General features: G+C 42.7%; 4 protein-coding genes across 5 annotated transcripts; 2 read left to right on the forward strand and 2 right to left on the reverse strand.

The window, feature by feature from the left end:
* Positions 1–17,467: 17,467 nt before the first annotated feature.
* tbcd (tubulin folding cofactor D) lies at positions 17,468–169,992 on the reverse strand. The gene is made up of 39 exons (XM_060942474.1): positions 169,574–169,992; positions 154,933–154,983; positions 153,024–153,121; positions 152,646–152,747; positions 151,055–151,201; positions 147,644–147,699; positions 143,333–143,474; positions 138,418–138,463; positions 138,196–138,328; positions 131,155–131,297; positions 130,973–131,033; positions 128,876–128,950; positions 128,586–128,680; positions 118,862–119,018; positions 86,520–86,577; positions 86,417–86,446; positions 86,103–86,188; positions 72,830–72,910; positions 72,626–72,699; positions 65,311–65,428; positions 55,238–55,298; positions 50,770–50,792; positions 50,594–50,625; positions 50,137–50,199; positions 39,333–39,385; positions 39,112–39,193; positions 35,563–35,681; positions 35,339–35,430; positions 34,765–34,905; positions 33,645–33,728; positions 32,500–32,658; positions 31,706–31,844; positions 25,871–25,992; positions 25,677–25,754; positions 24,339–24,428; positions 24,003–24,090; positions 23,748–23,857; positions 23,578–23,662; positions 17,468–17,545 (listed from the first exon to the last, which is right to left on the reverse strand). The coding sequence occupies exons 1-39, from the start codon at positions 169,758–169,760 to the stop codon at positions 17,534–17,536; spliced, it is 3,573 nt and encodes a 1,190-aa protein (XP_060798457.1). The 5' UTR covers positions 169,761–169,992; the 3' UTR covers positions 17,468–17,533.
* znf750 (zinc finger protein 750) lies at positions 123,971–128,682 on the forward strand. The gene is made up of 3 exons (XM_060942475.1): positions 123,971–124,303; positions 126,154–127,441; positions 127,539–128,682. Exons 2-3 carry the CDS (start codon positions 126,180–126,182, stop codon positions 128,164–128,166), a joined length of 1,890 nt encoding a protein of 629 aa, XP_060798458.1. The 5' UTR covers positions 123,971–124,303; positions 126,154–126,179; the 3' UTR covers positions 128,167–128,682.
* A 33,240-nt stretch (positions 169,993–203,232) lies between the features above and the next one.
* Positions 203,233–228,049, reverse strand: fn3krp (fructosamine 3 kinase related protein). Of its 2 annotated transcripts, none has more exons than XM_060941976.1 (6): positions 227,851–228,049; positions 220,399–220,550; positions 219,869–219,960; positions 219,622–219,704; positions 208,580–208,702; positions 203,233–204,574 (listed from the first exon to the last, which is right to left on the reverse strand). In XM_060941976.1, exons 1-6 carry the CDS (start codon positions 227,989–227,991, stop codon positions 204,236–204,238), a joined length of 930 nt encoding a protein of 309 aa, XP_060797959.1. In that variant the 5' UTR covers positions 227,992–228,049; the 3' UTR covers positions 203,233–204,235. The 2 variants fall into 2 exon arrangements, with proteins under 2 accessions (XP_060797959.1, XP_060797960.1); XM_060941977.1 differs by lacking the exon at positions 227,851–228,049 and adding an exon at positions 227,110–227,191.
* Positions 228,050–241,391: 13,342 nt separating this feature from the next.
* On the forward strand, positions 241,392–242,493 carry LOC132899927 (4-galactosyl-N-acetylglucosaminide 3-alpha-L-fucosyltransferase 9-like). The gene has a single exon (XM_060941978.1). It carries the CDS (start codon positions 241,392–241,394, stop codon positions 242,481–242,483), a length of 1,092 nt encoding a protein of 363 aa, XP_060797961.1. The 3' UTR covers positions 242,484–242,493.
* Positions 242,494–288,358: the final 45,865 nt, after the last annotated feature.

Genomic DNA, 288,358 nt, shown 5'->3' on the forward strand with positions numbered 1-288,358 from the left:
CCGGTTTTGGTTCTCCATGTCCCGGATGGAGCTCGGATGAAAAAGATGAGTGGTGTATTTCACAGTAAAACACTCGTTTCTGTATTATATAAAATGTCAAATTCAGTTTCCAAATTAAACCATCAGATGACGTCGAATGGAGACTCATTATAAAGGTACTTCTCCTGTACACTAAAATAACAGGCATAAAGTTTTTTTTTCCATAATCATCCTTCTAAATTTTTCAAAAGTACAGTACTTTCATAACTTTTTCATTAACACAGCACTGTTAATATCGTGCACTTTATCAAGCACATCATCTCAGAGGAGTTTAATCCCATAACAAACGGCTCCGGCGTTCCCGTAAGAGGAAAGTGGATCTGTTCTAATATCACAGCCGAGCCGAGCGAGTGTATGAACCCCCTCTACAGCCCTGCTCCCGTCCCCATCCTTCTCCTGCGCTCTAAAAGGCCTCCTTTGTCCGAGGGCCATTGCCATGGCAACTGCGGTCCGACTGTAAGGCCTTTAAAATTATTAGCATTCCTGCCGATTACGAGCACTGTAGCAAAGCCCCAGCCACCAGATGAGGATTTAAAAAAAAAAAAACTCACACACCGTGTTCTTAGTAAAACAAGATGTTTTTTCTCTCCTCTCCATCGTTAATTAAAAGAGAATTATAGAACGGAGAGGAACGTGAAATCTCAGACAAACCAAACACAGGAGAAGAGAGAAAGCTTCACTTTCTGACTAATAAAGCTCACATTCAGATGGAGCGCAGCCCTGGGAAAGCCAGATGGAAATGCGTCCCGCATGACGGTGGTTTAAAACCCAGCTCGAGTGAAAAAAAATCTGAATAAAATAAAGTAGGGGTTTTTTTTTAAACAAATGCCTGCGTGCTGGTGCAAATTTACTTTTTTTTTTTACTTTTTTAAAAATTGTTGAGAAACTGCTTCCTGGAAATTAAGCACAAGAAATTAAAAATCAAAAGCAAAGATAAAAAAAAAAAAAGTTAAAAAAAATTTTTTTTTTTTAGTAGTTTAGTAGATCAGATCATCAGAAAAATCTAAAGGCTAATCAGTAAAAAAACAAACAAACCATACAATAAAAATAAGGGACAAAAAACCTTCAGAGAGGTCCAATTAACAAATTATCGTTCAGTTTAAAGCTAGACGTCCTTTCGATTTCATAAAATCAGTGAAATTTAGTTCCGTCTGAAATGTGGTCATTGTGATATCTGTTTATTTCTGTAATATCTCACAAAATATCAGGCCGTTCTGTTCTGTGGCTGGGAAGTTATTTCATTTGAGGGGATTAAAGCAAATAATGTGCATGAAATTGCTCGTGTCGCGCAGTCAAAGGAAGTCCGTGTGTGCGCATGCGCAGGTTTGCCTTTGAGCGTGCACTGACAGTTCCATCATTCTGTCGCTAAACGAACAGCTGATCACACCGAGGTGCTCGCTGAGCGCCGATATTTATTAGTTTGGTCCTGCGTTTCCTTTCCTTCGTATAGAACATAACGTCTTTTCTTCTCACTTTCTTTCCGTTACTGTAGTCGGTCTTTCACGTTTCATTCGCACACTCACATCCTCCATTTTTCTCTCCGGTTTCAAATTTGTATCCCACAATGTCTTACGAGAATGGGGAAAGACCATCACGTGATGTGATGTATGATGTAGTATCTTGTATTGGGTCATGGTGAAGCAGGAAAAAATAGCGGAGAATTTAGGGCCACGTGGAGATAAATTCATTAAATGTTCTGTTTAAAAAATAATAATAAAATTTGGAGCCTGTGATTCGATTTCAGTAGCTTTTGGTCCACTAAAGAAAAATAATTGGGTGTCGGGTAAAATTCTTTCTATGACCTACACTTGAAAAATCTGAAAGGCCGTTGTAAGGTTTTATTCCTTTGTAAGGATAAATAATTGTAAGTATTTATTCTTGACCAAGAAGGCAGTAATTTATTTTGTGACAAAATTGTAAGGATTTATTTTTAATATTGTTCTGTTCTGTTCTATTTTACTATTTCAGCTAGAAGGCATTGAATTCTGTGTAACTTGACCAAGTTACTGTGTGACCTTCTGTCTAAGCTAGACACATTGCTCGAGACGTAATACTGATATCTTTTGGAACATTCTATCTCTGACCTAAGGTTGTGCGTAAATGTTGATATCTGTTAGAACATCTGCTAATATGAAATGTATACAGGATATATTTTCACTCACACACATACATATTGATGGAATTAAGATGTGTTTTGCTCAGTCCAAGGTTTACTGACCTACGTCATCATACCATCACACCATAGTCTGACATCCTACGACCCACACACACCCACAGCTGCATATCCAACGTGTATTTGGGATTAAAAGTTAGATTAAAAGCCATGATTTAAGTTAGTTTTACAGCTACACGTGATTTAGGATTGTTAGATTTAACCAGTCTCTTCAGTGTTGAATTTGAAATTGAAATGATTGAATGTTAGATTTAATGTTAGATTTAAAGCTGCATTAAGTGATTCATGTTAGTTTTATAGATTTATATTAGCCTTATTGCTGCACAAGGTGTTAAGACTTTATGATTTTAATATTTTAGAGCTTTTTAAGATCCTTTATTATTTTAGACTATTACATATACTATAACAGTGATTTTAAACTATTCCTGTGTAACCTGACCTTCGGCCAGTGGAGAAGACACTTCTTTGTTAGACTAAACATAGTCTTTGTTTAAAATTGTCATGATTGATCCAAGGTTTCACTCACATACAGTGGTGCTTGAAAGTTTGTGAACCCTTTAGAATTTTCTATATTTCTGCATAAGTATGACCTAAAACATCATCGGATTTTCACACAAGTCCTAAAAGTAGATAAAAGAGAACCCAGTTAAACAAATGAGACAAAAATATTATACTTGGTCATTTATTTATTGAGGAGAATGATCCAATATTACATATCTGTGAGTGGCAAAAGTATGTGAACCTCTCGGATTAGCAGTTAATTTGAAGGTGAAATTAGAGTCAGGTGTTTTCAATCAATGGGATGACAATCAGGTGTGAGTGGGCACCCTGTTTTATTTAAAGAACAGGGATCTATCAAAGTCTGATCTTCACAACACACGTTTATGGAAATGTATCATGGCACGAAAAAAGGAGATTTCTGAGGACCTCAGAAAAAGCGTTGTTGATGCTCATCAGGCTGGAAAAGGTTACAAAACCATCTCTAAAGAATTTGGACTCCACCAATCCACAGTCAGACAAATTGTGTACAAATGGAGGAAATTCAAGATCACTGTTACCCTCCCCAGGAGTGGTCGACCAACAAAGATCACTCCAAGAGCAAGGCATGTAATAGTCGGCAAGGTCACAAAGGACCCCAGGGTAACTTCTAAGCAACTGAAGGCCTCTCTCACATTGGCTAATGTTAATGTTCATGAGTCCACCATGAGGAGAACACTGAACAACAATGGTGTGCATGGAAAGGTTGCAAGGAGAAAGCCACTGCTCTCCAAAAAGAACATTGCTGCTCATCTGCAGTTTGCTAAAGATCACGTGGACAAGCCAGAAGGCTATTGGAAAAATGTTTTGTGGACGGATGAAACCAAAATAGAATTTTTGGTTTAAATGAGAAGCGTTATGTTTGGAGAAAGGAAAACACTGCATTCCAGCATAAGAACCTTATCCCATCTGTGAAACATGATGGTGGTAGTATCATGGTTTGGGCCTGTTTTGCTGCATCTGGGCCAGGACGGCTTGCCATCATTGATGGAACAATGAATTCTGAATTATACCAGCAAATTCTAAAGGAAAATGTCAGAACATCTGTCCATGAACTGAATCTCAAGAGAAGGTGGGTCATGCAGCAAGACAACAACCCTAAGCACTCAAGTTGTTCTACCAAAGAATGGTTAAAGAAGAATAAAGTTAATGTTTTGGAATGGCCAAGTCAAAGTCCTGACCTTAATCCAATCGAAATGTTGTGGAAGGACCTGAAGCGAGCAGTTCATGTGAGGAAACCCACCAACATCCCAGAGTTGAAGCTGTTCTGTACGGAGGAACGGGCTAAAATTCCTCCAAGCCGGTGTGCAGGACTGATCAACAGTTACCGCAAACGTTTAGTTGCAGTTATTGCTGCACAAGGGGGTCACACCAGATACTGAAAGCAAAGGTTCACATACTTTTGCCACTTACAGATATGTAATATTGGATCATTTTCCTCAATAAATACATAACCAAGTATAATATTTTGTCTCATTTGTTCAACTGGGTTCTCTTTATCTACTTTTAGGACTTGTGTGAAAACCTGATGATGTTTTAGGTCATATTTATGCAGAAATGTAGAAAATTCTAAAGGGTTCACAAACTTTCAAGCACCACTGTACACACGTATAAAACCCCTGTATACTCTCGTCTCAGGGGGAACTTGCGAATAAAGATTGCGAACTGGGGATTGTGGGGTTCCTTTCTTTTTTCTGCGACTCACCCCCAGACGTCTGGGTGACACGAGGGGACTGATCTCGAGATGGTGAGGGCCAGAGGTGAAAAAAACCCTAACAGCTGTCTACCCTTAAGAGACTTTTCCATTTCTAAAACAATTAAAACTAAAACAAATACAGAATGAAAAATGGTTAAACACGTCACTGGTGTAAGTAAAGTATTTTGTGCAGTAAAACGGTCCTGTCGATGACAGCGAACATACTAAAGCATTAAAAACTAAAGAAAAAATATAAATATTAAAAAAAAAGTCTAAATCAGATTTAAAAAGTGAAACAAATACAAAACGACAGAAGTTTAAACTTCTTCAGCATCACTTCAGCTGCCGTGTCGTTCTGTATTATTCAGGCTGACTGAATGTTCTGTGCATTAAAATCTTTCACACAGTGGACGCACTAAAACAAGAAAAATAAACAAAATTGTGAGTTTTTAAAATACAATACTTGATTCTCAGGACGATGTACTCACGTAAGACGCTTTTCTATCCAAAGTCAACATACACTTGAGGTCCCCCCCCCGAGAACCCGGACATAATTCTGTGGGATTTGAACGCACAACAACCTTCTGGTTCACGGTGTAGAACCTTTAGACCGAAGGTAGCACGGTGCTCATCTTTCCATTTTGTTTCAGTCTTCTTGTAAAACACACACTTTTTGGTTTGTCACTCACGAATCTACAGCTTCACAGCCTGCGACTGCATTCTGCCTCCATCAGCGTGATCCCAAATACCAATTTAATTGCGGTAAACGTCACAGATATGGAAATATCAGAAAACGATGCTTTAAAAGGAGATGAGTTTGTAGCAGTTTGTAGCTCAATAAACGAGAACAGACACAAAAGCCTGTTCTTCAAAGTATACTTTATTCAACAAGGACACATGGAGCTAGAACTCATCCACTAATTCAGATTTTTGATAAAAGAGTTCAGTCTTATTTTAAATCCGGCGTTTCTTTTAGTTTTTCTTGTTGTTGCAGCCACTACTGTATTCGTAGCTGTCCTTTGGGTTTGCTCTCCTGCTCCTGGTGGCTTTCAGACAAACAGCATAGCAAAGTTCAAATCCCGACAGTGCCACAGGTCTCCATGGCCAGGAGTCTAAGGAAGCAAAATACAGTGTGTTGTCTGGGTGAGAGGGGCATACTCCCTCTCCAAAGTCAAATCATAGTGAGACTAGACAATCGTGGGTACAGTGGCCTTGCAAAAGTATTCATCCCCCTTGGTGTTTGTCCTGTTTTGTCACATTACAAGCTGGAATTAAAATGTATAAAGTATACTTTGAAGAATTTTGAAGCCTATTTGAAGAATAGGCTTTTGTGTCTGTTCTCGTTTATTGAGCTACAAACTCATCTCCTTTTAAAGCATCGTTTTCTGATATTTCCATATCTGTGACGTTTACCGCAATTAAATTGGTATTTGGGATCACGCTGATGGAGGCAGAATGCAGTCGCAGGCTGTGAAGTTGTAGATTCGTGAGTGACAAACCAAAAAGTGTGTGTTTTACAAGAAGACTGAAACAAAATGGAAAGATTAGCACCGTGCTACCTTCGGTCTAAAGGTTCTACACCGTGAACCAGAAGGTTGTTGTGCGTTCAAATCCCACAGAATTATGTCCGGGTTCTCGGGGGGGACCTCAAGTGTATGTTGACTTTGGATAGAAAAGCGTCTTACGTGAGTACATCGTCCTGAGAATCAAGTATTGTATTTTAAAAACTGACAATTTTGTTTATTTTTCTTGTTTTAGTGCGTCCACTGTGTGAAAGATTTTAATGCACAGAACATTCAGTCAGCCTGAATAATACAGAACGACACGGCAGCTGAAGTGATGCTGAAGAAGCTTAAACTTCTGTCGTTTTGTATTTGTTTCACTTTTTAAATCTGATTTAGACTTTTTTTTTAAATATTTATATTTTTTCTTTAGTTTTTAATGCTTTAGTATGTTCGCTGTCATCGACAGGACCGTTTTACTGCACAAAATACTTTACTTACACCAGTGACGTGTTTAACCATTTTTCATTCTGTATTTGTTTTAGTTTTAATTGTTTTAGAAATGGAAACGTCTCTTAAGGGTAGACGGCTGTTAGGGTTTTTTTCACCTCTGGCCCTCACCATCTCGAGATCAGTCCCCTCGTGTCACCCAGACGTCTGGGGGTGAGTCGCAGAAAAAAGAAAGGAACCCCACAATCCCCAGTTTGCAATCTTTATTCGCAAGTCCCCCCGAGACGAGAGTATACAGGGGTTTTATACGTGTGTATGTGAGTGAAACCTTGGATCAATCATGACAATTTTAAACAAAGACTATGTTTAGTCTAACAAAGAAGTGTCTTCTCCACTGGACGAAGGTCAGGTTACACAGGAATAGTTTAAAATCACTGTTATAGTATATGTAATAGTCTAAAATAATAAAGGATCTTAAAAAGCTCTAAAATATTAAAATCATAAAGTCTTAACACCTTGTGCAGCAATAAGGCTAATATAAATCTATAAAACTAACATGAATCACTTAATGCAGCTTTAAATCTAACATTAAATCTAACATTCAATCATTTCAATATCAAATTCAACACTGGATTTTTGGAGGTTAGCAGTATTTGATTTACACAACATGCCGACCACTTTAAAGGTGCACATTGGTTTTTTTTTATTGTGACACAAACAATAATTAAGATGAAAAAACAGGAATCTGGAGTGTGCATAGGTATTCACCCCCTTTCGTGCGAAACCCCTAAATAAGAGCTGGTCCAACCAATTCACTTCATAAGTCACATAATTAGTTGATTAAGATCCACCTGTGTGCAATCAAAGTGTCACATGATCTGTCACATGATGTCTGTATAAATCAATCTGTTCTGGAAGGACCCTGACTCTGCAACACTACTAAGCAAGCAACATGAAAACCAAGGAGCCTCCAAACAGGTCAGAGACAAAGTTGTGGAGAAGTATAGATCAGGGTTGGGTTATAAAATATATCCCAAACTTTGAATATTCCATGGAGATCCATTAAATCCATTATAGCAAAATGGAAAGAATATGGCACCACGACAAACCTGACAAGAGAAGGCCGCCCACCAAAACTCACAGACCGGGCAAGGAGGGCATTAATCAGAGATGCAACAAAAACACAAAAGAGAACACTGAAGGAGCTGCAAAGATCCACAGCGGAGATGGGAGTATCTGTCCATAGGACCTCTTTAAGCCGTACACTCCACAGAGTGGGCGGGGCTTTATGGAAGAGTGGCCAGAAGAAAAAAAAGTCATTGATTAAAAATATCACCTTTGGAGTTTGTCCGACAGCATGTGGCAGACTCCCCAAACTCATGGAAGAAGGTTCTCTGGTCAAATGAGACAAAAACTGAACTTTTTGGCCATCATGGGAAAGACCATGTGTGATGCAAACCCGACACTCTGAGAACACCATCCCTACAGTGAAGCATGGTGGTGGCAGCATCATGCTGTGGGGATGTTTTTCATCTGCAGGGACAGGAAAGCTGGTCAGGACTGAAGGAAAGATGGATGGCACTAAATACAGGGCCATTCTGGAGGAAAACCTGTTTGAGCCGGCCAGAGGTTTGAGACTGGGACGAAGGTTCACGTTCCAGCAGGACAATGACCCTAAACACACTGCTAAAGCTACACTGGAGTGGTTTAAAGGGAAATGTTTAAACGTCTTGGAATGGCCTAATCAAAGCCCAGACCGCAATCCAATTGAGAATCTGTGGCATAACTTGAAGATTGCTGTACACCAACGCAAACCATGTAACTTGAAGGAGTTGGAGCAGTTTTGCCTTGAGGAATGGGCAAAAATCCCAGTGGCTAGATGTGCTAAGCTAATAGGGACATACCCCAAGAGACTTGCAACTGTAATTGTTGCAAAAGGTGGCTCTACAAAGTATTGACTTTGGGGGGGGGGGATACTTATGCACACTCCAGATTTCTGTTTTTTTCATCTTAATTATTGTTTGTCACAATTAAAAAAAAAAAGTGCACCTTTAAAGTTGTAGGCATGTTGTGTAAATCAAATGGTGCTAACCCAGGGGTTCCCAAACTTTTCCATGCCAAGGCCCCCCAAACAGCATTAGCTTCTGGCCGGGGACCCCCTTTGCAAACCCACAGACAATGCTACAAAATATGTAAAGAAACATCAACTTTTAGAATGTTTTCTCTTACTTTTATTCAATATTGAATAATTGTTACATTTGTTTAGCATAAGAATATTATTAACTAACATGTTTTCAACACAAATATTTTCGCACTGAACAATAAACTGTATAACCTCCTGTAGTACCTGGTTCAACTCGTTATCCATCCTTTTTGCAACCAGTGCCTCGCGATGGAGCGTGCAGTGTGTGGCCACTACATGCGGGGCCTTCTGCTTAATGAGAGCGGTCACTCCACTGATCTTCCCGGTCATTGCCGTGGCTCCGTCCGAACACACCCCCACACAACAGGTCCAGTCCAATCCGTTAGACTCGATGTAATCGTCCAAAACTTGAAAAATGTCTTTCCCAGTAGTTCTTCTTTCAAGTGCTTTACAAAACAGTATTTCCTCCACAAATCTTTCCTGGGAAATAAATCTGATGTACACAAGCAGTTGGGCCTCATTGGATAAATCTGTGCTCTCATCTAGCTGAAGTGCGAAGTATTCGCTGGCTCTCACCTGCTCCAACAGCTGAGCAGATACGTCTTGAGCCATGTCACCAATCCGTCGGCTCACGGTGTTATCAGAGAGTGGGACAGCATCGATTTTTTTGGCAGCTTCCTCACCAAGCAATTCTCGGACAATGTCTTTGGTGGCTGGTAAAATCAAATCTTCTCCAATTGAGTGAGGTTTTTTAGCACGAGCAATGTGGTACGAGGCTAAAAATGATGCCTTCAGGGCCCGCTCGGGGACAGTAGCTTGCTGTGTGAATGCAGCAGATTGCCTGACCAAATGCTCTTCTTTGCGTCTGAAGAAATCTACTGTTTTTTCGGCATCTGTCGGATGTTTTTGTACCAAGTGACTCTGAAGTTTCGAAGGTTTTAAGCACTCGTTTGACAGGGTCTCCAGACAGAGGACACATTTCGGGCAATCATGGCCATTTTTCTGTAAGGCTGTAAAGCCATACTTAATGTACAGTGGTGCTTGAAAGTTTGTGAACCCTTTAGAATTTTCTATATTTCTGCATAAATATGACCTAAAACATCATCAGATTTTCACACAAGTCCTAAAGGTAGATAAAGAGAACCCAGTTAAACAAATGAGACAAAAATATTATACTTGGTCATTTATTTATTGAGGAAAATGAGCCAATATTACATATCTGTGAGTGGCAAAAGTATGTGAACCTCTAGGATTAGCAGTTAATTTGAAGGTGAAATTAGAGTCAGGTGTTTTCAATCAATGGGATGACAATCAGGTGTGACTGAGCACCCTGTTTTATTTAAAGAACAGGGATCTATCAAAGTCTGATCTTCACAACACATGTTTGTGGAAGTGTATCATGGCATGAACAAAGGAGATTTCTGAGGACCTCAGAAAAAGTGTTGCTGATGCTCATCAGGCTGGAAAACATTACAAAACCATCTCTAAAGAGTTTGGACTCCACCCATCCACAGTCAGACAGATTGTGTACAAATGGAGGAAACTCAAGACCATTGTTACCCTCCCCAGGAGTGGTCGACCAACAAAGATCACTCCAAGAGCAAGGCGTGTAATAGTCGGCGAGGTCACAAAGGACCCCAGGGTAACTTCTAAGCAACTGAAGGCCTCTCTCACATTGGCTAATGTTAATGTTCATGAGTCCACCATCAGGAAAACAAACACTGAACAACAATGGTGTGCATGGCAGGGCTGCAAGGAGAAAGCCACTGCTCTCCAAAAAGAACATTGCTGCTTGTCTACAGTCTGCTAAAGATCATGTGGACAAGCCAGAAGGCTATTGGACAAATGTTTTGTGGACGGATGAGACCAAAATAGAACTTTTTGGTTTAAGTGAGAAGTGTTATGTTTGGAGAAAGGAAAACACTGCATTCCAGCATAAGAACCTTATCCCATCTGTGACACATGGTGGTGGTAGTATCATGGTTTGGGCCTGTTTTGCTGCATCTGGGCCAGGATGGCTTGCCATCATTGATGGAACAATGAATTCTGAATTATACCAGCGAATTCTAAAGGAAAATGTCAGGACATCTGTCCATGAACTGAATCTCAAGAGAAGGTGGGTCATGCAGCAAGACAACGGCCCTAAGCACACAAGTCGTTCTACCAAAGAATGGTTAAAGAAGAATAAAGTTAATGTTTTGGAATGGCCAAGTCAAAGTCCTGACTTTAATCCAATCAAAATGTTGTGGAAGGACCTGAAGTGAGTAGTTCATGTGAGGAAACCCACCAACATCCCAGAGTTGAAGCTGTTCTGTACGGGGGAACGGGCTAAAATTCCTCCAAGCCGGTGTGCAGGACTGATCAACAGTTACCGCAAACATTTAGTTGCAGTTATTGCTGCACAAGGGGGTCACACCAGATACTGAAAGCAAAGGTTCACATACTTTTACCACTCACAGGCATGTAATATTAGATCATTTTCTTCAATAAGTAAATGACCAAGTATAATATTTTTGTCTCATTTGTTTAACTGGGTTCTCTTTCTCTACTTTTAGGACTTGTGTGAAAATCCGATGATGTTTTCGGTCATATTTATGCAGAAATATAGAAAATTCTAAAGGGTTCACAAACTTTCAAGCACCACTGTATGCTGCCTCATATTTTCGGATTTTAGTTGGCCAGGACTTCTTAGTTTTTTTCGCAGCAGTGTCCTCCACAGCAGGGCTGTTGGTTTGTTCCTTCGGTCTCTTCTTCAAAAACCTGTCCATTTTGCGCTAGCAATACGCTAGGTTGAGGAACAAAGCAGCTTGATAAATGGCGCAAACCGCAACGTCACAGGCAATCAGAGAGATGAGCATGGCAAACAACGTTTCGATATGATGTATTATTAATAATTATATTTTATAATAATGATTAAAAAAACTTACAATATATTTAATAATAATTATTTTAAAAAAGTATATATTTTTTTCGCAATTTTTTTTGTTATCGTCCCTCCAACTTTCTGAGGCCCCCCTAGCGACCCCCAGGGGGCTGCGACCCCCACTTTGAAAACCACTGTGCTAACCCTCCAAAAATCCATTTTAATTCCAGCTTGTAATGCAACAAAACAGGACAAACAACAAGGGGGATGAATACTTTTACAAGGCACTGTATCTGTGAGCTCATGTATGTGGAAGAGGGTAGATAGCACTTTCCTCTAAGTGTCTTATGTAGCTGTTGTATGATAGCTGGAACTATCAGGTGATCACATTGTGTATTCTTACGCTGACAGAAATTTATCAGCTACATTTGGTTATAAAGAGCGCATCATGTTATGCGTCTCAACTCATGACAAAGAATTCTTTTACGATTCTTTGGCAGCTGAATCGGGCTGAACATCATACAGCATAAAGACGACTTCTTTACGCAAGCGAAACATTCATAATTGAAGAAGCATCCAGTGTAGGAGAAAGCAGGGCCCTGAAACACGACCAAAGTCAATGTAATGTGATGAAGTGAAGGCGTGTTGGAGAAGCAGTGGGTAGAGATGTCCCACATTAGCAGAAAGCCTGCGGGGGGGGGGGGGGGGGGACACGAGGACTGAATGAGACCAAACCTGAGGCAGAGACGGTGGTCGAGTCGAGTCAACCATGTGATGGAAGGGAACATCACGCTGTTCCATCAAGGCCGATACGCTGCACTCTGCTCTCAGCTCAACAACCAGCCTTTTGTTTTCTGTGCGAGTGTTTTTTTTTCTTTCTTTCTGAGCTCTAGTTCAGCCTGAGCGGGTGCTGAGAGCGCAAGGCACGCTATTCTGATTATAGCCAGGCCTCTTGGATAAACGGCTTAAAGAGGTGGAGTGTGATTCTGCACACAGAGCTCTTCCTCTCAGGCTACCACGTTAACACGTTCCCTGGAGCAGAACGCAGAGGAACAGTGTGAAAAAAATCGTTTTCAGGAGGCTACATTGAGGAGAAAATATTAAATATGCTTAAGACTACAACTTGGGTGAGCAAAAGTAAAGGAACAGATCGTCTTATAGTAAATGAAACTGTAGCCTTCTTCTTTTGTGATGCTTTTCCAGGTTTGTCGCGCAGCTTCTTTCAGTTGTTGTTTGTTTTGTTTTTCCCCTTCAGTCTTGTCTTCAGGAGCTGAAATGCTGCTCAGTTGGGTGAAGGTCTGCTGATTGACTTGTCCAGTCGAAAACCTTCCACTTTCCCCCTGATGAAGTCCTGTGTTGTGTTGCAGTGTGTTTGGGTCGTTGCCTTGCTGCATGATGAAGCTCCTCCCAATTAGATTGGATGCATTTCTTCAATCATGAGCTCCATCATCAATACATTTTAGTGAGTCCATTCCAGAAGCAGCCATGCAAGCCCAAGCCATGACACTACCACCACCGTGCTTCACCCATGAGCTCACATGTTTTGGATCATGAGCAGATCCTTTCTTTATCCATACCTTGGCATTTCCATCACCTTGTTAGAGGTTTGTACAGCATCTTGTAATAAAGCCTCTATATTTCTGCTCTTGAAGTCTTCTTCAAAGGGTGGATTGTGAGACCTTCACCCCTGCCCTGTGGAAGTTGTTGATGTCACTGACTGTTGTTCTGTGTTTTTTCTTCACAGCTCCCACAATGTTTCTCCTGTTTCTGTTTCATGTCTGGTTGTTCGTACACCAGTGGTTTCTTTCTTTTTCAGGATGTTCCAAATTAGAGCCCTGCACTCCCGCGGGAGTCCCGCGGGACTCGTGGGACCCGCCGCAAAGCAGTGCGGTGCTGGACAAATTTTGAAAGCTCATTGCGGGCGCGGCCGGGACCGGAAGTGCACATATTTGCGCGCGGGCAGGAGCGGGAATGCACATATGCGGCGCGGGCGGGAGCGGTGATAAGCTGCAGTCCCGCTAACTAAAAATGTATTTGAAATCAAATGTATAAATTATTAATTTATGTATATCATATATAATTTGTGCCGGATATTTTATTTGGCATTAATAAAAACATTTTAAGATGCCTAAATTTGCTGAGAGAGTCAGATTGCCAGATAAACGGCATCATAAATTTGACATTGATCACTCTAACGGGAAATCCTTTCATCACTCTAATGACTCACAGTTCACACCCAGCTAGCAAGAGAACCATGAACGAAGTGATTTAATGCTTGCGTTAGTCTACAACTTTAGTCAGAGAGACAGGTTTCACAGTGACGGTAGGCTTTTTGGCGGCCAAATTTGCATATTACAGGAAGGATTTCTGGGATAGCATTGAGTCAAGCCTACCGTCACTGTGTAAACTGTCTCTCTGAATAAAGTTGTAGACTAACGCAAGCAGGAAATCAATTCACTTCTCTTACTAGCTGTGCTTTGCAATAAAAAAAAAAAAAAACACTCATAACACACCGTTGATACAAAGCAAGCCCATTCACTTTTTTATGCTGATCAGAGAATTACAATGGTTTCTTATATGATAAAAATGTGTGATTTGCGATTAAATATTTTAATCTCTTGATAGCACATATTATTATTATTAGACAGTACATGCTGAATTCCGAAACAGGGTAAATAATAACAACGTGAGCTGTAGATATTTACGCTGAAATCCACTCAAAGTAGGGGGCGGGGCACCATCACGCTGTGTCAAGACAAGAACTTTCCTGAGAAATAACGCGAACGTCTGCATCATGCGGGATTTGCGGGCGGGAGCGGGACTGAAAATCATAATTTTTTTGTGGGCGGGAGCGGGACTGAAAATCATAATTCTTTGCGGGCGCGGGCGGGAGTGGGACTGCACAATGCAGGCGCGGGCGGGAGCGGGACTGAAAAATCTGACCCGCGCAGACCTCTATTCCAAATTGTTGTATTGGCTATGCCCAGTACATTATCGGCTATGACAACCTTGGTTCCAAGGTTGTCATAGCCGAGGGGTGGCAGTGGGGATAAGCTCCTACTGCCTGTAAAAAAGTTCCTCATGGCGTGCGTCTCAAATAGCCTCTGACAACCAAGTCCAGCTCTTAGCCTGCACGTGTGGCTTAGATATAAGCCCGGCAGAACTGCTACTACCGATAGGAGAAGGGGTGGAGGTGGATAACTGGTGCCTTAAACCGGTGCTTTGGGCAGATGGGGTTGATCAACCTGGGAAGGTGGCCCATTTAGGAGAAGGAAAACTCTGATTTTAAACCTCCGCTGCCTTGCGCAACCATACCCATTTATGGGAAAGGCTTCGGGAGTAAACTCCGAGGTTAAATCTGGAGTCCCTAAGGTGGTCTGATGCTGAACTGCAGCGCTTCCAGCAACTCCTGTGGTGCTGCCATTGCCAAACTGCATTGGCTTCTGCCTTTCCTTTGGACCACAGTGGAGAGGGGGGATTTGCTGCATGGGCAACAGCTGAGCCTCCATATTACCCTGCCCAGGCCTTGTAGCCTCACTGGAGAGGACACTCCAGTGTCATTGCAAGATGTCGACACAACATGGGAAGTGGCAGATACCGGTTCTAAGCTTATCCGATTGGCAAAGGAAATGAGCATCAGGGTTCACTTCTGATGGTGGGAGGGATCATCGCATCCCACTGGACAGCTACCGCCCGCCTCAAGCTGGGCAGCCTCCAGCCAGTAATGTGCTGTCCTGCCATGGCCTGTTTACTCCACTGGGTGCGTGGAACTCAGACAGCCATCTCAAAAGGTAGGCTACAAATTCTGCACCAGGCAACTCACAGAGATGCAGATAAAAACATATCTGGACACTACACTATCGTCTCTTGTAGACGGAAGGATGCCGATGATGACGGCTATGCCCAATGCTTCTCCAATGGCTCTGGTTGATTAATTCTCTTTTCTCAGAGTTAAAATAGCTTGCTTTTCTCCCACAGACAGCTCTCTGGTCTTTATATTGGTTTATCCTTTTTAACAACAAATGCAATCTTGACAGGGAAAACCAAGGCCTCAAAAACCAAAGAGGAGACATTCAAAGCTATTAACTGTTTCAAACGATGAGTTGGGCAACAAGAAACACCTGTCTGCTACATGTTCCAATATTTTTGTTCACTTGAATTAGATAGAACTTGACACCAACGGCGTCGATGGGGATGCCTCCGCCTGGTAGACTACACGCCTTGTTAAGTTGTGATTTGGGGATGGATATTTGACCTCACAGTAATCTTGACCTGTGACCTTTTAACCTCAAAATCTAATCAGTTAATGTGTGTCCCCAAATGCACAAATGGTGAAAGTTTGGTGAAATTCCTTTCATTTGCCTTGGAGATATTGTGTTCACAAGGTTTTCGGACGGACATTTGACCTCACAGTGACCTTGAACTTAGAGCTTTTGATCTCAAAATCTAATCATTTCATCTTTGTCCCAAAGTGCACAAATGGTGAAAGTTTGGTGAAATTCCTTTCAGTAGTCTTTGAGATATAGCATTCACAAGGTTTGGGGATGGACCTTTGACCTCACAGTAATCTTGACCTGTGACCTTTTAACCTCAAAATCTAATCAGTTCATGTTTGTCCCAAAGCGCACAAATGGTGAAAGTTTGGTGAAATTCCTTTTATTAGCCTTTGAGATATCGTGTTCACAAGGTTTCGGGACGGACGCACGGACGGACAACCCGAAAACACAATGCCTCCTGCACCTTAAGGTGGCGGAGGCATAAAAATGGGTAGGTTCAAGCAAAAGGTGGTATGTTCTAACTTGTTTAACACATCTAGCTGTAAATATCAGGAAATGAAAGCTCAATAGTCTCATTAATCTTTTGCTCTCAAACCAAAATGTCTTCAGTAAATAAATAAATAAGATAGGCCTTGCTGTTCCAATACTTTCAGAGGGGACTAATTGAGACCTAATATCTCATTATCTGTAGCCGCTTTATCCTGTTCTACAGGGTCGCAGGCGAGCTGGAGCCTATCCCAGCTGACTACGGGCGAAAGGCGGGGTACACCCTGGACAAGTCGCCAGGTCATCACAGTGCTGACACATAGACACAGACAACCATTCACACTCACATCTACGGTCAATTTAGAGTCACCAGTTAACCTAACCTGCATGTCTTTGGACTGTGGGGGAAACCGGAGCACCCGGAGGAAACCCACGCGGACACGGGGAGAACATGCAAACTCCGCACAGAAAGGCCCTCGCCGGCCACGGGGCTCGAACCCAGGACCTTCTTGCTGTGAGGTGACAGCACTACACCACCGTGCCGCCCCGAGACCTAATATACATATTGCAAAAACTTTTCTTGCAGAAACTTGCAAAGTAACCCGAGTTACTTTTTAATATATGATTTTTTTAAATAATTTGAATGTGTGTGTCATTTCTGATTAATAAAACCATCTCAGAATCTGGATTTCTTTTATAATCATTTATACATGAAAGTTTCATGACAGTTCCATATAATTATAATAAAGAAAAAAAGAAGAAAGCTACATTTTAAAATTTCACTAACGTGAAATTAATATTTCACTGTATTTAACTTCTCTGGTTGGAGTATAGAGAAAATTGCATCAATAATACATCAAATATACAGACTCCTGGTTCAGACACGTCACATTAATTCATGCAAGTTATTTATTTCATGTTAAACACATGATGCTTTCTGTGAGGGATTTTCAGCGTCACAGAGTGCGCAGTTTGTACTTCTGTATGATAAACCGCTTTGTCTTTGAAAGACGTAAATCAGTACAAGATTTTTAAAGATTTGTTCGAATCCTCAGGATGGTAAATGACAACATATGCAAACTGACTGACTGATCGTAAGCTTGTGCCCTGTGAGACAATTTGTAAAAAAACAAACACTACCATAAAAAAAAATCCAAGATTATTATGTGAGGAGAATCCCGTGAAATTCCATTATATCCGAAAAATCAGATAAAACGTAAGAATCATGATACGGCCACGATAAACAGCGTGTTTAAATGTTAATTAATATATTAAACATAAACAGGTGAGAAGATTCTTGGTTGAGCCGAAGAGACGGTAAACAGGAAGTTCACCTGCACACACCTTCACACACTCCGGCTTGATGGTTACGCAGGACTCTGAGACAAAGAGAAAGAAATATGAAATAAAATCATTTCAGAAAAGGACTGATGGACATTTATAAGCAGAGGTGTCAAGTAACGAAGTACAAATACTTCGTTACTTTACTTAAGTAGAAATTTTGGTACTTTCTACTTTACTGGAGTAATAATTTTTCAACCTACTTTTTATCTCTACTCGTTACATTTTCAAGCATTTACTTTTACTTCGTTACGTTTATAATAGTCTCGTTACTTGCATTTCATTGCGCCAATCTTTATATTACTTTGTCCACCTAATAAACTGCCACTCAGGGCCAGTGTTGCCAGATTGGGCGGTTTCCCGCCCAGTTGTGGGGTTTAAAGTGCATTTTGGTGGGTTTTGAACATATTTTGGGCTGGAAAACGTCAGCAGTATCTGGCAACACTGCTCAGGGCGCTCCAAGCACACAGCAATCAGAGCTCTGACTTCGACACCGTTAGTAAATTGCGGGCTCTCGTTCGTTTGTCAGGAGTGGAATCCCCCCCCCCGGAACCATATGCGGCATTCTCTTTTCTGAGTCAGGTTAAGTTTACAAACACAGTTATGGTATCTTGGTGGGTGTTAGTGAGTAAAGTGACAGGTCTTAGCTTAGTAAACGTTATATTAGCTTGTAGTGTGTCGGCATTCCAGCGGCCGCCCTTTCTCTCCTCGCCCGTGTTCAGCCTCGCATTGCTGGAACACAAACATTCTGTTGACTTCTCTCGGTGAGCCAGTAACTAGTAGGGATGAGAAAGTGTTTTTCTTGCATTTTAACTGGAACTGCTGCCTCTACTGCACGTCCCATATGAAAAAGAAAAAAAACCTGCAATTTTACAGTAGTGTTAGTGTAGTATTCATTCATTCATAGCATTCAAATACTGTATTATTACTGCCGTTTAGACAGTGAATGCAATGCAACTTTGGACACAAAATGATTGCCAGCATACTGCAAAATTATTGCGTTATACAATATTTTGGACATTACAATGTTTTTTTTTTTAATATATACATTTTCAATAAAAATTTATTGATAACTTACTTCTGAGGTATGAAGTTTTACTCCATTACAACACTTACAGACAACAAGTCATTATTACTTGTGCTCCATGAAACACATTTGAATGGGTCAGGACAGGAGAATGGACTGTATGTGGACTTCTAGGCTGCGCCTTTGTCCTTAATAGCATTTTTTCCTCTTTCATCACTTTTACTTTTGTACTTTAAAGTAGTTTAGAAATCAGTATACTTTTTACTTTTACTTGAGTAAAAAGCTTCAGTTGATACTTTTACTTCATGAAAAGTATTTCTAAACCATAGTATCTATACTTCTACTTGAGTAATAAATGGTAATACTTTTGACACCTCTGTTTATAAGTAACAAGAGCGCTCTGAGAGCACAATATACCCCGCTGGTGACTTTCCATAACTCTGGTAAAATGTGACTGAATTGAAGGAAATTGCAGTCTGCGTATTACCGACATATAACAAAGAATTCTGCCAACTTTCATGAAATTCCTCCAAAAATTGTGAAAGCAGTTGATTTCAGAAGGTGAGTACCCTTCCTGGGGCAGACGGACATCGCCACGACATAATTCCCCTTCGGGCCTTTCGGCCAGCGGGGGATAAAAATTGTGAGGGAAGTTGATTTCAGAAAGCAAGCACACCTTGATGAAATTGCCAAAGTACAAGTTTGTTAACAATCAAGGGCATAACTCTGGGAAAATTTACCCAAATTAAATGAAATTTCAATACGAGAATAACTGTCATATAACAAAGCCTTTTACCAAGCTTCGAGAAATTCGTCCAAAAATTGTGAGAGGAGTTGATTTCAGAAGAACATGTCTGGGACGAATCTCAGTCATCCGGGTACATAGTAATCTGTGGTTGGTTGAAGAGAGCAACTGGACTTGCTTGAAGATTCTTGAAAACGTTTCACCTCTCATCCTAAAAGCTTCCTTTAGGATGTCTGCCAGTTTTCTGGAAGTCCTCTCATAGGATGAGAGGCGAAACGTTTTCAAGAATCTTCAAGCAAGTCCAGTTGCTCTCTTCAACCAACCACAGATTACTATGTACCTGGATGACTGAGATTCGTCACAGATATGTTTCTACGCACTTTGGGATGAGATCCCTATGAGAGGACTTCCAGAAAACTGGCAGACATCTTAGCCAGAGAGGATCGTTCATTTTTGTCAACCTGGAACGACCATCATTGAACAGAGGTGGGTGTCTATGACATCTTTTATCAGCCACCTACAATGCAGCCATCAGCATTCTGATTCGGATTCTATGATGATCCATGAGAGGATAAATACTGGATACTCCCTATTAGTCAGACAGAACTGAGGATGCCTTTAGGATGAGAGGTGAAACGTCTTCAAGAATCTTCAAGCAAGTCCAGTTGCTCTCTTCAACCAACCACAGATTTCAGAAGAACGTACACCCTCATGAAATTGTCAAAGTACAAGTTATTTAATCAAGGGTCAAAACTCTGGGAAAACTTCCACAAATGAAATTAAATCACAATCTGCGTATTACCGTCATATAACAAAACCTTTTGCCAAGCTGTGAGAAATTCATTCAAAAATTGTGAGAGGAGTTGATGTCAGAAGGAAAATAAATACACACTCATGAAATTCTCAAAGTATAATTGTGTTAATCAAAGGCTGTAACTCTGGTAAAATGTACGGAAGCCGAGAGAGGCCCTTCATATAATCCTTTCTTTTATTCACCTTGTTATCCCGAGATAACGACATAATTAATTCAGGATCTTGAGAAAACAACACAACTAATTCGAGATCTCGAGAAAACGAAACAATTATTCCGTGATCTCGAGTAAACAGCTGAGAAATGGTTCATTCAGGTGCGCCAAGAGACTTGTGATATGCTGACTTTGGGGCTATTTCTCATTCTGTATAGACCCTTTTCAGTCACGTGACCTTCGTAAACGCGACCGCCATTTTGGACATGTAGTGGACTTCGTCTCGAATCGGTTTGAATGCGAGGAAGGCGACAAACATAAAAGAAAAAGGAGCGAGACGCAGAAAACTGTATTTACTAGTTTACTGTAATTATGATCTGGCAGCTATTTACACCGGATCCAGTGTAAATAGCTGCCGGAGCCAACGTCCGAGCTTGCCGGAGCGATAGCAGATCATAATTACAGTAAACTAGAATGGAATGTTAACAGCAATGTAATGCCTTTTCTGGCTAATTTTATTCGTCTTACCTCCAACAAAGTGGTCACTACACAAGCGTTGGTATGCCGCTATCCATCTTCTCCGTCGGTCAGCATCTACCGGGATCCGATAAAATGATAACCCTTGCCTTGTTTGTTGATGGTTACTACATCCAGGTGCACAACAATATAGTGGCATGATGGAAGTCTTGCTGAAAATAAACACTTTCTTTGCTGCCGTTCCTCAGTGTTGGCTGTGGTAAACTACTGGTAGTACATGTCCAAAATGGCGGCCGCGTTTGTCGTGACGTCACGTGAAAAGGGTCCATAGACGCAACTTTGGTCATTAGAATGTCTGGAATAATCGATCACCTAATAAGGCGATATTTTGATCAGGGGTTGACACAGGGAGAGATTGCATTAAGTCTTTTAATAAGGGATCATTTCAAAATTAGTCCGCGGCACCTCCGCAGAAGACAGGCCCGCCTCTCTCTCAAGGCATCGTAAAAAGCCATTTCTGCTCTGTTACATGTCTGACAATTTCTAAGTCTTCGTTGTCTGACCCACAGGGGGGCGCAGCTCTGCTAGAAACCTCAGCTGTTTTTTCGAGATCATGGAATAATTGTTTTGTTTTCTCGAGATCTCGAATTAGTTGTGTTGTTTTCTCGAGATCCTGAATAATTATGTCGTTATCTCGGGATAACAAGGTGAATAAAAAAAGATTATATGAAGGGCCTCTCGCGGCTTCTGTAAAAATGCAACTGAATTGAATGATATTAAAGGAACAGTCCACCGTACTTCCATAATGAAATATGCTCTTATCTGAATTGAGACGAGCTGCTCCGTACCTCTCCGAGCTTTGCGCGACCTCCCAGTCAGTCAGACGCACTGTCACTCCTGTTAGCAATGTAGCTAGGCTCAGCATGGCCAACGGTATTTTTTGGGGCTGTAGTTAGATGCGACCAAACTCTTCCGCGTTTTTCCTGTTTACATAGGTTTATATGACCAGTGATATGAAACAAATTCAGTTACACAAATTGAAACGTAGCGATTTTCTATGCTATGGAAAGTCCGCACTATAATGACAGGCGTACTAACACCTTCTGCGCGCTTCGACAGCGCATTGATACGGAGCTCAGATATCAATGCGCTGCCAAAGCGCGCAGAAGGTGTTAGTACGCCTGTCATTATAGTGCGCACTTTCCATAGCATAGAAAATCGCTACGTTTCAATTTGTGTAACTGAATTTGTTTCATATCACTGGTCATATAAACCTATGTAAACAGGAAAAACGCGGAAGAGTTTGGTCGCATCTAACTACAGCCCCAAAAAATACCGTTGGCCATGCTGAGCCTAGCTACATTGCTAACAGGAGTGACAGCGCGTCTGACTGACTGGGAGGTCGCGCAAAGCTCGGAGAGGTACGGAGCAGCTCGTCTCAATTCAGATAAGAGCATATTTCATTATGGAAGTATGGTGGACTGTTCCTTTAATCTGCGTATTACCGACATATAACAAAGAATCCTGCCAAGTTTTGTGAAATTCCTCCAAAAATTGTGAGAGGAGTTGATGTCAGAAGGTGAGCACCCTTCCCGGGACAGACAGCGCCACGACATAATCCCCCTTCGGGCCTTTCAGCCAGCGTGGGATAACCAACAACGATTACTGACAGTTCATTACTCATAAAATGTAGTACAATATTCATTCAAGTGACATTTTTAAACACATTCTGTCGAATTTTCTTATTCTCACTCCATTTTGACGTTTGCAGGACTCGACGTTAACTCTTTAATCCATTCGTCCAGTCGGACGACAAGCAGCACGATTTTTCACTCGTCCTGACTGTAACCTGTTTATTCCTATACGTTTACGAGCTCAGTGACAGGAAAGTGATTAACACTTTAAGTTAATCATAAAGCAGGCAGAGTTATGATCATCAGTACACTTTAATGATTTATACATTTTCAATAAAGCTCAAACTTTAACTGTAACAATAAACAGAAATTATCCATAAGCCCCATTACGGTGTGTGCTGCTCTAACCCATTACCTGATCTGCAGTTTTAAGAGATGGGATTGTTGATCGTGGCAGCGGGGGCGTGGCCAAGTGTCAGTTTGTGAATGGAGGGCGGGGCCAGGGAAGGTGAGTGGCAAAGTCAGTACACCTGCTATCAATTAATGTTGTGTTTGTTTTGTAGATGTGGGTTTTTTTTCTTTTGTGCTGAATGTTTACGCGAACGCTGCCACTCAGTGGGTGTAACCGCAGTGGCTTCTGCATACGGTGATGTCATGTGCATACTCTCTAGCAAGAGATAAATGTGAATCTATCTTGCACTGATTTTAAAAAAAAAAGTTTCGAAAATGGGGAAGCCATGGGACCAAAAGGTTGCCAGTTTGATTCCCTGGACCAGCAAGAATGGCTGAAGTGCCCTTGAGCAAGGCACCTAACCCCCTACTGCTCCCCAGGCAGCTCTGGGTGTGTTGTACGTCGCTCTGGATAAGAGCGTCTGCTAAATGCCTGGAATGTAATGTAATGAAAATATTCGTAAGCGTGTGGGCGGGGCCTGAGTAGTTTCGGATCTAAATCTCGACGAGTAACCAAACGATTAAAATCCCACTGAAACTCTGAGGTACTTCAGAATCTCCCCGCAGCCAAACCAGAGGTGAAAGAAAGAAGGAAGCAGAAGAAGGAAAGAAAGCCGACGGCCGAAACTGAGAAAAGAGAAAATGGAAGTGGTCTTGTGCTGACCCAGAGTGATCCGAACTTCTGCTCTGATTGTTCTGTTAATGAAAGAACCTCTGAACTGAAGCCCATGTGAAGCTTGGTAAAGTGTGTGTTGGGCATGAGTGTCGTTACCTTGGTAATCAGGGTGGGCCGTGGCACTCCTAACCAATCACACAGCTGGTTCCTGTAAGTCCGCACCACGCTCAGCTCGCTCTCCCTGAGACACGCAGGACAGGAGGACAATGAAGTGGGTGTGGGGAGGAGACAGACTCGGACTCGGATTCGGGTCCATCAACACTCACCAGTTACTGTCACTCAGCACCGTCATAACATCATCAAGCACCGCCGCATCAACCACGTCATCATACGTCAGCAGCATCTCGTACATCTGAGCGGCCGTGGACTTCCTGATCTAATCACAGAGAGGGGGAGGGGGAGGAACGCTCATAGCTTGCATCAGGGCCATATCCAAATCTGCATTATGCAAGAGATGCAACACACACACACACACACACACACACACACACACACACACACACACACACTCTCTCTCTCACCACAGGGAAAGGGTGACACAGCAGTAACATGAGCTGCACCAGAACCTTCTTCCTCATGTCTCCCTGAAACTGGATCAGGCCACAGTACCTGAAAGAGGAACAGCATTCACACACACACACCAATCAGCACAAAGGGCTTTACATGTGTGGGCAGAGCTTCAGTCACTTCGAACCACAATAAACACACCTGCAGCCCGAAGGACTCAATCTACGACTGTATGAGTTTCAAATCCAATTTAAATCTGATTACACGAATCTGATCTCAGGGGTTTATTGATTCATATGTCAGAATAAAGCTGTGTGTGTGTGTGTGTGTGTGTGTGTGTAGAAACTTACACTGAGACGCAGGAGTGTAATTTCTTAGTGTCCTTTGACTTCTTAATCTCCTCCTTACAGAGAGACAACAGCTCCACACAGAACGGGTGACTGAGAGAGAGAGAGAGAGAGAGAGAGAGAGAGAGAGAGAGAGAAGGAGAGAGAGAGAAGGATGAAAGAGAGAGGGAGCGATAGAGAGATGGAGAGAGGGAATGAGAGATGGAGCAATAGAGAGAGATGGAGTGATAGAGAGAGGGAGAGAGAGAAAGAGTGATAGAGAAAGGGATAGAGGGAATGAGAGATGGAGCAATAGAGAGAGAGATATGGAGCGATAGAGAGAGATGAGAGAATGAGAAATGGAGCGCGAGAGAGAGAGGGAGTGATAGAGAAAGGGAATGAGAGATGGAGCAATAGAGAGATGAGAGAGATGGAGCAATAGAGAGAGCGAGAGAGATGGAGCGATAGAGAGAGATAGAGATGAGAGAGATGGAGCAATAGAGAGATAGAGCAATAGTGAGAGACAGATGAGAGAGAGAATGAGAAATGGAGCAATAGAGAGAGAGATGAGAGAGATGGAGCGATAGAGAGATAGAGATTGAGCGATAGAGAGAGATAGAGATGAGAGAGATGGAGCGATAGAGAGAGCAAGAGAGATGCAGCGATAGAGAGAGATAGAGATGAGAGAGATGGAGCAATAGAGAGAGGTGGAGTGATAGAGATAGAGCAATAGTGAGAGACAGATGAGAGAATGAGAAATGGAGCAATAGAGAGAGAGATGAGAGAGAGGGTGATAGAGAGAGAGATAGAGATGAGAGAGATTGAGCAATAGAGAGAGATAGAGAGAGAGGGAGAAATAGAGAGAGAGATGAGAGAGGGAATGAGAGATGGAGCGATAGAGAGAGATGAGAGAGATGGAGCGATAGAGATAGAGCAATAGTGAGAGACATGAGAGAGAGAATGAGAAATGGAGCAATAGAGAGATGAGAGAGGGTGATAGAGAGAGAGATAGAGATGAGAGAGATTGAGCAATAGAGAGAGAGATGAGAGAGGGAATGAGAGATGGAGCGATAGAGAGAGATGAGAGAGATGGAGCGATAGAGAGAGATGAGAGAGAGATATGGAGCGATAGAGGGAGAGAGATGGAGCGATAGAGAGTGAGATGAGAGAGAGAGAAGGAATGACAAATGGAGTGATAGCAAGAGAGAGAGATGGATTGATAGGGAGAGATGACAGAGAGATGGAGCGATAGAGAGAGATGAGAGAGATAGAGAGAGAGATAGAATGAGTATCGAGTCTGTAAATAAAACGGCGCCCTTGCTGTCTGTGCTCCTGGCTGTGTGAGAGACTGGAACTCATCACCTGTCCTGATGGATGAAGATCTCAAAGCAGCCGCTGGATAACATCTGGTCCAACATCTTCAGCACAGGAACTGACACTCTGATGTGGAGAACAGGACAGAGGTGGAAACGTCACACACTGCCGTGCCAAACACACACACACACACCATTTCGTGTCTGAAGTGTGTGTGTGTGTGTGTGTGTGTGTGTGTGTACCTGTCATTGTGCAGATTATCTCTGAAGATGAGCAGGAGTGTGTCTCCAAAGTGCTGCATCTCTGCCTCGTCCTGCTGGATGCTCTTCAGGTGCTCGAACAGAGAGTGTGAGGAGTATCGCACCTGCATGCATGCGCGCACACACACACACACACACACACACACACACACACACACACACACACACACAAAACAGTGTAAATGACTCCGCATACTTAACATACAGATGTTTATGATGGTTTAGTTATATAATCTTCATTAAGCAAAGAAAGACAAGATAGATAGATAGATAGATAGATAGATAGATAGATAGATAGATAGATAGATAGATAGATAGATAGATAAACAAAGAGAGAAAACCCAGGCGCAGAAAAGAAAGAAAGAAAGAAAGAAAGAAAGAAAGACCTGAGCAATATAAAGAAAAAGAGTGAAATAAAGAAAGTTACAGAATGAAAGACAGAAATCAGATCACTAGATAACTAATGGGAAAGGAGAGGCGACGCAGTCACAGTGAAAACAGGAGAAATAAAGTGTGCAAGAAAGACAGATACGGGACAGACGGAGAACAAAACTAAGAAGGAAGGAAAGAAAGAAAGAAAGAAAGAAAGAAAGAAAGAAAGAAAGAAAGAAAGAAAGAAAGAAAGAGAAAACTTAGCCAAAAGAATGTGACAAAGGAAAACCAGAAAAAGAGAGAGAGAGATGGGGGAAGAATGAAAAACGCACACACACACACACACAGCTCCCTCTACTGGCGGCTGTGGGCACTTCTCTCATTTTTGATCTCTTCTGTATGAATTTGTTTGCAGGCCGTTTGCTCCACGTCACAAAAAAAAAAGAAGAAAAATCCTCAGTCCCTCGTTTTACAGGCCTTACATTACATTAAACTAAATGTAACTATAAACGGATAAAAAGGTCATTTCTATCTTTGTGTCATTCCTTACGAAATGAACATGGAACGTGTATAAGAGGAATAAAACACTTCAGTCAGGGATTATTGGATTATTGGATTTAGCAGCACGGCATGGAATGGTTTATTCACAGGATCTGTCTGAAACTTTCAGTACGTTTACCAGGGACGCAGGAACTCATCTGAAGTGCAGGGTGCTGTAGGCTATGTCATCGGATGATGCACCAAATATAGCCCAAAGGCTATATTCTCAGTATTATTTCTTACAGTAGGCTACTAAAAGCCAGGCCAGAGCTATAATCTTACATTTACTGAGACACTCACATGTATTCAATAATAAGTGCATTTATTTTTTTAGACAAAAGATGAAAAATACAAAGTGCGTTCTCAGCCAGAGCGCGCCGCGTAGCTGTCCATGGTATCAAACATCCAAACTATGATAGGTTGTACTCGTAGGCGTACATTTTTAGGTGACAAAAACAAGATAACCATAACCTTAATAAGATTAACCATACTAAAAGAAGAGAGGGCCTATTAAATTATTTACGGCCGCATTTTGACATCGTTCATAGTCCACACTCGTGTTCGTGTTCTCCCGCTCTCACACACGCAGCGGAGGCAGCCCCCTCCATCTTTAAAGAAATCAGAAATCCTTTTCTGGCTCATTGCTGCTACATTGACACACACCACTAGCTAAACGAACTCTCCCGCCACCAGTGCACTGTTCTACGCCACTGTTCTTTCCGGTCTGGTTGAGGTCTAAACGTTTATCACTCACCTCAAACCAAATTTTTAAATTACATTTAAAACTACTTATAAGCATGTAAAAATTAGAAAAAAAAATGTTTTTTCATTTTGTTTTTATTTTAGAATAAAAGAAAAACGTATGCCTGAATTTACAACGCCAATGTTGTAGTTGCGTCTGTTGTCCAGGAGGGGGGTGCTGCAGCACCCTCAGCACCCCTAGTTCCTGCGTCCCTGACGTTTACATTCACATTAACATTCCAAGATTATTCCGAATATGACAAGATTTGGAATTTGATCCTGGTCATGTAAACAGGATATTCTGTTCGGATTTTCCAAATTGAGCATTTTCCGATTAAGACCTGTAAGATATGCGGGAGTTTTTATGGCAGTTTGTGACACACGACCTGTTTCCTGTTTATGATCAGCTCTGTGTGTTGGACACAAATCGACTAAACACTCAATCAGAATTCACACAGCTGCACATGAACGGGAATATCAGTGGAATATCTATTTTCATTAGCCGTGTAAACAGCTTAGTAGGAATATTGGCCCCCCCCCCAGAATAAGGGTAAAAAAACAGGAATATTTTGTGCATGTAAACGTAGTGAATGATTCATTCATTTTCAGTGTGAGCTTTATCTGGGATATCCTCTATTCTGGGAACGCTACATGCATGGCAGGAATATGGCTTGGAAATGCATAAAAAAGAGGAAAATTTATACACACATTTATATATCGTTGAATATTTACATTAAAACTATTTGCAAATGAAACAAATGTGTAGAATTGATCCTTTCAGAAACAGGGTGACTTTTTCAGAGGGAGGAACGTGTAGTCATGTGACCCTGATGGCGTACAGTAGAGCCCTGCACTCCCGCGGGAGTCCCGCGGGACCCGCCGCAAAGCAGTGCGGCGCGGGACAAATTTTGAAAGCTCATTGCGGGCGCGGGCGGGACCGGAAGTGCACATATGCGCGCACGGGCGGGAGCGGGAATGCACATATGCGGCGCGGGCGGGAGCGGTGATAAGCTGCAGTCCCGCTAACTAAAAATGTATTTGAAATCAAATGTATAAATTATTAATTTATGTCTATCATATATAATTTGTGCCGGATATTTTATTTGGCATTAATAAAAACATTTTAAGATGCTTAAATTTGCTGACAGAGTCAGATTGCCAGATAAACGGCATCATAAACTTCACATTGATCACTCTAACGGGAAATCCTTTGATCACTCTAATGACTCACAGTTCACACCCAGCTAGCAAGAGAACCATAAACGAAGTGATTTAATGTTTGCGTTAGTCTACAACTTTAATCAGAGAGACAGGTTACACAGTGACGGTAGGCTTGACTCAATGCTATCCCAGAAATCCTTCCTGTAATATGCAAATTTGGCCACCTCTGATTGGACAGACAAATTTGCATATTACAGGAAGGATTTCTGGGATAGCATTGAGTCAAGCCTACCGTCACTGTGTAACCTGTCTCTCTGATTAAAGTTGTAGACTAACGCAAGCAGGAAATCAATTCACTTCTCTTACTAGCTCTGCTTTGCAATTAAAAAAAAAAAAAAAACACTCACAACACACCGTTGGTACAAAGCAAGCCCGTTCACTTTTTTATGCTGATCAGAGAATTACAATGGTTTCTTATATGATAAGAATGTGTGATTTGTTAAATATTTTAATCTCTTGATAGCACTTATTATTATTATTAGAGACAGTACATGCTGAATTCCGAAACAGGGTTAATAATAACAACGTGAGCTGTAGATATCTCATCTCATCTCATTATCTCTAGCCGCTTTATCCTTCTACAGGGTCGCAGGCAAGCTGGAGCCTATCCCAGCTGACTACGGGCGAAAGGCGGGGTACACCCTGGACAAGTCGCCAGGTCATCACAGGGCTGGAGCTGTAGATATTTACGCTGAAATCCACTCAAAGTAGGGGGCGGGGCACCATCACGCTGTGTCAAGACAAGAACTTTCCTGAGAAATAACGCGAACGTCTGCATCATGCGGGATTTGCGGGCGGGGGCGGGACGAAATATGGCAGGCGGGAGCGGGACTGAAAAATCCGACCCGCGCAGACCTCTAGCGTACAGACGTCACAAATCCTGCAGAAAAGCTGAAAAGTTGGATAAAACTCCATAAAACAGATGTGATAAGACTTTCTCTCACATTAGTTTCATTTCTTGCGGTTTATGAATTTTAGTGATACATTTTAAACCTTTAACGATTCAATCAGTCACAGGAACTTCGACTTTCGATCAGAACCGAATGTGGAGTTTTCTGGAAATTCCCATCAGTGATAATCTCTCTTTCTCTCTCTCTCTCTCTCACACACACACACACACACACACACACACACACACACACACACACACAGAGTACTGATCTCTATCCACAGTATCTCATCTCATCATCTGTAGCCGCTTTATACTGTTCTACAGGGTCGCAGGCAAGCTGGAGCCTATCCCAGCTGACTATGGGCGAAAGGCGGGGTACACCCTGGACAAGTCGCCGGGTCATCACAGGGCTGACACATAGACACAGACAACCATTCACACTCACATTCACACCTACGCTCAATTTAGGCCGAATCCCATTTCACCCCTTGGACCAACCCCTTGGCCCTTCCCCTCCCTCCATTTTGCGCGTTCACGTGAAGGGGTAGGGGTATCCCAATCCCAGTTAACGCGGAGGGGTAGGGGAAGGGGTAGGGCTTCTGTACCCCTCCAAACGGAGATTTTCCTGGAGCTGACTCCGAACGAAGGGGTTTGAGTGATTTCCCACAATGCCATGCGGATTTCAGCGAGATTTCATGCGGATTTCAGAAAGATGGCGGTTCCCGCGGTGAAAGATTGTCATAAATGTATTTTCTCCATTATTTACGTGTTTTAAGTTGTTATCCAGAGGAAACATGCCGCTTGATTCGCTTTCGAGCTGAGAATGAGCAGCGATTTCTGAAATCCAAGCTGCTGCTAAAAAGCTTTGGGAGTGAGTATTGTTTTCGGTTGCTTGACTGCGTATGTTTTGTTCTGTTATTCTCGCTTTTATTGTTTACATGAGTGTTCTGACACCTCATTCTGTCGGATGTGGTGCACGAAGCGCCAAAGAGATCCCATTCAGTGGTGTTAGTTAACAAATCACACCCTGCCAGCAGAGATTTCTGGTTCTGGCTCTGACTGTAGCGGCTGGTCGCAGCCAATGACGCATTGGTCGCGTTTTGCTAACGTAAACGCTGACGGAGGTACGCGATGACGTATGAGATCGTTGAAGGGCTATCCCAATACGTAAGGGTTGAATTTCAAGCCCTATCCCTTGTAGCTCAGTTTCAAGGGGAAGGCCCAAGGGGAAGGGGGAGGGGAAGGGGGAGGGGTAGGGGTAGAAATTAGAATTGGGATTGGGCCTTAGAGTCACCAGTTAACCTAACCTGCATGTCTTTGGACTGTGGGGGAAACCGGAGCACCCGGAGGAAACCCACGCGGACACGGGGAGAACATGCAAACTCCGCACAGAAAGGCCCTCGCCGGCCACGGGGCTCGAACCCGGACCTTCTTGCTGTGAGGCGACAGCGCTAACCACTACACCACCGTGCTGCCCACCCACAGTATCTGAGGTTCGTATATTCTGGATTATTTCTTTAATTGTAGCATATTAACGTGGGTTTGTTTGGGGGGTTGTGGTGGAGGTGGGAGGGGCTTATACTGTAAATGCAAATTTATTCTGACATGGAAGAATTTTTCCTTTTTGCACAGTTCTGTACGTCACTTTTGTATGTGCAGGTTTGTAAAACGGTAGCCATCCTTGAAACCCCTGAACCAGGTTCATCCGTTTACCGTTTTATTATTTTCATCACTCAAGCGGTGAAGAACTGCGCAGTTTGTGATTCGTGGCACGTAACATCGCTGTGAACGAGGAGTCGAACCTATACAAGGTGAGCTGAGTACAGAGCTCCAGTCTGGTTTTATATATCAGTAAAACGTCTCCGGTTCCTCTGGTGGCCATGACAACTGTTTCCCATCCGTCACCAAAACCGAAACAGGAAGTAACCTGGGAAGAGGATCTGAATTTGTTACTCAGAAGATCAGGGATCGTTTATCTGGAAAGCTCCCAGGCTTTTGTGTTTTAAACCGGACACAAGTGTGAGAAGGAGGAGTGGAGCATGAGGACGTACCGTGGACTCGGTGAGGCCGCCCACAGACACGGCCAGGCCTAGGAGGGTGTGGTAGCGGTAGATCGGCAGCCTCAGGAGCTGCGTGATGTGAGGAAAGGCCTGAGACGGCGCGCTCCAGTTCAGAGACTCGGCACCACCTCTGTAAAACACACACACACACGTCCAGATGAGCCAGATAAGAAGGGGTCCAGATAAGAACATGCCCATACACACACTTTCCACACAACCCTACAGATGGGGGGTTTAAAAAAACCCACAACACAGCTAATCTCCAGAGCGATCTGCTCGTAATGAGACTCGTGTTGAAAGCCGGCTCTTTATTCTCCTGACCTGATGCAATCCGTAGAATTAATAAAGGAGGAAAAATCTCAGGAGAGAAATAATTACGAGAAGAAATAACCACGGGAACGACGGCGACGACAACAATGACAACGCTGTGGAAACTGCAGCCAAGTTCAGCTCAGCGTTTCAACACGACACACTTCAGTAGATTTATAATTAACGTCATTACAAAGATTTAAGATTATTTCTTTAACCCACTTAGCATTAATCCTTACTTTGGAATTTAAATCACTTCATTTGTTTGTCTTAGTGCCACAACAAGCACACGAAAACATTAGCTTATATAATTATGGAACAGGGAAAGTGAATTTGTTTACTGTCTGATTTTTGTGTGTTTTTTTCCCCTCCTAAAGTGTAGGTTTTAGCTTCTGGCTGAAATCAGTGCGTACCTTAGAATTAGCTTCGACATCACTCACACACGCGCACACACACACACCCCTTGAGGCACTCACAGAGGGAAGATGTTGAGCAGCTCTTCCTGGTGGGGGATATGAGGTACTGCGGGCTCGGTGCTGTGGAGCAGGCGGAGGAACACGGCTCCAGCGTGCGCTCTGTAACGGTCGATCTTCTCTGCGGCCTGCTGGGCCAGACAGCACATCATCCGCTGGCAACTACACGCCCACGCAAATGTAGACAGAATCACATCAGACTAAAAAGGTATCATCTACCCAGACTCACACATGATTATTTGCATGTAATGGAACTGAATCTTGCTGACTCAACTTCAGTGAGCCAACTTTATTGTGACAAACGAATCGGCTCCTCGGAGTCGATTTTACCGAGTCGAATTCGCCATGACGAACAAATCAGCTTTATCACATCCAGTGAATCATTTTTACTGAGTCAACTTCACGTGAATCAACTCCACTGAGTCGATTTTATGGAGTTAACTTCGGAAGGACAAACAAATCAGGTTTATTCACTCAAAGTCATAACCTGTACTGAGTCAAGTTTAAGTGAATCAGCTCCACTGAGTCCATTTTACTGAGTCAGTGTCAATGAGAAAAACAAATCAGCTTTAGCAAGCCAAGTGAATCAATTTTTATGGAGTCAACTTCAAGGTGAAAAGAATAAATCAGTTTCTGGATTCAGCTCCACTGAGTCAACTTCAAGTGAATCAGCTCCACTGAGTTAACTTCAGAAGAGCAAACGAATGAGGTTTATTAACTCAAATTAATACACTGTATTGAATCAAGTTTAAGTGAATCAGCTCCACTGAGTCAGTGTCAATGGGGAAAAACAAATCAGTTTTAGCAAGTCAAGTGAATCAATTTTACTGAGTCAACTGCAGTGTGATAAGTGAATCAGCTCAACTGAATCAATTTTATTGAGTCAAATTCAGCGAAAAAAACAAATCCGTTTTATTAATGCTCACACGCACGCACACACAGTTTGTCCGATTATGAATATGCATGTTCTCCTGTTATACTGTACATCAATAGTTTAAATTTCCAATTATTTTTGACTTAAATTAACTCCACCCTCTTCCATCAGGAACAAACTCCACACTGTCGCCCCATGGAGCGTTATAACACAATATCAAAATGCTTATCAATAAAAAAAAAAAGAAGAGACAGAGAGCAAGAGAGAGACTCACATGACAGGAGACAGCAGGTCAGGGGCGGAGCCTGCAACCTGTAGCGTCACGTCCTGTAAACCAGTCATGGCCGCCGCACGCACCCTAAAAGGCGTTGGGCGAATGAGTCAAAAGGTCAAGTCTAATTACACCTGCTTCACTCCTGAAACTGTTCAAAACTAATACACCGGCCACTTTATTAGAAACACGTGCACTCATGCATGAAAACATTCATGAAGTTATCGAAATCAATCAAAAGCCAATCATGAGGCAGCAGCGCGTTATGTAAAGTCATGCAGATACGGTACAAGAGCTTCAGTTAAAGTTCACATCAAAATTAGAATGTGTCAGAGGAGAATGATCAGACTGGTTTAAACTGATAGGAAATCCACACCAACTCAAAAAACCACTCTTTACAACCGAGTTGAGCAGAAAAGCATCTCGGACATGTTAAAACTCGAGGTGGAGGGGCTACAAGAGCAGGCGATCACATCGGGTTCAGAAAGCCAAGAAAAGGAACCTGATGAACAAATTGGATGGGTGAAGATTGGAAAAATGTTGCTTGGTCCGATGAATTTTTAGGTAAAAATCTGGCACTAACAGTACAACAGAACAACTATGGACGCAACCTGCGGTGTAGGCTGGTGGGGGTTGTATGATGGTGTGGGGAATGCTTTTTTGAGACCGCTTGAAAGCCACAGACTATCCGAGTATCATCACTGATGGCGTGCTTTCCCTTTATGCCCATATAGTTCATCTCCAAGCATGATGGACACAATGTGCCATGTTACGAGGCACGAGGAGTCTCGAACATACAGCGAGGTCCTTCAGTGACCAGTGCTAGTGTGCAGCATGTTGCTCCTAATAAAGTGGCCAGCGAGAGTATATCGTCAATAACTTCCAAAAGATTACGTTAATACAACTAGAACACGTATTTGGAGCAGCTGACTTCTAGGTGCTCATCAAAATCCTGCTCATGAGAGAAGAAAGCAGGAAAGAATTAAAAAATGAACAGGAAATAAACAGAAAAAGGGATTGGATAGGATTACAGTAAGACTGTGATATGTTGTCAAATGGTGTGTGTGTGTGTACTAAGGTGTATGTGTGTTTTCTCGACATGTGCATGAGCTCCAGCCCTCACCAGGACCCCACGTCTCCTCGGCTGTCTGTGGTGTAATTATTCATGCACTCCAGCAGGGCTTCATACACACCGCTCACGTTTCCCTCACACACCGCGCTGTCCGGACTGGCCTGGGCACACACTCCTACAGTTACACACACCCTGAGAAACAGAAAAAGACACACATATGGGTTTAGACAAAGCAGACAGATCATGATGCATCACGCAGAGAAATCGTGAATTTCAGGTCGGGCAGGTATGAGCTGCAGACGTTAATCTGTGTTTGCTCTTCCCAAGCTCTCGGGCGAACAGGACCACACAGGAGGAGAGGAAAAATGAAGGAGAAAAGAGGGAGGAGTCAGGAAAATAAGAGAGGAAAAGATCAAGAGACAGAGGAATGACAGAGGAGAGAGGGAGCAGAGGAGGATGGAGGAGAAGAGGAATGTGTGGGAAGATGGAAATGGAGGGAGGAGAAAGGAGAGTTAGGGCTAGTGTAGGAGGAGAGGCAGAAAATGAGAGAAAGGAAGAGTGAAGGATGATGATGGAAGAGAAAAGGAGAGAACGAACGAACGAACAAACGAACGGGGAGACTCACTGAGCCAGCGCTGAGGCTGCGTCTCTCCTGGCCTCTGTAAAACTGTCTTCCTTCTGTGCAACTCTGCAGGCTTCCTGAAGGCCATCTAACACCTGAACACACACACACACACACACACACACACCATCCAGACATTACCTGTTGTCTATAAAGGTGATGAAAAACAAACTAGGACCCTAAGTACCATTGGTTCCTGTTTGTGACGGTCCTTTCGAGGTTCTTACCTGCTGCAGTTTGTTGCGGATCATGAAGTCCGGAAGAGAACCCAAAGCTAAAGCGCAGCCACAGCGCATCTGAACCTCTGCACTCTTCAGACCGGAGAGATACTGACCGAGCAGCTGTTCTGTGTACACACACACACACACACGCACACAGTGTAGACAAAATCACATCAGACTAAAAGGTATCGTCTACCCGAACTCTCACATGATTATTTGCATGTAACGGAACTGAATCTTACTGAATCAACTTCAGTGAGTCAGCTTTATTGTGACAAATGAATTGGCTCCTCTGAGTCGATTTTACCGAGTCAAATTCACTATGACAAACAGATCAGCTTTATCACATCCAGTGAATCATTTTTACTGAGTCAACTTCACGTGAATCAACTCCACTGAGTCGACATCACCGAGTAAAATTCAGAACAGCAAACAAATTAGGCTTATGAACTCTGATTAATAAATTGTACTGAATCAGGTTTAAGTGAATCAGCTCCACTGAGTCGACTTTACCGAGCCAAATTCAGTGTGTGAAAAAAAAAAAAAAGAATAAATCAGTTTTTTGACTCAGCTGCAATGATTCAACTTCACGTGAATCAGCTCCACTGAGTCGACGTTACCGAGTCAAATTCAGAACAGCAAACAAATCAGGTTTATTAACTTAAATTAATAAATTGTATTGAATCAGGTTTAAGTGAATCAGCGCCACTGAGTCAATTTTAGTGAGAAATCAGCGAGAGAAATAAATCAGCTTTAGCAAGTCAACTCGGACATTTGGGACTCAACACCTCTCTTTGTAACTGGGTGCTGGACTTTCTTACAGGGAGGCGACAGAACGTGCGGGTTGGCAGTAACACCTCCAGGACCATCATGCTGAGCACAGGGGCCCCACAAGGGTGTGTGCTCAGCCCGCTGCTCTTCACCCTGCTGACCCGTGACTGTGTACCAAACTACAGCACCAACCACATCATCAGGTTTGCGGATGACACGACTGTGGTGGGCCTCATCACTAACAACGATGAAGCCAACTACAGGAATGAGGTGAGCCAACTGGTCGAGTGGAGTAAAGACAACCACGCCCGGATCACCGCACAGGCTTCATATGGCTTCAGCCTAGGGGCCCCCACGCCCCCCGCCTCGCAGGGGGCCCCCAATTGGTCAAAAGAAAAAAAAACCCTTCATATTCATTGGCTCAAAATGAATATTTAAATAAACGGACGCTGATTGGGTGAGGCAAATCCGCCTTCCATATATAAACGTTAGACGTCACGCACGACGTCACTCCACAGTTGAACATGTGTGACAGAAAATACAAGAGCGGTGCTCAAAAGCGCAAGGCGCAACGGCAAAAAGCCCAACGTGACAAAGCTCTATTGAGCAATATACCAAAACTAACAGGGTTTTTTAAACCTAATGAAACCCAACTGGCAAGTGCAAGTCATCATGACACTAGCGTAGCAAACGTTATGTTAGCCGCAGCCAGTAGTACTACTAGCTCTGGTGAAGGACCATCCGTTTCAGACCCCGTCCCATTTGTGGATGAATGTGCCACTGCCACTAGTTTCACAAACAAACGCACGCACGCACGCACTCACTCGACATTGACATGCATGATAGTTTCCTTCAAGCATCAACACCAAACATTTCACATCTAGATCCCCCCTCTGTTTCTGGGACCGCAAGCTCATGCAATGTTAGCTTCTCTGACCAGGCGGCTGCCTGTGACGTGTCTCTAGGATATTCCAGCCATATCGATGCTAACTTAAATTCGGATCCAGGGTTCTGGGGCGAAACAGATGAACCTACTAGGAAATACTGGATAAAAATGGGACCTGATAAGTGCCGTAACAAAGACGCTGATAATGCAGCATCCGAAAGGATCCACAAGCAGCAGAAGAGGTATTTTTCGAAGTCTTTATTTATGAGGAAACTTGGCAATGGCGAACTTGTGCAGAGAGAGTGGCTCCTCTACTCTCCTTCAAAGCGTACAATCTTCTGTTCTGCATGCAAATTATTCGGTACAAACTGTCCGTTGACGTGTGGGTACAGTGATTGGAAAAATGCATACTTGCGCTTGTCTGAGCGCAAGTATGCATTCTGGTGATGTGGAAGCAGATTTTGTGGAAGAGCTTGTGCAGTTTAGATAGTTTTTGTTAGTGAAATGCAGAACCAGGGCACCTCTGCTAGATCTCTTCTGCAAGTTTTGAGAACGAGGAACTTGCTGCCGGTGTTCCCAAATGTTGACATTGCCCTACGACTCTTTCTGACTTTGCCTGTGACTAATGCCAGTGGAGAGCGGTCTTTTTCTAAACTGGGATTGGTTAAAAGTAGACTGAGATCCACCATGGGCCAATGCAGATTGAATCACCTGTCTCTAATGTCTCTTGAAAGTGACATTCTGCGTTCATTGGATTTTTCAAGTCTAATTGATGACTCTTCTACAAGAAAAGCTAGGAGGACAAACTTTTAAGAATGATACTGGTTGTTGATCATTAGTTTGTTTACTTTGTCTTTATTGCCTTTCATTATAGCCTCTTCATCGTGTACTTGAGAGGTTCAGTTGCCTAAAAGGCCTACAGGTACATTCAATTGACAGTTGCATAAGTTGTGATAAGTTGTTGTCAATCTAAACCTTATAGTTTTTGGTGTTCTGTTTTTGCTGGCCCAGCTGTACAAAGTTTAATAATGAACCCCCCCCAAAAAAAAAAAACTTTAAAATGTAGAAAATAGACAGTTCTTTACAGGTAGCTGGGATAAGATGGTGGTGGCCGGGGGGGGGCCTACAGCAACTTGTAGCCTAGGGGCCCCTGGCCATGTTAATCCGGCCCTGAAGACAACAATCTCTTCCTGAACGTGGAGAAGACCAAAGAGATTGTAGTCGACTTCAGGAGAGGTCACTCACAGCATCCCCCTCTGACCATCGATGGTGCTGCAGTGGAGAGGGTGAGCAGCACCAAATTCCTAGGGGTGCACATCGCTGAGGACCTCTCCTGGTCCAACATCACCGCATCGCAATCCAAGAAGGCTCAAACTCGCCTCTACTTCCTCCGCAAACTGAGGAGTGCACGAGTCCCACCCCCCATCATGCGCTCTTTCTATTAATAAATTGTATTGAATCAAGTTTAATTGAATCAGCTCCACTGAGTCAGTTAATAGCAAATCAAGTGAATCAGTTTTACTGAGTCAACTGCAGTGTGACAAGTGAATTGGTTCAATTGAATCAATTTTATTGAATCAAATTCGGCTAAAAAAAAAAAATCCGTTTTATCAATGCTCACACACACACACAATATCTTGGTTGAGTTTTATGGTTTTAATGAAGCTGAATATGCAGCGATATGGTGTGATTCTCATACATATTCATCTTTAAATATAAAACATTTATAATTTTAGATACAAAAGTGTAAAAAGCGCATGTGTGTCCCTGTTATTAATAAATACATGTAAGTATGACAGTGTTACATGTCTGACTCGAATCATCATTGTAAGAATTTGTTTATGGGCTGCGAATTTAAACGAAGTGCCGCAGTGAAGTGTGTCCAAGGGATTATGTACCTTGCATGTGTGTGTCTGCCACCCCGGGCTGGACCTGATAATACTGCTGACACAGAGCCGCAAGAGCCGAGACCGCTGCCTCCTACACAGAGAGCGCACACACATTTAAAAGAACACCACTACTAACAGCAGGACAAATCAGACTGATCGAGAGAGAGAGAGAGAGAGAGAGAGAGAGAGAAAGAGAGAGTGTGTGTGTGTGTGAGATGATGTCACTCTACCTGGATGCTCTGCTTGGCGTTCAGACTGGTGTCTATGAGTGACTGCCAGCTGTCTGTAACACAGTAACTCATGTTAGCGCACATCATCATCTGCGTGACATTCAATGACAGTCACGATCTTATTCACTGTTCCTGAGGCAAGAACACCAACGTGACCCCAGCACTGGTGGCCGTCACACACAAGCTGAAGTGTGTGTCTGATGTACACTACCGTTCAAAAGTTTGGGGTCACCCAGACAATTTTGTGTTTTCCATGAAAAGTCACACTTTTATTTCCCACCATAAGTTGTAAAATGAATCAAAAATACAGTCAAGACATTTTTCTGGCCATTTTGAGCATTTAATCGACCCCACAAATGTGATGCTCCAGAAACTCAATCTGCTCAAAGGAAGGTCAGTTTTATAGCTTCTCTAAAAAGCTCAACTGTTTTCAGCTGTGCTAACATGATTGTACAAGGGTTTTCTAATCATCCATTAGCCTTCTGAGGCAATGAGCAAACACATTGTACCATTAGAACACTGGAGTGAGAGTTGCTGGAAATGGGCCTCTATACACCTACAGCGGTGCTTGAAAGTTTGTGAACCCTTTAGAATTTTCTATATTTCTGCATAAATATGACCTAAAACATCATCAGATTTTCACACAAGTCCTAAAAGTAGATAAAGAGAACCCAGTTAAACAAATGAGACAAAAATATTATACTTGGTCATTTATTTATTGAGGAAAATGATCTAATATTACACATCTGTGAGCGGCAAAAATATGTGAACCTCTAGGATTAGCAGTTAATTTGAAGGTGAAATTAGAGTCAGGTGTTTTCAATCAATGGGATGGCAATCAGGTGTGAGTGGGCACCCTGTTTTATTTAAAGAACAGGGATCTATCAAAGTCTGATCTTCACAACACATGTCTGTGGAAGTGTATCATGGCACGAACAAAGGAGGTTTCTGAGGACCTCAAAAAAAGCGTTGTTGATGCTCATCAGGCTGGAAAAGGTTACACAACCATCTCTAAAGAGTTTGGACTCCACCAATCCACAGTCAGACAGACTGTGTACAAATGGAGGAAATTCAAGATCACTGTTACCCTCCCCAGGAGTGGTCGACCAACAAAGATCACTCCAAGAGCAAGGTGCATAATAGTTGGCAAGGTCACAAAGGACCCCAGGGTAACTTCTAAGCAACTGAAGGCCTCTCTCACATTGGCTAATGTTAATGTTCATGAGTCCACCATCAGAAGAACACTGAACAATAATGGTCTGCATGGCAGGGTTGCAAGGAGAAAGCCACTGCTCTCCAAAAAGAACGTTACTGCTCGTCTGCAGTTTGCTAAAGATCATGTGGACAAGCCAGAAGGCTACTGGAAAAAATATTTTGTGGACAGATGAGACCAAAATAGGATTTTTTGGTTTAAATGTGAAGCGTTACATTTGGAGAAAGGAAAACACTGCATTCCAGCATAAGAACCTTATCCCATCTGTGACACATGGTGGTGGTAGTATCATGGTTTGGGCCTGTTTTGCTGCATCTGGGCCAGGACGGCTTGCCATCATTGATGGAACAATGAATTCTGAATTATAGCAGCGAATTCTAAAGGAAAATGTCAGGACATCTGTCCATGAACTGAATCTCAAGAGAAGGTGGGTCATGCAGCAAGACAACGACCCTAAGCACACAAGTCGTTCTACCAAAGAATGGTTAAAGAAGAATAAAGTTAATGTTTTGGAATGGCCAAGTCAAAGTCCTGACCTTAATCCAATCAAAATGTTGTGGAAGGACCTGAAGCGAGCAGTTCATGTGAGGAAACCCACCAGCATCCCAGAGTTGAAGCTGTTCTGTACGGAGGAACGGGCTAAAATTCCTCCAAGCCGGTGTGCAGGACTGATCAACAGTTACCGCAAACGTTTAGTTGCAGTTATTGCTGCACAAGGGGGTCACACCAGATACTGAAAGCAAAGGTTCACATACTTTTGCCGCTCACAGATATGCAATATTGGATCATTTTCCTCAATAAATAAATGACCAAGTATAATATTTTTTGTCTCATTTGTTTAACTGGGTTCTCTTTATCTACTTTTAGGACTTGTGTGAAAATCTGGCGGTGTTTTAGGTCATATTTACGCAGAAGTATAGAAAATTCTAAAGGGTTCACAAACTTTCAAGCATCACTGTATGTAGATATTGCACCAAAAACCAGACATTTGCAGCTAGAATAGTCATTTACCACATTGGCAATGTATAGAGTGTATTTCTGATTAGTTTAAAGTGATCTTCATTGAAAAGAACAGTGCTTTTCTTTCAAAAATAAGGACATTTCAAAGTGACCCCAAACTTTTGAACGGTAGTGTACGACTCAGTTTCAACAAATCACACAGAATAGACAAATTCAAACGTATACAGTACCTGCTAAATGTTCGACCACATCTGATGTGGTATAAATAATCATACCTGCAAACTCAGAAGGTCTGAAAAAGGTGACAAACTTTTTTACCCCCCCGACGTAAACCAAAACCCGAGCCCGCCCCCTCTCCGAGAAAAGGTGCAACATAGCTACAGGTAAACAAAAAACCTGTTTATTAACATAACCTTGTTTTTTGTTCAATCAGTGCAAAATGGCTGATGGTCAATCAACAAAATCAACCACAATCAAGTAACAACAATGTCAAGCTGAGTAATTTACAAATAGTAAATCTCATTTCTTCATTTTTTTGGCCTGGACAAGCCGCTCCGTGGCCAGTTTCCTCTGCTTTGCCAGGTGTCTCTTTCAGGCAACATAGCTTCAGCCCACTAAGGGCTACTTTGTCTTCAGCCAGCACTTGGGCCAGGTTCACCATCACTGGTGCAAAGGTGAAAGGAAGTGAATATTCAGCAAGAGTAGCCAGAACCATTGCCTAAACAAGAAAATATTATTAGATTTACATTATTAAAGCTTTTTAAAGTTTAATACTCACAAACTTCCTGCTATTACAAAGTTGTTAAGACTGGATCCTCATTCCAATAGACATGATCTAGGCTACGGTAGTTAATCTCTAAATTAAGGGTTGTTTTACAATCAGGGTACGCAAGCTAAAAATCACATTTAACACTTATTATCTTCAATATCAAAAGGCTTGACGAAATAAACTTGGTTGTTTGTTGTAGCCCTCTGATAGCTCTATTTACCATGCAAAAAAAAATTTGGTGATAACGTTATTTTTGGTGAATGTATGGCAATATATGTCATATTTAGCAAAATCACTCGTGTCATTTAGAAAAAGTGCTTTTTTGACCACAGGTAGCTCCAAAAGGGATGCACTTACATCATTCTTTATACCATAAAACAAATATTTGGTTCCATATCATTGGAAACATAGTTAAGTTTTAATGTTGAACGCCAGTAAGTTTTCAGACTATTTTGATCAAATTAGTATGGAATTGTGTCAAAAAATTGTCCTCTCCGAGACAGCTCATTTTTCAATATAAAATAACATATCTAAAATGATTATTTTCATCCTAAAATGTGGTCAAGATATTCGGACATACAACCCCGATTCCAAAAAAGTTGGGACAAAGTACAAATTGTAAATAAAAACGGAATGCAATGATGTGGAAGTTTCAAAATTCCATATTTTATTCAGAATGGAACATAGATGACATATCAAATGTTTAAACTGAGAAAATGTATCATTTAAAGAGAAAAATTAGGTGATTTTAAATTTCATGACAACAACACATCTCAAAAAAGTTGGGACAAGGCCATGTTTACCACTGTGAGACATCCCCTTTTCTCTTTACAACAGTCTGTAAACGTCTGGGGACTGAGGAGACAAGTTGCTCAAGTTTAGGGATAGGAATGTTAACCCATTCTTGTCTAATGTAGGATTCTAGTTGCTCAACTGTCTTAGGTCTTTTTTGTCATATCTTCCGTTTTATGATGCGCCAAATGTTTTCTATGGGTGAAAGATCTGGACTGCAGGCTGGCCAGTTCAGTACCCGGACCCTTCTTCTACGCAGCCATGATGCTGTAATTGATGCAGTATGTGGTTTGGCATTGTCATGTTGGAAAATGCAAGGTCTTCCCTGAAAGAGACGTCGTCTGGATGGGAGCATATGTTGCTCTAGAACTTGGATATACTTTTCAGCATTGATGGTGTCTTTCCAGATGTGTAAGCTGCCCATGCCACACGCACTAATGCAACCCCATACCATCAGAGATGCAGGCTTCTGAACTGAGCGCCGATAACAACTTGGGTCGTCCTTCTCCTCTTTAGTCCGAATGACACGGCGTCCCTGATTTCCATAAAGAACTTCAAATTTTGATTCATCTGACCACAGAACAGTTTTCCACTTTGCCACAGTCCATTTTAAATGAGCCTTGGCCCAGAGAAGACGTCTGCGCTTCTGGATCGTGTTTAGATACGGCTTCTTCTTTGAACTATAGAGTTTTAGCTGGCAACGACGGATGGCACGGTGAATTGTGTTCACAGATAATGTTCTCTGGAAATATTCCTGAGCCCATTTTGTGATTTCCAATACAGAAGCATGCCTGTATGTGATGCAGTGCCGTCTAAGGGCCTGAAGATCACGGGCACCCAGTATGGTTTTCCGGCCTTGACCCTTACGCACAGAGATTCTTCCAGATTCTCTGAATCTTTTGGTGATATTATGCACTGTAGATGATGATATGTTCAAACTCTTTGCAATTTTACACTGTCGAACTCCTTTCTGATATTGCTCCACTATTTGTCGGCGCAGAATTAGGGGGATTGGTGATCCTCTTCCCATCTTTACTTCTGAGAGCCGCTGCCACTCCAAGATGCTCTTTTTATACCCAGTCATGTTAATGACCTATTGCCAATTGACCTAATGAGTTGCAATTTGGTCCTCCAGCTGTTCCTTTTTTGTACCTTTAACTTTTCCAGCCTCTTATTGCCCCTGTCCCAACTTTTTTGAGATGTGTTGCTGTCATGAAATTTCAAATGAGCCAATATTTGGCATGAAATTTCAAAATGTCTCACTTTCGACATTTGATATGTTGTCTATGTTCTATTGTGAATACAATATCAGTTTTTGAGATTTGTAAATTATTGCATTCCATTTTTATTTACAATTTGTACTTTGTCCCAACTTTTTTGGAATCGGGGTTGTAAATATTAGAGACAACTAACACAAAGCTTACAGCCTTGTATTTAAAAGCACTATGGAAGTAGTGGATTCTGAACTGTCAAAAAAAATCTCCGAGAATCACTTCATTTGTTTCTCCCAGCCCTGCTTAAAGCTACACTTAATCTTTATCTTATAGCAGATTACACAAAACTACCATACACGCATGTCAAAAAATTACCTGAAATCTGTTCTTTAACTCGTCCTTCACTTAAAAACTGGTACAAGAACCAGTTTGAATCAATTTGAATTTTGGACCCCTGTGACACAAACTTTGTACCCTGATTGTAAAACAACCCTTAAAGGATATGGGACATGGATTTTTTTCTGGGTATAATTGTGTATAAAGGACATAAGAAATGCCATCTAAATCACTGCAGGGCGTCAAAAATGTGAAAATCATCACATTATTCAAGTTTTTCTATACATCAGCGTAAAACAAGGATTCGTTAATGAGCTAGGTGGTCACGTGACCCGTGACGTCACAAAAACTTTCCAAGGAGCCAGCGCTTGGGAATCTAATGTAAACAGGTTACCGAAATGGACACCATCGACAGTGATATTCCTGATGTTTCACAGAGATGTGAAGTTAGACCCTATCAATTCGAACCGATAACTGGAAATTCACATGAACATGGATCTTGTCTTTACTCTGACGGGTCAGATGATTCTGAGAGTGAGAGTTCATTCAATCCCCATGAAACTGAAAGCGGTCGGCTCGATAACACTTCCTGGTAAGTTAAAAACAATTCTGCTCAAAGGCTAATGATCTGTTGAAAGAAGTATTATTTTTGTATCATACATTGAAAGTTCATCATAGATCTAGCTAAAGTCCATTGCAAGCTAGTTTTTTTTTTTGCTGATATTTTTCGAGATTGATTGAGATACAATGCTTCCAGAGTCCGAGATGAAAACATTCAAAATGGCGAAACGAGTCAGAATTATGATAATCAATAATTGATACACCCAAAATTATAATACTAATCCTTACCTCGGCTTTCAGACGCTTAGCGCAGAGGTCTTCAACAGGGGGGTCGCGAAATCGCACCGGATCACTCATATCAACAAAAATATTCCTGCCCTGTCCCCTGGCCTCCGTGCAGGGATGCAAACAGCGCGCCTTTCGGCGGATGCCGCCTTTTTCACGGCTGAATCGCGCAGATCCGATTTAAAAAATAAAAATAAAAAATAGCGATGTTGGTTCATGGAGCATGAGGCATGAAGTGTAAGGATGAGAGGGAGGCGGTTTGGGTCGGGAAGCTGCGTGCATTTGTGCAGCCTGGCGCAGGTGTGTGTGGCTTCCCGATTTGAACTGTTTTTTTTTCTCATCCTTATGCTTCCTGTTTCATGTATTAATATCGCTCAGTACCTGAGTATTAATGTTGAAAGAATCCTCAGTGAAATGGTCCGAATACAGTTTGTGGGAAACAGTAGGTGCAAAGTTTTTTTCAACAGGTGTTCTGTAAAGTTGTCCTACCAAGCCTACTGCGCATGCGCGAAGCCTACTGTGCATGCGCAGGTGAGCCCACACTTTCCTCAGCTTCGGGTCCTTGGGGAATGCAAAAAAACCTTACTCCAGGGCATTTCCCATTGGAATTATTGCAACCATAAGCAGCACAATACACCATGATGTCCAATGTATGATGTCCAATGTACGTTAAAGACTATAAAAACAATTTTCTTGTCATCCACTTCTCCATTCATCTACCCGCTTGTGCTGTGCCCGAAAGTTTTTGTGACGTATAATCACGTGACAGCGGCTCTTCCGGTTGCAAAAAATGCATATCGGAAGTCGAGCAGAAATGCCATATAATCATCACGAATATAACGATTTTGCTGAATTTAACAGATGATTTTGTATTTGTTGATGCAATTAATTAATATTTTTAATGGAAAGAAACTGATATAGCGTGCTTTTATGTTTCATGTCCCATATCCTTTAACTAAACATGCAATGTACAATATTTTTTGGTAATGTAGGCTAGTCTACTCCTATTTTGTAGCCTGGCAAGCCAGACTAAATGTGAATATTTAGTCTGGCCTCGATCCGCAGACATTTCCGACGGGTGTGGGAGGAACAACCCGCTGTCTTTCAAACTGTCTCTGTGCGTATAGGCCAACGCTCTGACCAATCAGCGCAACAGTGACTGTGACGTAGTCAGAGCGACAGAAAGCAGTGGGGGAGACCTTGAAATAAATAATTTTTCAAAATGCGTATTAATTAATAAACAGGTTCTAGATATTAAGAAGTTTGGAGATAAGGAGTCTGTACCACATACTTAACATACACTCTTATTTTTTTCCAAGTGTTTTTCAAGGGTTTGCTTAAACTGTTTTTGAGAGTTTTTATTTAGTGGTGTTTGGTGAAATAATTTCCCTTAAATTTAAAATAACGGGAAAATAAGAAACAATCAAAAAGTAATGTTTCAAAGCTGTTTATTAATTCTTCGTACTGCACAAACTAGCCCCATCCTTTTGGCTACGAGCGGAGCCAGCTGGTAGATCAGACTTTTGCCGTAGCCGGTCGGCAAAACAGCGAAAACGTCCTTCTTGAAAAGGAATGAGCGGAGAGCCTCTTCCTGCTCATGTTTCAACCAAAACTCCAAGTCTAATTCTTCTAAAACTGATTCCAAAGCAGAGTCAAACGAGCGCTGTTCACTAGCCGTAGCCATCTTTCCTGCTGCGCTTTCTCCAGCGTCGCGCAGCTTTGTCGTCACTCCTGCAAAAGCCTGCCCAAAGAATCCAAACAAAAACCTTGCGTTGTGATTGGCGGGCACGATTTGATGCCCGGGGTGTTTTTGTTTATATGGTGCGAGGCTAGACCCACTCGCTAGGCAAAAATATTTTTGGCCGCTAGGTGGGTGGGTCTAGTTTACTAGGCTACCTATTTTGCCTAACATTAGCCTACTGGCAAATATCAAGTAACCTATTAAACAGTGAAATGGTAGAATTACAGAAAAACTACAAGCCTCGCCTATTTAGCCTAAAGCCTAGGTCACAACCGGACGTACGATTTTTTGGCCGTGCGATTTTTGGCGTTTCCTAAATCGCTGCGTTTTTTTTTTGTTCGTGGAGAAAGACGCACGTTGGCCGTAAGTTTGTCTTGCAACCTGAAAAAAAAAAAAACGTAAACGCCTGTAGAGTTTGTTTGACATGACAAAGAACCTCTGCGTCCGGTCTGCGGCCAGTCTATGGCTCGAAAATCAGCACGTCACACGCGCGCCCTCCGTGCATTTCACGCGCACCCTCCATGCGTTTCTTGCGTTTTTTGCATGTAGACCGGCCGTAGGAGCACGTATGGCCGGTTGTGACCGAGGCTTAATCTATACACACCTCTGCATTGGCAACTCGCTGAACTGTAGGTACAGGCACCCTAACTCGCTCCCTCATAACATCAGGCCCCTTGGAAGCACATATTATCAGCTGGGTCAGGGCTCCTTTTTGTTCCCATAAACGTTTGTAAAGGCTAACTCTAACTACATCCAGCCATGTTGAATGAAACACCTTCTCCGGCGGATCAATCACTTAAAAACCGCCGGTGTACTAACGTTAATGTTACGTGTTCGTTTTCGTTCCTCATCTTGTGACAATGTCGCATTATCATCAGATAACAGTCCAGATGCAGTAGAGATAGCCTTCACAAAAATTATTCCAACTGAACCGACTGGTATGAAAGGTTAACGTTAACACACAATTCACTGATGTTAGCTGACATCCTGGCTAACGTTAGCATACAAGCTGAAAAACTTTACATTCTGTATAACGTTAAACATGTTGGAAAAGGTTTCATGTCACGACACACGTAACGTTGCTAAAGTAGGATTGTCTTTGACAAACCAAGTTTAATTTACACAGCATATTACACTGTTGGCAGCTAACGAGACTTACCTTGAGTCTGTCGCTAGTGTCCATCGATCTCTGAAGTCTCTGATGCAGGTCGGATGTTTACTGTCTGTGGTTTATGGTTTAGTCAGGCAAAGGTTTAGTTCGCCGTGGGAAAGATGGATTGACTTGGACGTTTGTGATTGGCCAAATGAGTAGCGTGTGATTGGCCAAATGACTCTTGTGAAGATGGCAATCCCATTTTACTGAAAGTTCCATCCACCGCTGACCCCCCCCCCCCCAAAAAAAACCCTCTTCGGATCTAGATGAATCACGAGAATGACATATTTTGTTTGCAAAATGGCGAATTTCGCCGAAAAGCGACTAGTTTGCAGGTATGAATAATGAAATTTATAGCCTCATCTCTGACAGACACACAGATCGACAGACAGATAAACCAAGCCAAAAAAAAAAAAAACACACTGACAGACACACTGACAAGACTCAATACAGACTGATACACAGACAGGTTGAAAGGCAGACCTATCCACAGATATAGACAGATCGATGGATAAGTGAGCTGAGGTGGAGAGGTGGATAAAGGGGGAGAAAGACAGACAGGTTGATCAACAGAAAAAACATCTCAACGGACACAGATGAATGGATGAAAAACAGAGAGAATAGTAGAAGGACGGACAGATAGAGGTAGATCGACAAACATACAGCCAAACAAACAAACAAACAAACAAACAAACAAACAAACAAAACTACAGATGACAGACTGACCAACTCACTGACAGACAGACAGATCAACAGAGACACAGACTCTGTTCTGTGTCTCTGAAGACAAGACAGACTGACAGATAAACAGACCATGAGACAAACAGATCGCCAGAGAGGCAGACAGACATATAAGCCAACAGATGGACAGAAGGCCCTACAGACTGACAGATGGACCTGTAGACAGACAGATGGACATATTGAAAGACTGGACAGACAGACAGACAGACAGACAGACAGACAGACAGACAGAAGGGCCTACAGACAGACAGACTGATTGAAAAGAAGAACCTAGACAGACGGAACTACAGGCAGATTGACAAACAGATGGATAAACAGATGGACGTACAGATAAGACAGACAGACGGATTGACAGATGGACCTACAGACAGACAGACGTACGTACATATCGAAAGACTGGACCTAGAGACAGACAGATGGAACTACAGACAGACAGATTGACAGACAGACAGATGGAACTAGACAGACAGACAGATGGATGTATTGAAAGATTGGACCCACAGACAGACAGATGAACAGATGGAACTACAGACAGACCGACAGACAGACAGATCGACAAAAGGAACTACAGACAGAGATTGACAGACAGACAGATTGACAGATGGAACTAGACAGACAGACAGATAGACAGATCAAACTACAGACAGACAGACGGCCCTACAGATAGATCAAAAGTTGGACATACAGACAGACAGGAAGGTCGACAGATGGATCTACAGACGGACAGATTGAAGGAAAGACAGCTTGAAAGATGGACAGACAGACAGATGGACCTACAGACAGATTGACAGACAGACCCACTGACAAAAAGAAGCAAAGGACTAACAGATGGATGGATGAATGGACAGACAGTTAGGTGAACAGATGTAGAGATCAAAGGACGGACAGCTCGACAGACAGACTGACAGCTGAAAAGATTGACAATCAGACCTACAGACAGATCGACAGACCTACGGACAGAAAAAAGCAAGGCACTAATGGATGGATAGATACTGGATGGACAGACAGACGGACTGATAAACACAGACAGTGAACTTACTGATGACTGGATCGTCTTTAAAAGGCATTTTGGAGCGTGATAATTTCTCGATGAGGAGACACACTGCACATGGAACAGAGAAAGAGGAGGAGGATGAAAAAGAAGAAGAGGAAGAGGAAGAAGAAGACGATGAAGAGAGCGTCTCAGTGTAATCACAACCCAAATCTTCCCCATATCTCAAACACTACACTTTATTAATCACCAAACATTACATGAAGTTATAAAAGTGACACTTCACACACATTTCATTGTGTTAAACCTGTCCTTTAGTCCTAAAGCTGTGACACTTCGACACAAACACTCGGCTCCACCCTTCATTAATATGACTGCCACGGGTCAGAACACAGTACATTTGTATGTCGTTAGTGTTGACGGCAGCTTTTCGTTAGTTTCTGAGAGATTTTCCACAGACTTTTAACACGAAGTTGAAGGAGTAAAGGATGATTTATAATTTTACCTGCTGGCCTCATCAGCTCTCCACCAAACCCCCTGCGGAGAAACACAGACAGAATAACAATAATAATAAAAATGAGGATGATAATAATAATAATAATAATAATAGCGAAGTCCTGTGTTTACTTTCGGTTAAATGTAGGCTTGTGCGTCTGTGTGTCAGTCTGCAGAGATGCTCACCTGTACTGCTTCCTGTCCAAGAGCTGTGAGGAGGAAACAGAGAGAATATCGAGTTCAGATTAAAGACACATAAAGGAAAACTATAAAGGAGGAAAAAGTCCAAACTGTAATAAATGATACAAAACTGAAAACAGACTGTTGAGGAGTTCAGGAGTGTCCGAGGGCGAGCCAAACAAAACCCTTACAAGTGTGACATAAATGAGAGACACGGACTCGCGGGGAACCTGGAGACTCGTTACGCTGGAGTTTAGGCATTAAAGGAAACGCAGATTAAACAGAAACAGGGTTTATGATAATACACAGACATTTACCAGAACTTTAACTTCTATTCATTTCATTTACGTGTGGAGGCAAATAATTAATGAGGCACTGAAATTAAAATGTTTGACCAAAACCGAAACAAGGAAGGAAGTAGGTAAATGAGGAAGGAAAGAAGTGAGTAAGGAATGAAGGAAATGAAGATGGAAGGAAGCAGGTAAGTGAGGAAGGAAGTGAGACAGAAAGGAAAGAACAAAGGAAGTGAGTAAGTAAGGAAGCAAGGAAGTGAGGAAGAAGTAAATAAGGAAGGAAAGAATGAAAGAAGTGAGGAAGGAAGTAGGTAAGGGAGGAAGTAAGGAAGTAAGGAAGGAACGAAGGAAGTGAGGAAGGAAGAAAGGAAGTGAGACAGAAAGGAAGGAACGAATGAAGTGAGTAAGTAAGCAAGGAAGGAAAGAAGGAAGGAAGTGAGGAAGGAAGTAAATAAGGAAGGAAGGAAGTGAGGAAGGAAGGAAGGGAGACAGAAAAGAAGGAACAAAGGAAGTGAGTAAGTAAGTAAGGAAGTGAGGATGGAAGGAAAGAAGACAAAGGAAGGAACGAAGGAAGTGAGTAAGTAAGGAAGGAAGGAAGGAAGTGAGGATGGAAGAAAAGAAGTGGGTAAGGAAGGAACAAAGGAAGACAAAGGAAGGAATGAAGGAAGTGAGTAAGTAAGTGAGGAAGGAAGTAAGGAAGAAGTAAATAAGGAAGGAAGGAATGAAAGAAGTGAGGAAGGAAGTAGGTAAGTGAGGAAGGAAGGAAGTGAGACAGAAAGGAAGGAACAAAGGAAATGAGTAAGGAAGGAAGGAAGGAAGCGAGGAAGGAAGTAAGGAAGGAAGGAAGGAAGTGGGTAAGGAAGGGATGAAGGAAGTGAGACAGAAAGGAAGGAACAAATGAAGTGAGTAAGTAAGCAAGGAAGGAAAGAAGGAAGGAAGGAAGTGAGACAAAAGAAGGAATGAAGTAAGTAAGTAAGGAAGTGAGGATGGAAGGAAAGAAGACAAAGGAAGGAATGAAGGAAGTGAGTAAGGAAGTAAGGAAGTGAGGAAGGAAAGAAGGAAGGAATGAAGTGAGGAAGGAGGGCAGGACGTAAGGAAGGAAGTGAGGAAGGAAAACCAACCGCGGGATTTTAGAATGATTATTAATGAGCTTTCTGTCCTGTTACATAAATAATATTTTTAGACTTTTGAAACTTGTAAAAGCACGAATGAAAACCAGGACTAAACCTGGAAACTATAAACTACTGAATAAACCCTATAATTATTAACATCAGACCATTTAATAAGACGCCACCTCACAAAACCACACTGACACTAAATAAACAAATAACATAAAAATACTACGACTAATAACAACAACAACTTTTATGTGATTTGTTTTATGCAGTGTGACGACACAGAGACTGTTTTTTTCTTCCTAATATGAAAAAGATGATCACAGAACCTTCATAAAGCTTTAAGACGTCTCTGATGGTGTTAATCACATCCCGAATTATTCAGAGATATAAACTCCTTAAATGAGTGTAATCGGTGTTAACTGCGCTTCCGAACTGTTATAAACACAAAGACTGTGACCGCATTCCTTTAAGGATTTGTAAAGTGAAGTGTTACACAATGCCACTCTCTCCGTCATGTGCCTGTTTTTGTTTATCCGACTAATACTCCTACCTGTGTTTGGATTTGAACGGAAAGTGGGCGTGGTTTATTATTAAACGCTCGACACTTGGTGCTGCTGAGAGCCAAAATGGGGTCATTTAAATACCGTCTCATTATAATTAAACCATATAAAATACAATATAATTATAATTACAATGCCCTAAAAGTTTTTTTTCCATTTAATAGCATCGCAGAATGATGGAAAACCTCTGCAATAAATGTAGAAGTTAATATTTTATCCTCAGTAGGAACATGCTTGATGTTCACAGTCAGCGCGTTTACATGCACATAGAGAGAATCGAATTTCTGCCGTTGCTCGACTGAAATCGAAGTTCAAAATGCCACGTATACACCTTAATTCGGCTGAAATTGAACCGAACTTGATTTCTCGGAATCGAGCTACACGACCTAGATTATGCGATTTCTGCCGAGCTACTTAGTGCATGTAAACCCTATTGAGCTACGTAGTCGAGCTACTTACTTCAGCACTGCCCCTTCCGGAAGTGACGAGTGACGAGACCACAAGGGAAACACAACAGCCTCGGTCGGCATGACAACGAATCATGACAACGGCATGAATCTTTTCTTTTTGTGGCATTGTTTGCACTGTTAAAATTTAGCTCACTTACTGTATCACCAAATACATCTGTACAGCTGTTGCATAGCTGTGAATTGTGTACATAAACAAGTCATTGTATATTTGTGTGTGTGTGTATATATATATGTCCAATATCTGAAGAATGTCAATAAAAGCAAAACAATTGAACTTTTTGTGTGTTTATTAAGACATAAGTTAAATTGTAAGCAAAAAAAAATATTTGTCAGCAAAAAATGGACTTTAGAAAAATATTATTGTGCAAAATAAGTTGTCTTACAAAACAGTGGTCTGTGCCGGACAGTTTGTAGCCATACAGTCTGTTAGAGCAAGCCTAACAGCTTGAACACAGAACTGCCAGTGTTGCCAGATTGGGGGTTTTAAGTGCATTTTAGCGGATTTGAACATGTTTTGGGCTGGAAAACGTCAGCAGTATCTGGCAACACTATAGCTCTTCTTCATGACGACAACCGGAAGTGTACCAACACGATGGGGCGTGTAGCGCCACGTGTGGCTCGGGTGCACAATGCACCTTGCACAATAGCCCGATTTCACGTGTGCATGTAGGATTGGATTTCTCTGGCACCCCTGCTGGGACCCTTTGCTCGATTACCGACAGCAGCTCGATTTGGACGTGCATGTAAACGTACTGAGTGTGTGTAGTGACACTGACAACAGACCAGAAAAAAAAAAAAGAAAAAAGTGAGGCCTCTTTACTTACTTTCACTGATAGATTAAAGGGGCCGGGTCACCTTTCCCAGAATCCTCTGCGCCAAGTCACGAGTCGCCATTTTCTATGCGAGCGATATTCCAAAAACAATCCGGTGACATCCAAGGCCATAAATGTTAAATTGTCATGTGATAATTGAAGATATTTTGCTAAAGTAGTTATATTTTAAATTCTTTCGACTGATCTGTTCTGGTTTGGTTCGGTTATTTCGTTTTAATGCAGAACTGAAGGCAAACTTTTTTATCATCAAAATTCTATCCATCTCATTTTATTAAATATCGGAACGCATTTTTGATCGCTATTTTGTCGCTGCTATAGCAAGTTATGAGTGTTTGAAATATGCTCTGTAATATATCAGTCCATATGTCAAAGCAATGGCCGTAAACGAGATGCGTTGAGACCTGTGCGAGACATCGTAGGACGGAAGTAAAACGTACAGCGGAAATCAAAGTGACCGATATCTGCCAACGTTGCCAAAAGACGCGCACGCCCTCTTTCGAACGCTGACGTAATCAAGCCGGAAGTTTTGTTTGTTTTGATAGCAATCAGGAAAGTTTGAAAAAAGTAGGCAGTAATCGTCATTTAAACTCGTTTTTGTGCAATACTTCGTTTGGAAAACAGTTTTCAAAATGGCGGCACTGACACCTGGCTGACACTTCACGCTTTGAAGTCTCGCACAAGTCTCGTGAAGATCGCGCAGATAAGCGACGCCTACCGTGGACCAAACAAACTAAATTCAACACGGCTAAAAACCGAACAGGCCGATAAGTATAATATTTAATTGCAGTTAGTTGCCAATACGAGTCACGATATAAGGTTACTAAAACCCAAAACGTCATTGAATAAGACGTTAATTAAGAAATAAAGCAAGTTTAAAAATGACTTCAGTTCTCCTTTAATGGATCAGAACCATTACACTGTGTTTAAAACCTCCACGAATGACATGCCGATGAAGAAAAAGTCCGAGATGAGTTTAGAACGGGATTCGACAGTGAATTTGTGGAGGTTTTGTGACACAGAGCTTTCAAAGTAGCAGTTGGTCATGAGATTTCAAAACAAAACGAAAACACCGAAGTGGATTCTGGCAAGAGTGAACCGCCCATTTCAATCACATTACAACATGAAAATGTTCATGCAACACTCCTTCCAAACATCAAAAGTGCGTTCATTTATACATATAAAAGAGTAAATTTTGCTGACCGTTTGGTAAATGGCTTTCAGACCCTCGATGGATTCTGAAGAGAGGACGTCAGTAACTGGTCTGAGAAGAAAAACAGATGATTAAGTGGATGTAGAAAACTGTAGGGCATTTTATAGCACAGCATTGCTGAATTCTGGAGATACATCATGCAGATCACGCAGATACAAAACCAAGAGCTTCAGTTAATGTTCGCAATGTTCAAACATCAGAACGGGAAAACCTGTGATCTCAATTTTGGCGGGACTTTCTTTCACTGTGAATGAATGAACCCTTTATTGTCACTGTTACCAGTGAAATTGACCATCAACCTGTCCTTACAGAGAGGGAACAGGACAGGAAGACAGGGATAAAAGAAAAAGAAACAGTAGTAACATGAGGAAAGATGAGGAAAAAAAGAACACCCCCGCACTATGCTCCTATCAGGAGTACAGTGTGGGAGCATTTAAAAACCTCCGCACAAGCACACAATAACACAAGGACACTTTAAAACATGGGACTTGAGAGGGGGAAGGGGGGGGCAATCAGGGGTGGGGGGGGGGGAAGGGGTAAGCGGGTAGGAGGGGAGGGGGTAGAGGTAACCCAGTGCAAGCAAGCAGCCGTCCGCTCCTGCAGCCATGAGGGCGCTGGTCACGCACCTGCTTGTCACACTGGGGGTGAAAAACAGCGACCGCAGAAAATTGGGGAAGGAATGCGAAAAATTCGAGAGCGTCTCCCAGCAGTGACCTTCTGGGGGAAATGTTGCCCCAGCAACGGCCTTGATCGAGGCCGGTGCTGTTCAGGGAGCTGAATGTCGATAAGATAGAGATTGTTTGGTCTTTCGAACAGACGCAGTCTTTACACGTCCACACCACTCGTCCATATCTGTCCATTTCGTCCATTCTGTTCAATTCAATTCCATTTGGTCTCCAAAATACTGATTCCTTGCAAAGCCGAAAGCGTCTCCAAGATGACAACCATGTTGTGGTTCAAGTTCTATAGCCACAGTCTGAGTGCCGTCAGCTTTGCCCACCACTTCAATCATATCGGGCAGCTTTGTGGGGCTTTGTCTTGTCTGATTTCCTCGATATACCAGGGCAATGCCTAATCCAATCAGCAAAAGTCCGGTAATCATGGTTCCGAATAGGTAGATATCTTCAATGTCCTCCACAGACGTTCTGGCAGGACAGGTGGGTTCCCCCGAACCCAGGCTTCTCGTCGAGAAAACTGTGTCAATTTTGTTAGGAGACCAGTTTATCAAATCCATGCTTTTTTAGTTTAGAAATTCAATGCGGAGAGAGTCTCTCAAAAAAAAAAAGTATAGGCAGACGAGACGAAACAAAGAGCACAAGCAGGAAAAAAAAAGGAGAGGAGAGGACAGCAGAGAAATGCGACAGCCTTCCGTGAGAGCACGGAGAAAAAAAAAAAAACACTGTGGCATGGGTGTTGGTTTGAGATGGACCAGATGGACTGCTGGTTTGAGTATTTCAGAAACTGCTGATCTCCTGGGGTTTTCTCACACACACACACACACACACACACACACACACACACACACACACACACACACACACACCCTCCATACACAGAATGGTGCGAAAAACAAACAAACATTCATCGAGTGAGAGAGAGAGAGAGAGAGACAGTTCTGTGGGTGGAAAAAACAAACACCTTGTTGATAAGAGAGCTCAGAGATCAGAAAATGGACAGACTGGTTCCAGCTTTTTTGCCAGGAAGGATATAGTAACTCGTATAATCACGCTTTACAACCGTGGTGAGCAGAAAAGCATCTCAGCATGCAACAGCAGACAGAAGAACACATTGGGTTCCACTCCTGCAGCCAAGAACAGGAACCTTAGAATCAACAACAAGCTTCTATTAAAGCGGCCGGAGAGTGTAATAATTCAAGAAAAAAAAAAAAAACCCACTGCGAGTTCCCGGAGATGAAGCGTTTATAGGCAGCGAAATCACCGACCGCCTTCAGTCACCGGTGAACGTGCTGGTTTTTTTTTTAAAAACAAGTCAGAAGTGCAGCTGTCAATCCCGGGTTTATATTAATTACATTATCGTTCTTACAGTAAACCCACAGGGACTCGTACAGCGGACGAAATCCAGCAAAAGCAAAGTGAAATGTCCTAAATGTTTGTGCACCGCTTTCACACACATGATCTGCATGGAAGAGTCATCAGAAGGAATCCTTTCAACAAAAGTTGTAAATGAATTCCACAATATTAAAACAACGTAACTATAAACGCATAAAGTAGACACGTGACGTCTCGTTCTTGAATAAATATCTAACTGTGACGCAAGAGGAATAAAACACTACGGCATGTCGTGTTATTGGAAAATAATTAACTTTGATGTAGAAACTGTAACTGTAACAACATATCATTTAGTGTTTTATTCCTTACATACAGTGGCATGCAAAAGTTTGGGCACCCTTGCTGAAAATGTCTGTTACTGTGAATAGTTAAGTGAGCAGAAGATGAACTGATCACCAAAAGGCATAAAGGTAAAGACGAGACATTTCTTTTCAGCGTTTTCTGCAGGATGTGTGTATTATTTTTGTTTTGTACAATTGGAGAGTGAAAAAAGAAAAGGAACACCATGCAAGAGTTTGGGCACCCTAATACATTTGAGTTCTCGGGTAACTTTTCCCAAGGTTCCAGACCTTAATTAGCTTACTGAGCTGTGGCTTGTTCAAATTCTTCGTTAGGAAAGGTCAGATGATGCAGATGTCAAAGCTGTATAAATTCTCTGACTCCTCAGACTTGTCCCTAAAATCAACAGCCATGGGCTCCTCTAAGCAACTCTGTCGCATTCTGAATAATAAAATAATTGATGCTCACAAAGCAGGAGAAGGCTACAAGAACGTAGCAAAGTGTTTTCAGGTAGCTGTTTCCTCAGATTGTAATGTTATTAAGAAATGGCAGTTAACAGAAACAGTGGAGATCAAGGTGAGGTCTGGAAGATGAAGAAAACTTTCTGAAAGAACTGCTCGTTGGATTGCTAGAAAGGCAAATAAAAACCCCTGTTTGACTGCAAAAGACCTTCAGAAAGATTTAGCAGACCCTGGAGTGGTGGTGCACTGTTCTACTATGCAGCGACACCTGAACAAATATGACCTTCATGGAAGAGTCATCAGAAGAAAACCTTTCCTGTGTCCGAGCCACAAAATTCAGCGTCTGAAGTTTGCAAATGAACATCGAAATAAGCCTGATGCATTTTGGAAACAAGTCCTGTGGACTGATGAAATCAAAATAGAACTTTTTGGCCACAATGTGCAAAGGTATGTTTGGAGAAAAAAGGGTGCCAAATTCCAGGAAAAGAACACCTCTCCGACTCTGAAGCATGGGTGTGGATCGATCATGCTTTGGGGTTGTGTTGCAGCCAGTGGCACAGGGCACATTTCATTGGTCGAGGGAAGCATGGATTCAAATAAATACCAGCAAATTCTGGAAGCAAACATCACACCATCTGTAAAAAAGTTGAAGTTAAAAAGAGGATGAGTCCTAGAATAAGACGATGATCCAAAACACACCTCAAAATTTACAATGGAATCCCTCAAGAGGCCCAAGCTGAAGGTTTTGCCCGGGCCCTCACAGTCCCCTGACCTAAACATCACTGAAGATCTGTGGATAGATCTCAAAAGAGCAGCGCATGCGAGACAGCCCAAGAAACTTGTAGAACTGGAAGCCTTTTGCAAGGACGAATGTGTGAAAATCCCCCAGGTAAGAACTGAAAGATTATTAGCTGGCTACAAAAAGTGTTTACGAGCTGTGATACTTGCCAAAGTGGGTGTTACTAGGTACTGATCATGTCAGGTGCCCAAACTTTTGCTTCGGGTTCTTTTCATTTTTTGGTATTTTATGCCTGTAAATGATGGAAATAAAAATGTAATCTTGTGGAAAATATTAAAGAAATGTCTCGTCTTTACCTTTATGCCTTTTGGTGATCAGTTCATCTTCTGCTCACTTAACTATTCACAGTAGCAGACATTTTCAGCAAGGGTGCCCAAACTTTTGCATGCCACTGTAGTATATAGACACGAGTGTTTTACTGGGAAATACACCACTGGTATTTTTCATCCGGGACATGGAGAACCAAAACCGGGACATAAATCTCTATCTGTCACTCGTGAGGAAATCGATAAGTGAGTTGTTTTGATAAATTTGGAGACTTTTTGTTTGTCAATGTGTTGATATAATAAAAAGAAAATCACATGTTGGCTTGAAGATATGAAGATTATCTTCTCGTGTTGAAAAAGTCGGATTCTTCATTTTTGAAAACCCATTGCGGATCCGAGTGACATATTTAAATAATATCGTCTGGCTTTTTGCGTGGTCTATCAGATATATTCCATTCAGCTAGCATGATACTGAACGAGTCGAAGGCGAGAAGCTGAATGGAATATATCTGATAGACCACGCAAAAAGCCAGACGATATTATTATTATTATTATTATTATTATACATACACATTCCTTTCAGGTGTTCAACGCGTCTTTCTCTTTCAAAATTCTCTCAAAATCGTCTGTATTTTGTAACGAAGCAAACCTGGCAGCCATGTTTGTTTACAAATTGTCACAGTTGCTCACTCGCTAGCACAGAAGTTTTATGTCTCTGACGTGTAACATCGTCATGTTGTCTTGACAACCATGCAATATTGTAAACCATTTTCAACGCTCATTCTCCATTGGGTAGAGTGACGTAAGATAAGCGATATGCTAACAATATTGCATGCTATCAAACCAAACGAATGAAACCCGCTAGAAGGGAATAGAACACGTGTTTTTATTCCATGGAAAAAGTGTCCTGTATGGATAATAATTCCTGATATTTGACTCTGATGATGTCCCTCCCGCTGCGTTGTCAAAATAGCGAACCGGGTCAAAATTAAAATTCTTTTCGTTAACTCGTGTATTTTTTTTCCTGGATGTGTCCATATAATATAAAGAACATTACACAGTGGCATGAAGATATGAAGTTTATCTTCTTGCGTTGAAAATATTTCACTTGTTTTCTTCGCTCACTCATGATATATACACTCACCACTCAAAGATAAACTTCATATCTTCACACAACCGTGTAATATTCTCTCTATATATAACTTGTACAACCCCGATTCCAAAAAAGTTGGGACAAAGTACAAATTGTAAATAAAAACGGAATGCAATAATTTACAAATCTCAAAAACTGATATCGTATTCACAATAGAACATAGACAACACATCAAATGTCGAAAGTGAGACATTTTGAAATTTCATGCCAAATATTGGCTCATTTGAAATTTCATGACAGCAACACATCTCAAAAAAGTTGGGACAGGGGCAATAAGAGGCTGGAAAAGTTAAAGGTACAAAAAAGGAACAGCTGGAGGACCAAATTGCAACTCATTAGGTCAATTGGCAATAGGTCATTAACATGACTGGGTATAAAAAGAGCATCTTGGAGTGGCAGCGGCTCTCAGAAGTAAAGATGGGAAGAGGATCACCAATCCCCCTAATTCTGCGCCAACAAATAGTGGAGCAATATCAGAAAGGAGTTCGACAGTGTAAAATTGCAAAGAGTTTGAACATATCATCATCTACAGTGCATAATATCATCAAAAGATTCAGAGAATCTGGAAGAATCTCTGTGCGTAAGGGTCAAGGCCAGAAAACCATACTGGGTGCCCGTGATCTTCGGGCCCTTAGACGGCACTGCATCACATACAGGCATGCTTCTGTATTGGAAATCACAAAATGGGCTCAGGAATATTTCCAGAGAACATTATCTGCGAACACAATTCACCGTGCCATCCGCCGTTGCCAGCTAAAACTCTATAGTTCAAAGAAGAAGCCATATCTAAACACGATCCAGAAGCGCAGATGTCTTCTCTGGGCCAAGGCTCATTTAAAATGGACTGTGGCAAAGTGGAAAACTGTTCTGTGGTCAGATGAATCAAAATTTGAAGTTCTTTATGGAAATCAGGGACGCCGTGTCATTCGGACTAAAGAGGAGAAGGACGACCCAAGTTGTTATCAGCGCTCAGTTCAGAAGCCTGCATCTCTGATGGTATGGGGTTGCATTAGTGCGTGTGGCATGGGCAGCTTACACATCTGGAAAGACACCATCAATGCTAAAAGGTATACCCAGGTTCTAGAGCAACATATGCTCCCATCCAGACGACGTCTCTTTCAGGGAAGACCTTGCGTTTTCCAACATGACAATGCCAAACCACATACTGCATCAATTACAGCATCATGGCTGCGTAGAAGAAGGGTCCGGGTACTGAACTGGCCAGCCTGCAGTCCAGATCTTTCACCCATAGAAAACATTTGGCGCATCATAAAACGGAAGATACGACAAAAAAGACCTAAGACAGTTGAGCAACTAGAATCCTACGTTAGACAAGAATGGGTTAACATTCCTATCCCTAAACTTGAGCAACTTGTCTCCTCAGTCCCCAGACGTTTACAGACTGTTGTAAAGAGAAAAGGGGATGTCTCACAGTGGGAAACATGGCCTTGTCCCAACTTTTTTGAGATGTGTTGTTGTCATGAAATTTAAAATCACCTAATTTTTCTCTTTAACCCTTTGGTGACTGACCCCTTGAAAATGGTTCCTCCAGGAACGATGACGTTTCAGTTGTCAAGACAACGGAAAAACTAAAATACAAAAACAGAAAGATACGTCACAATGCTCTTGTGCACAAAACAAAATGCTCTTGTATTTTAGTTTTTCCGTTGTCTTGACAACTGAAATGTTTAAAAACGTTTAATGGTTCCTGGAGGAACCATTTTCAAGGGGTCAGTCACCAAAGGGTTAAATGATACATTTTCTCAGTTTAAACATTTGATATGTCATCTATGTTCTATTCTGAATAAAATATGGAATTTTGAAACTTCCACATCATTGCATTCCGTTTTTATTTACATGAAGATTCTTGAAGACATTTCACCTCTCATCCGAAAGGCTTCTTCAGTTCTGTCTGACTAGTAGGGAGTATCAGGTATTTATCCACTCATGGATGAAAAGCTCATCTAAGGTGTCGTTGAGTCATGCTGTTGGTGTGGGTCACTGGGGGCTGAATGTGAATGGCCTCGAGAGTCGTTAGGGTGATCAATGGATTGCCCGTTAAGGTGATCAATGGAATGCTGATTCTCTCTGTCCTCCTGTGAGCCACTGAAAACAGCTGGGTTTTGGTGTGCATTCAGTTGTCTGGGAAGTGTGCCAAGGACTGCATTGTAGGTGGCTGATAAATGATGTCTTAGACCCCCACCTCTGTTCAGTGATGGCCGTTCCAGGTTGACAAAAATGGCTTCTTTAACTCCTCGCTCATACCAACGATCCTCTCTGGCTAAAATGCGTACGTTGGAATCCTGAAATGAGTGTCCTTTGTTGTTAAGATGAAGGTAGACAGCAGAGTCCTGGCCTGAGGAACTGGCTCTCCTGTGTTGAGCCATACGCCTGTGAAGCGGTTGCTTGGTTTCACCAATATACGAGTCCGTGCATTGCTCACTGCACTGAATTGCATACACTACGTTGTCCTGTTTGTGTCTGGTTATTCTGTCCTTAGGGTGGACCAGTTTCTGCTTCAGGGTGTTACTGGGTCTGAAACGTACCGGAATGTTGTGTTTGTAGAAGATCCTCCTGAGTTTCTCAGATAGACCAGAAATGTAGGGAATAACAATGTTCTTGCGTTTGTTCCTGTTATCCTCCTTGTCCGTTATGTTCCTTAACACAGCCACCTACAATGCAGTCCTTGGCACACTTCCCAGACAACTGAATGCACACCAAAACCCAGCTGTTTTCAGTGGCTCACAGGAGGACAGAGAGAATCAGCATTCCATTGATCACCTTAACGGGCAATCCATTGATCACCCTAATGACTCTCGAGGCCATTCACATTCAGCCCCCAGTGACCCACACCAACAGGATGACTCAACGACACCTTAGGCTACGTTTACATTAGACCGTATCTGTCTCGTTTTCTTCGCGGATGCACTGTCCGTTTACATTAAACCACCTGGAAAAGCCGGGAAACGGGAATCCGCCAGCGTCTACGTATTCAATCCAGATCGTATCTGGTCCGGTGCTGTGTAAACATTCGGAATACGCGGATACGCTGTGCTGAGCTCTAGCTGGCGTCCTCATTGGACAACGTCACTGTGACATCCACCTTCCTGATTCGCTGGCGTTGGTCATGTGACACGACTGCTGAAAAACGGCGCGGACTTCCGCCTTGTATCACCTTTCATTAAAGAGTATAAAAGTATGAAAATACTGCAAATACTGATGCAAATACTGCCCATTGTGTAGTTATGATTGTCTTTAGGCTTGCCATCCTTCCACTTGCAAGTGGTAAGTGATACGCGCTGGGATCACACACACAGCGGCTCAGTCCCGAATCATTGCTTGTGCACTTCACTCGCGCGCTCTGTGAGCTGTGCAGGGCCGGAGTGCGCACCCTCCAGAGGGCACTCGCTGTTCAGGGCGGAGTGATTTGGAGCGCAGGATGCCTGCGGAGCCGAGCGTATCCGTGTATTGGTGTTGCTGTGTGCACGGCTAACGGTTTTAGTGTAAACGCGAATCGTTTTAAGAACGTTAATCTGATGATCCGCTGATTCGACGTAATGTAAACGTAGCCTTAGATGAGCTTTTCATCCATGAGAGGATAAATACCTGATACTCCCTACTAGTCAGACAGAACTGAAGAAGCCTTTCGGATGAGAGGTGAAACGTCTTCAAGAATCTTCAAGCAAGTCCAGTTGCTCTCTTTTACCACCCACAGTTACTATGACCTGGATGGCTGAGAATATTCACAGACATGTTTTTATTTACAATTTGCACTTTGTCCCAACTTTTTTGGAATCGGGGTTGTATACAAATTAAAAAAAAAAAAAAAAAAAAAAAACACTGAAAAGGTGAATATGTGACTTATAAAGGCTGCTGATTTTTAATCTACAATAATTTCGTGTCTGATCTGTTTCATCATTTGTCTCCAACACACCTGGTAATGAGGCACGGATGCTCCTGTGTCTCCAGAAACCTAACACACCTTAAAATTACCTCGAGCTTTATTCCTGCATCATCCCTTCTGAATCGAGTTCAAATGAACCCATTATTGCGTAATCATTGTTAGATTTCCACCTACTTCCTCGTTCAAAGAGCAGAACAAAAAGATATCACAAGTGAACGCCTCCCTTTTCAGCTCGGAGTCAGGCGTGACACATAGGTGTAAACGCTAAATATCTCTTCGCTGGGGAAAAAACAAGCGTTAGGATTTAAAAGGGCTGATCTGAGTATCTATACTCCATCAGATGTTAATTCAAAGTGATTTTCTTTGTTTAATTATGATTGCCGAGTTGCTCAAAACCACCCAAATTTGACCACAAATCAGATGTGTTCAGGCTTGAAAGTTCAACGTCTTGCCCATTTTGAAATCCAATCAACGTGTTGGGGGGGAAAGAAAAGGAATATGAATCAAGAGTACTCCTGCTAAAATCAAAATAATTTGAGGGATTATGTGTATAAGCGTGATATTAGAACTCTTTCCTTGTCATTTGCATATAGTTACACCCTATTATTTAGCCACGCCCATTTCACATTGCTAACAGCTGCCCAATTTTTACTCATGTCCTGATGAACATAAAATTCATACAGGTGGCAAAAACAAGCAAAAAAAAAAAAACCCAGGTGTGTCTGTTCGGCTGTTATACTGTAGGGGGGTATTTATTTTTGCTCGCATGGCTTGAGTCCACGTGTAGCTCCATGTATAGTCTCATTGCACATGCAGCTCTTCTGACAGATCGCCTTTATCTTTTACAAAACTTTTCTATGCTGATGGGCGTGGCCTATTCCAGGATGACCCCGCCCAACCTTTCCACGGTAGAGTTACACACTAAAGGCACGTTAAATTTGTTCTGGCAGCTTGTGATCACCAACACCTCACTAACACCCTTTATGTATTGTGTTTTTCCTTCAGCTCGTCACCCGTCTGTATGAGATCCAAATCCACGCCTAAGCTCAATCTCATCATCCTTAACTTGTTGTGTCATGTTGTTATTAAACTATTCATCATGATTAGTAAGAAAAAATGGGTGGGGCCTCACCTGTCACTCTGAGAGGTGATCTTATAGAGGGCATGTGTGATCTCAGCACAGGCCAGGATCGCACCATGGCGACCATGCATGTCCATCCCCGTCGCCATCGGCAACAGCTGCGGAAGAACTGAAAGAGAAGAAAGTGATGAACATCATCATCACTGTCATCACCCTCATCAGTATATTCATCATTATCATCATCACCGTTGTCTTGATCATCGTCGTCATCACCATTATCATCATCCTCATCAGTAATGTCACCATTATCATCATCACCATGATCATCGCCATCACCATCATCATTAGTACCATCACCATTATCGTCATCATTAGTACCATCATCACCATTATCGTCATTATCATTATAGTCGTTATTATCATCATAATCAGTACTGTCATCATTGTCATCACCACGATTGTCATCATCATCACCATTATCATCATCATCAGTATCATCACCACCATTATCGCTATTACCATTTTTGTTATCATCATCATCAGCAAGGGTGGGTGGTGCATAAGGGTGATTGGGCGACGCACTGCCAAAACGAAAAAAAAAAAAAAAGTTTTTTTTCTTTTTTTAAAACAAACTTTCACCAGCGCTGCTCGAGGCCATTTTAATCTGTCTCTGGGTATCATTGTCCAATCAGGGTGGTCTTGCTTCTAGAGTACCGCCCCTTTTGGGGCGATTTCAGTCACGCTGAAAATCGCCCAAGAGTTCACTGATAGAGCCCCATGTTAATTTACACTAAGTAACTTTAAAAACGCACATTGATAAAACTTGCTGAATTCGTGCTGAGTTTATCTCAAGAAGAAAAGAAATATATCACAATGGAAAAATAACTTCGTTCCGCCCGAATAAGTTCCAAATCTGTGCTCAAATCAGAATTTAAGGGAGTTGTACTCAATAACGTACAATATGACTCGGGTAGTCAATGACATGGACAGGCTTTAATTTTCAAACAAATTTTGCATACACTGTACACACACAATCTTGCCTATAAATACCCGGGGGAAATGATGGGAAAATTGTCATTATTGAAGATGCCACGCCTAAGCCAAAATCAACGTGAACAGGCCATCGGGATGTTGCGTGCCGGAAGTACACAGACAGAGGTCGCCCGGCACTTCGGTGTTCATCATTCGACCATTTCCCGTTTGAGTCAGCGTTACAGACAGACAGGGAGCACCAGGGATCGTCCACGCCCTGGTCAGCCTCGAGTCACGACGCCAGTTCAGGATCAGCACATCAGGCTAGCTCACCTCCGTGACAGATTCCTGACACCCTCAGTCACTGCTGCTGAGACCCCTGGACGACACAGACCCAGAATCTCCAGCATGACGGTCCGAACATGGACCAACTGTCACTTTGAATTTTTTTATTGTGAATTAATTCTTGAGTTTGACAATAAATGTCCGTTATCGATGTTTCAAGATGTGTGTGCATTACATACAATATCATACATTTCAAATATATGCATGGATCTAAAGTGATATCGTGTTGAATTCCATTGTGCATTTTTAAAGTTACTTAGTATATTTTTTTTCTCCTGACTGACAATTCAATGCAATCTCTATGGGTTCCGGGGGGCGTGCCCTAACGTGCTTACATCACTGCGCAGCGCGGCAAAGTTGCGTTCGATCCGCTCAGTTTCTGAGGTGAGATGGATGCGGAAAGCAATTCAGTGCGGTCCTTAAAAGAAGTTCCATTTAGTCAGCGATCAAATCGAGCTAAATTGGCAACAAAACAAGCTGGACCCCCCTCGACCAAATCTAAACATAAAACAAATTTCGACAAGGGGGGGAAATCATATACTCGAGGTTTTACTTCAACATGGTCCCAGCGCAAATCCTGGCGAGCTGGCTGCGAGGACGCCTCAGCGGTTTTCTGCTCCCCCTGCTTACTTTCCCACCCTGGAGGGGCTCCACGGACAACACTGCTTGGACGGTCACTGGAGTTTCGGACATGCATCATTTGTCGGAGAAAATAAAAAAACACGAGTCATCAAAGATTCACATGGGCAGCTGCCTGAAATTTTCGGCTTTTGGGAGTAGTGCAGCGGCCAACCCTTGAAAAGCCCTCTAAAAAGAGGTGGTACCCCTCCAGGCGGTAGAACAAAGCGGGACCTGTTTTATTTGAAGGGTATGGGTGTCTACTTCATGAAGAACATGGTTGTACAAAATTAATACTGTAACAACATATGGATTAACCCCTTATTTGCCGGACCATCTGCAAGATTCTGTATGGCCAAAGTTTTCTGTAATTTGAACCTAATTCTCATTCCAACTAAGGTAAGAGTTGTGGGAGGAAGGCCTACGGCCATCTTCATTACTGCATGCTGAACAGTCCTAAGCAGCACATGGCTTCATGTACAATGAATGGAACTCTGTGTTTCTATGGGCAGCCAACGCTGGATTATGTAATTGCTGTGGCCACCAAACCTCAGTCTGGCCACTATCCCAGGATTGCATCAGGTTCTGTACACGAAAGAATCAGCACCAGCCGAAGTCCGTGATATCACTCACCTCGACTGTACGGACGGTAACTGCTCAGAAGGTACCAAGTGTGTTTGTGTGTCGGCAGGGCTCTTCTGCATTGACATTCGTGTGTTTCCTGTCCGAATGTCCCCCATGATCAGGAGACACTGGTAGAGATGTGAATGACATACAGCATGGCATTTTCTACAAGAATCTCTACTTGACCACCCCTTGGCATAATGAGTGAACTAGATTTCAACCTGAGAACAAAAAGGGTTACAGTGAACCCTCGCTATAACGCGGTTCATCTTTCGCGGCTTCGCGGATTTTTTTTTTTTTTTTACAGTGCATTGTGTTCAGAATCCTGATTGGCTAAGGGACTGTAGTCTAGAAGTGAAAAAAGTTGATATTGGTCTTTCACTTACACCAGTGTCAACCGTTTCCGTGCCTCGTCTCTGTACAGCCTGCCAAATTTACGTTTGCAATTTTTTTCCACGCCAAAACCCACAATGTCGACGAAACGTCCTGCACCGACAAAGGCACCTCCAGACGCGCCCAAAAGGCAGAGGAGGATGCTAACTATCGCAGAAAAAGTTAAACTTTTGGACATGCTGTAGGAAGGTAGAAGCTATGCTGCTGTGGGGCGCCATTACGGAATAAATGAATCTTCGGTTCGTTCCATAAAGAAGGAGGAAAATAAAATAAGGACGACAGCAGCAATAAGTTTTAACAAGGATGCAAAAAGGGTTGTGACTGTCCGCAACAAGACCAACAACTACCCATAACTATGTTCTTCTCTCGGAAAAAGACACCTGCACCACAGCCTTCAGCAGAAAATGACGCTACAGCGGAGCGGAGTCAGGACGAAGAGGCACAGTCAGAGGGACTGTGAAATACGCGTGAGTCGCAATGTGTCTAACCTCGTATTCATTATTAAAAATATTATTTTACAGTATTATTACAGTATTATTATTTTAAAAGTATTAAAAACTGTCATAGTTATTTGCAAGAATGTTTTTTTTTTAATTTCTTAAACAAATGCTTTACATTTGAATTGTATAATAGTTGTAAAAAAATAAAGTTGACCATTTCACGGATTTCGCCTATCGCGGGTCCTTTTTGGAACGTAACCCCCGCGATAAACGAGGGTTCACTGTATAATTATTGAAAGTCATGTTTGATCGAAATGAAGGCCTATTATTTACTAGTAACTGTTCAGGGTTAACAGCACAAAAAAATCCCCAGATCTGCACAAAATGAACAAAATATATTCTATTCGTTTTCGTGTTGTTGTACACACCATCCAAATAATATGTGTGTATTGTTTCAATACAAAAACATCAACAGGTTTTTATAGAAGAGGAAGCAGATGTTTAATAAGATAGTGCTTTTCAAAAATATCTTATGCTAGCAAACCTAATTTCACGATCAAAGATGTCGGCAATGTTTTGTATGACCAATGACCCGATCAACCTGTATTAGCTAGGAAGGGGTTAAATTGCTTGAAAACATGTCTCCGACTACATTTGCATCTTTGAAATAATGATTTCTCTCCTTAGTAATGTACAACTCATCTCATCTCATCATCTCTAGCCGCTTTATCCTTCTACAGGGTCGCAGGCAAGCTGGAGCCTATCCCAGCTGACTACGGGCGAAAGGCGGGGTACACCCTGGACAAGTCACCAGGTCATCACAGGGCTGACACATAGACACAGACAACCATTCACACTCACATTCACACCTACGGTCAATTTAGAGTCACCAGTTAACCTAACCTGCATGTCTTTGGACTGTGGGGGAAACCGGAGCACCCGGAGGAAACCCACGCGGACACGGGGAGAACATGCAAACTCCGCACAGAAAGGCCCTCGCCGGCCCCGGGGCTCGAACCCAGGACCTTCTTGCTGTGAGGCGGCAGCGCTAACCACTACACCACCGTGCCGCCCCGTACAACTCATCCATAGAGAAAATATCGACTTCATTTTCTCAAATTGTGATTTCAACGTTAAATCCGGGTTTATGCGCAGTTGCAAACAAAGGGTTAATTGGCAGTGTTGTACCCATTCTGAACAATTCAAACTGGTATTTTTGAATAAAAGACATCTAAAACTATAGAATGATACAAGTTTTCCCTTATTTTCCTGACAATTAATCATTTATAATTGAAATATTCAACGAACAACCTGAAAAAAAAAAAAAAACCTCAAAAATATTTGGATTCTCAGGGGTTAATACACCCATAAATTGATGAAAATCAAATTAAACGCCCAGAAAGGTTGCATTAGCATATCATGGACCTAAATGATGCAGTATATTGATGCCCACACATCAATATGTGCATTCATTGCAGAGGAAATGCCTCTGGTATAGCGATACAGAATTTTGCAGATGGTCCGGCAAATAAGGACCATATGTTGTTACAATATTAATTTTGTACAACCATGTTTTTTATGAAGCAGACACCCATACCCTTCAAATAAAACAGGTCCCGCTTTGTTCTTCCGCCTGGAGGGGTATGCCCTTTATTTTCAGCTCCTCGCCACTGGTCTAGAGAGTGAACATCGCTACACAGCCGGATGAGGGCTACAGGCTAGCAGTTCGCCGCCACAACGATGAGGTGAGCAAGAACAGGCACATATTAAACCGGCTCATCCAATGCGTGAAATTTTGTGGAGTGTTCGATTTAGCTCTACGAGGCAAAGACGAAACTGAGGGCTCCAGTCACCGTGGTGTTTTTCTGGGTTTGGTTGACTTCGTGACTCTCTCACTCACTCACACACAGTCACAGAATCCGTTCACTTTTGATGTTTTCAATGTGCATTTTTATATTTGCCACACTTTGCTCTGAGAGTTAGCACTTTGGTAATATCCTTGGTAAATACCAGTAATTGCAAGATCTAAAGATCCGCTCATCTATTTATTCAACTGCTATTGTTACGTTAGCCAACTATTTACAATGTTTTGTTACAGTAAGTGCACTTTCCTGTTTGTCCTTAAGTTGCACAGTCTGTAAAATTCTTGCTGGTCATGGAGTTTGAAGTACAAAATCCATTTACAGAACATTCTGTAGAACAGTTGACTTGCTACCTAGGTCAATTTACTTCAGTCCTGTGGACATTTATAGTCCATGTAGACATAACGGTGGAAAATTGCCCCCCCCCCCCCGAAAAAAAAAAAATTCAGGAGCCGCCACTGATCATCAGTAGTCATCATTATCTTCATCATCGTCATCACCATGATCATTATTATCATCAGTACCGTCATCATCCCCATTGTCATAATCACCGTTATTGTCGTTATCATCCTCCTCGTTAGTGCTGTCATCATTATCGTCATAACTGTCATCACCATGATCGTCATCATCAACACCGCCATCATCACAGTCATCACCATTAACGTCACCATTTTTGTTGTTATCATCCTCATCGGTAGTCATCATCTTCATCACCATTATCATCGTCATCACCACCATCATCATCATCCTCATTATTGTCATCATTGTCATTATCGACCTCATCACCGTTCTCATTACCTTCATTATCGTTTTTACCATCCTCCTCCTCCTCAAGACTGTCATTATTATCACCATCATCATCATTTTTGTCATCATTATACTCATTAACCTCATCAGTACTGTCATCATTATCATTATAACCGTCATCACCATGATCGTCATCACCAACACCGTCATCATCATCATCAGTATCGTCATCACCATTAAACGTCATCACCATTTTTGCTGTTATCATCCTCATCAGTATTCATCATTATCTTCATCACCATTATCATCGTCATCACCATGATCGTCATCATCAGCACCGTCATCATAATCGTCGTCATCATCGTCATTATTGACCTCATCATCACCGTTCTCATAATTATCTTCATTATTGTCGTTACCATCCTCCTCCTCCTCCTCATCAAGACTGTCATTATTATCTTCATCACCATCATTATACTCTATCATCGTCACCGTCATCATCATCACTATCGCCGTCACTGTTGTCGTCATCTTCATCATCATCGACCTCGTCATCATCCTCATCACTGTCATCATCCTTGTTGTCACCATCACCGTCACTGTCATCATCATTAATGAACTTGACATTGACGGGCATTACATTACACTCGGAAAGTTGAATCACGTTCAACCTGAACCAGCCTGAACCAGCGCTCTGCTCCTACGTCAGTCGCGCAACTCTAACGGTGTTCGCGGTTCCCACTGCTGAACCACAGCAGAAAAGTGTGTCAGTGCGATCCTCGCCATACACTCACTCAGAAACACGAGGAGATTACACGGTTTTCCAAATTTATGGGTTTTGTCATGACCAAACACTAAATCTCGTTTAAACACGCGTATGAAAGTTTCACACATCATTCTGTTCGTATCCAGCATGATAAATGAGGCCCAAAAACACGAGCTAACGTTAGCTAATTCTAAAGTACACAGATAGAGTTAATTTCATATTAATGAACAAAAAAAAAAAAAAGACAGAGTTTACTGTGACAGGAAGTGAAACGAGGACAAAGACAAAAACTTTACTCATGTAAAATGGAGGGAAGTAGGCAGGGCTTATAGTTAATATCAGCAAGTTCAAATCATCTATGCAACTGTCGACTGTTCCAGACTCAGATATCATCCGGCTGCTGAGTTTTACTGTGGAGAAGAAACTCGAAGCTCTTTGGCGTACGGTTGAGTGGCATCTCGTTAAAATGCGCGCTCGTGTTAAATAAGATAATAAAGATGAAGTGAAGATGAACAATGCTGGATACAGACGAGCACAGAGACGCAAATCTCACTCCCAAATCCACAAATAAACCTGTAAGACTGCTTCGAGATCATCACCTGTGTTGGCCATGTACTCTGGAGCCTGGGGCGTGAGGTTGTGCAGCGCTTTGGTGGCCAGCTCTCGGATCGCCCTGAACACACACACACACACACACACACACACACACACACACACACACACAGCTAGTTTAACTCCACGCCTTAGTGACATTTCCATGAAAACCACGTCTGGACCTGTGGAGGTGTGGTGCTCCTGCTCACCCATCCCAGTGGTTGATCTTCCTCTCCAGCAGGTGGTTGATCATGGGCGTGGTGTACTCCTCGAAACCTGCTATATAAACACTGGGAGAAGAGACACAACACCAGCAGTGGTACTGACATTACTTACAGAAACATTACTTACACATGGTTTCAATGCAGGCTTGAAATTTTCAACAAACTCTCAGTCTTTACTAATTTGCATGTTCTCCCCGTTTCTGTGGGTTTCCTCCGGGTGCTCCGGTTTCCCCCACAGTCCAAAGACATGCAGGTTAACATGAAGCAGCCACAGCCTGAGATTGGGCTGAAGGGCCCTTGAGCGAGGCCCCTCACCCCCAACTGCTCCCCAGGTGCTGTAGCATAGCTGCCCACTGCTCTGTGTGTGTGTGTGTGTGTGTGTGTGTGTGTGTTTACTGCTTCAGATGGGTGAAATGCAGAGAGGAATTTCACCGTGTGCTGAAGTCTGTGTTTGAGTGTACGGGTGACAAATAAAAGCTTTTTGGCTTCTCTTCTAATTCCTTAATTAGTGTCAGTGCTCATTAATTACTGATCAGGATTCAGTGTTACACACAACCGAACAGCGTGAACTACAGGAGCACACGGCACGCCGAGACGGCCACGGTGTTCATCAAATACATTATAAACACAAACAGATAAATAGACAAATAAATATGCAGACAAACAAACAAACAAATAAATACACAGACAGACAGACAGGCAAACAAAAACACACAGACAAACAGACAAATGAATAAATATATGGTCAGATAGGCAAAGAGATAAACAAACAGCAGGTAGACAGACAGGCAAATAAACAAACAGGCAGATAGACTGGTAAATAAATAAATAAATAAATAAAAATAGACAGACAGACAGACAGACAGACAAATAAATAAATATACATACATACAAACAAACAAATAAATACAGGCAAAGAGACAGACAGACAGATAGACAAATAAATAAATAAAGACAGGCAAAGAGATAAACAAACAAAAAGACAGATAGATAAATAGATTAAAAAGAGATAGACAGACAAATAAATAAATAGAGACATAGATAAATAGATAGAAAGAGACAGACAGACAGAAAGACAAATATGTAGACAGACAGACAAAGACAGAGACAGGCAAAGAGACAGACAGACAGGCAGGTAAACAAAAAGACAGACAGACAAATAAATGGACAGATAGGCAGAGAGATAAACAAACAAACAGCAGATAGATAGGCAAATAAATAAACAGACAGACAGGTAAATAAATAAAAATAAATACATAAGACAGACAGACAAAGAGACAGACAAATGAATACATAAATAAAGACAGATCGGCAAAGAGATAAACAAACAAACAGCAGACAGACAGACAAATAAATAAATAAATGAGACTGACCGATAGATTAAAAAGGGACAGACAGACACAAATAAATCCCAATAAGGTTAATCTAAATTGGGTTTTTATTCATGATTATACTGTATTTATGATTAAATATTAATCTCAGCAAACACACTCTGTCTGAGCGCGCCGACACGACACTGTACTGCACTGTGAAACGACGAGTGCCATTCTGTTTCTTCCCCCACGAGGTCACGGCGCTCTGCAACAAGACTCGATTTAAAGTTATTATTATTATTACGATTAGTAGTAGTATTATCAAAGTCAAGGCCAAATAACTCCCCAATCATTCATTTGTAAATTATTAATCAGCATTTAATTTGTGAATTATTAAATCAGCAAGACACCATTATTCATGTCGCAGGCTAAATGTGCTCAACACGTTTCATTAAATAAACCTATAAATCATTTATTTATGTAATAATAATTGAAAATACATTATTGCAATTTGCAGATCTCTCGAACACAGGCATGTCAGTATAAATAAAATAAAATAAATAAAATTAGATCATATACGACAGAATAAAAAAGAAATAAAATAAAAAATAAGAATTTTGCAGACAGATTTCAGTGAGACAGAAGGGGAGACGACGTTATACCGCGCAATAAAGAAGTGTAACGTCAACTAATTGTCCACGTCGTCGTTTATCTTCACTGGCTTTTTATTATTATTATTATTTTTTTTAATTCCACGCCAGGTTTTGGTGTTCACCAACACAAACATCTCATCTCATTATCTGTAGCCGCTTTATCCTGTTCTACAGGGTCGCAGGCGAGCTGGATCCTATCCCAGCTGACTACGGGCGAAAGGCGGGGTACACCCTGGACAAGTCGCCAGGTCATCACAGGGCTGACACATAGACACAGACAACCATTCACACTCACATTCACACCTACGGTCAATTTAGAGTCACCAGTTAACCTAACCTGCATGTCTTTGGACTGTGGGGGAAACCGGAGCACCCGGAGGAAACCCACGCGGACACGGGGAGAACATGCAAACTCCGCACAGAAAGGCCCTCGCCGGCCACGGGGCTCGAACCCGGACCTTCTTGCTCTGAGGCGACAGCGCTAACCACTACACCACCGCGCCGCCCCCAACACAAACATGCTTCATGTAAATGTTATATCCAGATCCGAACAGCCTACACACAGTGTGTACATCGATCACTAAACAAGCATTTATGGTGCTGCTCTGAATATGAGATTTTATCAAATAACAAAAAGAATAAAAATAAAAAAAACAATGATCTCACTGTTATAAACATTGGTACAACGTCTACTTCACTCCCTGAGGCTAGAATTTTCCACATTGTTGCTCTTGTGAGCTGAAGGCGGCGGCTCGACGCCTCGCCCAGTGGCATTTTACCCCGAGGCTGGACAGACCTGCCTTTCAACCTCCAGCTCCTATAGGTAACTCGGCTCAAAGCTCTTTCTTTTCTGCCCCTCTTCCTGAGGCAACGAGCACGTCTCAGTAACACACCGCACGCTCGGCTCACAGGAACGCGGCTCAGCTCTAATCTGATTGATGCTATGAGCAATGTTTTAGGATCACATATGACGACAATAAAAGTCTCATCTCATTATCTCTAGCCGCTTTATCCTGTTCTACAGGGTCGCAGGCAAGCTGGAGCCTATCCCAGCTGACTACGGGCGAAAGGCGGGGTACACCCTGGACAAGTCGCCAGGTCATCACAGGGCTGACAATAAAAGTTTAAAAAAAAAAAAAAAAAAAGATAAATGATGAAAAGATAATGCAAGAAAGAATACAAAAAAATGTGGACGTGACATCAATTAAATTGATTGTGGTTAAACTGTAAAATAAATAAATAAATAAATAAATAAATAAAAAAGTTAATAAAATAAAACAATCAACAATAAAAAATACTGGGGGGGGGGAAAAACCACCTTAAACTAAATAATAAACTAAATGAGACCATCAGTGACGGCGTAGCTTGCTCCGGCCCCGTGAGAAATCAAATCTGGGTAGACAGAGGCGATTCTAGAGTCTGTTGTGGCCCCAAACAAAAATTTCCAGGGGGCCCTTCTGACCAGTGTTCATCACCAATATGTTATAAATAATCTGACACCAACGAAAAATGTATGAAACCAAAGTTTTTTAAATTCCAAATGTGAAAATACAACGGTAAAGAACAATAAAAACAATAAAAAACAAAATAAATAAGCCCTCAGGCCCCGACTCTCAGGGGGCCCCTGGGCCAGGGGGCTCCAAGCAGTTGCCTGCCTTGTCTGTTCACAAGCTGCGCATCTGTGGGTAGAAGCTATATGCACCTCAGGTACCCCTACCTTCATTCCAAAAAGAATCAAAATCAGTGAAGAATTGAGGCAGAAGTAGTGATTTTCGTGAAACGTGGACGCCGCCGGATGGACGACAGACAACACGAGGGCATAAACTCATCACCTGTCGGCCGGATGAGCTCAGAAGTGTAAATCATAAGCCCATAAAATGATAAAGCACACAACATAAACCTGAGTGAACAGATGGGTTTTTAATTTATATTTAAAAACATCGATAAAATAATTTGTAACTGCTTGATTGCATCCATGTCCGATGTTCAAAATATCCAGTCGACTGTAGATGGGATTCGCCTGACTAAACTTCACGTTAACGAGCAGACAAACAAACAAGAACACACAAGAAGCACCGGACCGGAGAGCGAAGAGCCGCTGCGTCTGTGCGCGCCGCCATCTTGCCATCAGGACTGTTGAGGTAAATGCCGCATTAGCAGAAGAGCTTAACTGCTTCTTCGCCCGCTTTGAAGTAAGAACGGCAGAAGCAGCAGACATTACAACCACTCCCACCTACAACAGCCACAGGCTCAGTAATCTGTGGCTGGTTGAAGAGAGCAACTGGACTTGCTTGAAGATTCTTGAAAACTGAGATTCTTCAGAGATATGTTTCTACGCACTTTGGGATGAGATCCCTTCGACTGGTGCGGGAGTATGAGAGGACTTCCAGAAAACTGGCAGACATCTTAGCCAGAGAGGATCGTTCATTTTTGTCAACCTGGAACGACCATCACTGAACAGAGGTGGGGGTCTATGACATCTTTGATCAGCCACCTACAATGCAACCATCAGCATTCTGATTCTATGATGATCCATGAGAGGATAAATACTGGATGCTCCCTATTAGACAGACAGAACTGAGGAAGCCTTTAGGATGAGAGGCGAAATGTTTTCAAGAATCTTCAAGCAAGTCCAGTTGCTCTCTTCAACCAACCACAGATTACTATGTAACTGGATGACTGAGATTCTTCACAGATATGTTTCCACAGGCTCAGTGTACAGGAGCACAAAGTGAGGCGTGTCCTCAAGGCTGTCAACCCCAGGAAGGCTTCTGGACCAGAAGGACTGACAGGAAGAGTACTGAGAGAATGCACAGACTAGCTCTCAGCAGTCTTCACAAACATCTTCAACCTGTCCCTGTCCATGGCCACCATCCCGACCTGCCGAAAATCAGCAACGATTATCCCAGTAACAAAGAAACCAGTCATCAGTGGCCTCAATGACTACCATCCAGTGGCACTCACTCCAATCATCATGAAGTGCTTTGAGAAGCTGGTCCAGCAGCAGATCAAAACCAACCTCCCAGCCTACCAGTTCGCCTACAGATCAAACAGGTCTACTGAGGACGCGATAACCACTGCCCTACACACTGCACTTTGCCACCTCGAACAGCAGGGCAGCTACGTGAGGATGCTCTTCGTAGACTACAGCTCTGCATTCAATACAGTCATCCCAGACATAGTGATTCCCAAACTGCCTGACTTAGGACTCTCTCAAACCATCTGCCACTGGATCAAGGACTTCTTCACCAGCTGCTCCCAGATGGTAAGACTAGGCCCCTACACCTCATCCACCCTCATACTCAGCACTGGAGCCCCACAGGGCTGTGTGCTGAGCCCCCTCCTCTATGCCCTTTACACCCATCTCAAGACATGATGAGAGAGCCTACAGGGATGACGTCCAGAAACTGACAAAGTGGTGTGAAGAAAATAACCTAGCCCTGAACCCATCAAAAACAAAAGAACTCAGAACAGACTTCCGAAAACACAACAAGCACTCCATTGGTAATCAGCGGGGTCAGGATGGAAAGAGTGCCCACTTTCAAGTTCCTGGGCACGCACATTGCAGAGGACTTCACCTGGACCACAAACTCCACAGCAGCAGTAAAAAAGGCACAGCAGCGACTGTACTTCCTGAGGATCCTCAAGAAGAACAACCTCCACGAGTAGCTGCTAGTGACCTTCTACCGTTGCTCGATCAAGAGCATACTGACATACTGTGTCGCTACGGTGTACACCAGCAGCTTTGTAGCAGACAAGAAAGCTCTTCAAAGAGTCATCAACTCTGCACAGATGATCATTGGCTGCCCTCTTTAGCGTAACTCTACACCACCCGTTGCCTCAGCAGAGCCACCAACATCCTAAAGGACCCTTCTCACCCTGGACACCAACTTCTTGAACCACTGCCCTCTGGTAGACGGTTCAGGTCCATTGCATCACGGACAAATAGACAAAAGAACAGCTTTTACCCCAGGGCCATACGTGAACTAAACAAAGCCAGTCACCTACAGTGGTGCTTGAAAGTTTGTGAACCCTTTAGAATTTTCCATATTTCTGCATAAATATGACCTAAAACATCATCAGATTTTCACACAAGTCCTAAAAGTAGATAAAGAGAACCCAGTTAAACAAACGAGACAAAAATATTATACTTGGTCATTTATTTATTGAGGAAAATGATCCAATATTACATATCTGTGAGTAGCAAAAGTATGTGAACCTCTAGGATTAGCAGTTAATTTGAAGGTGAAATTAAAGTCAGGTGTTTTCAGTCAATGGGATGACAATCAGGTGTGAGTGGGCACCCTGTTTTATTTAAAGAACAGGGATCTATCAAAGTCTGATCTTCACAACACATGTTTGTGTATCATGGCACGAACAAAGGAGATTTCTGAGGACCTCAGAAAAAGCGTTGTTGATGCTCATCAGGCTGGAAAAGGTTACAAAACCATCTCTAAAGAGTTTGGACTCCACCAATCCACAGTCAGACAGATTGTGTACAAATGGAGGAAATTCAAGACCATTGTTACCCTCCCCAGGAGTGGTCGACCAACAAAGATCACTCCAAGAGCAAGGCGTGGAATAGGCGAGGTCACAAAGGACCCCAGGGTAACTTCTAAGCAAATGAAGGCCTCTCTCACATTGGCTAATGTTAATGTTCATGAGTCCACCATCAGGAGAACACTGAACAACAATGGTGTGCATGGCAGGGTTGCAAGGAGAAAGCCACTGCTCTCCAAAAAGAACATTGCTGCTCATCTGCAGTTTGCTAAAGATCACGTGGACAAGCCAGAAGGCTACTGGAAAAATGTTTTGTGGACGGATGAGACCAAAATAGAACTTTTTGGTTTAAATGAGAAGCGTTATGTTTGGAGAATGGAAAACACTGTATTCCAGCATAAGAACCTGATCCCATCTGTGAAACATGGTGGTAGTATCATGGTTTGGGCCTGTTTTGCTGCATCTGGGGCAGGACGGCTTGCCATCATTGATGGAACAATGAATTATACTGTACCTAACAACCTGTGTTCCCCCCCCCCCCCAAATCTGTCCCTCTGAGTTACATGTTGGTCCTGGGATCGAGATGCTGACCTCTTCTGCTCCTCGGACCTGCTTGATCCATCCTGGTGCCCTGTGTCTGGTTGGAGTCTCATCACATCGCTCCTGTGGAGGACGGCCCCATGTGGACAGTTGAAAGTCACACCTGGAGGACGCTCTGGACGCTTACAGTAATGCTTTTATGGCTGAGGACTACAGCTGACTTGCTAACTTTAGGACTGCAGTTGTCATGAACAGTTTTGCACTCAAGTTTCCATCAATGAAGAGCTATAACATCAACGAAACTGACTTCATGTTAAAACTGTTAATGTTATAGTCATGCTGTCTGTTGTTGCCTAAATGAGGATGGGTTCCCTTTTGAGTCTGGTTCCTCTCGAGGTTTCTTCCTCATGTCGTCTGAGGGAGTTTTTCCTTGCCACCGTCGCTGCAGGCTTGCTCATTGGGGATAGATTAGGGATAAAATTAGCTCATGTTTTAAGTCATTCAAATTCTGTAAAGCTGCTTTGCGACAATGTTTATTGTTAAAAGCGCTATACAAATAAACATGACTTGACTTGAATTGTGAATTATACCAGCGAATTCCAAAGGAAAATGTCAGGACATCTGTCCATGAACTGAATCTCAAGAGAAGGTGGGTCATGCAGCAAGACAACGACCCTAAGCACACAAGTCGTTCTACCAAAGAATGGTTAAAGAAGAATAAAGTTAATGTTTTGGAATGGCCAAGTCAAAGTCCTGACCTTAATCCAATCGAAATGTTGTGGAAGGACCTGAAGCGAGCAGTTCATGTGAGGAAACCCACCAACATCCCAGAGTTGAAGCTGTTCTGTACGGAGGAACGGGCTAAAATTCCTCCAAGCCGGTGTGCAGGACTGATCAACAGTTACCGCAAATGTTTAGTTGCAGTTATTGCTGCACAAGGGGGTCACACCAGATACTGAAAGCAAAGGTTCACATACTTTTGCCACTCACAGATATGTAATATTGGATCATTTTCCTCAATAAATAAATGACCAAGTATAATATTTTTGTCTCATTTGTTTAACTGGGTTCTCTTTATCTACTTTTAGGACTTGTGTGAAAATCTGATGATGTTTTAGGTCATATTTATGCAGAAATATAGAAAATTCTAAAGAGTTCCCAAAGCACCACTGTAACTTCTACCCAGATTTGCTTAAATTACAATTATTAATGAAATTATGAACTAATTCAGCCTTAATTCAACAGCAGTTCAACAAAAATCGCTTCTTCTCCGCCAATTCCTCGCCGTTTTGGATTCTTTCTGGCAAATAGGTTGATATTCCTAGGGTGGATATCGCTTCTATATATAGCTTGTATATAATGTATATAGCTTAGAATATTTATTGCGCAACTTTAGATCGTTCCTTTTGGACTAGACGGGGCCGGAGTTACCATCAACGCCCTGTGAACATTAGTGAGTTATCCAGCTTCAAATATGAATCTTTTAACATTTCCTGTAAAAAGTGACAATGCCAGCAGTCTGAGCTCCTCCACAGACAGGAGTACGAACATTTGACGTATTTTGCGCAGAAGTTAAACGTTTAACAATAGAACACACACACACACACAAAAAAAAAAAAACCTACGCCGAAAGATCACTCATTTCTTCCCTTAATAATAATAATAATATACATGGCAGGTGACCTCACGGATATGAATTCAGAATGATTGAGAATTGTGCAAAAGTATTTGCACCCCAACCATCACATTCGCACCCATATGTCCGTTTCTTCCCCGATTTATGCCCTCTTTGCTCTCATAATCATCTCTGCTCTTCTAGAAGGCATTCCATTAGATCACTGTGATCATCCAGTTCAGCTATAAGAGCGTTACTGAGATCAGGTGCTCAGGTCGGGATGCTGAGGTTGAGGAGGCTCCAGCTCCAGCTCATCCCGAAGGTGTTCAGTGGGGTCGAGTCGAGCCGAGCCGAGTTTGATCAGCGCTCTGTTCAGGACGCTCGAGTTCTTCCACTCCAACCTGAACACACCGTGTCTTCATGGAGCTGCTTTGTGCACAGGAGCATCGCCATGCTGGAGCAGGTTTGGACCTGTTAGTTCCGCTGAAGGGAATTGTAAAGCTACAGCGTACAGAGACATTCGATACAGCTGTGAGCTTCAAACTTTGTGGCAACAGTTTGGAAAAGAACCTCACATGGATGTGACGGTCAGGTGTCCACATACTTTTGGTTATACAGTATAATATATATGTAAAACCATCAGATGTCTCCGTGAACTGAATCCTTGCCAGAATGATGAGAAAATTTTGGCTTAAATTAGGTTCTTCTGCCTAGAACACGCTTTAGCATATGAAGAAATCATCAGTATATTTGTGAAAAACATGGAACCAGGCAGGACGTACAGGATCCACTCGGCGGCCACGAGAGTGATGTCATCGTAATGATGATGCGAACGCTAATCTTTGCTAGTTGATAAATTTCATAGGCCACCGTAGATCCTGGGGGTGGAGCTTTGTGAACATGGGTGGGAATGGAGAAGGACTCAAGGACTAAAAAAATATAAATATTGACCCCCACCTCCTTAAAGGAACAGTCCACCGTACTTCCATAATGAAATGTGCTCTTATCTGAATTGAGACGAGCTGCTCCGTACCTCTCCGAGCTTTGCGCGACCTCCCAGTCAGTCAGACGCAGTCAGACGCGCTGTCACTCCTGTTAGCAATGTAGCTAGGCTCAGCATGGCCAACGGTATTTTTTGGGGCTGTAGTTAGATGCGACCAAACTCTTCCGCGTTTTTCCTGTTTACATAGGTTTATATGACCAGTGATATGAAACAAGTTCAGTTACACAAATTGAAACGTAGCGATTTTCTATGCTATGGAAAGTCCGCACTATAATGACAGGCGTACTAACACCTTCTGCGCGCTTCGGCAGCGCATTGATACGGAGCTCAGATATCAATGCGCTGTCGAAGCGCGCAGAAGGTGTTAGTACGCCTGTCATTATAGTGCGGACTTTCCATAGCATAGAAAATCGCTACGTTTTAATTTGTGTAACTGAACTTCATATCACTGGTCATATAAACCTATGTAAACAGGAAAAACGCGGAAGAGTTTGGTCGCATCTAACTACAGCCCCAAAAAATACCATTGGCCATACTGAGCCTAGCTATATTGCTAACAGGAGTGACAGCGCGTCTGACTGACTGGGAGGTCGCGCAAAGCTCGGAGAGGTACGGAGCAGCTCGTCTCAATTCAGATAAGAGCATATTTCATTATGGAAGTACGGTGGACTGTTCCTTTAAACATTCTTGACAAATTTTGACTAATCTTAACTAACTGACCTTTGAGAATATTTTTAAAAATCACAACAAATTTTATTTCTAGCTACAATCATGACATTTCTATCATATCTACACTCACTGGCCACTTTAATAGGAACTTGCTGTTGATTCTAAGGTTCCTGTTCTTGGCTGCAGTAGTGGAACCCAATGTGTTCTTCTTTCTGCTGTTGTATGCTGAGATGCTTTTCTGCTCACCACGGTTGTAAAGACTGATTATATGAGTTACTATACCCTTCCTGGCACAAAAAAAAAGCTCGAACTGTTCAATCTTTCCATTTTCTGATCTGTGAGCTCTCTTATCAACAAGGAGTTTGTTTTTTCCACCCAAAGAACTGTCGCTCTCTCTCTCACGAGTGAATGTTTTTTGTTTTTCGCACCATTCTGTGTATGGAGACTGTGTGTGTGTGTGTGTGTGTGTGAAAACCCCAGGAGATCAGCAGTTTCTGAAATACTCAAAGCAGCAGTCCATCTGGTCCATCTCAAACCAACACCCACGCCACAGTGAAAGAAAGTCACACCAAAATTTAGATCATAATTTTTCCCGTTCCGATGTTTGAACATTGTGAACATTAACTGAAGCTCTGGATTTGTATCTGCGTGATTTGATGCATCGTGCTGCTGTCGAGGGATCGGCTGATTACAGAACTGCATCAAACAGAACAGCGGGTGGATGGGTGGGGGTTCCTAATGAAGTGGCCAGCGAGTGCATATTACAGCACATCTCATCCAGGATTATTGAAATTTTTTCTAGATATTTTGACGCATGTCATGTCAAGCTTGAAATGGTTTTGTTCGACTGAATTACCCAGTAAAATTATACAGAAAAAAAGTTGAGAAATAAAGTTTAATCGTTTTTTATACGTGTGGGTTTTTTTGGTTTATTGTAATATATTTAAGATAATTTCACTTGCTAAGTGGCCATTTTTGAGCTTGAAGTGCTTGAAATAAGCAAAATCATTTTCCAATAGAACAAGAAAACGTCCAGATTGAAAACTCTAGAATTTCAGGAGAACTGAAGTCATTTTTAAACTTGCTTTATTTCTTAATTAACGTGTTATTCAATGACGTTTTCGGTTTTAGTAACCTTATATCGTGACTCATATTGGCAACTAATTGCAATTAAATATTATACTTATCGGCCTGTTCGGTTTTTATCCGTGTTGAATTTAGTTCATTTGGTCCACGGCAGGCGTCGCTTATCCGCGTGATCTTCACGAGACTTGTGCGAGACTTCGAAACGTGAAGTGTCAGCCAGGTGTCAGTACCGCCATTTTGAAAACTGTTTTCCAAACGAAGTATTGCACAAAAATGAGTTTAAATGACGATTACTGCCTACTTTTTTCAAACTTTCCTGATTGCTATCAAAACAAACAAAACTTCCGGCTTGATTACATCAGCATTTGAAAGAGGGCGCGCGCGTCTTTTGACAACGTTGGCAGATGTCGGTCACTTTGATTTCTGCTGTACGTTTTACTTCCGTCCTATGATGTCTCGCACAGGTCTCAATGAACCTCGTTTACGGCCATCGCTTTGACATATGGACTGATATGGGTCCGTCTCAGAAACCGGTCTCTCATTTCGGACATTGAGCGGGGCAAAATGACTGGCCGTAGATTCTATCAAAAGTTCGATCTAAATTGACCATGGTTGCAAAATATTGGCCAAAAATACGCAAACACTACGAAATATGAACGCAAGATGAAAAAGAAACATTCTATTGCCTTATCCTGCAAGACTAAAACAAAATAAAACCGTCAAAACTCACCTTTTCAGTGATAACGTCCGAACAGATCACCCGCGTAACAGAGAGACCGCAAATGGAAGCACGATCAACTTCTAACTGTTGGAGTGGAAAATTCCATTCTACACATGCAAATTGTTAATGTGTGTCCTTCCCCGCACACAAATAACACGCTACGGTAAAAAATAGACCACAACTCATTTTATAGCTCAGAAATTCATACAAGACCAGCTACCATCGTAACATATTCTGTAAGAAACATATTCTATACCTAACTTTCAGCTTTCGTTTTAAAAAACAAAAAAACGCAGATTTATAACTAAATGTTTATACGGCGTAGTGATTTTAAGTTCCTACTTTTGGCGAGGTCGTGACCTCGACCCTGAGGCTTTCCGTTTAGATCAAAACACACGATCGGATTGGTTTGCGGAAAACAGAGTTACAACGGTGATGAAATATTTTGCGTGATGTTTATTATGGTTATGATTATTCTGTGAGCGCACCAATCCTTAGGTGGATAAAGTTACAACTTAAAATACAATCAGTGATAACTGTAGACTTTTCAGTGGACTACAACCTTTTTAAGGGAATGCGATGTAGTCGACCGTTTATCATGTCCCAGATCAAGCCGCCATTTTTCCACAAATTTGCAGAATTTTTGAAAAATTCTGAATAGAGTATTTACATCAAAGATTTAGTTTTATCTGTATTATTTCTTTCATCATTTTATTTCAAATTAAAACCAACATCACCATTCAAAACCGTATAGTTTATTGACTGAGTATATTTAGTTGGGGACCCCACAGTACCCAGTCTCTGAGACAGACCCATATATTACATAGCATATTGCAAACACTCAGAACTTGCTATAGCAGCGGCAAAATAGCGATCAAAAATGCATTCCTATATTTAATAAAATGAGAAATAGAATTTTGATAATAAAAAAATTAGCCTTCAATTCTCCTTAAACTAATTAATTAATTATCATACATTTGTTTAAAATGAACTTTTGTTAAATTTGCCGATATTTCAGGGCTTTTTTTCTTTAAATTTTATTCCAGTCAAGAATTCTTTATTCCAAACCCATTTTTGTGGGCTGCATTTCCATTCTTTGGATATATTTTTATCGCTAACTGTTGACACTTTCCCCACATCTCACCCTCCGTTTCTTACCTGATGTTCAGGTAGCAGTTGTTGAGGTTCCCGACAGAGAAGTAATCTGCGGCTGTTAGGATATCAATTCCGTGTGGGAACGTGCCCTGAGGAGAGAAATTCAGAGTTCATTATGGCCGCTAATCTACTCACTCGACACGGAGCAGAGCTGAAAGGAAGAATATCTTGAGAATGGGATGTGGCTTTAACAGTGAATATGTGTGAACTCTTCGGATTACAGCGATGCTGTTTGGTCCAAACATAAAAAAAACATGATTGGATGCAACTGAATCTAACATGAGGACTGATGCTAGTGCGTGTGCGTGCGCTCCTACCTGCCTGCCGACGTTTTCTTGGAAAGCAGCCTGCAAAAGAGAAAAGATCGGTTTATTGATTTATTTTAGGACACAAATAAAAAATAATAAAAAAACATCTCACCGAGGCGGCTTTCCTGCAGCTGACGTTCCGGTCGAAGAGGGCGACGATGACCAGAGCGCTGAATGGAAAAAAAAAAAAGGAAAGAGGACAAGATGAACTTTAAGGATGTTCCAGATGTATAACAGCTGTATACTCGTGTACATACACAAATGACTCAAGAGTCGTTTCTGTCCCTCCTCACTCCTCCTGTATTACACCACAGCGCTGCTGAATTCTGGACTCTGATTGGTCAGGAGGTGTTAGTTAATTCTCTATAACACCAGACGCTTAGCATCAGCTCGTTTCAATACGTGTTTTGATATGTACTGATGTGATGTTTAACACTTATGGAAAGAGTCTCCAGTGCCGGGGTCAAGCTGTAACTTCTGGATGTTGATACTTTTGTTTAAATGATAAAAAAAAAAAAACCTACTATAACATGAGCGACAACACGAACTGACTTGGTTTGTGGATGAATATTAAACAAATGGATAAATTTACAGTACTTGCCATTTTTTAATAAATAAAAACGGTCAGGACTGAGGCTCCTGTGTAGCGTGGAATGTTATAGCTGTGATCTGAATGAATATTTAAACATGATAAAATAGCGGAAGCACAATATCCCCTGTTGGCAACTATTCCATAACTCTGGTAAAATGTGACTGAATTGAAGGAAATTGCAGTCTGCGTATTACCGACATATAACAAAGAATCCTGCCAAGTTTGGTGAAATTCCTCCAAAACTTGTGAGAGGAGTTGATTTCAGAAGGTGAGTACCCTTCCCAGGACGGACGGACGGACATCACCACAACATAATCCTCCTTCGGGCCTTTCAGCCAGCGGGGGATAAAAATTGTGAGGGAAGTTGATTTCAGAAAGCAAGCACACCTTGATGAAATTGCCAAAGTACAAGTTTGTTAATAATCAAGGGCATAACTCTGGGAAAATTTGCCCAAATTAAACGAAATTTAAATATGAGTATAACTGTCATATAACAAAGCCTTTCGCAAAGTTTGGTGAAATTCCTCCATAAATTGTGAGAGGAGTTGATTTCAGAAGAACCTCATGAAATTGCCCAAGTTATTTAATTAAGGGTCAAAACTCTGGGAAAGTTTTCACAAATTAAATTAAATCGCAATATGAGTATTACCGTCATATAACAAGGCGTTTTACCAAGCTTCGAGAAATTCATCCAAAAATTATGAGAGGAGTTGATGTCAGAAGGTGAGCACACCTTCATGAAATTGTCAAAGCACAAGGTTGTTAATCAAGGGTTTGGTCCTGTGTTTCTTTTCCTTCGTATATAACATAACGTCTTTTCTTCATGCTTTCCGTTACTGTAGTCGGTCTTTCACATTTGACTTGCACACTCACGTCCTCCATTTTTCTCTCCTGTTTCAAATTTGTATCCCACAATGCCTTGCACGAATGGGGAAAGCCCACCACGTGATGCATGAGGTAGTATCTTGAATTGGGTCATGGTGAAGCAGGAAATAATAGCAGAGAATTTAGGGCCACGTGGAGATAAATTAATTAATTGCTCTATTTTTAAAAAACAAATCAAATTGGAAGTCTGTGATTCGAATTCAGTCCACTTTCAGTCCACTAAACAAAAATAATTGGGCGTTGGGGAAAATTCTTTTTATGACCTACACTTGAAAAATCTGAAAGGCCGTCTAGTGTTAAATGAAGAACAGTACTTCATCTGAAGTAGAAATATTGCACTAATAAACATATTGGCAGCTGATATAGAATATTGTGCCGGGTAGAGAACTTTTATATTTATGTTTTCTTTGAATATTTTCTTAGATTGTGATGTATCTGGGCCCAAGGACTCTGAAGTGAAAGCAAATACATGGAGCAACTTCTGTAAGTAAGCCAGTCAGTCAATCAGTAAGCCAGTAAGTATGTCAGTCAGTCAGTAAGAAAGCCAGGAAGCAAGTCAGTAAGTATGCCAATAAGTAAGCCAGTAAGTCAGTCAGCCAGTAAGTAAGTAAGCCAGTAAGTCAGTCAGTAAGCCAGCAAGCCAGTCAGTAAGCCAGTCAGTAAGTAAGCCAGTAAGTAAGTCAGTAAGTAAGTGTGGCAGCGGGGGCGTGGTCAAGCGCCGGTCTGTGACAGGAGGGCGGAGTCAGGGAAGGTAAGTGGCAGAATCACTACACCTGACGTCAATTAACCTGTGTTTGTGTGTGTCTTCCCAGTGACCGCACCCTATTTAAAGAGGGAGAGCAGAGAGCAGAGGAGCTCATCCCCGAACAAGACGCCAGTCGTGTGTGTCTATTTGAGTAAAGATTGTTAAACTGAAAAGTGTAGCAATAAACGCTATTTTTGAACCTGATCTCTGTCCTGCCGTCCTCTGTGCTCCACCCACCAACACTGAACCGCTACAGTAAGTAAGCCAGTAAGACAGTCAGTAAGTCAGTCAGTCAGTAAGTAAGCCAGTAAGACAGTCAGTAAGTCAGTCAGTCAGTCAGTCAGTCAGTCAGTCACCAAGTAAGTAAGTCAGTAAGACAGTCAGTCAGTAAGTAAGCCAGTAAGACAGTAAGTAAGTAAGTCAGTCAGTCAGTAAGTAAGTCAGTCAGTCACCAAGTAAGTAAGCCAGTCAGTAAGTAAGCCAGTCAGTAAGTAAGCCAGTCAGTCAGTAAGCCAGTCAGTCAGTAAGTAAGTCAGTCAGTTACCAAGTAAATAAGCCAGTAAGTCAGTCAGCCAGTCAGTCAGTAAGTCAGTCAGTCAGTAAGTAAGTCAGTCAGTAAGTAAGCCAGTCAGGAAGCAAGCCAGTCAGTAAGTAAGTCAGTCAGCCAGTCAGTCAGTAAGTCACCAAGTAAGTAAGTAAGCCAGTAAGACAGTCAGTAAGTAAGCCAGTAAGACAGTCAGGAAGCAAGTAAGCCAGTCAGTCAGTAAATAAATATTTCCATTTTGCTATTTTTTCAAATGATAATTTTTTTAATTATTGCTCTTGTAAATCGACTCCAATTAAAGGTTCGATTTCTCACGCGTTTCTCTGTAATGTTAATCCGATTTACGACATTCCTTTCCCTTGAACACGGGTGCCAATAAATCTGGAGCTGCTCAGTTTAAGTAAACAGAAATAAAGATTAGTTCTGAGCTGCAGATAAAGATCTAACTCCTCGTGCTTAGTTATTATACATCCAGCACGCTTATGAGACTGTATTAAACACCGGCGCTCGGAACGAGACTCGATCAAACCCTTTCTCTTCATTCCTTAATTCCCTTTAAAATTGGCAAATCTGTGATTTGTCTGTGATTAGTCACTCAGAGAGCTGCCACTGAAACTGTGACATCATTCCAGGATTTGCCTAATGAGTTTCGGCACCTGGAATGACGGCGTTGTGCAATGACGGGTGACAGCAGGTCGTCCCCCATCAGCACACTCCGCTCCGACGGTGATCAAATCCCTCTTTTGTTTGTTTAGTTTAGGGTTTTTTTTTCTTTTTCTCCTCTCCTGTAGCGCCCCTATCACCCTGTCCTGGCTCTCTTTCTAGCCTCCACGCTGACATGCAATGTGAATGTGCCCGCGAGGGATTCACACACACACACACACACACACACACACACACACACACACACACACACACACACACACACACACACACCCTTGAGGAAGATGAGCTGCTGCTGGATCTGTTACACATGGAAACACATACAGGGGGGAAGAAGAGAAAAAAAAACAATGCAAACTGACTTATAGATGGCCCGGAGCAACACAAAACAAATGGAGATTTTATTAAAATAAAAAAAGCTTACACTCCTTCCGCATGTTGTGGTGGTTGTTGTTGTTGTTGTTGTTTCTGGGTTTAAAATGTAACGCTTTCCTCCATTTCATTCAAATCAGTCTGAGATCAGTGTATAGGCGTGTCTGATACAATTTGTTGACAAATGTGTTGCTTTTGTAATGCAATTTAAAAAAAAAAAAAAAGGGCATGACCATGGATCACCTGAAAAAGTGTGCAATCTGAAAACGTGCGAGGATCCAGCCAGAGCTGGAGCATGTGCAGAGCGAGCGAGAGCACGAGACTGCCGAGAAGCAGCGACAGGACGCAACAAGCTCGAGAGAAAAGGCGACCGAAACCACAGCGACCGAGTCGAAACCTGGCAGCGCGTGAAGAAACGGATCGCTGGGAGGGGGGGAGAGAGAGTGACAAACTGGAATAGAGTTGGTTGTGGATGCGTCTGCACTTGCCTGTGGAGCGAGGAGGGAAGGGGAGGAGGGAAAGTGCGATGACGAGTCACACATCACGGACCACACGGCTCTCTTCTTAACATTTCATCATCATCGTTGACAAATAAAGGCCGGGTTTTAGTTTTACTGCCCTGAATATCTTTTCCCTTTTCATTTCTCATTTAGCGCCTGGACTCACTCAAAGACATCGCAAGGAGTGCAAAAGGGATTTCTTTTTTAAATCACAATTCAAGGCACGAAGATAAAATTTCATGACTAGTCAGAGCTTTTATTTTATTTGTCAAGGTGGAGAAAGATCCCAGGAATACTGGGATACACCCTGGACATGACATCAGTCCGTTACGCACACGATTATACGCTGCCTGAACACCCGCTAGCATGTTTTCAGACTTTAGGAAGAAACCGGAAAACCTGCGAAACCAATACGGGCAGTAAGCCGAGGTCAGGATCGAACCTGGAGCTGTGAGGTGACATGGCGCTACGGTGATACGACAGAATGACGAGGAAAGATCAGTATCAAAAGAGTTCAAGACGAACCAAAAGGGTCCCGAGGTCAAATTCTGTTCCTGTGTCAGGAACAGGAAAAAAAAAAAAGTCAAGATTTTAACCAAAGTTTGTTCACAATACCGTCATCAAACTCAAAGAGCTACAGAGACGGAGCATTTATGGTTTGCGCCCCAAGACTTTGGAATTCAATTCCAATTAACATCTGCACTGCGGAGACTTTAAACAGCTTCTCTTCACAAAACATTCCTGGTTGTAAAATACTGTTCATTTGAGTTTCTTTTATTCTCCAAGTTTGCCAGAGCGCAGAGACTCAGGGCGTATTCACATCTACGTTGTTTGGTCCGGACCAAACGAACCAAATTTCCCTTGGTCTGGACCTTTTGGGTTGGTCTGAATACAAACCACCGAACTCTGGTCCGGACCAAACAAGCGGACCGAGACCGAGCTGCAAGGTTGGACTCGGTCCGGACCAAAGGAACCCTGGTGCGGATCTTTTGGAGGTGTGAAAGCAGACCGGACCTAATCTGACAGTTTTGCTTTTTTGTACCTCGGGAGCTTCCGTCGTTTGTCGAGCATTATGGGAAACAGAGTTTTGACACTCCACCGCAAAGTGCAAACACTGTTTCGGTTGTCAAGGGTCGTTCAGTCACCAGTGGTAGGCGAGTACAAAAAATGAGTAGGGGCAAACGTGGGCCGAGGAAGAAACGCGCACCCTTGTGGATATATGGGCAGATGTCCACATATCTGAGCTTTTGGAGAGAACACACAAAAATGCCGACGTGTTTGCTGTATTCAGTGAGAAAATGAAGGAGAAGTGGTTCACGCGCTCCCCAGAACAATGTCGGCTAAAAGCAAGGCTTTGAACCGGTTCAAGGAACGAAAACGAAAACCGGGAACTTTTTCTATTTCACATGGAACAGAAACGAAACCAGAAACTTTATTATTTTTTATGTTCCGGAACAGAAACGCTTATTAAAAATAATGGTAACTGGTTAATACCGGTTTTTATTTCGTTCCTCAAAGTTTCCGTAGCCTACAAATAAAAGTCATTCTTCTCCTGCGCAAGTTTCTATGACCCGCTGGGGTTCACTTCCTGTGTGATGTTCGCTGACTGAATGTAGAGAGCGGGAGGGTGGACTACTATCACGTCTCCACATCTTAAATAAGAAGTAAATATTGCAGTCTATCGTTATTCAAAAACGTCAATTTCAAACACGATATCAATATATTTGTCCACGTTAATGAGAGGCTCACGAACATTAAATGACGTTAACCTCTGTTAGCCTATCAATGCATGACTAGCCTTTGGTAACACACTAAACGAATTCTCTTTCATTTTTGGCACTTTTTCTGTTTGTGTAGATGGGAAGACATACTGAGAATCCAAATCGCCAACATTTGAAATAATAATTGTTTTGAATTATTTCTTGTCTTATTTAATGAAGGTTGTAATAGAATTAGCCTACATTTGGCTTAAGCTGGATGAGACAGAGACATAATTTTATAGCCATTTGTTAAACAGCTGACAGGGAACGTAATTAACCGTTCCGGGAACGAAATTTTTTTGTTCTAACCGGTTTAGGAACGTCTATTTAATGGTGGAACCCAAAACCGGAAACGTTAAAATTCCGTTTCTGTTCGGAACGAACCAATAGGAAAAAAATTCTGGTTCAAAGCCCTGGCTAAAAGTGAAGAAACTCCGTCAGACCTACATTAAAATCAGGGACATTCTTTCAAAAAGTGGCGGTACTAGCGACGCAAAAAAGAAATTCATCTATTACGATGACCTGGATACTATTCTGGGGTCAAAATATAATTGAGGCGTGGCTTTGTTGACAGATTTTGGTCCGCTTACTAAAATGTACAGTGTGAAAGCGAACCGCACCAAAATGAAAAAATAAAAAAAACATTTGGTTCGGACCAAAGCAAGTGAACTATCGAACTATCCTGGTCTGAATACACCCTCAGTGTGGCGATCCTAAAGCCGTTTTATTAAAGCTAGACGGCCTTTCAGAGTTTTCAAGTGTAGATCATAAAAAGAATTTCCCCTGACACCCGATTACTTTTGTTTAGTGGATTGAAAGCTACTGAATTAAAATCACAGACTTCCAATTTTATTAGTTTTTTTTTTTTTTAACTAGAACAACATGAAGACAGTCTCATCTACAGGGTGTCCCAAAAAAATCCATCCATCCATTACACTGGGGAACACAACTTTTGTTGAGTTCGGTCTGACAGCTGTTTTTAACTAATTTTTGGGTGCGGAATCCAAAACTGATCTCAGTTTTTCTCTATCACGTCAAGGTTTTGAACTATAGGATCCCCGTTTTCTTAAAAAATATGAAAAATACTGTACTTAACAGATATGTGCTTGTTTTATAAAAATTTACAAATATTGACATACAAGGAAATATGAAAGAAACAGGCATGACTGCAATGTTTATTTAACACATGTTTTTACAAAGGATATGGCTACTGTAATTATAATTGTGTGCAAGAAGAAGAAACCTTTATTTGTCACATGCACACTTCAAGCACAGTGAAATTCATCCTCTGGATTTAACCCATCTGAAGCAGTGAACACACGCACACACACCCAGAGCAGTGGGCAGCCACACCAGAGCGCCCGGGGAGCAGTCAGGGGTTCGGTACCTCGCTCAAGGGCACTTCAGCCCAAGGCCGCCCCACGTCAACCTAACTGCATGTCTTTGGACTGTGGGGGAAACCGGAGCACCCGGAGGAAACCCACGCAGACACGGGGAGAACATGCAAGCCCCACACAGAAAGGCCCTCACCGGCCGCTGGGTTCGAACCTGGAACCTTCTTGCTGTGAGGCGACCGTGCTAACCACTACACCACCGTGCCTCCTGTGCAAGTTGTTAAGGTAAAAATTTATGTTTATAGCTCTTTCTGGAGTGTTCAACTTGAGGACTATCGCGTTTGATGCTCCAACAATAGTCAGCCATCATATGTACATCCCATCTACCCTGATAACGTTCTTCCATAACCTTCAAATAGTCTTACTACAGCCTATCTGGAGGGTAAGCTGTGGAGAAAAAACTTGACGTGCTAGAAAAAAAAAAAAAAAAAAAAAACTGACTGCAATTTTGGAATCAGCATGCCAATTTTAGTTTTAATCAGCATAAAAATCTAACTCAACAGAAAATTTTTTTCAAATTGTTCCCCAGTGTTACCTGTAGCTGCTTTATCCTGTTCTACAGGGTCGCAGGCAAGCTGGAGCCTATCCCAGCTGACTACGGGCGAAAGGCGGGGTACACCCTGGACAAGTCGCCAGGTCATCACAGGGCTGACACATAGACACAGACAACCATTCACACTCACATTCACACCTACGCTCAATTTAGAGTCACCAGTTAACCTAACCTGCATGTCTTTGGACTGTGGGGGAAACCGGAGCACCCGGAGGAAACCCACGCGGACACGGGGAGAACATGCAAACTCCACACAGAAAGACCCTCGCCGGCCGCTGGGCTCGAACCCGGACCTTCTTGCTGTGAGGCGACAGCGCTAACCACTACACCACCGTGCCGCCCCAACATGAAAAAATTAATTTCTCAAAAAAATTTCTTGTATGAAAAGGCACATCTACATCACCTTGTGAACATGTACACCAAGTTTCAAATCCGGAGCATGAATAATTTTGAATATATGCTCTGGAAACAAACATTGCTCTTAGAAACGAATTCAAAACGTATTTTTTGATGTAAAAATTTGAAATACTTTTTTTTTTTTTCAAAAATCCAAAATAGCAAAAGGAACCAGTTCACATGCTGCTTGATATGTATACACAGTTTCATGAAGATATCTTCAGTAGTTTTAAAGATATGGCCCGGAAACAAAAACATGATTGGATGGATGGACCAAGTGGCCCTAAATTCTCCACTATTTTTTCCTGCTTCACCATGACCCAGTTCAAGATACTACGTCATGCATCGCATCACGTGGTGGGCTTTACCCGTTCGCACAAGGCATTGTGGGATACAAATTTGAAACAGGAGAGAAAAATGGAGGACGTGAGTGTGCGAATGAAACGTGAAAGACCGACTACAGTAACGGAAAGAAAGCGAGAAGAAAAGACGTTATGTTATATACGAAGGACAGGAAATGCAGGACCAAATTAATAAATATGGGCGTTCAGCGAGCACCTCGGTGTGATCAGCTGTTCGTTTAGCGACAGAATGATGGAACTGTCAGTGCACGCTCAAAGGTAAACCTGTAGATGGCAGTAATGCAACACTGTGGTTGCCAGCTGCCGTAAAACCCAAAAGAAGAAGGTAAACCTGCGCATGCGCACACGGACTTCCTCTGTCTGCTTGACTGAGCGATTTCATGCACGTTATTTGCTTAAATCCCCTCAAATTAAATCACTTCCCAGCCACAGAACAGAACGGCCTGATATTCTGTGAGATATTACAGAAATAAACAGATATCACAATGACCACATTTCAGACAGAACTAAATTTCACCGATTTTATGAAATCGAAAGGCCGTCTTGCTTTAATTTGTGCTCGCAGCGCTGATGTAAACTGTTACTCTCACTCAGGATCTTTCTACTTTATTTTTCTTCTTCTCCGAATGTTTTTAAGATGCTACTCCTCCCTCAGTTTTCAATCAATCACCACCAAATTTCACATGAAGAATACCTCGGGGCTGAATTACGTTGCTATGACTTTTGGTGCTGATCTGGATCACTGATCTGGAATGATCCATGAAAAATGGGATTTTTTCAATCACTTATGTCAATTTTCATAATTTTTTTCAATCTTTTTTTTTGTTGTTGTTCAGGGCGGCAGGCAGGGCACAACTTTTCCTCACCAAGTGTCATTCTCTCTCTATCGCTTACCATTCTGACGTCCCGGTTTGTAAGAGCTATTGCAAATCAGTGTGACTTTAGGTCACAGTCTCGATCTTTATTCTTCTTCTTATTATTATCATCATCACTAATTGCAGACACAAAATGTTGTTTCTTTTTAAACGAAAGAAAAAATACTGTTTGTGCGTTATTTTTAATTCATAATAATAAAAAAGAATGAATAAAAAGTACAAGAACAAGGAGCAAAGTGCACTCTGAGAAAACAAAGTACATTGTCGTACCTTAAAAGGGTACAACGACTTGTCAATGGATCAGTACCCTCTAAGGCAGGGGTTCTCAACCTTTTCTAGTTTAAGTCCCACTTGTAACGAGTCGGGGCCCATTAAAAAAGATCCCCAATTATTTTGACTCAGCTATTCTATTAGAATCTAATAATCTATTGTAAAGTGTATTAATGGGATGCGACATCACTCCCTGTTACAGATGGGAGCCCAGGAATTAAATAAATACAATAAGATTTTTTTTTTAAATTGTAGGTATTATATTTAAAACTGTATGGATGTACCAGAAGCAAAACCATGTACGCAGGGCATTCTCAGTCAAAAGGGGTTAATGATCCAAAAGTGGAGTCTGGTCCATTAACACAAGAACTTATTGCCATGTTTGTGTTCAGCAAACAAGCAAGATATTAAAACCAAGAAGTACACGCAAAAGAAGTGGATACAGAAACCACTCAATGGGATAGATCCTTACACGCTAACAAAGAAGGATTTTTCCTACGAGTTGGAAAATTATCCATCCGTTGAGTTCCCTGACATCTCAAACTACCTGGCGCTGCAGACATCATTCTACACGGACACACAGATGAAAACCTGGAAGAGCACGGAGGAGAACAACTTATTATTTTATATGTGGCTGGGTTAAAGATCTGCGGATCAGGACACTACAAGATACCGTAGATGGCGTTACACGGATCTAAGTGCAGGAAGTGTGTTTATTAGCAGGCGTGATATTTATAAACACAAAACAGAAAGCAGACTCATAAAGCAGAGGATTAAAACAGCGTTGTGGCTAGAAACAAACATAGTGATCATGATAATACTTTGCAAGGTCTCTGTGAAAACAGCATCCATATCTGCGCGTGCTGATTGCACTCAAATCAGTATCAGGTGTTTCCCATAATGACTGGGTCCCAAGCATGTGCACAACAAACTGCACCAGACTCAAGCGTGCAAAGACGTGACAGTCAAGTGTTCACCTGCTGTGTGACCACAACTTTTAGCTCACTTGTACATGGCCATGCATCGCCGCCAAAATGCCTATTTTCATCGATAACCCATCATAAAGCATCGCGAACTGGAGTGTGACCAGTGACTTACTGAGGCGGATGTGACGTCAGAGGCAACTTAGCAATTTTACCCGACTACGAGCAAAAATTAGCTTCAACTTGGAGGAAAAAAAAAATCGTGGCCCACTAGATGGCGCTTCACGGCCCGGTGGTTGAGGAAACACTGCTTTAAGGTACTTATTCGTATCATTTATAGACTGCTTGGGATCATATCTTTGACTTGCAAGTGACGTCAAAGCAAAATAGAAACCCGGATGTCGGCCATGTTGGTGGATAAACAGTACAAATGCGGGGTCAAGCGACATTCCATACAAAACATAGTCACGCGTGCTCAACTCTCTTTGTTTTTCTACTGCTTTAAGTGTTCTTTTAGCTCTGCCGTATCTTTGTGCTGTATATGGTTGTGGCCACAACAGTACTCGTGACCGTGGCACGTTCCGATTTTTGAAAATGGGCTGTTTCGTCCAAGGTCGGACTTGATTCTTCAGCAGTCAAACCAGATACAACGTGATATCTGGCTACTCGATGGTCGGTAGAAGCATCTTATCTTCAGACAAGTCTGACTTTTTTAAATAATGCAGGTCAAAACCCACACATATCCATCATCTCTTTGTATCGAATCTTCACTCAAGCGTTCAAATCGTGGTAATAATGAGAAAATTCAGCATTGTTTACAGACACGCTTTCAGCGGCTGCCGTCCTACAGTGGTGCTTGAAAGTTTGTGAACCCTTTAGAATGTTCTATATTTCTGCATAAATATGACCTAAAACATCATCAAATTTTCACACAAGTCCTAAAAGTAGATAAAGAGAACCCAGTTAAACAAATGAGACAAAAAATATTATACCTGGTCATTTATTTATTGAGGAAAATGATCCAATATTACATATCTGTGAGTGGCAAAAGTATGTGAACCTCTAGGATTAGCAGTTAATTTGAAGGTGAAATTAGAGTCAGGTGTTTTCAATCAATGGGATGACAATCAGGTGTGAGTGGGCACCCTGTTTTATTTAAAGAACAGGGATCTATCAAAGTCTGATCTTCACAACACATGTTTGTGGAAGTGTATCATGGCACCAACAAAGGAGATTTCTGAGGACCTCAGAAAAAGCGTTGTTGATGCTCAACAGGCTGGAAAAGGTTACAAAACCATCTCTAAAGAGTTTGGACTCCACCAATCCACAGTCAGACAGATTGTGTACAAATGGAGGAAATTCAAGACCATTGTTACCCTCCCCAGGAGTGGTCGACCAACAAAGATCACTCCAAGAGCAAGGCATGTAATATTCGGCGAGGTCACAAAGGACCCCAGGGTAACTTCTAAGCAAATGAAGGCCTCTCTCACATTGGCTAATGTTAATGTTCATGAGTCCACCATCAGGAGAACACTGAACAACAATGGTGTGCATGGCAGGGTTGCAAGGAGAAAGCCACTGCTCTCCAAAAAGTACATTGCTGCTCATCTGCAGTTTGCTAAAGATCACGTGGACAAGCCAGAAGGCTATTGGAAAAATGTTTTGTGAATGGATGAGACCAAAATAGAACTTTTTGGTTTAAATGAGAAGCGTTATGTTTGGAGAAAGGAAAACACTGCATTCCAGCATAAGAACCTTATCCCATCTGTGAAACATGGTGGTGGTAGTATCATGGTTTGGGCCTGTTTTGCTGCATCTGGGCCAGGACAACTTGCCATCATTGATGGAACAATGAATTCTGAATTATACCAGCAAATTCTAAAGGAAAATGTCAGGACATCTGTCCATGAATTGAATCTCAAGAGAAGGTGGGTCATGCAGCAAGACAATGACCCTAAGCACACAAGTCGTTCTACCAAAGAATGGTTAAAGAAGAATAAAGTGAATGTTTTGGAATGGCCAAGTCAAAGTCCTGACCTTAATCCAATCGAAATGCTGTGGAAGGACCTGAAGCGAGCAGTTCATGTGAGGAAACCCACCAACATCCCAGAGTTGAAGCTGTTCTGTACGGAGGAATGGGCTAAAATTCCTCCAAGCCGGTGTGCAGGACTGATCAACAGTTATCGGAAACGTTTAGTTGCAGTTATTGCTGCACAAGGGGGTCACACCAGATACTGACAGCAAAGGTTCACATACTTTTGCCACTCACAGATATGTAATATTGGATCATTTTCCTCAATAAATAAATGACCAAGTATAATATTTCTGTCTCATTTGTTTAACTGGGTTCTCTTTATCTACTTTTAGGACTTGTGTGAAAATCTGATGATGTTTTAGGTCATATTTATGCAGAAATATAGAACATTCTAAAGGGTTCACAAACTTTCAAGCACCACTGTAGTTGCTTTGTACAACCCCAATTCCAAAAAGTTGGGATGCTGTGTAAAACATAAATACAAACAGAATGCGATAATTTGCAAATCTTGAAAACCCTATATTTCATTGACAGTAGTACAAAGACAACATATCAAATGTTGAAAATGATAAATTTTACTGTTTTTTGAAAAATATACGCTCATTTTGAATTTGATGTCAGCAACGCATTTCAAAAAAGTTGGGACAGGGGCGTGTTTACCACTGTGTTGCATCACCTCTACTTTTAACAACACACTGTAAATGTTTGGGAACTGAGGAGACCAACTGCTGTAGTTTTGAAAGAGAAATGTTCTCTCATTCTTGCCTGATATACAATTTCAGTTGCTCAACAGTTCGGGGTCTCCTTTGTCATATTTTGCGCTTCATAATGCACCAAATGTTTTAAATGGGAGACAGGTCTGGACTGCAGGCAGGCCAGTTTAGCACCCAGACTCTTTTACTGTGGAGCCATGCAGTTTTAATATGTGCAGAAAGCGATTTGGCATTGTCTTGCTGAAAGAAGGAAGGTCTTCCCTGAAAAAGATTTTGTCTGGATGGCAGCATATTGCTCTGAAGCGTGTAGATATCATTCAGCATTAATGAGGCCTTCCCAGATGTACAAGCTACCCATGTCATGTGCACTAATGCCCCCTCATACCATCACAGATTCTGCTTTTGAACTGTGCACTGATAACAAGCTGGATGGTCCCTCTCCTCTTTAGCCTGGAGGACGTGGTGTCCATGATTTCTAAAAAGAATTTCTACTTTTGATTTGTCAGACCTCGGGACAATTTTTCACTTTCGCCTCAGTCCATCGTAAAAGAGCTCGGGCCCAGAGAAGGTGGCGGTGTTTCTGTATATTATTTATATCTGGTTTTAACTTGCATCTCTGGATGCAGTAATGAACTGTTTTTCCAGACGATGGTTTTCTGAAATGTTCCTGAGCCCATACAGCGATTTCCACTACAGACACGTGTCTGCTTTTAATGCAGTGTCTCCTGAGGGCCTGAAGATCACAGGCATCCAGTGTCAGTTTTCAGCCTTGTCTCTTGCATACAGAGATTTCTCCAGATTCTCTGAATCTTTTAATGATATTATGGACCATAGATAATGTGATCCCAGAATTCTTTGCAGTTTTATATTGAGGAATGTTATTCTTAAATTGTTGCACTGTTTGCCCACGCAGTCTTTCACAGAGCGGTGAACCCCTCCCCATCTTTACTTCTGAGAGACTCCGCCTCTCTGGGATGCTCTTTTCATACCCAATCAGGTTACTGACCTGTTGCCAATTAACCAAATTATTATTTTTAGCATTACACAACTTTTACAGTCTTTTGTTGCCCCTGTCCCAACTTTTCTGAAACGTGTTGCTGGCACCAAATTCAAAATGAGCATATATTTTTCAAAAAACAATAACATTTCTTAGTTTCAACATTTGATATGTTGTTTTTGTACTATTTTCAATGAAATATAGGGTTTCCATGATTTGCAAATCTTCACATTCTGTTTTTCTTTATGTTTTCCACAGTGTCCCAACATTTTTGGAATTTGGGTTGTATATCCACCATCATGGCGGACGCTCAAGACGTAGCACATTTTGATCATGTGGTTGCAAGTCATCTATAAATAGTTAACTTGAAGTCCAAAAATGAGCCTGAGGGGGAACATTAGTGTAGATTGTACCTTAGGGGACAGAAATGGACTCCTACTGTACCCGTTTCCGACAGTGTTTTTACAGCGTGCAATAAAAAAGCCGAGAACGTGTTTCTGTGATCATCTCTATCATCGATGATGAGACGGAAACGTAGCACACAATTGTGGAGGAGAAACGAGCTGGAAAGTGTTTCAATTTTCACTCGTGTTCTAATAAACAGTGACGTACACTTCGAGCTTGGGAATATCGAGTTATAACGTCAATATCATGATGAATTACAGCATGGAAGACTTTTCTGAGGTATCGTTAGACGGTCATGTCCAATTCAAGAATTTTTTGTGATAAATGAATCTTTAAAATAAAATCTACTTTTCAATGTTTAGAATTTATTATACGGAGGAGTCCACTTTTTTTTTTTTTTAAAGGCAGCACAGTTTTGCTGGCAGCTTGTTATGTGGTGGTAGGCAGTGAAAACGTTTAAACCAAATCTCATCTTAATTTTTAAGATTCGATCGTCTAAAATCACTGCATTGCTTCACCTCCGCTGTCTGACCTCGAACTCTAATAAACTAAAAACGTTCTTGCTACAAGATAATTCTTTGATTTCTGACAGAGGATGCAAACTTTTGCACTTAACAGTACATACATGTAGTACGCTCATAATATATAAAAATTATATATATATATATATATATATATATATATATATATATATAAACTAAAAGTCGAGGTAAAAAAAATTCCTTCAAGGAAAAAAAAAATTAACATCATTTATTAAATATTTAAAATCATATCCATGTTTTTTTTCTCCCATTATGTAAAACGGCACGTCGTACAACTTTAACTTTCTGATTAATAATCACATTGTAAAAAGGTTGTCAGCATGTGTAAAAGAAACATAGAAAGAATTATACCGGGTGAAAAAATAAAATAAATCCTCTGTGTTTAAAATGGAAAAAAAAATTTTTAAATCTTCACGCTGATGTGTGAGGAAAAAAAAAAAAAACACCACCACCCACACACAGCAGCGTTCTTTAACACGTGTAAAAGTTAGATGCTTTTGGAGTGCTGCAGTATGATGTAGAGGATTTCAGAGGTTTAAAAAAAATAAATCAGGTAAGAAAAGCCTTATTAAAAAAGAAGATTAAAAAAAATAATTAAATAAATAAATAAACCAGGCTTTAATGAACTGTGTAAGTGGACACTGGGCATGAAAGGGTTAATTTATTCAAATACAAACACGTTTATGAAAGAGATCACTGGACGATGGACATGTCGGTGTTTCTCCTTCATACAAGATGCAGGATTTTATTATTTTAGTGTGCGTTAACCATGTTTCTCACACACACACACACACACACACACACACACACACACACACACACACACACAGAGAGAGAGAGAAACCAGTCGGAGAATAAATTAAACTCAAGGGTGTGATTAAGAGACTAAGAACTGGGAGAGACATTAAAAACTGGTTTTAGGCAACAATCAGACCTGCCTGAGACAAACTCGGAGCATGACTCCAGGACAAAACCTCAGTCTGTGAAAGATATTTATGCACTTACAGGCCTGGAAATCAGCCTGGCCTGCAGGAGCTGCGAGGCAGGGATTTATCTCAGCTCTGTGTGTTGTTCGGCGAGTCGGAGATGTGCAGCCTGGAGATCAGAACCGTGAGAGTCAGAGCTCTGCGTTATTCGGTGAATGAAATGAGCTCTGACACGGGCTGGGATTCGGCTCGAATAAACAGGTTCTCCACTCCAGACTGTGCTGACTAACCAACGCAAACCCACAACGTCTGGGTCAGGCTTTACGCATCGCATTCCAGCCGTCGCTCTGAAGTCTGTTTTCAGCCACGTTCGTATTTCGTTAGCAACCGTGATATGGCCGGCCACTTTATTAGGAACACCCACCCATCCGCCTGCAGTTCTCTAACCAGCCAATCTCTCGACAGCAGCACGACGCATCAAATCATGCAGTGTTTACACACAACAGTCTCGAGTTTACACAGAATGGTGCGAAAAACTAAAAACATTCATCGAGTGAGTGACAGTGCTGTGGGTGGAAAAAACAAACGCCTTGTTGATAAGAGAGCTCAGAGGAAAATGGACAGATTGGTGGACAGGATATCAGCTCATGTACCATGAGTAGAGAAAAACAAAATGGTTGAGCATGTTACTGAACCAACTGAGGAAATGCAAAACTCTACTCGAGAACAAAACCACAAAAAAAAAAAAATATGGAATGAAAGTATTTGATGGTAAGAACTTTTTTTTCAAGAATTATTATCATTATTATTATCGCATTTTTCACAAATTGCTCCTGTCATTTCGCCAGTTTGTTTACCTTCTAAGTAGAAATGATTTTGTCGGATGTTTTGTATAAAGTTTTTATTTATCGAATTCGCAAAAAATAAAAATGCTCCGTTTCTCAAAATCCAGTGAATGTGGATCTCATCGTACACGGATTATAGACAACTCGGTGCTACGCACCCCGTCGGCTATCAGCTCATGTACGACTCGATTTCGTGGAATAACTATTAAATATGCAACGTAACTCCTTTAAAAGGTAAGAAGTGCTGTTCTGAAGGGCGGCCATGCTGATTTGATGTGACACGGGGTTGAAGAATCCGCTTCAAATTCCCAACTAAGAATTTGTCTATTATTTCCTAGTTGGAGGTTGAAAATTACAAGAAATTATGAGTTATGACGACATTATTATTATTATTACCACCACCTCGCCGGGGACAGAGACCACCAGGGGGCGCAGTATTGTTTTCAGTCAGGTTTGTTTGTTGGTTAATGATATTACAGGAAAACGGCTGGACCAATCTTCATGAAACTTTCAGGATAGATAGACATTGGTCTCAGATAGAACCTCCAATATTTTGGGAGTCATCCGGTCAAGGTCAATGTTTTTGTGGCTACTGCTTCATATAGAGGCGATAGCCAGTACGTCATCGTGTTGTAAGAATGTAAGAGTGCAACAATTGCGCAGTACGGTGTGTTCTGATTGGCTGAGAGCAGTAAGCAGTACGGTGTGTTCTGATTGGCTGAGAGCAGTACGGTGTGTTCTGATTGGCTGAGAGCAGTACCAGGGCTCGAAATTGATATATTTTTCACCAGCCAGCCGGACTAGTTCCCTTCCAAAGTAACTCGCCAAACAGAAAATCAACTCGCCAAAATTTGTTCATGTATGAATTTTACTTCTGTCAAAAATAAACGCAAAAGAGAGTCGTTACCATTGTTCACGACTAACGTGCATTTATTTCAAGACCCGAGTATTTTGATACTGTTTTTTTTGCACACTTTACAAACTGGCATTTGCTGTTCCACGTCCTCCTCGCGATATCCAAAAAAATGCCAGATGACTGACCCCTTACTCGTTCTTTTAGGAACCAATTCGTCCGCTTCCATTTTTAATTTGTCGCTGAAATTGACAGAGCTTACACGGTAGCCTATGCAGCACCAGCGATTGCACGAACTGAGTCAGCGCTGTAAACCGGAACTAGAAAATCTTCCTGTAAGTTCCTTTCAGCACCGAGATGTCGCCCGGGATTGGTTGGCGAGTGCGTGACGTTATTGTTTTTTTTACCCTTAGGCAGCCTCTCACGTTACTGCCTGAGGGACAGGGAGAAAACCACCGGAAAAGGTTTTAAACAAACGCAACAAACACAAGTTGCAGGGATGTGATTGGCCAAGGACAAAAAAGCAGGAAAATGTATAGACCCATAATGCGACACGGCAGCAGTGTGGTGTGGTATGGCGCGGCAACGACGCGGTGCGGCAACAGTGCAGCCACTACACACAGTAACCTCACTGACACTTTTAATGAAAAGTGCAATACGCAAACATTTAGTGCCAATTTTCATCATTGGAAAACAATTATTTTGAGGGCAAACAACCTCAAACATCAAACAATAGGTGCAGATATTAGAACAGGTGATGAGCACACACTATGTTATTTTTTTCAAAATATGCACAATAACAATGTCAGTAAGTGCAGTATAAAGTCAAGAAGTGTAACAAAGTACAAAGTCAGGAAGTGTAACATGGACATACAAGTGAAAAAACACTAAACTCCCTCATCAACAGCTTTAATGTCAGGGCTGTTCACTGCAAGTCTGGCCGTAAGTCCAAAGTACGCTGGAAAAGATTCAATAATGACACAATCCCTGCATACTTCAGCCAATAGACACAAACTGCAGTACACATGAACTTGGTCTATCACCAGTATACTGACATTGTTATTATGCAGCATGTATGATAATGTGCTATGCAGCCAAGATGGACTATAACAGGGGTGGGCAATTATTTTTTCCATGGGGCCACATGAGAAACAGAAAATTTAGTGGAGGGCCGGACCAAAAGGCTGAACCTAAATTCTGCATAATATTAATTGTATTTCTTTATATAAAGCAATAAATAACATTGTTCTTACAAACTGCTAAGACTGGTAAGAGTGTGGGGAAAAAACGAGGTTGCCTTACAAAAAAATGTCATTTATTCAATCAAATTTCCCAAAACAATGGTTAACAAAATGTGAACGTTTGTACCACTTTTTTTCAGGTCACATTCACCCCAAAACACAATAAAGACATCACAATATTGTCTTTCTACTCCGAATATCAAGCAAGATACATCATATTATAATAATGATGTCCACATTTGTAGTCTAATCAAATGTGGTCTAATTCAGCTTTTCCGCGCACTTGCTCGCGAGAGAGAACTGGCTTTTACTCAGCTTTTCCGCGCGCTCGCTCGCGAGAGAGAACTGGCTTTTACTCAGCTTTTCCGTGCGCTCGCTCGCGAGAGAGAACTGGCTTTTATTCAGCTTTTCCGCGCGCTCACTCGCGAGAGAGAACTGGCTTTTACTCAGCTTTTCCGCGCGCTCGCTCGCGAGAGAGAACTGGCTTTTATTCAGCTTTTCCGCGCGCTCGCTAGTGAAGAGAGAACTGGCTTTTACTCAGCTTTTCCGCGCGCTCGCTCGCGAGACAGAACTGGCTTTTACTCAGCTTTTCCGCGCGCTCGCTCGCGAGAGAGAACTGGCTTTTATTCAGCTTTTCCGCGAGCAAGAGAGAACTGGCTTTTACTCAGCTTTTCCGCGCGCTCGCTCGCGAGAGAGAACTGGCTTTTATTCAGCTTTTCCGCGCGCTCGCTCGCGAGAGAGAACTGGCTTTTACTCAGCTTTTCCGCGCGCTCGCTCGCGAGAGAGAACTGGCTTTTATTCAGCTTTTCCGCGCGCTCGCTAGTGAAGAGAGAACTGGCTTTTACTCAGCTTTTCCACGAGCGAGAGAGAACTGGCTTTTACTCAGCTTTTCCACGCGCTCGCTCGCGAGAGAGAACTGGCTTTTATTCAGCTTTTCCGCGCGCTCGCTAGCGAAGAGAGAACTGGCTTTTATTCAGCTTTTCCACGAGCGAGAGAGAAGTGGCTTTTATTCAGCTTTTCCGCACGCTCGCTCGCGAGAGAGAACTGGCTTTTATTCAGCTTTTCCGCGAGCGAGAGAGAACTGGCTTTTATTCAGCTTTTCCGCGCGCTCGCTAGCGAAGAGAGAACTGGCTTTTCCGTGAGCTCGCTCGCGCGAGAGAACTGGCTTTTATTCAGCTTTTCCACGCGCTCGCTCGTGAAAGAGAACTGGCTTTTATTCAGCTTTTCCGCGCGCTCGCTAGCGAAGAGAGAACTGGCTTTTATTCAGCTTTTCCGCGCGCTCGCTCGCGAGAGAGAACTGGCTTTTATTCAGCTTTTCCGTGCGCTCGCTCGCGAGAGAGAACTGGCTTTTATTCAGCTTTTCCGCGCGCGCGCTCGCGAGAGAGAACTGGCTTTTATTCAGCTTTTCCGCGCGCTCGCTCGCGAGAACTGGTTTTTATTGAGCTTTTCCACGCGCTCGCTCGCGAGAGAGACCTGGCTTTTATTCAGCTTTTCCGCGCGCTCGCTAACGAAGAGAGAACTGGCTTTTATTCAGCTTTTCCGCGCGCTCGCTAACGAGAGAGAACTGGCTTTTATTCAGCTTTTCCGCGAGCGAGAGAGAACTGGCTTTTACTCAGCTTTTCCGCACGCTCGCTAGCGAAGAGAGAACTGGCTTTTATTCAGCTTTTCCGCGCGCTCGCTAGCGAAGAGAGAACTGGATTTTATTCAGCTTTTCCGCGAGCGAGAGAGAACTGGCTTTTACTCAGCTTTTCCGCGAGCTCGCTCACGAAGAGAGAACTGGCTTTTATTCAGCTTTTCTGCGCGCTCGCTCGCTCGAGAGAACTGGCTTTTATTCAGCTTTTCCGCGCGCTCGCTAGCGAAGAGAGAACTGGATTTTATTCAGCTTTTCCGCGAGCGAGAGAGAACTGGCTTTTACTCATCTTTTCCGCGCGCTCGCTAGCGAAGAGAGAACTGGCTTTTATTCAGCTTTTCCGCGCGCTCGCTCGCGAGAGAGAACTGGCTTTTATTCAGCTTTTCCGCGCGCTCGCTCGCGAGAGAGAACTGGCTTTTATTCAGCTTTTCTGCGCGCTCGCTCGCGAGAGAGAACTGGCTTTTATTGAGCTTTTCCACGCGCTCGCTCGCGAGAGAGAACTGGCTTTTATTCAGCTTTTCCACGCGCTCGCTCGCGAGAGAGAACTGGCTTTTATTCAGCTTTTCCGCGCGCTCGCTAACGAAGAGAGAACTGGCTTTTACTCAGCTTTTCCGCACGCTCGCTAGCGAAGAGAGAACTGGCTTTTATTCAGCTTTTCCGCGCGCGCGCTCGCGAGAGAGAACTGGCTTTTATTCAGCTTTTCCGCGCGCTCGCTAGCGAAGAGAGAACTGGATTTTATTCAGCTTTTCCGCGAGCGAGAGAGAACTGGCTTTTATTCAGCTTTTCCACGCGCTCGCTCGTGAGAGAGAACTGGCTTTTATTCAGCTTTTCCGCGCGCTCGCTAGCGAAGAGAGAACTGGCTTTTATTCAGCTTTTCCGCGCGCTCGCTCGCGAGAGAGAACTGGCTTTTATTCAGCTTTTCCGTGCGCTCGCTCGCGAGAGAGAACTGGCTTTTATTCAGCTTTTCCGCGCGCGCGCTCGCGAGAGAGAACTGGCTTTTATTCAGCTTTTCCGCGCGCTCGCTCGCGAGAACTGGTTTTTATTGAGCTTTTCCACGCGCTCGCTCGCGAGAGAGACCTGGCTTTTATTCAGCTTTTCCGCGCGCTCGCTAACGAAGAGAGAACTGGCTTTTATTCAGCTTTTCCGCGCGCTCGCTAACGAGAGAGAACTGGCTTTTATTCAGCTTTTCCGCGAGCGAGAGAGAACTGGCTTTTACTCAGCTTTTCCGCACGCTCGCTAGCGAAGAGAGAACTGGCTTTTATTCAGCTTTTCCGCGCGCTCGCTAGCGAAGAGAGAACTGGATTTTATTCAGCTTTTCCGCGAGCGAGAGAGAACTGGCTTTTACTCAGCTTTTCCGCGAGCTCGCTCACGAAGAGAGAACTGGCTTTTATTCAGCTTTTCTGCGCGCTCGCTCGCTCGAGAGAACTGGCTTTTATTCAGCTTTTCCGCGCGCTCGCTAGCGAAGAGAGAACTGGATTTTATTCAGCTTTTCCGCGAGCGAGAGAGAACTGGCTTTTACTCATCTTTTCCGCGCGCTCGCTAGCGAAGAGAGAACTGGCTTTTATTCAGCTTTTCCGCGCGCTCGCTCGCGAGAGAGAACTGGCTTTTATTCAGCTTTTCCGCGCGCTCGCTCGCGAGAGAGAACTGGCTTTTATTCAGCTTTTCTGCGCGCTCGCTCGCGAGAGAGAACTGGCTTTTATTGAGCTTTTCCACGCGCTCGCTCGCGAGAGAGAACTGGCTTTTATTCAGCTTTTCCACGCGCTCGCTCGCGAGAGAGAACTGGCTTTTATTCAGCTTTTCCGCGCGCTCGCTAACGAAGAGAGAACTGGCTTTTACTCAGCTTTTCCGCACGCTCGCTAGCGAAGAGAGAACTGGCTTTTATTCAGCTTTTCCGCGCGCGCGCTCGCGAGAGAGAACTGGCTTTTATTCAGCTTTTCCGCGCGCTCGCTAGCGAAGAGAGAACTGGATTTTATTCAGCTTTTCCGCGAGCGAGAGAGAACTGGCTTTTACTCAGCTTTTCCGCGAGCTCGCTCACGAAGAGAGAACTGGCTTTTATTCAGCTTTTCCGCGCACTCGCTCGCGAGAGAGAACTGGCTTTTATTCAGCTTTTCCGCGCGCTCGCTAGCGAAGAGAGAACTGGATTTTATTCAGCTTTTCCGCGAGCGAGAGAGAACTGGCTTTTACTCAGCTTTTCCGCGAGCTCGCTCACGAAGAGAGAACTGGCTTTTATTCAGCTTTTCCGCGCGCTCGCTCGAGAGAGAGAACTGGCTTTTACTCAGCTTTTCCGCGCGCTCGCTCGAGAGAGAGAACTGGCTTTTACTCAGCTTTTCTGCGCGCTCACTTGCGAAGAGAGAACTGGCTTTTATTCAGCTTTTCCGCGCGCTCGCTAGCGAAGAGAGAACTGGCTTTTATTCAGCTTTTCCGCGAGCGAGAGAGAACTGGCTTTTACTCAGCTTTTCCGCGAGCTCGCTCACGGAGAGAGAACTGGCTTTTATTCAGCTTTTCCGCGCTCGCTCGCGAGAGAGAACTGGCTTTTACTCAGCTTTTCCGTGAGCGAGAGAGAACTGGCTTTTATTCAGCTTTTCCGCACGCTCGCTCGCGAAGAGAGAACTGGCTTTTATTCAGCTTTTCTGCGCGCTCGCTCGCGAAGAGAGAACTGGCTTTTATTCAGCTTTTCCGCGAGCTCACTCGTGAGAGAGAACTGGCTTTTACTCAGCTTTTCCACGAGCGAGAGAGAACTGGCTTTTACTCAGCTTTTCCGTGCGCTCGCTCGCGAAGAGAGAACTGGCTTTTACTCAGCTTTTCCGCGCGCTCGCGAGAGAGAACTGGCTTTTATTCAGCTTTTCCGCTCACAACAGTCATCTGTTTGGGAAGACACACAAACACATTAATTGACGACAGGTGTAGTGATTCTGCCACTTACCTTCCCTGACTCCGCCCTCCTGTCCAGGCGCGTAACTATAGCAGGTTCAGCCGGTTCAGCCGCACCTGGGCCCGTGACCGTCAGGGGGCCCGTTGCGGATTTTTTTTTTTTTACAAATCCATCAAATAAACGCTACATAAAATGATAATAGGTCTTTGTTGTCATTCTATTTCGCAGAAGTAACTTTGTTTCTATTGAGATTACAAGGAATTCTGGGTAGGCTGATCTGGGTAGACTGATCTCAGTATCTTTGATGTCTGCATATTTCCATTATCGTTGCGAGCGAAACAATGCCCTTCAAACACAAAAGCGGCTCCAAGAAGCGGCAGGAGCGTAGGGAAGAACAGGAAAGGGTGGCAAACTAACATCTACTCCTTCCCTGTATGGAAAAAGACCAGATATAATTTTCATCACACTGACACAGTAATAGTTGTTCTGTGTATAGTTTTTTTTTTTTTAATCGCTGTATATTCTGGCGAGACATTTTTAGACACTCCATGGTGTCTAACTGGAGGTGGAGCTTTCATAGGCTGTGTCTGAAATCACTCACTCATTCACTACTCCCTATCTAGGGAACTTTCGGACACTACTCGGCCGCGCTGTTATTTACGTCATTACTGTCGCACAATTAAAACGTCCCAGATCAGTCGGCTGGTGGGTTTTCAAAATAATAAATACACGCGTGTATTTTTGTGATAAATCCATATTACACTGAGCGTATTTCCTCATCTCATCTCATCTCATCATCTCTAGCCGCTTTATCCTGTTCTACAGGGTCGCAGGCGAGCTGGAGCCTATCCCAGCTGACTACGGGCGAAAGGCGGGGTACACCCTGGACAAGTCGCCAGGTCATCACAGGGCTGACACATAGACACAGACAACCATTCACACTCACATTCACACCTACGCTCAATTTAGAGCCACCAGTTAACCTAACCTGCATGTCTTAAATCCTCCCTTAAGTGTCACTATGCTCACTAGGGGGCCCGCATTCCACACGTCGCACCGGGGCCCGCGGCGAGCTTCTTACACCACTGCTCCTGTCCCAGACCGATGCTTGACCACGCCCCCGCTGCCACAGTAGGTTATTATGCGCACATGTGGCTCATTGGAGTTGCCTATGGATAATGTGGTCCTACCCCCCCCCCCAAAAAAAAAAACGAATTTGCATGATTCACGAGGGTCGCATTTTTATGCCTGAAAATCCGGAATTCCGGAAAAATCACATCCTCGAAGTTGGCAGATGACCATAAAATACTTGATAGTTACGATATAATAATTTTATGTATCTCACACAGAATTTTCAGAGATATATCGAATATATTCGATATATCGCACAGCCCTAGTCTGAATCTTCGCTTCATATATATTTTTTACTTTCAACTAGCCAGCCGGGCTGCCTAGTGACAGGAATTACCTGCCAAATGACAAATTAAGTCGCCTCGGGAGACCGGACCACCGCGAATTTCGAGCCCTGAGTACGGTGTGTTCTGACTGGCTGAGAGCAGCACGGTGTACTCTGATTGGCTGAAAGCAGTACGGTGTACTCTGATTGGCTGAAAGCAGTACGGTGTGCTCCGACCGGCTGAAAGCAGTACGGTGTGCTCTGACTGGCTGAGAACAGCAGAGAATCAGAACCATGTTTATTGGCCAAGTATGGTCACACACAAGGTCAAAATCAAGGTCAAGTTGACCATAAAGGCCAAAATTGTTTTTTCACAATATCTTCCTTCATACAGTGGCATGCAAAAGTTTGGGCACCCTTGCTGAAAATGTCTGCTACTGTGAATAGTTAAGTGAGCAGAAGATGAACTGATCACCAAAAGGCATAAAGGTAAAGACGAGACATTTCTTTAATATTTTTCGCAAGATTACATTTTTATTTCCATCATTTACAGGCATAAAATACCAAAAAAATGAAAAGAACCCGAAGCAAACGTTTGGGCACCTGACATGATCAGTACCTAGTAACACCCCCTTTGGCAAGTATCACAGCTTGTAAACACTTTTTGTAGCCAGCTAATAATCTTTCAGTTCTTACCTGGGGGATTTTCACACATTCGTCCTTGCAAAAGGCTTCCAGTTCTACAAGTTTCTTGGGCTGTCTTGCATGCACTGCTCTTTTGAGATCGATCCACAGATTTTCAGTGATGTTTAGGTCAGGGGACTGTGAGGGCCCGGGCAAAACCTTCAGCTTGGGCCTCTTGAGGGATTCCATTGTAGATTTTGAGGTGTGTTTTGGATCATCGTCTTATTGTAGGACCCGTCCTCTTTTTAACTCCAACTTTTTTACAGATGGTGTGAAGTTTGCTGGTGTTTATTTGAATCCATGCTTCCCTCGACCAATGAAATGTGTCCTGTGTCACTGGCTGCAACACAACCCCAAAGCATGATCGATCCACACCCATGCTTCAGAGTTGGAGAGGTGTTCTTTTCCTGGAATTTGGCACCCTTTTTTCTCCAAACATACCTTTGCACATTGTGGCCAAAAAGTTCTATTTTGATTTCATCAGTCCACAGGACTTGTTTCCAAAATGCATCAGGCTTATTTAGATGTTCATTTGCAAACTTCAGACGCTGAATTTTGTGGCTCGGACGCAGGAAAGGTTTTCTTCTGATGACTCTTCCATGAAGGTCATATTTGTTCAGGTGTCGCTGCATAGTAGAACAGTGCACCACCACTCCAGGGTCTGCTCAATCTTTCTGAAGGTCTTTTGCAGTCAAACAGGGTTTTTTATTTGCCTTTCTAGCAATCCAACGAGCAGTTCTTTCAGAAAGTTTTCTTCATCTTCCAGACCTCACCTTGATCTCCACTGTTTCTGTTAACTGCCATTTCTTAATAACATTACGATCTGAGGAAACGGCTACCTGAAAACACTTTGCTACGTTCTTGTAGCCTTCTCCTGCTTTGTGAGCATCAATTATTTTATTATTCAGAATGCGACAGAGTTGCTTAGAGGCGCCCATGGCTGTTGATTTTAGAGACAAGTTTGAGGAGTCAGAGAATTTATACAGCTTTGAAATCTGCATCGTCTGACCTTTCCTAACGAAGAATTTGAACAAGCCGCAGCTCAGTAAGCTAATTAAGGTCTGGAACCTTGGGAAAAGTTACCCGAGAACTCAAATGTATTAGGGTGGCCAAACTTTTGCATGAAGTTCCTTTTCTTTTTTCACTCTCCAATTGTACAAAACAAAAATAATACACACATCCTGCAGAAAACGCTGAAAAGAAATGTCTCGTCTTTACCTTTATGCCTTTTGGTGATCAGTTCATCTTCTGCTCGCTTAACTATTCACAGTAACAGACATTTTCAGCAAGGGTGCCCAAACTTTTGCATGCCACTGTATTCATCATAAGTGCTACTAGGTGAGGTTTGTTTTGCCTGGCAACACTCATTATTATTATTATTATTATTATTATTATTATTACTACTACACTGTTTTCTTATTACAGCACGTTTTATTCCTCTTATTCCACATCTCCATGATTACAAACTTTTATTCACGTTGTTGAACATTGTCACTTATTCTATAGCAGATGTAAACAGCTGTCCTCTCACCAGCCTGTCTTTTTTTTTTTAAATAAATAACTAAAAATAAATAAAATAATATCAACATAGCTTGTTTATGTCACCGAGAAACCACAAAGCGTAAACTTTGCCGTGTTGGAAAACTGTAGCCTCTTTCCATAAACATTAACTCAACATCTCCGTATGGAAAACTTCACCACGTCAACAGTGTTTATTTCTACACTTTTTTAAAAATCCGTTTGCTATTAGGTATATAGTTTATATGGAGCGTCAGATTTGCCAGTTGCTATAGAAACGATAACGCATTCGAACAAGCGCGCTAACGTGTACCTGTGATTTGCAGCTGCACTACTGTCAGAGCTGCTGTTCTGGAAAATTAATCAGCACCTCAGAGTCCAGAATTCAACATAGCTGTGGCTTCGATTATTTAAAAAACCCGTCTTGCGCTGCATTGCGTCGTTTATAAAAACAAGCTGCAGTATTTTATTGTTAGGATAAGAAGCTTGTTTTCAACCAATCAGCGAGTACAGAAAGCTCCGCCCAACAGCTCTGATTCCATAAGAAGGCAAGGCAAGGCAAGTTTATTTATATAGCACATTTCATACACAACGGCAGTTCAATGTGCTTTACAGAAGTAAAAACAAAAACAGTAAACAATAGAGAAATAAAATTACATAAAATAATTTTATCTTTATTCTAAAATAATTAATGAAAAGAATTAAAAGAATTAAAAGAAAATAATAAGAATTAAACAATAGTAGAAATAAAATATTAAAATGCCAAAAAGAAAAAGGAGAAAAAGAAAGAGAAAGGGGGAAAAAAACTAGCAGAATAAAATAGAATAAAGTTAAAGTAAATTTAAAACATGCAGAGAAAGTAAAGATTATAAAAAATGTAAAAATATTAATTATTTAACAGAAAGCATCTGAAAGAAGAATCTACCCTGGAGCATGGGGTACATATAAAAACATTTGAAAAATTACCAGCACGATACCACAGGAATTAAAATAGGTCCTGCTTCTTCAGGTGCAAAACACACCTAAAATTCCAGAGCACACTCATCTGTGAATTGTTTTAGAAATGCGAACACGTAATGAACTTTCTAGCTCTTGAACAGCCTCTCTGGACTAAACTTTAATTTTCGTTTTTTTTTTTTTAAGTGTATAAAGTGAGTATGCATCTCACAGAGGAGTGCATGACTGAGGCAGGTTCATCGGTGATTAATCTACAAATATAAATACGCTTGTTTTTCATCCTTTCAGTGTCATTTTGGGGCTAAAATGATGGAACCTGGATGTGTAAATCAGCGATAACTGGGTGAAGAGCAGAGATTAAACAAACATCGCTGTGAATCCGTGATGCACTGCTGACGCATATCACTGTGTTAAAATAATCAGCAGGATTTCCCAAATGCTTCAGTATAAAAGGTTTGATATTCAATTTTTTTTTTATTTTGTACTTGTATAAATAACCTGAAGAAATATCTCATCTCATCTCATTATCTCTAGCCGCTTTATCCTTCTACAGGGTCGCAGGCAAGCTGGAGCCTATCCCAGCTGACTATGGGCGAGAGGCGGGGTACACCCTGGACAAGTCGCCAGGTCATCACAGGGCTGACACATAGACACAGACAACCATTCACACTCACATTCACACCTACGCTCAATTTAGAGTCACCAGTTAACCTAACCTGCATGTCTTTGGACTGTGGGGGAAACCGGAGCACCCGGAGGAAACCCACGCGGACACGGGGAGAACATGCAAACTCCACACAGAAAGGCCCTCGCCGGGCACAGGGCTCGAACCCAGGACCTTCTTGCTGTGAGGCGACAGCGCTAACCACTACGCCACCGTGCCGCCCCTGAAGAAATATGATTAAAAATAATAAACGTCTAATCCTTGACCTCAGCACAAGTGGCTAAAAACAAAAAAACACGTTTTGGAAAACTGCGTTCCAATCCAGGAAGACCGGTTGTTGTTGGTGGACGAAACTCTTGTCAATCAATTTTTTTCCTGACACACCCCTTCACTCCACCTCCATCTCAGTCTGTTCCAGAGATTGAAAAAAAAAGGCTCCCAGCACAGCCAGATAATTTACAACCGCGATTCCAAAAAGCGCTGGGGACTGAGGAGACAAGTTGCTCAAGTTTAGGGATATGAATGTTAACCCATTCTTGTCTAATGTAGGCTTCTAGTTGCTCAACTGTCTTAGGTCTTTTTTGTCGTATCTTCCGTTTTATGATGCGCCAAATGTTTTCTATGGGCGAAAGATCTGGACTGCAGGCTGGCCAGTTCAGTACCCGGACCCTTCTTCTACGCAGCCATGATGCTGTAATTGATGCAGTATGTGGTTTGGCATTGTCATGTTGGAAAATGCAAGGTCTTCCCTAAAAGAGACGTCGTCTGGATGGGAGCATATGTTGCTCTAGAACCTGGATATACCTTTCAGCATTGATGGTGTCTTTCCAGATGTGTAAGCTGCCCATGCCACACGCACTAATGCAACCCCATACCATCAGAGATGCAGGCTTCTGAACTGAGCGCTGATAACAACTTGGGTCGTCCTTCTCCTCTTTAGTCCGAATGACACGGCGTCCCTGATTTCCATAAAGAACTTCAAATTTTGATTCGTCTGACCACAGAACAGTTTTCCACTTTGCCACAGTCCATTTTAAATGAGCCTTGGCCCAGAGAAGACGTCTGCGCTTCTGGATCATGTTTAGATACGGCTTCTTCTTTGAACTATAGAGTTTTAGCTGGCAACGGCGGATGGCCCGGTGAATTGTGTTCACAGATAATGTTCTCTGGAAATATTCCTGAGCCCATTTTGTGATTTCCAATACAGAAGCATGCCTGTATGTGATGCAGTGCCGTCTAAGGGCCCGAAGATCACGGGCACCCAGTATGGTTTTCCGGCCTTGACCCTTACGCACAGAGATTCTTCCAGATTCTCTGAATCTTTTGATGATATTATGCACTGTAGATGATGATATGTTCAAACTCTTTGCAATTTTACACTGTCGAACTCCTTTCTGATATTGCTCCACTATTTGTCGGCGCAGAATTAGGGGGATTGGTGATCCTCTTCCCATCTTTACTTCTGAGAGCCGCTGCCACTCCAAGATGCTCTTTTTATACCCAGTCATGTTAATGACCTATTGCCAATTGACCTAATGAGTTGCAATTTGGTCCTCCAGCTGTTCCTTTTTTGTACCTTTAACTTTTCCAGCCTCTTATTGCCCCTGTCCCAACTTTTTTGAGATGTGTTGCTGTCATGAAATTTCAAATGAGCCAATATTTGGCATGAAATTTCAAAATGTCTCACTTTCGACATTTGATATGTTGTCTATGTTCTATTGTGAATACAATATCAGTTTTTGAGATTTGTAAATTATTGCATTCTGTTTTTATTTACAATTTGTACCTTGTCCCAACTTTTTTGGAATCGGGGTTGTACATGGGAGCAAAAAAAAAAACAACCCTCAATTATTGCTTCAAAAGTGATGTCATAGTAATGATAATGCGAACGCTAATCTTTGTTTGGTGATATCAATTCCATGAGCCACCGCAGATCCTGGGGGTGGAGCTTTGTGAACATGGGTGGGAATGGAGAAGGCGGACTCAAGGACTAAATATTGACCCCACCTACTTAAACGTTCTTGACAAATTTTGACTAATCTTAACTAACTGACCTTTAAGAATATTTTAAAATCACAACAAATTTTATTTCTACCTACAGTGATTGCATTTCTATCATATCTACACTCACTGGCCACTTTAATAGGAACTTCTTGTTGATTCTAAGCTTCCTGTTCTTGGCTGCAGGACTGGAACCCAATGTGTTCTTCTTTCTACTGTTGCATGCTGAGATGCTTTTCTGCTCACCACGGTTGTAAAGACTGATTATATGAGTTACTATATCCTTCTTGACACATTAAAAAAAAAAAAGCTTAAACTGCTCAATCTGGCCAATTTTCCTCTGACCGCTCTGATCAACAAGGCATTTGTTTTTTCCACCCACACAACTGTCGCTCTCAATGTTTTTTGCACCATTCTGTTGATACTGTTGTGTGTGAAAACTCCAGGAGATCAGCAGTTTCTGAAATACTCAAACCAACACCCACGCCACAGTGAAAGAAAGGTCACACAAAAACTGAGATCACAATTTTTCCCGTTCGGATGTTTGTACATCGTGAACGTTAACTCAAGCTCGTGATCTGTATCTGCGTGATTTGATTCGTCGTGCTGCTGCCGAGGGATCGGCTGATTACAGAACTGCATCAAACCGCTGCAGGTGGATGCGTGGGTGTTCCTAATAAAGTGGCCATGAGTGTATATGTTGAAACAATTAAAACGACTCGATATTATTAGATAAATTTTAGACATTTTACATCCTTATGAGCCAAGTAGCTCCAACGTTAAACACTCACGCCTCCTCCAAAAGCACAGCTCACCGTGTGCAGACGAGAACATCAAGTAAACTAATGCTCGTTAGTCATTAGGGGTTTTTTTCCCATTTTATATTGTGTAGTTTCTCTGTTGTTTATTTTATCTGTTTTATTCTTGTAAAGTGTCCTTGAGTGTCATGAAAGGCGCTTATAAACAAAACGTTTTATGATTATCATAAATTTTTCCCCCGCGGCGCCGTTTGTGAAACCACTGCAGCTGAATACCAAGCTTCAAGAACATCAGCGTGAATGTATCGAGGTGGGAGGTGGTGCTCAAGGCCAATCTTATAAACAGACTTACCTGGCTGTTAGCCCAGGACCTCGGGCAAAACAAAGCCCTTAAATATTTCAGTTCTCAGTCCAGCGATTTGGAATATTATCCAAAAAAAAAAAACAACTTCTGGTCCATTCAGATTCAATACGTCTTTGAAATTTGTTCAAGGATTTGATTTGTTCAACTGTATTTACCTTGTCTTTATTGCTTTTGATAAATGGAGGGGTGGAGTTGTGACATGTCTCATTGTGTCATTACCTGGCGATCTGATTGACATAAGGCTGCAGCTCTTTGGGGTCGTAAGCACGGGTGAATGCCCAGCACACGTAGCACGCCGCGTCTCGGACGTTCCAGCCGAGACTGCAGGCTCCTCTTCTCTCATCGTACACCAGGGCCTTCAGGATCAGTGGGACCACTACACACACACACACACACACATACACACACGAGATGAGTCAAGTAGAAAAACAGTGTGTGCTAGCTTGAAGACTTTTGCAATACTTTTGCACTGTAGCGCAAAATGCTGAAAAAAAGTTAACGCTGGCTAAAACAGAAAGGTCTCTGCGTCAACTTTTTCAGCAGTTTGTGCGACGGTAGCGCTTCTGTGCGATGGGCTAGCCTTCGTGCGCCATGTGAAATCAATGAGCCTTGGACACCCATGACCCTGTCGCCGGTTCACCGGTTGTCCTTTGGATCCTTGGACATGTTTTGGTAGGTACTAACCACTGCACCCCGCAAGATGTGCCATTTTGGAGTCAAAATCCCAGAATGCAAAATGGTACAGACTCGGCTTGGCTAGTTAGCGAGCTACGAGATGATCGATCAGCGTGATGGTGTTGACGGCAGTTTTAGCGTTGAAGTTTTGGAAGCTGATCTGTTCAGGCTGTTCTGAGAGAGCTGGGCAGATTCTGGGTAATGTCGGTAAATGGTTGACAAAAGGCAAAAACGCATGACTAACGTCCATGAAAGCCATTTAAAAGTACAAGAAAAAGTGTCCTCAGAGCGTAGCTACAGTGGCATGCAAAAGTTTGGGCACCCTTGCTGAAAATGTCTGTTACTGTGAATAGTTAAGCGAGCAGAAGATGAACTGATCACCAAAAGGCATAAAGGTAAAGACGAGACATTTCTTTTCAGCGTTTTCTGCAGGATGTGTGTATTATTTTTGTTTTGTACAATTGGAGAGTGAAAAAAGAAAAGGAACTCCATGCAAAAGTTTGGGCACCCTAATACATTTGAGTTCTCGGGTAACTTTTCCCAAGGTTCCAGACCTTAATTAGCTTACTGAGCTGTGGCTTGTTCAAATTCTTCGTTAGGAAAGGTCAGACGATGCAGATTTCAAAGCTGTATAAATTCTCTGACTCCTCAAATTTGTCCCTAAAATCAACAGCCATGGGCGCCTCTAAGCAACTCCGTCGCATTCTGAATAATAAAATAATTGATGCTCACGAAGCAGGAGAAGGCTACAAGAACGTAGCAAAGTGTTTTCAGGTCGCTGTTTCCTCAGATCGTAATGTTATTAAGAAATGGCAGTTAACAGAAACAGTGGAGATCAAGGTGAGGTCTGGAAGATGAAGAAAACTTTCTGAAAGAACTGCTCGTTGGATTGCTAGAAAGGCAAATAAAAAACCCTGTTTGACTGCAAAAGACCTTCAGAAAGGTTTAGCAGACCCTGGAGTGGTGGTGCACTGTTCTACTATGCAGCGACACCTGAACAAATATGACCTTCATGAGAGAGTCATCAGAAGAAAACCTTTCCTGCGTCCGAGCCACAAAATTCAACGTCTGAAGTTTGCAAATGAACATCTAAATAAGCCTGATGCATTTTGGAAACAAGTCCTGTGGACTGATGAAATCAAAATAGAACTTTTTGGCCACAATGTGCAAAGGTATGTTTGGAGAAAAAAGGGTGCCAAATTCCAGGAAAAGAACACCTCTCCGACTCTGAAGCATGGGTGTGGATCGATCACGCTTTGGGGTTGTGTTGCAGCCAGTGGCACAGGGCACATTTCATTGGTCGAGGGAAGCATGGATTCAAATAAATACCAGCAAATTCTGGAAGCAAACATCACACCATCTGTAAAAAAGTTGGAGTTAAAAAGAGGACGGGTCCTACAATAAGACGATGATCCAAAACACACCTCAAAATCTACAATGGAATCCCTCAAGAGGCCCAAGCTGAAGGTTTTGCCCGGGCCCTCACAGTCCCCTGACCTAAACATCACTGAAGATCTGTGGATCGTTCTCAAAAGAGCAGCGCATGCAAGACAGCCCAAGAAACTTGTAGAACTGGAAGCCTTTTGCAAGGATGAATGTGTGAAAATCCCCCAGGTAAGAACTGAAAGATTATTAGCTGGCTATAAAAAGTGTTTACGAGCTGTGATACTTGCCAAAGTGGGTGTTACTAGGTACTAACCATGAAGGGTGCCCAAACTTTTGCTTTGGGCCCTTTTCCTTTTTTGTCATTTTGAAAATGTAAAAGATGAAAATAGAAAAATAGTTTTTACTTTAAATATAAAGGGAATGAGTCGTCTTTAACTTTATGCCTTTTGGAGATCATTTCATCTTCAACTTGCTTAACTGTTCACAGTAACAGCAATTTTGACCAGAGATGCACAAACTTTTGCATACAACTGTACAGCTAAAAAAAAAGTCACTGTGTGCAACTTATTTATATTCTAAAGCACACACTAAATGCATTCTCTATGTTTTTAACCAAAAATAGGAAAATGTTATGCTTCTGGTATTTTATTCTATGCACATATTTGATGTAAAATCAGCTCTAGAACTCGTTGGGAAAAACAGTAGCTCGTAGGTTCTCAAAATTTTGGTAGTTACAGACCTCCCCCCATCCCTTAGGACATAATCAAACTCTATTCAAATATTAGGCTAAATTATTTAAACGCGTACAATAATCCATCCGTTATCTGTAGCCGCTTATCCTGTGTATAGGCTCCAGCTTGCCTGCGATCCAACAACCATTCACACTCACACCTACGGTCAATTTAGAGTCACCAGTTAACCTAACCTGCATGTCTTTGGACTGTGGGGGAAACCGGAGCACCCGGAGGAAACCCACGCGGACACGGGGAGAACATGCAAACTCCACACAGAAAGGCCCTCGCCGGCCACGGGGCTCGAACCCGGACCTTCTTGCTTTGAGGCGACAGCGCTAACCACTACACCACTAACCACTACACCACCGTGCCGCCAACATACAACCCCGATTCCAAAAAAGTTGGGACAAAGTACAAATTGTAAATAAAAATGGAATGCAATAATTTACAAATCTCAAAAACTGATATTGTATTTACAATAGAACATAGACAACATATCAAATGTCGAAAGTGAGACATTTTGAAATTTCATGACAAATATTGGCTCATTTGAAATTTCATGACAGGAACACATCTCAAAAAAGTTGGGACAGGGGCAATAAGAGGCTGGAAAAGTTAAAGGTACAAAAAAGGAACAGCTGGAGGACCAAATTGCAACTCATTAGGTCAATTGGCAATAGGTCATTAACATGACTGGGTATAAAAAGAGCATCTTGGAGTGGCAGCGGCTCTCAGAAGTAAAGATGGGAAGAGGATCACCAATCCCCCTAATTCTGCGCCGACAAATAGTGGAGCAATATCAGAAAGGAGTTCGACAGTGTAAAATTGCAGAGAGTTTGAACATATCATCATCTACAGTGCATAATATCATCAAAAGATTCAGAGAACCTGGAAGAATCTCTGTGCGTAAGGGTCAAGGCCGGAAAACCATACTGGGTGCCCGTGATCTTCGGGCCCTTAGACGGCACTGCGTCACATACAGGCATGCTTCTGTATTGGAAATCACAAAATGGGCTCAGGAATATTTCCAGAGAACATTATCTGTGAACACAATTCACCGTGCCATCCGCCGTTGCCAGCTAAAACTCTATAGTTCAAAGAAGAAGCCGTATCTAAACATGATCCAGAAGCGCAGACGTCTTCTCTGGGCCAAGGCTCATTTAAAATGGACTGTGGCAAAGTGGAAAACTGTTCTGTGGTCAGACGAATCAAAATTTGAAGTTCTTTATGGAAATCAGGGACGCCGTGTCATTCGGACTAAAGAGGAGAAGGATGGCCCAAGTTGTTATCAGCGCTCAGTTCAGAAGCCTGCATCTCTGATGGTATGGGGTTGCATTAGTGCGTGTGGCATGGGCAGCTTACACATCTGGAAAGACACCATCAATGCTGAAAGGTATATCCAGGTTCTAGAGCAACATATGCTCCCATCCAGACGACGTCTCTTTCAGGGAAGACCTTGCATTTTCCAACATGACAATGCCAAACCACATACTGCATCAATTACAGCATCATGGCTGTGTAGAAGAAGGGTCCGGGTACTGAACTGGCCAGCCTGCAGTCCAGATCTTTCACCCATAGAAAACATTTGGCGCATCATAATATGGAAGATCCGACAAAAAAGACCCAAGACAGCTGAGCAACTAGAATCCTACATTAGACAAGAATGGGTTAACATTCCTATCCCTAAACTTGAGCAACTTGTCTCCTCAGTCCCCAGACGTTTACAGACTGTTGTAAAGAGAAAAGGGGATGTCTCACAGTGGGAAACATGGCCTTGTCCCAACTTTGAGATGTGTTGTTGTCATGAAATTTAAAATCACCTAATTTTCCTCTTTAAATGATACATTTTCTCAGTTTAAACATTTGATACGTCATCTATGTTCTATTCTGAATAAAATATGGAATTTTGAAACTTCCACATCATTGCATTCTGTTTTTATTTACAATTTGAACTTTGTCCCAACTGTTTTGGAATCGGGGTTGTACAATAATATTTTGGTTAATTATTGACACCATGGAGCTTCTTACCCCTGAAGTTTCCACCAACAGAATCAAACGCATTTAGTTCAAGATATTATCTAAAAGACCAGATTCGTTTTATTGAGGTTTGGTTTCAACTGATTCAATTGAAATGACCAGTTAAACCAGCTAATAACTTTGATAGCCGCTGCTTTAGCAGGCCGTGCAGTAATGACGGGAGGAAATCCACCTTTCAAAAGCCCAAACCGGTTTTTATTAATTGTCCTCACAGTATGAGATTGCAAAGAGAGTAAAAACAAGTCAGAGTATTCTAAATAATCTCTTTGGAACAAGAGAGATCGGAATGTGTGATCATGACCTATAGAATATTACGTGCAGGACTTATCCATTTTGGAATCTTGCATCCATAGGAAACAAAACAAAAGACTAATTTTATCTTGAGTGATGAGTAACTGTGAATCTGTAAATAATCTCCCTTCCAGACATTCCCACCTTGTTGAACAAGTCAGGCAAAACAGAAATTCAGCTACATGCAAATCTCGCCGGTGCATCTTCACACCATCCACACCCTCTTCCCCCAGTACAAACAGCAGCAACATGCCAAGGAGCCATGGCAATGATCTCAGGCTTGTGCAAGCCATGCTGGTGAATCGTGGCTCGGGGCTTGACTAATATTAGCTAGAGAGGTGTTGCCTGAGGGCTCTACCTGAGCATAGACTCCACCCCACTGACAGCTACACAGAGAGAGAGACAGACATACAGGACTGATCAGGTACAACGCCTGTAGTCCTCAGACACGCTGACACCATTCACGCCATCATCTGAGGCCGAGGACGGCTTCACGCAGTCAGGAAACTTCACTCTGTGACCACCGACAGACAGACAGGTAAGTGTCGTCTGCATATTGAGGTTAAATTGATATCCAGGTGGTCGATGTGATTGAAACAAGTCTATTGTTTTGTCTCCGCCAGTCGCTTGTCAGAAATAGACAGTAGAATCTGTTCAAATGTTTTAAAGGAATATTTTCAGGTGCAGCAGGTGATTTTGATGAAGTAAATCCACCTGTTACCCGTGGGTTGTACCACACACCATGCGTTACAGATCACAGATTACAGATTGTCAAAACAGCTAAGAGAAATATCTAACACCTTGTTGTTTCAATATTTGAACTTGATATATTAAAAACACTTCAAGAGTGTTTAGAAAAGTTTAAATTGCTGTCATTCCCCAACCTTTACCATCACCTTAGGGCATAAAGTGACACTCGGGTTTAAACGAACAAGTCACAGATTAACACTGAAGGATGTTACCGACGATCAGTTTGATTGAATTCGCTATAAAACCCTTTCACGACAGTATACTTTTACAAGCTTTATGTTATTTGACTAAAACAGATTTTAATATATTGTTTTGTTGGTGCGTTTCATATAATACTAACATCACAAGATATTCAGATTGTTAAAAAAAAAAAAAGTTCCAGACTAGGTGAAAAAAAAAATAATAGTAGTAATCACAAGAAACCAAAAATGAGGTATTTCACAACAGAAACTTCTTGAAGCAATTTTATTCCTCGGGAGGGAGGGAGAGCACTTGCAAAAGCTAATCCAAAACTGGATTGACAACCTGTTGTGTGACAATGCATGACAAGCAGGTTCCTTAGGGCAGTGTCTTACACAACCGAGAATTTGCATGCAATACTCCTCAAGGAAAAAAAAAAAAAAAGATCCTCACCCTTCCAATACCAACCCTGGGGCTTCTAAATCTTTGGTCTTCTTGGGGCCTTAATGAAGCATTCGGGTGCTGTGCAGCTAATAAAGTTTTCCTGCTTTTGCACAAATGACTGAACTTATGAAGATCTCTGTAAATCTGGATCCGTTGCAAAAGTCTGACGTTATCAAGAACTGCATCATGAGAAGCATTGCATATCCTCGCATTTAACTGAGCAGTTCTTAAATGCTAAGAGAGAAAAAAAAAACAGCAATTCATCAGTATGGGTTAAAAAGGAAAGCTCTCGAACCCCATGAAGTACCGTTATGATCATTAATCAGCAGCAGGCAGCCTCCTGTAGTCCTGAGTGCAGATGAGATCATTGTGTGTGTGTGTAAGAGCAAGTGGCTTACAGGTGGGGTTACGGGAAGCAGGTGCCTGCCGTTTCCCACGCCGTCATAAGATTCGAAAAAGAGAAGCAAGTTTCCACAGGCCTGCGATTTCTTTGTCAGAACCGTTCATACCTGTCGTTGCGTCTTGGGCCAGGAGTGTGCGGCAAATCAAACAAAAAGCAAAGCACAATAATAATAAGTTCAATTTATATAGCGCCTTTCACGAACCCAAGAAGGCTTTACACAGGAGTTACCCCCCAAAAAAAACAAGCCACACTAGGAAGAGTAGTGTGAGGTAAAGAGAAAAGTTTTCAAGTTAGCTTTGAAGGAAGAGCGAGCAGAACAGTCACGAAGCGATTGTGGTAACGAGTTCCAAAGTTTAGGAGCAGCAACACTGAATGATCTGCCACCCATAGATGCCAGTTTAAAACAAGCCAAAAAGCCCTGGAAAAAAAACCAAACAAACTGCCCCAGTGTATGCAAAACAGGCTCCTGAGTTTGAATGTGTACTGTCTCACTTCCAAATAGTACCCCAGGCGACAGACCCCAGAGAACAGTTCACACAAGGTCAAGTTAAAAAGAAGTTATTTATCAAAATAACATGTTTTTCATCTTTTCATATATCCATATCTTCCAGGACTGATAAACCTCAGCAGAGTCAACATGGAAACCCGGCAAGAGAGAAAACCGAAGAAGCCACATTACATTCCCCGTCCTCCTGGCAAGCCCTTCAAATACCAGTGCTTCCAATGTCCCTTCACCTGCAATATCAAGTCCCATCTCTTTAACCACATGAAGTACAACCTGTGCAAGAACTCCATCTCTCTGGTGTCTCAGCGTGGGGAACAGACAGGGAGAGCACCCAGAGCGTCACAGCACAGCATCTCCTCCAGACAAGTACACACAGAACCCTCAATGCCTGCAAAACCCAGTCCGATCCGACCAGACCATGCCAACAGCAAAATCCTAGTTGCGGAAAAGCTGGATGTGTTACCCGTCCAAGATGTGGCAGGGGAAGACAACAGAGAAGGAAATGGGAGTCCTGTAAAGAAAATTACAGAAATTTCTTCTGAGCTGATCAGCAGTAAAAGCGGGGATCTTGGTACTGTTGAGACTACGATAAAGAGCACTTCATCGTCTGCCTTTTCTCCTGTTCAACGAAAATGTGAAAACGAGACCCAGCCTCCACCTAAAGCAGATCAAGCTTCTTCACACATGCCCATTCACCCTTCTTTCCAACCTGGGCCCACCTGGGGGCCACGAGCCACTTCTGTGCCCCTCAAACCCCCTGGAGATTACCCACCATACATGCTCCCTGAAAAAACCACACATGCCTTTTACCAAACCTACTTGCAGAATCAAAGCATCCCACCAGCCTACTGTCTGAGCCTTCAAGAGCACAACAGACCCCTTGTACCAGCACCTCTAATTCCACCCAATCACCCTGCTCTCCTTCAACCATACCCATACAGATACAGCCACTCCTTTCTCCAAGTTCCACCCTTACCTTACGGTGTTTATCCTCCTGAACACATGCCATCTTTACAGGGTCCGAGGTACATCCCCATGGAGATGTTCTCTCACGGCTTTGAGTCCAGGGACTATGGAAGGTACACCTATATCCAGACAGGTTCCTATAGCAGGCCGTCAGAAGCCAAAGGGAACCAACAGCATGGAGGAGAGAGGGCTACCCGCCAGAGCCCGATGGCTGGCTGCGCTGCATCAGGGTCTCCAGACAGGCCGTGCATTGCGGATATGACTCAGCACCATTCCATCAACCCACAGCACTCTGCTCATAGTGAACCACAGCCTACCTGCCAATCAGACTGCACCACTTCAGGAAGGGGGCCAATGACAGAACCAGAGAGATTATTGAGGAATCTGTATACCAAACAGCAAGAGAGCAGTACACAAACGCAAAGAAGGTAGGTATAATTTTCAATCAGGACATAATCTTCTATATTGCACTGAAGCAAAGTAAAGCCAATAAACAAAAGCATGTTGTTTCTTTTCTCTTTTCAGAGATATTGTGGAAAGTACTACTCTCAGATCTGTGCAATGCTCTGGCTCTTTATCAGAGGAAGCTGAGGATGAAGACAGTGATGATGATGCAGCAGCTCCTCTAAACCTGTCAAACAGGGATCGGAACAGATCCATCCACACGGTTAACCACGTATCTGATGAAGAGATCAACTCAGAGTCAGAAAGCAATGATGAATACGCCCCTCTGGACCTCTGTCTCCGTGTCCAATCCAATAACCAGATCCAGACAGGTTCTACCATGAGCTCGGAGGAGGTACCTGAACAAGTCAGTGTCGGACAAGTTCAGACAACTCCATCTGAGCAAGAGCAGTGTGACCGCAGACACTCTGCAGCGTTTGCCCTCTGCCAGCTGGCAAGTTTCAGCAACATCAGTACCACTGAGCTTCCTTCAGAAAAACACACAGACACTCAAAGCCCAGGCTCCCAACAACATCCTGCCCCAGACCAGGCTCCTAATGGGGACACTCCTGGCACAGGCAAGTTTGAGCAGGACACTGCAACCCAGGGGCAAGAACAAGCAAGCAACGAGGCCAAAAAAACAACCAATAAGAGAGTGAGGGTGAATAAGCTGGTCCGGGACAAGAGGCGGAGAACCCAGAACTGCTGACTGGCGTTTGGGGGGGGAGGGATCTTTTGCAAATCCTTATGCAAGCCTTTGAGCTGGTGAATGTTGCCGCGCAATCACAGACTTACCTTTGATATGTATGTTTTGTATATATCATCATGTCTTACGTACAGCATCCTCCGATAAGTCAGACTTCAGAGTGCATGTTTAAACTGGCATTATACTATCATGACATATGTTCAAACATTTAATTTTTGTGCAGTAAATAAAGTATTTGTAAACTGTAGACTGTGTTTGTACTTGTTGACAAAAATTGTAAGATCTTGTTTTGCCCAGCTTATCATTCTATTCCATCAACTGTCACTGTGATTCAAGGAAGGGAATGATACCAGGTAAAGCGTCCCCATTTCTGATAAAGAAATATGATAATATCCTCACAGTAAGACATTAAATGGACCCACCATCTGAAAGACGTGAAGGAAGCAGCAATCCTCTGCGACCGAGTTCTGCTAGGGCAAGGCAACCCCCATGCCATGCATTCTCCGTCTCCTGGAAGCTGGAATACCCAGAAAAGAAGGAACCTTCAGAACCAGCACTCATCTTGAGAAATATTATACATTCAAACCGGCAGCTTTATTCCCTGATAACAGTTAACATCAAATTGGAGTCATCCTTGACAAATACTAACATATTTGATAAATCAGGTTATGAATCCTTATGCCAGGTACAAGAACTAGTAGCAACTCCATACCTAAAACAGTCCAGGACTGAACCAACCACATCGTCTGCCAGTTCTTTGGGCAGCCTACCAGTCACCCTCCCAATACTGCAAGTCAAGAAAAAACACAACAATCACAATCTTTGTACCCTGAAATATTCAACTTCAGTTTTTTGTGCTATAGTTATCTCCTGGAGAACCGAACTCTAACAGAAATAAAGGAATGCTTCAGGGAAATGATTTTTCACTCATCAAATTGTACCTGATTAGCCAAGACACTCTCCGTGTCCAAATATTGCTTCTTCATTCAGTTTTGAACTAGCGCTACAAGACTAAAGTAGCAAACATGTACAGTGGTGCTTGAAAGTTTGTGAACCCTTTAGAATTTTCTATATTTCTGCATAAATATGACCCAAAACACCATCAGATTTTCACACAAGTCCTAAAAGTAGATAAAGAGAACCCAGTTAAACAAATGAGGCAAAAATATTATACTTGTTCATTTATTTATTGAGGAAAACGATCCAATATTACATATCTGTGAGTGGCAAAAGTATGTGAACCTCTAGGATTAGCAGTTAATTTGAAGCTGAAATTAGAGTCAGGTGTTTTCAATCAATGGGATGACAATCAGGTGTGAGTGGGCACCCTGTTTTATTTAAAGAACAGGGATCTATCAAAGTCTGATCTTCACAACACATGTTTGTGGAAGTGTATCATGGCACGAACAAAGGAGATTTCTGAGGACCTCAGAAAAAGCATTGTTGATGCTCATCAGGCTGGAAAAGGTTACAAAACCATCTCTAAAGAGTTTGGACTCCACCAATCCACAGTCAGACAGATTGTGTACAAATAGAGGAAATTCAAGACCACTGTTACCCTCCCCAGGAGTGGTCGACCAACAAAGATCACTCCAAGAGCAAGGCGTGTAATAGTCGGCAAGGTCACAAAGGACCCCAGGGTAACTTCTAAGCAACTGAAGGCCTCTCTCACATTGGCTAATGTTAATGTTCATGAGTCCACCATCAGGAGAACACTGAGCAACAATGGTGTGCATGGCAGGGTTGCAAGGAGAAAGCCACTGCTCTCCAAAAAGAACATTGCTGCTTGTCTGCAGTTTGCTAAAGATCATGTGGACGAGCCAGAAGGCTACTGGAAAAATGTTTTGTGGACAAATGAGACCAAAATAGAACTTTTTGGTTTAAATGAGAAGCGTTATGTTTGGAGAAAGGAAAACACTGCATTCCAGCATAAGAACCTTATCCCATCTGTGAAACATGGTGGTGGTAGTATCATGGTTTGGACCTGTTTTGCTGCATCTGGGCCAGGACGGCTTGCCATCATTGATGGATCAATAAATTCTGAATTATACCAGCGAATTCTAAAGGAAAATGTCAGGACATCTGTCCATAAACTGAATCTCAAGAGAAGGTGGGTCATGCAGCAAGACAACGACCCTAAGCACACATGCTGTTCTACCAAAGAATGGTTAAAGAAGAATAAAGTGAATGTTTTGGAATGGCAAAGTCAAAGTCCTGACCTTAATCCAATGGAAATGTTGTGGAAGGACCTGAAGCGAGCAGTTCATGTGAGGAAACCCACCAACATCCCAGAGTTGAAGCTGTTCTGTATGGAGGAACGGGCTAAAATTCCTCCAAGCCGGTGTGCAGGACTGATCAACAGTTACCAGAAACATTTAGTTGCAGTTATTGCTGCACAAGGGGGTCACACCAGATACTGAAAGCAAAGGTTCACATACTTTTGCCACTCACAGATATGTAATGGATTATTTTCCTTAATAAATAAATGACCAAGTATAATATTTTTATCTCATTTGTTTAACTGGGTTCTCTTTATCTACTTTTAGGACTTGTGTGAAAATCTGCTCATGTTTTAGGTCATATTTATGCAGAAATATCGAAAATTTTAAAGGGTTCACAAACTTTTAAGCACCACTGTATTGGAAGCTCATGAGCACCAATTTGCATCATGCAAACTGCATACAGAAGTTAGTGCACAAATCAAGTTCTGCCTCATCACCGACATTTTAGGTTAGTGGGAAATTTGTGTAAATTTGTTTAATAAAAAACATTGACTTTAAATGGTGAGGGAAGGTTGAAATGTTCTCACCCTTTAGCAGCAGACCAGCGCACTATCGTCTCCTTGTCTTTTAGACCCACCAGGAGCTGCTCTGTAAAAATAAATTGAAGAAAAAAAAAAGAATCTAAGTTAAGTAGCGGACATCTGCTGTCTGACATATATGTTTATTAACTGTTAGCTTTTTGGTAGGAGTTGGTAGAAGCAGAACACACCAATGACGTTCTCAACCTCCTCTGGGATGTCATAGTCCTCGTCCGGGCTGATGGACTCCATGTCGGGTTTTGCATCCAGCACTTTTCCAGCAGCCGCTGACTGGCTGAGGTTTACTGCCAGAGACCGGCTTCCTCTCTGGTATCTGGATGACAAGTATAGTCTGTATGGTCACTTATACCCCAGTGCTGTTGAACTCTCAAAAACCTGATTGGTCAGAAGGTGTTCATTCATTTCCTATAACTCATCAATCCATCCATCCATCCATCCATCCATCCATTATCTGTAGCCGCTTATCCCGTGCAGGGTCATGGGCGAGCTGGAGCCTATCCCAGCTGACTATGGGCGAGAGGCGGGGTACACCCTGGACAAGTCGCCAGGTCATCACAGGGCTGACACACCTACGGTCAATTTAGAGTCACCAATTAGCCTAACCTGCATGTCTTTGGACTGTGGGGGAAACCGGAGCACCCGGAGGAAACCCACACAGACACGGGGAGAACATGCAAACTCCGCACAGAAAGGCACCTGGGCTCGAACCCAGAGCCTTCTTGCTGTGAGGTGACAGTGCTAACCACTACACCACTATGCCGCCTCCTATAAGCCACGTCCTAATGGTTAGAGAAGCAGCTTTGGGACCAAAAGGTCACCAGTTCGATTCCCTGGACCAGCAGGAATGGCTGAAGTGTCCTTGAGCAAGGCACCTAACCCCCAACTGCTCCCCAGGTAACTCTGGGTATGTTGTATGTTGCTCTGGATAAGAGCATCTGCTCAATGCCTGTAATGTAATAGGGACTTGCACAGCAGACACATCACAAAAACAGATCAAGCCAATATGGTGATATGGTTTTCTGTAAGGAGATGTTTATTTAACATTGATGGAAGGAGTCTCCAGTGTCAGCCCTTTGTTACAGTCAGAGGTAAAGATGTAATGAAGCTTTCTGGCAACATGATGAGATGCATTCTTCAAGACAGAGGAAAAAAAAAAAAAGTGAGGCTGGCCAGAGAAAGACTGCTTTCACGTAGTCGCTCCAACAAAGCCTAAGTGACAACAGGTCCTAACTTGTTTTGTGGATGTTCCACAACATAACGTTTAATCTTTAATGATTATAATATGTGCAACCGTTGGCAGAAGAGCACTGTTCTGTTTGCAAAAGATAAAATCTTTGTTTGCTTGTTCATCAGTAAGGTTTCAGAGTCCAGGTTCATCCAGGATACAGCACAGTTGGAGCAGCTGAGCGTTAAGGTCATGCCAAGGCTTGAAATGACAACCTTCTGTCTGGTGGCCCTGAACCACTAAGTCACCACTGCACCGTCATCTACACTCCCCGGCCACTTTAATAGGAGCTTCTTGTTGATTCTACCGTAAGATCCCTGTTCTTGGCTGCAGGAGTGGAACCCAATGTGTTCTTCTGCTGCATGCCGAGATGCTTTTCTGCTCACCATGGTTGTAAAGAGTGATAGGAGTTACTAGATCCTTCCTGGAAAAAATCTCGAACCAATCTGTCCATTTTCTTCTGAGCTCTCTTATCAAGGCGGCGCTTGTTTTTTCCACCCACAGAACGGTCATTGCTCGCTCACTCGAAATTTTTTTTTTGCACCATTCCTGTGTATGGAGACTGTTGTTTCCAGGAGAAAACGCCACGAGATCAGCAGCTTGTGAAAGACTCAAACCAGTCAATCTGGCTCAAACCAACACCCATGCTACAGTGAAAGAAAGTCGTATAAAAACTGAGATCACAATTTTTTCCCATTCTGATGTTTGAACATTAAAGGGCTGATGACACGAACATGACTCTATGCAATTTCTTAAATAAACTATACAACATGGCAAACATGTTAGATTTCTGTTATAATTACGTGAAAAGAAGCTGTTGTTACGCAAATATCCAACTTTTAATTGCACAGCGCAAGAAAACTGGGTCCGTGGCTCGCGGCCATGTTGTGACGTCAGCGGGAGAACACGCTGCGGTTCACTGGCTGTTCTACTCTGGTTCTACTCAATGGAAATGGCGCATGAAAACACCGGTGAACTCTCTAGTGCTAGCTCTTCCTCTTCTGGGAGTCTAGAATTGTGTTGATCTCTTCCGAATAGAATCTGTGATAGCCTACCCTCTTTACCCTTTGCCTCTCGTTGCTAGGCGGCAGTTACATGAAAGCCGCAAGCTTTCACAAGCAAATACATGACTGATATCACGCCGACTTTATGATTACATTTATGATTATCATGTAGAATCTATAGCTCTACGTACCTTTATCTTATGTTGTTTCACAACACATGTTCTGACAGGAGGACTGTCTTTGGATCCGGCATAGCTACTAGTAGACCTCCTCCAGAATACTGGCAGTGTTGCCAGATTGGGAGGTTTCCCGCCCAGTTGGGCGGTTTCAAGTGCATTTTGGTGGGTTTTGAACATATTTTGGGCTGGAAAACTGTTGCCAGATACTGCTGAAGTTTTCCAGCCCAAAATATGTTCAAAACCCACCAAAATGCACTTGAAACCACCCAACTGGGCGGGAAACCTCCCAATCTGGCAACACTGTGTAGGCACTGCTGATGGTAGTAACACACGTTTGTGCTGAACTGAACACCCAAGAGATTCTTTTAAGCTGGGAAGGGTGTCAAAACAATCCAAATCGAAGTGTTCAGAGCACAGGACGGATGTTGGTGAGGGCTCCCACTTGTCACGAGTGCGCCTGACTTGCTTCACCCACTTCGCATGCAGCTCGGGATCTCTGGGAAACTTGAATAAACTTACCCCATCCTTGTAGGTTTTGGAGCAAAAGCCGGCAACACAACGCGAAGGCATAATAACTAATAAATATATATGTATAATAATAATACTAATAAATGATAAACTGAACACCTGTCGTATCAACAACAAACTGGTAAGTTAGGAGGAAGGTTCTTTCGCTGACGTCATATAGCCCCTCCTCTTCTTTCGTCTCCTGGGTGCTGCAGCCCCGTCAAATTTGCCCAAATAGCCGCGTTTTTTATCATAACTTGTAAAATAGGCGCCTTCGTGAATTAATATATGGATCATCGGGAATTACTTTTTGTTATAAAACATCGCCAAAGATGTCAAAAACGTGTCATCAGCACTTTAACTGAAGCTCTTGATTTGGATCTGCGTGATTTGCTGCTGTCGAGGGATCGGCTGTTTAGAGAACTGCAGAAAACAGCTGCAGGTGGATGGATGGATGGATGGATGGATGGATGGATGGATGGATGGATGGATGGATGGGTGCTCCTAATAAAGTGACAGGTGAGTGTATATCTACTGCACGTTCACACCTCTAAATTCTTCCCCATAAACGACTGCCACTGCACGAGTCCAACGGTAAACTGCGTGATCCTGCAGCCTGGCAGAGCTTTTTCTTTTCTCTCAAATTGTCCCGTGTTCATGACTTGTTCAGAACGCACTCTTGCCACATACGTTCCTTTCGTAACTCAGGAGGTGTGATTCATGTTTTCCTTGAAATTTCATCCGTGATTAGTACGATCCAGGGTTGAGGTTTCTCAACAACGTGATCAATAAATGGTAGAGTGAGCATCACTATGAACTCTTTCTCTCTCTCTTTGATAAAATAATGTAGACTTTTCAATGCTGATGATAAACTGGGCCTAGAAGGCTTGCGAGTTAAATATCTACTCTGCCAGCTAGCTAGCACTCCCTCATAACTAGTTAACAAGGTGTAATAATAAAATACATCACTCTCATTGTCATGTGTAGGTCGAATAACTGCTCATTTAAATGCTAAACGTGACCTAGCGATTAAAGTTAATTCTTAAAAATACATGACACAGCTTGCCCGTAGGTGTGAATGTGAGCACGGCTGTTTATCTCTGTGCAGCCGTGTGATAGATTGGTGACCTGCCCAGGGTGTAGCCCCGCCTCTCGCCTGAAGTCTGCTGGGATAGGCTCCAGCTTCCCACTCAAACCGGACGGATAAGAGGTGCAGATAATGGATGGATGGACAGACAATTGATTGTAGAATTCTTATTGTCAGTTGCCTATTTGCATTTATTTGGTTCTTCAATTATTTGTTTCACTTTGTAAATTCTCAAAAATAAATAAATAAAGCATTTCGCACCACGTAGCCAAAAAGTCTCTATACAAACTGTTGTATCTTGCACTGGCCACATATTGTATGCAAATCAGCAAAAGCAAATCTCCCACACACACACACACACACACACAAAATACATTATTATTATTATTATTATTATTATTATTATTATTATACAACCCCAATCCAAAAACGTTGGGACGCTGCGTAAACTGTAAATAAAAACAGAATGTGATGATTTGCAGGATCCTATATTTCACTGAAAATAGTACAAAGACAACATATCAAATGTTAAAACTGAGAAATTTTATTGTTTTTAGAAAAATATCTACTCATTTTGAATTTGTTTGATATTAGCAACACATTTCAAAAAAAGTTGGGACAGGGGCGTGTTTACCACGGTGTTGCATCACGTCTCCTTTTAACACCACTCTGTAAACGTTTGGGAACTGAGAAGACCAGTTGCTTTTGTAGTTTTGAAAGAGAAATGTTCTCCCGTTCTTGCCTGATATACAATTTCAGTTGCTCAACAGTTCGGGGTCTCCTTTATCGCATTTTGTGCTTCATAATGCAGCAAATATTTTCAATGGGAGACAGGTCTGGACTGCAGGCAGGCCAGTTTAGCACCCCGACTCTTTTACTACAGAGCCATGCTGTAATGTAATATGTGCAGAAATCGGTTTGGCATTGTCTTGCCGAAAGAAGGAAGGTCTTCTATGAAAAAGATTTTGTCTGGATGGCAGCATATTGCTCTGAAGCGTGTAGATTAGACCCCGAAGCCGCCGCCAGGCGCCGCTAAAACCGCCATTTAGAATTTGAGCCGCCGCCAGCCAATAATTTTGTAAGCCAATTTGAGCCGCTATCTAATAAAATTTGGCTGAGCCACTAAGAATTGTGTACATCAAATAATGGGTTTATCCACATCATGAGCTACAAGAAAAGTGACACAAACATGATCAACTGTACACACTAGTAGTAACACAATAGAGATGTATAGGCATACACTGTAGAGATTTAGAACTGATATCACAGCACAGGGCGGCACGGTGGTGTAGTGGTTAGCGCTGTCGCCTCACAGCAAGAAGGTCCTGGGTTCGAGCCCCATGGCCGGCGAGGGCCTTTCTGTGCGGAGTTTGCATGTTCTCCCCGTGTCCGCGTGGGTTTCCTCCGGGTGCTCCGGTTTCCCCCACAGTCCAAAGACATGCAGGTTAGGTTAACTGGTGACTCTAAATTGAGCGTAGGTGTGAATGTGAGTGTGAATGGTTGTCTGTGTCTATGTGTCAGCCCTGTGATGACCTGGCGACTTGTCCAGGGTGTACCCCGCCTTTCGCCCGTAGTCAGCTGGGATAGGCTCCAGCTTGCCTGCGACCCTGTAGAAGGATAAAGCGGCTACAGATAATGAGATGAGATGAGATGAGATCACAGCACAGAGAGCCACTGCTTGCCACAAGCTTGCCGTTGTGACTACCTGTCTGGCTTCCCGTCCCTCACACCGTTACCACGATACACTGGGGAACCCGGGAACCCACCCAGAGCATCAATCGACTCCGATATTGACGAGATGGCTGCATTCTTTGCCGCTGCTGAGGGAAAGTGTAAAGGTATTTTTGTTTGTTTGTTTCACATACTTCGAGATTGATAAAAAAAAAAGTACTCCACCACTCTACTTTCATCATAGTAAGATAGCTGCCAGTCCTTCACTGGTCATTGCTAGTGAGAGTAGATAGCTAGATGCCTTCCTCGAACAATCCAGATTAGCTTATTATTAGCATTGAACTACAATCTTGCTAGATTTATATTTACAATGAAGTAAGAGACCAGGGGACCTGTGGTAAATATGATTTCACGTTAAATGACCCGTGTGTGTGTGTGTGTGTGTGTGTGTGTGTGTGTGTGTGTGTGTGTGTGAGAGAGAGAGAGAGAGAGAGAGAGAGAGAGAGAGAGAGAGAGAGATAATAATAATACATCTAAGTACTTATAATAAATAAATGTAATAAATAAATAACTTATAATCAATAAATGCGATCATAAATACACCATTTGTTGTAGTACAATCAGTTTTTTTAACCAAACTGTGTTGTGGAAATAGCCTATGTATCTGTGTAACCAGTACACTGCATCTTATAATCAACTGAACGTAGACCATAGGCGTGAAGAAACAGTATCAGCCATTTGTAGCCATAAACATTTTGGTGGCTGCAGCAGCCATTAAGGTTTTGGCTGAGTCAGCTAGCCAGCCAGTAATTTCATCAGCCAGCCATTATCCTGAAAACAAACGGCTTCGGGGTCTAGTGTAGATATCATTCAGCATTAATGAGGCCTTCCCAGATGTACAAGCTACCCATGTCATGTGCACTAATGCCCCCTCATACCATCACAGATGCTGCTTTTGAACTGTGCACTGATAAGCCGGATGGTCCCTCTCCTCTTTAGCCTGGAGGACGTGGTGTCCTTGATTTCGAAAAAGAATTTCTACTTTTGATTCGTCAGACCTCGGGACAGTTTTCCACTTCGCCTCAGTCCATCGTAAAAGAGCTTGGGCCCAGAGAAGGTGGCGGTGTTTCTGGATATTGTTTATATCTGGTTTTAACTTGCATTTGTGGATGCAGTAATGAACGGTTTTCACAGACGGTGGTTTTCTGAAGTGTTCCTGAGCCCATACGGTGATTTCCACTACAGTCTTTGTACTATCTTAAATGAAATATAGTGTTTCCATGATTTGCAAATCTTTCTATTTTTATTTATATGTTTTACACAGCATCCCAACTTTTTTGGAATTGAGGTTGTACGTTGCAAACATTGATTACACTTTCATCTTGACTCTGACCTTTAAGACTTCATCTAACACACGTCATTCAAGAGAACAGCAAAACATACAGACATCAGAGCGACACAGATTCCCCTGAGAAGCAAACAGCAAATCTGAAACCTACACCTCAATTCAAATGTCAGTTGGTATGGATGGCTCTTACCTCCAGCTGGCCAGGCGCGGCTTCAGGAAGGTGAGCCCCAGTCTCTGCACTACCTTCACGGCCAGCTTCCTCAGCATGGTCTGCGTGCTCTCTGCGATCCTCATCTGGTCCAGGCACTGAAGCACTGTCGGGGCTGAGGAACATCACGTTAACGTCGCTGCTCTTGCATTACACCAAAATGATACCAGAACCATGGAAGGTTCACATGCATGCGATACACACCATACTGTAGGAAGTCCTCTCTCTTGCCGTGCTTGAAAAGCTGAGCCTGGAGAACAAGGAGAGGTTTCTTAGCGCACTTCTGTGGCCTCAAAATATCCTTCATAGCCACTGTGATCAGACTCTACCTCTCTGATATATCCACGCTGTATTAATTGTGCTGCATGATAATAGTTTAAAGGGGACATACAGTATGATCCCCATTTTCCACAAGTTGACCCAGTTCCTTGAGGTCTAAATGAAATAGCACAAGGATAAAACCAGGGCTTGACATTAATGCTTGTCCGACTGGACGGGACAAGTCATTGTTTGGTCTGGAGAAGTCAAATCCACATCTGCCTGTCTGACGGGACAAACTGAATTATTCCCAACATCCCGGAAATCTGGGAGTCTCTCGCCTAGTGGCTTTGGATAGCTTCTGTTTATTGTTCCAGTTAGAGTTTTATTGAAAAATTATAAATCATTAAACCATAACAACGAATCATAACTCTACCTGCTTTTTGATAAACTTAAAGTGTTAATCACTTCCCTTTCACTGAACTCAAAAACATACAGGAATATAGGAAATGATAACGAGCCCCTGCTCACCCCACCCCCTCTTCCTCCAGCCAATCAATTCACTTTTTCCTTAGAAATGTTCATTTTTATGAAAAGCAGTTCTCAAGCTGTAAATTGAGACGCCTATGATGGGAACGGTCTCCGCTTGTGACGTAGAAAGAGGAGATGAATCCGACCAGCTTGTGAATGACATGTTTTTTTCTGAACCAGGAAGAACAAAAGAACCCGACTGGGTCGTCTCTCGTCTCGTTTTGTCTCGTCTGTGCACCAGCGCTGAAAAAGTTTCCCGAAATGAAATCCCTTTTAAAAACTAAATCTGAGAATCTCCAAATCTCAGCTGTGAAGCAGATGTTCTTTGTGAAGTTGTTCATTTAATTTGGACTGAATTTCTGACAGGAAATGAAGGAAACGAAAAAAAAAAAAAAAAACAGAAATTCGGTTGTTCCCGAGTCTGAGACAGGGCTGATTAAGCGCTCCTTTACAGTAGATGTCGCTGATAAACACGCAGCTCGATCGATATCTGGATATGAGCACAGTGTAAACAGAAACCTTGAAGGAATGCAGGTCGAGTCGTTGCTTGCCAAAGCCATAGCCTGGTGACATTTAATGTGATGCAAAACTCTGATGGTGCTTTTGTTTCCCCTGGCATTCCGATCACACGGAGCCAGTTTTGAAAGCCTCGGGCGTGAAAAGAAACGCACCGCGGCAAACAAGAGCAGCAACTGGCACTACTTCTCTCTCCCTCTCTTGTTCTTTTTTAAGCACACAGTGCTGTTTACCATAACAGGAACCCAAACCATCTGATGAAAGCTGATCAAAATTTGTATACGCTGCAGAGCGGCTAATTCTCCGTGTGTGTGTGTGTATGCATGTTTTGTCTGCTTGCACAACAGGTGGAGAATAAAATACCTGCCCAGTAATTATTTCTCACAGGTATGTACCGCAATTGACTCCTGACAAGCACCTGGACTGCACCTCTACACACACACATACACTTCAGCTTTCACTCTCTCACCCTCCGTCATTTTTCCTTCGTCAGAGCTTTTCAACCAGACAAGAGGATTTCAGACTCCGAGTTACATTTATATAAATTTTCTCATTCATCTCATCTCATTATCTGTAGCCGCTTTATCCTGTTCTACAGGGTCGCAGGCGAGCTGGAGCCTATCCCAGCTGACTACGGGCGAAAGGCGGGGTACACCCTGGACAAGTCGCCAGGTCATCACAGGGCTGACACATAGACACAGACAACCATTCACACTCACATTCACACCTACGCTCAATTTAGAGTCACCAGTTAACCTAACCTGCATGTCTTTGGACTGTGGGGGAAACCGGAGCACCCGGAGGAAACCCACGCGGACACGGGGAGAACATGCAAACTCCGCACAGAAAGGCCCTCGCCGGCCACGGGGCTCGAACCCGGACCTTCTTGCTGTGAGGCGACAGCGCTAACCACTACACCACCGTGCCGCCCTATATAAATTCTAGAAACAAAAAAAACAAAACAAGAGTGCTCTGAGAGCACAATATCCCCCGCTGGCAACTCGGCCACAACTCCGGTAAATTGTGACCGAATTGAACGAAATTGCGATACGTACACTACCGTTCAAAAGTTTGGGGTCACCCAGACAATTTTGTGTTTTCCATGAAAAGTCACACTTTTATTTCCCACCATAAGTTGTAAAATGAATAGAAAATATAGTCAAGACATTTTTCTGGCCATTTTGAGCATTTAATCGACCCCACAAATGTGACGCTCCAGAAACTCAATCTGCTCAAAGGAAGGTCAGTTTTATAGCTTCTCTAAAGAGCTCAGCTGTTTTCAGCTGTGCTAACATGATTGTACAAGGGTTTTCTAATCCTCCATTAGCCTTCTGAGGCAATGAGCAAACACATTGTACCATTAGAACACTGGAGTGAGAGTTGCTGGAAATGGGCCTCTATACACCTATGGAGATATTGCACCAAAAACCAGACATTTGCAGCTAGAATAGTCATTTACCACATTAGCAATGTATAGAGTGGATTTCTGATTAGTTTAAAGTGATCTTCATTGAAAAGAACAGTGCTTTTCTTTCAAAAATAAGGACATTTCAAAGTGACCCCAAACTTTTGAACGGTAGTGTATATTAATAGCATATAACAAAGAATCCTGTCAAGTTTCGTGAAATTCCTCCAAAAATTGTGAGAGGAGTTGATTTCAGAAGGTGAGTACCCTTCCCGGGACGGACATCACCACGACATAATCCTCCTTCGGGCTTTTCAGCCAGCGGGGGATAAAAATTGTGAGGGAAGGTGATTTCAGAAAGCAAACACACCTTGATGAAACCGCCAAAGTACAAGTTTGTTAATAATCAAGGGCATAACTCTGGGAAAATTTGCCCAAATTAAACGAAATTTCGATACGTGTTAAACACACCCCACGATGGCCGTGTCATCGGCGAACTTCTGAATGTGACTTCTGCTACAACTCGGAGCTGTGTCACATTCAGAAGTCCGCCAATGACGCAGCCATCGTTGGGTGTATCAGTGACGACAGAGAGGAGGAGTATAGGAGCCTGGTGAGGGACTTTGCTGTGTGGTGCAACAGGAACCATCTGCAGCTCAACACCTCGAGGACCAAGGAGCCACTTTGGGAGGTCCAGACCAAGGTCAAGACCAGTTCTGATCAAGGGAGTCGAGGTGGAGGCCGTGGATTCCTACAAGTACCTCGGGCTGTGGCTGGACAGCAAGCTGGACTGGACTTGCAACACCAAACACTTATACAGGAAGGGACAGAGCAGGCTGTACTTCCTGAGGAGGCTGTGGTCCTTTAACATTTGCAGGAAACTCCTGTGGATGTTCTGTCAGTCTGTGGTCTCCAGTGTCCTGTTTTACACCGCGGTGTGCTGGGGGGGCAGCACATCCAAGAAGGACACATCCAGGCTGGACAAACTGATCAGGCGGGCCGGCACTGTGGTCGGCATGAAGCTGGACTCTCTGGTGACGGTGGCAGAGAAGAGGTCTATGGACAAACTACTGAACATCATGGACGATGCCAGTCACCCTCTGCACACCGTCATCAGCAACCAGAGGAGCCTGTTCAGTGACAGAATGCTCCTTCCCAAGTGCAAGACGAACAGACTCAAAAACTCCTTTATCCCTCACGCCATCAGACTGTACAACTCCTCTCTGGGGGGGGTAACAGGAGGACAGAGGACGGGACGGGAAGGAGCAGTAGCCTAGCCTGACAAAAAGCAATATCGGACAATGTGCAGTACCTCTTCCGTTGGCCCTTTTCCCCCCTCTTCCCCATATCTTATTCTTTTTTTTATATTTGTATATGCAAATACCGAATTTAAGTTAATTTACCTAGAAGTTTTTCCTCTATTTCTATTCTCTGTTTATCCTGTAATGATGCTACTGGAATTTTAATTTTCCTGAGGGAACCCTCCCAAAGGGATCAATAAAGTTCTATCTAATCTAATCTAATAACAAAGCCTTTTGCCAAGTTTGGTGAAATTCCTCCACAAATTGTGAGAGGAGTTGATTTCAGAAGAACGTACACCCTCATGAAATTGTCAAAGTACAAGTTATTTAATCAAGGGTCAAAACTCTGGGAAAATTTTCAGAAATGAAATTAAATCGCAATCTGCGTATTACCGTCATATAACAAGGCCTTTTGCCAAGCTTCAAGAAATTCATCCAAAAATTGTGAGAGTGGGGAGGCACGGTGGTGTAGTGGTTAGCGCTGTCGCCTCACAGCAAGAAGGTCCGGGTTCGAGCCCCAGGGCCGGTGAGGGCCTTTCTGTGCGGAGTTTGCATGTTCTCCCCATGGGTTTCCTCCGGGTGCTCCGGTTTCCCCCACAGTCCAAAGACATGCAGGTTAGGTTAACTGGTGACTCTAAATGGACCGTAGGTGTGAATGTGAGTGTGAATGGTTGTCTGTGTCTATGTGTCAGCCCTGTGATGACCTGGCGACTTGTCCAGGGTGAACCCCGCCTTTCACCCGTAATCAGCTGGGACAGGCTCCAGCTCGCCTCACATTCACACCTACGGTCAAATTAGAGTCACCAGTTAACCTAACCTGCATGTCTTTGGACTGTGGGGGAAACCGGAGCACCCGGAGGAAACCCACACGGACACGGGGAGAACATGCAAACTCCGCACAGAAAGGCCCTCGCCGGCCACGGGGCTCGAACCCAGGACCTTCTTGCTGTGAGGCGACAGTGCTAACCACTACACCACCGTGCCGCCCCCAATATAGAAGTCATAAAATAGAAATCTATAACAAAGTTTGTATAAAAATAATAAGGGGGGTGGCTAAGACTTTTGCACAGTACTGTATACAGAAAGAAATAAAAGTGCAGATGTTTACCAGAGACTGCAGAGCTCCATCCAGCACCACCGTGTCCTGGAAACCCAAAACGCTCAGATCGCTGGACTTGGAAATGGTGCTGAGGGTCCAGTCGAGGAACTCGCCGAGCCGCTTCTGCTTCACGTCCGGCCGCGTCACAAACCTGGATACAGATCCAGTTTCGTTAAAATCTTCCCTTATAGCAGGACTGAACGTTACTGTTTAACACTTAACCACGAATAACGGCTATCAATAAAATAAAACAATTTGGACTGACGATGGTTTGTTTCGTCCAAGCGCTTCACGTTACCACGTTTATTTAGAGCTACGCTTATTCTGATTTGATTTAGATACACTACCGTTCAAAAGTTTGGGGTCACTTTGAAATGTCCTTATTTTTGAAAGAAAAGCACTGTTCTTTTCAACGAAGATCACTTTAAACTAATCAGAAATCCACTCTATACATTGCTAATGTGGTAAATGACTATTCTAGCTGCAAATGTCTGGTTTTTGGTGCAATATCTCCATAGGTGTATAGAGGCCCTGGGTGCGATTTGCTGGGGGGGGGGATCATCCCCCCCCTCTGGTTTTTATCTCTGCTGAAAAAAAATCCTCGGGGACAACCCCGTCAATAAAACAAACAAACAAACCAAAAAAAAAGTTGGCATGACAGGCATGTTGTGACACAGTTTTCTATGGTCTACATTGCACTCACTTTCAAAATGACCCGAAGTGGCAGCTTTGATGTTCACGAACGTCCCCAGCAAATAGATACATTGTAGATAATAACAATATCTTTGCGTTCTATCGCAGGGATGCAAACAGCGCGCTTTTTGGCGGATGCCGCCTTTTTCACGGCCGATTTTTTTTTTTTGGGGGGGGGGGGGGGGGGGGCGTTGGAGTGCCTGATTATAATTTCAAAGTAAATTCTGTATTAAAATTACTAAATAAGCAAATCCGTTACAGTCCATGAAACAGGAAGTATAAGGATGAGAAAAAAAAACAGTTTAAATCGGAAAGCTGCGCACAATGTGAACTGCGCCATCAGAGCAAACTGTTCATTTAGTATTCATGTATTTCAGTGATTTTCGAGTCACTGTCCATTTAACCCGGAGGGAGAGAAACATTACAGCAACGCGACAAGCAATGCGAACTTTGTTGTGTTAGTGTTCGTGTATTTAGTCAGAGAGATAGGAAGATGAATTTACTATCTCTGGTTTAGTGTTCGTTTTCATTTAGTGTTATTCATTTGATATCATCGGATGTTATTGAGCCGTTAGCCTATTGTTACCTTAATTTTGTGACGTTTCATGATTAAAAAAAAAAAAAAATCCCCCCTTCTGGTTTTTTGACAAATCGCACCCTGTAGAGGTCCATTTCCAGCAACTCTCACTCCAGTGTTCTAATGGTACAATGTGTTTGCTCATTGCCTCAGAAGGCTAATGGATGATTAGAAAACCCTTGTACAATCATGTTAGCACAGCTGAAAACAGTTGAGCTCTTTAGAGAAGCTATAAAACTGACCTTCCTTTGAGCAGATTGAGTTTCTGGAGCATCACATTTGTGGGGTCGATTAAATGCTCAAAATGGCCAGAAAAATGTCTTGACTATATTTTCGATTAATTTTACAACTTATGGTGGGAAATAAAAGTGTGACTTTTCATGGAAAACACAAAATTGTCTGGGCGACCCCAAACTTTTGAACGGTAGTGTATGAAGAGAATGAACACGTTCTTCAGTCAGTTCTTCACGATTATAGTTTTCACACAAATCATTTTCATGCTATTTCCCTAATTTGGATCTGAGAGAATAAATGAAATGAAATAAAAAAAAGATTATCAATGTGTTTCTATAAGCTAATGGATAAAACACATAAATTACACATTAACAGATTTTTCCCCCCCATTTCTGTTTTATAGCCCTAAAAGAACACTTATACTTTATCATAATAAAAAACTTACATCTCATCTCATTATCTGTAGCCGCTTTATCCTTCTACAGGGTCGCAGGCGAGCTGGAGCCTATCCCAGCTGACTACGGGCGAAAGGCGGGGTACACCCTGGACAAGTCGCCAGGTCATCACAGGGCTGACACATAGACACAGACAACCATTCACACTCACATTCACACCTACGCTCAATTTAGAGTCACCAGTTAACCTAACCTGCATGTCTTTGGACTGTGGGGGAAACCGGAGCACCCGGAGGAAACCCACGCGGACACGGGGAGAACATGCAAACTCCGCACAGAAAGGCCCTCGCCGGCCACGGGGCTCGAACCCAGGACCTTCTTGCTGTGAGGCGACAGCGCTAACCACTACACCACCGTGCCGCCCAACTTACATCTTATAAATGTAATAAAACTGATCAACCTCCTAGGGCTTAGCGGTCACATGCGTGGACAGCACTTTATGGAAATTCGGAACAAGAATCCACATATGTGGACATACTTTTTCTCTAAAAGTACATCTTATCAAAAGATGATGCTTAGTTTTTATTCTAATCAGGTTCTAATAAGCCCAAATAGCAAAGAGAAATAAAAAATGCATGTAAAAAAACAGCTTGGGCCTTAGGAGGTTAAACTGCTCTTTAACAGCAGAATGTGAAAACCAAACCTGTAATTTCACATAATCAGAACTCAGGGGCAGTCTGCCCCCTAGTGGCCCACAGCACAAACTGCAACATGCACTCAGTCTAAATTCAGAGTTAGTTCAGTTTACAGTGAGAATTTGATCGCTGTTCATGTTGAACGATTCCTGATTGGTTGATTAATTCTCTAGAACGGCAGCTCTGTATTAATGCGTACTTACTGCCATGAAGGTTAGAGAAACAGCCTTGGGCCCAAAGGATCGCTGGTTCGATTCCCGTGACTGGCAGGAATAATATGAGAGGAGTTGAGTGAATGCCCGGCGCTTTCCCGTCCCTCTGTATCATGGCTGAAACCTAAAACGGCTCCCCGGGTGCTGGAGCACAGCTGCCCACTGCTCTGGGTATGGGTGTGTGCTCATTGCTCACTAGTGTGTGTTCACTGCTTCAGACGGGTGAAATGCAGACGAGTGCTTGAGTATAAACGTGACAAAAATAAAGGCTGATCTTCTAATCCAATACCGAATGACACCGTTGCTATCGCAACAGCTCGTTCAGGGGGACTTGTACAGGAAGGTGTTTATGGAGCGCTTATGGAAGGAGTCTCAAACAGTCAGAATGTAGAAAGACTTGCGAAAAGGACAGACGACGTGACTCTTGTACGGTTTCTTGGCAGCATGACGAGTTGCGGGGTTTTTTTTTTGTTGTTTGTTTTGCATTACATTACGTGACAAGGCATTGAGCAGACGCTCTTATCCACAGCGATGTACAACATACCCAGAGCAGCCTGGGGAGCAGGTAGGGGTTAGGTTCCTTGCTCAAAGGCACTTCAGGCATTCCTGCTAGTCCAGGGAATCAAACTGGCAACCTTTTCGTTCCAAAGCTGCCTCTCTAACTATGACGCCACGGCTTCCCACACGGCTTTTGCCTTATTAACGTGAAGTGAGAGGAATAAAAAGAGAGAGTCTGGTGAAGGAACGACTGTTTACAGCTGCTATAACAGGAGTGAGAACAGGAAGTAACTTGCTTCGTGGATTGTTAATATATTGTACACACTGTATATTATACCCTGCGTCTGAAACCACTCAGTCGTTCACTACACCCTACTCACTATCTAGGGAATTCTATACACTGCCTTGCAAAAGTATTCATCCCTCTGGGCGTTTGTCCCGGTTTGTCACGTTACGAGCTGGAATTAAAATGGATTTTTGGAGGGTTAGCACCATTTGATTTACACAACATGCCTCCGGAATCGTAGAATACGGGACGCTTTTTATCTCGGTAAAACATTTACACACAGGATACACAGCGTCGCGCAACATCTCGAAACTCCAACAGAACATTTTACCCAGAATTCAACTTTGCACTCAGGACCTGTGACTGTAACATAAAACGTACACCATGTCGTTCCTCGATATCTAATTGCTGTGGGATTAGAAGAATAACACGCTTTGGGAGTTTATTATTGGAAAATAAATCAGCGTCAAGCGCTGCTGCTGCATCGCACCACCGCATCGCTGATTATTTTCAGTCCGTACTTAATGTGACAGGAGGCGTTTCGACAGCTTACACAGCCTGCTTCCGATAGCAAAGTGTGATAATAGAATTTTATCCCTAAAAAAAGAATTATGATCGATAACTGCGATGTGAAAATGGAACAGGAATAAATATGAATGTCATTTTAATCAGCGTCATGTGACCAGTGATTAAAAACCTCACAGTGATGAAGAGAGAACGAGTCACTTACTTTGATACGAGGACCGATGCGGCGTCTCTGGATTTATCACTGACCTGAAGGTAGGACTGAAAACACACACTGTTAGGTTTCTTCACCTCTTGCCCTCAGCCGGGGCGATTACACCATCTTGAGATCAGTCCCCCCATGTCACCCAGAGCTCTGGGGGTGAGTCGCGAAAAAAGACAGGAACCCCATAAAGTTCGCAATCTTTATTCGCAAGTCCCCCAAGATGAAAGGGTACAGAGATCTTTTATAGTCTGTGTGTGTATATATGGGGGGGGGGGGGGGGGGGGGAGTGAGTGACATCATTTTGATATCTGTGTCTATGTGTGTGTGTGTGTGTGTGAGTGAGTGAGTGAGTGAGTGTGACATCATTACATGCTTCAGAGACTGTAGTGAAACCTTGGTCTGAGCAGGTCACATCTTAATTACATCACTGTTCTGATGGAATGTTCAGATGTAGTGAAACCTTGGTGATGGTATGCAATAATAAGATGTACAGCCTGTTCTTATGATATGATATATGATATGATAGCAATGTTCAGACAGATATCAAAGGCCATTTCTTACGCACAGCTTTGGGTCAGAGATAGCACAGGGCAATATGTTCTGATAGAATGTTCAAAAAGATATCAAACAATACGTTCAGACTGCAACCTGAAACAACTCATATCCGATTTGTTGTGAAATCCGATTTTTTTGTTAGGCCGTTCACTAGCCTGGCTAACGCGACTTCAAAGCTCTCCGAGCTATTGGTCTGGCCAAGATATTAAGCCCAACCGTTTCCCAGAGCCCGTGGTTGACCCGCCTCCCTGAAATGCCTGTTTGCTACTGGTCGAAGCCAGAAAAGGCTGTGACGAAGCTTAAACCAATCACATCACTCTTTCCTCTGACGTATGTGACGCGACGGGGCTAACTGGTAGATTAAACTCTTACCGAAGCCGGTCAGGAGCAAGGCGAAAACGTCCTTCCTTTCAATAAATACCCCCAGGGCTGCTCTTTGCTCCGTTTTCAATGAGAACTTGCTCCATGTTCGTAATGTTTCTAGTGAATGAAGCGCTTCCGGCATAGATTCTGTAAACAATCTATGGCTTCCGGTCGCAGTTCTACTACGTCAGTGCCTTGAACACGCCTCTACCCAGGGCCGTTGGAGATGCTCAAAGTTGATTGGCTCCCGATTTTTCGGGAGCTTGGAAGAGCTGTAGATAGCTTGCCTGGCCAGACTAAGCTCGCAACAGGCCCTCGTGTTGCGTCACGCTTAGGATGGGCGGGCCCAGGCTAGCCGTTCACATTCCCAATTATATGAGACTTGTATGCGATCTCCAATATGAACGGAAAACGACCCAAAAGTGTCCCGCATGCGCAAATTGACACGTAATAAACACATCTACGTAATACGTAAACAAAAAAAAAAGCGCACTCTTCAAGTTTAATGATTTTTTTGTTTGTTTGTTTGTTTAATTATCTGGTTAGTGTTAAAGTGTGAGGTCTCGTGTGTGTTTTTGTTTCTGAACTGAAATGAAAACGTGTAGCCTGGTAACGAGGGTTGACTCCTAAATGTCTCTCTAATTTCTATATCAGTGCACTACATGTTACTAGGAAGTAATGGATTTTTAAACTCTATATAGTGCACTCGAGCTTCAGTAGGCAGTCATTTGGGATACGGCCGCTGTATTACCAAACTCTTAATTCAGGCTTAATAATTTGCACATATTTATTTCGTCATATTAATAAGCTTTTTCTACATTTTTATAAATATTTATTTAGATTGTTTATAGCCATGGTTCTCGACCGGAAAAGGGTGGCTTGCCCTCTCCAGGTTGGTGGAGAAGTCCTGCCTCAAGTGGAGGAGTTTAAGTATCTCGGGATCTTGTTCACGAGTGAGGGAAGGATGGAGCGTGAGATCGACAGGCGGATCGGTGCAGCCTCCGCAGTGATGCGGTCGCTTTACCGGTCCGTCGTGGTGAAGAACGAGCTGAGCCAAAAGGCGAAGCTCTCAATTTACCGGTCGATCTACGTTCCGACTCTCACCTATGATCATGAGCTTTGGGTAATGACTGAAAGAACAAGATCGCGGATACAAGTGGCCGAAATGAGTTTCCTTCGCAGGGTGGCTGGGCGCTCCCTTAGAGATAGGGTGAGAAGCACAGTCACTCGGGAGGAGCTCGGAGTAGAGCCGCTGCTCCTCCACATCGAGAGGAACCAGCTGAGGTGGCTCGGGCATCTTTTTCGGATGCCTCCTGGACGCCTCCCTGGGGAGGTGTTCCAGGCATGTCCCCCCGGGAGGAGGCCCCGGGGAAGACCCAGGACACGCTGGAGGGACTATGTCTCTCGGCTGGCCTGGGAACGCCTCGGTGTTCTTCCCGAGGAGCTGGCCGAGGTGTCTGGGGAAAGGGAAGTTTGGGCTTCCATGCTTAGACTGCTGCCTCCGCGACCCGGTCCCGGATAAGCGGAAGAAGACGAGACGAGATTGTTTATAGCCAGCTGAATTCTGCAACTTCTCTCAGCGCTGGCTCAAGGTGCAGAAACACCAGTGCAGTTTGCGATGGAGACGAGGCGAGACCTGGCGATGTGGTTTTTGTGGCGGCGGCAGAACTCACACAATAATCTGATTAATGTGGGCAGCAGACTAATGAGACCGAAGGTGTCAAATTACTGGAACTTTCCAGAAAAATCTTATAATCTTGTAATACAGGATGGTTTAAGTTATAAATCAGTTATAGAAACTGTTTTATTTAATCAGGCTAACAGATCAACATCCAGGTCCCTACCACATCCACCATTAGCTTGATCAATTCTATAAAAGTCTATTTAAATTCTGAAAACTGTACAAATGTTGTTGTTTTCCACCAAAGAGGCGGGATTAGCCAACGCAGAATAGTGACGTTTGTCTCTTGTTGATGACGTGTAGGTCGCATGAATGCGACCTGTCCGGTCAGACTGCAGTCGCATGTGAAAATAACGGATATGCATCGGAATTAGGACCACATATCCAAGCGGCCTGGGTCGCATGTGCAAAAATCGGATCTGTGTCGTTCAGATTGTCAATAACAAATCGGATACAGGTCGCATATGGGCAAAAAAATCGGATATGGGTCGTTTCAGGGTGCAGTCTGAACGGAGTCTAATATTACGTCTCGAGCAATATGTCATTACGACAGTACTGTGTCTAGCTGAGACAGAAGGTCACAGAAGAAATTAATGCCTTCTTGGTCATTTTTAAACAAAAATACTATTTCTCGCTAAAATAGTAATAAATCCTGTCAATTATTTATCCTTACAAAGGAATAAATCCTTACACACACACACACACACACACACACACACACACACCCCATCGGTCAGAGACGTGACTGAGGCACATTTGATCATCGTTAACAGGATTACAGGCTGCGTACAGATGAAAGTGTGGGACGTTACCTTGGCCACAGACAGGATGCGGTCCATGATGGACTCCCTGTTCGGCTCAGGGTCGGAGGTCACATGGCCGTCCAGGCGCGAGAGGTCAAATGGGATGAGGCACGTCATGGAGAGCCACAGCAGGAGCATGTAGCGGGTTTCCCACGTCTGTGCTCACAGAAAGGGTGGGGGAGAGAGAGAGGATGAGAGCAAGCGTGAGAGAGAGAGAGGATGAGAGCAAGCGTGAGAGAGAGAGAGCATGAGAGCAAGCGTGAGAGAGAGAGGATGAGAGCGAGAGAGAAAGAGGATGAGACAGCGAGCGAGAGTGAGAGAGAGTGAGCGAGTGAGAGAGAGAGGAAGAGAGAGCATGAGAGTAAGTGCGAGAAAGAGAGCGAGAGAGAAAGAGGATGAGAGACAGCGAGTGAGAGTGAGAGCGAGCAAGAGAGAGAGTGAGAGAGAGATAATGAGAGAGAGAGAGAGAGAGATCTAACGCTGTGATCTATCCATGATGGTCCTGAAGATGTCTGAAAATTTAAAGTTTAGCTGCTCCCAGCTCTGACACTGGAGACTCCTTCCATAAACGTCTCTTCAAATAAATTTTCATCACATCAACAAAGACACGTGATTTTATTACATGATAATGTGAATATGAACGAGCTGTTGCTATAGAAACGATACGGTGTCAGAGCGATCGCAGTAATATAAAACTGTGATGTTCTCAACTGACTGGTTGAGAAATTTGATCATTAACTACTTATTAATCGAGCACGAGGTCTTTACAGGAAAATACAAGACCGAGGTTTTGAGAGTACGGACCGAGCCATAGGGGACGTTATTTTCCCGTAAAGACTGAAGGCCAATTTATGCTGACAACGCAGTCCTCGCAGATGGTGTCGTAGATGGCATCTGCGTAGCCCCCCCCCCTCGCAGACGCTCTGCGCGCACCTCCCAAAAATTGTGACCACCGCAGAAGCCTCGCAGACAGCGTCGCAGACAAGAGGGCTCTGATTGGTCCACTCTACATCCGCTGTACATGCACTTCCGCTTCCCTACTTTCCCGGTTTGGTTTGTTTTCACGACCGCCATTTTTAAAAACACGAGCGAAGATGGAGCAGCACGAAGAGCGGTTGATCGAGGAAGTGAGGAAGTACGTACATCTATACGACTCCAGTTCTAGTCATTATAAGTAACCGGAGGATAAACACTCCACTACCACACCCACCAACTACTCCTAGCGATTTCACGCCCCCTTGTGTTGTGGCGGTGAATAACATCGCGCACGCCTATTACTCCCCGCTCAACGATAAATTACAACTGTCTGCGAAAAGCTATCTGCGAAAGCCTTGTCGCAAGAGCATGCAGAGGCCCTGAGTAAGCGAGGTTCATCAGGAGCTTATTATCTGGCTTTTTTATTTCAAAGATTAAAATAGACGTTCACTGTGACGAGGCGTGACGATGCTTTCAGTCACGTCATATCTGTAACATAGTCGAGTCACACGTGCAGAATAAACGGTGAGATCAGTGCAGCAGAAGGACTGAACCGAATCATTATTATTTTTATTGTTAATGGTGAAGGGAATCGTTTACGTCTCCGGTTATAAAGGATTCTCACCTCCGTGTCCTTCGGGTCCTGCCTGCACAGGAGATCGAGCACCGGCTGCAGGTCCGACACCTCGTGGGGGAAAAGCTGCATGAAGACCTTGTAGCCTCGGACCTGATGGAGGACCAGAGCGTTAGAGACGCACCCCGTGAACGGCTGATTAACCCTTTCATGCACAGTCTTTGAAACAGTTCTAAAGTGTGTGAAATCTATAAAATAATATTCAGAATATTTTCTTAAAAATTCATCATTAAATATTTTCATGAATTTTTGTTTCCAAACACAATTTTTTTTTTATTTCAGTGACAAAAAAAAGTCAAAATGTATATGATAAAAATGTAAGGAGTCTGGATCTATTTAAAATAAGTATAAAAGCGTTAGAAGCCTTGCCTTTGAGATGATGTAGAGGAATTTAAAGCTGAGGTGGACAAGCAGAAGAGGAGACGTCTCGCTCCGGATGAGTTCCAGCAGCATGTTCAACATCCACTCTGATAATCAGGACAGGAAGCAGTCCCAGTTATCGGGATGGGGGGGGGGGGGGGGGGACAGGGAGAGAGAGAGAGAGAGAGAGAGGGAGAGGAATATGAGAGAGAGAGAGAGAGAGAGAGAGAGAGAGAGGGGGGGAGGAGTGAGAGAGAGAGAGGAATGAGAGGAATGAGAGGAGAGAGGTGTGAGAGGAGAGAAAGGGAGAGAGGTGTGAGAGGAGAGAAAGAGAGGTGTGAGGAGAGAAAGGGGGAGAGGAATGAGAGGAGAGAGAGAGGGAGGAGTGAGAGGAGAGAGAGAGAGGGAGGAGTGAGAGAGGAATGAGAGGAGAGAGGTGTGGGGGAGAGAGGAATGAGAGGAGAGACAGAGGAATGAGAGAAGAGAGAGAGAGAGAGAGGAAGGTGTGAGAGGAGAGAGAGAGGGGGGAGCGGAATGAGAGGAGAGAGAGACAGAGGAATGAGAGGAGGAGGGGGGAGAGGGGAGGAATGAGAGGAGAGGTGTGAGAGAGAGAGAGACAGAGGAATGAGAGGAGAGAGAGGGGGAGGAATGAGAGGAGAGGTGTGAGAGAGAGACAGAGGGGAGAGGAATGAGAGGAGAGAGAGGGGAGAGGAATGAGAGGAGAGGTGTGAGAGAGAGGGGAGAGGAATGAGAGAGAGAGGGGGAGGAATGAGAGAGAGGGGGGAGGAATGAGAGAGAGGGGGAGGAATGAGAGAGAGGGGGAGGAATGAGAGGAGAGGGGGAGGAATGAGAGAGAGGGGGGAGGAATGAGAGAGAGGGGGAGGAATGAGAGGAGAGGTGTGTGAGAGAGAGAGGAGAGAGGAATGAGAGGAGAGGTGAGAGAGAGAGAGGGGGAGGAATGAGAGAGAGGGGGAGGAATGAGAGGAGAGGTGTGTGAGAGAGAGAGGGGAGAGGAATGAGAGGAGAGGTGTGAGAGAGAGAGAGAGAGAGAGAGAGAGGGGGGAGAGGTGTGTGTGAGAGAGAGAGAGAGAGAGAGGGGAGAGGTGAGAGAGAGAGAGGGGAGAGGAATGAGAGGAGAGGTGTGAGAGAGGAGAGAGAGGGGAGAGGAATGAGAGGAGAGAGGAGTGAGGAGAGAGACAGAGGAATGAGAGAGAGAGAGAGAGAGAGAGACAGAGGAATGAGAGAGAGAGAGAGAGACAGAGGAATGAGAGAGAGAGAGACAGAGGAATGAGAGGAGAGAGAGAGGGGAGGAGGAGAGAGGAGTGAGGAGAGAGACAGAGGAATGAGAGAGAGACAGAGGAATGAGAGGAGAGAGAGAGAGGAGGAGGAGAGAGGAATGAGAGAGAGACAGAGGAATGAGAGGAGAGAGAGGGGAGGAGGAGAGAGGAGTGAGGAGAGAGACAGAGGAATGAGAGAGAGACAGAGGAATGAGAGGAGAGAGAGAGAGGGGAGGAGGAGAGAGGAGTGAGGAGAGAGACAGAGGAATGAGAGAGAGACAGAGGAATGAGAGGAGAGGTGTGAGAGAGGAGAGAGAGGGGAGAGGAATGAGAGGAGAGAGGAGTGAGGAGACAGAGGAATGAGAGAGAGAGAGAGAGAGAGAGAGAGAGAGAGAGACAGAGGAATGAGAGGAGAGAGGAGTGAGGAGAGAGACAGAGGAATGAGAGAGAGAGAGAAAGAGAGAGAGACAGAGGAATGAGAGGAGAGAGAGAGGGGAGGAGGAGAGAGGAGTGAGGAGAGAGACAGAGGAATGAGAGAGAGACAGAGGAATGAGAGGAGAGAGAGAGAGGGGAGGAGGAGAGAGGAGTGAGGAGAGAGACAGAGGAATGAGAGGAGAGAGGGATGAGTTTGAGGTCCTTACCCAGGTGAGGGTCCAGCAGATGCGGCTGTTCCTGATAGCGGTCCATTATAACTGCAACGGGACACAAAATCCTCATCAGTGAGGAAATCCCTCTCTCTCCCACCGCACAGCACACTGATTAACGAGAGGGGGAGAGAATCGCAGCCCTGAGCTCCACACCCTCCACCCTTTTCTCACTGCCAATTAAACACCAACACCAGCGGAGCGCCCTAATCTCATTCCCGCTTCCCTCTGATGTTATAATAAAGCCCTCGAAGTCGTAATAAACCACGGCATCAAACGCTACAAGAAAAATCCCGCTGCATATTAATCTTATAATTAATATTAACGCCATCCGTCCGAGGATGATACTGTAAATAAACTTGTATTGGTTTAAACCTCTTCGGTCTGTTTAACAGTTTCCTACGTTACCCACAATGCCGTGTGACTACGTGCTGACAGTGGTGCAGTGATGCAGCAGCACTTTAATCTGTCCAGCTGCTCATCTGCACGCTCTGCTCGAACAGAGTTAAAGTAAAACCTTTAAAGCGACACAGAACAGTAATGACAACACTGAACAACAAATTCACGCTAAACAAATCACCAGGAGAGGAGTTTTCCTTTCACTACATGACTAACTGGATGACAGGAGGAGGAGGAGGAGGAGTGTTTCTAATTTGCATATATACTAGTGCATCTCAAAGAATTAGAATATTGTGAAAAAGTTCAATATTTTCCATCAGTTATTTAAGAAAATGAAAATGTTATATATTATAGACTCATTACACAAACTAAATGTTTCAAGCATTTTTCCATTTTAATTTTAATCAGTATGGCATACAGTACAAAAACATCTCAAAATATTAGAATATTTCATTTCGAGTTTGAGTAAAACAGTATGAACACAGTGTATCTCTCGGTCTAGTTCAGTACACACAACCACAATCATGGGGAAGACTGCTGACTTGACTGTTGTCCAGAAGATGATCACTGATGCCCTCCACAAGGAGGGTAAGCCACAAAAGGTCATTGCTGAAAAGGGTGGCTGGAAAAGGTGCACAAGCGACAGGGATGGCCGCAGTCTCGAGAGGATTGTCAAGAAAAGTTGATTCAAGAACTTGGGAGAGTTTCACAAGGAGTGGACTGAGGCTGGTGTCAGTGTATCAAGACCCATCACGAACAGACATCTTCAACTTTCGCATTCCTAATATCAAGCTACTCCTGAGCCAGAGACAATGTCAGAAGTGTCTTATCTGGGCTAAGGAGAGAAAGAAATGGACTGTTGCTCAGTGGTCCAAAGTCCTCTTTTCAGATGAAAGTACATTTTGCATTTAATTTGGAAATCACGGTTCTAGAGTCTGGAGGAAGAGTGGAGAGGCACAGAATCCAAGGTGTTTGAAGCCCAGTGTGAAGTTTCCACAGTCTGTGATGATTTGGGGTGCCATGTCATCTGCTGGTGTTGGTCCACTGTATTTTATCAAGTCCAAAGTCAACACAGCCATCTACCAGGAGATTTTAGAGCACTTCATGCTTCCATTTGCTGACGAGCTTTTTGGAGATGCTGATTTCCTTTTCCAGCAGGACTTAGCACCTACCCACAGTGCCAAAACTACTACCAAATGGTTTGCTGACCATGATATTACTGTGTTTGATTGGCCAGCCAACTTGCCTGACCTGAACCCCATAGAGAATCTATGGGGTATTGTCAAGAGGAAGATGAGGAACACCCGACCCAAAAATACAGATATGCTGAAGGCCACTATCAAAGCAACCTGGGCTTCAATAACACCTCAGCAGTGCCACAGACTGATCACCTCCATGCCACACCGCATTGATACAGTAATTCATGGTAAAGGAGCCCCAACCAAGTATTGAGTGTATAAATGAATATATTTTTCAGAAGTTGGACATTTCTGTATTTTAAATCCTTTTTTTTATTGATCTTAGGGAATATTCTAATAATTTGAGATACTGGATTTCTGATTTTCATGAGCTATAAGCCATAATCAAAATAAAACAAAAAAAGGCTTTAAATATTTTACTTTACATGTAATGAATATAAAAAAGTTTACCTTTTTGAATTAAATTATGAAAAAAAGGAACTTTTTCATGGTATTCTAATTTTTTGAGATGCACTAGTATATATGCATATTCATACAAGTCTTTGTATTTTTAATGAGCTTAAAGGTTCTTTAGGGCAGCACGGTGGTGTAGTGGTTAGCGCTGTCGCCTCACAGCAAGAAGGTCCGGGTTCGAGCCCCGGGGCCGGCGAGGGCCTTTCTGTGTGGAGTTTGCATGTTCTCCCCGTGTCCGCGTGGGTTTCCTCCGGGTGCTCCGGTTTCCCCCACAGTCCAAAGACATGCAGGTTAGGTTATGTAAGGTTTTATTCCTTTGTAAGGATAAATAATTGTAAGTATTTATTCTTGACCAAGAAGGCAGTAATTTATTTTGTGACAGGGTTGTAGGGATTTATTCTGTTCAGTTGGGATGACCTTCTGTCTCAGCTAGACATTGTTTGAAGGTTTCATTCTGTCTGGACATTGCTGTCGTGTCATCAGAACATTCTGATTATTTTGATATGAAATGTGTATTATTGATCAGAAATGTGCCAAGTTTTATAGATTTATATTAGCCTTATTGCTGCACAAAGTGTTAAGACTTTATGATTTTAATATTTTAGAGCTTTTTAAGATCCTTTATTATTTTAATAATACTATAACAGTGATTTTAAACTATTCCTGTGTAACCTGACCTTCCTCCAGTGGAGAAGAGACACACTTCTTTGCTAGACTAGACATAAACATGTCTTTGTTTAAAATTGTCGTAAAAACATCTCGCGTGCTTTGACGTGCGTAAATGCTGAATTGCTGCAACATCCGTTGATAAGAAATATTATTTTGCTTATGATTGAAGGTTTCATTTACACACACACACATTAATGGAATTAAGGAACTCCATTAGCCTGGCAAGCCAGACTAAATGTGAATATTTAGTCTGGCCTCGATCCGTAGACATTTCCGAAGGGGTGTGGGTGGAACAACCCGCTGTCTTTCAAACTGTCTCTGTGCGTATAGGCCAACGCTCTGACCAATCAGCGCAACAGTGACTGTGACGTAGTCAGAGCGACAGAAAGCAGTGGGGGAGGCCTTGAAATAAATAATTTTTCAAAATGCGTATTAATTAATAAACAGCTTCTAGATATTAAGAAGTTTGGAGATAATGACCACAAGTTTGGAGTCTGTACCACATACACTCATTTTTTTCCAAGTGTTTTTCAAGGGTTTGCTTAAACTGTTTTTGAGAGTTTTTATTTAGTGGTGTTTGGTGAAATAATTTCCCTTAAATTTAAAATAACGGGAAAATAAGAAACAAAAAGTAATGTTTCAAAGCTGTTTATTAATTCTTCGTACTGCACAAACTAGCCCCATCCTTTTGGCTACGAGCGGAGCCAGCTGGTAGATCAGACTTTTGCCATAGCCGGTCGGCAAAACAGCGAAAACGTCCTTCTTGAAAAGGAATGAGCGGAGAGCCTCTTCCTGCTCATGTTTCAACCAAAACTCCAAGTCTAACTCTTCTAAAACTGATTCCAAAGCGGAGTCAAACGCGCGCTGTTCACTAGCCGTAGCCATCTTTCCTGTTGCGCTTTCTCCAGCGTCGCGCAGCTTTGTCGTCACTCCTGCAAAAGCCCGCCCAAAGAATCCAAACAAAAACCTTGCGTTGTGATTGGCGGGCACGATTTGATGCCCGGGGTGTTTTTGTTTATATGGTGCGAGGCTAGACCCACTCGCTATGCAAAAATATTTTGGCCGCTAGGCGGGTGGGTCTAGTTTACTAGGCTAGAACTCCATTGGAATTAAGATGTGATTTGCTGACTTAGCACAAGATATCCACACATTCACATACGCACACACACATCCTACACCCACCCCTCTACACGCACGTACATAGCCAAGGCCACACACATCACACACACATCTGTGCACACACACATATTCGACAGACACAACACACAAAAACAGCTTTTTGGGATGTTATAAAAGCAGGGGCGCAGATACGTTTTTTGAACTGGGGGGGACAAAGCTGCCAGCAAACCAACCCCAACATGTGGCTGGGCTACGTGTGTGTGTGTAAAGTGTAAACCAGTGCATCCTGACTTTCTAACTATGCCTGTGTGTTGCGTGAGCGGCAGTCAGTCAACAACTCTTCGCAAAGTTTCCTTCTGAAACAATATGCTCGCTGAAATTATGGCAGGGAACGCCAGATTAAACATTAAAACTGCCTTCTGAGCACTGTATCTACAGGCTGCCACCGAAAGAAGGAGGCTACCAGAAAGGCTTCTCTACTCCGTACGATTTTACTTTCACTACGACATTACTTTGAACAGACTATCAAAAAATTGCAAGGTGATATGATAAAGTAAGGCACAGTTTACTTACAGTCGTTTTTTTTTTTAAAAAAACAATGCAATCGTTTTCTGCCTTTTCGGTTTGGCACCCTTCATCATGCCGTGTTGGGGTCCTGAACTAACTAGGAGCTGTCCCCGATATGCCTGTCAAACTTGTTGTGGGTAACCATAGCAACCAAGCTCGAGCTCGCAACCCGTGCAGTCTGCGCAGCTCAACCAACCGAATATCAGTCTTTGCTTTGTTTTATGTGAGTTGTTGCAACTATGCATGTACTGCTGTGCACCTCAATAAACCGAATGGTAATTAGTCTTTTGATTTTTCCGTGAGGTTTGCCTTATGCAAAGAAAGACAGCATAGACGTTTTTTCCTCCCTATAAGTGGGGGGGACCGAACAAGGTGAATTTAAATCTGGGTGGGACGAATCCCACCCATCCCCCCCTCTATCTGCGCCCGTGTATAAAAGGATGTTTGGAATATTTTAACTTTGGCGAGAAAACTGTGAATAAACAGCAGTGAAACCGATCTCTGGTTCTCCGTTTTTCGTCCGCAGTGTTTTCGCTCCAGAATTCTGTAGGTGGCACGAGGGCATTTGTCTCGAGAAGAAGCCGTTCCAGCTGGGGGAACCTTTACAGGTTAACTGGTGACTCTAAATTGACCGTAGGTGTGAATGTGAACGGTTGTCTGTGTCTATGTGTCAGCTAGGGCTGTGCGATGTCCCCTTAATTGGCATCGACGATGTTTACAGTGCAAACATCGTGATGGACGATCATATCGTGGGGGGGGGATTTTAATACCACATTATAAAATATATTATTATTATTATGATCCTAGGAGCTATGTTGTCGGGGGCATTATGCCCCTGTCAGGGTATTATTATAAGTATTAGATACTCATCCGAGGCTTTGGCACGTAAAGAAAAAAAAAATTCCATTGCGCTGAGAATTGTGATACTATATCCCATAGCCTACTATCTCTTTAAATTTAGGCTATCTAATTTTCTATGTTTGATCTTCACGCCACAAAATCTGAGTTGATGGAAGAGATGGTGACAGAGATCGTTCCGTCGCTGTCAGGTGCTACAACACCCGGTCCGTCACATGATGAAGGGGAGGAACCAGGTGACTGCGCCGCGGCAGTGCCTAAGAAAAAGAGAGGGTCTTTGGGCAGCCTTCTTGGGAAGAGAGCAGCAGCCAGAGCATCCACGCTTACTAGGGCTGTAACGATATGCATATCGAAATCGAAATCGCGATACGCAGAGCCACGATCCGTATCGCGATACAAGAAGGCAGAATCGCGGTACACCCTTTCAAACTTCTCCTCAGCCCAAAAACAGAGGCGCTTCCAAACTTCAATTTATGAATACTTTACTTTTTATTTAAATTACATTTTAAACTTACTTAAATTACTTTTATTTTTTTATATCTATTAGTAAGTCATTTTTTCGCCGACCTGCGACAATCTTCTGCGAGTCACGCAACGTCCACACTCGCCACTGGCAGAGCATTCATTTCTTTTAAGCGGTCGCCATTCTGGTTGCGACGCGGGGAGCGAATCTGTAAACAAGCAAGCTCATTGGCTGGCTAGGTGTGCCACAAGCCAATCACAATCACCTGACCGGAAAGGCATGCAGTGTTGCCAGATTGGGCGGGTTTAGGTGCTTTTTGGCTGGTTTTGAACATATTTTGGGGTGGAAAACGTTAGCAATATCTGGCAACACTGAAGGCATGTCTGCTTGGGCGGAAGCCTTCTGCGGCAGTTACATTTTGACACGCGAGCAACGTTTCACCATAAAAATTCCGTAATTTCCATCTGTTTTCCGCGATCACAGAAAATCATTGGCCCTATGAGAGTGAGACAGTGAGAGAGCCACCCCCCCAAAAAAAAATCTTAATGGATTTACACGATTTGGAAAAATGACTTTTTCAGAACCGAAAAAACCAGAGCTTCCGGCTCAACAGTATTATTTTGAGAAATAAAACAGTCTTTGGATATACATTTGTTCATTTTTGCATACATATTACTCATTCTCTGCAGTGGTCTGAATTATTTGTTATTAAATAGTTAATGTAAGTAAGTAAATGTTAATAAGTCAAATTTACTACTTTAAAAAAACATTTTAAAAAAAATCGTTGGCGTATCGAATCGTGGGTCAAAAATCGCGATACGAATCGAATCGTGAGTTGGGTGTATCGTTACAGCCCTAACGCTTACTGATGAAGAAAAGCCTGAGGCAGAAATGACCATGTACCTGCAGGAAATTGTCATTGATGGGGGGAGGACCCACTGATGTGGTGGAAAAGGAACGAGAAAAGACTTCCATTAATGGCAAGATTAGCACGTAAATATTTGTGCATATGCGCCACCAGTACTCCATCAGAACGAGTGTTCAGCACCGCGGGTAGTACAGTTACCCCAATCCGCAGCTCATTAAAACCAGACAAATGCCGCTTTTCCACTACAAACGAGGCTGAGTTGGGCTGAGCCGTGCCGTGCTGAGTCAGGCTGAGCCGTGCCGTGCTGACTTGGGCTGAGTCGAGCTGAGCGGGGCTGTTGGAGTTGCATTTCGACTACAACCGCGCTGAACCGTGCTGGCTGGAAGTGGGTGGACACATTGGGTGGAGTTAGCGAAAGTGGGTGGATGTCACGTGATATCGTTAGGCAGCGCAAACAGTGACATCAGTGATCCTTTAAGCGGTAGTCTCACAACCCGGATAGTAAACAATAAACATGGAGGACATGGAGTCGTTAGTGTTGCTGGTCTTGGTGCTGTGGCTTGTTGTCACCGACAACGCCAACAGATACTGGCAAGAGCGTATAGATGAGGCGAGGCGCATAAGGCTTCAGAAATTCTCGTAATTCGTAATTCTTCTTCTTCCGGGTTTGCGGTGTTTACAGATCCCAGCGTGCTCGCGGGGCGTGTGTGGGCATGTGAGGACACTCCTCCTCACCAATCAGTGCACAGGGGAGTGTCTGCTCACGCCCCCAGCCTCACTCGGCTCGCTTTGGCTCGCTTCAGCCCCACTCCAAAACCGTGCGAGTTTTAGGGGCTAAGCAGGGCTGAAGCGAGCTGAGTCGTGCTGTTCTTTGGTAGTCGAAACGCGAGCCGTGTCGGGCTGAAGCGAGCTGAAGCGAGCTGAAAAAGGGTCGTGGAAAAGGGCCAAAAGTAAACATGCTAGTATTTTTGGCCAGAAACCTTGACATTTAAACATGGTGACCATCGCCTGCACTGTTAACCCATTAGGTTAAATTGCTTCGGACTGCCTGCGTTTTCTTGATTTTGATTTTTATTATTACTATTATTGTTATTTATTTACTTGTTCTTGTATTAACGCAGGCTCTCTCGTTTTTTTATCGATGTTCTTTGCTAACTGAGTCGACTTCATGAATATTTGGTAGCTTTAATTTCACTGTAAAAAGTTAATGCCCGGCTACGTTAAACTTTGTGAGCGCATTTCGTGCTGCGCACGTTCCGGTTCTCTTCGTCTTGATCGTTCATCTTTAAATAAATATACGTTTACAAAATCATGTTCATGACTATTTATTTTGTAGCATTTTTACAATAAAAAGTTACTGCCTAAGCCTGGTTAATGCCTAATGCCTAAATTAAATTGTGTAGGCTACCGTTAAGCGCATGCTTGTGCGTTCCTGTTAGACTTGATTTGTTGTTCAGCCTACTGTATCTTTTCACGAATACCGGTTCACAGAATCACTTTCATTCTTCCATTTGGTTTGACATTATGGCTTAGAGTGGACCATTTTGAGTCTGAAAGTAGGCCTATTTACCAGATTAAAGTTATTTGACTTCTGCCGAAGTCTGCGCTTCACTGCCGTTTGATAAGGTGAAATATTTCCCGACTGTTAATAGTGGCTATTTGTTTGAACAACATGACAAATTTTACATTAAAAGTATAGTGTAGGCTCAAAAATGAAGTCAAAATGTATTATTAGTAGCATACTGTATTTGTGTAACCACACGTTATGTTCACTAGCACGTCCCTGCACCATAGCCTACGTGAACAAGCGGTAATAGGATATTACTTTATAATGATTTATATAATTATGTATTTATATATAATTATGTTATATAAAATATTTATATATTAAACAAAACTAACTAACTAAACTAACAAAAAACTAACTTTTTAGGTTAAATAGGCCCAGATGATACCGTATGCATGTTTATTAAGAATAACTCAATAAACTTCCATAGCTATGCAGATGACACTCAGCTTTAGTTAGCTATGTCACCTAATGACTACGCCCCTCTTGAGTCTCTTCATAGACGCATTGACCAAATTAACAAATGGATGTCTCACAATTTTCTTCAGCTGAACGCAGATAAAACTGAAGCAATTATATTTGGCAAAAAGGAGGAAAGGCTTAGGATTGCCACTGTTCTTGAAACTAAGGGGCTTAAAGCAAAGGATACTGTCAAAAACCTTGGTGTCCTTATTGACAGCGAACTTAACTTCAACAGTCATATGAAAGTGGTAAAAAAGCCTGCATTCTATCACCTAAAAAACATTTCTAAACTCAGGGGTCTCATGTCAAAACATGATCTAGAAAAACTTATTCATGCTTTCATCTCCAGTAGGGTTGATTACTGCAATAGCCTTTTCGCAGGTCTTCCAAAAAAGACCATCAAAGAGCTTCAACTAATCCAAAATACAGCAGCAAGGGTTCTTACAAGAACAAAAAGGGTCGTCCATATCACTCCAATCCTAAGGTCTCTGCACTGGCTCCCAGTGAGCTATTGAGGTATTTCACCTGACGTCACAGGGTCACGTGATGCCCCGGTGTCCACCATTTTGGACGGCAAGCTAGCTAATGTCAACAACAGTAGCTAGTATGTTACTGTAGCAATGTTTACATTCAGTCATTTGGATGACTGTTAAAACCTTTCAGTCTCAAGTTTTTCCTTTACTGGATTTACTAGTTTACTGAGCTAGCGCGCGCTGGCTCCCGGCTTGGCCGGCGAGCGCGCGCTGGCTCCCGGCTTGGCCGGCGAGCGCGCGCTGGCTCCCGGCTTGGCCGGCGAGCGCGCGCTGGCTCCCGGCTTGGCCGGCGAGCGCGCGCTGGCTCCCGGCTTGGCCGGCGAGCGCGCGATGGCTCCCGGCTTGGCCGAGCGCGCTAGCTCAGTAAACTAGTAAATCCAGTAAAGGAAAAACTTGAGACTGAAAGGTTTTAACAGTCATCCAAATGACTGAACGTAAACATTGCTACAGTAACATACCAGCTACGATGTTGTTGACATTAGCTAGTGCTAACAGCTAGTTGCTAATACACTGCTACAACTACACCGACCCTAATAATACAGTTCTTAGTCATTGCCTGGTAACAGCAAATTTATAACGGGCCATGTCTCAACAGACTAAGAAGTTATTTCAATGACATTTAATAACATTTTGTTTATCCTGAGGACCGAAAGTAAATGAAAATGTGAACAAACCTTAGCTGTAATAAGATGGCGACCACCGGCTCCAGGGACGACCCGCTGATGTAGGCATGTTACCCAGCCTGACACAAAACATTTGTAGGCATCCAAACTCTTATACGCTTTCAGATCAATACCTGTGTATGGCGATGGGTTTTTAACGACATAGGTATACAGATCATGTGGGCCGAAGTCAGGTAAAGACGAGGGCTTCGTGTACTTCCGTACGTCAGTGAACAATCCTGGTGGAAGCAGGTAAACGTCGTTCTCTAAGCCTGCTAACCTCAATTTTTGCAAATACCTCTCCCTCTGCTCGCCCTGTAAATGCCCTACGTCGCTGGATAGTGAAGGTGCTTTCTGCATCTCGCTCCTTTTTCTTTTATGTTTTTCGTTTGTCGCCTTCCTCGCATTCAAACTGATTCGAGCCGTGACGTCCAAAATGGCAGCATCACATGACTTGGTCACGTGAGTGAAATACCTCAATAGAATTGACTTTAAAGCACTACTTCTTCTATTTAAAACATTAAATGGGATGGGACCCAGCTACCTACTGGATATGTTTCAATTATATGCACCAACTAGGCAAGGCAAGGCAAGTCTATTTATATAGCACATTTCATACACAATGGCAGTTCAATGTGCTTTACAGAAGTAAAAACAAAAACAGTAAACAATAGAGAAATAAAATTACATAAAATAATTTTATTTTTATTCTAAAACAATTAATTCAAAGAATTAAAAGAATTAAAAGAAAATAATAAGAATTAAACAATAGTAGAAATAAAATAATAAAATGCCAAAAAGAAAAAGGAGAAAAAGAAAAAGAAACCAGCAGAATAAAATAGAATAAAGTTAAAGTAAATTTAAAACATGCAGAGAAAGTAAAGATTATAAAAAATGTAAAAAATATTAATTATTTAACAGAAAGCATCTGAAAACAGCTTGGTCTTTAACCTAGATTTGAAGCTGCCAACAGCAGGAGCATTTTTAATGTCCTCTGGCAGTTGGTTCCATAGCTGCACTGCATAGTAGCTAAAAGCTGCTTCACCACACTTTGTTTTAACAACTGGTTTTAATAGTAAATTTTTCTGTTGCGATCTGGTAGATCTGATTGGGTTAGGCCGCTGCAACATATCAGAGAGGTAATTGGGCCCTGGACCATTTAGAGATTTGTACACCAGCAGCAATGCTTTAAAGTCAATTCTGTAGCTTACTGGAAGCCAGTGAAGGGACCTTAGAATTGGAGTAATGTGCTCTGTTCTTTTTGTTCGTGTGAGAACCCTCGCCGCTGCATTTTGAACCAGCTGAAGTCGTTTGATGGTCTTTTTTGGCAGGCCTGTGAAAAGGCCATTGCAGTAATCAACCCTACTAGAGATGAAGGCATGTATCAGTTTTTCCAGATCATTTTTTGACATAAGTCCTCTTAGTTTGGAAATGTTTTTTAGGTGATAAAATGCCGTTTTAGTGATTGCTTTCATGTGACTGTCAAAGTTTAGCTCGCTGTCAATGAAAACACCAAGATTTTTAACCATATCTTTAGTTTTAATCCCTTTTGTGTCAAGAATAGTGGTAATCCTGAGTCTTTCATCTTTTTCATCATCAACTAGGTCTCTAACGCTACGTTCACACTGCAAGGCTTAATGCTTAATTCCGATTTTTTTGTGAAATCCGATTTTTTTGTGAGGTCGTTCACATTAACAAATATATGCGACTTGTATGTGATCCTCAGTATGAACGAAAAGCGACCTAAAAGTGTTCCACATGCGCATTGCAGGATACGACGACGTCACATGCAGTGAGCATGGCCAGTGTTTAAGGAAGTAAAACCGCCCGGTTGCGGTATGACTCATCCAATCTAGCTTGAATAGCTGTATCCCCCCAAATGGAAATCAGCTCCCTAACCTCTGCGTCCTTCCATTGAGAAGATTCAGAACCTTCACAGCCCGAAGCGTCCCTCGCATTGATGTCATGCGCAGGGGCGCAGATACGTTTTTTGAACTGGGGGGGACAAAAAACTGGGGGGGACAAAGCTGCCAGCAAACCAACCCCAACCCCGATATGCCTGTCAAACTTGTTGTTAGTAACCATAGCAACCAAGCTCGAGCTCGCAACCTGTGCAGTCTGCGCAGCTCAACCAACCGAATATCAGTCTTTGTTTTATGTGAGTTGTTGCAACTATATGTATACACTGCTGTGCACCTCAATAAACCGAATGGTAATTAGTCTTTTGATTTTTCCGTGAGGTTTGCCTTATGCAAAGAAAGACAGCATAGACGTTTTTTCCTCCCTATAAGTAGGGGGGACCGAACGAGGTGAATTTAAATATGACTCGTCCCACCCTCTATCTGCGCCCGTGATTATGCGCCATGTTGTTGTAACTTTTTTTGAGAGACCTGCCGCCTACTTCAGCGCAGAATAGTGACGTTTGTGGCTTGTTGATGACGTGTAAGTCGGATGAATGCGACCTGGCGGTTCAGACTGAAGTCGCATATGAAAAGAGCGGATAGGAATCGGAATTAGGACCACATATCCAAACGGCCTGGGTCGGATTTGAAAAAATCGGATCTGTGTCGTTCATATTGTCAATAAAAGATCGGATACAGGTCACATATGGGCGAAAAGATCGGATTTGAGTCACTTCAGCCTGCAGTGTGAACGTAGCCTAAGATCACAGGAGAAAAACTTGCTAGTAATACCAGCTGTCAAAACGAAGTGTGGTTGGTGAAGCAGCCTTTAGTTGCTATGCTGCTAAGCTTTGGAACCAACTTCCAGATGAGATCAAAAATGCTCCGAGTGTTGTTAGTTTTAAATCCAGGCTCAAGACAAAGCTGTTTTCAGATGCTTTCACTTGATTAATTTTTACCTAAGTAATTAATTTCCTTTAACATAATTTATTTTAATTTTTATTTTAATGATTTTACTTTCTTTATTTTAATTTCTTTTTAATCTTGGATTTTAGTGATTTTACTTTTACTTTAATTCTTTGTTACTGTGATCCTCGTAGATTTTGTCTGCGGGATGATTTTTGGTGATCCTCGTAGATTTTGTCTGCGGGACGATTTTATTTGGTGATCCTCGTGGAAGAGCCACAGGAAGAGCGCGCTTTATGAGTTAAACCCATAATAATAATTAATCTCGAGGCTGATTAACTTTATTTCAGTTTATTAATTTAATTTCTACTATTGTTTAATTCTTATTATTTTTCTTCCCCAATTACTTGATGTAATTTTATTTTCTATTGTTTACTGTTCTGCTTTTACTTCTGTAAAGCACATTGAACTGCCACTGTGTATGAAATGTGCTATATAAATAAACTTGCCTTGCCTATGACAGGAGGGGGCGTGGTATCACGATGGTGGCTCTCCATCGTGATGGATGACCACCATCGTCGATGGACGATGGCATCGTCTATCGGCACAGCCCTAGTGTCAGCCCTGTGAGGGACTCCCTAAAGTGAATGACGCATGAAATGGAATGACAGCTAGTGATTTGAACAATAAATGGTCCCTTGTCATTCAGATTCTTATAAATGGAATAACGATTGAAATGTAGGTGGAATGACATGCTTTCAGCTCATGAAATGGAATGACATTGTTTCTAAGTGGAATGACATACTTTTAGGTTATGTCATCAGTGATATCACCTTTTACAAATGGAATGACAGTGTTTTTAGGTGGAATGACATACTCTGAGGCAATGTTATCAGTGATATCACCTATAACCTAACCCTAAAAACAATGTCATTCCATTTGTTAATTTGATATCACTGATAACATTGCCTCAAAGTATGTCATTCCACCTAGAAACCTTATCATTCCATTTGTAAAAGGTGATATCACTGACAACATTAGCTCAAAGTAAGTCAATACATATAGAAACCCTGTCATTCCATTTGTAAAAGCTGATATCCCACCAAGCACCCACTTATCTTATCCTAGGGAGGTCGAAAACTAAAGATCTCATCTCATTCTCATCTCATTATCTCTAGCCGCTTTATCCTTCTACAGGGTCGCAGGCAAGCTGGAGCCTATCCCAGCTGACTACGGGCGAAAGGCGGGGTACACCCTGGACAAGTCGCCAGGTCATCACAGGGCTGACACATAGACACAGACAACCATTCACACTCACATTCACACCTACGCTCAATTTAGAGTCACCAGTTAACCTAACCTGCATGTCTTTGGACTGTGGGGGAAACCGGAGCACCCGGAGGAAACCCACGCGGACATGGGGAGAACATGCAAACTCCGCACAGAAAGGCCCTCGCCGGCCCCGGGGCTCGAACCCAGGACCTTCTTGCTGTGAGGCAACAGTGCTAACCACTACACCACCGTGCCGCCAGAAAACTAAAGATTTCAATCGTTATTCCATTTGTAAGAATCTGAATGACAAGGGACCATTTATTGTTCAAATTTACTACCTGTCATTCCATTTCATGCGTCATTCACTTTAGGGAGTCCTCCCTGTGATGACCTGGCAACTTGTCCAGGGTGTACCCCGCCTTTCGCCCGTAGTCAGCTGGGATAGGCTCCAGCTCGCCTGCGACCCTGTAGAAGGATAAAGCGGCTACAGATAATGAGATGAGATGTTCTTTAGAACATCTAAGCATATAAAGTCATTTGTTGTTGTTGTGTTGAGTGTGCATGGGGGGGTGGGGTGGAGAAAGGGAAAGGGGCGTGGTCAGGTACACCTGAACACCTGGCTCCATCCCAAATCCTCCTGCTGGTTCCGCAGCCTGTAATGGTCACTACACCCGAGTCAGTGCGCACTAATCAACCACAGCAGGCATTTATGATGAGGACATGGAGGAGGAAGTTCTCACCCACGAATCTCTGGATGGTGGACTCCTGGGCCGCGGAGTCCTCCTGCAGCTCCACCAGGCTGGAGATCAGGGTCCGGACCTCAGCGCTCTCTGTGAACGCAGCCAGCAGGCTGGCGCTGGATATGACGCCGGATTCTCCTGCTCCATCGTCTCCGTTCACGCCGCTTTCCACATCTGCCAGCGTCATGGTGTCTCCACACTGTCGCACAACCTCTCCGTGTCCAGGTCAGGCGCGAGGCTGTTTGTTTTTAATCCTCCTCTAAGCTTCCTGTCAGCACTTTAAACTTGTATTTTCAGTTTTCTTTAAATGTCCAGGCTTTGAAAATGATCCCCAGTGCGCTTCCGGTCTCTGAAACCAAATCACGATTTAACAGAAGCCGAACATTTCTTATCTTCGCATCCTCTCTGCACTCTGTTTTGGCGCAGCTTAGTGACGTCACGCCGGCGTACGGAAGCCTAGAGTGTTCTTCTCGTCCTTACAAAAACGCGTTTTTTAGTTTAGTTTATTTGGCCATAAACGTATAATAAAAACGGTACAGGTGTGGCAGGGGTGACACAAAAAAGCATAAATACTTGTTTCCATCGTGGTCCCTTATCACAGACAAAAAATAGCTACACATAATTAAAAAATAACACAAAAAAATTTGACAATACTGTATAACTATATATGGGGAAGCATAGCAAAAATATGAAAACTAATACCATAACAAATAATACTGAACAATATTGATAATGTTAATAATAATAATAATAATAGAAAAAACATAATAATAAAATAATAAATAAAGAATAAAATTAAAGAATATAGAAACTAAAAATACAGAATCTGCTGCTTCCTCATCAAATCAAGTTTATTTGTATAGCGCTTTTAACAATAAACATTGTCGCAAAGCAGCTTTACAGAATTTGAACGACTTAAAACATGAGCTAATTTTATCCCTAATCTATCCCCAATGAGCAAGCCTGTGGCGACGGTGGCAAGGAAAAACTCCCTCAGACGACATGAGGAAGAAACCTCGAGAGGAACCAGACTCAAAAGGGAACCCATCCTCATTTGGGCAACAACAGACAGCCTGACTATAATATTAACAGTTTTAACAGGTATAACCCTCAACTGTCCTCATGGGGCCGTCCTTCACAGGAGCGGTGCGATAAAACTCCGACCAGACACAGGGCACCAGGATGGATCAAGCAGGTCCGAGGGGCAGAAGAGGCCAGCATCTCATCCTCATCAAATAGAATATTAAAAAAGTGCTGTTTTACCTTCTTCTGGAACAGGGGAAAATTTTCTACTGATTCCCCCCCCCCCATTATAATTTATGCATTTTCTTCAGCTCAGGTCTTTACCATAACTTTCCTCTCCACAACATGTAAACTAGTCAACAACTTAACAGACTTTTAGAATTATAGGAGGAAAAACTTTTATTTATTTATTTTTTAAATCATACCAACAGGGGCGGCACGGTGGTGTAGTGGTTAGCGCTGTTGCCTCACAGCAAGAAGGTCCTGGGTTCGAGCCCCGTGGCCGGCGAGGGCCTTTCTGTGTGGAGTTTGCATGTTCTCCCCGTGTCCGCGTGGGTTTCCTCCGGGTGCTCCGGTTTCCCCCACAGTCCAAAGACATGCAGGTTAGGTTAACTGGTGACTCTAAATTGACCGTAGGTGTGAATGTGAGTGTGAATGGTTGTCTGTGTCTATGTGTCGGCCCTGTGATGACCTGGTGACTTGTCCAGGGTGTACCCCGCCTTTCACCCGTAGTCAGCTGGGATAGGCTCCAGCTTGCCTGCGACCCTGTAGAAGGATAAAGCGGCTACAGATGATGAGATCATACCAACAAAAAAGGCTGTACAAAATAACAGTAGTGCACAGAAAGTGAATAAGATTTGTGTAATGAACAAAGGGAAGAGGGGGATTTTTTTTTTCATTTTTTTAAACTGCAAAATAAATCTTTTTTTTTTTTTTTTTTAAAATACAGCATCCGTGATTTGTAGTGTCTCTACTATACCAGTCAAAAGTTTGTGCACCCCTACTCCTCATTCGTGGTAAATATATGCATTTTATATAATAGTTATATTTCTACACTCTCATTAGTATTATTGTTAAATTTATACATTCTTATTATTGCCTGCTATCATCAAGAGGACCATGTTGGAAATAAGTGTATTTATACTTGTGCTATTTTTATACTTTTGTATGAATGAATTTTACCAAATCATTCCATTCAGTTCCATTCCAAATGGATATTTTGACCATTTTCAACACTGCAGGACAACACTGAAGACATCAGAATGATGAAACAACATCTGGCACACATATGACGAACAAAAAGTTTCATATTTTAGATTCTTCAAAGTAGCCTCTGTTTAGCCCCTTTTTTTCCCTTCTTCTTTTCCACTCTTAATTTCCTCTCCGGGCGGCACGGTGGTGTAGTGGTTAGCGCTATCGCCTCACAGCAAGAAGGTCCTGGGTTCGAGCCCCGGGGCCGGCGAGGGCCTTTCTGTGTGGAGTTTGCATGTTCTCCCCGTGTCCGCGTGGGTTTCCTCCGGGTGCTCCGGTTTCCCCCACAGTCCAAAGACATGCAGGTTAGGTTAACTGGTGACTCTAAATTGAGCGTAGGTGTGAATGTGAGTGTGAATGGTTGTCTGTGTCTATGTGTCAGCCCTGTGATGACCTGACGACTTGTCCAGGGTGTACCCCGCCTTTTGCCCGTAGTCAGCTGGGATAGGCTCCAGCTTGCCTGCGACCCTGTAGAACAGGATAAAGCGGCTACAGATAATGAGACGAGATGAGAAGTACAAAACCAAATTTGGCAACATCATCCTGTTATCGTCCTATTAAACACAGGGAAGAACTGAGAAATTAGCAAAGTGAACAAGCTAGTAAAGATCGAGTATAAACAGCTTGTTATACAAAACTGAAAATAAATTATGGAGGAAATGCTGTAGCTAAAGATGCCCATGCTTTCTCAGTTATCTAATTCAGCAGGAAAATGTTTAAAAAAAAAAAAAAATCATACAATCCTTCTGCTTTTGCTCCTTTTACAAATTAAGGTTCTTAAGTACAATTTAAATTCATTCAAGAAATAAACAAATTTGGGGGCTGATTTTAGGATTCTATTCTTGTGTATAAAACAACTTGGACAGATGTAGAATTACATTAAAGCCGCAAGCGGCCTCGACGGGCCCTCGCGCCAGCGGCCAAGGGGGGCGGGGGCATGCGTTCCTGCGAAAAACCTTCCACAGCTTCTTTGGCAAGAGACATTACTCCCACAATGGCGACAAAGCACAGAATTGGACACGGAGTACACGGTGCGCTGAGATGTTGTCATGGACAGAACATTTTATGCCATGGCTTCCCAACCAAATTAATGTATTTACCTCATCAGTCACCAAGCTATAGCTACATAGGATTGTCTTCTGTTAGACATCTATTAGTCTGTATGTAACGCTACAACACTTGCTCCCGACTGCCTACCCATTCCCCACAAGTCATGTGTGTTTAAGGCAACCAAAACAACATACTCCTGGTGCCTCATGATTGTAAACACCTCTCCTGCAACTGCTACAGCGCAATGAGCGCCCCCAGTGGTGAAAGTTCACCAAATTTGGTATACATGTCAAGGGACCTATGAAGAGTTGTTTTGTCAAGTTTGATCAAGTTTGACCAATCAGAAGCCGAGATATAAATTTTTGCCTTAAAACAGCGCCCCCAGTGGCAAAAGGTCACAAAATTTGGGAGATATGTCAGGTGACCTGTTAAGAGTGTGCGTATCAAGTTTGATCAAGATTCAGTAAATAGAAGATGAGATATAGATTTTTGAAGAATAAATGTTTTGGTTTTTCCCATGTCAGTAGGTGGTGCTATGCTGTACATGAGCGATTATGAGTTGGAAAAATAAGTGTCTACAACAGCAACGTACTATCACAAGGTAGTGGTGTGAAGGAAAAGCATTATGGAATTATTTACCAAAAACCCGTTTTGGAGCAATTGCGTCGGCCAAAAACAGCGCCCCCCATGGACGAAAATTTCCAAAACGTGGTATACATGACGTGGGAGGAAGTATGAGGGTGGCCGTGAAGTTTGACCAAATTTGAGGAAAGATTGGAATTTTTGCCCAAAAATAGCGCCCCCAGTGGCGAAATATCACAGAAATTGGGTAACATGTCAGAAACCCAATGAGTGATCTGCGTGTGAAGTATGAGCAGTTTTGAGCAATCAGAAGATTTGTTATGAATTTTTAAGCATGTAAAATTTTGCATCGAAAATTGATTGACGTATAACTTCTGAACGGTTTATCCTACGTGAAACGTATTTATTAACTTTTGTCAGCCATGTCTGTAGATGGTGTATCAATTTTGGTGACACTCCTATGAACGGTCTAGGAGGAGTTGCGCCGTCTTCGTGGCCATGCATTTCGCACAAAAGTGAAATTACCTCACTTCCTGTTGGGCGTGGCTAATGCATTGGCATGACATTTTTGTCCGGCTTAGTGAGATACATATGCGTACCAAATGGCATGCCACTACTACAAACTACAAGGCACCCAGGCACCGTAAAGCGGGAGGCCAAAATCACAACGACTTAGGGGGCGCTATAGAGGCCCTGAGGCCCAGCCAAGTTTGGGCTTCTGGTTCTGAGTAGCGGTGGCAATTCTCGGAACTGGTGCCAAATTTCGTGCGTTTTCGCCCATGGCAAGCGCCCCGAAAATGGCCCAACAGCGGAGAAAAATAAAGAAGAAGAAGAAGACGGAAGAAGAAGAAGAAGACGGAAGAATAATAATAGTGAACTCTTACAAGAACAATAGGGCCTTCGCCCATAGGGCTCGGGCCCTAATTAAAGCCGCAAGCGGCCTCGACGGGCCCTCGCGCCAGCGGCCAAGGGGGGCGTGGGCATGCGTCCCCGCGAAATACCTTCCACAGCGTCCTCGGCAAGAGACATTACTCCCACAATGGCGACAAAGCACAGAATTGGACACATGGCAACAATAGGGTCTCGCACTGTACGGTGCTCGGGGCCTAATAATAATAGCGAAAGTGCACAAAATTTGGCGTAAATGTCAGGTGAGCTATGAAGAGTTTGCGTATGAAGTTTGATGACAATTGAGTAAATAGAAGATGAGATATAGATTTTTGAAGAATAAATTTTTTGGTTTTTCCCATGTCAGTAGGTGGCGCTATGCTGTACATGAGCGATTATGAGTTGGAGAAATAAGTGTCTACAACAGCAACGTACTATCACAAGGTAGTGGCGTGAAGGAAAAGCATTATGGAATTATTTACCAAAAACCCGTTTTGGAGCAATTGCGTCGGCCAAAAACAGCGCCCCCCATGGACGAAAATTCCCAAAATGTGGTATACATGACATGGGAGGTAGTAAGAGGGTGGCCGTGAAGTTTGACCAAATTTGAGGAAAGATTGGAATTTTTGCCCAAAAATAGCGCCCCCAGTGGCGAAAGTGCACAAAATTTGGCGTACATGTCAGGTGAGCTATGAAGAGTTTGCGTATGAAGTTTGATGACAATTGAGTAAATAGAAGATGAGATATAGATTTTTGAAGAATAAATGTTTTGGTTTTTCCCATGTCAGTAGGTGGCGCTATGCTGTACATGAGCGATTATGAGTTGGAAAAGTAAGTGTCTACAACAGCAACGTACTATCACAAGGTAGTGGTGTGAAGGAAAAGCATCATGCAATTATTAACCAAAAACCCGTTTTGGAGCAATTGCGTCGGCCAAAAACAGCGCCCCCCATGGACAAAAATTTCCAAAATGTGGTATACATGACATGGGAGGTAGAAAGAGGGTGGCCATGAAGTTTGACCAAATTTGAGCAAAAATTTGAATTTTTGCCCAAAAATAGCGCCCCCAGTGGCGAAATATCACAGAAATTGGGTAACATGTCAGAAGCCCAATGAGTGATTTGCGTGTGAAGTATGAGCAGTTCTGAGTAATCAGAAGATTTGTTATGAATTTTTAAGCATGTAAAATTTTGCATCGAAAATTGATTGACGTATAACTTCTGAACGGTTTATCCTACGTGAAACGTATTTAGTAACTTTTGTCAGCCATGTCTGTAGACGATGTGTATCAATTTTGGTGACATTCCTATGAACGGTCTAGGAGGAGTTGCGCCGTCTTCGTGGCCATGCATTTCGCACAAAAGTGAAATTACCTCACTTCCTGTTGGGCGTGGCTAATGCATTGGCATTACATTTTTGTCCGGCTTAGTGAGACACATATGCGTACCAAATGGCATGCCACTACTACAAACTACATGGCACCCAGGCACCTGAAAGCGGGAGGCCAAAATCACAACGACTTAGGGGGCGCTATAGAGGCCCTGAGCCCCGGCCAAGTTTGGGCTTCTGGTTCTGAGTAGCGGTGGCCATTCTCGGAAGTGGCGCCAAATTTCGTGCGTTTTCGCCCATGGCAAGTGCCCCGAAAATGGCCCAACAGCGGAGAAAAATAAAGAAGAAGAAGACGGAAGAAGAAGAAGACGGAAGAATAATAATAGTGAACTCTTACAAGAACAATAGGGCCTTCGCCCATAGGGCTCGGGCCCTAATTAAAGCCGCAAGCGGCCTCGACGGGCCCTCGCGCCAGCGGCCAAGGGGGGCGGGGGCATGCGTCCCCGCGAAATACCTTCCACAGCTTCTGCGGCAAGAGACATTACTCCCACAATGGCGACAAAGCACAGAATTGGACACATGGCAACAATAGGGTCTTGTACTTCGTGCGTTGTCGACCATGGCAAGCGCCTCAAAAAGGGTCTTGAGAAGAGTTTGCTTGCCAAGTTTGACAAATCAGAAGCTGCAATATCATTTTTGCCATAATCAGCACCCCCAGGGGCGAAAGTGCACAAAATTTGGCGTATATGTCAGGTGAGCTATGAAGAGTTTGCGTATGAAGTTTGATGACAATTGAGTAAATAGAAGATGAGATATAGATTTCTGAAGAATAAATTTTTTGGTTTTTCCCACGTCAGGAGGTGGCGCTATGCTGTACATGAGCGATTATGAGTTGGAAAAATAAGTGTCTACAACAGCAACGTACTATCACAAGGTAGTGGTGTGAAGGGAAAGCATTATGGAATTATTTACCAAAAACCCGTATTGGAGCAATTGCGTGGGCCAAAAACAGCGCCCCCCATGGACGAAAATTCCCAAAATGTGGTACACATGACATGGGAGGTAGTAAGAGGGTGGCCGTGAAGTTTGACCAAATTTGAGGAAAGATTGGATTTTTTGCCCAAAAATAGCGCCCCCAGTGGCGAAACATAACAGAAATTGGGTAACATGTCAGAAGCCCAATGAGTGATTTGCATGTGAAGTATGAGCAGTGTTGAGCAATTAGAAGATTTGTTATGAATTTTTAAGCATGTAAAATTCTGCATTGAAAAATGATTGACGTATAACTTCTGAACGGTTTATCCTACGTGAAACGTATTTAGCAACTTTTGTCAGCCATGCCTGTAGATGATGTGTATCAATTTTGGTGACGTTCCTATGAACGGTCTAGGAGGAGTTGCGCCGTCTTCGTGGACATGCATTTCGCACAAAAGTGAAATTACCTCACTTCCTGTAGGGCATGGCTAATGCATTGGCATTACATTTTTGTCCGGCTTGGTGAGATACATATGCGTACCAAAGGGCATGCCACAATTACAAACTACATGGCAACCAGGCACCTTAATGCGAGAGGCAAAAATCACAACACGTTAGGGGGCGCTATAGAGGCCCTGAGGGCCGCCTGGATCTGGGCTTCTGGTTCTCAGTAGCGGTGGCAGTCTAAGAAAAAGGAGCCAAATTTCGAGCGTTGTCGACCATGGCAAGCGCCCCAATAAGGGTCTTGTAAAGATTTTGCTTGCCAAGGTTGACAAATCAGAAGCTGCAATATCATTTCTGCCATAACCAGCACCCCCAGGGGCGAAAGTGCACAAAATTTGGCGTATATGTCAGGTGAGCTATGAAGAGTTTGCGTATGAAGTGTGATGAAAATTGAGTGAATAGAAGATGAGATATAGATTTTTGAAGAATAAATTTTTTGGTTTTTCCCATGTCAGTAGGTGGCGCTATGCTGTACATGAGCGATTATGAGTTGGAAAAATAAGTGTCTACAACAGCTACGTACTATCACAAGGTAGTGGTGTGAAGGAAAAGCATTATGGAATTATTAACCAAAAACCCGTTTTGGAGCAATTGCGTCGGCCAAAAACAGCGCCCCCCATGGACGAAAATTTCCAAAATGTGGTATACATGACATGGGAGGTAGTAAGAGGGTGGCCGTGAAGTTTGACCAAATTTGAGGAAAGATTGGATTTTTTGCCCAAAAATAGCGCCCCCAGTGGCGAAATATCACAGAAATTGGGTAACATGTCAGATGCCCAATGAGTGATTTGCGTGTGAAGTATGAGCAGTTTTGAGCAATTTGAAGATATGTTATGAATTTTTAAGCATGTAAAATTTTGCATTGAAAATTGATTGACGTATAACTTCTGAACGGTTTATTCTACGTGAAACGTATTTAGTAACTTTTGTCAGCCATGTCTGTAGATGATGTCTATCAATTTTGGTGACATTCCTATGAACGGTCTAGGAGGAGTTGCGCCGTTTTCGTGGCCATGCATTTCGCACAAAAGTGAAATTACCGCACTTCCTGTTGGGCGTGGCTAATGCATTGGCATTACATTTTTGTCCGGCTTAGTGAGATACATATGCGTACCAAATGGCATGCCACTACTACAAACTACATGGCAACCAGGCACCTTAATGCGGGAGGCCAAAATCACAATGAGTTAGGGGGCGCTATAGAGGCCCTGAGGCCCGCCTGGATCTGGGCTTCTGGTTCTCAGTAGCGGTGGGAGTCTAAGAAAAAGGAGCCAAATTTCGTGCGATGTCGACCATGGCAAGCGCCCCAAAAAGGGTCTTGTAAAGAGTTTGCTTGCCAAGTTTGACAAATCAGAAGCTGCAATATCATTTCTGCCATAACCCGCACCCCCAGGGGTGAAAGTGCACAAAATTTGGCGTACATGTCAGGTGAGCTATGAAGAGTTTGGTTATGAAGTTTGATGACAATTGAGTAAACAGAAGATGAGATATAGATTTTTGAAGAATAAATTTTTTGGTTTTTCCCATGTCAGTAGGTGGCGCTATGCTGTACATGAGTGATTATGAAATGGAAAAATAAGTGTCCACAACAGCAACGCACTATCACAAGGTAGTGGTGTAAAGGAAAAGCATTATGGAATAATTTACCAAAAACCCATTTTGGAGAAATTGCGTCGGCCAAAAACAGCGCCCCCCATGGACGAAAATTCCCAAAATGTGGTATACATGACATGGGAGGGAGGAAGAGGGTGGCCGTGAAGTTTGACCAAATTTGAGGAAAGATTGGATTTTTTGCCCAAAAATAGCGCCCCCAGTGGCGAAATATCACAGAAATTGGGTAACATGTCAGAAGCCCAATGAGTGATTAGGGTGTGAAGTACGAGCAGTGTTGAGCAATTAGAAGATTTGTTATGAATTTTTTAGCATGTAAAATTTTGAAGTGAAAATTGATTGACGTATAACTTCTGAACGGTTGATCCTACGTGAAACGTATTTAGTAACTTTTGTCAGCCATGTCTGTAGATGATGTGTATAAATTTTGGTGACATTCCTATGAACGGTCTAGGAGGAGTTGCGCCGTCTTCGTGGCCATGCATTTCACACAAAAGTGAAATTACCTCACTTCCTGTTGGGCGTGGCTAATGCATTGGCATTACATTTTTGTCCGGCTTAGTGAGATACATATGCATACCAAATGGCATGCCACTACTACAAACTATATGGCAACCAGGCACCTTAATGCGGGAGGCCAAAATCACAACGACTTAGGGGGCGCTATAGAGGCCCTGAGCCCCGGCCAAGTGTGGGCTTTTGGGTCTGAGTAGCGGTGGCAATTCTCGGAAGTGGCGCCAAATTTCGCGCGTTTTTGCCCATGGCAAGCGCCCCGAAAATGGCCCAACAGCGGAGAAAAATAAAGAAGAATAATAATAGTGAACTCTTACAAGAACAATAGGGCCTTCGCCCTATAGGGCTCGGGCCCTAATAATAGTGAACTCTTACAAGAACAATAGGGCCTTCGCCCTATAGGGCTCGGGCCCTAATAATAGTGAACTCTTACAAGAACAATAGGGCCTTCGCCCTATAGGGCTCGGGCCCTAATAATAGTGAACTCTTAAAAGAACAATAGGGCCTTCGCCCATAGGGCTCGGGCCCTAATAATAGTGAACTCTTACAAGAACAATAGGGCCTTCGCCCATAGGGCTCGGGCCCTAATTAAAGCCGCAAGCAGACTCGACGGGCCCTCGCGCCAGCGGCCAAGGGGGGCGGGGGCATGCGTCCCCGCGAAATACCTTCCACAGCTTCTTTGGCAAGAGACATTACTCCCACAATGGCGACAAAGCACAGAATTGGACACATGGCAACAATAGGGTCTCGCACTGTACGGTGCTCGGGGGGCGCTATAGAGGCCCTGAGGCCCGCCTGGATCTGGGCTTCTGGTTCTCAGTAGCGGTGGCAGTCTAAGAAAAAGGAGCCAAATTTCGTGCGTTGTCGACCATGGCAAGCGCCCCAATAAGGGTCTTGTAAAGAGTTTGCTTGCCAAGTTTGACAAATCAGAAGCTGCAATATCATTTTTGCCATAACCAGCACCCCCAGGGGCGAAAGTGCACAAAATTTGGCGTAATTGTCAGGTGAGCAATGAAGAGTCTGCGTATGAAGTTTGATGACAATTGAGTAAATAGAAGATGAGATATAGACTTTTGAAGAATAAATTTTTTGGTTTTTCCCATGTCAGTAGGTGGCGCTATGCTGTACATGAGCGATTATGAGTTGGAAAAATAAGTGTCTACAACAGCAACGTACTATCACAAGGTAGTGGTGTGAAGGAAAAGCATTATGGAATTATTTACCAAAAACCCGTTTTGGAGCAATTGCGTCGGCCAAAAACAGCGCCCCCCCATGGACAAAAATTCCCAAAATGTGGTAAACATGACAGGGGAGGTAGTAAGAGGGTGGCCGTGGAGTTTGACCAAATTTGAGGAAAGATTGGATTTTTTGCCCAAAAATAGCGCCCCCAGTGGCAAAAGTGCACAAAATTTGGCATATATGTCAGGTGAGCTATGAAGAGTTTGCGTATGAAGTTTGATGACAATTGAGTAAATAGAAGATGAGATATAGACTTTTGAAGAATAAATTTTTTGGTTTTTCCCATGTCAGTAGGTGGCGCTATGCTGTACATGAGCGATTATGAGTTGGAAAAATAAGTGTCTACAACAGCAACGCACTATCACAAGGTAGGGGTGTGAAGGAAAAGCATTATGGAATTATTTACCAAAAACCCGTTTTGGAGCAATTGCGTCGGCCAAAAACAGCACCCCCCATGGACGAAAATTCCCAAAATGTGGTATACATGACATGGGAGGTAGTAAGAGGGTGGCCGTGAAGTTTGACCAAATTTGAGGAAAGACTGGAATTTTCGCCCAAAAATTGCGCCCCCAGTGGCGAAATATCACAGAAAGTGGGTAACATGTCAGAAACCCAATGAGTGATCTGCGTGTGAAGTATGAGCAGTTTTGAGCAAATAGAAGATTTGTTATGAATTTTTAAGCATGTAAAATGTTGCATTGAAAATTGATTGACGTACAACTTCTGAACGGTTTATGCTACGTGAAACCTATTTAGTAACTTTTGTCAGCCATGTCTGTAGATGATGTGTATCAATTTTGGTGACATTCCTATGAACGGTCTAGGAGGAGTTGCGCCGTCTTCGTGGCCACGCATTTCGCACAAAAGTGAAATTACCTCACTTCCTGTTGGGCGTGGCTAATGCATTGGCATTACATTTTTGTCCGGCTTAGTGAGATACATATGCATACCAAATGGCATGCCACTACTACAAACTACATGGCAACCAGGCACCTTAATGCGGGAGGCCAAAATCACAACGAGTTAGGGGGCGCTATAGAGGCCCTGAGGCCCGCCTGGATCTGGGCTTCTGGTTCTCAGTAGCGGTGGCAGTCTAAGAAAAAGGAGCCAAATTTCGTGCGTTGTCGACCATGGCAAGCGCCCCAATAAGGGTCTTGTAAAGAGTTTGCTTGGCAAGTTTGACAAATCAGAAGCTGCAATATCATTTTTGCCATAACCAGCATCCCCAGGGGCGAAAGTGCACAAAATTTGGCGTAGACGTCAGGTGAGCTATGAAGAGTTTGCGTATGAAGTTTGATGACAATTGAGTAAATAGAAGATGAGATATAGATTTTTGAAGAATACATTTTTTGGTTTTTCCCATGTCAGTAGGTGGCGCTATGCTGTACATGAGCGATTATGAGTTGGAAAAATAAGTGTCTACAACAGCAACGTACTATCACAAGGTAGTGGTGTGAAGGAAAAGCATTATGGAATTATTTACCAAAAACCCGTTTTGGAGCAATTGCGTCGGCCAAAAACAGCGCCCCCCATGGACGAAAATTTCCAAAACGTGGTATACATGACATGGGAGGTAGTAAGAGGGTGGCCGTGAAGTTTGACCAAAATTGAGGAAAGATTGGAATTTTTGCCCAAAAACAGCGCCCCCAGTGGCGAAATATAACAGAAAGTGGGTAACATGTCAGAAGCCCAATGAGTGATCTGCGTGTGAAGTATGAGCAGTTTTGAGCAATCAGAAGATTTGTTATGAATTTTTAAGCATGTAAAATTTTGCATCGAAAATTGATTGACGTATAACTTCTGAACGGTTAATCTTATGTGAAACGTATTTAGTAACTTTTGTCAGCCATGTCTGTAGACGATGTGTAGCAATTTTGGTGACATTCCTATGAACGGTCTAGGAGGAGTTGCGCCGTCCTCGTGGCCATGCATTTCGCACAAAAGTGAAATTACCTCACTTCCTGTTGGGCGTGGCTAATGCATTGGCATTACATTTTTGTCCGGCTTAGTGAGATACATAGGCGTACCAAATTGCATGCCACTACTACAAACTATATGGCAACCAGGCACCTTAATGCGGGAGGCCAAAATCACAACGACTTAGGGGGCGCTATGGAGGCCCTGAGCCCCGGCCAAGTTTGGGCTTCTGGTTCTGAGTAGCGGTGGCAATTCTCGGAACTGGTGCCAAATTTCGTGCGTTTTCGCCCATGGCAAGCGCCCCGAAAATGGCCCAACAGCGGAGAAAAATAAAGAAGAAGAAGAAGACGGAAGAAGAAGAAGAAGAAGGAAGAATAATAATAGTGAACTCTTACAAGAACAATAGGGCCTTCGCCCATAGGGCTCGGGCCCTAATTAAAGCCGCAAGCGGCCTCGACGGGCCCTCGCGCCAGCGGCCAAGGGGGGCGGGGGCATGCGTCCCCGCGAAAAACCTTCCACAGCTTCTTCGGCAAGAGACATTACTCCCGCATAGGCGACAAAGAACAGAATTGGACACATGGCAACGATAGGGTCTCGCACTGTACGGTGCTCGGGCCCTAATAATAATAGCGCCCTAATAAGGGTCTTGTAAAGAGTTTGCTTGCCAAGTTTGACAAATCAGAAGCTGCAATATCATTTTTGCCATAACCAGCACCCCCAGGGGCGAAAGTGCGCAAAATTAGGCGAACATGTCAGGTGAGCTATGAAGAGTTTGCGTATGAAGTTTGATGACAATTGAGTAAATAGAAGATGAGATATAGATTTTTGAAGAATAAAATTTTTGGTTTTTCCCATGTCAGTAGGTGGCGCTATGCTGTACATGAGCGATTATGAGTTGGAAAAATAAGTGTCTACAACAGCAACGTACAATCACAAGGTAGTGGTGTGAAGGAAAAGCATTATGGAATTATTTACCAAAAACCCGTTTTGGAGCAATTGCGTCGGCCAGAAACAGCACCCCCCATGGACGAAAATTCCCAAAATGTGGTATACATGACATGGGAGGGAGGAAGAGGGTGGCCGTGAAGTTTGACCAAATTTGAGGAAAGACTGGAATTTTTGCCCAAAAATAGCGCCCCCAGTGGCGAAATATCACAGAAAGTGGGTAACATGTCAGAAGCCCAATGAGTGATCTGCGTGTGAAGTATGAGCAGTTTTGAGCAAGTAGAAGATTTGTTATGGATTTTTAAGCATGTAAAATGTTGCATTGAAAATTGATTGGCGTATAACTTCTGAACGGTTTATGCTACGTGAAACCTATTTAGTAACTTGTGTCAGCCATGTCTGTAGATGATGTGTATCAATTTTGGTGACATTCCTATGAACGGTCTAGGAGGAGTTGCGCCGTCTTCGTGGCCATGCATTTCGCACAAAAGTGAAATTACCTCACTTCCTGTTGGGCGTGGCTAATGCATTGGCATTAGATTTTTGTCCGGCTTAGTGAGATACATATGCGTACCAAAGGGCATGCCACTACTACAAACTACATGGCAACCAGGCACCTTAATGCGGGAGGCCAAAATCACAACGAGTTAGGGGGCGCTATAGAGGCCCTGAGGCCCGCTTGGATCTGGGCTTCTGGTTGTCAGTAGCGGTGGCAGTCTAAGAAAAAGGAGCCAAATTTCGTGCGTTGTCGACCATGGCAAGCGCCGCAATAAGGGTCTTGTAAAGAGTTTGCTTGGCAAGTTTGACAAATCAGAAGCTGCAATATCATTTTTGCCATAACCAGCACCCCCAGGGGCGAAAGTGCACAAAATATGGCGTAGACGTCAGGTGAGCTATGAAGAGTTTGCGTATGAAGTTTGATGACAATTGAGTAAATAGAAGATGAGATATAGATTTTTGAAGAATAAATTTTTTGGTTTTTCCCATGTCAGTAGGTGGCGCTATGCTGTACATGAGCGATTATGAGTTGGAAAAATAAGTGTCTACAACAGCAACGTACTATCACAAGGTAGTGGCGTGAAGGAAAAGCATTATGGAATTATTTACCAAAAACCCGTTTTGGAGCAATTGCGTCGGCCAAAAACAGCGCCCCCCATGGACGAAAATTTCCAAAACGTGGTATACATGACATGGGAGGTAGTAAGAGGGTGGCCGGGAAGTTTGACCAAAATTGAGGAAAGATTGGAATTTTTGCCCAAAAATAGCGCCCCCAGTGGCGAAATATCACAGAAAGTGGGTAACATGTCAGAAGCCCAATGAGTGATTTGCGTGTGAAGTATGAGCAGTTTTGAGCAATCAGAAGATTTGTTATGAATTTTTAAGCATGTAAAATTTTGCATCGAAAATTGATTGACGTATAACTTCTGAACGGTTAATCCTACGTGAAACCTATTTAGTAACTTTTGTCAGCCATGTCTGTAGACGATGTGTATCAATTTTGGTGACATTCCTATGAACGGTCTAGGAGGAGTTGCGCCGTCTTCGTGGCCATGCATTTCGCACAAAAGTGAAAATACCTCACTTCCTGTTGGGCGTGGCTAATGCATTGGCATTACATTTTTGTCCGGCTTAGTGAGATACATATGCGTACCAAATTGCATGCCACTACTACAAACTATATGGCAGCCAGGCACCTTAATGCGGGAGGCCAAAATCACAACGACTTAGGGGGCGCTATGGAGGCCCTGAGCCCCGGCCAAGTTTGGGCTTCTGGTTCTGAGTAGCGGTGGCAATTCTCGGAACTGGTGCCAAATTTCGTGCGTTTTCGCCCATGGCAAGCGCCCCGAAAATGGCCCAACAGCGGAGAAAAATAAAGAAGAAGAAGAAGACGGAAGAAGAAGAAGAAGAAGACGGAAGAATAATAATAGTGAACTCTTACAAGAACAATAGGGCCTTCGCCCATAGGGCTCGGGCCCTAATTAAAGCCGCAAGCGGCCTCGACGGGCCCTCGCGCCAGCGGCCAAGGGGGGCGTGGGCATGCGTCCCCGCGAAATACCTTCCACAGCTTCTTCGGCAAGAGACATTACTCCCACAATGGCGACAAAGCACAGAAATGGACACATGGCAACAACAGGGTCTCGCACTGTACGGTGCTCGGGGGGCGCTATAGAGGCCCTGAGGCCCGCCTGGATCTGGGCTTCTGGTTCTCAGTAGCGGTGGCAGTCTAAGAAAAAGGAGCCAAATTTCGTGTGTTGTCGACCATGGCAAGCGCCCCAATAAGGGTCTTGTAAAGAGTTTGCTTGCCAAGTTTGACAAATCAGAAGCTGCAATATCATTTCTGCCATAACCAGCACCCCCAGGGGCGAAAGTGCACAAAATTTGGCGTACATGTCAGGTGAGGTATGAAGAGTTTGCGTATGAAGTTTGATGACAATTGAGTAAATAGAAGATGAGATATAGATTTTTGAAGAATAAATTTTTTGGTTTTTCCCAAGTCAGTAGGTGGCGCTATGCTGTACATGAGCGATTATGAGTTGGAAAAATAAGTGTCTACAACAGCTACGTACTATCACAAGGTAGTGGTGTGAAGGAAAAGCATTATGGAATTATTTACCAAAAACCCGTTTTGGAGCACTTGCGTCGGCCAAAAACAGCGCCCCCCATGGACGAAAATTCCCAAAATGTGGTATACATGACATGGGAGGTAGTAAGAGGGTGGCCGTGAAGTTTGACCAAATTTGAGGAAAGATTGGATTTTTTGCCCAAAAATAGCGCCCCCAGTGGCGAAATATCACAGAAATTGGGTAACATGTCAGAAGCCCAATGAGGGATTTGCGTGTGAAGTATGAGCAGTTTAGAGCAATTAGAAGATTTGTTATGAATTTTTAAGGATGTAAAATTTTGCATTGAAAATTGATTGACGTATAACTTCTGAACGGTTTATGCTACGTGAAACGTATTTAGTAACTTTTGTCAGCCATGTCTGTAGATGATGTGTATCAATTTTGGTGACATTCCTATGAACGGTCTAGGAGGAGTTGCGCCGTCTTCGTGGCCATGCATTTCGCACAAAAGTGAAATTACCTCACTTCCTGTTGGGCGTGGCTAATGCATTGGCATTACATTTTTGTCCGGCTTAGTGAGATACATATGCGTACCAAATTGCATGCCACTACTACAAACTATATGGCAACCAGGCACCTTAATGCGGGAGGCCAAAATCACAACGACTTAGGGGGCGCTATAGAGGCCCTGAGCCCCGGCCAAGTTTGGGCTTCTGGTTCTGAGTAGCGGTGGCAATTCTCGGAACTGGCGCCAAATTTCGTGCGTTTTCGCCCATGGCAAGCGCCCCGAAAATGGCCCAACAGCGGAGAAAAATAAAGAAGAAGAAGAAGACGGAAGAAGAAGAAGAAGACGGAAGAATAATAATAGTGAACTCTTACAAGAACAATAGGGCCTTCGCCCATAGGGCTCGGGCCCTAATAATAGTGAACTCTTACAAGAACAATAGGGCCTTCGCCCATAGGGCTCGGGCCCTAATAATAGTGAACTCTTACAAGAACAATAGGGCCTTCGCCCTATAGGGCTCGGGCCCTAATAATAGTGAACTCTTACAAGAACAATAGGGCCTTCGCCCATAGGGCTCGGGCCCTAATTAGTAGAGAATTCATTATTTTTGTAACCCTCAAACAAAAGGTTATATTGTCTCTCAAAACTGAATCTGGAAATAAGACCGTTTTATCCATTTGTGAACGTCAAGCCAAAACGTATGTATTACACCACATGAGAAATATATATTGTCTGTATAGAGACTATTGCCTTTACTTTGTATTACTTCTTCTGCCTATTTATTTATAATTGGCATTCATGGTGGACAGCAAACTAAGAATTTCATTGTGCAAGAGGACACGTCCTTACTGTCCATATGACAAACACTTGGAACTTGAAATGAATCATCGGTCCAATTGAACAGAAAATCTAAGTTTGCCTCAAGTCTCTACAACCCTTACCATGTCTAATTCTTTTTCTTTTTAAAGAAAAGCTCATTATATGAGAAACTATTATAATTAACAATTATTCGCTGTAGATGAAGTGAATATCGGTGACTTATTATATATACAGGCCACTCTTTCCACAGAATAAAAACATGTTCTATTCCCTTCTAGTGGGTTTACTGATGGCATGCAATATTGTCATGTCGCTTATCCTCTATGTATTCGGCCACGCTCCACAACGGAGAATGAGCGTGCGATAGTGTCTTATTGCACGCTGTCAAGACAGGACATTGTAGCCATTGGTGCAAAACAGGGCTTTGAACCGGTTCAAGGAACGAAAACCGGGAACTTTTTCTATTTCACATGGAACAGAAACGAAACCAGAAACTTTATTATTTTTTATGTTCCGGAACAGAAACGCTTATTAAAAATAATGGTAACCGGTTAATACCGGTTTTTATTTCGTTCCTCAAAGTTTCTGTAGCCTACAAATAAAGTCATTCTTCTCCTGCGCAAGTTTCTATGACCCGCTGGGGTTCACTTCCTGTGTGACGTTCGCTGACTGAATGGAGAGAGCGGGAAGGTGGACTACTATCACGCCTCCACGTGATAATAAGTGAGTAAGTGCATTACTGAGTGTCTGAGCAAAGAAGAGCCTGAACGTTGCAACCTCCCTATTGGCTGTTTGTAAAAATGTATCAGTTGTTGCCCTTCCCACGGGAATCATCGCGGGCTCGAGAGACGAGACCTGACGAGTTAGTTCGTTGGTAGCAGAACAAAATGTCTGGACACAAATCGGGTTTTCAGAAAAGGAAAGAAAATAAACGGAGGGTCGAAAATACAAAAAAGGAGGCAGAAAATGCAAAACGAGTTTTAAGGTAGGACAAATGGTTACTTTTCTGAGGCGGCCCGCCGTGGCTGCCTGCAGGCTTATTTATTATAGCCCATTTAGTTAAAATAGTTGATATAAAATGTTTATAGTTATAGTTATGTGATGGTTGTCCTGATTTAGACTGGTGTTTTTTTTTTGGGGGGGGTGTTGCGCGATGTTGCACCTGGGTCCAGATTAGGGCAGAACCGGCCCTGGCTACATTTCAGGTGTAGTTTGTTTTATGTATGTATGTACTTGCATAGATGTGTACTTGGTCTTCCAATATGGCGCCTAACAAAATCTCGCGGCGCGGTGACGTCATGCGGTAGCCCTCTATAGGGCCTGACTAGCCTTTGGTAACACACTAAACGAATTCTCTTTCATTTTTGGCACTTTTTCTGTTTGTGTAGATGGGAAGACATACTGAGAATCCAAATCGCCAACATTTGAAATAATAATTGTTTTGAATTATTTCTTGTCTTAATTAATGAAGGTTGTAATAGAATTAGCCTACATTTGGCTTAAGCTGGATGAGACAGAGACATAATTTTATAGCCATTTGTTAAACAGCTGACACAGGCCCGGCGCCAGGAACAGTTTACTAAGGGGGCAATTAGAAATCGCAAGGGGGCAAATATTTTTCATATAGCGTGTAGTAGTGATGGCGGTCTGACAACGTGTTTCAAACAATTAACTGCGCCAACCACAAAACCACGGCCCCGAAGGTTGCTTTAGTCCGGGAAAATCATGTGGCATATTACCAGGCCAGTTGCGCTTTATCAACCCCCGTGCCCACCTGTTACCCCTCCCCTCCGATTTTCTCACAGACACGCGTTACAACCGGAAAGGTGCCAAACATAAAACAACACACAAACCTACAGGCAAGTCCTTTACATTTAAAATACATACAAATAGCTCCGCGGCATGAAAACAAAACGTCAGTGCAAGTCTAAGGTACTTGGCTCGGCGGCCAAAATCATAATTAAAAAAAAAACAGACCCCGCGGCTGCACCAGTAATAGCCTTCCTGACTCGCACCGAGTCAACGCTAACCACTTAATCCGCGATCCCAGTTTAGGCGTGTAGGGGACTAAACACTCTGAAGTGATGAATTTTCACCCCCGCTGCATGGGGGGTGACGTCAACGACACACATTCTTGCGCTATTTGTGCACAAAGCGGACCATATATGAACACATACACCAACATAAACGGAGATAAACTTAGCCTACAAAGAAAGAAAATGGATTCACAATATTGTGATTGAATTGGTTTAATTCGGTGGGGGAAAGACTACTCCCGTAAACTGACTGCATATTGCAGAGACAGTGCACTTGTAAGTGTAGACTACATGTAAAACGCCCGCCCGCACGACCCCTCCCCTTGTCCTCATCACAGGTCTGCGTGTGCACGGCTGTGTCAGCATTTCACACACACACCCACAATAACAATTAAGTGATCTGAGTCTTCGTTGAGGGGGCGGGGCTGTAGCCACGAGGGGGCGACGCCCCCTTTCGCCCCCCCCCCGGCGCCGGGCCTGAGCTGACAGGGAACGTAATTAACCGTTCCAGGAACAAAATTTTTTTGTTCTAACCGGTTCGGGAACGTCTATTTAATGGTGGAACCCAAAACCGGAAACGTTAAAATTCCGTTTCTGTTCGGAACGAACCAATAGGAAAAAAAATTCTGGTTCAAAGCCCTGGTGCAAAACTGTCAGCTTGCTTCATCTCATTCATTATCTGTAGCCGCTTTATCCTGTTCTACAGGGTCGCAGGCAAGCTGGAGCCTATCCCAGCTGACTACGGGCGAAAGGCGGGGTACACCCTGGACAAGTCGCCAGGTCATCACAGGGCTGACACATAGACACAGACAACCATTCACACTCACATTCACACCTACGCTCAATTTAGAGCAGGGGTCACCAAACTACGGCCCGCGGGCCAGATCCGGCCCGCCACCCCCCTTTGACCGGCCCCCCAGCCCCTCTGCCCCCCATCACTTGAACCAGCCCTATGAGGCAATCCCCAAAAGTGGTCATGGCCTATTTTTTTAAATTGCTTTTTGGCAAATAATAACATGTCTGCATCTTGTATTTTGTTGATTTTATCAATTAAAATTGATATTTAGTTATAAAATGAACTATTCATATTTTCCGAATTTTCGTCATATGCTCGCGATCAAGCAGTGACAGGCAGCGCATGCGCAAAGAACTGTCAGTGTTCAGGACAGCAAAATGGCTAGCGGTAAGCGAAAAGCTGACAGAGAGTGCAGAGTTTTTAAAGAACAGTGGACCACCGATTATTTTTTCGTTCAGTGTAAGGACCGTGCAGTTTGTCTTGTATGTAAAGAAAGTGTGCCGGTTTTCAAAGAATATAATCTGCGTCGTCACTATGAAACCCGCCACAAAGCAGGGTTCGAATTATAAATTTGACCCTATGGGGGTCTCTATTTAAAAAAAAAAAAAAGCAATGCATACTCGCTCTCCTGGACCAGCGCACTTTTGCGCACTGCAGTGCACAGCTTTCACACACAGGCGCGCGCATGCACGCACGCACACACACACGGTGTTGCGCATATATATATATATATTGTTAAACAAATTATATATATATATATATATATATATATATATATATATATATATATATATTGTGTGTGTATATATATATTGTTAAACAAAGGAAGATCGTTGTGAGATAGAGGACAAGTCTTCTTCGGACTTAACTTCACATTCGATTTCGCAGGCTGCAAATTTCAGTTTGCGCGCATAGTGGTGTGGTGGTGAAGTACAGCCGTACATGTTGCGGTTTAATAACACGTTCAATACAAAGTTATGGCTGCATGGTGATCGGAAATGAAATGAGTTTTATTTATATTTATATGGTGATATAGGCTATTCAAGCTTATTATGGTGATATATGACGTATTTGAGAGAGTTGCACAGAAAATTAAGTTTGCTTCTTTCATGGGAGCCTGAGGGAATGGGAGCTCAGCTCCCATTGGCTCCCACGTAATTCGAACTATGCCACAAAGAGTATGCTAGTTTGCGAGGGCAAACAAGAGAAGACAGGATTCGGAGGATGAAATGCGGACTGGCTGCACAACAGAATGGATTCCTTCGCCAAACCCAGATCAACCAGGCTGCTGTCCGAGCTAGCTGTAAGGTAGCTCACCTACTAGCTACCCATGGAAAGCCGTTTACTGATGGGGACTTTGTTAAAGTATGCATGCTTGCTGTGGCCGAGGAGGTGTGTGTCCCGACAAGAAGGATGCGCTCAACGCGGTGAGTCTCTCCGCACCTACTATGACCAGGCGAACCGAAGATTTGGGGGACAGCGTGTATGACCAGCTGAATGAGAGCGTCAGAATTCAAGTTTTTTGCTTTGGCCATGGATGAGAGCAATGACGTGCAGGACACAGCACAACTGCTGTGATCTATTGCTCATATTATTATAATTTCACTGTTTTTTAAAATGTATTTATTTTATAGGCCTATTTATTTGACCTTTATTAAGTGCTGCATACAATTATTATTAATAATATCAACAGGCTTACCTACAATTTATAATTTTCCACTCACCTTTGCCAGTGTCAATCACCTCAACTAGGCAGATGTTTCTTACCTTGACAGCTTTGATATTATTTTTATTAGAAAATAAATAAATGGAATATCTGTGGTATTTCAAATTAAAACAAAGTGTGAAGACTTGATTACTACTTTTGCAAACCACTAGTAAAGATAAACAAATATGTGCCAGGAATCAAGTGTTGATATAGTAGCGGGGGTATAGTAGCGTGGATATAGTAGCGTGGATATAGTAGCGTGGATATAGTAGCGGGGATATAGTAGTGGGGATGGCCGTGCCAGGCTAGTAATCTCTACTACACAATGAGGCCTGCTGGTGGTCATATTTGTCTGGGTTATACAATTCTATGTGATATAGCTGACCCAACCCCGGCCCCCATCACAGTCAGGAACGACAATGTGGCCCCCAGAGAAAAAAGTTTGGTGACCCCTGATTTAGAGTCACCGGTTAACCTAACCTGCATGTCTTTGGACTGTGGGGGAAACCGGAGCACCCGGAGGAAACCCACGCGGACACGGGGAGAACATGCAAACTCCGCACAGAAAGGCCCTCGACGGCCACGGGGCTCGAACCCGGACCTTCTTGCTGTGAGGCGACAGCGCTAAATAATCTGCTCCTATTTAAATTTACATAAGACTTTATTCAATATAGAAAAACTCATCTGGGCTACTCAGAACTTTTTGCTTTTGGAGTCACATAGACGATTTGAGAAAATGATTTTTACATCAGCTCACGGACCACGCTTTGAGAAACCGTGATGTATCGTATCTACGATCGGAGATGAAGTTTTCTGTAAGGACAGGTTTGTTTAGCAGTTATGGAAAGAGTCTCCCAGTGTCCATCGCTCCTGAGTTTACTGGTTTGTGTGTGCTGATGAGGACCCCCCCCACCACCACCACCCCCACCTCCTATTACAGAGCATTTAAACCTGAACAAGCAATTAAAGGAGTCATATTTACATGTTTATTTTAGAACCATAATTGGAACAATAGAACTTAATTACTTTACAACAATGCTTGACAATAGAACATTTTTTTTTTAAACCAAGTAATAAGCAATTAAAATAGAATATGAACCATTTCATTCTAATTGATAATTCTAATTAGAAAGTCAGAGAACTTTATTTCTCGTGTGTGTGTGTTCACTCCCCTCTCCACTGCCTGTCATTACTCTGTTTTGCGTGAAGTAGTACACTGACTGCTTGTTTGAACTAACGTGTAAAGTCGTTTTCTATGGCGAGCAAACTTGGATGTTTACAAAGTGATATCAGGTTGGAATCTGAGCTCACTATGAACATCAGTCACATAACGTTAGCTAACTTTATTATAGAGTGTGTCTGAAGACCTCACTTTTTATACAAGTCGTACATCTTTTGCTGATCAGGGGTTCCGACGTGACTGACTATAGACAGTTTTCACATGACGTCACAGAGTCGGGGATTCCCTGGTGGCGGCCATCTTGGAGGGCAAGCTTACCGTACAGGTCACTGAGCACACATTGTAGCACGCAAGTTACATTCATTTATATATTATTTACAGTTACATTACTATTTAAAGCTAGCAATGGTGCACACCTGTTGTATTCACGGCTGTCGTAATAGGTCAGATGATGACGTCAAGCGGAGCTTTTATGGAATTCCCACTGTACGGGAGCACGAAGGCGAGCAAACAAACTCGGCATACAAAGGAGAAATCTATGGCTTGCGAGAATCAACGGCAAGGATTATCAGCCTTCCAAACACAGCAAAGTCTGCTCCGATCATTTTATAAGTGGTAAGTTGTTTAAATAAACAATCAATTGTGTTTAAGTTTGTTTTTGGAAACCAAAACATCATGTAAACAATCTCTGGAGAATGCCTAACTGGAACCGCTGAGTGTACGTTTACATTGTAATGGACACTTAATATCGCTCGTTTGTCACGTTTCTATTTGAAACTTGTCACTTCACTCACGCAAGGGTCATTTTTGAAAAATGTAACAGCAAATTTATAACGGGCCATGTCTCAACAGACTAAGAAGTTATTTCAATGACATTTAATAACATTTTGTTTATCCTGAGGACCGAAAGTAAATGAAAATGTGAACAAACCTTAGCTGTAATAAGATGGCGACCAACGGCTCCAGGGACGACCCACTGATGTAGGCATGTTACCCAGCCTGACACAAAATATTTGTAGGCATCCAAACTCTTATACGCTTTCAGATCAATACCTGTGTATGGCGATGGGTTTTTAACGACATAGGTATACAGATCATGTGGGCCGAAGTCAGGTAAAGACGAGGGCTTCGTGTACTTCCGTACGTCACTGAACAATCCTGGTGGAAGCAGGTAAACGTCGTTCTCTAAGCCTGCTAACCTCAATTTTTGCAAATACCTCTCCCTCCGCTCGCCCTGTAAATGCCCTGCGTCGCTGGATAGTGAAGGTGTTTTCTGCATCTCGCTCCTTTTTCTTTTATGTTTTTCGTTTGTCGCCTTCCTCGCATTCAAACTGATTCGAGCCGTGACGTCCAAAATGGCAGCATCACATGACTTGGTCACGTGAGTGAAATACCTCAATAGAATTGACTTTAAAGCACTACTTCTTCTATTTAAAACATTAAATGGGATGGGACCCAGCTACCTACTGGATATGTTTCAATTATATGCACCAACTAGGCAAGGCAAGGCAAGTCTATTTATATAGCACATTTCATACACAATGGCAGTTCAATGTGCTTTACAGAAGTAAAAACAAAAACAGTAAACAATAGAGAAATAAAATTACATAAAATAATTTTATTTTTATTCTAAAACAATTAATTCAAAGAATTAAAAGAAAATAATAAGAATTAAACAATAGTAGAAATAAAATAATAAAATGCCAAAAAGAAAAAGGAGAAAAAGAAAAAGAAACCAGCAGAATAAAATAGAATAAAGTTAAAGTAAATTTAAAACATGCAGAGAAAGTAAAGATTATAAAAAATGTAAAAAAAAATATTAATTATTTAACAGAAAGCATCTGAAAACAGCTTGGTCTTTAACCTAGATTTGAAGCTGCCAACAGCAGGAGCATTTTTAATGTCCTCTGGCAGTTGGTTCCATAGCTGCACTGCATAGTAGCTAAAAGCTGCTTCACCACACTTTGTTTTAACAACTGGTTTTAATAGTAAATTTTTCTGTTACGATCTGGTAGATCTGATTGGGTTAGGCCGCTGCAACATATCAGAGAGGTAATTGGGCGCTGTACCATTTAGAGATTTGTACACCAGCAGCAATGCTTTAAAGTCAATTCTGTAGCTTACTGGAAGCCAGTGAAGGGACCTTAGAATTGGAGTAATGTGCTCTGTTCTTTTTGTTCGTGTGAGAACCCTCGCCGCTGCATTTTGAACCAGCTGAAGTCGTTTGATGGTCTTTTTTGGCAGGCCTGTGAAAAGGCCATTGCAGTAATCAACCCTACTAGAGATGAAGGCATGTATTAGTTTTTCCAGATCATTTTTTGACATAAGTCCTCTTAGTTTGGAAATGTTTTTTAGGTGATAAAATGCCGTTTTAGTGATTGCTTTCATGTGACTGTCAAAGTTTAGCTCGCTGTCAATGAAAACACCAAGATTTTTAACCATTTCTTTAGTTTTAATCCCTTTTGTGTCAAGAATAGTGGTAATCCTGAGTCTTTCATCTTTTTCATCATCAACTAGGTCTCTAAGATCACAAGAGAAAAACTTGCTAGTAATACCAGCTGTCAAAACGAAGTGTGGTTGGTGAAGCAGCCTTTAGTTGCTATGCTGCTAAGCTTTGGAACCAACTTCCAGATGAGATCAAAAATGCTCCGAGTGTTGTTAGTTTTAAATCCAGGCTCAAGACAAAGCTGTTTTCAGATGCTTTCACTTGATTAATTTTTACCTAAGTAATTAATTTCCTTTAACATAATTTCTTTTAATTTTTATTTTAATGATTTTACTTTCTTTATTTTAATTTCTTTTTAATCTTGGATTTTAATGATTTTACTTTTACTTTAATTCTTTGTTACTGTGATCCTCGTAGATTTTGTCTGCGGGACGATTTTATTTGGTGATCCTCGTAGATTTTGTCTGCGGGACGATTTTATTTGGTGATCCTCGTAGATTGTGTCTGCGGGACGATTTTTGGTGATCCTCGTGGAAGAGCCACGGGAAGAGCACGCTTTATGAGTTAAACCCATAATAATAATTAATCTCGAGGCTGATTAACTTTATTTCAGTTTATTAATTTAATTTCTACTATTGTTGAATTCTTATTATTTTTCTTCCCCAATTATTTTATGTAATTTTATTTTCTATTGTTTACTGTTCTGCTTTTACTTCTGTAAAGCACATTGAACTGCCACTGTGTATGAAATGTGCTATATAAATAAACTTGCCTTGCCTATGACAGGAGGGGGCGTGGTATCACGAAGGTGGCTCTCCATTGTGATGGATGACCACCATCGTCGATGGACGATGGCATCGTCTATCGGCACAGCCCTAGTGTCAGCCCTGTGAGGGACTCCCTAAAGTGAATGACGCATGAAATGGAATGACGAATGACAGCGAGTGATTTGAACAATAAATGGTCCCTTGTCATTCAGATTCTTATAAATGGAATAACGACTGAAATGTAGGTGGAATGACATGCTTTCAGCTCATGAAATGGAATGACATACTTTTAGGTTATGTCATCAGTGATATCACCTTTTACAAATGGAATGACAGTGTTTCCAGGTGGAATGATATACTTTAAGCTAATGTTATCAGTGATATCCCCTTTTACAAATGGAATGACAGTGTTTTTAGGTGGAATGACATACTTTGAGGCAATGTTATCAGTGATATCACCTATAACCTAACCCTAAAAACAATGTCATTCCATTTGTTAATTTGATATCACTGATAACATTGCCTCAAAGTATTTCATTCCACCTAGAAACCTTATCATTCCATTTGTAAAAGGTGATATCACTGACAACATTAGCTCAAAGTAAGTCAATACATATAGAAACCCTGTCATTCCATTTGTAAAAGCTGATATCCCACCAAGCACCCACTTATCTTATCCTAGGGAGGTCGAAAACTAAAGATTTCAATCGTTATTCCATTTGTAAGAATCTGAATGACAAGGGACCATTTATTGTTCAAATTTACTACCTGTCATTCCATTTCATGCGTCATTCACTTTAGGGAGTCCTCCCTGTGATGACCTGGCGACTTGTCCAGGGTGTACCCCGCCTTTCGCCCGTAGTCAGCTGGGATAGGCTCCAGCTCGCCTGCGACCCTGTAGAAGGATAAAGCGGCTACAGATAATGAGATGAGATGTTCTTTAGAACATCAAAGCATATAAAGTCATTTGTTGTTGTTGTGTTGAGTGTGCATGGGGGGGTGGGGTGGAGAAAGGGAAAGGGGCGTGGTCAGGTACACCTGAACACCTGGCTCCATCCCAAATCCTCCTGCTGGTTCCGCAGCCTGTAATGGTCACTACACCCGAGTCAGTGCGCACTAATCAACCACAGCAGGCATTTATGATGAGGACATGGAGGAGGAAGTTCTCACCCACGAATCTCTGGATGGTGGACTCCTGGGCCGCGGAGTCCTCCTGCAGCTCCAGCAGGCTGGAGATCAGGGTCCGGACCTCAGCGCTCTCTGTGAACGCAGCCAGCAGGCTGGCGCTGGATATGACGCCGGATTCTCCTGCTCCATCGTCTCCGTTCACGCCGCTTTCCACATCTGCCAGCGTCATTGTGTCTCCACACTGTCGCACAACCTCTCCGTGTCCAGGTCAGGCGCGAGGCTGTTTGTTTTTAATCCTCCTCTAAGCTTCCTGTCAGCACTTTAAACTTGTATTTTCAGTTTTCTTTAAATGTCCAGGCTTGGAAAATGATCCCCAGTGCGCTTCCGGTCCCTGAAACCAAATCACGATTTAACAGAAGCCGAACATTTCTTATCTTCGCATCCTCTCTGCACTCTGTTTTGGCGCAGCTTAGTGACGTCACGCCGGCGTACGGAAGCCTAGAGTGTTCATCTCGTCCTTATAAAAACGCGTTTTTTAGTTTAGTTTATTTGGCCATAAACGTATAATAAAAACGGTACAGGTGTGGCAGGGGTGACACAAAAAAAGCATAAATGCTTGTTTCCATTGTGGTCCCTTATCACAGACAAAAAATAGCTACACACAATTTAAAAAAAATAAAAAAATTTGACAATACTGTATAACTATATATGGGGAAGCATAGCAAAAATATGAAAACTAATACCATAACAAATAATACTGAACAATATTGATAATGTTAATAATAATAGAAAAAAACATAATAAAGAATAAAATTAAAGAATATAGAAACTAAAAATACACAATCTGCTGCTTCCTCATCAAATAGAATATTAAAAAAGTGCTATTTTACCTTCTTCTTGAACAGGGGAAAATTTTCTACTGATTCCCCCCCCCCCCCCCCAATTATAATTTATGCATTTTCTTCAGCTCAGGTCTTTACCATAACTTTCCTCTCCACAACATGTAAACTAGTCAACAACTTAACAGACTTTTAGAATTATAGGAGGAAAGACTTTTTTGTATTTATTTTTTAAATCATACCAACAAAAAAGGCTGTACAAAATAACAGTAGTGCACAGAAAGTGAATATCTGTGTAATGAACAAAGGGAAGAGGGGGATTTTTTTAAAAAAATTTTTAAACTGCAAAATAAATCTTAGTTTTTTTTTTTTTAATACAGCATCCGTGATTTGTAGCGTCTCGACTATACCAGTCAAAAGTTTGTGCACCCCTACTCCTCATTCGTGGTTAATCTATGCATTTTATATAATAGTTATATTTCTGGGTGGCACGGTGGGGTGGTGGTTAGCGCTGTCGCCTCACAGCAAGAAGGTCCTGGGTTCGAGCCCCGGGGCCAGCGAGGGCCTTTCTGTGCGGAGTTTGCATGTTCTCCCCGTGTCCGCGTGGGTTTCCTCCGGGTGCTCCGGTTTCCCCCACAGTCCAAAGACATGCAGGTTAGGTTAACTGGTGACTCTAAATTGAGCGTAGGTGTGAATGTGAGTGTGAATGGTTGTCTGTGTCTATGTGTCAGCCCTGTGATGACCTGGCGACTTGTCCAGGGTGAACCCCGCCTTTCGCCCGTAGTCAGCTGGGATAGGCTCCAGCTTGCCTGCGACCCTGTAGAACAGGATAAAGCGGCTAGAGATAATGAATGGGATGAAGCAAGCTGACAGTTTTGTGCCGATGGCTACAATGTCCTGTCTTGACAGCATGCAATAAGACACTATTGCATGCTTCTTCTCCATTGTGGAGCGTGGCCGAATACAGAGGATAAGTGACATGACAATATTGCATGCCATCAGTAAACCCACTAGAAGGGAATAGAACATGTTTTTATTCTGTGGAAAGAGTGGCCTGTATATATAATAAGTCACCGATATTCACTTCACCTACAGCGAATAATTGTTAATTAGAATAGTTTCTCATATAATGAGCTTTTCTTTAAAAAGAAAAAGAATTAGACATGGTAAGGGTTGTAGAGACTTGAGGCAAACTTTAGATTTTATGTTCAATTGGACCAATGATTCATTTCAAGTTCAAAATGTTTGTCATATGGACAGTAAGGACGTGTCCTCTTGCACAATGAAATTCTTAGTTTGCTGTCCACCATGAATGCCAATTATAAATAAATAGGCAGAAGAAGTAATACAAAGTAAAGGCAATATGGGGGGGGGGGATGATAGTCTCTATACAGACAATATATATTTCTCATGTGGTGTAATGCATACGTTTTGGCTTGATGTTCACAAATGGATAAAACGGTCTTATTTCCAGATTCAGTTTTGAGAGACAATATAACCTTTTGTTTGAGGGTTACAAAAATAATGAATTCTCTACATCTGTCCAAGTTGTTTTATACACAAGAATAGAATCCTAAAATCAGCCCCTAAATGTTTATTTCTTGAATGAATTTAAATTGTACTTAAGAACCTTAATTTGTAAAAGGAGCAAAAGCAGAAGGATTCTATGATTTTTTTTTTTTTAAACATTTTCCCGCTGAATTAGATAACTGAGAAAGCATGGGCATCTTTAGCTACAGCATTTCCTCCATAATTTATTTTCAGTTTTGTATAACAAGCTGTTTATACTCGATCTTTACTAGCTTGTTCACTTTGCTAATTTCTCAGTTCTTCCCTGTGTTTAATAGGACGATAACAGGATGATGTTGCCAAATTTGGTTTTGTACTTTATTGAAAAAGTGTTATTTGAAGAAAAAGGGAGAGGAAATTCATCTCATCTCATTATCTCTAGCCGCTTTATCCTGTTCTACAGGGTCGCAGGCAAGCTGGAGCCTATCCCAGCTGACTACGGGCGAAAGGCGGGGTACACCCTGGACAAGTCGCCAGGTCATCACAGGGCTGACACATAGACACAGACAACCATTCACACTCACATTCACACCTACGCTCAATTTAGAGTCACCAGTTAACCTAACCTGCATGTCTTTGGACTGTGGGGGAAACCGGAGCACCCGGAGGAAACCCACGCGGACACGGGGAGAACATGCAAACTCCGCACAGAAAGGCCCTCGCCGGCCACGGGGCTCGAACCCGGACCTTCTTGCTGTGAGGCGACAGCGCTAACCACTACACCACCGTGCCGCCCGGAGAGGAAATGAAGAGTGGAAAAGAAGAAGGGAAAAAAGGGGCTAAACAGAGGCTACTTTGAAGAATCTAAAATATGAAACTTTTTGTTCGTCATGTGTGTGCCAGATGTTGTTTCATCATTCTGATGTCTTCAGTGTTGTCCTGCAGTGTAGAAAATGGTCAAAATATCCATTTGGAATGGAACGATTTGGTAAAATTCATTCATACCTATGGTCATGAGCTTTGGGTAATGACAGAAAGAACAAGATCGCGGATACAAGCGGCCGAAATGAGTTTCCTTCGCAGGGTGGCTGGGCGCTCCCTTAGAGATAGCGTGGGAAGCACAGTCACTCGGGAGGAGCTCGGAGTAGAGCCGCTGCTCCTCCATATCGAGAGGAATCAGCTGAGGTGGCTCGGGCATCTCTTTCGGATGCCTCCTGGACGCCTCCCTGGGGAGGTGTTCCAGGCATGTCCCCCCGGGAGGAGGCCCCGGGGAAGACCCAGGACACGCTGGAGGGACTATGTCTCTCGGCTGGCCTGGGAACGCCTCGGTGTTCTTCCCGAGGAGCTGGCCGAGGTGTCTGGGGAAAGGGAAGTTTGGGCTTCCATGCTTAGACTGCTGCCTCTGCGACCCGGTCCTGGATAAGCGGAAGAAGACGAGACGAGACGAGATTCATACAAAAGTATAAAAATAGCACAAGTATAAATACACTTATTTCCAACATGGTCCTCTTGATGACAGCAGGCAATAATAAGAGAATGTATAAATTTAACAATAATACTAATGAGAGTGTAGAAATATAACTCATCTCATCTCATTATCTCTAGCCACTTTATCCTTCTACAGGGTCGCAGGCAAGCTGGAGCCTATCCACACGGACACGGGGAGAACATGCAAACTCCGCACAGAAAGGCCCTCACCGGCCACGGGGCTCGAACCCAGGACCTTCTTGCTGTGAGGTGACAGGGCTAAATAATCTGCTCCTATTTAAATTTACATAAGACTTTATTCAATATCGAAAAACTAATCTGGGCTACTCAGAACTTTTTGCTTTTGGAGTCACATAGGCGATTTGAGAAAATGATTTTTACATCAGCTCACGGACCACGCTTTGAGAAACCGTGACGTATCGTATGTACGATCGGAGATGAAGTTTTCTGTAAGGACAGGTTTGTTTAGCAGTTATGGAAAGAGTCTCCCAGTGTCCATCGCTCCTGAGTTTACTGGTTTGTGTGTGCTGATGAGGACCCCCCCACCACCACCACCTCCTATTACAGAGCATTTAAACCTGAACAAGCAATTAAAGGAGTCATATTTACATCATGTTTATTTTAGAACCATAATTGGAACAATAGAACTTAATTACTTTACAACAATGCTTGACAATAGAACATTTTTTTTAAACCAAGTAATAAGCAATTAAAATAGAATATGAACCATTTCATTCTAATTGATAATTCTAATTAGAAAGTCAGAGAACTTATTTCTCGTGTGTGTGTGTGTGTGTGTGTTCACTCCCCTCTCCACTGCCTGTCATTACTCTGTGTTTTGCGTGAAGTAGTACACTGACTGCTTGTTTGAACTAACGTGTAAAGTCGTTTTCTATGGCGAGCAAACTTGGACGTTTACAAAGTGATATCAGGTTGGAATCTGAGCTCACTATGAACATCAGTCACATAACGTTAGCTAACTTATTATAGAGCGTGTCTGAAGACCTCACTTTTTATACAAGTCGTACATCTTTTGCTGATCGGGGGTTCCGACGTGACTGACTATAGATAGTTTTCACATGACGTCACAGAGTCGGGGATTCCCTGGTGGCGGCCATCTTGGAGGGCAAGCTTACCGTACGGGTCACTGAGCACACATTGTAGCACGCAAGTTACATTCATTTATATATTATTTACAGTTACATTACTATTTAAAGCTAGCAATGGTGCACACCTGTTGTATTCACGGCTGTCGTAATAGGTCAGATGATGACGTCAAGCGGAGCTTTTATGGAATTCCCACTGTACGGGAGCACGAAGGCGAGCAAACAAACTCAGCATACAAAGGAGAAATCTATGGCTTGCGAGAATCAACCGCAAGGATTATCAGCCTTCCAAACACAGCAAAGTCTGCTCCGATCATTTTATAAGTGGTAAGTTGTTTAAATAAACAATCAATTGTGTTTAAGTTTGTTTTTGGAAACCAAAACATCGTGTAAACAATCTCTGGAGAATGCCTAACTGGAACCGCTGAGTGTACGTTTACATTGTAATGGACACTTAATATCGCTCGTTTGTCACGTTTCTATTTGAAACTTGTCACTTCACTCACACAAGGCCAAGGGTCATTTTTGAAAAACATTTTAGGTCTATTCTGTATGATTTAATTTGTGTTTGGGATGCAAACAGCGCGCCTTTTGGTGGATGCCGCCTGAATCGCACAGATCCGGGTTTTTATTTTTTTTTTTAGGGGGGCGTTGGGAGTGTCTGATTATAATTTCAAAGTAAATTCTGTATTAAAATTACTAAATAAGCAAATCCGTTACAGTCCATGAAACAGGAAGTATAAGGATGAGAAAAAAAAACAGTTTAAATCGGGAAGCTGCGCACACTTGCGCAGTCCTGCGGGCTGCACAAATGTGCACAGCTTCCCGATTTAAACTGTTTTTTTTTCTCATCCTTATACTTCCTGTTTCATGGACTGTAACAGATTTGCTTATTTAGTAATTTTAATACAGAATTTATTTTGAAATTATAATCAGACACTCCAACGCCCCCCCTAAAAAAAACCCCCCGGATCTGCGCGATTCAGGCGGCATCCGCCAAAAGGCGCGCTGTGAATATATAAAGTTGTATATATCAGACAGCCTTTAAAGTTTGATGAAGTCAGTTTCAGGCTTCGGAGCAGGCTTTGGCAGTTTCAGGCTTTGGCAGCCCTGCATAGTCACTTGAAAATGCATCTTTGTCCACTTCGTAGGGGTCAATTCCCCCAATCAAGGCCAGTTTGGCTGCATACCGTTGTCGTGAGATGTCGTCTAATGTATCTATATACTTCTGTTTGCTTGATTTTGCTGACATTGATCTTTATTTTAGAAAACTGACTATATAACTTCATAAATTCGTCTGAGATAACGTAGCCGGTAGTGGCGATGGTCCGTTTTGTTTGCCCTCCAAGATGGCAGCTGGGGGGCGTTCCCCGGAATGCCATGACGTCAGTGAAAACTATCTATTGTTTGAATCGTTTGTAAGCACACGAGAGGAGAGTGAAGCTTGAGCAGGGAATGTTTCTGCATGGTCCTAGTGCCTGCACCATCTCCTGTTTTTGAGCAGGCACTCTTTTTCTTTGTGTGGTCCTAGTGCCTGCACTTTTTTTTGTGTGTGTCTGTCCGTCCCCAAATATAATGGCTGGAGAAATACTGAATATCCAGTGTCAGTGTTTTGTAACAGGGTAACACTATTTGCGGTTTTTCTGTAACTTTTTTTTTTTGGGGGGGTCTTATTAACCTCAAGAGAAGAAGCAAAGCTGGTGAGGCTCATTCGTTAATAAATTAGTGTAGTCGCTGCTAAACTGCTGTGATAATTAAACACTTGGAGAAAATGAATCGACTCCGTTTCATCACACTACGTCGCTGTTGATTTTCTCGTAACCGCATGACACAATGGTTTATTCGTCACTTAATGACCTTTCGGTCAGAACAAATCGATCACCTAGCATCCGCTAGATATTTATCCAACCTGTTATGAGACATTCTCAACCCTTGAAATGGATTTTACTTCGAAAGCTCCTTCATGATGCGCAGGGCCGAGCCCCTGTACCCGGTACCAAAGTGGTTCCAGTGGTTCAGGTAGTGGAACAGCTGGTACAGCTGGTGTCTCTTCTCGAACCCCGGAGCCTTGGGGATCTTCTCGTGGTAGGCGCTGTAGAAGTGTTTCCCGAAGCCACCGAACATCCCTGCGATCCCCAGCTCGAACTCGGCGTGGCCGTAAAACGAGGCCGGGTCGAAGATGACTGGGCCGGTGGAGTATTCTGCGACGTTGCCGCTCCAGAGGTCACCGTGAAGCAGCGCCGGGACGACGTCCACGCCAGCGAACAGCTGAGAGATCTTCAGCTGAAAGGGAGCACAGGAACATGGTGTTCACCGGCACGGGTTTCAGACTGCAGTGTTTAACACCAATCACGCTAGAGTTGCGTTTCTCTTTTAATAGGTGTCCAAGTATTGTTTGAGATCTAATGAACTTTTACTGAAACCGTTACCATTCATAACTAAAGACATTAGGTGATGCGAACGTCCCTCCAAAGCTTTGGAACACGCTGCCAAAGTTTAGAGACGCTAGTAATTTATCTAGTTTTAAATCTTTACTTACACATTTTAATTTTTCATAATTGAGGTTTCAGAATTATGTATATTCTATCCACATTCAGTGGATGAGCAATCGCACACTCTGATTGGCTACTACTACTGTATGAGGATATCAGCTCATATACCATGAGTAGAGAAAAACAAAATGGCGGAGTGTGTTGCTGAACCAACCGAGGATGAAATTAAAAACTACTGAAACAACCCCCCCCCGAAGAAAAAGTATTTGATGGCAAGAACGTCTTTTTTTCAAGAATTGACGCCTTTTTCACAAATTGCTACGGTCATTTTGCCGGTTTTACATTCTAAGCGGAAATTATTTTGTTGGACATTTTGTATGAAGCTTTTGTCAAATTTTGCAAAAAATAACAAATGCTCTCTCAAAATCCAGTGAATGTGGATAAAATGTTATTTCCACTCACTCGTTGTACAAGACTTTGATAACTCAATGCTACGTGCATCATCGGCTGTCCACTCATATACAGTCCGACTCGATTTCATGGAATAACTGATTCTCCAGCTTAGCAACATTAGTTTTTATATTATCTTTAGGATATTTTCACTTATTTGTATGGTTAAGTGCATTTGATCATATACAAATGTAAAATGCACTATATAATAAGTTATTTACTATTCTGCTTTAACCAGCAAATCTTTCATTAAAAAAAAAAAATTTATTAGGACCTGCCTTAGATAATTTAAGGGAGGATAACTCAACTGTTGTAGGCTAATTTGACCCCAAGGAATAACTTGGGACGTGTGCCAAAATCGCTATCCGGGGCGAACAGCCTGAAAATTACCAATCCAAGATGGCCGCCGGTATTACAGTATTCTTGTGTTACTCATGTTCCTGACCCTGGTTTATGAGACAGACAGTCATAATGTCATGTTTAAAGTCGTACTGTTGGCTGTTAAACGTTTAGGCTCTCGAGATATCGCTGCCTACTAAAGTAAAGTTTTGTATTTTTCACTTTAAGTTTACATTCCATTGATCATAATAGTATGATTTAATATAAAGAAATTGTATTTTCAATCAAATGCTTGCTTTCTTATACTCTCCGAAATTATGTGCAGTTGGTCTCCCAAGTCCATGATTTCATGTTTGAGCTCGGGTTATTCTGGTTTTCTCATGTTTTCTGTGAAACTGCGATTTTTGGCCTTTTAAAAAAAATAAATAAATAAATAAATAAATAAAACCCCTCGACCATAGCTTGTTTCCTTCAGTCATGAAAATGTCGCTAACGGATTCCCCAACCCCAAAAAAAACCATAAAATGAGAGACTGCACAATTCTGTGGCGAGTGGTTCAAAAATTGATATTTTCAATATAGCTACCGGCAGCCATCTTGGATTGGTAATTTTCAGCCTGTTCGCCCCGGATAGCGATTTTGGCACGCGTCCAAAGTTATTCCTTGGGTTCAAATTAGCCTAGAACAGTTGAGTTATCCTCTCCTAAACTATGTGCACACATCTCTAACTCGGGTCCTCTACGCACCCACGTGCAATGAACCGGTGCTACAGGTGCTCTAGCCCCTGCCCCTTTTCTGTTTGCTGTCCAAAGTGCCCTTTTCATAGGGACTCCTTTTTTTTTTAATATTTGTAAAAGATAAGTTAGCTCCAACATCAATATTCTCTACAATTTGACAATATATGAAATTATAGATTTATAAAATAACGTTTTTCTATGTAAATGCGGGCATCAATCCGTGACGTCATGCATTCAGTGAGCCTCCGTGCAGAAAGCGCATGCAGGCGGTTGACAGTGGGAGACAGTGCGAGGAACGGCATGGTGAGGTCACACTGAAAGTCTCCTTTCATTTCTATCTGAACATGCAATATTGTGCAGCTTAGAACACAACAGTAAATGCGTAGGGTTATCATTTAATGAAGCCGCCTAGGCTATATTTAAACCGTTTGCTCCATCCATTTCATTAACGTGGCAGATTCGGAAACTTTAGTTTGAACGACGGCGTTAATAACATATTCTAGCAGCTTCGAAAACTTAAGGCTGAATGACGACGTCCACAACATATTCTAGGCTGTCAGACCACCTTCTGCTGGCAACTGAGAAAGATATCCATATTGAATACAGTGTTGTCATAGACATTTTCAAGAACATGGCAAACCGAAGACTGCTGCTTTGAAGAATACTGCAGCATTTAGATGGATCTCACTCACACACACAATGTTCAGTTGCAATTGAAATTTAGTTTTGAACAAAGTTAACTTGTGTGGAAAATTTGTTCCAAGTGCCCTTTTTTGAATGTTGAGCCCCTGCCCCTCCAAAGGTCTTTGCACGGCCCTGCCTCTACGAACAAGCAGTACTTGATATTTTTATGATAAGATTGTTTTAGCTGGTAGTTTTGTTACTAAACTATTGTATCGTAAAAATAATCAAGTACTGCTTGTTCGTAGAGGACCCGAGTTAGAGATGTGTGCATAGTTTAGGAGAGGATAACTCAACCGTTCTAGGCTAATTTGAACCCAAGGAACAACTTTGGACGCGTGCCACAATCGCTATCCGGGGCGAACAGGCCGAAAATTACCAATCCAAGATGGCTGCCGGTAGCCATATTGAAAATATCAATTTTTGAACCACTCGCCACAGAATTGTGCAGTATCTCATTTTATTTATTTTTTTTTTTTTGGGGGTTTGGGGAATCCGTTAGCGACATTTTCATGACTGAAGGAAACGAGCTATGGTCGGGGTTTTATTTTATTTATTTTTTTAAAAAGGCCAAAATCGCAGTTTCACAGAAAACCAGAATAACCCGAGCTCAAACATGAAATCATGGACTTGGGAGACCGACTGCACATAATTTCGGAGAGTGTAAGAAAGCAAGCATTTGATTGAAAATACAATTTCTTTATATTAAATCGTACTATTATGATCAATGGAATGTAAACTTAAAGTGAAAAATACAAAACATTACTTTAGTAGGCAGCGATATCTCGAGAGCCTAAATGTTTAACAGCCAACAGTACGACTTTAAACATGACATTATGACTGTCTGTCTCATAAACCAGGGTCAGGAACATGAGTAACACAAGAATACTGTAATACCGGCGGCCATCTTGGATTGGTAATTTTCAGGCTGTTCGCCCCGGATAGCGATTTTGGCACACGTCCCAAGTTATTCCTTGGGGTCAAATTAGCCTACAACAGTTGAGTTATCCTCTTAAATTATCTAAGGCAGGTTGTAGACCATGTGATACTTTTCTGATTGTTGTCAGATCGGCCACAGTGAATGGTGTAATGGGGCAAAGCGCAAAAAAAAAAAACCTCTAAATCCGTCAGAGCTGGTTACCATCTTTGATGCGTTTTCCTGGTCAAGGGTTCTCTGGATTAACATGAGTTAGTCAGCCAACACCAGCTCCAGGAGGAAACCCCTGATGTGATCTCAGATTGTGTTCTGTTGGTTCAACAAGTCTTGTTGAGCGGGTTTTTTTTTTTTGGGGGGGGGGGGGGTCTCAAAACCCAAAGTGTTCCCCAAATATCCATTTGGATTAAACCAGTACTACTTTGTTTTTTTTTTGGACTTCTTGTATCAGTCCTCCTCAATACATGACAACTTTTCCACATTCTGGACACGAACATCACTTCCAGAAGCCGTGTAGCTCAATGTCTATGTTGCCACGCAGCTCCTGGGATCAGCCAAATTCCCCCCTTCAAATTTTATTTATTTAAAAAAAAAAATCTAAAATCAATCCTTATTACTGTTTAAATATCATACACACTTTTCCCCTTTCTTCTCACCTGGAGGCTGGCCCATAATTCCTTGGCCTCTCGGTCTCCGTACGTCTGCTCCACTAACCCCAGCTGGTGCTGAAGTCTTTGCTGGGTGTAAAATGACACCCAGTCGTCCTGCCAGTCGTTCACCTGCAGAGACGGAGACGAGAGATGCTGATTTTTCTCACATGCCGAATATTGTTTATGAGAAAGCGAACTAATCAGTTACTGGAGTACAGAAGCTGACTTCTGCAACTTAAAGATCCTGTGCATCGTCTCGTAGGAGTCGTCATAATTACAATACACCAGGTCATAACTGAGTCGTAGTTTTATGATTACAAGTCAGTTTCAGTGTACGGTCTTGGGTTAGAACCACAGGTTATAAGTGACTGTCATAATTAAGGTATTCTCATAACTGAGATGCCACATTATAATTGAGATACTCGGCCATAATTCCGATATACTAGTGCATCTCAAAAAATTAGAATATTGTGAAAGTTCAATATTTTCCATCAGTTATTTAAGAAAGTGAAAGTTATATATTATAGACTCATTACACAAACTAAATGTTTCAAGCATTTTTCTATTTTAAATTTTAATCAGTATGGCATACAGTACAAAAACCATCTCAAAATATTAGAATATTTCATTTCGAGTTTGAGTAAAACAGTATGAACACAGTGTATCTCTCGGTCTAGTTCAGTACACACAACCACAATCATGGGGAAGACTGCTGACTTGACTGTTGTCCAGAAGATGATCACTGATGCCCTCCACAAGGAGGGTAAGCCACAAAAGGTCATTGCTGAAAAGGGTGGCTGGAAAAGGTGCACAAGCGACAGGGATGGCCGCAGTCTCGAGAGGATTGTCAAGAAAAGTTGATTTCAAGAACTTGGGAGAGCTTCACAAGGAGTGGACTGAGGCTGGTGTCAGTGTATCAAGACCCATCACGAACAGACATCTTCAACTTTCGCATTCCTAATATCAAGCTACTCCTGAGCCAGAGACAATGTCAGAAGTGTCTTATCTGGGCTAAGGAGAGAAAGAAATGGACTGTTGCTCAGTGGTCCAAAGTCCTCTTTTCAGATGAAAGTACATTCTGCATTTAATTTGGAAATCACGGTTCTAGAGTCTGGAGGAAGAGTGGAGAGGCACAGAATCCAAGGTGTTTGAAGCCCAGTGTGAAGTTTCCACAGTCTGTGATGATTTGGGGTGCCATGTCATCTGCTGGTGTTGGTCCACTGTATTTTATCAAGTCCAAAGTCAACACAGCCATCTACCAGGAGATTTTAGAGCACTTCATGCTTCCGTCTGCTGACGAGCTTTTTGGAGATGCTGATTTCCTTTTCCAGCAGGACTTAGCACCTACCCACAGTGCCAAAACTACTACCAAATGGTTTGCTGACCATGATATTACTGTGTTTGATTGGCCAGCCAACTTGCCTGACCTGAACCCCATACAGAATCTATGGGGTATTGTCAAGAGGAAGATGAGAAACACCCGACCCAAAAATACAGATAGTGGCCTTCAGCGTATCAAAGCAACCTGGGCTTCAATAACACCTCAGCAGTGCCACAGACTGATCACCCCCATGCCACACCGCATTGATACAGTAATTCATGGTAAAGGAGCCCCAACCATGGTGTATAAATGAACATACTTTTCAGAAGCTGGACATTTCTGTATTGTAAATCCTTTTTTTGATTGATCTTGGAGAATATTCTAATAATTTGAGATACTGGATTTCTGATTTTCATGAGCTATAAGCCATAATCATCAAAATAAAACAAAAAAGGCTTTAAATATTTCACTTTACATGTAATGAATATAGAATATATGAAAGCTTACCTTTTTGAATTAAATTATGAAAAAAAAAAGGAACTTTCATGGTATTCTAATTTTTTGAGATGCACTAGTACACTCAATTTTGAGATGGTACCCTGGAATTACGATTCATGACTTAAATACGAAGCCGTAATCGAGATCCCAAACCATAACTCTGAAGTACCATCTCGTAATTTTGAGAATTCCAAGTTACTATAACTTGGTAAGTAATAAGTGAGAGACACTCAAATTTGAGAGATAAACTTGGAATTATGACTTGGTAAGTAATAGAGAGACTCTCAATTATGACTTACCAAATCATAATTCCAAACTACTCTCTCAAAGTTTGAGATAGTAAGTCATAATTATGAGATCAAGTAATTCCGGAACGCCTAATCATAATTTCGAGATCTCATTTTTAGACTCCGTCAATTGAGAAGTTGTCGTCATTACATCATAGATACAAATTCAGAAGTATGAGAAGCCATAATTACAAGATACCAAGTCATAATTTTGAGATACTGTTGGAGATTAGAACCATGCATTAGGAGATACCGAGCCATAAATCAAATTCAATTTCAAAATTTATTTGTCCCAGACCCAATCTACTACATGCAGTGGAAGGTTATTAATGCTCCGTAGGATGTGAGGATTGTTTGGGGGTGGGGTGGGGAGGAAAAGGAGTATAAAAGAAAGGAGCGTAATAAATAGAATAAAAAAAGGGGTGGAGTGCTCTGCAGAATATACGCCAGCGTTGTAGTCGAGTCGCTAAACCTTGAGTCCGAGTCCAGTCTCGAGTCCCCAGCGTTCAAGTCCCAGTCGTTAAAGAAAAGTTCAAGTCGAGTCCAACACAAATGACACAACCGTCACGCACACACGCACGGCTTTGAGTTGGTGTGAAGCTGCATGTCCCATACCATCACCTACAATAAACTCACACACACACACACAGTCTTCCATCAGCAACATTTAGGAAAAGGCTGTTGGCACTAATTTTAAGCATCCGTGTCAAGAACATAAATGCACTTGTGTGCATTTCAAAAACATAACTGTGTTACACAAACACTATGCGTCTCAAAAACTAAAGCTTTGATTCGGACACCATGGAGCTACATGGCTTTGGTTTTTGGGTTCGGTTTGTTGTGCTGTTGGCACTTGTGTGCAAATTAGTGGAAATGTTAATCTTGCCATCAAATTGGTATAAAATTTAATGTAGATATAAATATCTTCTGGCATGTCAGAAAAAAAGTCCCCAATTTGAGTCCGAATGCAGTTAAAGCACGAGTCCGAGTCAAGTCACGAGTTCTTAAAGTTAGGGCATGAGTCAGACTTTAGTGCTCCAAGCCTGGTATACAGAATATGTATAAATTAATGCTGTCAAAAATGTCGCGTTATTAACGCGTTAACTTGACTCAATTTTAACAGCGATAATTTTTTTTTATCGCGAGATTAACACTCTGACATGATGTAGGTTTTTCATAAGCTTTTGAAACTGCCAGGAACTTGGAACAGAGACTTTGCTTAGAAAAATGATAGCAGCTAGCCACGCCCCGCACAGCCAGAGTCCTCTGCCCTCCTCCCTCAAAGAACCAGCGCGGGCAGGGCGCGCTAGTAGAGATGGGATTTATGGCTCTTTGATGGGATCCGCATCTTTGTGATCCGTTCTTTGAAAAGAGCCGTTCAAAAGACTGGCTCATTTGGCTCTTTTTAAATATTTATTCAGTTTTAAGAAGACAGCGTCTAAAGAAGCCAGATCCCTCTGAACTGTAAACTCAATGCTATCCCAGAAATCCTTCCTGTAATATGCAAATTTGGCCGCCTCTGATTGGACAGCGCGACGCATCAACAGGCAGAAAGTGTAAAAGTACAAAATGTGTTAAGTGAGCTGAAACAGTAAAGATCAGATTCAATGCAATATTTATCAACGAACAACTTAAAGTTAATATAATAGTGTACTTTATATTATAATCAAGCATGTCAAGCCTACCGTCACTGTGTAACCTGTCTCTCTGAGTTGTAGACTATCTCAAACAGTAGATCACTTCACTCATGGTTCTTTTGCCAGCCCCGGTGTTCGGCTTAGGTTTCACTTTGCAGTGGCTGTATCAAGACGTGTTATGCTTTGCAATACAAAGCAAGCCCATTCACGTTTTTATGCTGATAAGAGAATTACAATGGTTTTTCATGTGACAAAAGTGTGCGATTAAATTGCGAGTTAACTATGACAGTCGCGACATTAATCGCGATTAAATATTTTAATCGCTTGACAGCACTAGTATAATTATATTGCACTAAAAGAAAAATGTATTGCACTGTAACACAGACTTTGTTTGCGGTCCGGTTTCCATCAAATCCTGCGCTCTGAGTGGCTCGCGAGCGGGTCCGTATCCTACGATATGGACCTCCTGGCGATTCACTCGTTCACAACAAACATAGCATTTTTTTTTGTCAAGATTTATTTATAAGATTATCAAAAGTCTTAATTTTTGCCAGCATTTCTCAGGAGAATAGCATTAATTTTACAGCATGGATAGCAATAACGACAGTGTTCGCAGCGAAAGCGAGTTTTACTACCCTGAGGAAGAAATAATAAAAGAAAACATTTCAGGAGAAAGCTAAAAACCTCTAACTGTAGCTAACACCGAGCAAAAACATGGCTGAATCCTGAATGACTCAATTTTGTATAAATAGGGGACTACATAGGTGGCAAAACGTAGTTTTTTTTTCCTGCCATGGAAGTGCACTTGTATACCGAGGAGGAAGCCATTTGCATTACAGCCGTGTATGAGGATTCAAAATGGCAGCTCGGCTCGGTTTTCCCTTTCGGGCGCTCTCGTTTTCTGTTAGAATTTGGTAAAGAAAAAAAATATATTATTTGCCAGCTTAAGGTCGGTCCGTATGGTGAAATACCGTCACCTCGGCCTTGAATACTGACCTCGGCCCAGAGGCCTCACTCAGTACTTTCAACACCTCGGTCACGGTATTATGATACGGACCTCCCAGCTGGTAAATAACATGTATTGTTCTTTAAGTTGAATTAAGAGGTATAATTACAATAGAAGTGTGTGTGTATATATATATATATATATATATATATATATATATATATATAAAAAAAAATTGGGGATTTCCCCGGGGAGGAGGAAAAAAAAGTGGTGCTACTGATGCAGGTCGGCCCTGAAGGCTGCTAGGGGGGTTCGGGGTCATGCTCTCCTGGAAATTTTTGAAATTACAGACTTCAAATGGTGCGTTCTGGTGGCATCTCGGGCTGATTTTTAGGCACAACTCGACACAATTAAATCTGCTGTATTTTTACCTTGTCAAGTATGGGGGGGTAATTTTTAAAAGGCAAAATTAGATTTGAAATAAAGACATGTCACAGCACGCCTCTTCATTTTCCAATTCCAGGATACCAGGAACAGAATCGAGGTCAAATTACAAAACAGCGCCATCTAGTGACCAGCGCCAAGAACATGGTCATGTACAGTTGCGAATGACGGTCAGTGCATGCAGCGAAAACCCCTTATTTTCACTTCTGGGTTGAACACCAGGATAGTCTAGACCTACAGTATATTACAATATCTTCCCATTTCTAAAGTTATTACCCATTTTCAGAGAGGAATAGGAGACCTTTAGATGCGGAAAGGACGTCTCCCCCCGGTGTGCAAGTGACGGCGCGGCACTGACGCCGCACAGCACTGCGCATCCGCACTTCGGGGAAAGCCCTTTATATTGCTCTTTAGTTCGATGAAATTACATGAGGATGTAAGAGATGAGGGGGGGGAGGAATGAGGGTAAAGTGGTGACGATACCTAGTTGTCCTTTTATTGTTCGTTATTTGCATAATTATGACATCCTAGTTATAAAAGTTACTGCAATTCTTAATTGTGTCTGAGGTTAGAGCCATGATGTCTTAAGGCAGTGTTTCTCAACCACTGGGCCAAAGCGCCATCTAATGGGCAGCAAATTTTTCAAGTTTGAAGCCAAATAAAAAGCTCAGGATGTCAGTGTCCCAAATCTGGTAGCTGGTTTGCCCAAGACATTTCACATGGAATTTCACATTCATGGGTAAATTTCACATTTCACATTCATGGGTAAATTAAGAAGAACAAGTCTTTCTTCTTGTCACGTTCCTCCTTTTGCATTTAACCCGCATGCACAGTGGGCTGAATAAATAAATACATTTGTGAGTAAATGATATGGATCTGTGATGCCTGCTGGAAGAGAAGAACAGGGACGATTGAGAATCGAGCTGCTATTTGTTTACACATGATACTAAAACTTATAGCAACCATCGCAAAGACTCATAAAAAGCCCAGAAGCTCCTCTGTACCCGGGCAAAAACGATCCAGGATTTATCTTGTAGTGTCCTGATCCCCAGATCTTTAACCCAGCCACATACAAGTTGTGCTCTTCCAGGTTTTCACCTGTGTAGAAGGATATCTGCGGCACCAGGTCGTTTGAGATGTTGGGGAACTCAACGGGTGGATAATTCTCCAACTCACTGAATGAATAACTTTTATTTAAAGACAATAAGTTGATCAGCAGAGCTGGTGGGGTTGTACATGTACAGATGCAAAAGACTAAAATGTGCATAATCTTTAAAATAACCTTAAAATCTGATTCTATTAATTATCTTCATTAAGTTAATAGCATGCATAACTATTGTCTTTGTATTTAGTTCTGGTTACAGTAGGATCAATTTATTCTACTTGTGTCTTAAATTTTTCTTTCATATGAAAAATCCTCCTTTGTTAGCATGTAAGGATCTAATCCCATCTAGTGGTTTCTATATCCACTTCTTTTGAGTGGACTTCTTGGTTTTAATAACTTGTTTGTTGGCTGAACACAAACATGGTGGTAAATTCTTGTGTTAACGGACCAGACTCCACTTTTGGATCATTAATCCCTTTTGACTGAGTGACTTGCATGTATGGGTTTGGCTTCTGGTACATCCATACAGTTTTAAATACAATACCTACAATTAAAGACAGTTTTTGTTAGTGTGCTTGCTCTCAAATGTCCGTCCTGAAGCGGTGTAGTGTGCTTGTATACAGCTTTTGGATTGATGCACCCAGTTCTTGGTTCCTTCCCCCCCTCAATAGAGAATGAATAGGGCTTACAAATTGAATCATTCCGCTTGGTTACGCTTTATCGGAGACACAAACTTCATGTGATGCTTCAGGCCAACTCCCCCGACACATACATGCAATTAGTTCTGACCTGTACTCATCTTTCAGGGCTGTGAAATAGAAATGACAAAATCCGAGGAAACAATTTTAGCAGGGGGTCCGGGGCCTGCAGGGCCCCAGAAGCTGAACAGATTGTGTGTATTCATGGATTTGAAGCACACTGCAAAAAAATGTCCTTTCAAAAATAAGAAAAAGATTAAAACAAAGCATATTTGCTTAAATCAGGTGAAAAAAATCTGCCAATGGAACTAGTCAAATTTGACTTGGTAAGATTTCTTAAAGTAAGATGAAAAATCTAACCTGTTTTTAGATGAAATAATTCCAAAATAAGATTGGGGAACTTATTATGCGAGATCTGATTAACTCAAAATAATCAAAATAGTTCTTATAACAAGATCGTACTTCTTACGTTTAGCCATTCAAGTCATTTTTATTTATTTCATTTTAAGGGTATTTCACTTAAATTCATGACAAAGTCTTAGCAGTAAAAACTGAATTTAAGATAAATATACTAATATTAGGATTGTTAAATTCTACAACTAAGCATTGCTAGCTTAAAAGATTCTCCTTTTGTGACCTGTAATTAGTAAAATACTCTAGATATGAGACCAGAGACTATCTTGAATCAAGTTGACGACACGTGTAGCATTGCAACAAGTTTATTTTTTTTCCCCATTTCAACATTCAAACATCTCTAAGGCTACGTTCACACTGCAGGCTGAAGTGACTCAAATCCGATCTTTTCGCCCATATGTGACCTGTATCCGATCTTTTATTGACAATATGAACGACAGATCCGATTTTTTCAAATCCGATCCAGGCCGTTTGGATATGTGGTCCTAATTCCGATTCCTATCCGCTCTTTTCATATGCGACTTCAGTCTGAACCGCCAGGTCGCATTCATCCGACTTACACGTCATCAACAAGCCACAAACGTCACTATTCTGCGCTGAAGTAGGCGGCGGGTCTCTCAAAAAAAGTTACAACAACATGGCGCATAATCACGGGCGCAGATAGAGGGTGGGACTCGTCCCACCCAGATTTAAATTCACCTTGTTCGGTCCCCCCCCACTTATAGGGAGGAAAAAACGTCTATGCTGTCTTTCTATGCATAAGGCAAACCTCACGGAAAAATCAAAAGACTAATTACCATTCGGTTTATTGAGGTGCACGGCAGTGTATACATAGTTGCAACAACTCACATAAAACAAAACAAAGACTGATATTCGGTTGGTTGAGCTGCGCAGACTGCACAGGTTGTGAGCTCGAGCTTGGTTGCTATGGTAACCCACAACAAGTTTGACAGGCATATTGGGGTTGGTTTGCTGGCAGCTTTGTCCCCCCCCAGTTTTTTGTCCCCCCCCCAGTTCAAAAAACGTATCTACGCCCCTGCGCATGACATCAATGCGAGGGACGCTTCGGGCTGTGAAGGTTCTGAATCTTCTCAATGGAAGGACGCAGAGGTTAGGGAGCTGATTTCCATTTGGGGGGATGCAGCTATTCAAGCTAGATTGGATGGGTCATACCGCAACCGGGCGGTTTTACTTCCGTAAACACTGGCCATGCTCACTGCGTGTGACGTCGTCGTATCCTGCAATGCGCATGCGGAACACTTTTAGGTCGCTTTTCGTTCATACTGAGGATCACATACAAGTCGCATATGTTTGTTAATGTGAACGACCTCACAAAAAAATCAGATTGCACAAAAAAAATCGGAATTGAGCATTAAGCCTTGCAGTGTGAACGTAGCGTAAGATTCCACTTCCTCAGGACCTCAGGCACAAAAAAAAAAAGTCTACGCATTTTGACTTAGTGCTTACACAACGCCAAAGCAACAGTGCATTTTGGGGGCACTAGATTCAAAGATTTCAGTAAAGTTCATTTATTCCCAAAACAAGCATACTTTTTTGAAACAAGATGAACTGCATTTGACAAATGTCCAAAATGTACTTGCTTGTTTTAAAAAAAACTTGTTTTATTTTCAAAGGTGCTCCAAATAAGACTTTAAGACATTTTGTCTATACAAGATTTTCAAGCTGAATTGTCTAAAAACTAGCCTTTCTAGCTAAATGAGGTTTTGCTTGTTGGGCAGTTATGTCTTATAATAAGGGTGGCTAGATGTTTTGACTTAAATAGACAAACTTCCTAAGATTTTTATTTTTTGCAGTGCATCTCCTGAAAGCAAATATTTTCTCAACCATGCCATTTAATTTGAACTGCTATTATTATGTTGAAATAATACAATATGAACTGATTTACCTTTTAACTGATAAGGGTTCATTTGAAGAATGAAAATATCAATAACGGACCTCATATCGTAAATTCACTTATATTCTTGTGTCGATTCATATCAATTCGTTGGGTACCATAATGTCTTTTCCGGGGGGAAATTCTAGACTGACTTATTTAAGCCACTAATGTTCTTGTTTTTGAACTGATTCAATACCAAAATGTCTTTCTTGTTCATGTTAGACAGATTCTAGTCAAAAACTATATACAACTATTTACAAGTCCATATTTATTTCCTTTTCTTTGTTAGCAGTTTCTTCAGCTTAGAAAGCCTACTCTTTTCTTTCTGACTTCCTATATGGCTTTTCCTTGCTCTTTTGGTCTCTCTTTCAAGCACCTCTTTAGCTTTCCTTTTGGATGGTAGCTTTGCTGCACTTAGGATAACTCCTTGTTCTTTTTGTGTTTCTTCTTTGCTTTTTCTGAATATCTGATGTTCGCTACCGACTTTAAACTCCAGCCATCGCCAATTCCATGGACTTTTGATGCCGTTTTCCTTGTCAATGTTTTTGACATCGTCGGTCTCACTGTCCTCCCTCTGAACTATGTCCCTCCGTGACACGGACATACCGCGAAATTCTCCTTTTCAAAACCGTTGATATCGAAAGCGTGTTTAAAGAGCGCAATGGTAAACCGAAAAGAACGCAAGATTCGTGCCGTGGTTTGTAAGCATGGCGCAAATGCCGTGAACTGGTCTGTCATTGTCGCAAAAGAAACCCCCCCCCCCCCCCCCCCCCATTTTTATTGCAAAATTAGATGACTTACTAATGATATTTTTGGTGGCCAAATTCACGGAATTCCGCGGATTTTTCACAGCCCTGATCTTTTCATTTCTTTTCACACATCCGTTTTTCCTCCATTCACTTCCATTCATTTTGGCCCCATTGAAAATGAATGGAGTTTCAGGAGGAAAAACTTTCACTCTGTCAAGTTTTTTTTAAACCAAGTGACCAAACCTCATGAAACTTCACATGATGCCTCAGGCCAAGGCTCTGCACATATCCATCCCCTCATCTGAGACCTGCGCTCCCCCGGTTTTCACGCATCCCTTTTTACCTCCAGAGGCTTCCATTGACTTTACTGAGCAAAACTCCATTCTCAGCAACACTTCACCACACATCCACCAAACTTCATATGGCACCCAAAACGCTCCACATATTTAGCCTTTAACATTTTAACATGCTAGCTGCTAACATGTTAACCATTTGCATGTTAGCATGTTCACCTGAGAACGTAAGCATGGTAGCTGTTACCTTGGTAGCATTAACATGTTAGCCTTAACATGATGGCTCTTCTGCAACAGCTCAGCAAGCACGCTTTGCATTTTCTCTGCAGAAACGCAGTCTAGTTTTTATTGCATTTATTTAATTCCTGGGCTCCCATCTGGAACAGGGAGTGATGTTGCATCTCATTTAATACACTTTACAGTAGGTTATTAGATTCTAATAAAATAGATGAGCCAAAATGATTGGGAATGTGTTTTTCACGGGCCCCGACTCGTTACGAACACGAATAGGTGGGCCTTAAAGTAGAAAAGGTTGAGGACCCCTGTCTTAAGAGATAGGAACATGGAAAGTTGACGAGCCTGTGTACATGTACGCCTTCCAAAAAAAAAAAAACCCTCAAAGTTATGACCTATTATCTCATAATTATGACTTGGCATGTCGGTTGTGACTTAGTGTCTTAAACTATGTCTTGTTTTTTCATAACTTTGATATTTGGTATCTAGGACTCTTTATAAAATGGTGGAATTGGCCTTCTGTACCTGAGGGATGTAACCACAGCAGGTTTTGACATGGAACCCGAACTTGTCAATAACCGGAACTTCAGACTGGCCGGTTCCTTTTCCTGCACAGATGCACAAGAACATTCCTGTTACATCTCACACACACACGGTACTGTATTTTGTGTGTGAACAAACATGTTAAACCCTTCACATGGTCAAGGGTTTAAAAAAAAAAAAAAACACCTTTCTGCATGCATCTCAAACAGCCGTGTATTGCGTCTCTTACCGACAGTTTGCTCGTCCTTGTCCTGTTTCTCTTTCTGTCGTTTATTATGGAGGTGCAGATCCGCTAGCTGCTGCCCCAACTGAGCTGAGTACCTTCAGGAACAATATCAAGGAAATGCTGACATTTTATTATACCAAAAAAAAAAAAGTCTCGACTAATTTTAAGCATTTAACATTTTGCAGGTTTCTTAGCAAACCCGTGTTGTAGAAATGTCTTCCAATATCATGATATAAATTTTGTATCAGATCGCCCCACCCTTACAGCGTGATCAATTTTGGCAGATCCCCTCCCTCCAGAAAAGGGCCTTTTGTGTGTAAATGTTCTGGTTGGCCAAACCAAATTAAAAATCGCTCCTGACTTTTCTGTACAAATTCGGTGAATCATTTACATTTTATACAAACTCCCGAATTAAATGTAGGAAAACGAACCATTGAACACTTTTCATTTAAACGTGAACCTCTCGATGATTAACTGAAGCTCTTGCCGCGTCAGGCTGTGACCTGGCGATTCTCCTTGTACACACCGCTAACCTGTTTAAGGATTTCATATCGATGTGCTCCATGATGAACACAGCTCCTCCCGAGTCCAGATCCACCACCTTCATCGGTTTCGGCACTCGGATCGTGTTTGTGGCCAGGATCGCCTCCAAGCTGGCTTTCTCTCCGTCGAACATGCAGCGGGCCTGCATGTGGGAACACCAGTCACAATCGTGTGTGAGAGTGAGAGAGAGGGGGATGGATTTCAGCGACCTTTACAATTGTCATGCTGCACAAAATCTCAGACACATTCTACACTCGAGCGTATGATTTAATACTGATGAAGATCCTCTAACGGTAGACCTGTGATTTGAAGTTAAATAGCTCTGGGGCTCGGGCACAGCGATGCCGCTCGGGTGTGTGGCTTTCCATCTAAAAAAGTGCGAGTTAAGCCTCGGTCACAACCGGCCGTACGTGCTCCTATGGCCGGTCTACATGCAAAAAAACCGCAAGAAACGCACAGAGGGCGCGCGTGTGACGTGCTGATTTTCGAGCCGTAGACCGGCCGCAGAGGTTCTTTGTCATGTCAAACAAACTCTACGGGCACTTACGTTTTTTTCAGGTTGCAAGACAAACTTGCAGCCAACGCACGTCTTTCTCCATGAACAAAAAAAAAAAAAAACACAGCAATTTGGGAAACGCCAAAAATCGCACGGCCAAAAAAATCGTACGTCCAGTTGTGACCTAGGCTTTAGTTTAAAGTTTTGGTTGTGTCAAATAGTCCTGTAACACTTGGGCGGGACGTTCACGCCTCCGTAACGCAACATCAGCTGATAAGGCACGTCACCACTCGACATCTGGTGACTGTTTCTGAAGAAGGCGGGAGATTCTCGCCAAAACTGTTAACGAGGTAACAAGCTTAAAAAAAAAAAAAAATCCTTGTCTAAGAAACGAACTTAAAATATCTGTAATAGTTAGACATAATGAACATCCACTACATATCTGAAGTTGATCTTCTCGTGTCGAAAAACTCATTTTTCATCGACGATATAACACAGTTGCATGAAGATATGAAGTTTATCTTTGAGTGGTGAACATATTAAAATATTTTCAATATGAGAAGAGGCGGCACGGTGGTGTAGTGGTTAGCGCTGTCGCCTCACAGCAAGAAGGTCCGGGTTCGAGCCCCGTGGCCGTCGAGGGCCCTTCTGTGTGGAGTTTGCATGTTCTCCCCGTGTCCGCGTGGGTTTCCTCCGGGTGCTCCGGTTTCCCCCACAGTCCAAAGACATGCAGGTTAGGTTAACTGGTGACTCTAAATTGAGCGTAGGTGTGAATGTGAGTGTGAATGGTTGTCTGTGTCTATGTGTCAGCCCTGTGATGACCTGGCGACTTGTCCAGGGTGTACCCCGCCTTTCGCCCGTAGTCAGCTGGGATAGGCTCCAGCTTGCCTGCGACCCTGTAGAACAGGATAAAGCGGCTACAGATAATGAGATGAGATGTGGGCGTGTCCCTGCATGAGGATTAAACTTTCATTCCTCCTTGAGAATGGAGCCGTTTTGTCGAGTCAGTTTTGGGTAAACTGATTTTTCTATCGCTGTACCAGCACTGTGTTCATATGGTACAAGTTCTGATAACGAAGAACAAGAGTGCTCCGAGAGCACAATATCCCCCGCTGGCGAATATTCCAGAACTGACCGAATTGAATGAAGTTACAACTTGCTTATTACTGACAAAGAATCCTGCCAAGTTTGGTGAAATTCCTCCAAAAATTGAGGAGTTGATTTCAGAATGTGAGTACCCTTCCCGGGACGGACAGACGAACATCGACACGACATAATCCCCCTTCGGGCCTTTCGGCCAGCGGGGGATAAAAATTGTGATGGAAGTTGATTTCAGAAAGCAAGCACACCTTGATGAAATTGCCAAAGTACAAGTTTGTTAATAATCAAGGGCATAATTCTGGGAAAAATTACCCAAATTAAACGAAATTTCAATACGAGAATAACGTTCATATAACAAAGCCTTTTACCAAGCTTCGAGAAATTCGTCCAAAAATTGTGAGCGGAGTTGATTTCAGGAGAACGTACACCCTCATGAAACTGTCAAAGTACAAGTCATTTAATCAAGGGTCAAAACTGGGAAAATTTTCACAAACGAAATTAAATCACAATCTGCGTATTACCGTCCTATAACAAGGCCTTTTACCAAGCTTTGAGAAATTCATCCAAAAATTGAGAGGAGAAGTTGATGTCAGAAGGAAAACACACTCACGAAATTGTCAAGTATAATTTTGTTAATCAAAGGCTCGAACTCTCGTAAAATGTGACTGAATTTAACGAAATTAATCTGCGTATGACCGATATAAAGAACCCTGCCGAGTTTCATGAAATTCCTCAAAAAAAAATTGAGTTGATTTCAGAATGTTAGCACCCTTCCCGGGACGGATATCGCCACGACATAATCCCCCCTTTGGGCCTTTTGGCCAGTGGGGGATAAAAACGAAATATTTAGGACTAAGCGAGGTATTTTATTTTTGTCCCAACATCATGTCTCCTGTCTCCCTGCAAATAATGAGAGAAAAAGTGAAGGCTGCAGGCCAGAATATGTGACAAGCTGAGAAACTCATGTTGTAGTAAGAGGGTAATCCTCATCTCATCTCATTGTCTGTAGCCGCTTTATCCTGTTCTACAGGGTTGCAGGCAAGCTGGAGCCTATCCCAGCTGACTACGGGCGAAAGGCGGGGTACACCCTGGACAAGTCGCCAGGTCATCACAGGGCTGACACATAGACACAGACAACCATTCACACTCACATTCACACCTACGGTCAATTTAGAGTCACCAGTTAACCTAACCTGCATGTCTTTGGACTGTGGGGGAAACCGGAGCACCCGGAGGAAACCCACGCGGACACGGGGAGAACATGCAAACTCCGCACAGAAAGGCCCTCGCCGGCCACGGGGCTCAAACCCGGACCTTCTTGCTGTGAGGCGACAGCGCTAACCACTACACCACTGTGCCGCCCGAGCCAAATCCTCTCTCAGGCAGTATGACTGTGACTGACGCCTACAAAGAATTTCACACAAACTGAAAACGTGCCCCAAGTCTCCCTGCTCTCCCCTGCAAGTCGGTGTATCGGACTCTCGCTGGCAGTGCTGTGAAAACTGTCCATGCAGACGCTCATCTAAATTTCCAAATCTGCCATTGCGCAAGTCTTGAATATTTTCTATCATGAAGATCATTCAAAAGGTTATAATCTCTGCTTTCCAAAGAAGTTTCTCATTAAGATCTGTTTGGTACATAAATGCACATTTACATAATGCATAAATGCCTAATACAGAATATTATGACAGTTTTCTAAAAATAAAGCCTTTTTTCCCCCCAATCTTTAATAGCTCAAGAACATTTTAAATTCTGTAAAAAATGTTTTGTGTTCAATTCGGAATTCAGTGAGCAGTTTCAAGCAACTTGGACTGAATTTTCACCTGATATGCCGACTGTATGTCCCTTTCATAAACATTGTCGCATTTAATTTTTTTTTTTGAAAATTAAATGTTTGGAAATCTGAAATGTTTTGTACAGACTCAATGTAGAAGTTAAAAAAAGGCACCCTATAAGACTCACTACAGCAGCATTAAGTGTAATGTAATATTGTGACTTTATGAAAAACACTAGTCCTATACAAGTAAAATGGAATTAAGTTATTAATTTGGACTATTTACACACCAGTTATCCCATGGTTGGTTGGTTTGCTTGTCATACAGCGGCGGCTACAATTATCGCCAGTCCATAATCAACACCTTTTCAGATTTACCAATATTTCTCATTTATTTAATTTTTTTTTTTACAAAAGTGAGTTTCAGTTCCAACAGTTATTGTTTAATTAAATCAACCGGAAACACCCCCCACCCCCACCCTCTGATCTTGTCTAATGACAGCTCGTTACCTGAGATGGATTCTTTTTTTTCATGTTTTTTAGCACGATCAGCAATTTTTCTGAAAACCCGGACATTATAATCGCAGGTAAGTATGGTGGAAAGATCATGGACATGTTTTTACTGATCAAATTCACCGATATTTCAAGAAACTTTGTTTCTTACTCTTTCATTTGACAGTCGCAATTTTCTATCTAAACGCACGTTTGAGAAGTCACGTGAGGTGTCGATAATAGTGATCACTTTCACCGGTGTCCACCATTATCGACACCCTGTGGGATTAAGGGACATTTACAACTGTTACGGATCAATCTTTGTACAACCCCGATTCCAAAAAAGTTGGGACAAAGTACAAATTGTAAATAAAAACGGAATGCAATGATGTGGAAGTTTCAAAATTCCATATTTTATTCAGAATAGAACATAGATGACATATCAAATGTTTAAACTGAGAAAATGTATCATTTAAAGAGAAAAATTAGGTGATTTTTAAATTTCATGACAACAACACATCTCAAAAAAGTTGGGACAAGGCCATGTTTCCCACTGTGAGACATCCCCTTTTCTCTTTACAACAGTCTGTAAACGTCTGGGGACTGAGGAGACAAGTTGCTCAAGTTTAGGGATAGGAATGTTAACCCATTCTTGTCTAATGTAGGATTCTAGTTGCTCAACTGTCTTAGGTCTTTTTTGTCGTATCTTCCGTTTTATGATGCGCCAAATGTTTTCTATGGGTGAAAGATCTGGACTGCAGGCTGGCCAGTTCAGTACCCGGACCCTTCTTCTACGCAGCCATGATGCTGTAATTGATGCAGTATGTGGTTTGGCACTGTCATGTTGGAAAATGCAAGGTCTTCCCTGAAAGAGATGTCGTCTGGATGGGAGCATATGTTGCTCTAGAACCTGGATATACCTTTCAGCATTGATGGTGTCTTTCCAGATGTGTAAGCTGCCCATGCCACACGCACTAATGCAACCCCATACCATCAGAGATGCAGGCTTCTGAACTGAGCGCTGATAACTTGGGTCGTCCTTCTCCTCTTTAGTCCGAATGACATGGCGTCCCTGATTTCCATAAAGAACTTCAAATTTTGATTTGTCTGACCACAGAACAGTTTTCCACTTTGCCACAGTCCATTTTAAATGAGCCTTGGCCCAGAGAAGACGTTTGCACTTCTGGATCATGTTTAGATGCGGCTTCTCCTTTGAACTATAGAGTTTTAGCTGGCAACGACAGATGGCACGGTGAATTGTGTTCACAGATAATGTTCTCTGGAAATATTCCTGAGCCCATTTTGTGATTTCCAATACAGAAGCATGCCTGTATGTGATGCAGTGCCGTCTAAGGGCCCGAAGATCACGGGCACCCAGTATGGTTTTCCGGCCTTGACCCTTACGCACAGAGATTCTTCCAGATTCTCAGAATCTTTTGATGATATTATGCACTGTAGATGATGATATGTTCAAACTCTTTGCAATTTTACACTGTCGAACTCCTTTCTGATATTGCTCCACTATTTGTCGGCGCAGAATTAGGGGGATTGGTGATCCTCTTCCCATCTTTACTTCTGAGAGCCGCTGCCACTCCAAGATGCTCTTTTTATACCCAGTCATGTTAATGACCTATTGCCAATTGACCTAATGAGTTGCAATTTGGTCCTCCAGCTGTTCCTTTTTTGTACCTTTAACTTTTCCAGCCTCTTATTGCCCCTGTCCCAACTTTTTTGAGATGTGTTGCTGTCATGAAATTTCAAATGAGCCAATATTTGGCATGAAATTTCAAAATGTCTCACTTTCGACATTTGATATGTTGTCGGTGTTCTTTTGTGAATACAATATCAGTTTTTGAGATTTGTAAATTATTGCATTCCATTTTTATTTACAATTTGTACTTTGTCCCAACTTTTTTGGAATCGGGGTTGTATAACATTGTTGAAGTAGATGAAGTACTCCCCCCCCCCCCCCCCCCCTTTCTGATTCATAACAGAATGGAATGTTGATAGAGTATTTGGAACCTGATTGCAATAAATAGAATTAGACCAGAATTAAATTCCTAGCATATAAAAAAATTACATGCTTGAAATAATACATTCAGAATTTTTTTTTTTGCAGTTTGTTGTAAATATCTACCACATTACAATACCAGTAGACATTTTATATTTTGGTTGGAGGAATGACATGTGACCTTTGACCTGGATGTTCATGTGGTTACAAGGTCAATTCCCTGTTGACATTTATTGATAAACTAGAAATTAATACAAACAAAAATGATTTAAAAAATGTGATCTACGAAAATCCTTAGTGGGTAGAAAGTGGAACAAAAAGATTTGACAGGTTAAACATTATTGGTTCATTTGTTTGCAAACATTTAGAATCACTTCCTCATTTACATAAATACCGACATCCATATATTTATATAAAAAGATATTTTGTACTAAAGTCTACGTAAAATAAATTTGAAAACTTAATACCACATACTGACTTTTTTTAAAATAATAAATCTGGATGTCTAACTGTAGACAAGTGTCGATAATTGTGGAACAGTGTCACATGATCTAATTGGGAATCAATCACTGAGGTCATAGGCTCATCAGGGTGAAGCCAGCTGGCCGCCATCTTACCACTCCCATCGCAGAGCAGCACTGTCATTTAGACTACTGGAAGCCATACAAAATTGGACAAGTTTATTTATGTAGTTGGCGAGAAATTAGACGAAAAATGTCTGCATGTACAGCAGTGAACTGTACAGATCATCAGGTCAAAGGTTGTGGACGGACATTTCACCTGTGAGTATTGATATAAGGAAGAAGAAATGTATGAAAGAGAGGTACACTGTCTGTCTTCTTCTTTTGGCTGCTCCTGATTAGGGGTCACCACAGCGGATCTTTCGTCTCCATTGCTCCCTGTCTTCAGCATCCTTCTCTTCCACACCTGCCACTTTCATGTCCTCTCTCATCCCATCCATGTATCTCCTCTTTGGCCTTCCTCGTTTTCGTTTGCCTGGCAGCTCCATCCTCAACATTCTCCTTCCAACATGCTCTGCATCTCTTCTCAGGATGTGCCCGTACCATCTCACAGGTACACTGTATAAGAGGAAAACTGAAATTATCTGTAAAAAATTATTTTAGTAGTAAAGAGCCATTCAAAAAAAAAAAAAAAAGGAGAGACTGAACTGAAAAATGGAAAAACAAGGTGAAGGGGAGCATTATAAAGATGTATAAGCAACGTGGGGAAAATTAGGTGTTGGGGTTGGAAGGCAGGAGATATTTCTTGGGACAAATTAGATCAAATATCACGGTTTAATACACACGATGGGAGTGGTAATATGGCGGCCAGATGGCTTCACTCGTCTCTACAGCTGGGAATAAATTCTGAACTCTCTTCCACATTTTATATCGAGCTCAGTGGAATCAACTTTTTTTTTTCTCTCCAGTGGAAGTTAATTATTCATACACAACTTACGTATTGAACGTCTTTTCTACTTTTGCAACGGCCGAAAGATCGTTAAAGTGTCGATAATTGTAGCCGCCGCTCTATTTATTTTTCCCCCCTGTAAATAAATAAACAAACACCTGGCTCTTGTGGTTGATCTTGGCGAACACGGTACCGGAGTCTGTGCTGTAGCTCTGGCCCTCACTGATGCATCCTCCCCCGGAGGAACCCACAGCCTTCACCGTGCTGCAGCCCAGCTCCCGCTTGATCACCTGCTCCATGCTAGAACCTCCAGAATCACTCACTGTTTATTATGATGATGAGGCCACTATTACACCACTTCCGGTTACACATAACGCCTTCCTGAGCGTTCAGAAAAATAGTAAACTCTTTTTTTTCTTTATTTTTCAGTTACTTTAAAAAAATGTATTTTCACATTATTATCATATAACCTTCCCTAAAACTCAATTAAATATGTGTTTATAATCTGAATGAAGTTAGCATTCCCGGAAGTGTTTGGAGAGCCAGCCAATCGCTAGGGAAAGCCGGCGCATGCGCAGTGCAAATCCGTCGACATTCACATACCGGAAGTAAATGCAATTTTAAAGACGGAAAGAGATTTCAAAAATGTTTAAATGTATAAGCGTTAAAAAGTTATTTTATATTAATTAAGATGTGAAATATATTAATTTATAAATAAATCAGTTAGTATATAGCCTTGTTTTCGTGACACTTTTTTTCCTCCCAGTTTTCACTAAAAGTCCAGAAATAAAAACAACAAAAATACGTCTGACCTTTTTCCTCACGTTTGTTTGTTTGTTTGTTTACATATACCCTTTTTTTTTTAAAATTAACATTAAAACCTGGCTAATATTATAGATTAAAGTTTATGAATTATGGTCATTTCTGTTTCAACTCAGAACATGCTGCTGGACACGTTGGAGTGTGTGAGATGATCCACAGCTTACAATAAAACATTAAAATCAAACAGGTCTTCTTTTTACATCTTTCCCCCCACTTCTACAGTACCAGTCAAAAGTTTGTACACCCCTACTCTACTCATTTTGATATTTCTATTTTCTACACTGTAGAACAATTGTGAAGACATCAAAAATTATGAATTTGCATCTGGAACATATGGAATTATGTGGTGAACAAAAAGTGTTTAAAAAAACTACAACAAAATGTTTTGATATTTTAGATTCTTCAGCGTATCCACCATTTACCTTGACACTTTGCACACTTGGCGTTATCTTAACTAGATTCATGAGGGAGTCACCTGGAATGCTTTTCAATTATCAAGTGTACCTCGTCAAAAGTTAATTAGCGGACGAGTTTCTTGCCTTTTTAATGTGTTTTTTTTTTTTTTTAGATCATACAGTAAATAGTAAATAATAATACAAATAACCCCATTCCACACAACAACTGTAGTAATCCGTACAGTATTATGTCAAGAACCGAACAACTATGTAAAGAGAAACGACATCCATCATTACTTTAAGACATGAAGTGATTTTTTTTTAATTAATAATAATTTTAAAAAATTGAATTGAATAGGGCGGCACGGTGGTGTAGTGGTTAGCGCTGTCACCTCACAACAAGAAGGTCCGGGTTCGAGCCCCGTGGCCGGCGAGGGCCTTTCTGTGCGGAGTTTGCATGTTCTCCCTGTGTCCGCGTGGGTTTCCTCCGGGTGCTCCGGTTTCCCCCACAGTCCAAAGACATGCAGGTTAGGTTAACTGGTGACTCTAAATTGAGCATAGGTGTGAATGTGAGTGTGAATGGTTGTCTGTGTCTATGTGTCAGCCCTGTGATGACCTGGCGACTTGTCCAGGGTGTACCCTGCCTTTCGCCCGTAGTCAGCTGGGATAGGCTCCAGCTTGCCTGCGACCCTGTAGAACAGGATAAAGCGGCTACAGATAATGAGATGAGATGAATTGAATTAGAAGTGGTGTCCAAATTTTTGACTGGTGTTGTATGAGCAGTTGAGCAGAGCGGGTTAAGGGCCTTGCCCAAGGGCCCAACAGTGGCAGCTTGGTGGTGTTGGGACTCAAACCCCAGACCCTCTGACTGATGATCCAAGGTGCCTCCAGCTGCAGCAGCTGTTTTTTTTTTTTTTCTTCTCTCCTCCAGGGTTTAAACAATTTTTTTAATTGCTTCCAAGTGAACAATTAAAACATTTTAAACTAAAACTAGCAGACACAGCATTAAAAAATTTTTTTTTTATTGGTTTTCATGTCACTGGTGATGACCCCAAGATCAATCAGGTAATGTAGATGTGCTTCTCTTCATTCGCCACACACACACACACACACACACACACATATATATATATATATATATATATATATATATATATATATATATATATATATATATATATAAATAATATATATATATCTGTGTAGTAACTGGTATATCTTGTAAATGGTGAGAATCGACCAAACTTGCTCTGTCAACTCTTATAACAAGTAGCTCTGATGCGTCACCAGCATCTGTAAAAGAAAGAAACAAATGAAGAAAAAATTAAAACCAAAATGTGAAAAAAAAAAACAAATATGACTTATCGGCCTACAACACCACAGCATAGATTTACTAAAACTGTTTTATAAAAGCAATTTTTAAATTAGGATTTCAAACAGAACAGCAATAAAGACTGATGGACGGATAGATGGATAAATAAATATTTAAATAAGAAGCCTTATGGACAGTGCAACAGCACAGCAAAGATTTACACAACTGTTTCAATTGTTTTTATAACATAAAACGAATGTAGATAAGAAGTAATAAATACATGAATAAACAATTGGCTAAATAGATTTAATAAATGATGATGGATGGAGAGACAGACAACACTGCTGCAATATTTCCCTCTGAGAAACCCACAGACTTGTCCACATGCCCATGCAAGAGCTGCTATGATTCAGCCATCATCGCTGATTAGCCGTGTTTACTGCTTCGCTGCGAGAGGCCAGCAGTGTGATCCAACATCGCAGCAACTATAAAGCTGCATATTTGAACCTCCACTTTATTTGCGGGCCCTTTACAGCTTCATAATGGCACAGATTGCTTAATGATCGTCGAGTTATGACGTCCCCAAGGCCTGATTATTGGCTCCGGCCTCAGCCACAGAAAACCCCAGTGCTGTGGAGCAGTAAAGCCGGTACGATCTGACATTCTCACTGTATCCAACACTCGCTGCACAATCTCCAAACCCCACTGCTCCCTTCGGGAACCGAGTGCTTAATTACAGGAGTTGAGATATCCTCCTATCTTATTTTTCTGTCTCATCCTGATTATGACTTTGACACATGTGATTGAGTTGTGTGATTTTTCTTTTTTGTGACTTTCTGCAGTGTCATTCATAATCAGCGGAGAAACACAATTATGAGTTGAGTGGTCCCATGAGTGGTGTAATTAAACACAATGATGGCTTACTCCTGCTTCTTTTCCTGTTAGTCGATTTAGTTTATGAAACCCTGAGTCTGAGCGTTCACTGACTGTGGAGCAACATTGCCGCTTGATGTCTGTGTTTTTTTTTTTTTGTTAGTTAGTTTGTTTGTTTTAAACCTAATCCTGTCCTACTCCCGGAGGAATTCCTCCCATGGTTAACTTTGTTTTTGTGCAAAAATACATTGAAATAAATTCCATGCACTGTGGCAGAGTGAATTCAGTCAGGAACAGTGCTGTGGGGAAGAAAGCTTCCAGAGTCGCAGGTTGCGAGTCGCTGTACGATCCCGCTCCATGAGATTACATCCTGACTGCTGATCCAGACTTTGTTTTTGGACATTACTGGAGCCAGAGTTGAACATTGCACTGGGGGGACCTAGTCACTGTTGATGAATATGAGCTTCCATGCTGGGCGTGCTCAGTTTCAGCTGAGCCGCTACATCATCCAAACAAGTGTGGGTTTTTTTTTGTTTTGTTTTGTTTTTTAATTTAAGGATTGGTTAATCTTTTTTAAATAGATTTATTACCTCACACAGTTGTTTACTTGTTTTTTTTTTTTTTTTACAGTGCAAGCTGAAACCATTAAAGCGAGACGGCCTTTCGATTTCATAAAATCGGTGAAATTTAGTTCCGTCTGAAATGTGGTCATTGTGATATCTGTTTATTTCTGTAATATCTCACAAAATATCAGGCCGTTCTGTTCTGTGGCTGGGACGTTATTTAATTTGAGGGGATTAAAGCAAATAATGTGCATGAAATCGCGCAGTCAAGCAGACAGAGGAAGTCCGTGTGTGCGCATACGCAGGTTTCCCTTTGAGCGTGCACTGACAGTTCCATCATTCTGTCGCTAAACGAACAGCTGATCACACCGAGGTGCTCGCCAAGCACCAATATTTATTAGTTTGGTCCTGCGTTTCCTTTCCTTCGTATAGAACATAACATCTTTTCTTCCCGCTTTCTTTCCGTTACTGTAGTCGGTCTTTCACGTTTCATTCGCACACCCGCATCCTCCATTTTTCTCTCCTGTTTCAAATTTGTATCCCACAATGCCTTGCGCGAACGGGGAAAGCCCACCACGTGATGTGATGCATGACGTAGTATCTTGTATTGGGTCATGGTGAAGCAGGAAAAAATAGTGGAGAATTTAGGGGCACGTAGCCTTAAATTTATTAATTATTCTATTTAAAAAAAAACTAATAAAATTGGAAGTCTGTGATATGAATTTGAGTTTTCGGTCCACTAAACAAAAATAATTGGGTGTCGGGGAAAATTCTTTTTATGACCCAAATTTGAAAAATCTGAAAGGCAGTCTAGCTTTATTGCTGGAAGTGTAATTTATAACTGGTGTACGGCTGTTACAGCCTGGTTTGATACATGATGGTTTGTTTGTTTGTTTTTTAAGCTCATTTGCCCATGAGGCCGATGAGCTGTTGCCATAGCGTGGCGTCCATCATCCACAACTCAGCTAAATCGTATATCCTCCATTGATTCTCCACGGATTTCCGTTCTGATTGTTTTGTTTGAAAGAACTCATCACTCTGCACAAAACTCAGTCGTTGTTTTGTCATATTTTTTGCTAACGAGTTACTAATTCGGCCAAATTAATGAATTTTCCAGGCCTCTCACTAGAACTGTATCTCCTCTCTGATTTCTCATCTGATTTCAGTTCTGATCGACGTTTTGTGTCGATCTTTCCTCGAGGAACAAAAATCAACAAACAAACGACCAAGTTTTCTTGTTGTAAACAAATTGTTTACAACTTTGTTTATTTTCAGTTAAATCCTATCTCCTTCCTCCCTCAGTTCTCGATGGATTTCAGTTCTGATTTTGTTTTATTTGAAAGAACTCGACCTTCTGCACAAAACTTGCAAACAAATTCGTAATTGGCTCAACTTGGCGCATTTCCTTCTGACTAGAATTGTATCTCCTCTCTCGTTTATCATGCGAATTCAATTCTGATCGATGTTTTGGGTCGATCTTCACTCAGGGAACAAAATCTAGTCCTTTGTTGATGTTCGTGTTGTAAACAGTTAGTCGTGGAGGCTGGTCCTCTCTCACATCGTCACATTTCAGTTCTGCTTGACGTTTTGGCCGTCATGGTGGTTTGGATGGCAGGACAGATGAGTTACTACGTCCTTGATGTTCTGGCTCGCGTTTAAACGGTGACTGTTTTACAAATGATGACATCCTGAATCGGATTATGCTTTAACTATAGAAAAAAACCCAACCAGTCGAATTTGTTTGAATTACTGCTCCAGGTGAGAGCGCAGTCTTCTCTTTTGCTGAGTGGCGAAGCCTGTTCAACTCTGATCCAACACCTTTTTCTTTTTATTTATTTTTTTCCTTTTAATTCATGATAATGTTAACGTAATGAGTCCACGTAGGTCTGTGATTTTGTCTGCTTTTGTTCTCTTATTTCTTATCTTATTTCTTCTTAAATTTCTTCAAAAAACAAACAAAAAAAACACAACAGAAAAAATAGGATGGAATAATAATAAATAATAATAATGATGATGATGATTATGACCATGGATGACCAATGAGCCAAATTCCATAAAAAAAAAGAAAATATAAAATTTTAAGGAATTATTGATGTACGGAAGCCGAGAGAGGCCCTTCATATAATCTTTTTTTTTTTTTTATTCACCTTGTTATCCCGAGATAACGACATAATTAATTCAGGATCTCGAGAAAACAACACAACTAATTCAAGATCTCGAGAAAACAAAACAATTATTCCGTGATCTCGAAAAAACAATTATTTCATGATCTCAGCTGGATCACTGTATCTCCGTCGGTAGAGACGAAGCCGGGCCAGTCTTCTGCGGAGGTGCCGCTGACTAATTTTGAAATGATCCCTTATTAAAAGACTTGATGCAATCTCTCCCTGTGTCAACCCCTGATCAAAATATCGCCTTATTAGGTGATCGATTATTCCAGACATTCTAATGACCAAAGTTGCGTCTATACAGAATGAGAAATAGCCCCAAAGTCAGCATATCACAAGTCTCTTGGCGCACCTGAATGAACCATTTCTCAGCTGTTTACTCGAGATCACGGAATAACGGTTTTGTTTTCTCGAGATCTTGAATTAATTATGTCGTTATCTTGGGATAACAAGGTGAATAAAAAAAAAGGATTATATGAAGGGCCTCTCTCGGCTTCCGTATTGATGTGCTATTTGTCAAATAAACTCTTTTTTTTTTGGGGGGGGGGGGTCTGACCACTTGATGTTGGTGGACTCTGTGTAATGTAGTGTATTACCTAAAGTGAGTTTGACATAAATTGTTGAAAGTGTTAATTTTCATCCAGATATAAAAAAAAAAAAAAATCACAAGGCGACTAGTAGGTTAAATATCCTTGCAAATAAACAAACTGAGCTAAAAGTCGGTCTTTATGTCCTTTTATTTAAAAAAAAAAAAAAGCTGCATGTTGAATTTTTAGGTCCCATGGCATGAAATTTTCACTTTCTGAGGTTTTTTAACGTTAAAATGAGTTCCTCTGACCTTCTTAAGTCACCCCAGTGGCTAGAAATTTCATAATGTGTAAACCAAACTATGCCCAACATTTGAGAATGGCGCGTCAAAACGGCGCGTTGATAAACTCTTCCCTTTACTACGTCAGCAAGGGAGATGATCCCCACGCCCCCCCTCTGGATTCCCACCCACTGTATGGATTGCCCCGCCCAGTTGTAGTGAGGAGACCATAGAGGACACAACAACATGGCATCACCTAAGCGAGCGAAACATGGAAATTGCGCTGTACATGGATGTGACAACACAGGAAAGAGTCTGTTTTTACTGCCGACGGGAGAGCCCCTGAAGACGCAGTGGCTTAATTTTATTTACTCCAATAATACGCCGTCGAGTCTACCTAAGACGGTGTATGTTTGTCGGAAGCATTTTCCTGATGAATGTTTCCACAACTTGGGACAGTACAGGACAGGTTTTGCACATCAACTGTCACTGAAGCCTGGGTCCGTACCAAGCATCCCTGCCGCATCAGCCACAAACACCGAACAAGTAAGTGTAAAACTGTTAAGTCGTTTTGCCGTGTTTTAAAATCGGTGCCACGTTAGCCTTGCAATGGCTACATTAGCTGTGCAGCTAACCGCTTCCTGCAGTTAGCCAGGTACTCTGCGCTACAAAACCAAAAAGCATGCAGCATGCTCTGTTATAATAGCCAATCAAAACAGTTTTTACAAAGACACCCACATTCTTTTTTTTTTTAAGTCACTCGTTCATTTTATTTGTTTGTTTGTTCAGTAAAAACCCAAACATTTGTTGAATTTATTTTATTTCCTCGCGTCGCACCTTAATTACGTCAGCGTGCGGTATTTTTCCCTTCGCGGTTTGTTCCTTCTCTCTCGCCATAGTAAGACACCCACATCCGCTTGTTCTGACCCACTGGAGGTAGCGTCACAGTGCTGTTAGCCAATCAGAGGTAACATGTTTACATGTCATGAATATTAATGATAAGACCCGCCCCCACCCTCTACCCTTCCCCGCCTCCTGCTTCTCATTAGCAAAACGACGCACTGGGAAAAGCGCTGAAATGGGGCTTTCTCCCAGGAGGCTATATCTACGTGCCGAGGGTTCATTTCGAGAAAGGCTGCGGATATAACATCCAGAAACCTCCACGAGCCCGTTTAAAGCATCAACAAACCACCATGCCATGGGTCCTTTAACGATATAACCACTAAAGTGATGAAAATAGGCGGGACTGTTTTTTGTCAGGGAGGCCGCCATAACTCCATTGTGCGTGATGTCATTTCCTGCGAGCACAGCGGAGATGTACAAGTGCATGCTGTAGTAGACTATAGTATAATATTATAGTCGAGCGTGTTATGGTCTCACTCAATTTGTTTGCATTTCTCTACAAAAATTATGCAGATGCAGGATTAGAAAAGGAATCGGAATAAAGTAGTGGTTAGTTTATTGCCTGTATACTTTAAAATATACATATTTACCTGCTTATTTCCCATCCGTTGATGTGTGACATGGCGGTGTGCCGTCGTGCTGTTGGCGCTTTGTGGTGAAACAAAGTCGGGATCGTGTCTGGTTTCGGCTGTTGTTTCTGCCTCGAGTCTCACTTCTTCCCAGTGATGATTTTTTTTCATCCAAGTCCTCCATAAATCCACAATCTTCTGTAAAATGCTCACTGCACAATTTGCTGCTTTTTCCAGGAGTAAAGTTTTCTCGCTTTACTTGATGAAGGCACTCGGCCAAACGTCTCGGATCCAGGACGGAATGAAGAAGACGTGCGGAATCCTACATCGCTCAGCGCCGCCCTCGCTTTTGCCTCCTAATACAGCCATCCAGTGTATCTGGCTAATCCAGTACGGCATGACTGCACCCGGGGAAATGGCCCAATGGACTGATGTTACAACTTGCTTTTTAAACTATTTTTTTTCCACTTTTTTTCATCTAAAGCATCTTGTATTAAGGTATAATGATGACATTTTTGTAACCTTGCATACATGTCAACCTATACGGAATGTCCGTATTTTATACGGATTTGATTCAATAAAGTTATACGGATTCTTTAAAAAAACTTCAATATTTATTTAGAGCTATAATCAATTCCCACGATGATAAAAGAGCGCATAACATTTACAAACGTACTGTACACCACAGACAGCCAGTAAAGAGTCTTATGAAATCGCGCGTTATCTTGTGGTAGCGAGACTTCGTTCCACTTTTGATCATGCGCACACTGCATTGCGAAAATCCCACCAACCGTGAAGTCATACATAGACGCCGCCTTCTGCGTAGAATCATACGTCATCCTCGCCGCCATATTGGACGTGGCAAAGTGGAGATTCTTCAACCGTCTCTAGTATAGCGTCTAGACAGTAGCCGAGAATAAAGATGCCTCATTCATGTGCTGCGTTTAACTGTACCAACAGGTTTACCATCCAAACGAGATCACATGGGATTACCTTTCACAGGTGAGACTGGAAAAATACTTTTCATTGTATTTGGTCATTATAACGTAATTTTACGAACATATTTTCCTGACTTTGTGGCTAATATAAAGTCTCGCGCATAATAGCCGCTCGGTGAAACCTGTCTCCAAACAACGAAGTATTTCCTTCGTAACTACGCTGATACTGTAACACTTTGTGTTTTTGTCAAACATTGGAGCTTTGTATTCATTCTGAAGGTTTATTGTTATTAATATTGAATAAAAAGTTACTGGGATACATCATTGTTAATTATCATTCAAATTTTAGGTAAATTATTTTAATTTGCATCTTATACGGATTTTATAAGGGAAATATGGATTTTGGAGGTTGGTTATACAGGTTTGATTGACCAAAGGTTGACATGTATGACCTTGTAATTTCAAAATTTCCTGTTTAATCGCTTTAAAAGTCCTGCACCTTTTTTATTAAGTCAGCTCAATGCCCTGCCTCACAAAGCACACTTCCACTTTATAAATACTGTGTATGTAAAATATAATCACATTCATACAGCATACGACCAAGTGCATTTACCGTAGCGACATTTACGTCAACACACGGGACGTCAATTGAAAAAATTTGTATGTATAAAAGTACAAGGGAGTAATTAAAATCTAAATCATATGCCATGGTCATTTCTGTAAGGGCTGCAATTTAGAATGAAACATTTCACAGATTTCCCCGAAGAGCAACTCCCAACTCAAAAGGAAAAAAAAAAAAATCATTACGTCCTGTAGCCGAGCTGCGGCTGACTGAGATCAACAGAACGAGCTGAAAGTGATGCGAAGGCAATAACGTCAAGACTGATGCGCATTTAAATGTAACGAATCATCCGGCATAGTGAATATTGCTATTCTGTGTGCTGCGTTATTGCTCCTCCAAGTACCTCGAAGATGGTTTTGAAAACTGTTATGCAGTAATTGTCAAGAGCAGGACGTATGTGTTACATTAGCGAGTGAAGAGGGGGGAAAAAAAAACCTGTCTATTAAAACTCTCATCTCTCCGAGGATACGTTTCAGCATGCCTGGCTTCGACGGCTTTATCTAAATGAACCCTGTGTGAGATCTGCAACTGAATCTCGAGCACATCATGATGTAAAATGGACTTTCCTTTTAATGCGCTCATCCTGCACTCCTCCATTAACTCCGTCCCGATTCCTCCTCCCATTTTCTTTTAACTTTTCTTTAAGGCATCATCTCGAAAGGAAATGGTTGTTGTTATAGTCATCATTTACAGTAAGATCCTTACTGTAAATGGAACGGCTGGTATGAGGTGGAGGAAATTAACCAACACCTTCTGACCAAACATTACTGCGGGTTGCCCTAGTGGTGAGCTTGTCTGCCTTTTGACCAGGAGAGCATGAGTTCTGGGCGGCACGGTGGTGTAGTGGTTAGCGCTGTCGCCTCACAGCAAGAAGGTCCGGGTTCGAGCCCCGTGGCCGGCGAGGGCCTTTCTGTGTGGAGTTTGCATGTTCTCCCCGTGTCCGCGTGGGTTTCCTCCGGGTGCTCCGGTTTCCCCCACAGTCCAAAGACATGCAGGTTAGGTTAACTGGTGACTCTAAATTGACCGTAGGTGTGAATGTGAGTGTGAATGGTTGTCTGTGTCAATGTGTCAGCCCTGTGATGACCTGGCGACTTGTCCAGGGTGTACCCCGCCTTTCGCCCGTAGTCAGCTGGGATAGGCTCCAGCTTGCCTGTGACCCTGTAGAGCAGGATAAAGCGGCTAGAGATAATGAGATGAGCATGAGTTCTACTTGCGGTCAGGTCATACCAAAGACCATCATAAAAATGGTACCGATGACCATCTGGCAAGGCACGCCACACTACAGATGTGAGTAGGGAAGTCAAAGTCTTGCAGTTACCAGAGGACCTGCCCCCCCCGCTGTAACCCCAGCTTTATAGGTGAGAGGCCAAAGGTTATAGAAACTGAAATCGTTTCTCAGAGCTGGTTAGTACTGGGACACAAGATTGCCTGGGAAGACCAGATCCTGGCGAAGGACGAACTTTAACAGTGACGTTCTGACCAAGCATTAATGCCAAGGTTCATGGTTTTGTTAACATTAAAGCTAGACTGCCTTTCAGATTTTTCATAAAAATAATTTTCCCCGACACCCAATTATTTTTGTTTAGTGGACTGAAAGTTACAGAATTCAAATCACAGACTTCAAATTTTTAGGTTTTTTTTTTAAAAAACTGGAACAATTAATGAATTTAAGGCCACATGGTCTTAAATTCTCCGCTATTTTTTCCTGCTTCACCATGACCCAATAGATAGTTTTCACATGACGTCACCGAGTCGGGGATTCCCTGGTGGCGGCCATCTTGTAGGGCAAGCTTACCGTACGGGTCACTGAGCACACATTGTAACGCACGAGTTACATTTATTTATATATTATTTACATTTATAGTTACATTATTACTATTTAAAGCTAGCAATGGTGCACACCTGTTGTATTCACGGCTGTCGTAATAGGTCAGATGATGACGTCAAGCGGAGCTTTTATGGAATTCCCACTGTACGGGAGCACGAAGGCGAGCAAACAAAGAAACTCCGCATACAAAGGAGAAATCTATGGCTTGCGAGAATCAACCGCAAGGATTATCAGCCTTCCAAACAGCAAAGTCTGCTCCGATCATTTTATAAGTGGTAAGTTGTTTAAATAAACAATCAATTGTGTAACAAGCCTACATACCAGTTAATTATATTACAAAGTTTATACTGACATGGTACTGTAATACCACTAATGGATGTAAAATTTGTCTTAAATCAACTTGATATTATACACACACATATATATATTTATATGCAGTGTTGAGAGCTCTAAAATCCAAATGTTTACATACCTTGGCTGTAATTAGGACACGACTGTCACTTGTTTTTATATGGTGGACTTCACAGACCCAGCCACAGACAAAATAATTGTATGACTCCAGCGACTTGTATGCTTTGAGGTCGTCAAGTGTGTAGGCGCTTTTAGTATTCACGAAATAGTTCACAATATCAGGTACGATATGGATGGCAGCCCTGCATAGTCACTTGAAAATGCATCTTTGTCCACTTCGTAGGGGTCAATTCCCCCAATCTAGGCCAGTTTGGCTGCATACCGTTGTTGTGAGATGTCGTCCAATGTATCCATATACTTCTGTTTGCTTGATTTTGCCGACATTTGATCTTTTATTTTAGAAAACTGACTATATAACTTCATAAATTCATCCGAGATAATGTAGCCGGTAGTGGCGATGGTCCGTTTTGTTTGCCCTGCAAGATGGCGGCTGGGGGGCGTTCCCCGGAATGCCGTGACGTCAGTGAAAACTATCTATACAAGATACTACATCATGCAGCACGTGGTGGGTTTTCCCTGTTCGCACAAGGCATTGTGGGATACGAATTTGAAACAGGAGAGAAAAATGAGTGTGCGAATGAAGCATGAAAGCCCGACTACAGTAACGGAAAGAAAGTGAGAAGAAAAGATGTTATGTTCTATACGAAGGAAAGGAAACGCAGGACCAAACTAATAAATATGGGCGCTCAGCGAGCACCTCGGTGTGATCAGCTGTTCGTTTAGCGACAGAATGATGGAACTGTCAGTGCACGCTCAAAGGGAAACCTGTAGATGGCAGTAATGCAACACTGTGGATGCCAGCTGCTGTAAAACCCAAAAGAAGAAGATAAACCTGCGCATGCACACACGGACTTCCTCTGTCTGCTTGACTGCCCGATTTCATGCACGTTATTTGCTTTAATCCCCTCAAATTAAATCATTTCCCAGCCACAGAACAGAACGGCCTGATATTTATGAGATATTACAGAAATAAATGTATATCACAATGACCACATTTCAGACGGAACTAAATTTCACCGATTCTTATGAAACCGAAAAGCCGTCTAGCTTTAAGAATCTAAACGGGTTCGCATCCTGGTTTTACGGCAAAATAGACAGGAAACCCCTCCCCCCAGTGTTTCTGATACTCTCCCAACTCTGAAAGAAAATGAATCATTATCATCACACTGTAACCACAGACAGACCTGTTTAATAAGTAATTTGGAAGCGAGGATTTTCACGGATCTCCAAGTTGAAGAGTAACTCCAGGTCCTGAAAAAGTGCTGAGTTTTCATCTTGACAGTACTGCAACATGTGATCCTCATCACTCCCTTGAACGCTGTACAATCTTTTCAGACTCCCTTCAATCCAAAGGTCTGAGACGAGCACACGATTAGATTTGTTTAAAGCAAACAAATAACCGTCTTCTTTTCACGTTTGCAGGAATGATGTCGTCCAAACCGGGGTGTACGTTGTGGCGCTCTGTGTGGTCCGCGGCCTTCCTTTTGTCCGTCCTGCTCATCGGTTCGCTCTACTACACCCCATCTTTTCAATGTCTGACCCAAGAACCTAAACCTGAACCCATCGTGCACCCTGCACACCGCCCCGTCTTGGTGCTCATCTGGCTCTGGCCTTTTAACCACACCTTTGATCTTAACATCTGCAGCTCGCACTTCAACATTCACAGCTGTGTCTTAACAGCCGACCGGAATTTCCTCGATAAAGCCGACGGAGTCCTGATCCACCACCGGGACATCTCTTGGGATGCGTCGAATCTCCCATGGTTTCTTCGGCCGCCCCATCAGAAGTGGATCTGGATGAATTCCGAGTCGCCCTCGAACACGGCCTGGATCTCCGGCCTCGATGGCCTGTTTAACGTCTCGCTGAGCTACCGCAAAGACGCCGACATCAGCGTGCCTTACGGCTCTCTGGTTCCAGTCGACCAAGATGACTTTGTGGACTTTGTACCTTCTGAAAAGGACAAACTTGTCTGCTGGATAGTTAGCAACTACAAGCCGGAACACAGGAGGATGCAGTATTACGAGCAACTGCGCAAGTACGTCCAGATTCACGTCTACGGCGACTTGTTCGAGAATCACGTTTCTCAGCAGGAGTACAAGGACATCATCTCGAGCTGCAAGTTCTACCTGTCCTTTGAGAACTCCGTGCACAAGGACTACATCACAGAGAAACTGTTTAACGCCCTGGATCTGGGGGCCGTCCCCGTCGTCTTCGGCCCGTCCAGACAGAATTATGAGCGCTTCGTCCCTGGAGATGCCTTCATCCACGTGGACGACTTCCCCTCCACCAGGGCTCTGGCAAAGCACCTTTTGCGTTTGCACCATAATGACGCCTTGTATCTCAGGTACTTCAGATGGAGGGAACGTTTCCGAGTAAAGAAGACGTCCTTCCCGGTGGAGAACGTGTGCCGGTGTTGCGAGTACCTCCAACGGAACAGGCAATACCAAGTGCTTACTAATCTGTACCAGTGGTACTGGGATATGAATGAAGGACTTGATCTGCCACCATCCTCCTTCTAATCTGAACACACCTTCCAGTGCCTTGCCTTTTTTTAAAATCCCCTTTATTCACTGCCTCGGTCAGTTCGCTCAGGTAATTCATCAGTTTGAATGTAAATTTCGCATGTGTATGGGTATGAATAAATTTTTTTGCTTTTTGTTTTGTTTTTCTTCTCCCAAAGGTCTTTCATTACTGATCCTGAAATCTGGAATGTTGGGAATTGATACTTTTATCTGAACTCTCGTGCAATTCATTCTTTCTAACACAACACTCTGCTTGTTTATACGTCTGTCAGTTTAATGGCTGTAAAAAAAAAAAAGTTCATCAATAGCGACTTCCAGTTTAAGAAAAGGACCTCAATTCTGATTGTGCTTTTAAAAAAAAAAGACGAATGAAAAATGAAATAAACATAAATCATATGGTGACTTTGAGAAAGCAGTGGTGTGTGTGTGTTCTCTGATTTGGATCATTAGTGATCTGGATGAGGAGCGACACTAAACTTCGCCATAGCAAGAATGAGCAGGGAACTTTTATTTCTAAAACTTTTCTTATTTCTTTCCAAAAAAAAGGGAAAAATCTTGTAACTCTGAACATCTGTGATGAGGTCTTGTATAACTCGGGTTAGTTAACACAGGTAAGAGTTTAAAAAAGGGGGGAGAGAGAGAGAGAGAGAGAGATGAACTCCGTGACCAGGCTTTCTGTGGGAAAATCTTAAGTGTTTGTTTGAAATTTGTAAGCTGGTCACATCAATCAAATTTTTATAAAGACCGCGGTCTTCACTCTGGGGAAATATAACAATATAACTTCAATAATATGATAAAGTAGCTTAAAATTAATTTATTTTAAATAAAATAATTTTGCAGCTACAGCGGCACGGTGGTGTAGTGGTTAGCGCTGTCGCCTCACAGTAAGACGGTCCGGGTTCGAGCCCCGTGGCCGGCGAGGGCCTTTCTGTGTGGAGTTTGCATGTTCTCCCCGTGCCCGCGTGGGTTTCCTCCGGGTGCTCCGGTTTCCCCCACAGTCCAAAGACATGCAGGTTAGGTTAACTGGTGACTCTAAATTGACCGTAGGTGTGAATGTGAGTGTGAATGGTTGTCTGTGTCTATGTGTCAGCCCTGTGATGACCTGGCGACTTGTCCAGGGTGTACCCCGCCTTTCACCCGTAGTCAGCTGGGATAGGCTCCAGCTCGCCTGTGACCCTGTAGAACGCTCGTTTTAAATTTATAAAGTAACACTTTAAAAAAAATTATATAATTAAGTTATTCCACAAAACCGAGTCGTACATGAGCTGATAGCGCTATAATCCATGTACAACGAGATTGAGTGGAATAACTGTTTTTTTACTCTCTCTGCGTTCACTGGATTTTGAGAAACGGAGCATTTTATTATTATTTTTTGCAAATTCAATAAATAAAAACTTTATACAAAATGTCCGACAAAACAAGTTCCGCTTAGAATGTAAACAGACTGGCTGTGAAATGACCGGAGCAATTTGTGAAAAATGCTATAATAATAATTCTTGAAAAATAAAAAAAAAAGACATGTTCTTATCATTAAATACTTTTCATTCCATAATTTGTTGCTTTTCTATTTTTGGCATTTTGTTTTCGAGTAGAGTTTTTATTTCATCCTCGGTTGGTTCAGCAACACGCTCTGCCATTTTGTTTTTCTCTACTCGTGGTATATGAGCTGATATCCTAGTAGTAGTGTAGCCAATCAGAGCGTGTGGTTGCTCATATCCAGTGAATGTGGATAGAAAAAAAAGAGGAATTTTCAGAATTTTATTTATTTATGAAATCTTCTCATCTCATTATCTCTAGCTGTTTAAAATGATTTAAAATTTAAAACAAGTCCTTACAAAACTTTAACATTAAATAAGTGGCATTTAGTCAGTTTATAATTAAAAAATATATTTTTAAAATGTGAAGATATAAATGTGATCTTGCATATCAGCTGCAAAATTCATCTCATCTCATTATCTCTAGCCGCTTTATCCTGTTCTACAGGGTCGCGGGCGAGCTGGAGCCTATCCCAGCTGACTACGGGAGAAAGGCGGGGTACACCCTGGACAAGTCGCCAGGTCATCACAGGGCTGACACATAGACACAGACAACCATTCACACTCACATTCACACCTACGGTCAATTTAGAGTCACCAGTTAACCTAACCTGCATGTCTTTGGACTGTGGGGGAAACCGGAGCACCCGGAGGAAACCCACGCGGACACGGGGAGAACATGCAAACTCCACACAGAAAGGCCCTCGCCGGACACGGGGCTTGAACCCGGACCTTCTTGCTGTGAGGCGACAGTGCTAACCACTACACCACCGTGCCGCCTTTATGAAATCTTTGTGTGTAAAAGTATAATAAAACACAGGTTTTCGTAGGTTTTTATTTACAGTACATTTATTCATTTATTATTAATTTTTTTAATGAAACCCTGCTGTTTCCTGAAGGGTTGTCTTTCTGGATAATGGTGTCTGCCAAATGTTGTAAATTATAAGCGTTGGTAAATGTGGGGTAACGTTCAGGGAGGGAAAAACCCCATACTTTGTTCCATGCTGAAATGTGCTCCGAAAATGATTTGGTTCAGTGGATTGTTTTCATATACCCGCGTGCTCTGTTGTCATTCTTAACTGGTTAATTATAGTTTATTCAGAATAAAGGTTGTATTTGTTCAGGAGAAATGCAAGTGTTGTAGTGAAGACCACCTAAACCAAGACCAAATCATGACCAAGAGCAAAGTGTATCAAGACCGAGACTCGGAGGGGATGAGATCAAGTCAAGACCAAGGCAGGGCGAGACCGAGTCAAGACCAGAACCAGACCAGAAAGAAAAAAAATCAAATTGGTAATGAGTCACGTTATTGGTTGAATTTGAAGCAGGAAATTTTACATCCAATCACAGTAACGATGTTAACAAATAAATCAGACAATACACAGGCAGTTTAGTGAAATCTCTGGTCTTGAAATAAAATCCTGAGACTGAGACAATACCGAGTTAAAATGTGGTGGATTCCGAGACCTTCACAAAGTGGTTTTGAGACCAGTCTCGAGTTCTACAACACTCGTTAAAGGAGTGTTAATGTAAAGCGTTATGAAATGAAACCAAACCTGAAGATCTGGGTTTTTACTGAGCATGATTGTTCTGTCATTTTGCACATGGGTGTGATTTTTATTTATTTATTTAAAAATTATTTACTTTGGTTAATAAAGCAGGAGAAAGCCGACACCAGTGAAGGCGGAGATGAGCAGGGTGTACGGTACGATTAGCATTCGCGATGGTGTGAGCAGGAACTTGTTGTGTATGTTTTTAAGCATTTGAAGACAACGCGGAATGAGAAACTGGATAAAAAGGGGATTTAATACACTGCTTTCTAGGCATGGTATATTTACGACAGCATTAGTGAAGCTCCTGCGCGGGCCAAAAGCCTACGCAAGTGGCGCCCCATAGGCATCGCGTGTAGATACGGAAAGAAACCCATTGAGTGAGTTGTTTTCTGATGGTTTCGGTCCTGTGCGTCTGTGCATGCGTCCGTGCCACCACAGGAAACCCAACAACTAGTGAAGTAGAGTAATAGTCGGGACAGTATAGTAGTGAGTAACTTGTTGCTGTTGTAGCCCAACGTCGCTTTGCGTCATGTACTCACGTGCCTACCGTCACAGGCAACCCAATCGTGGCAGGAAAATCCTCATGCACGATGCACGCGTGTCATGTCTGAATTTTTATTCAAAATTTGTTTTTGGCGGTTCTCGATTAAAAAATCTGACGACTTCTTCATTCTACAACCCCGATTCCAAAAAAGTTGGGACAAAGTTCAGATTGTAAATAACAGAATGCAATGATGTGGAAGTTTCAAAATTCCATATTTTATTCAGAATAGAACATAGATGACGTATCAAATGTTTAAACTGAGAAAATGTATCATTTAAAGAGAAAAATTAGGTGATTTTAAATTTCATGACAACACCACATCTCAAAAAAGTTGGGACAAGGCCATGTTTACCACTGTGAGACATCCCCTTTTCTCTTTACAACAGTCTGTAAACGTCTGGGGACTGAGGAGACAAGTTGCTCAAGTTTAGGGATAGGAATGTTAACCCATTCTTGTCTAATGTAGGATTCTAGTTGCTCAACTGTCTTAGGTCTTTTTTGTCGTATCTTCCGTTTTATGATGCGCCAAATGTTTTCTATGGGTGAAAGATCTGGACTGCAGGCTGGCCAGTTCAGTACCCGGACCCTTCTTCTACGCAGCCATGATGCTGTAATTGATGCAGTATGTGGTTTGGCATTGTCATGTTGGAAAATGCAAGGTCTTCCCTGAAAGAGACGTCGTCTGGATGGGAGCATATGTTGCTCTAGAACCTGGATATACCTTTCAGCATTGATGGTGTCTTTCCAGATGTGTAAGCTGCCCATGCCACACGCATTAATGCAACCCCATACCATCAGAGATGCAGGCTTCTGAACTGAGCGCTGATAACAACTTGGGTCGCCCTTCTCCTCTTTAGTCCGAATGACACGGCGTCCCTGATTTCCATAAAGAACTTCACATTTTGATTCGTCTGACCACAGAACAGTTTTCCACTTTGCCACAGTCCATTTTAAATGAGCCTTGGCCCAGAGAAGACGTCTGCGCTTCTGGATCGTGTTTAGATACGGCTTCTTCTTTGAACTATAGAGTTTTAGCTGGCAACGGCGGATGGCACGGTGAATTGTGTTCACAGATAATGTTCTCTGGAAATATTCCTGAGCCCGTTTTGTGATTTCCAATACAGAAGCATGCCTGTATGTGATGCAGTGCCGTCTAAGGGCCCGAAGATCACGGGTACCCAGTATGGTTTTCCGGCCTTGACCCTTACGCACAGAGATTCTTCCAGATTCTCTGAATCTTTTGATGATATTATGCACTGTAGATGATGATATGTTCAAACTCTTTGCAATTTTACACTGTCGAACTCCTTTCTGATATTGCTCCACTATTTGTCGGTGCAGAATTAGGGGGATTGGTGATCCTCTTCCCATCTTTACTTCTGAGAGCCGCTGCCACTCCAAGATGCTCTTTTTATACCCAGTCATGTTAATGACCTATTGCCAATTGACCTAATGAGTTGCAATTTGGTCCTCCAGCTGTTCCTTTTTTGTACCGTTAACTTTTCCAGCCTCTTATTGCCCCTGTCCCAACTTTTTTGAGATGTGTTGCTGTCATGAAATTTCAAATGAGCCAATATTTGGCATGAAATTTCAAAATGTCTCACTTTCGACATTTGATATGTTGTCTATGTTCTATTGTGAATACAATATCAGTTTTTGAGATTTGTAAATTATTGCAGTCCGTTTTTATTTACAATTTGTACTTTGTCCCAACTTTTTTGGAATCGGGGTTGTACTTTTTGGATAAAAGTCTATAAAATATATACTTATATATTCTTTCTGTGTATGTTTTTGTACAACATAAGGAAACAGTATAGTGACTATAACGGTAAGGAAATCAAACAAAAGAGGCTGGCTATGATGTAAGAAAATTCTACAACCCAGAAACAGATGGGAGCGCCGCTTTTATGCAGTGCCTAAACCTATAGATTCGTGATTTATCTCAGGTAGGCGTGGAGGAGGTGGAGGAGGAGATTTACTTGTATGCGAGATTTATCCCCACTAAAGTGACATGACGAGCAGAGACTCTGTATATGAACTGTTAGGGTTTAAAAAGGAATCACAGACTGAACTCGAGTGTGTGGAAGGTCATGTGATCTGCTCATACGTTCATGTGAGGCTGTTAGAGGAAGTCCAAGCTGGAAACCGGGAGAGTGTGTGTGTGTGTGTGTGTGTGTGTGTGTGTGTGTGTGTGTGTGTGTGTGTGTGTGAGACGTGATGTAGAGTAGCTTTGGAAAGAAGAGAGTGAAGTCATGGACAAAAATATAAATCCTGCCACGGTTTGTGCTGTAAAGATTAACACACCCCGTGTCAGGCCGTTCTAGTAAAATAATCAACTGGAGTGGCATGGTGTGGTGAAGGAAGGTTACTATTTCCACCCTGAAGTTCTTTATTTTTTTCTAACAAAAGCACATCCCTGAATGTTTTGTTTTATTTGTCTTTTATTACAACAGTTTGTCAGCTATGACATCTTTATCAAAGAACAACATTTTTTTTATCCGTTTATGGCTCCATGGAGTCATGATTACAGCCGTGTGTTATTCTGATTATGACCTCATGATATAATGCATGAGCTATTGCAAAAGATCCAATTAGGGAAAACAAACCAATAAAACCCAACTCAGAATTCCTCCGAGTACGAGGGACGGGCTTTTCAACCCCAGTTTCACCAAGCGACGTTAAATCAACGTCAAAACAACGTCATTTTCCCTCATTGGTAAAAAATTCCCACTTTGTAGCTCAAAAACATTTTTTCCCCCAAAATGAGTTTGTAAATGACATCATTTCAAGTTACAACTCCACACTTCTGAAGAAAGTCGAATACAGAAACATTTGTACAGAGAAATCTCTCGGGCGTTTACGATGGATGTCCTTAAACGTCTTGCTAAACTTTATTACAGTTAAATCTTTTTAGCGGAATTAATTTGACTCTATCGACAGTGAAAGTTTTATGTGAGGAAGTTAGCAGTTGTGATGAAGACATTATAAGACAACTTTTATTGCGTCATAAAGTCTTATACACTTTTTTATATATTTTTTTAAACAGCACTTTGAAACAGGGGGCGGGCCTAATTTGCATATTCATTGAATCTGCATCAATTTTTTTTTTTTTTTGATGAAGGTAAAAGTGTCAGCGGTCCTGTACATTGTTCTGCTGTTTATTGGTTATCAAAACTAATACGTCAAACAATTTATGTGCAGGGGCGTGGCCAAACCAAACTCCGCCCTCAGAGTGCATCTGTAAACTTAAGGTCTAACATTTGTGTGCAGTTCGTACAGGAAAGCTGTAGAGTGACGCCATCATCATCTGGATATTTATTCTGCACCGAAGAACAAAACGAACACATTCTGTTGTTGTTGTCTTAACATCTCATTCTCATCTCATTATCTGTAGCCGCTTTATCCTGTTCTACAGGGTCGCAGGCAAGCTTGAGCCTATCCCAGCTGACTACGGGCGAAAGGCGGGGTACACCCTGGACAAGTCGCCAGGTCATCACAGGGCTGACACATAGGCTACGTTTACATTAGACCGTATCTGTCTCATTTTCCTCGCGGATGCACTGTCCGTTTACATTAAACCGCCTGGAAACGCCGGGAAACGGGAATCCGCCAGCGTCCACGTATTCAATCCAGATCGTGTCAGCTCCGGTGCTGTGTAAACATTGAGAATACGCGGATACGCTGTGCTGAGCTCTAGCTGGCGTCTCATTGGACAACGTCACTGTGACATCCACCTTCCTGATTCGCTGGCGTTGGTCATGTGACGCGACTGCTGAAAAACGGCGCGGACTTCCGCCTTGTATCACCTTTCATTAAAGAGTATAAAAGTATGAAAATACTGCAAATACTGATGCAAATACTGCCCATTGTGTAGTTATGATTGTCTTTAGGCTTGCCATCCTTCCACTTGCAAGTGGTAAGTGATATGCGCTGGGATCTCACACACAGCGGCTCAGTCCCGAATCACTGCTTGTGCACTTCACTCGCGCGCTGTGTGAGCTGCGCAGGGCTGGAGTGCGCACCCTCCAGAGGGCACTCGCTGTTCAGGCGGAGTGATTTGGAGCGCAGGATGCCTGCGGAGCCGAGCGTATCCGTGTATTGGTGTTGCTGTGTGCACACTAATCGTTTTAAAAACGTTAATCTGATGATCCGCTGATACAGTCTAATGTAAACATGGGCATAGACACAGACAACCATTCACACTCACTCACATTCACACCTACGCTCAATTTAGAGTCACCAGTTAACCTAACCTGCATGTCTTTGGACTGTGGGGGAAACCGGAGCACCCGGAGGAAACCCACGCGGACACGGGGAGAACATGCAAACTCCACACAGAAAGGCCCTCGCCGGCCACGGGGCTCGAACCCGGACCTTCTTGCTGTGAGGTGACAGCGCTAACCACTACACCACCGTGCCGCCTTGTCTTAACATTATAAGCCTAATTACTTGGATAATTAACCCAACTAGGTCCAAATCCAAACCTTAATAACATGATTATAAATGATAATAACGCTAACTTAAGTGGAAAAGTTAAACAACATAATAAATTCTGTTCTTTATTAATAATAATAAGAATAATAAATGTTTAATAGCTGATTTGATTTCTGTTGATGGAAAGCTTGGGCTGGAAAAATCTTTTATGGGTCCAATAAATAATTATGATGCTCCCTATTTTGCCTGCCGTGCCTAATATTTCTGGATTATGCCCATAAAATAAACATGAGTCATAATCATGGCAGGGTCCATGTCATTTTTCTGTTTCCTTTCGGGTTTTTTAAGCCTGGAATGAATTCCTGGCTGCAGAACCGTTGAAACCCCCTGCTATACATAATTAATGTGCCATTTCACCAAATGATTACTGATTATGTATCACGCCACTGATTATTCACAACACGCGCGCACACACACACCGAGAAAAAAAGTTTTGGCTGACTTGAATAACTAACTCTTTATAAATACTAAGTGACCACTTGGTGGCGCTGTGGCCTCGTCCTGGAGGCACAGGGTTCGAGTTGAGTCAGTCTGAACACTGGAATGGGCGGGAGAAGAAAACCTGTCCGTTTATTACACTTCAGCATGCAAGCTTGAGAAATAACGCTGCCAGCCGAGCGCTTGGAAAGGAGAAAAGAGGAAAAAGGAGAGGAGAAAAAAAAAAGGAAACGAAATGGCAAATGTTTCTGTCCACACGCATGGACAGCATGTGGAGCGTAATCTGTGTGCGAGCTTCTTCCCCAATTAGGCTCAAATGATGAGTTTTAAAAAGCGGCACATGACGGCCAAGCTGCTGATTTTAGCAATAAAAAGGACACATGGCTGCATGCGAACGAGAGAAGAGGAAGAAGAAGAGGACGCAGTAATGCTTGATTGTATCTTTAATAAGCCGTGATTTAAGTTACAGCTTTGTCTCAGGCTCGCTGTGGGGCTTGTATACAGTTATCACAGAGTTCTAGTGGGATATCAGGGTTTGATCAGATGTATACACACGCTTGCTTCTCCATTATGAAGCATATTACTGCTACACGAGGAAAAATTTCCCATCAGCACCTATCTATTTATTACAAGAACAGCATGTCATTACTACAAAGAAAGCAACTTGTTCTTGATTCTAATGCCGCTTTTCCACTACCAACGCGGCTGAGTCGGGCTGAGCCGTGCCGTGCTGAGTTGAGCTGAGTGGGGCTATTGAAGTTGCATTTCGACTACAACCGCGCTGAACCGTGCTGGCTGGAAGTGGGTGGACACACTGGGTGGAGTTAGCGAAAGTGGGTGGACGTCACGTGATGTTGTTAAGCAGCGCAAACAGTGACATCAGTGAGCTTTTAAGCGGTAGTCTCACGACCCGGATAGTAAACAATAAACATGGAGGACATGGAGTCGTTAGTGTTGCTGGTCTTGGTTCTGTGGCTTGTTGTCACCGACAACGCCAACAGATACTGGCAAGAGCGTATAGATGAGGCGAGGCGCATAAGGCTTCAGAAATTCTCGTAATTCGTAATTCTTCTTCTTCCGGGTTTACGGTGTTTACAGATCCCAGCGTGCTCGCGGGGCGTGTGTGGGCATGTGAGGACACTCCTCCTCACCAATCAGTGCACAGGGGAGTGTCTGCTCACGCCCCTAGCCCCACTCGGCTCGCTTTGGCTCGCTTCAGCCCCACTCCAAAACCGTACGAGTTTTAGGGGTTAAGCAGGACTGAAGCGAGCCGAGTCGTGCTGTTCTTTGGTAGTCGAAACGCGAGCCGTGTCGGGCTGAAGTGAGCTGAAGCGAGCTGAAGTGAGCTGAAAAAGGGTAGTGGAAAAGGGCCATAAGGTTCCTGTTCTTGGCTGCAGGCCTGGAACCCAATGTGTTCTTCTTTCCACTGTTGCAGAAGATGCTGAGATGCTTTTCTGCTCACCACGGTTGTAAAGGGTGAGTTACTATATCCTTCCTGGCAAAAAAAAGCTCGAACTGTTCACTCTATCCATTTTCTGACCAATCTGAGCTCTCTCATCAACAAGGCATTTGTTTTTTCCACTCACAGAACTGTTGTTCTCTCACTCACTCACTCACTCACTCACTCACTCACTCTCGATGTTTTTTGTTTTTCGCACCATTCTATGTACGGAGACTGTTGTTTCCAGGAGAAAACCCCAGGAGATCCGCAGTCTCTGAAATACTCAAACATACCGTACATGTCAACCTATACGGAATGTCCGTATTTTATACGGATTTGATTCAATAAACATAGTATACGGGCGTATAAATAAAGTTATACGGATTCTTTAAAAAAACTTCAATATTTATTTAGAGCTATAATCAATTCCCACGATGATAAACGTACTGTACGCCACAGACAGCCAGTAAAGAGTCTTATGAAATCGCGCGTTATCTTGTGGTAGCGAGACTTCGTTCCACTTTTGATCATGCGCACACCGCATTGCGAGAATCCCGCCAGCCGTGAAGTCATAGACATATAAACATAGACGCCGCCTTCTGCGTAGAATCATACGTCATCCTCGCCGCCATATTGGACGTGGCAAAGTGGAGATTCTTCAGCCGTCTCTGGTATAGCGTCTAGACAGTAGCCGAGAATAAAGATGCCTCATTCATGTGCTGCGTTTAACTGTACCAACAGGTTTACCGTCCAAACGAGATCACATGGGATTACCTTTCACAGGTGAGACTAGAAAAATACTTTGTATTCATTCTGAAGGTTTATTGTTATTAATATTGAATAAAAAGTAACTGGGATATATCATTGCTAATTATCATTCAAATTGTAGGTAAATTATTTTAATTTGCATCTTATACGGATTTTATAAGGGAAATACGGATTTTGGAGGTTGGTTATACAGGTTTGATTGACCAAAGGTTGACATGTATGCTCACACCAGCAGTCCATCTGGCTCAAACCAACACCCATGCCACAGTCAAAAAAAGTCACACTTCACTGTGAGATCACAATTTTTCCCGTTCTGATGTTTGAACGTTGTGAACATTAACTGAAGCTCTTCATTTGTATCTGCGTGATTTGATGCATCAAGAGATTTGCTGATTAGAGAATGGCATCAAAAGTGGCAAGTGAGGTGTACCGTATGTATATTCTATTGCAGAACTTCCACCATAGTTTACAGTTGGGATCGGGTTCTTTTCATTATAGCCATCCCCCCCCCCTTTTTTTTTTTTTACCCCAAGCCCATCTTGATGAATGTTTTTCTTGGCAAAAAGCTCCATTTTTGTTCCATCAGACCAAAGAACACAGTTCCAGTCAAAGACTTCAGGTGCTTACGTTTGTGGTTGCTCACCCACATTAGGTTCTCCAGAACCTCCCTGTTCTAGATCACATTGAGTATAAAATTATTCTGTTCACATAATAAAGCTCTCCATGGCCTCGCTGCTCAATATCTAATGGAACTACATCAACCCTACTCTCCTATTCGCAGTCTCAGATCTTCATCTTCTGGACTGTTGTCTGTCCCAAAATGTATGAAATTTACACTATCCACCATGAGTTCCAGGGCATTTAAGGTTGCAGCCCCCAAGTTAATAATCTCTCTCATCTCATCTCATTATCTCTAGCCACTTTATCCTTCTACAGGGTCACAGGCAAGCTGGAGCCTATCCCAGCTGACTACGGGCGAAAGGCGGGGTACACCCTGGACAAGTCGCCAGGTCATCACAGGGCTGACACATAGACACAGACAACCATTCACACTCACATTCACACCTACGGTCAATTTAGAGTCACCAGTTAACCTAACCTGCATGTCTTTGGACTGTGGGGGAAACCGGAGCACCCGGAGGAAACCCACACGGACACAGGGAGAACATGCAAACTCCGCACAGAAAGGCCCTCGCCGGCCACGGGGCTCAAACCTGGACCTTCTTGCTGTGAGGCGACAGCGCTAACCACTACACCACCGTGCCGCCCACAAGTTAATAATAATAATAATAAGTTGAATTTATATAGCACCTTTCTCATACCCAAGGTTGCTTTACAATTAGGGGGAAAAAAAAGTCCACCAAAAGAAGGTCAGGATGTCATTCTAATGGTGTAGCTGCCACAGTCCCACTAAAAGGTGCATGAAGATAAGTTCCACACCACCTGCACAGCTGCCAAGCCGCCGCCGGGCAACATCGCTCGGAACACCACGCTAAACACAAAAGCACCACCTTACAGAGCGCTGGACAACCACGATGTTAAAAGATCACCAAGCTCACTGCAGTCCATAGCGAGGAGCACAGGCATCACCAACAGCAAACCAAGGCCTGGAGGGAACTGATGCCCAAAACTGGGTCCAGAGCTACACCACAACAAAACACTCAAACAAAAAACAAGCATCAAACTACACAAACACAAAAAAGAAAAACGAAAGGAAAAATAAAATAAAATAAAAAAACTCTGGTGAGAAGCGGCAGCCAAAATGCGCATGGCGTACTCTTAACCGGAAAACCGGAAAAGAAGTTGTTGTATTCTGTCCCTCAGGGTCTTCAGGATTGGACCTCTCTCCCCAAATCTTATCTCTTCTCTCTCTCTGCTATTCCTCCTCCTGATATTTCCTCTCTGCATCACTGATTGATTTGCTTCTCTTTCTGGGTCGTGCCATTACTTTGTAAAAGGGTTGTTGAAAGGCCAGTCAATGAGCCTTCCACACTCATGACCCTGTCGCCGGTTCACCGGTTGTCCTTTGGATCCTGGGGCCATGTTTAGTAGGTTCTAAGCATGTCGTTACAATAAGAAAACATACTGTTATGAAAAAACGCTCTTACAATATACAGTATTTATCTCGTTTCTCTCGCCATCTATCTCATTGTATCTCATGACTCTTAAAGGGGAACTGAAGTCATGTTTAAACTTGCTTTATTTCTTAATTAACGTGTTATTCAATGACGTTTTGGGTTTTAGTAACCTTATATCTTGACTCACATTGGCATTTAATTGCAATTAAATATTATGCTTATCGGCCTATTCGGTTTTTAGCCGTGTTGAATTTAGTCCGTTTGGTCCACGGCAGGCGTCGCTTATCCGCACGATCTTCACGAGACTTGTGCGAGACTTCGAAACGTGAAGTGTCAGCCAGGTGTCAGTGCCGCCATTTTGAAAACTGTTTTCCAAACGAAGTATTGCACAAAAACGAGTTTAAATGACGATTACTGCCTACTTTTTTCAAACTTTCCTGATTGCTATCAAAACAAACAAAACTTCCGGCTTGGTTACATCAGCATTCGAAAGAGGGCGCGCGCGTCTTTAGACAACCCCTGTGTCCAAAATCGCTCCCTAGTCACTATATAGCGAGGACGCCATTTTGTAGCACTGTCCGAAACCTTAGTGAGGATTATTTACACCCTATATAGTGCACTGAAAGTATCCCACAATGCATCACGAAAAGTAGTGTACAACGATGGTCACTAACCAAAGCAATATATCCCATCATGCATTGCGGTCGCGCTGAAAGAAATCAAATTAAAGTCTCAAATGTGATTTAATAAAAGGCAGCGGCAAAGAAGAAAGTATTCAGCCTTGATTTAAAAAGAACTGAAAGCTGCAGGTACTTTGAATTGATTGTGGGAAATGCGCTCAGTATAATATGGATTTATCACAAAAATACATGCGTGTGTTTTTATTATTTTGAAAAGCTACCAGCCGACTGATCTAGCACGTTTTAATTGTGCGACAGTAATGACGTAAATGCCAGCGTGACGGACTAGTGTCCGAAAGAGTTTTTTCCTCTATATAGTAATTCCCTATATAGGGAGTAGGGAGTAGTGAACGAGTGAGTGATTTCGGACACAGGGAACGTTGGCAGATGTCGGTCGCTTTGATTTCCGCTGTACGTTTTACTTCCGTCCTATGATGTCTCACACAGGTCTCAACGAATCTCGTTTACGGCCGTCGCTTTAACATATGGACTGATATATTACAGAGCATATTTCAAACACTCATAACTTGCTATAGCAGTGACAAAATAGCGATCAAAAATGCATTCTGATATTTAATAAAATGAGAAATAGAATTTTGATAATAAAAAAATTGCCTTCGGTTCTCCTTTAACATCACTTTAGTCCAAAAAAAAAAATTTCAACATCTTGTTATTGCGAGGTATACAGTATAATAAAAGGAAGGAAGAAGGGATGAAAAGAAGGAAGGAAGAAAAAAAGAGTCAGAAAGAAACACATTGGAGGACAATATCTCATTATTTATATATATAATATATAATGAGATATTGTCCTCCAATGTGTTTCTTTCTGACTCTTTTTTTTCTTCCTTCCTTCTTTTCATCCCTTCTTCCTTCCTTTTATAAGAAAAAAGAAAGAGATGTTCTAGACTTTTATAGACTAATCGACAGTGATGAGAGATATATATAAAATAATTACTGCTAGAAAACAACTCGTTATTAAAAGAAAATCGCGTCTCTTTATTCCGAGCTCTGTATCTCCTTCATGTTGGAAAACTGTCTTATTACAAACTGTTTATCCGATTATTATGAAATATTATTACAAGATAACATGCTGTTCCAAGACATGTCGTTATTATAAGAAGAGCATGTTGTTGCTCTGAGAAAAAACAGCTCCTAATTATGAGACAAATGTTCTCGCGTTTACAGAGGAGCCCACAGGGGGACCCGCTGATCCGGGCTGATAAATGGAGCCGCTGATGGCGTGAGTAAGATTTTACTCCAGTAACGAGATGTTTTTTCTCGTAGTAACGAGATGTAGACAGAATTATTTTTCTTCTCGTGTGGCATCAGTGCACTTCTGTACTCTGTGCTCCATCCCACTCCATTTTGCTCTCTGTCGCTGTCTCTCTCTTTTCTCTCTCTCCGTCTCTTTTCCGTTGTGTGATGTTGTGGATCAGCACCGAATGTTGCCCGGTTGATGAAGAGGAGAAAGAAGAAACAGAGGACCGAAGGGAGGATGGAGTTGGCAAGAGGGAGCGAGAGCACTGTATTCACCACAGTGTGTGTGTGTGCGTGTGTCTGTGACAAAGACGTGGACACACACACACACTCTCTCTCTCTCTCTCTCTCTCTCTCTCTCTCTCTCGCCTGTGGGGGTGGTGTGTGTGTGTGTGTGTGTGTGTGTAAAAGAGCTCAGTGTGGCGGGAGTACAGCAGGGGTTTAACATGTTTCCTCAATGCTGCAGGGCCTCAAGTCTGGAGAGAGTCTCTATACACACACACACACACACACACACACACACACACACACTTTGAATGAAAGAAAGAAAGAAAGAACAATGAAAAAAGAGAATGGAAGGAAAGGAACTGAAATAAAGAATTAAGAGAGGAAGAAAGATGGGGAAAATAAAGTAAAAAAGAAAGAAGGAAAGGAGGATAAAAGGATGAAAGGATAGAAAAAAGAAGGGAGGAGGGAAAGAAGAAAGAATAGAAAGAGGATGGGAGGAAAAAAGGATGGAACAAAGAAGGGAGGATGGAAGGAAGAAAGGATAGAAAAAAGAAGGGAGGACAATGGAAGGACAAAAGGATGGAAAAAGAAGGGAGGACGGAAAGAAGAAAGGATAGAAAAAAAGAAGGGAGGATGAAAGGATGGAAAAAAGTAGGGAGGATGGAAAGAATAACGGATGGAAAAAAGAAGGGAGGACGGAAGGATGAAAGGATAGAAAAAAGAAGGGAGGACAATGGAAGGACAAAAGGATGGAAAAAGAAGGGAGGACGGAAAGAAGAAAGGATAGAAAAAAAGAAGGGAGGATGAAAGGATGGAAAAAAGTAGGGAGGATGGAAAGAATAACGGATGGAAAAAAGAAGGGAGGACGGAAGGAAGAAAGGATAGAAAAAAGAAGGGACAATGGAAGGACAAAAGGATGGAAAAAGAAGGGAGGACGGAGAGAAGAAAGGATAGAAAAAAAGAAGGGAGGATGAAAGGATGGAAAAAAGTAGGGAGGATGGAAAGAATAACGGATGGAAAAAAGAAGGGAGGACGGAAGGATGAAAGGATAGAAAAAAGAAGGGAGGATGGAAAGAAGAAGGGATGGAAATAAAAAGGGAGGATGTAAGGATGAAAGGATAGAAAAAAGAAGGGATGATGGAAGGACGAAAGGATGGAAAAAAGAAGGGAGGATGGTAGGAAGAAAGGATGGAAAAAATGTAATGAGCAATGGAAGGCTGGGACAAAGAAGGGAGGATGGAAAAAAGACGGGAGGACAGAAGGATGAAAGGATAGAAAAAAGAAGGGAGGATGTGAGGAAGAAAGGATGGAAAAAAATGTAATGAACAATGGAAGGATAGAACGAAGGATGGAAGATACGATTTGGGGAAAAAAGGAAGGAGGGAGCGAGGAAGTTAGGAAGGAAAGAAAAATAAAGAAGTAAAGGAGAGAACGAAAGCGTGTGGGTGACTCGGTGAAGAACACTCCGTGTACTTTTTATCCATTAATAGTTCCATTAACGTTGTGGAACGTTTGCGTTAAAAGATGGAAGGATCAGAGCGCCTTCCTGTTTTAGGGTCTCGTCCTGATGACAGACAGCTCACTGACCAATACAACATGTTAATGCTGAGCGAGGTGTGTGTGTGTGTGTGTGTGTGTGTGTGTGTGTGTGTGTTATGAAGCCCCTGACACTCTGACGTGAGGCTGAGGGAATTGGGTGATGTGCTCGAGGTTATTAGTTAAGCTCTGCTAGACCATGTAATAGTCTCACAGTGCACCAGGAAGCCAGCGCTCCGGGCCTCACCATCATCCTGACACAGAACCACCACACACACACACACACACACACACGCATGCTTATTCCTACTTCTATTATGATGTGCTTTACAGGTTTTTCCCCCACTATTTCTTACACACATTTTTCTGTTTTTCCCCAAAATTATTCTCTAAAACACATTTCAGAGGAGTTCACTCTCAGTACCAACTCCTAACACACACACACACACACACACACACGAGAAAGGAAAGGCAAACAATTAAACTAAAGGAAGGGAGGAAAGACAGAACAATGGATGGAAGGATACAGTAGATATGAAAGGAAGGTCGGAAAGAAGGAAGGAAGGAAAAAAGAGAGTCAGAAAGAAACACATTTCACTCTCATTACAATCTCCTCACACACATTTTTATAAAACACTACACACTGACATGGAGGCTAATCAGTGACGTTAGCTTGCTAGCTAAGAACATAACAGGCTTCGCTTGCTAGTTAGCTCACAGACCTACTTTATAAACAGAGCTACGTAGCTTTCCTAAAATCTGCATCAAGCGAGTTCACCCGCCGTATCTCGGTCTCATTCCTACTGAGGAGTTGCCGAGACTCTAACGGACGGGTTTAAATAGCTAACTTTGTTCAGTTAATGAATGAGTTCATGGCGTCTGTCAGGCAGCACCTTTGGCTTTCAGTTAGCATCGTTTAGCCCCTGACAGGATGCTGCTGGAAAGTGTTAGTTTAGCCACAATATTACACCGGAGTAATGCATGGAGAACATTTTAGCTAACGTCAATCTGATTCCGAAATAAAACTAGATTTCCTGAAGGAAATGCTGGCACTCACAAAGCAAATAATTCAAGATGGATGGATAGATGGATGGATGAACTTCACCATTGCCTGCCCCTAAGTCTAGGGTGTGAAAGGATGAAAGTTGTGTGTGTAAGGCTAGCAACCAAAACCACTTACACACACACACACTACAGAATCGAAAACAAATGAATGGTTCCATTTTGTTGACATGTTAGCATCAGAGCTAGCTAGCTAGATTTATTCAGTTTGCTTGTTAGCATGTTAGCTGTTAGCCATTAGCCTTTAGCACATTAGCAAACAGTTTTTCTCACAAGCATTAACAGAGTCTATTTCAAACGTGAAACTTGTAGCTCATCCACCTAAAGGGCTGACCTGTTGTGTGTCCTGAGATGCTTTTCTGCTCACCACAGGTGTAAAGCGTGATTATTTGAGTTCCTGTAGTTTTCCTGTGAGCTCTGGCTGTTCTCCTCTGACCTTTCTCATCAACACAGCGTTTGCACTTACAGACCTGCTGCTCACTGCTGATTTCTGTTTTCTTTTCATATAAACTCTATACTGTTTGTGAAAATCCCAAAAGAGCTTCTAAAAGACTTCAACCCAACAACCATCAACCTTCAACCATCAACCCAACAACCACCAACCTTCAACCCACAACCATCAACCCAACAACCATCAACCCACAACCATCAACCCAACAACCATCAACCTTCAACCCACAACCATCAACCCAACAACCACCAACCTTCAACCCACAACCATCAACCCAACAACCACCAACCTTCAACCCACAACCATCAACCTTCAACCCACAACCATCAACCCAACAACCATCAACCTTCAACCCACAACCATCAACCCACAACCTTCAACCCAACAACCATCAACCCACAACCCAACAACCATCAACATCAACCCACAACCATCAACCCAACAACCATCAACCTTCAACCCACAACCATCAACCCACAACCTTCAACCCACAACCATCAACCCACAACCCAACAACCATCAACATCAACCCAACCATCAACCTTCAACCCACAGCCCAACAACCATCAACCCAACAACCATCAGCTCACAACCATCAACCCACAACCATCAACCATAAACCTACAACCCCATAAACCATGCCATAGTCAGTCACTGAGATCACTGAGGTTCTTCTCCATTCTGATGTGAATATGAACTGAAGCTCGAGACCTGGATCTGTCTGATCCTAATACGGTGGCCTGTGAGCGTCTACTGTATATGGAGTGTGTGTGTGTGTGTGTGTGTGTGTGTGTGAGAAGGCAGCAGGGAAGGTAATGCTGTATCAGAATGTTTGCATATGTGCTGAATTTGCTGTTTCATCCCCAGAAGACCTCATATTCACTTCTTCATCATCATCATCATCTACTGCTTCTGCTCTCCTCTGTCCTCTTACTCCTTTACTCTTTTCTGTCTTTCTCTGTCTCACACTCTTTTTTTTCTCACACTGTCTGTCTCTCTTTCTTTCCTCCACCCTTTCTCTCTGTCTCTTTTAGTCTCTCTATGCCTGTCTTTCTTTCTCTGTCTCTTCCTGTCTATCAATCTGTCTGTCTCTCTTCCCCGCTCTCTGTCACACCTTCTGTCTCACTTTTTTATCACTCTCTGTCTGTCTCTCTCCATCTGTCACTCTGTCTCTCTCTCTTCTCCCCTGTCCTCGCTCCATGTCTGTCTCTGTCTCTCTCCGTCTCACTGTCTCTCTCTCATACATGTCAACCTATACGGATTGTCCGGAAATTATACGGATTTTAGCTCATTTCAAGGGCGTACGGGCGTATAAACAAAGTCTTACGGATTTTCAGTATTTTCTGACCTAAATTTATTTTGTGTATCTTACTTGAACATCATCGGCTGATCGTCACAAAAACATACAAAAGCTCGATTTATAGACTAAGAACAGCGTGTATGCAGGGGCAGATAACTCAGACAATAGCTGTGTTCACATATATACCGGTACGAAAGTGGTATAACCGTATCGATGCAAAGTATACCGGTACAGTTTAGTGCATCTGTCCACACTAGCGAGAAATGTTTGCGGTTTTCTTTCACGGTAGTTGAAATACGCATGCGTGAAATGTTTCCGTGGTTACCGAGTAACTTCCTTCCGAGAATATGGCGGATGAAACAACGTGTGTGTGCTTTTTGTTGTCAATGTACAGTCTGTGATTCTGGTGGTCATTTATTCAGTCGAATCGTATAAAATGCGCGAGGCAGTTGAGAAAGAAACAAAGAAAACGAATCTCCCTTTCTCCCCCCTCACTTTCTCCCTCTTCCCTTCTCTTCCCCTCCCTTTCTCTCCCTTTTCACCTCTTCCTCCTTTCATCCTCCCCCCTCCCCCTCCCTTTCTCCCCCCTTTCTTTGCTCCATGTAGCTCCACAGTCGTTTTGAGCCATTTTGATGTTTTACAACCCCGATTCCAAAAAAGTTGGGACAAAGTACAAATTGTAAATAAAAATGGAATGCAATGATGTGGAAGTTTCAAAATTCCATATTTTATTCAGAGTAGAACGTAGATGACATCAAATGTTTAAACTGAGAAAATGTATCATTTAAAGAGAAAAATTAGGTGATTTTAAATTTCCTGACAACAACACATCTCAAAGTTGGGACAAGGCCATGTTTCCCACTGTGAGACATCCCCTTTTCTCTTTACAACAGTCTGTAAACGTCTGGGGACTGAGGAGACAAATTGCTCAAGTTTAGGGATAGGAATGTTAACCCATTCTTGTCTAATGTAGGATTCTAGTTGCTCAACTGTCTTAGGTCTTTTTTTGTCGTATCTTCCGTTTTATGATGCGCCAAATGTTTTCTATGGGTGAAAGATCTGGACTGCAGGCTGGCCAGTTCAGTACCCGGACCCTTCTTCTACGCAGCCATGATGCTGTAATTGATGCAGTATGTGGTTTGACATTGTCATGTTGGAAAATGCAAGGTCTTCCCTGAAGGAGACGTCGTCTGGATGGGAGCATATGTTGCTCTAGAACCTGGAAATACCTTTCAGCATTGATGGTGTCTTTCCAGATGTGTAAGCTGCCCATGCCACACGCACTAATGCAACCCCATACCATCAGAGATGCAGGCTTCTGAACTGAGCGCTGATAAGAACTCGGGTTGTCCTTCTCCTCTTTAGTCCGAATGACACGGCGTCCCTGATTTCCATAAAGAACTTCAAATTTTGATTCGTCTGACCACAGAACAGTTTTCCACTTTGCCACAGTCCATTTTAAATGAGCCTTGGCCCAGAGAAGACGTCTGCGCTTCTGGATCATGTTTAGATATGGCTTCTTCTTTGAACTATAGAGTTTTAGCTGGCAACGGTGGATGGCACGGTGAATTGTGTTCACAGATAATGTTCTCTGGAAATATTCCTGAGCCCATTTTGTGATTTCCAATACAGAAGCATGCCTGTATGTGATGCAGTGCTGTCTAAGGGCCCGAAGATCACGGGCACCCAGTATGGTTTTCCGGCCTTGACCCTTACGCACAGAGATTCTTCCAGATTCTCTGAATCTTTTGATGATATTATGCACTGTAGATGATGATATGTTCAAACTCTTTGCAATTTTACACTGTCGAACTCCTTTCTGATATTGCTCCACTATTTGTTGGCGCAGAATTAGGGGGATTGGTGATCCTCTTCCCATCTTTACTTCGGAGAGCCGCTGCCACTCCAAGATGCTCTTTTTATACCCAGTCATGTTAATGACCTATTGCCAATTGACCTAATGAGTTGCAATTTGGTCCTCCAGCTGTTCCTTTTTTGTACCTTTAACTTTTCCAGCCTCTTATTGCCCCTGTCCCAACTTTTTTGAGATGTGTTGCTGTCATGAAATTTCAAATGAGCCAATATTTGGCATGAAATTTCAAAATGTCTCAATATTGACATTTGATATGTTGTCTATGTTCTATTGTGAATACAATATCAGTTTTTGAGATTTTGTAAATTATTGCATACCGTTTTTATTTACAATTTGTACTTTGTCCCAACTTTTTTGGAATCGGGGTTGTAAAAGTTGCGGTGTCTGGAGTTTACGATGTGAGGGAACACATGAGGTCCAAACTACATCAGCGAAATTTGCACCATAAACAGAATCAGCCGCAAATGACGATGTTTGCAAAGCCTAAGACCGATGATCAACCAACAAGTGTAATAAGAGCAAAAGTTACGATCTGTAATTTTATTGCTCAGCACAATTTGCCGCTAGCCATTGCGGACCACCTGACAGAACTGTTGCCGCGAATTTGCACGGACAGTACGATTGCGAAATCTATCAGCTGTAGGCGCACCAAAACAACGCAAATAATCAAAAAGAGCTTGGCCCCCGAAGCTACACTACCGATCATCCAGCACTGCCGGACGTCGCCATTTTCCTTGATGATCGACGAATCCAATGACAAAAAGACGGACAAGCGACTGGCCGTTTTGGTGCGGATCTTCGACATAAACAGAGGGGCGAAGTCAAGAATCATAGACATGCCCGTGCGCAATATCGGCACGGGCGAGGCGATTTTCGACATGCTGGACGAAGTTCTCAGGCAAGTTATATTTACTTATTTATTTATTAAGTTTGGTGCGATTCGAAGGCTATCAGGATTTTATGTTGATTTTATGGATTTCTTCCTCTGATACTACAGGTGGACGCCCAAAGGGGTTGACATGTATGCTCTCTATCTCTACCACTCTGTCTCTCACTCTCTCTCTTTCTTCTTTCTCAGTCTGTCTCACTTTGTCTTTCCATGCCTGTCTGTCCCCCCTCTCTCTCCATATCTGTTTCTCTGTCTCTCTGTCTCACTCTTGCTCAGTCTCTTTCTTTCTCTGTCTGTCTGTCTGTCTGTCTGTCTCTCACACACACACACACACACACACACACACACACACACACACACACACACACACACCATGCACGTTTTCTCTGTGACTCATATGGAAATGGAAAAGGGCAGAGAGAGAGAGAGAGAGAGAGAGAAATCCTCCCATCACAGTGGCCCATTTAATGGAGTGCAGTAGTGAGATTTGGCCTCTTTGCCATTATGGGAGATCAGTTCAGAGTAAAAATAGACTGATTAAGTTTATTAGGAGGTGCTGCTGGGGGGCGTGATACTCACTCTCTCTCTCTCTCTCTCTCTGTCTCATTATTATATCTATTTCTTTTAGTCTTAATAATTTTCCCTTCAGCTACTTTTCTCATTCCTCGCTCTGTCTTATTCATTCGCTCTCATGCTTCATTTTTCCATCCCTTCTTCACTTCTTCATTTCTTTCGTCTCATTCCATCTTTCTTTTTTTATCTTCAGCATTTCTCTTTTTTGTTTTGTTTTTTCTTTTTCAGTGATTCTCAGTACACCTCTCATTTCCATACCTGGACTGAAAGACACTCCCACTCCACACACCTCTCATTTCCGTACCTGGACTGCAAGACATTCCCACTCCACACACCTCTCATTTCCATACCTGGACTGAAAGACACGCCCACTCAGTACTCTCATTTCTGTACCTGGACTGCAAGACACTCCCACTCCTCCACACCTCTCATTTCCGTACCTGGACTGAAAGACACTCCCACTCCACACACCTCTCATTTCCGTACCTGGACTGAAAGACACTCCCACTCCACACACCTCTCATTTCCATACCTGGACTGAAAGACACGCCCACTCAGTACTCCTCTCATTTCTGTACCTGACCTGAAAGACACTCCCACTCCACACACCTCTCATTTCCGTACATGGACTGAAAGACACTCCCACTCCACACACCTCTCATTTCCGTACCTGGACTGAAAGACACTCCCACTCCACACACCTCTCATTTCCGTACCTGGACTGAAAGACACTCCCACTCCACACACCTCTCATTTCCGTACCTGGACTGAAAGACACACCCACTCAGTACTCCTCTCATTTCTGTACCTGACCTGAAAGACACTCCCACTCTGCACACCTCTCATTTCCGTACATGGACTGAAAGACACACAAGCTCAGTACATCTTTCATTTTCGTACATGGACTGAAAGACACGCCCACTCTTTACACCTCTCATTTGCATACAAGGACTGAAAGGCATGCCCACTCAGGACACCTTTCATTTCCATACATGGATTCATAAACACGCCCACTTATTACACCTCTCATTTCCATACATACACTGAAAGACACACCTGTTCAGTACTCCTCTCAATTCCATACCTGGACTGAAAGACACGCCCACTCAACACACCTCTCATTTCCGTACATGGACTGAAAGACACACCCGCTCAGTACACCTCTCATTTTCTTACATGGACTGAAAGACACGCCCACTCAGTACACCTCTCATTTCTGTATATGGACTCATAAACACACCCACTCATTACTCCTCTCGTTCGCATACAAGGACTGAAAGGCACGCCCACTCATTCCACCTCTCATTTCCGTACCTGGACTGAAAGACACGCTTTTTGGCATAATGGTAGGCTGAGGATTTCTAACCCATGTGTTCATTATTATTATTTGTTATTTTTTTATTATTGTATACAGACTACCGCCCCCTGGTGGCATGGAGAGTTACAGAGTTTCACAGATGCAGAACATACGTTATGCTGTCACACCTTTCACGTCTCATCTTGTCTTTCACGTCATTGGTTGATGTTGGTTCTTTACAACGTGTTTGCTGTGAACTTACAGAACTTATTATTGATTCTTTCCTCCTCAACTTTATTAACTCACATTTCATCTCTTTATTTTTGTCGTTTCCAGCATGTATTGTATCTTTCTGTACACTTGTGTGTGTGTGTGTGTGTGTGTGTGTGTGTGTTATGACCCAAGCGTCCTAGCCCCTCCCAGTGGATAACATTAGCAGGAGTTTCAGCCTGTCAGAGTGTGTGTATAAGTGTGCATGTGAGTGCGTGAGAGACTTTGAGAAAGACAACACTCACTCCAGAGTTGTTGCTGTGGCAGCGCTTTTGTAATTAAGTGTATATTGTGAGTTGGTCCTCATTACAGCACATTTTGACCCTACAATACCTTGGGACTTTTATTTTTGGGCCCAGACTGAAAGAAATGAGCTCGTTCACTCCTGCACCCACACACACACACACCCACACCCCCTACACACACACACACACTCGCACGTCTGTCCGTCCTCTCACACATGTTTCGGATGGGTGCGGCTCAGTGGGTAAGAAAACAGTGTTGTTTAAAGAGAGAACAAACACGGCAAACGAGTCAATAAACTGAGCAGAGGTCAGTGTGGGTTTTATTTAGCATCTGTTTCATTTGGTTTGTGTGCACAGAGTGATGCCAAAAATCCTTCCTCACATGTACATCATTAAATACACAAACACACACACACACACACACACACACACACCTAACCCCGTGTTTGCTCCCTGCAGTGAGTGTGTGTCTGTCGAGGTGTGTTAAAATAGACCAAAAAAAAAAGTAGAAATGTAAGAACATACAGCATAATACAAAATATCCCAAATGTAAATGTAGTATAATATATTTTTAATATTTAAAATATATATTAAAACATATTTTTGTAATAAGGATGTGAGATTAGTAGTGCCATTACTAACACAAGTTTATAACGGTAATGTTATTAATGACTGACAGCTCATAGTAGGTTTCCTCCAGAAACAAGATCAGAGCTCGCTGTGGCAGTGGGTGTGGTCACTGCTGCAAGTGGGTGGGGTTTTGTTGCAAGATTTATGTCAGTTATTCATGGTATAGCGACTGAGTTAACGCCCCCTTACCCCCACTATCTATGAAATCATCTTTGCAGAAGGACTCTTGAGGAAGCTATTCTTTTGAGTAAAATAGAATAAAACACCTGGGGGAACACCGTTATTAGAAAACAATCAAAAACAAACCAGAGATCTCAAAACTTGACAGATAAAAAGTTCAATTTACTGTTTGTTTCATTCATTCGTAACCATTGGATTATCTGAAACATAGCAACTTTGAGCAAGGATTTAAGCTCCACCCACTCTCCACCCACATCATACAATATATCTGTGAAAAGCTTTTTTCTACTGTATACACATCTTATTTCCTAGAGTATACGGACTGAAAGACACACCCACTCAGTACATTAAGATGGAATAAAAACACCTGGTGGAATGTTGTGATTAGAAAATAATCAACGAGTTACTGTTACCACTCTGGAGTACTTTCCTATAACAGTACATCCTGAAGTGTTTTATTCCATTTTTTTTTATCCGTCTGTACAATCAAAAACCCCTATGGAGAAAAAATCCAGGACCGTGACGTCGCCCGGTAGGACGCAGCCGGGGCCCCACCCTGGAGCCAGGCCCGGGGTTGGGGCTCGTATGCGAGCGCTTGGTGGCCGGGCCTTTGCCCATGGGGCCCGGCCGGGCTCAGCCCGAAGAGGTGACGTGGGCCCGACCTCCTGTGGGTTCACCACCCACAGAGGTAGCAGTAGGGGTTTGGTGCAGTGTGGATTGGGTGGCAGTCGAAGGCAGGGGCCTCGACGACCTGATCCCCGGACACAGCGGCTGGCTGTTGGGACATGGAATGTCACTTCGCTGGGGGGGAAGGAGCCTGAGCTTGTGCGGGAGGTTGAGAGGTACCGGCTAGAGATAGTCGGGCTCACCTCCACGCACAGCTTGGGCTCTGGAACCCAGCTCCTCGAGAGGGGCTGGACTTTCCACTTCTCTGGAGTCGCCCGTGGTGAGCGGCGGCGGGCTGGTGTGGGCTTCCTTATAGCTCCCCAGCTCAGCCGCCATGTGTTGGAGTTTACCCCAGTGAACGAGAGGGTCGCCTCTCTGCGCCTTCGGATTGGGGAGAGGGCTCTTGCTGTTGTTTGTGCCTACGGGCCAAATAGCAGTATAGAGTATCCGGCCTTCTTGGAGTCCCTGGGAGAGGTACTGAGGGGTGCTCAGACTGGGGACTCCATTGTGTTACTGGGGGACTTCAATGCTCACGTGGGCGATGACAGTGACACCTGGAGGGGCGTGGTTGGGAGGAACGGCCTCCCCGATCTGAACCCGAGTGGTGTTTTGTTATTGGACTTCTGTGCTAGTCACAGTTTGTCCATAACGAACACCATGTTCGAGCATAGGGGTGTCCATAAGTGCACGTGGCACCAGGACACCTTAGGTCGGAGGTCGATGATCGACTTTGTAGTCGTGTCATCTGATCTCCGACCCTATGTCTTGGACACTCGGGTGAAGAGAGGGGCTGAGTTGTCAACTGATCACCACCTGGTGGTGAGTTGGATCCGCTGGCGGAGGAGGAAGCTGGACAGACCTGGCAGGCCCAAACGTATGGTGAGGGTCTGCTGGGAACGTCTGGCCGAGCACTCTGTTGGGGAGGTCTTTAACTCCCACCTCCGGGAGAACTTTTCCCAGCTTCCGAGGGAGGCGGGGGACATTGAGTCTGAGTGGACCATGTTCTCTACCTCCATTGTGGACGCAGCTGTTCGGAGCTGTGGCCGCAAGGTCTCCGGTGCCTGTCGTGGCAGCAATCCCCGAACCCGGTGGTGGACACCGGAAGTAAGGGATGCCGTCAAGCTGAAGAAGGAGTCCTATCGGGCCATGTTGACCTCCGGGACTCCTGAGGCAGCCGACGGGTATCGGCAGGCCAGGCGTGCTGCAGCTCGGGCAGTTGCAGAGGCAAAAACTCGGAACTGGGAGGAGTTCGGGGAGGCCATGGAGAAGGACTATCGGTCGGCCTCGAAGAAATTCTGGCAAACCGTCCGGCGCCTCAGGAGGGGGAAGCAGTACTCTGCCAACACTGTTTACAGTGCGGGTGGGGAGCTGTTGACCTCGACTGGGGACATTGTCGGGCGGTGGAAGGAATACTTTGAGGATCTCCTCAATCCCACCATCATGTCTTCCACTGAGGAGACTGAGGCTGATGACTCAGAGGTGGACTCGTCCATTACCCAAGCCGAAGTCACTGAGGTGGTTTGCAAGCTCCTCGGTGGCAAGGCACCGGGGGTGGATGAGATCCGCCCTGAGTATCTCAAGTCTCTGGATGTTGTGGGGCTGTCTTGGTTGACACGCCTCTGCAACATCGCGTGGCGGTCGGGGACAGTGCCTCTGGAGTGGCAGACTGGGGTGGTGGTCCCTCTTTTTAAGAAAGGGGACCGGAGAGTGTGCTCCAATTATAGGGGAATCACACTTCTCAGCCTCCCAGGGAAAGTTTACTCCAGGGTACTGGAGAGGAGAATTCGACCAATAGTCGAACCTCGGATCCAGGAGGAACAATGCGGTTTTCGTCCTGGTCGCGGAACACTGGACCAGCTCTATACCCTTCATAGGGTGCTCGAGGGTTCATGGGAGTTTGCCCAACCAGTCCACATGTGCTTTGTGGATCTGGAGAAGGCATTCGACCGTGTCCCCCGTGGTATTCTGTGGGGGGTGCTTCGGGAGTATGGGGTTCGGGGCTCTTTGCTAAGGGCTGTCCGGTCCCTGTACGAACGGAGCAGGAGTCTGGTTCGCATTGCCGGCAGTAAGTCAGACCTGTTCCCGGTGCATGTTGGACTCCGGCAGGGCTGCCCTTTGTCACCGGTTCTGTTCATAATTTTTATGGACAGAATTTCTAGGCGCAGCCAGGGGCCGGAAGGAATCCTGTTTGGGAACCACAGGATTTCATCTCTGCTTTTTGCGGATGATGTTGTCCTGTTGGCTTCTTCAAACCAGGACCTTCAGCATGCACTGGGGCGGTTTGCAGTCGAGTGTGAAGCGGCTGGGATGAGAATCAGCACCTCCAAGTCCGAGGCCATGGTTCTCGACCGGAAAAGGGTGGCTTGCCCTCTCCAGGTTGGTGGAGAAGTCCTGCCTCAAGTGGAGGAGTTTAAGTATCTCGGGATCTTGTTCACGAGTGAGGGAAGGATGGAGCGTGAGATCGACAGGCGGATCGGTGCAGCCTCCGCAGTGATGCGGTCGCTTTACCGGTCCGTCGTGGTGAAGAAGGAGCTGAGCCAAAAGGCGAAGCTCTCAATTTACCGGTCGATCTACGTTCCGACTCTCACCTATGGTCATGAGCTTTGGGTAATGACAGAAAGAACAAGATCGCGGATACAAGCGGCTGAAATGAGTTTCCTTCGCAGGGTGGCTGGGCGCTCCCTTAGAGATAGGGTGAGAAGCACAGTCACTCGGGAGGAGCTCGGAGTAGAGCCGCTGCTCCTCCACATCGAGAGGAACCAGCTGAGGTGGCTCGGGCATCTTTTTCGGATGCCTCCTGGACGCCTCCCTGGGGAGGTGTTCCAGGCATGTCCCCCCGGGAGGAGGCCCCGGGGAAGACCCAGGACACGCTGGAGGGACTATGTCTCTCGGCTGGCCTGGGAACGCCTCGGTGTTCTTCCCGAGGAGCTGGCCGAGGTGTCTGGGGAAAGGGAAGTTTGGGCTTCCATGCTTAGACTGCTGCCTCCGCGACCCGGTCCTGGATAAGCGGAAGAAGACGAGACAAGACGAGACGAGACGTCTGTACAATCACTGGCCACTTTACACACACACTGGAGTTTACACAGAATGGTGCGAAAAACAAAAAACATCGAGTGAGTGAGCGAAAGTTCTGTGGGAGGAAAAAACAAACGCCTTGTTGATAAGAGAGCTCAGAGGAAAATGGACAGATTGGTTCGAGCTTTTTTACAAGGAAGGATATAGCAACTCATATAATCACTCTTTACAACCGTGGTGAGCAGAAAAGCATCTCAGCATGCAACAGCAGAAGAACACATTGGGTTCCACTCCTGCAGCCAAGAACAGGGATCTTAGAATCAAGAATAAGTTCCTATTAAAGTGGACGATGAGTGGATTAGTTCCTGTTCTCACTTAGGTTATGAGCTGTTTAAATGTATTATGATACGGAATTAGAACAAGAACATTTGCTCTTCACATATTTTGCGGTCTGAAAAGCTTCATTCTGTACAAGCATCACAACATCTGTTTGGTGAAGGAGCTCAACTAAGTAAATGCATTGATCATAGAGCAGATCTTGGTGGCGTGAGTTGAGGGTTGGTGGTGTGAACCGAGGGTTGGTGGCGTGAGTTGAGGGTGGGCGGTGTGAGTTGAGGGTGGGCGGTGTGAGTTGAGGGTGGGTGGTGTGAGCCATGAGTTGGTGGCATGAATTGAAGGTTGGTGGTGTGAGCTGAAGGTTGGTGGCATGAGTTGAGGATGGGTGGTGTGAGCGGAGGGTTGGTAGCATGAGTGGAGGGTTGGTAGTATTAGCCAAGGGTTGATGGTGTGAATTGAGGGTTGGTAGTGTGAGCCGAGGGTTGGTGGCATGAGTGGAGGATTGGTAGGGTGAACCAAGGGTTGAAGGTTGATGGTGTGAGTTGAGGGTTGGTAGTATGAAATGAGGGTTGGTGGCGTGAGTTGAGGGCTGCCAAACTTTGGATTGACCATAAATTAAATATTTTGGTCTACTCTTCTCATAAACTGGTGACAAGAGCCGGTCCCGCCCATTGGCTGACACAGTGGTCGATTTAGGTATGGGCGACATGGGCAGCCACCCAGGGTGGCATCTTGGTGTGGGCAGTACAGGGCAGCCATACATACAAAAGAACGGTGACATTTGCACGTTACATCAATGATATCGTGTCCCCCTATGGGTCAATTAACCTGGCAGACTGGTGCCCTGATTCTAGTTTGTGAGCCAGACAGATTACTTCCTGGTCTCGCATTCAGAAGTCAGGGGGACGGGTGTAGGTTGATCTCAGCTCTCCCCGCTGGTACCCTGAGGTCGGGGCAGTGTGGGAATCTATGACCTCGAACACTGTATGCTGCTTGCTATGGTTTTACACAATATTCTGTTTTCTGTCCAACTATCTCACATATCACTGGATATAATTTCACACAGTTTCATCATGATAACATGTCTAGCCTGAAGTAAAACGATTACAACTGAACTAGCATATTATTGATTCTTAATTTCATTGAGGTGACATCATAAATGTTTTCTGTGAGTGTACTGACTAGATCCTGAGCTCAGTAAGGAGAATTTACAATGCTGTAAGCTGACCGATGCTGATCTTTTGTACATTTTGTGATATATTGAGTCTTTGGGGGGTGTTTTATGCCTAGAATTAGCTAAAGAGTTTGTGTGGTTCATTTTGTTCCTGTGCTGAAAGTTTGATAAATGGTGCATAATGACATGGAAATTTCATTGCGGAATAGATGTATTGAGGGTGTCAGACTCATATAGTCTACGGTATTTCAATGCAAATTCAGGGGCACTTTTGAAAATTATATAAGAATCCCCTATGACTTATTTTTTTATATACGGTACCAGTCAAAAGTTTGGACACGTACTGATTCATTGGTTTTTCTGTATTATGTGGTAAACAAACAAACTAGATACCTGTGTAGGTCTGAACTCAGCCTTTTATGTTGACGACAGGATTCAAACTAACATTGCAAAATCTGTTCCTTTCCTAGACCGCACTCTAGACCGCTCAGCCACAGAGGGTTACAGCAGAGACTTAGGTTATGTAACATGGCACTTGCATAGTCAGTATGCAGTGGCACCACACTGCGACTGTGGAATCGCTACCTGAGGCTGGCATGACAATTACATTCTTAAACTTGCTTGAACTCGGTTAAACATACACATACAGACAGGTGCCTCTATAGGCTTCAGCCAAAGGCTGAGCCAAAAAGTGTTTAAAAAAAACAAAATATGTTTCATATTTCAGATTCTAGGGCGGCACAGTGGTGTAGTGGTTAGCACTGTCGCCTCACAGCAAGAAGGTCCGGGTTCGAGCCCCGTGGCCGGCGAGGGCCTTTCTGTGTGGAGTTTGCATGTTCTCTCTGTGTCCGTGTGGGTTTCCTCCGGGTGCTCCGGTTTCCCCCACAGTCCAAAGACATGCAGGTTAGGTTAACTGGTGACTCTAAATTGACCGTAGGTGTGAATGTGAGTGTGAATGGTTGTCTGTGTCTATGTGTCAGCCCTGTGATGACCTGGCGACTTGTCCAGGGTGTACCCCGCCTTTCGCCCGTAGTCAGCTGGGATAGGCTCCAGCTTGCCTGCGACCCTGTAGAACAGGATAAAGCGGCTAGAGATAATGAGATGAGATGAGATTTCAGATTCTTCAAAGTAGCCAGCGTTTACCTTTTTTGAGGGGGGAACGGGTGCTAAAGGGGGGTTCGTCCAGGCCACCATACAATCGCCAATGGGCTGACAAGTAACCTTATCATAAAATAAAATTGTCTTTTTTCTGTTTGATTTATAAGGCCATGACATTTTCTACCCGCAGTAATGTTTACTTATTTAGAAAGAGATGCATCCTTTCTTCAGTTCTACTCATGATGGCCATAGACTGGACTATGAACCTGACAACAAGTATGTCTGTGAGGAGTAAAGAAGCCATCTTTGTCAGCCTGGAATGTCCATCACTGAACAGAGGAGGTGGTCTGAGACACCACTTAGCCACCTACAATGCAGTCCTTGGCACACGTCCCAGAAAATTGAATACACATCCACACCAAGACTCAGCTGACTTCAATGACTCACATGATGGCAGAGAGCACCAACGACCTACAGATCATCCTAACAACCCTCTAGGCTGCTAACACCATTCACACCCGGCCCCCAGTGACCCTAACAACCTACAGGATGACTGTGGCCAAGTTTACATTAGACCGTATCTGTCTCGTTTTCTTCGCGGATGCACTGTCCGTTTACATTAAAACGCCGGGAAACGGGAATCCGCCAGGGTCCACGTATTCAATCCAGATCGTGTCTGGTCCGGTGCTGTGTAAACATTGAGGATACGCGGATACGCTGTGCTGAGCTCTAGCTGGCGTCGTCATTGGACAACGTCACTGTGACATCCACCTTCCTGATTCGCTGGCGTTGGTCATGTGACGCGACTGCTGAAAAACGGCGCGGACTTCCGCCTTGTATCACCTTTCATTAAAGAGTATAAAAGTATGAAAATAGTGCAAATACTGATGCAAATACTGCCCATTGTGTAGTTATGATTGTCTTTAGGCTTGCCATCCTTCCACTTGCAAGTGGTAAGTGACGCACATGCCCGATATGCACTAGGATCACACACACAGCGGCTCAGTCCCGAATCACTGCTCGTGCGCTTCATTCGCGCGCTCTGTGAGCTGCGCAGGGCCGGAGTGCGCACCCTCCAGAGGGCACTCGCTGTTCAGGGCGGAGTGATTTGGAGCGCAGGATGCCTGCGGAGCCGAGCGTATCCGTGTATTGGCGTTGCTGTGTGCACGCGAATCGTGTATTGGCGTTGCTGTGTGCACGCTAATCGTTTTAAAAACGTTAATCTGATGATCCGCTGATACGGTCTAATATAAACCCCACCTGAAAGGGTCAATGACCCATGTGACCTCAACAACTCTCCTTAGGGTTGCTTTTGGTCCACTAGAGGATAAATACCTGGAACTCCTCACTAGTCAGACAGAACCCAAGAAGCCTTTTGGATGAGAGGTGAAATGTTTTTAATGATTTCAAGCAAGTCCAGTTGCCTTCTTTAGCATCTACGAACCAGACGACAACAACCAACAATCCAAGAGGCATCCAGTGAACTCCATAGTCCTGGTTAGAAGAGCTTGGACTTTACGGATGACCTGACACTCCTTTCTTTCAAGCAGGACCACCTACAAGAGAATACAGAGCAGCTCAGCACTTACCACAAAGCAGATAGGCCTCAAAATCAGCCTGATGGACACACTGGTGATCTCCATGAACTGTCTTACACAAGCTCGGGTCAAGCTAGAAGGAGAAGCTCTACAAACACTGGGAACCTTGATCAATCTGGGTATTGCGATGAGCCATAACAGTGGGTCAGAAAAGGACATTGAAGTCAGACTTGGCAGATCTTGTGCAGCAGACTTCCATCTGGAAGTCTAAAGAGATTACCATGAGGACCAAAGTAAAGCTGTACAACAGCGTTGGTAAGTCTGTCTTTCTCTATGGCTTGATGCCTCAGGAAAACATGTAACTTCATCTGGCTGAAAAAATAAGCAACATTGTGCTATATCAGAGGACAGGCTGTGGCAGCGTTGTCCAGGAGATCCATGAAAGCCATCTGAGGTGGCTGGGCCATGTCCTAAGCATGCCAGAGATGAAGACTCCAAAGATGGCACTACACTGGACACCACCAAGGAAGAGTATACAAGACCATGGCAGAGAACTGTGCTTGAAGGACTAGTCTCATAGCCACTTGTCGTTATTTACCATGATCTTTGGAAAATCTGACATCCCAAATGGCTTCCTAATCATTTGTGAGTGCACTACATAGGGCATACCACCCAAACTCCCTACCTAGTGCAGCATGTCGAGATTCAGCCACGGAACGCACGTGCCTTGTGTTTCTGTTGTATTTTAATATCCTCTGATGAAGTTATGTACATCTATACGAGATCGTAATTAAAGTATTGGCACCCTTGGTTGTGTTTGGGTTGCTGTTTAAAAAAATTCCCAGCATTCTGTGCGTAACAAGTTCACCAAGCGTAAAAATATAAAATACAATCCTTTCAGATATAACGACACAGCCCATCCCTGCTTGTTATATTGCACAGGAAGCTAATATAGTGATGTGGAGAAACATCTGCTACCCTTGTCTGTATTTTTTCCCTCTCTTGTTCTCTATCCACCATCCTCCCTTCCTCACTTTTTGAGGTATTTTCTGTGTCTCTACTCTCCCTCCTTCCCTCCCTCCCCCCCCCATTCCCAATCTTCCACATATCCATTTCTGCTCCCTGCTTAGCTCTCGATCCCTGACTCTAAGCTACGCACAGGACCTCTGGGAACTCATTAAGCCACTAACTTCAAATAAATAAAACAAAATGCGCAGACAAAATGAGAGATCTGTTCAAAAAAAGGAGAGAGAGAGAGAGGAGAGCTCTCTCCATGTCCCCAAGCCTGGCTCTTTTCCCCAGCACATCCTCTCGCTCTGCTTCTTCTCTCTTTGTTTCACTGGCTGCCTCTGTCAATTCAATTAATTTCAAACAGGCTTTATTGGCATGACGGCGGCATTATGGCGTTGCCAGAGCTTTTAGAAACACACACACGCTTTTAAGCACACATACACACACATACACATGAGAGAGAGAGAGGAACCCACAGCATAATATCTTGTCTCGCAGCGTCTGGGTGCCTCGCATCCTCGCCGCTCTGTCTCATCATACTCCTCCTGCCAGCATATAATCACACCAGCCAGACATCTAGAGAGAGAGAGAGGGAGAGAGAGAGAGAAACCTCCATTGTCCAGGCTGTATTAGATCAGTAACAACACCACAAACTTCCATTACATGCACTCTTACTAGTTGCTTTTTTTTTTTTAAATACAAAGTATTGGCCCCCCCCCTTCCTCTACCTTGTAGAAATGGTCCACCACAGGATCAGCACTACACATAAGTGTGTTGCTTATAAAGTTTCATTTTTTTCATTTCATAAATTAGGATATAAAAATGGCTGAGAGACATGAGCCTGTCATTCACTGGTCTGCAATACAGTGGTGGAAAAGAGCAATCTTTTCCGGAACAAAAAAACCCACCCCTGCAGTAGTGTGTGTGTGCGAGAGAGAGAGAGAGAGACAGACTTTCATGTTTAAATTTTTCTCATTTTAAGTAAGATATAAAACACAGCAGGGAGTGCTGTTATAGGAAAACAATCAAAGCTGGCATGGTGTGATGTGGCCCAGCACGAAGCGGTACATCAAAGCTGATCACTTACGCATAACAGCATGTTGAGAAGTGTTTTAATCCTCTTACAGAAATTTGTCAAGAATTATTGCCTTTTTAAAATTTATTAAAGCTAGACGGCCTTTTGATTTCATAAAATCGGTGAAATTTACACTACCGTTCAAAAGTTTGGGGTCACCCAGACAATTTTGTGTTTTCCATGAAAAGTCACACTTTTATTTCCCACCATAAGTTGTAAAATGAATAGAAAATATAGTCGAGACATTTTTCTGGCCATTTTGAGCATTTAATCGACCCCACAAATGTGATGCTCCAGAAACTCGATCTGCTCAAAGGAAGGTCAGTTTTATAGCTTCTCTAAAGAGCTCAACTGTTTTCAGCTGTGCTAACATGATTGTACAAGGGTTTTCTAATCATCCATTAGCCTTCTGAGGCAATGAGCAAACACATTGTACCATTAGAACACTGGAGTGAGAGTTGCTGGAAATGGGCATCTACACTGTAAAAAATGTCCGTAGAATTAACAGTGAATTTATGTAAAATCATGACATTAAAAAAAACTGTAAATACAAAAACAATGAAGCAGTGTGTAATTTACATCAATATACTGTAAAACTCCTAACCAAATACCACTGTTAATTTAACAGTAAGAATATGTTGAATTGATCATATTTTTTTTGTAGAATTTACAAATTGTTGTAGTTTAAACACAGACAAACTGTAATACTAAAACAGAATGTGATAGTTAAAATTACATCATTGCCCTGTTAAAAAAAAAAAAAAATCCGTTGTTTTTACGGAAAAATGGCAGCTGTGGTTGCCAGAATAATCCCATTAAAAATACAGTACATATGTAAACATTACAGAACAACTTGTAAATTTTACATGCTGAAACTGTTAATTTTACATTGAATCCCGGTGAAATGTACAAGTTATTCTGTAATGTTGTTTACATTTCACTGTATTTTTAACAGGATTATTCTGGCAACCACAGCTGCCAGTATTTTTCCATAAAAACAACGGATTTTTTTTTACAGTGATACACCTATGGAGATATTGCACCAAAAACCAGACATTTGCAGCTAGAATAGTCATTTACCACATTAGCAATGTATAGAGTGGATTTCTGATCAGAGCAATTCCAGCGTTATGGACGTGACACTTGAACTCAAAATGGCAACAAATGACCCAGTGCATGTTTTATTGTCTCCCAGTATTTAAACAGGTGTTGCATATTTTAAGGCTGTACCATACTGGAGAAGTGATAGAACAAGAACAATTCCCATAGTACATCTAGGGCATGCCAGAAAATGCCAATAAAAGATGCGTTATGGACGTGACAGAAAAAGTATCACTTTTCTTGGGTGACTGTACATTTTTATCAAACTCTGTGAAATTGTAAACCTAATGTCGAAATGGAGATATCCATTTGATAGAGGGGTCCAAGGTGAATATTAAAAAATCTTTGTTTAAAATATTTTGTATTTCATGCAGAGTTTCGGAAGGAAAAGTCAGCGTTATGGATGTGACGAAATTCCGTTATGGATGTGACGCGTCTGAAATAGACATGGCATATGTTTAGAAAATCAGCAATTTAACCACCATAACCCTTTGAAAAACTCTCTAAATATCAGCTAAAACTATCAAAGTTCTTAAATAATATTTAGGATGGCTATTGTTTTGCTGTTTTGTGGATTTTAGCATACATTTCTGTGGCTTGTGGCAATAATATAGAATTGTACATGATCAAAGTTGATTTTAGCTTGGGGTTTACATTATAAGAAAGAAAGACTGACTGTGACACATTAGGTTGGTTACAAATTGGTTCAACTTATTCACATCTGTAAAATACAGGCCTAGGTGATATCTCTGGGAGTGGTTTTGATGTATTACATGTTGCTTTATTTTTGCATGGTGAGGTTGACATTTACATGGAATTGCCCATTAGTTTAAAGTGATCTTCATTGAAAAGAACAGTGCTTTTCTTTCAAAAATAAGGACATTTCAAAGTGACCCCAAACTTTTGAACGGTAGTGTAGTTCCGTCTGAAAAGTGGTCATTGTGATATATGTTTATTTCTGTAATATCTCACAAAATATCAGGCCGTTCTGTTCTGTGGCTGGGAAGTGATTTTAATTTGAGGGGATTAAAGCAAATAATGTGCATGAAATCACTTGCTTTGCGCAGTCAAGCAGACAGAGGAAGTCCGTGTATGTGTGTGTGTGCGCATGCGCAGGTTTCCCTTTGAGCGTGCACTGACAGTTCCATCATTCTGTCACTAAACGAACAGCTGATCACACCGAGGTGCTCGCTGAGCGCCGATATTTATTAGTTTGGTCCTGCGTTTCCTTTCCTTCGTATATAACATAACGTCTTTTCTTCTCGCTTTCTTTCCGTCACTGTAGTCGGTCTTTCACGTTTCATTCGCACACTCACGCCCTCCATTTTTCTCTCCTGTTTCAAGTTTGTATCCCACAATTATTTGCCTTGTGCGAACGGGGAAAGCCAACCACGTGATGCATGACATAGTATCTTGTATTGCGTCATGGTGAAGCAGGAAAAAATAGCGGAGAATTTAGGGCCACGTGGCTCTAAAGTCATTAATTGTTCTATTTTTAAAAAACTAATCAAATTTGAAGTCTGTGATTCGAATTCAGTAGCTTTCAGTCCACTAAACAAAAATAACTGAGTGTCGGGGAAAATTCTTTTTAGGACCTACACTTGAAAAATCTGAAAGGCCGTCTAGCTTTAATGTTATGGAACATCCATTAAACAAGTTCTCACTGACGTTACAGCAGCTATAAACAGTCGTTCCCTCACACGACTCTCTTTTATTCCGTTTGTATTGAACTTGAACAAAATTCAGCTTGTCTTTTTACTAAGAAACGTCAACTCTTTAACTTCAGCTCTGACACTGGAGACTCCTTCCAGAAACGTCACCATGTCAATGATTATACGTGACGTTTAGTTTGTGTCTGTTTGAACGGACTTGTTAAACTCTTCTCGAGTGTTATTTGTATTCATTTTAAAAAGGTTCACCAGTTCTCTGAAGCATGCTGGTGGAAAAAGTGTGTGTGTGTGTGTGTGTGTGTGTGTGTGTGTGTGTGTGTGTGTGTGTGTGTAATATGTGTGTCATATTGGGTTATGGTGAAGCAGGATAAAATAGTGAAGAATTTAGGGCCACGTGGCCTTAAATTCATTAATTGTTCCATTAAAAAATAATAATAAAATTGGAAGTCTGTGATTCAAATTCAGTAGCTTTTGGTTCACTAAAGAAAAATAATTGGGTGTTGGGAAAATTCTTTTTATGAGCTACAGCTGAAAAATTTGGAAGGCAGTCTACCTTTAAAGAATGACATACTTTTTATCCATTTATAGCTACACTCAGTGTTGTGGAATGTTCATGAGACAAGTCTGTTCCTGTTCTCACTTGTCAGTAATAGCGCCGAAAGTTGAAGTTCAGAGTGTCCTCCAAACATGGCCGCGATGCACTACAATTCCCAAGCGCCACAGCACCCCTCCTGTCCTGAATATTGAGAACACACCTGTTTCCCATTTCCCACTAATCGGCTTCCCTACTTAAGCACTGCTTATACAAACAAGCCTCACGAAGTATTGCTCAGTGTTTCCCACCTGACTGTACCGTGTCGTTATTTCCTGTGCTGGTATTTCCCTGATTTTGACCTCGTTTCTGTTTATTTCCGACCTCGACTGTAACCTAGTCTCTGATAATCCGTTTGTACATCGACCGACCTTTGCCTGACCCTGACTTCATCTTTCGGATCACGATTTAGATTTAGCTTCCAGTTTGCAATGCACCCACTCTCCCCTTCACCTGTATCTATAAGTACCTGCATGCTGACATATTATAGCTTATATTATAGTAGCTATAAACAGTCGTCCGGTCACCAGCCTCTCTCTCAGCACTGACACTGGAGACTCCTTCCATGAATTGTTCAATAAACGTCTCCTTACAGAAAACCAGCGCACGTGTTACTGAACAAAGATGATTGTTTGTATAGCTGATGTGTCGTGCATCAAGACGAACCCGTGCTTGCAGCCGATGACCCCAGGCCTTGCTCTCACATCGATTCCTGACCTTCACATAGACAGAACCTGAACTTTGGAAGCCGCTCATAAGGTCAAAAGCTACACCGGGGTGCCAGCACCCAGGGATCGGACCTTATTATTTGGATCGATTGTGTCTCAGTGGTGGGAGAGCGATATGAGGTCCAGGATCAGCACTGGACTCTGAGGACTACCGCCGAGATGAGGAAAGATCACAACTACGTGAGACACCCAGAGAGGGAGCGAGAGAGAGAGGTGGGGTGGGGGAGAAGAGTGAGCGAGAAAGCAATGAGAGTGGCAGGATAAAAGAAAATCTTGATTTTGCGGGGGAGAGTATTGATTTCTGCTTTCCTCCTGGGTTGCCCATGTGAGCCTCGTCTATTATTAGTTTAGAGACAAAAAACAGTGTGCACACACAGAGAGATGGATGCATAGAGATGGAGTGAGAGGCGAGTGAGAGGAGAAATAAAAAGAGGGAAGAAAAGAGGCAATATAGAGTAAACGGTAAAAAAAAACAAAGTTGTGAAGGACATGTTTAAGACGTGAATGAAAGATGGAGATAGAAAGAGAAAGACAGTGGAAGAGGAAAGCGTGTGTGTTTATGTTGGAAAGAGTGCAGCGTGTGAGAGGTAAGCGACAGTAGGGAGCCCTGGCAGGTGGAGCTCAGCAGCGTGTGTTAAGTACATGCCTGGTTGGAGATGTCGGGATTAGCGGGAGATTAGAGTCGTGATTACACAACGTCTTCGCTCTAATGATCCGCACTGTTTGTCCAGCTTATCGTGCCGTCTGTATCCCGACACGTGTGCTGCCATCGATATGAGATGACACACATATTACACACACACACACACACACACACACCAGGGGCGATTTCTCAGAGACAACAAGGGAAGCCGAGCTTCCCCTAAAATTCTCTCCCCAAACTGCGGCGTCTACGACGTTGAATTCTCATTAAAACAATAACTTGCATAACATAATATATGCCCAAGATTGTATTTATGTTCATAACTATCCTGTAACTTATTTGAGTGATGTCTGACGAACTTGCAGTTCGCTACGAGAATCACCTTTGCTGCCAGGCTGTAACCTTTCTTATTTCAATGGGCTCTATGGACTGGCAGCAGTGTTGCCAGATTGGGCAGTTTTAAGTGCATTTTGGCGGGTTTTGAACATATTTTAGGATGGAAAACGTCAGCAGTATCTGGCAACACTGACTGGCAGCCGGGTATCCGTTGCAGTCTATGAGATGGCTCTGAACAGCCAATTTCGGCTAGTTGTTATTGGTTAAAATCAACAAAATCGTCACTTTCAGGGAAGCCGGGCTTCTCTGGGACTAAACGAGACAGTGGGAGGGACAAGAAGCCGGGCTGATAAAGGATTATTGGAGGTAGTGTTTGAAAGACATGAGGAGGGCGGTACTTCGGCGAGGAACACGGAAGGATCAGTCAGTCCCTAGCGGATGTCGAGAAAGTGTAGTCGTGTGCCAAAGTGCTGTCCGAATTTCTTTTCATATAAACGTTTCTTCTCATTGATGTCTCTGTACATTACTCTGTAAATAAATGTAAATATTACTCGTTGTGCTCCGTTAACTTTCATCCATTCTATCAGTTTGATCATTCGTGAATTCACTCGTTTATTTCATTTGTAGTTCAATCTGGTTGTAGGCTAGCTTGAGCCTTATTGGGATCTGCAGTGCTAGCTGCTAACAGAAATTGGTGAAGTCTCTGGAAAGCACAACCAGCTGGTATGACAGGGTCACAGACCATTTTCTGGAAAAGGAGCGGAGGGCAGAATTTGTGTATAAATAGTGTTCATGTTCATGAATCTGAAGTGTGTATATTGTTCAGTAATGTTAAGAGAATGGTGGGCTCTGTGTTATAGGTTATACCTGGGTATAATATTCAAGGTTCTGTGTGTTGCATAGCCTACCTGGTTATGAATTTCCAGAGTGTGTTGCAGAAGATGTTCAAGGATGTGTTGCACAGCTGGGTGTTGTGTTAAAGACTCTGTGTTGCATATCAGGGTATGATGTTCAAGGCTCTTCGTTGAATAGCCAGTGATTTTTGGATGTTTGATATTTTTGATTAAGGATATGAGGCACTAGCCTGGCAAGCCAGACTATAACATGAAATGTACAAGCAAAAATACTTTCTGCCACTAGGTAGGGTTGTCTAGTTCACTATGCTAATGGGGCACACCTTTCTATGCTTTGATATCCGGCCTACAGGTTTTAAGATGAATGCATAAAATGGGCTTCCCCTGTTTTAAAAACCAGCAGCCGCCACTGACACACACACACACACACGCTTTTTCCACCAGCATGCTTCAGAGAACTGGTGAACCTTTTTAAAATGAATACAAATAACACTCGAGAAGAGTTTAACAAGTCCGTCCAAATAGACACAAACTAAATGTCACGTATAATCGTTAACACGGCGAAGTTTCTGGAAGGAGTCTCCAGTGTCAGAGCTGAAGCTAAAGAGTTGACGTTTCTTAGTAAAAAGACAAGCTGCATTTTGCTCAAGTTCAACACAAAGCCGTGTGAGGGAACGACTGTTTATAGCTGCTGTAACGTCAGTGAGAACTTGTTTAATGGATGTTCCATAACATTAAAGCTAGACGGCCTTTCAGATTTTTCAAGTGTAGGTCATAAGAGAATTTTCCCCGACGCCCAATTATTTTTGTTTAGTGGACCAAAATAAATTTGAATCACAGACTTCCAATTTTATTAGTTTTTTAAAAATTGGACAATTAATGAATTTAAGGCCATGTGTCGCTAAATTCTCCGCTATTTTTTCCTGCTTCACCATGACGCAATACAAGATACTATGTCATGCATCACATGGTGGGCTTTCCCCGTTCGCACAAGGCAAATAACTGTGGGATACAAATTTGAAACAGGAGAGAAAAATGGAGGACGTGAGTGTGCGAATGAAACGTGAAAGACCGACTACAGTGACGGAAAGAAAGCGAGAAGAAAAGACGTTATGTTATATACGAAGGAAACGCAGGACCAAACTAATAAATATCAGTGCTCAGCGAGCACCTCGGTGTGATCAGCTGTTCGTTTAGCGACAGAATGATGGAACTGTCAGTGCACGCTCAAAGGGAAACCTGCGCATGCGCACACACACACGGACTTCTTCTGTCTGCTTGACTGCGCGATTTCGTGCACATTATTTGCTTTAATCCCCTCAAATTACATAACTTCCCAGCCACAGAACAGAACGGCCTGATATTTTGTGAGATATTACAGAAATAAACAGATATCACAATGAGCACATTTCAGACGGAACTAAATTTCGCCAATTTTATGAAATCGAAAGGACATCTAGCTTTAAAGTGCTAGTCTTATGAAAATGACGTAATTCCTGGAAATGAGACCTTATAAAACTAGATATGTTCAATAGTTGACTGTCTAAATTGTGTTTTAATATGAGACTGGGAACATGTTCTACAACCCCGATTCCAAAAAAGTTGGGACAAAGTTCAAATTGTAAATAAAAACGGAATGCAATGATGTGGAAGTTTCAAAATTCCATATTTTATTCAGAATAGAACATAGATGACATATCAAATGTTTAAACTGAGAAAATGTATCATTTAAAGAGAAAAATTAGGTGATTTTAAATTTCATGACAACAACACATCTCAAAAAAGTTGGGACAAGGCCATGTTTCCCACTGTGAGACATCCCCTTTTCTCTTTACAACAGGCTGTAAACGTCTGGGGACTGAGGAGACAAGTTGCTCAAGTTTAGGGATAGGAATGTTAACCCATTCTTGTCTAATGTAGGATTCTAGTTGCTCAACTGTCTTAGGTCTTTTTTGTCGTATCTTCCGTTTTATGATGCGCCAAATGTTTTGTATGGGTGAAAGATCTGGACTGCAGGCTGGCCAGTTCAGTACCCGGACCCTTCTTCTACGCAGCCATGATGCTGTAATTGATGCAGTATGTGGTTTGGCATTGTCATGTTGGAAAACGCAAGGTCTTCCCTGAAAGAGACGTCGTCTGGATGGGAGCATATGTTGCTCTAGAACCTGGATATACCTTTCAGCATTGATGGTGTCTTTCCAGATGTGTAAGCTGCCCATGCCACACGCACTAATGCAACCCCATACCATCAGAGATGCAGGCTTCTGAACTGAGCGCTGATAACAACTTGGGTCGTCCTTCTCCTCTTTAGTCCGAATGACACGGCGTCCCTGATTTCCATAAAGAACTTCAAATTTTGATTCGTCTGACCACAGAACAGTTTTCCACTTTGCCACAGTCCATTTTAAATGAGCCTTGGCCCAGAGAAGACGTCTGCGCTTCTGGATCATGTTTAGATACGGCTTCTCCTTTGAACTATAGAGTTTTAGCTGGCAACGGCGGATGGCACGGTGAATTGTGTTCACAGATAATGTTCTCTGGAAATATTCCTGAGCCCATTTTTTGATTTCCAATACAGAAGCATGCCTGTATGTGATGCAGTGCCAGCTAAGGGCCCGAAGATCACGGGCACCCAGTATGGTTTTCCGGCCTTGACCCTTACGCGCAGAGATTCTTCCAGATTCTCTGAATCTTTTGATGATATTATGCACTGTAGATGATGATATGTTCAAACTCTTTGCAATTTTACACTGTCGAACTCCTTTCTGATATTGCTCCACTATTTGTCGGCGCAGAATTAGGGGGATTGGTGATCCTCTTCCCATCTTTACTTCTGAGAGCCGCTGCCACTCCAAGATGCTCTTTTTATACCCAGTCATGTTAATGACCTATTGCCAATTGACCTAATGATTTGCAATTTGGTCCTCCAGCTGTTCCTTTTTTGTACCTTTAACTTTTCCAGCCTCTTATTGCCCCTGTCCCAACTTTTTTGAGATGTGTTGCTGTCATGAAATTTCAAATGAGCCAATATTTGGCATGAAATTTCAAAATGTCTCACTTTCGACATTTGATATGTTGTCTATGTTCTACTGTGAATACAATATCAGTTTTTGAGATTTGTAAATTATTGCATTCCGTTTTCATTTACAATTTGCACTTTGTCCCAACTTTTTTGGAATCGGGGTTGTATTTAGCCGGTAAAGTTTGGCTCTTTGAGACCGCCATTACACGAATGCGTTCCTGCTAAGTTATTGTTAATTCAAGGAAGTGACATCATATGCGCAACACTTGAAAGTTTGCGGCATTTCTGGCTTCGTCTGCTTTGCAAAATGTAGCAGGTTTTTAACGATTTTTTTTTATTCCAACACAAAATTAACACCAAAGCATGCCTCCAAAGAAATGCACCGTTCAAGGCTGTTCAAGTATAGCCGATTTAATAAATTTTTTTTTAAAAAACCCGCAAAATTCTGATCCATTACAGCTCAAAGTCAGCAGGACACTTACGGAATGATAAATGGGTTCAATTTGTATGGATAAAGAGAGGTAACTTCAAGCTGGCAGGATGGTTTGGTGTCTGCTCCATACATTTTGAAAAAGATAAATTTGCAAGGCAGATTCACAAAGGATTTGAGCGACATCTGGGAAGCGGAACAGTTCCTGCGATCTGGAAACAGAAATCAGAAGCACCGTTCCAAAGAGCTCACCGCCACACAGGAAGTGTCGATCTTGTGTTTCACCTGTTGCTTGAATTGATTAGTTGTCCTTTATCAGATCAATAACATTCTCAGGTAGTTTCTATACGGCCAAATATAATACTCAGATAGATGACAGATGATTACTGATCCAAAAGCAAACCAGAACACGTTCACTCTGAGTCACTTCTTTGTCCTTGTTGGCGTAAAGTTGTGTAACTTTCCAAAAGAAGGCAGTGGCGTACCGTATATGCCGTCACACATGTGGCGCCGCTGACCAATAAATCGCTGCGATCTAATGGCGGACAAGCTTTTAGAGATTTTTGGAACAGAATTCAGACGCAAAAAATGTATTTTTCGAACCAATTTTTTATTTTTTTTTTTATTGGTGAACTTTACAACCTATTTGAGCAGATCACAGACAGAAAACCCGGGATTTTATGATGTCATTTTTTGTAAGACTAACACTTTAAACGTAACTATAAATGGATAAAAAGTATGATGTTATAAAATGTCCATTTCTACTGTTGGGGCAAGAATAAAAAAAGTGGACACCAACTGGAACTGGTACAAACTCACCTGGAAGAGGAGCCAAGTTTATTTTCCCCCCTTGTATAGTAAGGAAGAGGGTAAGAGAGGCAAACAAAAAATCCCAAGCATCACTGCTGGTGAACTAGTAAAATCTTGGGATTTCCAAGTCTCCAAAACCACCATCAGACTCCACCTTCATGCCAACAGATTATTCAGAAGGTTCCAGAAGAAAGTCTTTTCTGTCAGTTAACCACAAACGTAAGCATCTGAAGTTTGTGAAACACTGCTACAACTTTGACTAGAACCGTGTTCTCTGGTCTGATGGAACACAAATGGAGCTTTCTGTCAAGAACCGGATCCCAACTGTAAAATGTGGTGGAGGTTCTGTGATATTTGACAAGAAAGGGTTGAGGACCCTGGTTGATGTGGAGAGATTGTGTAAAGAGGAACGGGCTCAGATTCCCTGCTCTGGATCTCCAACGTTTCACTG

Source organism: Neoarius graeffei, chromosome 16 (genome assembly GCF_027579695.1).
Source record: "Neoarius graeffei isolate fNeoGra1 chromosome 16, fNeoGra1.pri, whole genome shotgun sequence".
Taxonomy (NCBI): domain Eukaryota; kingdom Metazoa; phylum Chordata; class Actinopteri; order Siluriformes; family Ariidae; genus Neoarius; species Neoarius graeffei.

What these genes read in the sequence shown, in the direction of transcription:
- znf750 (XM_060942475.1), top strand. Translation starts at nt 126,180, where the DNA reads ATGGAAACCCGGCAAGAGAGAAAACCGAAGAAGCCACATTACATTCCC. An exon ending in AGTACACAAACGCAAAGAAG is followed by an intron (nt 127,442 to 127,538) that starts GTAGGTATAATT and finishes TTCTCTTTTCAG; the next exon opens with AGATATTGTGGAAAGTACTA.
- tbcd (XM_060942474.1), bottom strand. Translation starts at nt 169,760, where the DNA reads ATGACGCTGGCAGATGTGGAAAGCGGCGTGAACGGAGACGATGGAGCA. An exon ending in TCCTTCACGTCTTTCAGATG is followed by an intron (nt 119,019 to 128,585) that starts GTGGGTCCATTT and finishes GTGTGTGTGTAG; the next exon opens with TGGTCCCACTGATCCTGAAG. An exon ending in ATCTTCATCCATCAGGACAG is followed by an intron (nt 24,429 to 25,676) that starts GTGATGAGTTCC and finishes TCTCTCTCTCAG; the next exon opens with TCACCCGTTCTGTGTGGAGC.
- fn3krp (XM_060941976.1), bottom strand. Translation starts at nt 227,991, where the DNA reads ATGGAGCAGGTGATCAAGCGGGAGCTGGGCTGCAGCACGGTGAAGGCT. An exon ending in AGATCAACCACAAGAGCCAG is followed by an intron (nt 220,551 to 227,850) that starts GTGTTTGTTTAT and finishes TCCCACATGCAG; the next exon opens with GCCCGCTGCATGTTCGACGG. An exon ending in AATTATGGGCCAGCCTCCAG is followed by an intron (nt 204,575 to 208,579) that starts GTGAGAAGAAAG and finishes GCTCCCTTTCAG; the next exon opens with CTGAAGATCTCTCAGCTGTT.
- LOC132899927 (XM_060941978.1), top strand. Translation starts at nt 241,392, where the DNA reads ATGTCGTCCAAACCGGGGTGTACGTTGTGGCGCTCTGTGTGGTCCGCG.